At 47.7% G+C, this 274,068-nt stretch overlaps 15 protein-coding genes and 1 non-coding gene across 35 annotated transcripts; 10 read left to right on the top strand and 6 right to left on the bottom strand.

Annotated features, from left to right (window-relative positions):
- Nucleotides 1-7,030: 7,030 nt before the first annotated feature.
- neurod2 (neuronal differentiation 2) lies at nucleotides 7,031-10,129 on the bottom strand. The gene is made up of 2 exons (XM_042343310.1): nucleotides 10,107-10,129; nucleotides 7,031-8,178 (listed from the first exon to the last, which is right to left on the bottom strand). The coding sequence occupies exon 2, from the start codon at nucleotides 8,171-8,173 to the stop codon at nucleotides 7,031-7,033; it is 1,143 nt and encodes a 380-aa protein (XP_042199244.1). The 5' UTR covers nucleotides 8,174-8,178; nucleotides 10,107-10,129.
- A 19,719-nt stretch (nucleotides 10,130-29,848) lies between these two features.
- Nucleotides 29,849-39,985, top strand: LOC103183795 (protein phosphatase 1, regulatory (inhibitor) subunit 1B). Of its 3 annotated transcripts, XM_007901454.2 has the most exons (8): nucleotides 29,849-29,947; nucleotides 33,839-34,287; nucleotides 35,600-35,660; nucleotides 36,396-36,418; nucleotides 36,698-36,776; nucleotides 37,742-37,951; nucleotides 39,010-39,129; nucleotides 39,555-39,985. In XM_007901454.2, exons 2-8 carry the CDS (start codon nucleotides 34,207-34,209, stop codon nucleotides 39,617-39,619), a joined length of 639 nt encoding a protein of 212 aa, XP_007899645.1. In that variant the 5' UTR covers nucleotides 29,849-29,947; nucleotides 33,839-34,206; the 3' UTR covers nucleotides 39,620-39,985. The 3 variants fall into 3 exon arrangements, with proteins under 3 accessions (XP_007899645.1, XP_007899642.1, XP_007899646.1); XM_007901451.2 differs by lacking the exon at nucleotides 29,849-29,947 and having other exon boundaries at nucleotides 33,814-34,287; XM_007901455.2 differs by lacking the exons at nucleotides 29,849-29,947; nucleotides 39,010-39,129 and having other exon boundaries at nucleotides 33,814-34,287.
- Nucleotides 39,986-42,658: 2,673 nt separating this feature from the next.
- On the top strand, nucleotides 42,659-57,244 carry stard3 (StAR-related lipid transfer (START) domain containing 3). Of its 3 annotated transcripts, none has more exons than XM_007901448.2 (15): nucleotides 42,659-42,774; nucleotides 45,928-46,198; nucleotides 47,310-47,387; nucleotides 47,966-48,043; nucleotides 48,493-48,549; nucleotides 49,009-49,126; nucleotides 49,849-49,947; nucleotides 50,595-50,650; nucleotides 50,988-51,080; nucleotides 51,932-51,994; nucleotides 53,091-53,186; nucleotides 53,500-53,579; nucleotides 54,256-54,360; nucleotides 54,888-54,981; nucleotides 55,636-57,244. In XM_007901448.2, the coding sequence occupies exons 2-15, from the start codon at nucleotides 45,977-45,979 to the stop codon at nucleotides 55,741-55,743; spliced, it is 1,347 nt and encodes a 448-aa protein (XP_007899639.1). In that variant the 5' UTR covers nucleotides 42,659-42,774; nucleotides 45,928-45,976; the 3' UTR covers nucleotides 55,744-57,244. The 3 variants fall into 3 exon arrangements, with proteins under 3 accessions (XP_007899639.1, XP_007899640.1, XP_007899641.1); XM_007901449.2 differs by having other exon boundaries at nucleotides 42,659-42,746; XM_007901450.2 differs by lacking the exon at nucleotides 42,659-42,774 and adding an exon at nucleotides 44,841-44,976.
- A 3,938-nt stretch (nucleotides 57,245-61,182) lies between these two features.
- mreg (melanoregulin) lies at nucleotides 61,183-64,818 on the top strand. Its single transcript, XM_007901447.1, has 5 exons — nucleotides 61,183-61,633; nucleotides 62,036-62,195; nucleotides 63,431-63,521; nucleotides 63,959-64,119; nucleotides 64,437-64,818. Exons 1-5 carry the CDS (start codon nucleotides 61,551-61,553, stop codon nucleotides 64,641-64,643), a joined length of 702 nt encoding a protein of 233 aa, XP_007899638.1. The 5' UTR covers nucleotides 61,183-61,550; the 3' UTR covers nucleotides 64,644-64,818.
- Nucleotides 64,819-72,317: 7,499 nt separating this feature from the next.
- On the bottom strand, nucleotides 72,318-74,456 carry LOC103183791 (telethonin). Its single transcript, XM_007901446.2, has 2 exons — nucleotides 74,195-74,456; nucleotides 72,318-73,113 (listed from the first exon to the last, which is right to left on the bottom strand). The coding sequence occupies exons 1-2, from the start codon at nucleotides 74,305-74,307 to the stop codon at nucleotides 72,702-72,704; spliced, it is 525 nt and encodes a 174-aa protein (XP_007899637.2). The 5' UTR covers nucleotides 74,308-74,456; the 3' UTR covers nucleotides 72,318-72,701.
- A 3,408-nt stretch (nucleotides 74,457-77,864) lies between these two features.
- On the top strand, nucleotides 77,865-80,069 carry LOC103183857 (phenylethanolamine N-methyltransferase). The gene is made up of 3 exons (XM_007901571.2): nucleotides 77,865-78,018; nucleotides 78,678-78,885; nucleotides 79,461-80,069. The coding sequence occupies exons 1-3, from the start codon at nucleotides 77,865-77,867 to the stop codon at nucleotides 79,885-79,887; spliced, it is 789 nt and encodes a 262-aa protein (XP_007899762.2). The 3' UTR covers nucleotides 79,888-80,069.
- A 745-nt stretch (nucleotides 80,070-80,814) lies between these two features.
- pgap3 (post-GPI attachment to proteins phospholipase 3) lies at nucleotides 80,815-86,310 on the bottom strand. The gene is made up of 8 exons (XM_042343395.1): nucleotides 86,003-86,310; nucleotides 85,422-85,519; nucleotides 84,851-85,003; nucleotides 83,873-83,935; nucleotides 83,644-83,705; nucleotides 83,231-83,367; nucleotides 82,493-82,697; nucleotides 80,815-82,150 (listed from the first exon to the last, which is right to left on the bottom strand). The coding sequence occupies exons 1-8, from the start codon at nucleotides 86,214-86,216 to the stop codon at nucleotides 82,087-82,089; spliced, it is 996 nt and encodes a 331-aa protein (XP_042199329.1). The 5' UTR covers nucleotides 86,217-86,310; the 3' UTR covers nucleotides 80,815-82,086.
- A 6,009-nt stretch (nucleotides 86,311-92,319) lies between these two features.
- erbb2 (erb-b2 receptor tyrosine kinase 2) lies at nucleotides 92,320-123,485 on the top strand. Of its 2 annotated transcripts, none has more exons than XM_042343396.1 (27): nucleotides 92,320-92,519; nucleotides 103,827-103,978; nucleotides 104,428-104,614; nucleotides 105,059-105,196; nucleotides 105,316-105,384; nucleotides 106,178-106,296; nucleotides 106,481-106,622; nucleotides 108,566-108,682; nucleotides 108,853-108,979; nucleotides 109,102-109,175; nucleotides 109,683-109,773; nucleotides 110,183-110,385; nucleotides 110,960-111,092; nucleotides 111,545-111,635; nucleotides 112,432-112,577; nucleotides 112,723-112,767; nucleotides 114,832-114,970; nucleotides 115,336-115,458; nucleotides 115,789-115,887; nucleotides 116,473-116,658; nucleotides 116,928-117,086; nucleotides 117,215-117,290; nucleotides 117,714-117,860; nucleotides 118,938-119,035; nucleotides 120,680-120,856; nucleotides 121,783-122,071; nucleotides 122,587-123,485. In XM_042343396.1, the coding sequence occupies exons 1-27, from the start codon at nucleotides 92,450-92,452 to the stop codon at nucleotides 122,901-122,903; spliced, it is 3,714 nt and encodes a 1,237-aa protein (XP_042199330.1). In that variant the 5' UTR covers nucleotides 92,320-92,449; the 3' UTR covers nucleotides 122,904-123,485. The 2 variants fall into 2 exon arrangements, with proteins under 2 accessions (XP_042199330.1, XP_042199331.1); XM_042343397.1 differs by having other exon boundaries at nucleotides 120,680-120,784.
- Nucleotides 123,486-126,283: 2,798 nt separating this feature from the next.
- On the bottom strand, nucleotides 126,284-127,550 carry LOC103183787 (ADP-ribosylation factor-like). Its single transcript, XM_007901442.2, has one exon. It carries the CDS (start codon nucleotides 127,154-127,156, stop codon nucleotides 126,587-126,589), a length of 570 nt encoding a protein of 189 aa, XP_007899633.1. The 5' UTR covers nucleotides 127,157-127,550; the 3' UTR covers nucleotides 126,284-126,586.
- An 819-nt stretch (nucleotides 127,551-128,369) lies between these two features.
- LOC103183788 (von Willebrand factor C domain-containing protein 2-like) lies at nucleotides 128,370-132,618 on the top strand. Its single transcript, XM_007901443.2, has 3 exons — nucleotides 128,370-130,084; nucleotides 131,485-131,614; nucleotides 131,992-132,618. The coding sequence occupies exons 1-3, from the start codon at nucleotides 129,299-129,301 to the stop codon at nucleotides 132,201-132,203; spliced, it is 1,128 nt and encodes a 375-aa protein (XP_007899634.1). The 5' UTR covers nucleotides 128,370-129,298; the 3' UTR covers nucleotides 132,204-132,618.
- Nucleotides 132,619-133,212: 594 nt separating this feature from the next.
- Nucleotides 133,213-139,699, bottom strand: LOC103183789 (zona pellucida-binding protein 2). 2 transcript variants are annotated; one of them, XM_042343398.1, is made up of 8 exons: nucleotides 139,512-139,699; nucleotides 138,118-138,210; nucleotides 137,492-137,617; nucleotides 136,756-136,905; nucleotides 135,572-135,790; nucleotides 134,779-134,864; nucleotides 134,360-134,537; nucleotides 133,213-133,389 (listed from the first exon to the last, which is right to left on the bottom strand). In XM_042343398.1, the coding sequence occupies exons 1-8, from the start codon at nucleotides 139,591-139,593 to the stop codon at nucleotides 133,292-133,294; spliced, it is 1,032 nt and encodes a 343-aa protein (XP_042199332.1). In that variant the 5' UTR covers nucleotides 139,594-139,699; the 3' UTR covers nucleotides 133,213-133,291. The 2 variants fall into 2 exon arrangements, with proteins under 2 accessions (XP_042199332.1, XP_042199333.1); XM_042343399.1 differs by lacking the exon at nucleotides 135,572-135,790.
- A 546-nt stretch (nucleotides 139,700-140,245) lies between these two features.
- Nucleotides 140,246-182,654, top strand: LOC103183784 (zinc finger protein Aiolos). 6 transcript variants are annotated; one of them, XM_042343326.1, is made up of 10 exons: nucleotides 140,246-140,349; nucleotides 140,953-141,027; nucleotides 147,224-147,354; nucleotides 148,118-148,169; nucleotides 149,003-149,119; nucleotides 162,249-162,515; nucleotides 164,057-164,224; nucleotides 171,457-171,573; nucleotides 177,127-177,249; nucleotides 181,648-182,654. In XM_042343326.1, exons 3-10 carry the CDS (start codon nucleotides 147,343-147,345, stop codon nucleotides 182,358-182,360), a joined length of 1,569 nt encoding a protein of 522 aa, XP_042199260.1. In that variant the 5' UTR covers nucleotides 140,246-140,349; nucleotides 140,953-141,027; nucleotides 147,224-147,342; the 3' UTR covers nucleotides 182,361-182,654. The 6 variants fall into 6 exon arrangements, with proteins under 6 accessions (XP_042199260.1, XP_042199259.1, XP_042199256.1 ...); XM_042343325.1 differs by having other exon boundaries at nucleotides 140,968-141,027; XM_042343322.1 differs by lacking the exon at nucleotides 140,953-141,027.
- Nucleotides 182,655-205,111: 22,457 nt separating this feature from the next.
- LOC103183783 (growth factor receptor-bound protein 7) lies at nucleotides 205,112-245,480 on the bottom strand. Of its 9 annotated transcripts, none has more exons than XM_042343181.1 (16): nucleotides 245,110-245,480; nucleotides 241,324-241,414; nucleotides 220,008-220,185; nucleotides 218,424-218,556; nucleotides 213,197-213,353; nucleotides 212,073-212,194; nucleotides 211,888-211,962; nucleotides 211,572-211,709; nucleotides 210,686-210,796; nucleotides 209,200-209,298; nucleotides 208,540-208,620; nucleotides 207,915-208,031; nucleotides 206,891-206,951; nucleotides 206,598-206,685; nucleotides 205,802-205,895; nucleotides 205,112-205,273 (listed from the first exon to the last, which is right to left on the bottom strand). In XM_042343181.1, the coding sequence occupies exons 1-16, from the start codon at nucleotides 245,116-245,118 to the stop codon at nucleotides 205,127-205,129; spliced, it is 1,701 nt and encodes a 566-aa protein (XP_042199115.1). In that variant the 5' UTR covers nucleotides 245,119-245,480; the 3' UTR covers nucleotides 205,112-205,126. The 9 variants fall into 9 exon arrangements, with proteins under 9 accessions (XP_042199115.1, XP_042199119.1, XP_042199118.1 ...); XM_042343185.1 differs by lacking the exons at nucleotides 241,324-241,414; nucleotides 245,110-245,480 and adding exons at nucleotides 224,360-224,484; nucleotides 233,162-233,218; XM_042343184.1 differs by lacking the exon at nucleotides 208,540-208,620.
- Nucleotides 234,799-234,871, top strand: trnat-cgu. Its single transcript has one exon. It is a non-coding gene; the product is annotated as a tRNA-Thr (tRNA).
- A 12,203-nt stretch (nucleotides 245,481-257,683) lies between the features above and the next one.
- selenow2a (selenoprotein W, 2a) lies at nucleotides 257,684-263,191 on the top strand. The gene is made up of 4 exons (XM_042343292.1): nucleotides 257,684-257,838; nucleotides 261,014-261,111; nucleotides 261,461-261,537; nucleotides 262,154-263,191. Exons 1-4 carry the CDS (start codon nucleotides 257,810-257,812, stop codon nucleotides 262,235-262,237), a joined length of 288 nt encoding a protein of 95 aa, XP_042199226.1. The 5' UTR covers nucleotides 257,684-257,809; the 3' UTR covers nucleotides 262,238-263,191.
- An 807-nt stretch (nucleotides 263,192-263,998) lies between these two features.
- LOC103183782 (migration and invasion enhancer 1-like) lies at nucleotides 263,999-269,126 on the top strand. The gene is made up of 4 exons (XM_042343291.1): nucleotides 263,999-264,151; nucleotides 266,892-266,986; nucleotides 267,353-267,429; nucleotides 268,236-269,126. The coding sequence occupies exons 1-4, from the start codon at nucleotides 264,123-264,125 to the stop codon at nucleotides 268,287-268,289; spliced, it is 255 nt and encodes an 84-aa protein (XP_042199225.1). The 5' UTR covers nucleotides 263,999-264,122; the 3' UTR covers nucleotides 268,290-269,126.
- Nucleotides 269,127-274,068: the final 4,942 nt, after the last annotated feature.

The raw sequence follows: 274,068 nt of genomic DNA on the forward strand, positions 1-274,068 counted from the left end.
TTGGTGTCAACGTAGCTTTGCACACAGACCCTTTGCCTTTTTGGGGGGGGGGGGGGGGGGGTCGCTGTCCCTCAGTTTAAGTGCTGAAAGCTTAATAATATTCTAGAATATCATTAAGGGAAATGGGAAGCGGATTATATTCGGAAATGGACAGAATTCTTATGAAAACAAATAAGAATTGGAGCTGGCCTGGCATGTAACAGCAAGCATTGAATGCAGTGCTCTTGTTCAAGAATAAATTGCACAGATTTCTCTTTAGGACATAATATCTCGGAATACAATACATAGTTTTTGGGGACCAGAAATGTCATGCGACTGGATGGACCTTGGTCTTATTCTTATGTTTAATGGAATTGACATAGAGACAACAACAAATTGCAGTGAACACACCGATACATTGATACCCACAGTTTATGCTGCACCAGCACTATCAGAATATTTGCTACTGGTTAATTTAATTTAATATTGTTATCAGGCAATTATTTTAAAGATGTGCAAAATGCGACCCAGTACAATCGTGTCCCCCGCGTGTGTTTTTAAAGAAAATCGCAGTGTTAATCCGATAAAGTATGTTTTGGGGGAAAGTTCTACCTTTTGCGTTAAATTGTGTTATTTTAATTTTAAATATTATGCTTAAATTAGGCTGGAATTCGTCTCCTATAAATGATTATCGGCGGTGCGATTGATTACCAACGTCCAAACATTGTCTACACATCTCTTCGCGGTGCAGAGAAACAGTTGTCTTTTTCAGAGGAAAGTATTTCCGATTGAAATAATGACAATAGAGGTCAAACATAATTTCAAACAGTTTTGCTAAATGAATGCAAACATTTGCGACGCATCATTTTTTTCCCCCTAAATAGCTCCGGCGCCGCCAACATTGTATTCTTCCCAAATACCTAATGAGAATTCTAGACTTTCCTAAGGGAGCAAAAATATCACTAAAATAAGATTTAATATATATATATATATATATATATATATTGCTCATTGCGCATTCACTGATTCACCAGCGCCTTATAATAATAATAATAAAAATAATAATAATAATCCTTATATTTTATATTGCTTTGCATGTTAAAGTAAATCGAATGCAATATTTTGAAAGAGAAAGGAGAAGACGAGAGATTTTCCCCATATTTTTACTTTATTTTATCAGATGTAAGAGCACAGTGTTTCATTCCGATTTTTCTCAATTAACGAACCTCGTAGACTACCATTCCCTGAAACCCAGAGACACGGAAATCGAGCCACGCTTTTCAGACCTCAGCTCTCATTTACACCCATCACACAAAACACGGGAGTTTTTTCAGAAGTTACATTTTTTTTTGTATGTATATATATATATAATTAAGGCAAGAAAATGGAGAATCATTTTTTTGTTGTTGTTTCGTTTTGTTTTGTTTTGTTTTGTTTAAGACACTGCTATCAAATAGAACCGGAGTCGCGGTGGACCTTAATCTTTCCCAAATAAAAAAATAAATTACAAATCAAATAATAATAATAATAATAATAATTACACAGGTGAATTTTATCCACGGTTTAATTTAAAGTGCAAATACAAAATGTAAAATAACAGGTCGCTGCATACAAACACACCTGACACACACATACCGCTGCTGCAAACCGACATCATTTCAAGCCTCAATGTCCACACGAACCTGGGTTTTGAGTGAAGGGAAAACTCGTTTTGTGTGTTATTGAGTGTATGAGCAGAATATGGATTTACAGCGGTATTTTCTGAAGTTCAGGCGTTTCAAAACTCACTTGCAGGAATTCAGATTACACGTTTGACACACAAATACCTCTGTGTAAAATGGGCTCTAAACCTGTTTCGTTTCACAGCTAAAAAAAAAAAAGAAAAAAATTGCAGTGGGTAGATTTGATTAAAACAATCATTTTTAATGCCTTTTTAAAGAAAAATATTATTATTATTTTAAACCGACCACCAGTAGAACAATCATGCAGAACACGAGACACAATTCCACTAAATATAATAATATGTGCAAAATTTAGCTGTAAACATATTTAAGTGCATAATCCTGTAGATATTTTTATACACGTTAAATAATATATACAGTTAAAATAAACTAACTGTTTGACTCGATGCAATGGGCATAATTACAGCACTTGTCAGTGTCTGGCATTTTGTACATTGGGTCGGGATGTCAGTCACCAGGGTAACTGTTGGGATATCATGTGCACGTTGCCTCCTCGCATCGACCTTCAGAGATTGGGGAAAGAAGCAGAAAATAACGACAACAATATCACTAACATCGAAAGTATGGCACAAGGGAACGAGCAGTGAACTGATTATTGACACATCTGCTTCTCTCGCTCTCTCTCTCTTTCCCTATCTCTCTCTCTCTCTCTCTATCCATCTCTCTCTCTCTCTATCTCTATCTTCCCCTGTCTTTCTGCCTGTCTCTCTTCTCTCTCTCTTTCCCTGTCTCCCTTTTCCCTTCTCTCTGCCTCTCTGCTTCTCTTCAATATCCACCGAGAGAGGATTGAAGTTCAGCAACGTCTGACCCTGACTGACATCCATCGCCTCCTCGCCCCCCTCCTCAACCACCCGCCCACCCCCCCACCCCCCAACCCCCTCCTGAACAACCTCACAAGAGATCTCCTGTAGTCATCTTTCGCCCAATGGTCCTGTGAGCAACATTCACTCAACAATATTACAATGCTCTGTATCCCCCCCCACCCACCCCCCAGCCAAAATAACAAGCTTTTTTTTTATTTCTCAAACAACAGAAGGAATTTGCACTTAAACCTGTTGCAATCCATTCCACCCTTCACTTTTTTTTTCTCTCGCTTTGCAGCACGGAATGAACCATTTAAATCGTACAACAAAAATAATGATGGTGGAACTTATCCCTTCAGACAGCTGGGTTTCTCTCTCTCTCTCTCTCTCGCTGTGAAATTTAGTTACACTTTTAAAAAGACAAGACACATAACGTATGATTCCACCCCCACCCGCAAATCCCACCACCACAACAACAACAACTTGCATTGCTGAGATGCAAACCCTTTAGATTGCGAAGGGTGAGACTTCCCCAGTAGAAATCTCACGAAATACAAGTCTCCTGATTGTACCGACTCCTTTATTGGGAAACGCCATCATTCCAAGGTTTCAGCTGTGTGTGTCTTTTTTCGGCGAAAGCACAAAGAAAAAAGCCTTTAAACCGCCGGGGTTGAGGTTTAAGTAGGGACTTGAGTTTAACCTAAATGTTTGCCAGTTACAATAAACTGGATGGTTACTCTGAGGCTGGTGTGTGCAGGGATCAGCCATAACGTGTATAATGTGGGGCACACACTCACGATAGTGAAGCCAACATTGATCTATACCCTCTCCGTTGACCATCTCCTACCCCATTGAGTTAGTCCCCCGACTCCCACCCCACTGACCACCTCTGTGGGTTTCCAATCTGAATTAACGCTAATTGCAATGCATGAAATACTCCGACCTGCATCTAAGAACAGAAAATAACATCAATAGGAAACCCCAACCGATACACAGGACTTGTATGTTTTTTTTTTAGAGATACATCACCGACTCCTGCTTTGTGTTGGCACTTCTCTTTCGGGTGGAACCGGAATGTGAGTCTAGCCATGGTCATCGAGGTCAAATCAGCCTGGGCAGTGGGGATGGAAGGTATGTGCGGGTGGACATATATGTTGGTGAATGTGTGTACATGTGTCCGCTCTGGATGTATGGGTGGTGTGTGTGTGTGTGTGCATGTTGTGTATGTATGCGTGCAGTTGTTTGTGAGGTGTGTTTCTATGTGATTGTGTGTGTGCGTCTGTGTGTGTTGATTGTGTGCGTAAGATGTCTGTGATGTGAGTGAGTGTGTGTGTGCATGTTGTATGTACATTGTGGTGTGCTGTTTGCTTGTGCTGTGTGCTGTGTGTGGTTATGTATTGCATTGAGTCTGTATGTGTGTGTCTTTAATGTTGAGTATGTTGTTCTTTTAAGGAAAAAGGAACAAAAGATTCCACGGGCACCAATTATAAAGTGCGCGATGTGAGTGGAAACGCAGTTGGGGTATTGCACAATTACTTATGTCTATATTTAGGCTGATTCAATTCGAGAGCTTGATGCCTGGACGGGAGAAATGAATACTGTATAAACCTATACTTCGTCAGAGAGGTCCCTGAACAGCCCAGAATTAGAACAAAGTTCTGAGCCGCAAAAAGTGTGTGCATGTAAAAAAAAACACAAGTGCAAAGAAACACACACGGGGTCCGGAGCAACCAGACCAGAAACACCAGCAAAATAGGTCCAGAAACACCTATAAACACAAGATATTACATTACAGTACACGAAGAGATAATTCCGCCCTCACAGCCCCCACCTGTGTCGGCTCCTGTATATAATCCATGTTCTTCCTCCCCCCCCCACCACTCCCCAAATCCCCTTTTGTGTTCTTCCTCTTGAACTGTTTATACATTTCCCTTTTCCATTGGGTTTCTGGTAGAAATCCTTCTTCTATGTCGAAACAGTCAAGCGTTTAATTTATTGAGGAGCATGTTTTCTCCCTATCACCCCCCCCCCCCCACCCCCTCACACAGCCGATTGTTTCAAAAACAACAATTACAACAGAAAAGAGGGAAAATGCCCCATATTGTCAGTTAGTCAGTCAGTCAGTCAGTCAGTGTGTAAGGGAGTGAGGGTCGGTTGACCAGTTTGCTAAATCAACAATCGCCTTCACTCTCTCAGATACCGGTTGATTTGTTAAGACATATTTCAGAATTTATCCGTAATTATTTTAGGTTCCCGGTTCAATCAATGTCGAGCTAACCACCCATCACACCATGGCATTGACCCTGACTCTGATGGTCTGTCCCTGTCAGCCATTAGATGCCTTACAATTCTTTTTTTTTTTTTGGGTGTGGGGGGGGGTCAGCCGGGTGTCTGGCACCTGCAGAAACCCATCACCATGCTTAAGAGTATCCAACCCACCTACACGTGGAAATCCTAGAGATAGATTGTTGGAATGGAAAGCGCTCTCTCTTTCTCTCTCTCTCCCTGGAGGGACGCTTCCTACATACCTAATTCCGGAATGTATTAGGCGCAGTTGGCAAGAGCCAAGCTCAGCAAAATCATAGCACAAGTCGAGCCAAATTGGTTGTTGGCTCTTTCGGGGTCAAGAGCAGGAAGGAGCTCGGAGCTAAGAGGTTGGGGTTAGTGTTGAGACCCAAATCTAACTGGTTGGAAAGTGTTGCTGAGTTTGAAATGGACAAATCGCCCATTTGTCCACTTCAACAGCACGTTACTGGCGGATTGTTTAAGGCTAACGATAAGTTGGGATGGAGCAGGTTTCTATGCAGGGAGTTTGCTGGGATTGGGAAGCCTGGGAGATGGACACCTGTTCACCATCCTTGATCCCTGTGGCCAGACAAGCTCCATGTGGTCACTTCTCCACCGAGATCTGGCGGATAAAGAGAGAAACTATACCTATGATGTTCTACCCTGACCTCCCACAAAAGACAACTTGGGCTGTGTGAGCAGCCAGTTATCACCAGACTAAATATTAAGCCTTAGTTATCTCGTGGTAACTCGGTTATGGATAACTGCATTGGAAGTTCAACTCTACCGAGATAAACAAACACAGTTTAAAGTCATTTTACAAAGCCGCTCAAAAAATGTTTGAACTCGAAAAAAGGCAGTTTAAAGGGCAGAATGCGGTTTAAAAGGGGGGAGAGCTTTTGAAGGGCTTTATCACCCGGAAAGACCACACTACAATACAACTGACATCACGAGGTGTATTAAACCCAGAGAAAAAAACTGCATTACGGAACAATTTTGCTCCAAAAAAATTAAAATTAAATTAAAACGAAATTTTATACTGAAATATTTTGTAGTAAGTGCACAGGTACTTTTTTTGAAAAAAAAACCTGTCGCCACCGCCTTTTAAACGCTATAATTGCATAATTCTCTTCGACAACTACATTTACAAAAATGTTTTTTTATACTGTATATAGCATGTAACAAAAGTCGTTTTTTTTCCCACCCCACACACACAAACACACACTAACACACACACACACTAACACACACTAACACACACACACACACAAATAGAAAATGCTATGGCGCTATTCGGAAAATAAATGTTTTTTTTTGTTATTTTTAAAAAGAAGTATAAGAAAAAGAATCATATAGAAGCGTGAGTAAGCGAAAAGTGGATAGATTTGTTTTTAACCCCAATTCAAAGTGCACGTTTTTTTCCCTAAAGAAACCTGTGGGAGACGCAAATTGGCCCTCGTTACGATCGTAATTCCTATAGGATACGCGAGTTTTAATTCCTACATCGATTGCATAGATTTTTTGAATCATTATTTCCATTATTGCTTTTTATTATTATTGTTATTATTATTATTGTTCCTAAAATACCTGCCCCCAAATATTAGCACTGTGTGAGTGACATTTTCATTGCGTTCTATTTATATATCTGAAAGAGATTTGTAGAATCCCTCCATCTCTCTCTCTCTCTCTCTCTCCCCCCACCCAAAGACCCTATTTGTTTTCCTCACCAAAAACAGAGACTACATCTTCAGTTAAAATAAAACACTGACAAAATATCCAACTACAGCATTTGCATCGAATTGGCAGACTTTCGGAAGCCCAATACTGAAACTGGGTCGTATTTTGTATATATACTTTGTATATATGAAGCGCCAGTTTTATCACAGAGACTTGTTTAAACCCGAGGGGGTGGAGGTGATGGGGGCTGGACAGACAAACAGATAGACAGAGAGACAACACTCCAGTTGTCTCGTATTTAATTCTAAAAACACAGCCCACCCCCACCCCCTCCTCTTCCCCACCTCCCATCCAAACCCCTACCAACCCCCCATGTGCCAGCAAATTGAACAGCTGCGAGTTCCTGTCTTTTTGCATCTTTTTGTGTTGTTTTTTTTTTGCTAACCTGGACCAGCAGACAGACAGACAGACAGACAGAAGACAGACATGCAGGGGGAGTGGGTGATGGGGTTGTGGAGGAGGGGGTTAAGTGTGAACCTGCTTCTAATTATGGAAAAAGGCGTTCAGTTCTTCATACATAGGCGTTCTGTCCTGATGCATGTGCATGTCATAGGACAACAGGGCCTCTGAGTGCACACCACTGCGAAGACCAGGAGGGCCAAAGACCAGGCTGTGTCCAGGCGGGCGAGAGCCGGGCAAGGCCGAGTAGTGCATAGTGTAGTGGTAGTTCTTGTCGTGCTCTGGCGAGGCAGAGTCCTGCTTCACCGGGAAACTACCGTTAGTGCAAAGTGGTGGTGGGCTCAGGGGCCCTTCAAACTCGGAGCTGGTGTAGTCTGGAGACGCGTTGCCGTACAGGTGCTCGTAAGTGCCACAGTAAGGGTGGGCTCTCAACGGGTGGGAGCTGTTAATGCCACCCCCAGCCCCACCTCCTCCACCTCCTCCACCTCCCCCACCTCCTCCTCCTCCGCCGCCGCTGGGGCACTGCTGGCCGGGCAGCCTGGCGCACTGGTAGGAGTAAGGGTGCATGGCGAAGGAAGAGTTGGGAGGGTGCAGGCGGGAGGTGTCCTGGCCTGGCTCGGTTATAAAATTCCTGGAGTTGAGTTGGAGGCAACCCGCCACCAAGTTGGTGGTGGGCTGCGAGAGCCCCTTGCAAAGTGTCTGCACGTAGCACACCAGGTCTGGTCTCTTGCCGGAACGCAGGATCTCGGAGAGAGCCCAGATGTAGTTCTTCGCCAGTCTCAAGGTCTCTATCTTGGAAAGCTTCTGGGTCTTGGAGTAACAGGGCACCACTTTGCGCAGGTTGTCCAGGGCTGAGTTGAGGTCGTGCATGCGGTTCCTCTCCCTGGCGTTAGCTTTCTGTCGCCTGAGCTTGAACCGTTCCATCCTGGCTTTGGTCATTTTCCTCCTCTTAGGTCCACGCTTCCTGGGCCTGGTGCCATCTTCCTCATCAGCCTCCTCCTCCTCCTCCGCCCCCTCCTCGTCCTCATCCAACCCCGTCTCCTCCTCTTCGTTCTCCTGAATCCCACTCAGGCCATCTTCCGCCTGACTGTCTTGCAGTTCGCAGTTCTCGCTGCTCCCTTCCTCCCCGATCTTGTCATCATCCTCGCTGTCGCTCTCCTCCATCCAGCTGGAGTACTTCTGGACTTCGGGGATGAGTGAGGAGTCGCTGAACAGGCGAGTCAACATGTTTGCTAAGGAGATGGGCAGATAGGTGGGCGTGTGGGGGTGGGGAGGAGGGAGGAGGGAGGAAAAAGAAAGGAAAAGGGGAGCGGGCGGGGGAGGGAAAGTATTTTTTTTTAAAAAGGATTGTAAGAAACCGTATTCAAACCCTCACACAAATTCCCTACACATTGATCACATTGGAAACCAATTTACAAGTTGAAGATGGACTCGAACACACAAACACACACACACACACACACACACATTAGCATTGCATCGAGCTGCACATAAACGCAAGAGAGAAGTGTGTTATATGCACCAAGTACGAGACTTTTGGACATTGCAAAGGTCTCTGAATTATTAAGGTGCCAGAGAAGAGACACCAGGGACTATGTATTAAAAAAAAAAGCCCTCTATGGCAAAATGACAATAAAAAAAAAAGCTTTGGGCACTTCGTATCCCTCTGTGGGTTTGGGTTCATGTGATTATTCTATTGAGCTATTTTCTTAAAATGTAAGGACTAAATTTTACGACTGTTTTTCACACTTCCTCGAAGTCCCATCCCGTTGTTATTGACCTTTTTTTTTTCTTGTTTTGTGTTAAAACAAGAAAACCGTTAACAGAGACTATGTTTTTTTTTTTGGTGGACAGAATCCGTCCCATTTCACAATATTCCGCTGAACTTTGGTCCTAGAAATCTAGAGATGATATTTGGACCTCGTCCAAGTCCCCGCAATTCAACACCGACGAAAAAAACACACAAACAAACAAACAAACAAACACCCAAACACTTTCTTGTTACAATAATGGGGAAAAGAGGGGGTCAGAGAATTCATATCACAATCGTGCGTTAATCACATCTGATTTTTTTCTTGTTTTCTGCAGCGATATAAGATTGAACCCGCACTCCGAGTCCATAGCCTCGTGTTTTTTTCACACTCGGGCAATTGGAAACATTAATAAATTAATACATATTTCTGATGATATTGATGACTGTGCCCTGACCCTCCTGTGTGTGTTGGGCTATGTATTGTGTAACATTGGTCGCGTGTAGGTCTCGGGCAGTGCACAGGGAAAAAAATAAATAGGTAATTATTTGATTTGTCTGAAATTGTAGTAGACGTATCTCTAAAAACGCCGAGAAATTCGGGGAAAAGCCACGACAGCTCATTTATTTCCGTGCAAACCGACACGGTACGTCTCTACCGACGGTTTTTTTTTTCAGTGCAACTTCATTCGGACAAACTTATATTAAAAAAATAATAATTTTGCAAAAAAATAAATAAAAAATATATATATATATATATATAAAACCCTAATTCTGGATAGGATGGTATAGCGCGGAGAGCAGAACACTTCGGCTGATAAACATTGTCCTTTGTAAATCCCCCCCCCCCCCCACCACCGAAAAATAAATCGAAATGATTCGATTCAGAACAGTTGCAAATGACATTTATTTTATTTTACATTTATTGCTATTTATTGAAGTCATCGCCCCCCCCGTCACCCCCCACTCCCCATTCGCTGTATGTTTTAACACACGTTGGTTCTGGGTCAAATGCAAAGATTGTTATAAAGGAATTATAAGGATTGTTATAAGGAAGTTATTTAGTGATAGAATAGATAGATAGAGAGAGAGAGAGAGAGAGAGATAGAGAGATAGATAGATAGATAGATAAATAGATAGATAGATAGATAGATAGATAAATAGATAGATAGATAGATAGATAGATAGATAGATAGATAGATAGATAGATAGATAGATAGATAGATAGATAGATAGATAGATAGATAGATAGATAGATAGATAGATAAAGACGCGACGGGCGTTTGCTCCAAAACACCGTTGAATTGAACCGAACTGAACAGATCAGGCGATAAAAAAAACAAAACAAAAAAAAAATACTGTAGCATCGAGATTTGCATTGAATCGGTTCCCAAACCGTTCACAACTTACCTGCTGTAATTAGTGCGGCTGTTGGAGTGTGTGTGTGTGTTTTTTTTTTTATCTCATTGTTCAACGTTACCTTCTGGGGATTAAGCGGTGTTGGGTGAGGTACCCAACCTCCTCGCAAAGCTGCTCATCTCCCAACCTATCGACAAGAGGCAGAGTGGCATCTCTGTACCAAGCTGAAAGGGTACCAGCTCCGATGCCAAGGCCATATGGCATTTCGCGTCATTCGCAGGAGCCATCACATGAGACGCGGTGATTGACATGCGCCTCCATTCGGAGCGCTCAGGGCTCCCCGGGGACTGACGACTGACCATCTGTCACTCTCGCACTCACAGCTTTGCCTTTGCGGCTCTGCCTCTCCTCCCCATCCTCTCAGCCCAGACCCCGCAGAAGCAGAACTGGGACACATCGACGCTAAAAGCCGCACTCGCTTATTTTTTTTTCTTTCGCTCTCTTTCTCCTTTCTCCCTTTACATGGCCAACGCATATGGCAGTCAATGCACTGGCTTCTCCCCCCCCCCCCCACCCCATCACCCCCCACCCACCCACACACACACACACACACACACAAACCCACCCAACAACAAGACGCTTTGCTTTCAACTTTAATGCAATGTGTGTGTGCATTTGTGTGTGTGTCTATTTGTGTGTGTGTGTATTTGTGTATTTGTGTGTGTGTGTGTGTATTTGTGTGTGAGTATGTGTATTTGTGTATGTATTTGTGTGTGTGTGTGTGTATTTGTGTGTGTTTGTGTGTGTGTGTATTTGTGTGTGTGTGTGTATTTGTGTGTGTGTGTATTTGTGTGTGTATATTTGTGTGTGTGTGTGTATTTGTGTGTGTGTATATGTGTGTGTGTGTATTTGTGTGTGTGTGTGTATTTGTGGGTGTGTGTGTGTGTATATGTGTGTGGGGAGGAAGGAAATTCTCCCATCCCTTCCACGCTGCCTGCAAACACTGATCAAAGCATATTTTGTTTATTTGTTTGTTTCTTTAGTTAAAATGGAAGTAGGGAGATAGCTCCCCTGTATCAGTTTTATTTTAGCGCCGCCCCACCCTTTAAACACTTTATATAGAAACATAGAATATATCCCAGGTGCTGTTTTTAGCTTGTTTACCTTGTACTGGGCTTGGCCTGTGCGTACTATATTTAGCTGGTACAGCTTCTGCTATTTTATATTGTATTTAGCCTGTATATCCTTTATATACAAATGGGAACGTTAGTATTATTAATAATCCTTGATAATTCCAAGGGACTGGGCGATGGCAAACGTAATGATAATAATAATCTTTGCATTAGATATAGTGCCTTATCACGTCATTGAGACGTCTCAAAGAACTTCACGGAATACACTGTATATTATGTGGGTGAAACAAACATAATTATTATTCGGTATGAGACACTATATTGTTTTGAATTTGTATTGCAATTAGACTATTTACTTTACAAGATGTCTTCAGCCAGTGCAGATGCCCTACATATATCATATAGGTACTAACTATGTGTCTTTTATCAATGGAGAAGAGTAAGGGGGAAAGGACAGGGGATTGGGATTAGGGTTTTATTGCAACAGTGGTGAACTGACACCAGTATTAGCTCGATGGGCCAAATGGCATCCTTCTGTGCTGTAATGTCAATGATTCTGTCTCTGCCTGGACCCCACACTGAGCTGGATACAGAGCATTCATTCACTAGGCTCTCCAGATACCCATGTCATTTTACAGTTCTCGGCAGATACACTGTACTCCACATGGAATCTGCGGATGGTTTTCTGTCGTTTAATGCAGATTAAACCAGAACAGAATTGGCACAGAACAGAACAGCACTTTTGCACCATTGACGCAAACCGTCTTATTTACAATAAGGCTCATGTGCGCTTTAATGTGAATGCAGAAAAAAAGGGACCTCTCTTATCTCAAAGAGGTGACATTGCTTACAAATAAGGGAACTGTTCTCTGTCTCAGTCTCTCTCTCTCTCTCTCTCTCTCTCTCTCTCTCACCTTCCCTCCCTCACACACACTCTCTCTGTCCCAGTCTCTCTCTCCCTATCATACACACACACATACTCGCTGTCTCAGTCTCTTTCTCACACACACTCATTCACTCTGTCTCTCTCACGTACAAACTCACTCGCACTCTCACACACTCTCAAACACACTCACTCTCTCTGTCTGTCTCAGTTCCCGAATTTGTGAAATGCAGAGCGCGGAAGATAGTGGGTGTATCCACTTTCAAAAGCCATAGCTTTATACAATCCAGAGCAGACGGCAGAAACCACCAGGGAATCCGAATTCAGTCGGACTTTGGAGAAGAAGTGTTCTACCGACCAGTTCTGGGATGAAGGAGGAGAGGGGAGGTGGGCGTTAGAGGGAAGCCTAAATAATGTAATAATATGGAATAGATTATCTGGATCTCAGGCTAATCCAGATTATAAGAATCCGAGTGGGACACCATGCAAGGCCTTAACGTTGTTTTCTATCCAGGTCGTTTAAATAAAACATGATCACAAATCTTAATTATGAGATTAAGCCTTTCACTCACGCCACAACACCGAGCTCCCAAATATTATCACGCATTTGGGAAGTACAATATATAATGAGGTCCTCAGCCATGAGAGGGGGCAGGAAAGGGGGGGGGGGTGGGCGGTGGGGGGGAGAGAAAGAGACACATACAAACAGGGAAAGAGAAAGAGATAAATGGAGAGATTGTGAACTAGGTAGAATTTTTAGTGAGAGAAACAGACAAACAGGAGAGAGAGAGAGAGAGATAGAAACAGAGTGAGGAACTGAAGCGAAAAAGGATAGAATGAGAAAGGAAAATAAAACGAGAAATTGATGAGATGGTCTGTCAGCCCTGGCAATGCGAAATAAAAATAGAAACTTCTAGGAAAATTCTCCACAGGTCCATTAACATCTGAAGGAGAAGCTGGATTCCAAAATCCAGTGCGAATCCTTTGATTTTTCATGTTAGTTCTGATGTAAGGTCTTGTGCATCTTGTCCAATATAAGGTCTGATACTAATACTATCCTTGGGGAGGTGGGATTTCCTTGGAGTTGAGCTGGCTGCAAGATGACTTCCCTGGCAATGGAATAACGGAATTGAGTTAATCTTCTGTGTGGTCTCTCTTGTCCAGTTCCTGAGTTAGGCAGATCTTCCAAGCAATGTCGATGACAGACCAGTAAACCAGACTTAGGACTTGAGGGATAGCAGATCAATCACAGGGAACAAGGATTCCTGCCACTCAGGTCCTGTTAATAACACCTCGCATTTATATAGTACCCTTAAGGTGCAGTAGCATCTTGGAGTGCTTACCTGCAAGCCCAAGCTCCTTCACGCTGGTCAGCTTGGCTCAGTTGGGTTGGTAGCACTCTCACTTCTGAGACAGAAGATTGTGGGTTCATAGCCTCACGTTGGCACTTCCAAACTGAGACTGCAGTGCAGTGCTGGGGGTATTCTGCATTGTCAGATGCGCCGTCCTTTGGGTGATTATTAAACTCATATCCTATTTGCCCATCCATTCCACTATTCAAAAAGAGAAGGGAATTTTTCCCAGTATTCCGGTCAACAATCACCAGATAAAATTATTCACCCACTCCACGGCTGTTTGTGGGAAATTGCTGTGCTCAGATTGACAGCTGGCCTTCACTCACAAAATACACAGTCACGTAACTTTACAATATATTCTGTGAAACATTTGAGACGTCCTCCCGATGGTGTAATAAAGTGCTATATCAAATGCAAGGATTATTATTAGTATATCTTGCCAATCAGCACCTAATACATTCTGTAATGAGATAAGTAGGGTACATCCCTCTGGGGAGAGAGTGAACATTCCATTCCAAACAAAGCAGACATGTGTACATACATGCGTTTATCTGGTTTGGATGTGAATGGGTTTCCGCATGTGTCTAACCTCAAAACGTTTAGAGTCTGATGTTTTTTGATGGGGGATGTGGGGTTGGGGTGTGTGTTGGTGGGGACGAATACAGTGTTTGGTTTGGGGGCTAATTTAGGTTCTGATAATAATAATAATAACTATCCTTGTATTTGATAAAGAGCCTTAACATGTCGTTGAGACGTCTCAAAGCACTTCACATATTATATTGGATAGACACACATTATATTGGATTAAAGTGAATTGACTGTGTGTTTTGTGATAGGTTCGGGCTATCATACCAGGTACGTTAACCTATTTCACTCTTTCAGATGCTGATTCCACTTTAGTGTATTTCTAGAGATTCGGTTTTATTTTAATGATGAAATGATAAACAGGGTAAGGAGGGGAGAGGGAGAGTGAAATATGCAGAAAAAAACACAGATGAAGAAGACGGAGAGAGAACAACTGCTGTTTTTTTTAATAATCACTGAAAGGGAAAAAAAAGAGAAACAGTGAAGTCAAGTGGAAAAGATATCGCTGAGAGGAATAAATCTGTTAGATATTGCAACAAAGGAGGAATGTAAAGAAGGGAGGAGTTGTATGCGGTAGAGCAGGGATCAGCAGTTGGTTTCTGTGAAATCAATTCAAGGACTTGAGAACAAATCATTCTGTTATAAGACACAGTGACACTCTGCCTCACACACTGCGTACAAAGTGACACTGCTTCAATCTCTGGGCGCACAGTGACTCTTTGCCCCCACAACCTAGTTCCAGTGACACTCCCTACTCAGATGCACAAGGATACTCCTCTTCCATAGGTAACTCACTAACAATGTCCACCCAGGGAGACACAGTACTGTTCCCCACCTATTCCCAAATCCTGGATGTCACAGTGACATTCCCAACCACAGCCTGGGTTCATCCATGATACAACAACAACAAAATTACATTTGTATAGTGCCTTTCACGTCGGGAGGACGTCCCAAGGCGCTGGAGAGTGACGCATACTATGGGATAATATCAGTAATCACTTAGAAAGACATGGGTTGATTAAAATCAATTAGCATGGATTTGCTAAAAGCCAGTCTTGCTTGACAATTCTAATAGAATTCTTTGATGAAATAACTGAGAAAATAGATAAAGGCAATCCCAAGGATATTGTGGGATTGGGTTTTCAGAAGATTTTTGATAAGGGGCTTCTAAAAAAAGTTAAGATGTATGATATTAATGGAAACGTGGTTATAAATTTCGGTAAATGATATGAAGCAGAGAATGTGAATATATAGTTTATTTGGAACATAAGGTTGTAAATAATATTTTCCCAAGGGGTTAGGATGAGTGTTTTTCTCCATTTAGATAAATGATCAGGATTCTAGTACAATTTCGAAATACAAAACAGTAAGGAAGATTTTAAGCAACTTCAGGAGGATGTAGGCAGGCAGAGATCTGGCACAGATGGGGTATGGATATGGCAGACAAAATTTAATGCAGAAAACTTGTGAGGCTATACATTTCGGGGGGAAGAACAATGAGAGCAAGTAAATGCTAAATGGTAACATTTTAAAAGGAATAGTTCAACGTCTCATCCAATGTTGCAGTGCTCTACTAACATTGCAATGCAGTGCCAGACAAGACTATGTGACTTGCAAGTCCCAACACGAGATTCCTACCAAAGGAGCCACACACAAATCCAAGGATGGGTGGTTTGACCTATGAGTAGAGACTGGAGGAACTGAACCTATTTTCACTGGAACAGAGAAGGTTGAAGAGAGGCCAGATGGAGTTCCTTAAAATTCTGAGGGGTTTTGAGTTGATCGGAAGAAATTATTTCCACTGGTTGGTGAGACAGTGACTAGAGGGCATCATTTAAGAGAGTGTAATTAGTAAAGTAGCAAATGGGGGAAATTAGAATGTGGAGTTATTGGAATGTGGAATGTCCTGCTGGGTGGAATGATGGAGGCAGAATGTATATTAGCTTTCAGGAGTAGATAGACAGTTATCAAAAAGTAAGGAGTAATTTGCAAGGATATGGGGAAAAATAGATTGTCCTTTGAAAATTCTAGCATGCATACAATGAGCCAAATAGCGTACTTTAATGCTGAAAACGTCAATCTTACTATCGATTGGGTGGGGTGGGTTGCGTAGGACAAGGCTAGGATAAATTGATGAGGCTGGTTTGGGTGAGATGATTTAGTTGGGTGGCTGTTTTTTGGGAAATGGTTAGTTGGGAATGGTTTATTTGGGGCTGGTTTATTTGGTCTGAGATGCTTGCGATTAGTTGAAGTGTATTGGTTGAGCTGGCCTACGGTTGGGTTGTTTTGGGGCTGAGCTGTTTCAAGCTGGTTGCTAGCCTTGTTTGGTAGGATTGGGTCACTGGCCACAAATTGCTTATAGCTACATTGGTGAAATAAATGGATTACTTGGGTTTGATTTTATTCATGTTAGCTAGCTTGATCTGGTATGGTTATAGCTGGGTTGGTCAGCCATGTGATAGATGAGCCTGTGTTGGTTGGGCTGGTTGATTAGAGTCTTGTTTTGCTTGCAATGGATTTGTTGGTGCTAGGCTATTGGGATTGAGTTGATTGGAATTTGTCTTGGTTGGGGTTCTATTAATTGTAGCCATGTTAGGTGGGACTAGGATGGTTGTGTCTTGGTTAGTTGTGCTGGGTTTCTTAAACTGGACTTAGATTTGTTGAGTCTGGGCTAGTTGGAGTTGAACTTCATTGGTTTGGTTGGGCTGATATTTTTGGAGCTAGGTTGGTTAGGACTAAATTAGATTGTGCGGGATTTCTTGAGCTGGGTTTGATATAGATGATGTGGTCAGGCCAGAGGATTGGGGCTGGTTGTTTGGGATGGGTTCTTGGGACTAAATTTATCCAATTATTTAGATGAAAGTTCTTTGGTTGTGGCTGGGATAATATAATGCTCCTTACATTTGGTGTAGTGCCTTTCATGCCAGAATGAGGTCTCAAAGTATTTCATAGGATATACTGTAAAGTCTAGTGACCGTATTTTGTCGGACTGAGACTGATTTGTTTGGGGTGCGTTGTTTGGTTGAGAACTGAGTTTTGCAGAAATGGGTATGTTTTGGATTCATTGTGATTTGTTTGATTGGGGACGGATTGGGTTGGACTAAAGTTGGGACTAGTTTTGTTGATTCTTGTTTGCGATCTTGAAAGGAAGACAGATGTTTGCACTCAAAGCACATAATTTGACCAGATATTTGCCATCACCTTGACATTTTCCACCTTAATTTAGAAAGCTTGGTAAGTCAGATCAAATCTTTGTTTGGATGGTCTGTTTTTACTGACATACGTACACTTGTATCAGCCCCTTGGCAACGGAGGAACAGATGCGTTCACCCCTAGAGCGGATGCATTCATTTTTTCCTTGGGATTCTTCCTTCCTTTGGTAGACCAAAGATTTCTAAGCAAAGCAACGGCTCTATCTACAGCAAAATGACAGCGTGTTCCTTTTTTTTTAAAAAAAGCCACCTCACAAAGTAAATGGATGTGATTTAGGATAATAAAATCTGTTAGTTGGTTTCAGGTGCTGCTGGGATGTGCATTTGACTCGACTCTCTTGTTTAAATAGAAGTACACTTGATGACATTTCCAGTGTTAGCGGATCACCGTCAGGGTGGCCACAGAACCAGCCCCAGCTGATGCAGTGAAGTCGGGATCACAGGCACTAGGCACCAAAGCACGAGACGAGGCTGGCATGAATATGCGCCAGGGCTGGCTGTGTGTGACAGATGGCTCTCCCAGAATGTTAATGGCAGCGGTAATGCACAACGCACGGACTGGAGTCTTCGGCAATCACAAAGAAATGAAAGGGAGAAATACTTCACTGCGGCAGCAGCAACAACAACAACAAAAGTACTTGTGCAACCAGCCCTCTGTGGCAGTGGATCTGAAGAGGGAACCTTGACTTCCTCACTCTACACTTTGCATCATTTCTGTTCAATCTTTTTCTTGCTCTCAGTTCTGTGCCTGTTCTCTCCACTCTCTCTGTCTCTCTTTCGCTGTGTATCTGGTTCTCCAGAGCTGCTCTTTCTCTCTCTTTTTCTTTCTTGTTCTCTTTCGCTCTTTCTTTCTCTCTTCTTTTCTCTCCCTCTTTTTCTCTCTCTTTCTTTCTCTCTCTTTCTTTCTGTTTCTCTCTCTTTCTCTCTCTCTTATACTCTCTTTCTTTCTATTCTTTCTCTTTCTCTGTCTCCCTCTCTCTCTCTGTCTTTTTCTCTCGCTCTCTGTCTTTCTCTTCTTTTTTTGCTCTGTTTTTCTCTCTCTCTTGCTCTCTCTGTCTTTGCCACTTACTGAACTGTCGAAAGTTTCAGTCAGTCAGACACTCACAGAGACCCCTGACCCTGAATCTAACCCAGGGTAAGAAACATTTGCTCTAAATCTCTCGTTTCTTTCTTCTTGTTGGTCAGAGGAGAGGGGGTGGATGAGGTTGGTGGCTGCGCTGTGTGAGTCTGCGAGCCTCATTTGCTAGAAGGTTTCCGGTCCAGTTCACACTAACATCTGACAAGTCAAACTTCTCATTTCAGAGTAATCACTCGACTGCACTAATTGCACATGCAAATATGCAAATTCGTATTAATTAATTACTATACTAATTAGTTCTGTGGTATTTTCAAGTAATAAATCATTTGGTGGTGGCGAGGAAGCAAGAGACTTGGCCCACTTACACTGCGCAGAAACATTAATAGCTGCAACTGTGGAGAGAGCCCGAATCACAGAGAGAAGAGAGAGAAAGAGTGCGAGAGGCTTAGCTTAACAGCAGGGCCCACAGCCCAGCCACCATCCAACCATCTAGCACTCAACCAATATCCATCCATTCAGCACCTCCCTGCCCACTTACTCAACACAGGACCTACCCACCAAACACATACCTATCCATCTATCTACCCACCCAACTGGGATCCATCCACCCAGCACCTCGTCCAATACAACACCCACCTAGCCAGGATTCTCACACACAACAACAACTTGGATTTATATAGCGCCCTCCACGCGGGCGTCGTCTCAGAGCGCTTCACAGTAACGGATCCCGGGACCGAGCCAGGGGGAGGGGAGGAAGGTGACCAAAGGCACGGTTGAAAAGAAAGGTCTTCAGCAGAGAACTGAAAATAGGAAGGGAGGGAGCGAGCCGAAGGGAGTGAGGAAGGGAGTTCCAGAGCCTCGGGACCTAGTGGCTGAAGGCATGGCCGCCGAGGGTGGAGCGGAGGACTCGGGGGACGCCAGACCCGGAGGAACGAAGGCAACGGGTACTGTTTTGAGGAGAGAGGAGGTCAGAGAGGTCGGGGGGTGCAGAGGAGTGCAGGGACTTGAATACAAGGGTGAGGATCTTGGAGTTGATCCTCTCTGGGATAGGGAGCCAGTGCAGTCTGGCAAGGACTGGGGTAATTGGGGAGCGGAGTTTGGTGCGGGTGAGAATGCAGGCGGCAGAGTTTTGAATGATTTGGATTTTATGGATGGTAGTGGATGGGAGACCGACGAGGAGGGCGTTAGAGTAGTCCAGCCGAGAGGTGACAAAGGCATGGACCAGGGTTTCAGCAGCTTTTGGGGAGAGGTATTGACGGAGACAGGTGATGCGTTGGAGGTATACACAACCACAACACCTCTCCACCTTACTTAGCACCTTCCCAGCAACAATTGTAGATGTTTCAGTGTAAGTGTTGGAGATACCAGAGTGTCAGAATTGGAGGCGTCTTAATATAAGTGTGAGAGGTGTCTGAGTGTCAGTGTTGAAGATGTCTCAGTATAAATGTTGAAGATGTCTCAATGTAAGTATTGGAGGTATCAGCATGACAGATTTAGAGGTCTCAGTACAGTATATTGTGTGAAGCGCTTTCAGATGTCTGGAAGACGTGAAAAACACTATGTCAAATGCAAGGATTGTTACAATATGTCGGAGATTTCTGGGTGTCAATGTTGGAGGCATCTTGGTTTCAAATACAAAACACATTAATTATGCTGTACAGTATACACTGTGAATCACTTTGAGACATCTCAATGATGTAATAAGGTTCTATGTCAAATGCAGTGATTATTAATATTAAACCTCAGTTTTGTTCTAATACCATGGAGATTTTACTGATCCCCATGTATATGTGTTGCAGTGAAGGAGGTATATCTCTTACAGTATGTGGTGTGTTATCTTTTACAGTGAGGTGTGTTTATATGAGTTACAGTGAGAGGTGAACGAATGTGCTAACAGTGTGAGGGATGTGTATATGTGTTTATATCTGAATTGGTCAATCACTTCATGGTTGTATGTGGGACTTTGCTGTGCAAAAATTCACTGCCATGTTTTCCTGCAAAATATACTGTCATTACACTTTACAGTAAATCCTGTGAAGCACTTTGATAAGTTCTCCTGATGTGAAAGGCGCTGACTGCCTCAAATGTAAGTATTATTATTATAACAGTGTGGGATGGGTTTAGTACAGGGGTGCGTGTATAAGTTATGTTATGGATGTGTATGAGTATTGTAGTGCAGGGTACATATATTGTGTATATGCTGCAGTGAGAGGTTTATACGTGCTCCAGTGAAGGGTGCTTGTATCTTAAATTGTGACTTATGTGTCATAGTAAGTTACACGTATGTGTGTCACAGTGAGGGTGTGCATATATGTTACAGAGCAGAGTGGGTGGATGAATTACAATGCAGGGCGTACATATCTGCTGTTGTGTATTTGTCACAACGAGGTGCATATTTTAAGTGTGACTCTGTGATTCATGTGTTAGACAATTCGACAGACACTTATCTGATTTCGTTGTGGGCAGACATCCATTCACATCATGTGACTTTGTCACTATGCTGATATTTTTTTCCTGTGGGATTGAAGTGATCTTGTTTTTTCTGCCATTTCCATTGAATTCAGGCCAGAGGTAAATATCTGAGCCAGGAGCTTAACTCTGGACTGATGTGCCCGAGATAATCCCCTTTGGATTGGGTGTGTTTCTCTGCCCAGTTTGTGCAGATACAATAAACACAGCAGAGTGTGTATCGATGTTTGTACGCTTCTATGCGTTTATGTGTCTGTGTCCGAATGCGCTTGTCTCTGTGCTTGTATTTGTGTTTGTATGTGTCTGTCTATCCATCTCGATGTGTGTGTGTGTGCGTAGCTGTGTCTATGCGTATATGTATGTGCCTCTGTATCTGTGTGTGTGTGTGTTGGGATTGTATGTGTCTGTGTGGCTGTATCTGTATGCTTGCGTCTATGTGTCTCTGTATATTGGGTTTGTGTGTGTCCGTGTTCCTCTGAGTCTGTCTGTATATTTGTATCTCGGTACCTCTGTGTGTATTGGGTGTGCCTGTGTGTGTATTGCCTGTGTGTGTAGTTGCTCCCGCTGGCTGTGACCTGGTGACAGCTGGCTGTGTTGGTTTGCAGTACGCCCTGCGTGCACTGCAACATGCAGACTGGTGTCTCCGATGGGATGCTTTTCGCTTCAGAAGCGGTGACTCTATCACATTGTTGATATCAGTTCAATCAAAAGATGAAACATTTTCCTTCTGCCAAAGATTTTATGATATTTACAAACTTGGCTGGGGCTGTTGAGAATGAATTATCAGTTTCTTTTACAGGACTAGCCCTCTGTGTGGATATCATGTCATATAACAACAACAACAACAACTTGGATTTATATAACGCCCTCCACACCGGACGGCGTCTCATATGACCCAATTCTCCGCAGCCGCATTGCACCTTCTAGCACAGGCTGGTCCAACTGGTGGCCCGCGCGTCAATTTCATTCCCCCCACCCCACCTCAGCCCCCTTCCCTCCCTCCCTCCATTTCATCTGGTCCACCTGCTCCCTCCGTAACCTGTAAATGTCATGTTTCCGAAAGGGAAACCCAAAAATCTTGCTTACGCGGACCACAGAAGTTTCTCAAATTGGGCATTTGCTCCCCATCCCACTCTCCTCCTCTCCCGAAAACATTCCTTCCTACTGGGATAGACTTCCTCACCCGAGTGTGACTGAGTTCAGCAACAAACTGAGCAAGAACAAGAACATTCCAAAACAGATAGAAATCATCAGGGAAGTGAACACAGCTATTAATCCGACAAGCTTCTCCAGTAACTGCCAGCACCAGGAATTATGTATATATGCGTCACCGGATTTTTTTTACAAAGTACAGTCACGTTATTTAGAAATGCTCTTGGATCGCAGCAGGCGTGCTTCAGGATTGCTTCAGGCATCCTGCTCCAGGATTACTTTAGGAGCCCCTCAAGACTGCTCTAAAATTGCTCCAGGTGTGTGCTAGCATTTAAGTATATTCTCTGAGAGTTTAGCCCACAAAATATACAGTCAATATAACAGTATATATTCTGTGAAACGCTTTGAAACGTCTCGAATATACGCTAAAGCGCAATATCAAAGGCAAGGATTATTATTATTATAGTACATTAGGAGTCCTCTAACCATAGTGAAGGAATCCTCAAAGATTAGGAGTGTACAAATGTGAACTCTAGGATTTACATTAATTTTTCTACAGTGAGATTAAATGGTAAAGTTTTCACACCGTGATTTACATTGTGAAGTTTATCTCGAAAGAGGCTGTGGAGATGCAGTATAAGGCTCCATGGATAACGCATGAAACAGACATCTAAAAAAAACAAGGATCGGAATGTGACACCTGTGGGAATTAACTTCCGAAAGTCCAGTTTACAATCCGAGAGAACTTGGGAAATTCTGTATCAAAAGGCTTACTTTTTATGTTGTAATTTTTAAATACAGATGTTTCTGTTGTGACACGGATATTCAAAAGAATTGAGCAAAAATACTTCTGTATTTATGATTAAGTTTCTTTCCTCCAGTGCCAAAGTCTCCTAACCTGTGTGGACAGTTATAGAGTTATTACAATTTTGTTCCCTCAGTGCTAATCTGTTGATTTGGTCTTCTGTTGTCCATCCAAGCTAAATTATTTAAATCTATCTCTGTCAAAGAAATCTATTTCTGATTCAATTAATTATTGCCCGTGTCACTAAAGTAACGTTTACCATTTCGTCGAAAGAGATGGAGCTAATGAAGGCTGACATGGTGTAGTATTAATATTATAGTTTGTATGGTTGAGACAGATGAAGGTTTAATGATGGGAAAGAATATGCATCCCAAGAAAGGGGTTATAGTTCAATTCCAAATTATTAGGCGTCTCGATCTGCTCATTTAAAGAGTTAAAGAAAGCTTTTTGCCAATGTAATACAGTAATTGTTGGCAACAGTAGAGAGAACAAGATGCAATGAGACAGCGATAGAGAGATAAAGAGGGGGAGATAAGACAGAGAAGGAGATAGAGAATGAGGGATAGAGGATGAAGAAGATAGAAAGAGCGGTGAGAGAAGAGACAGAGAGAGAAGATAGACAAAGATCACGAGAGAGATAGAGACAGAGAGAATATGGGAAATAGAGAAAAGGGGGGAAGAGAGGAGAGTGCGTGGGAGCGAGAGTGGGATTGTGGGAAAGAAAGAGTGAGAGAGAGAATATCATATCAAGCAGAAGATCTTGTACCCTGTCTTCTCGGAGTAAATAATACTCCTCGGCACTATATCAAATGCAAGGATTAATATTATTATTATCGAGTGTGCTAAGGATACTCTAGCAGTGCTCTACCATTATTCGAGGACAATTCTAGCACTGTTCTTGTTGTTTTAGAATTGTTCGAGCTTTGTTGTGGTCTTACTTTTTGAGGCACATTTATGTCCCTCTGATTTGGAGCAGGACTGTGATTTGAAAGCATTGCGTTGCGTTATTTCAGCCTGAAAAGATTTCTTTAAGACTTACAAACACAGTAATTCCATTCTCTCTCTCTCTCGCTCCCTTTCTGCTAAAAGCTTGACATCTGCTGGTAATTTTTTTTATATATATATATATAAAACCTTCCGGCATTTTAAATGAACTGAATTTTGCTGCTGAACTCTTCGTTTCCCTTTTCCTTTTGTTAGTGGCTGAACGAGCACGCCACACCATCGCATGTGTCGCTGTTGCCCTCATCCCCGCTCAATGGAGGTGCGAATAATAACCCGAACAAGAATATTGAGAGATTTTTCATCTGAATTCTAACTTGTCATTAAAGCCGGTGCTGAGGCTGGGAGCAGCTGTGGCTCCTGTTGCCGACGTGATTAAGAATGATGGGCCGCTTTCCCACAAACACATCTCGCCACATTCAGCAGCTTTTCCTCCCAAACTGGTCCCAGTCATAGAATCGTGGAATCATAGAATCTTACAGCACAGAAGGAGGCCATTCGGCCCATTGTGCCTGTGCCGTCTCTTTGAAAGAGCTATCCAACTAGTCCCGCTCCCAGTGAACCGTTCTGTACTGTACTGGAGTGGAGTGGAGTGGAAGTTCATATCAAGCAGTTGGAATTTACTGTGAATGTATAGGGTTAAATGTAACTGAATTCCTATTTTTTGGGGTCACACGCTGTCTGGCACATGCAGAATCCCGTCACCGTGCTTAAAAGTATCCAAACCAGACTGATTGGTTCTGCATATGTATGTGTGAGACACCTATACATGGAGATTTCCCCGTGTCTGGAATGGAATGGGATGCACACTCTCTTCCAGGGGTAACAAACACATCCTGCTTACTGGACTATGGGAACTCTCTCCTCGCCGGCCTTCCCGGCACCTCCCTCCACACTGCAGGTCATTCAGAACTCTGCAGCTCGTGTACTGTCCCGCACCAGACACCGCGACCACATCACTCCCACCCTCCCCTCGCTCGCCTCCACTGGCTCCCCATCCCCCAGAGGATCGAATTCAAGATCCTCACCCTCACCTACAAGGCCATTCACGGCCTCGCTCCCTCCTACCTCTCCGACCTACTATCCCCCTACTTACCTGCCCGTACCCTCCGTTCCTCTGGCTCCGGTCTGCTCCACATCCCCCGCCCCAACCGCCCTACCATCGGTGGCCGGGCCTTCAGCCTCAAAGCCCCCAGGCTCTGGAACTCCATACCCCAGTGCCTTCGCCGCTTCCTCCCTTTCCTCCTTCAAGGCCGGTCTCAAGACCTTTCTCTTTGACCGTGCCTTCAGCTCCCCTCTCGACTCTCTACCCCCTCCTCGCTCCCTCCCTTCCCTCCCCTCACCCTGACCATTTCCCCCCTGCTCGGGTCCTGATCCAACTGTACAGCGCCTTGGGACGTCCTCCCGACGTGAAAGGCGCTCAATAAATGGAATCTTGTTGTTGTTGTTAATTCTGGAGCGTATTCAGCACAGGTTAGCGAGAGCCAAGGCTTGGGGACCCCAGATTGTGTGTAGAGAGTACCGCTGGAGTTCAACTAGCTAGAACTACTTAGCTTGCCATTGAGAACGCTGTCTGGAAAACTTGTCCAGCCAGGACCACAATACCCATTAGGGTTTTGAGTTGCAGGATTAATTTGTTTGCCCCGTTTATCATTCTAATTTCATATCAAATCTGAAATGTACAATAAACAGTAACAGCATATCCTTGTACAGTGCCTTTCACATAAGGATGAACTTCTCCAAGTGCTTTTCCAAAAAAAAAAGTGTTTGCAGGCAAGTCACAGGCTCACACCATGGCGTCTGTCTGTTTCAATGCTACACTGATGTAAGAGAAAGGCAAATGTGTTGAGCTTCCTCGATTTTCAATTTAGCTTCCTAGATTTTCCATGTTGCTGTGTCATTGTGGATAAGATTGTGATTTGTATTCACAGCAGCTATTGAAATGGAAGCAGTGGAAATTGCCGTTGATGGACCAAGAGCAGGAACCCTGGCTTGTTTTCTCCTCCCTAACCTTCAGAAGGTTGGGGCCAATTTATCTTCCCCATACAGCAGCACCGAGGTAGAGAGATGCAAGACCGTGGCAAGCCTCTGAGAGAATAAATTCCTTTTTGTTCCTCCCCTAATCTTTCTGCCAACAAACCTGAGACTATGTTTGCCTCTGTTTTCACTGAAAGAGAGGGTTACAATCCCACTGTATAACTAAACGAAGGGAATACAAATTGAGAAATCACAGGCTCCTGATGGGATGCATCCTAGATTGTTGAGGGGAACCAGGGAGGAGATAGTAGAGACTCTGCCACTAATTTTCCAAACATCCATCAGAGGTGATGTCACTGTTCAAAGGATATGCTGGGAAATTAAAGGCTGGTTAGCCGTACCTTAGTCAATTGTGGGTAAATGTTTGGAGGCAACATTAAGGAACCAGGTAAATGATTACCTGGATAGACATGAGTCAATCAGGGAGAGTTAGCATGGACTTGCAAAAGACAGATTATGTTTGACCAATTTCAAATGGTATCAAAGTTTGCGGATGAGAGCAAGCTCGGAGGTAAAGTGTTGTCAGTGCTCTGAGACACTACCCTGAAACGTCAAGGGGACGATATCAATGCATGTTAATAGTTATTTAAGGTAGCTACTGAAAGTGTAGCTGAAGGTCATGCTGTGTGTGTGTTGTGCATTGGATTTCCAGAAGACGTTTCATAAGGTGCCACACGGAAGCCTGACGGAGAAGCTCAGGGTGTGGGAATAGGAAAAAATGTGAGCAGAAAGATGGTTGAAGAATAAGAGCAGAGAATAGAGCTAAAAGGATGTTTTTCTGGTTGGCAGAAGGTAATTATCCTATGCTGGGGACTCTATAGTTTTTCCCATATATATTAATGACCTTGATTTGGATATAAGTGATATTGTCCTGCCAACACTCTGAGATGCAAGGGCGCTATATAAATGCAAGTTGTTGTTGTTGTGAGGAGGACAGCCAAGAGACCTCAGGGAGATTGAAATCGATTAACACAATGGTAGATCAGTGGCAGATGAAGTTTAATGAAGTGAAACAGGAGCTGATTCGTTTTGGTAGGAAAAAAAATACGAGGGGAGAATATATTGAATGACTGCATCTTGCAAGGACTTGGGAGTGCAGGTGCATACGTCTTATACGTGGCTGCACAGGGTGGAAAGGCCTGTGCAAATAACAGCTAAAGGAGAGCTTAGGAGAATGTGTTTCACTCAGAGTTGAGGGGATCTGGAGTGGTCTAGGGTAACAAAATCCTGTTTAGACATGCTCTCTTTGTATGTCATTACTGCAATAATATTAATAATAATCCTTGCATTTGATTTGGCGCCTTATCACGTTGTTGAGACGTCTCTCAAAGCGCTTCGCAGAATACACTGTAAAATGGATTTTGTGGGCGAAACACGATTGTATGGTAAAGCGATTTAGAAAGTTTGGACGTGATAAAGGCCTATGGAAATGCAAGTTCTGTCTTCTTTCACGATCCTCTCCGCCCTTCCACCAAGCGACTTCTTCTCCTGTGTGTGTGTGTCTCTGTGCGTCGTTCTACTCTTTGTATTTAATGCGGCATTAACCCCTAGGAGAGCAGATGGAGGGTGTGTGTGTGTGTGTGTGTGTGTGTGTGTGACCAGCTCTGTGTCTGTTGCTACATTACCAGGCGGTGGGTAGCTTTTGGTGATTGTACGCACTGGCTGTCTGACCGGCATCTTCCGCTGTTCTTTCCGTGCAGTTGCACTGGGGACGTTGAGTATTGAGGAAAGCTGAGGCCATCTCCTAGCCTCGTCGTGTCCCGTGGGCATTTTCTACAGACCTATATTTAGGCTCCCCCGCCTGTGAAAAAGTGAAATCCAACAGATGGAGAGAAAATGTTGTTTTAAAATTTTTATTCACTTCGGAGAAACATTCAGAACATGAAAACAATAATAATTCATGAGGAGAAGCAGCTGAAATGGCTTCGTCCCCGACCGTTAACGCTATTTTCACCATCCCAGATGGTGATATTTCGCGAGGAGTGAAAATAAAAAACGATATTAAATACGTGTGAAAGTATCAGCTCATCATCAACCCACACACACACACATACCGTCCTTCACCATCATTTGCCAATCACCGGCAACCTCCCAGCTCAGCGCTTACCGTTAGAATCCACCATTCACCGTTGTAACAACCATCTTGCTTTGTTGCCAGTTCATCTGCTCAATGATGGCCTCTGAACAAGGTCCAGGGCATTGCTGTTGACAGCCCATCCCAGCCTGGCTCATCTACAACACTTGGAAGGGCAGGGAATCTGGCCACTCAGATTCTGTTAATCCCTGCAAGCCAAAGCCCTTAATGGGTGCAGTGGTCCAAATTGGACAAGCAGTGGAGATCTTGCCATTGTGTGAAGTTAATAATGATATTATTTATTATAATAATAATAATCTTTGCATTTGATACAGCGCCTTATTACGTCATCGAGATGTCTTAAAGCGCTTCGCGTGATATACTGTGAAGTGGAGTGACTGTGTATTTTGTGGGCAAGTATTATTGTAATGAGATACTGGACAAAGGGAGAAGTCGTTCAGACTATGGAGCTTATTCCAACATTAACAACAAATTACATTTGTGCAGTGCCTTTCGTGCTGGGAGACCTCACAAGGAGCTGGGACCAGTTTATTAGATTAGGGCAGATTTTTAAATCTCAATTCCCCTGCCTTTCTCCCTTATAGGATTCCCCCATTAACTCAATATCCTTACTTCCCAAGTATTCATCACCCTTTCAACCATCCCAATTGATTCTGGCTCTGTGACCTCCTGGGGTGGAGGGATACAGAAACACAATAAAGCAATTGGGTTAGCACCAATAATACAATCTCTAACCCCCACACCACCCCCACTCTGCCCTGTGTGAAGGGCGATATATAAACGCAAGTGGGTGTTGTTGTTGGCTTGCCGGCAAAACAAATCCTCAGCTCACCTGAGAGCAGAAGAACCAACAACCAACGGTTCAGCTGTTTGAAAGTTGATCTAAAATTCGGCAAGAGATTTATTCTTTAAGCTGCGGTTTCACACGCGCCTCTTACAATTTCTCCACAGTTTAAAGGGAGAATCCAGGCCAATTGGGGGTGCGGATTATTAACTGATGTGATGTAATTAGAAGGCACGGGAGGCTCTGCATTAATCCAGTGATACAGCCACTCTCAGCTTGCTACACTCCCGTGCCGAGAGGTGAGGAGATTGGCAGCTGTTTGCTATTTATTAACCAGTCATGGTTAAATTGGTTTATAAATTAACAGATGTTTCAAGTTTATTCTTTCTTCTGGGAGCAGACACTGCTCGGAAGCTGAGAATGGATGGCGGAGTTCAACTGTATAGGTCCAGGAGCTGCCACTTTGTAACTAGTCCTGGTCCAATGTTAAAGTCGGATGAAACACTGAAGATAATCAACCCGGCAAATAATAATAATAATAATCAATTCATTGAGACGTCTCAAAGCGCTTCACAGAATTTACTGTAAAGTGAATTGGCTGTGTATTTTGTGGGCAGAAAGTGGCAGCCAATTGCGCACAGCAGTGTCCAGTCATGGATTGAGTGACTAAATGTGTTTTTTTCTGGAGAGATTATTAGCCCCCAGAAAGCAATCTGCCAATCGACTAACAACCGGGTTCCTTTACTGCTCGGTTAAAAAGAGGCGTCTGGAATAAAGAAACTTGCCGAAGGTATCGCCCTACCCGGGAATCGAACCCGGGTCTTCTCGCTTGCCATAACCAACAAAAGGCAGCAAAAACTAACAATAATTGTCAGGAGGTCCCAATAACGATCAACAAAATGACCAAATAAAGCCCGGCAACTGAAGGAACGAGGAAATATCATTCACTCTTTTGGCAGCTGAAGCTCTCACAATCGCTGTGTTTTCCATAATTAAGAAAACTTCAGAGTCTATAAACCAAAGCAAATGTGTTTCGTTTGTACTGTGTTCCTGCTACCTACGTTTCTAAGTTGCCTTTTTTAATGAATCCCACTGCAGCTCTTCCCCATATCTCTTAATAGTTGTTACTTTACAGGTTCTTATCCATTCCCTATTGAACGATTCAATTGATCCAGCCTCAATAGCCCTTCTTGTAATAAATTCCACACTTAACAGCCTCTGAGTGAAGAAATTCCTTACAGACGCTCTGCTGATTCTTCTGCTAACCATCCTGAGATATGTCCCCTTGGTCACTTACTCAAGGTAAGCATTATTTTCCACTCTCTTTCTTTCAAGAGCAAAACAGCAGCTATAAGACTGCGCTCAGCTAGCTGTTGCAGAGATGTTGCAGAGGTATTATAGAATAGAATTATTATTTGCACATCTCACAGCTCCCTGATCTATTCTGTAATATTACTTTAATTTAGAATTGTATTCCTTTGCGCAGAGGAGGTTAATGAGTGAGATATGGTAAAAGGAAACTTGTATTATTCCTATCCTGTGTGAAGGATGCTATACAAGTGCACGTTATAATTGATCTATTGGCATTTTGTTGATAATTATTGGGATTTCCTGACATTTATTGTTAGTTCTTGCTGTTTCTCTTAGTTATTCTTGGAAGGTGAGGCGCTATATAAATGCAAGTTGTTGTTGTTGTGGTTTACATTCAGCTGAAGAGGGTTGAGGCTCATCCATGACTTATAATAATAATAATCCTTGCATTTGATAGAGCGCTTTTCACGTCTTCTAGACGTCTCAAAACGCTTCACAGAATATACTGTAAAGTGAATTGACTGTATATTTGTGGGCGAACGCGGCAGCCAATTGCGCACAGCAATGTCCCACAAACAGTCGTGGATTGAAAATGACCAATTTATTATTGGTTTTGGTTTTGGAGGGATTATTATTAGGCTCTGTGTGGAGTAAGGAAACTTGCCCAAGGTTTCGCCCTCTGCCTGGAATTGAACTCAGGTCTCTCACTTGCAAAGCGAGTGCTCTAACCACTGAGCTACAGGACTCCACGACTTGATGTAAACAGACACTCGATCAAGACAAGAGTAATCCTGGAATTGAGGATTAATGCAGAAAGAAAATGTTTTAATGTCATCGGCATTCACATGGAAATTAATCCCAAATTTGTGAATGACACAACCAAGGGATTATGTGGATAAAGAAAACGAGAGGATCAAGGTTACACACAGGTGACCGTGTGGGGCAAAAGGAGAAGCTATTAGATGAGATGTATCTCATTAAAAAAAATGATAATAATAATTTGGTCACTCGATCCACGACTGTTTGTGGGGCACTGCTGTGCGCAATTGGTTGCCACGTTTTGCCGACGGTCAATTCGCTTTAAAATGTGAAAAGCTTTGATACGTCTCGACAACGTGTTACGGGTGCTGTGTCAAATGCAAGGATTTATTAAGGTTACGTAATGCGATGTAACGAAGATGGTGGCGCGAACGGGAGTGCCACTAGCGGAGAGCAAGGCAATATGTGAACCATGGCCCGCGCCTGCCTGAGAGTCTGTAAGTTTCACGACATCAAGCACATACTCGCAACTCAAATGTTTTTTTTTCTGGAGACAAGAGGTAAAAAATGGAACAAACAGCAAGTAACTGGAGACTGCATGTGTGGTGGAATGAGGTCCTCTGCCGGACAATAATAATATTGCAGGGCATAACTTCACACCTGAACCTGCCACATTCACACCTTCACCTGCCTCAAGCGACTTCTCAAACGGGTTCAGCGTCCAGGGCACAGCCATTAAACATCGGAGGCTCGGACCGTCATTTTCCAGACATCTGTAGAGATGTGACGGTCCCAGAAGAAAAGAGAATAACAAAGGGAACAAGACGAGCCAGTGAGCTCGTGCAGGCCGGTGAATCTTAAATCAATTGTGGGTAAACCCAAAGAGTTCGAAGAGGTTGTAATAAGGGATCAAGTAAAAAAAAACATAGTCAATTCATTTTACAGTATTTCCTGTGAAGCACTTTGAGACGTTTCGAAGACGTGACAAGGCGCTATATCAAATGCAAGGATTATTATTATTATTATCATATTGTTGTTAAACATTTATAAACGATAGAGATAGCGGTGACCCCCCAAAATAAACTGAGAAGCGAAACCCAGAACAGTTTTGTAAATAGAAGATTGTGTCTGAAAGATCTGATGGAATTCTTTGAGGCGGTAACCAGGAATTTGAAGACTGTAGAGGAGACGTGGTAGATTTTACACATTTGGATCTCAAGAAGGCGTTTGATAAGTTGCCACATGAGAGACTTGTGTTAAGAGAGGATAAATGGTGAGAAGGTATTTCCAATGGAAGATGATCAGAGGACAACAGGACAATAGTGAATTGGAGTTGAGGTACAGATCAGCCATGATTGGCAGAACAAGCTCGAATGGGCTGAATGCTTTACTCAAAGAGAATGTTAGTCACATTTTGCCAAGAGTCGAGGCTTGGAGATGTGGGACTTCAACCCACAGCCTTCTAACCCACAGGTGAGAGTGATTCACCTGAGCTATGCTGACAAATATACCATGGGACACAATGAAACTGAAACTGTATGTATGTGGGTGGGAGAGAGGAGGAGCCAGGATTTTGCAATGGAAATCCAATGATGGATGAATATTTTGGAGTGTTTACTGGGAATCAGAATTTCTTTACAGAAGGACAGAGCTCAGAGCTTCTCCCCAAGGGAGACAGTGCGCTGTGCGCTGTGTGTAGGTGGATGTGTTTGCGAGGAATCAGGAATCAGGGAGCTGAATGGCTTTTTCTCCTTTCCTGCTTTCAGTGGCTTTTCAAGCACCCGCTACCGTCTGTTCCAGAGTCACCGACTCCCCCTCAGTTATTCCTTATGCTCTGTCTCCTTTAATGTCCGCAGTTGAACAGGGGGTTTGGGGGAGTGTTCATGAGAGACGCTCTCAGCACCTTATTTCAAAGAGACATCAGTTGGCGGAACAGACACTGAAGATAGAATGTGTGTATATATATATATATATGATGTAATAATTCTTGCTTTTGAAATAGTGCCGTATCACGTTGTTGACATGTACTGTAAAGTGGGCGAAATGTGGCAGCCAATTGAAACATAGAAACAGGAGTCGGCTATTCAGTCCCTCGAGCCTGCTCTGCCATTTATAAGATCGTGGCTGATCTGTACCTCAAGTCCCGTTAGCCGCCCTAGCCCCATATCCCTTGTCCCACAAACACTCATGGAGTGAGGCAACAAATTTTATTTTATTTGGGGTATTTATTTGCCGAGAGAGGACACCAGGAGAGAGAAACTCCCTTATCTTTTCGAATAGCGCCCCGGGATCTTTAACGTCCACCTGAGCAGGCAGATGGGACCTCGGTTTAACGTTCGGTAGTTCTAGCTTTAACTTAAGAAAAACAAATTTAGCTTAAAACACCTACAGACTGTGGCCGGAGCTGGCACACGCCACGCACTCAACAACACGTTACATTTATTTTGCGCCTTTCGCATCGGAAGGACGTCCCAAGGCATTCGCTGGAGCACTCGCTGCAGCCTCGCCCGACTATAATTTTGCCCGTTCGAGCGTTCAAACAAAAAAAACTCGCTTCTCCCAGGAATGTGTTGACTCTAGTTTTGCCCATTAGCTTAGAGCGGTCCCTGATTGGGAACCAGCTCCCATTATCAGAGCCTGGTTTCTTGAGGAAGGGAGGACTTCTGAGTGTAGCAATGGCTGAAAAGGTGAGAGTGTACAGACATCTCTCACATCTCTAATTGCTCAGTCTTCACCACATGTCTCTCTTCCCCTCTCATCGGCTCCTGTGATGGTGCACAGGAATAAGGGGGGGGTCTTGAAGGTCAGCCACTACACAAAGCCTCACATCCCTCTCGGTCTCTCTTTCCCCCCCTCCCCCTATTATTTTTAATTAACAGGCTGCTGTTGTTTACTGCATCAACTAATCTGATGTTCCCTGGGTCTAAGCAACGGGGTCGTACACTGGGTTTCGGAGACTGTACAATTCTGTCCTTCAAGTGGCTCATTAAAGAGCGACCGGGTTCCCTGAGCAGAGAGCTGCATAATGCATGAGGCGCTGCTGCTGTTCAGCTTGCCCTGTCCTCTCTAGCTCTCTCTCTGTCTCTCACTCACTCTCTCTCTCTCTCTCTCTCACACACACAGCTCCTGCAGCCTGCACTCACAATTACCATCTCCAAAGCCCTGCCTGCTTAGCTGGGACATGTGGGTGAGTTCAGTCCTGCTCTCTGGGAGCCTCATCACACACCAGTTCTCCAGCTGAACAAAGCATCTGCTAAACCATCCAACAACAACAACAACAACAACAAATTACACTTGTATAGCGGGCGCCATTCACGTCGGAAAGCCTCTGCTCTTTCCTGCACCATCTATCTGCTCACTCACTCACACACACACACAACACACTTGCTGCATTGGGAAGCCAGAAGGCATCAGCTAGAGACATCTCCTCACCCACCCATCCACCCCCTCCACTCCGCACACTTGCTTTGCACCCCCTCTTGGAAGGAAACATGGAGCCCAAGGATAGGAGGAAAATCCAGTTCTCCATGCCGATGATTCCCAGCAATCTGGATCCCAGAGCGGTTGAAATGGTAAGTAAGATTGAGAATTAAACCCGTCGTTGCTATTTATAGCAGCGGAGATTTCTGTGTCCAGTTTTCTGGCTCTCCTCCGCCACCTGCATTGGTTGTGATGTGTTCACTGACTAACACACTGCATTGCCATTGAGTGCCCTCACCCTAACCCTAACCCTAATTTGAATGAATTCTGAATGAAAGCACCATCTCTTTGGGGACAAGTGTAAAGCAGGAACATGCAAGTTGATGATTTGTTCCTGAGCCCCACACACAGCTAGTCTCCTCCAGCTGAAAGTGCTTGGTGCCTGCAGTGCAGGGAAGCGTGTTGTGTGTGTGTGTGTGAGAGAGAGAGAGAAAGTGTGCTAGTCACTGGGCAGTGAGCCACAAGAAAAGGACAACCTCAGTCTCAGGGAGTGTCACCTAAAGGTGACCCTCTGCAGTCAGTGCAATGGCGGGGAACTGATCATTGCTGACAGCGAGCTTCATTTTTCCTTTCTTGTGTTGCGTTGATGGAGGCTGGGGATGAAGGCAGAGCAGAGGAACCTGGCGATTGTTGGCCAGGGTTGTGGGCACATGCTCTGCGCCCGAGACACGTGGGTGCTGGCACACTCTGCTTAGCCCTCTCGCTTGTGCCCAATTAGAACGTCTCAACAACAACAGCAGCAAAATTATGTTCGTATAGCGCCTTTCACCTTGCGAGGACGTCCCAAGGCGCTGTCTCAGGACAAGCTCGCCAATCTACCCGGAAAGACTATCTATCTGTCTGTCGAGTTAACATTAAACATTGAGTAGAATTGCGGAAAGAGCTTGAATTAATTCCTCCCATTTGTTTTGCCCACAAAATATACAGTCATTCACATTGCAGCCTATCCTGTGAAGCGCTTTGAGACCTTTTGAAGGCGTGATAAGGCGCTATATCAAAACGCAAGGATTATTATTATTATTTTATGGACAGTGAGTTAACAGTCTTAGTTAGTCAGCTGTGGTGACTGGGATTAGTTACGAGGCAATGTTTTTTTTAAAAAAAATAAAATAAAAAAAGTGCGGTCACTCAATCCACGACTGTTTTGTAGGCGAAACACGACAGCCAATTGCGCACGGCAGTGTCCCACAAACAGTCACGGCTTGAAGTAACCAATTTGGTTTGGGATTCCAACTTCGACTCCAAGTCTCGATATGGTGCTTGAACCCACAACCTTCTGACTCGGATTTTGTGGCTATATTTTGTGGCTTGTTAAATGCGGGGAGGTGGGTGGGGGGTCAGGATCCTGTCTGCGTTAAGTTGTCCCAGAGTGTCGGTCAATTCAGAAATGTTTGTTTACTGCAGATCCGACGTAGAAGACCCACCCCCGCCACACTCTTCCGGGTCTCGGACACCTCCTCTCCAGGTACCTGGGATTTGAACGACAACCGTATACATGGCGCCCTTCACACGGGGCCTTAGAACAGACCAGATGGGGCTGCAATTACATGTTAGGATCGTTCAATAAGCAGTGGCCGTACCTGCAAATTTTACCTTTTATATATAAAAGGATTTGGGGGAAGAGCAAGGCAATGGGATTAGAGTAGAGAGCTCCAGTGGGGGAGTGAGCAGCAACACAAATACAATGGGAAAAGAGCAGGGAAATGGGAATAGAGTCGCAAGCTCCAGTGGAGATGTTAGCACCAGTGTTCATCATGTGATTGGGTTTCTCCTGTACTGTAGCTGTACTCTGATTCTACATGGATCTGTCTAAATTGACAAACGCGTCGTAATTATTAAACCGGTTGAAATGAGAATAATTTCTGTTGTACGCAAAGCTTTACGCAGAGGTTAAAGGGAACTTCCAGTGTGATTGACTTGAGAGCTCTGCTGATCTGTGCTGACCTTTGCTGTTGAGTGTGACAGCGAGACTGTGCGGAGATCAGCACAAGTTCCTGTCACAGCGGTTTCTGAGAGAATCAGCCACAGGAGGGCTGGAGGCCGCATAACAGATCTGTCCCAGTCCCAGGTCTCGCCAACATTTGTTATAAAACTGGATTAGGTCGTAGAGAGATAATCTAGCATTAACTACCACACGCTTGAAATTACTCTGTTAATTAAGGATCCTGAGTGAACGCATCCTTGTCTCTTTTCATTGCAGAAGAGGAGACCTCGCCACGTCAGGTCAGTAAATTACTGTCTCACACCCCCCATCCCATCTTCCCATCTTCACCCTCTCACTGTCTGCACTCCGCAATCACCCCTCCCCCCTCCCCCACACACACACATTCACTTACAAACACACAATCACCATCATTTACAGTCAATCCCGTGAAACGCTTTGAGCTGAATCGACAGCGTGATAAGGCGCTGTATCGAATGGGGTACTGAGTTAACGTTAATGAGCTGGGTGAAATTCCCCAGTGTCAGAGTGACCGTGTGAGCCTGGTGCTGTGATTACAGAGATCGCCCTCCAGTGACAATGGGCTTCCAAGACCTCGACGAGCCGCCACCACCGCCTACAAACCACCGTCAATAAAAGGTACTCGTGAGGCATAACTGGGCTCAGCCACGGACAACCGACAACAGAACCCCATTCAGGGGTCAGTGAGGGGCAGATCTGACTCTGTGCAGAGATCAGCACAAGTTCCTGTCACAGCGGTTTCGGAGAGAATGAGCCACAGAATGTCTGGAGATCTGTCCCAGTTCCAGGTCTCGGCAGCATTTGCTGTAAAACTAGATTAAGTCGTAGCGAGAACCCCATTCAGCACCAATGGCTTCCCATCCCTCAGCACAGGGTGGTCCAAACTTTTTAGCTGTCGAGGCCTGCATACCCTACATGAGAAACACCTGCGAGCTTTGTGTTTTCCTTCCAGACACGTTAGCAACATTTCTGAGTTACGGGGGGAGCGGGTGGGCCAGATGTGGCACACGGGCCACCAGTTGGAACCCCCCCACCCTTCCCCCAGCTGCCTTAGCAGATCGAATTCAAGTTCTTCATCCTAGCCCTACTTCTGTGACCTCCCAACACTTCCTGCTGCTTCCTCAGCTCAGTAAACACTCGCTCAGCTCCTGCCTGTCAATTAGCCTTTAGCCATTCTGCCTCTACTCTATGGAACTCCATTGCGGAGTCCTTGTGCCTTGTCCCTTCGCTCCCCAGCATTAAAACGTACCGTTAAGGGAGGGAGCATGATGTCTGCACTTGCTGCAGCCTCTTGCTCTGTCATTGAATATCAAGGTTTACAGGGAGCATTGAGCAGGGACACGGCTGTTTCAGGCACAATTTACTCGGATAGACTTTGACCAGTGACATGCAGCCAGTGTAGTAGACTGTGTGGGAGGCAGGAGAAAGAGGCGGAGGAGGAAGAGAGAAGAGATTGAGGGAGGGAAAGGGGGTTGGGGGAATGGAAGAGAGGGGCGAAGGGGAAACGGAGGAGGGCGAGTAGGTACAAGAGCATTTCTGCGTATGAATCGTGTGTTGATGTGACACGTGATTGTGTTTTGCAGCTGTTCAGCATATTGTCCAGTCACAGCTGAGAGCTGAGGGTCAGGGAAAAAGATCAGCAGATGATGCTGGGCCCAACACCGCGGATGATAGCAGCCTCTCCGACTCCTCAGACTCAGACTCCTGGATTTCTTCCCCACTGGACACAGAGGAGGAGCCGCTGACCCTGACACAATACCCGGACAAGAGCCCTGACACTCAGCTCAGAACCGGTCAGTTCAGTAAACGTCACAGGTTGTCAGATTGCACTGGGATACGCTCACCACATCAACAACAACAACACATTGCATTTGTAAAGCGGCTTTTACGATAGGAGGACGTCCCAAGGCGCTGAGAAATTTCAGGGATCCGCAACCGAGCTGGTGGTTGGGATCAGGAGAGAGCGGGGCCGAGGGAGGGTGGGACTCTGAGTGGCCAATTTCCCCACTTGGGGGTCTTCAGTGGGGCTGACACTCAATGCGGAATCTGAAAATTGGAAGATTGTGTGGGGGGGGAAAGGATTGTATTTTGTGGGTGAACGTGACAGCCAATTTGAACACATTAATTTCACTGTCCCACAAACAGCCAAGAAGCGAGCGACTAATTTTATTTGATCGATCATTGACCAGGACACCAGCAGAAACTCCCTTCTCTATCGCAGTTCTGCGTGGGAGTCTGATGCGGATAAGCAGCGTGTGAATAGTCGGAGAGTGGATCCATAGCATACGCCTGCGCTCATATCACTTGGCTGAACTGTGTTGAAATGTGAAATGTGACTCACAATGCCAAGTTTAGAAACATAGGATTTAGATATCGAGTAAGTCTATGCGACAGGGAGATAATGAATGAGTGAGTGAGTGAGTGAGTGAGGGAAACTTCCCACACACACAAGTTGCTTAGTGGTTAGAGCACTCGCCTCGCAAGCGAGAGACATGGGTTTGATTCCCGACAGGGCGAAATGTTGGGTAAGTTTACCTCACTCCACACACCTCTGTTTACCTAGCAGTCAGTAGGAACCTGGTTGTTAGTCGATTGGCGGATCGCTTTTCCGAGGATAATAATTCCCTCCAAAGAAATAATAATAATAAACTGGCCACTTCAATCCATGGCTGTTTGTGGGACGCTGCTGTGCACAATTGGCTGCCGCATTTCGCCCACAAAATATACAATTCACTTTACAGTCTGCGAAGGGCTTTGAGACGTCTCGAAGATGTGAGAAGACGCTATATCAATTGCAAGGATTATAATATATTACCCTCTTTCTATCTGATCGAGCTGTCATTGTCTACAGAGCTCGTACACGCTGGCTCTAGCCAGCAGCAAGAGGTGGTGCAGCACGTCTCACAGGAAGAGTCAATGTTTATACAACCGCAACCATCAGTGGAGTTCAAGAGAAGTTGTTCACAACCAGGTATCTGAGCGCATTATTAATAATAATAATATTAATAATAATAATCCTTGCATTCGATATAGCGCTTTTCATGTCTCGACGTCTCAAACGCTTCACAGAATATGCTGTAAAGTGAATTGACCGTACATTTCTGGGCGAAAAGTGGCAGCCAATTGCATACAGCAGCGTCCCACAAACGGTCGTGGATTGATTGACCACATTTTATTATTTTATTTTGTTGAGATTATTACCCCCAGAAGGCGATCCGCCAAGCAACTAGCAACCGGGTTCCTACTTCCTGCTAGGTAAACAGAGGTGGGTGTGGGGAATAAGGAAACTTGCCTAAGGTTTTGCCCTACCCAAGAATATAAATAGCTTCGGTAAAGTTGAATGTGCAGGTCCACATCTGCTGCCTGGGCGTAACTTCTTTCTCTCCTGTTTTACAGAACGCCTGACATCCGAGGATAGGGACGGACAGCCTCAGACAGAAGCCATAAGCAGGAGGACCTGAGGTTCAGTCTGAACAGCTCCAAGTCTCCTGTTAATCCTCATCTGTAGTTAACCCGAACAACAAGCTTTGTAAATTCCATGTTTGAATTTGATTGGATTTCTCAGCCCCCCTCGTTCCTGACATTTCTTCAGCTGCCCCATCTATCATTTATTCCTTTCTGTGCCAAGAAACATCTGCTCTCACCCTCATCCTCACAGCACTCCCCACCACCTTTAACCATTTGTAAGTCAATGAACAACAAGAACAACAACAAATTACACTTCGTAGAGCCCTTCATGTTTGAAAGAAGTCCCAGGGCGCTGAACAATTGGGGGTTTTTGGACCAGAGTTGGGTTCAGGAGGGCAGGGGGTGTTGGGAGGGTGGCCAAAGGCATGGTCGAAGAGGAAGGTCTTTAGACAGGACTTGAATGAGGCAAGAGAGAAAGGCGGAGGGATGGCGGGATAGAGCTCCAGAGTGTGGGGGCAGAGATGCTGAAAGCCCCAGATGTCATTGGTTAAAATATATCCAAATTCCTCAATGGCTGAAAGTTTCCCCCCTCCCCCAAAGTCGTCCCCTCATCCTGGTTCATTAGATCATGGCAAATCTTTTAATTTTCTGCACATTTGTTAATATCCTGTCCATCCGTCCGTCTCAGCTCTAATTGAAGGATTATGCTCTCTCTTTGGTTTGGATACCACTACCAGAGGGAAGAGTCATTCACTATCTACTTTGTCAATTCCTTTCATTGTTTTAAACACTTTGATCAGATCATCGCTATACATAGTTCACAGTATTTTGTAAGGACTTGGGGCCCATTTCAAAGGCTTGCATCCCAGAAATTTGGGAAACAGTTAAGAGCAGGAATTCATTGATCGGAGGTCATGATACAGAGAGTGTGCGGAAAATACTGTGCCTGGACAGTGTCTTACTGTAATATTTTAGAGTATCAGCGACTGGGGTCCCTGTGTATGTGTAGAAATGATCCTGTAACACAAGCTAAACAGTAAAACCCTGAAGATTTTTGCTGACCAGTATAGTTTGTAGAGTGTTAAATATTAACTCTACTGTGAAGCTCTATCAAATCGGTGTGTCAATAAATACGGCTTTAATCTGAATGCAGCATGGTTTCTAATTGTATGCCTGACCTTCATGAAGGTTGTGCAGTCAATACAATACCAATAAATGTAGTAAGAATAGGAAACACATGAACTCCATGCATGGGACAAAGCTTGCCTCGGGATGCTAGTTGACTCATTGATCACATGTGGAAGCAGTATGAGACAGCAAAAAACAGGCAAACGGGGTGCTGTATTTTTTGCTACATCAGTTGAGTTCACATTTTTAGAATTCGTACTCAAGCTGTATAGTGTTCTGGACGCCGTGGCATAAGTGGGTTATCCAGACTTTGCAAAGGAGAATGTGCATCCCATTCCAATGCACAGGAATGTTATATGTGTAGGTGGAATACATTGAACGCTGTGTTTTGGTTTCGATCCTCTTAAGCCTGGTGATGAGTTTTCTGCATTTGTCAGACACCCAGCTGACCAAGAAAAATCGATGCAGGGAGTCCTGTAGCTCAGTAGTTAGAGCACTCGCTTTGCAAGTGAGAGACCTGAGTTCAATCCCAGGCAGAGGGCGAAACCTTGGGCAAGTTTCCTTACTCCACACAGAGCCTAATAATAATCCCTCCAAAACCAAAAACAATAATAAATTGGTCATTTTTAATCCGTGACCCTCTTATGTCTCAGTGAAAAATTCTATACTGGAGAGTGTTTGTATAAAACTGACATTTCGCCCACAAAATCTACAGTCAATTCACTTAACAGTATATTCTGTGAAGCGCTTTGAGACATCTCAAAGACGTGATAAGGTGCTGTGTCAAATACAAGGATTATTATTATTATCCAGTCTCATTTAGTGACGAGGGAACAAAAAGATGCCCTTTGCAACTCCTCTTGTTTTACTGTTCTGATACGATTTCTGAAAATATAAGTCTATTATTGGGTGAAACATTAAATTGTGGTCCCGTTTGCCAGTTCAGATGGACGTTAAAGATCATATGGCGCTATTCAAAAAGAGAAGGGAGTTTCTCCTAATGTCCTGTCCAACAATTCCCACCCCCCAAAATACAATGCTCATTCATTTCATGGTTGTTTGTGGGACATTGCTGTGTGCAATTGTGCTGCTGTGCTTAACTATAAATATGCAGTCGCTTCAAATGCTGTGAAACGCTTTGAGACGTAATAAGGCACTATACCAAATGGCAGGATTATTATTACAATTATTATTATTGCACAGTCACTACACTTTACAGTCAGTGCTGTGAAGCGCTTTGGGACGCCCTCTCGACGTGTGATAAGACGCTATAACGAATGTAAGGACTACTATTGAAACGTTGGGCAAGTTTCCTTACGCCACATGGCCTCTGTTGACCTAACAGAACGTAGGAACCCGGTTGTTAATCGATTGGCGGATCGCTTTTCCGGGGGTAATAATCCTTTCCAAGAAAATAAATAACTGAATAATGAAATAATAATCATAAATTGGTCGCTTCAATCGACGACTGTTTGTGGGACGCTGCCGTGCGCAATTGGCTGCCGCCTTTCGCCCACAAAGTACGCAGTCGATTCACTTGACAGCCTGTAGCGTGAAGCGCTTTCGAGACGTCTCGAAGACGTGAGACGGAGCCGTGTCAAATGCGAGGATTATTATACTCCATCATCATCATCATTATTATTGACCATTATGATTATGATGATATATTATTACTGTGATTAATTATTTATTATTCATGACGACTAAGGTTATCGTTAAGATTATTATTTATTGCCACTATTATTTATTGTGATCATTCATTATCAGTGCATTACCAGCAAACGATATTCACCATTATTACTAATTATTACTGTTTATTACTGGTTTATGATTGAGCTGCCAGGGGGCTCAGCAGGCGTGGAGACCGGAAGTGAGGTCAGTTGGGCTGAGCGGAAGTCAGCCGGGGGGACGGTGGCACCTGAAAGCGCTCTATTCACCTCACAGCCAAGTCCCGGCTCCGGGGGGGGCGCTCTGACCCCGCACTTGGGTTCCGGGTTGGAAGGAGGAAGCGGTGGGACGGTTGGCGTCGGGAGAATGAAGGCCGCGCCGAATGTACGTTGAAGCCGCTCGGCCGCTGCAGGTCAGGTCAGGTCAGGGGAGGAGGTCATGTCGTGACATGTCTGGGGCCTGGCTCCAGCGGAGGCCCCGGGTTAGTGTGGGAGGAAAGGCCGAGGCCTGGAGGCTGGCCCTGGGGTCTGAGCCCGGCCTCACTGTACAGCGCGGCGGAGACTGAGACACAGAGACAGACAGAGAGAGAGAGAGACACAGACACTGAGACACAGAGACAGACAGAGAGACACAGACACAGAGACAGAAAGAGAGACACAGACACTGAGACACAGACAGACAGAGAGAGAGAGACACAGACACTGAGAGACACAGACACTGAGACACAGACAGACAGACAGACAGAGAGACACACAGACACTGAGACACAGAGACAGACAGAGAGAGACACAGACACTGAGACACAGAGACAGACAGAGAGAGACACAGACACTGAGACACAGACAGAGAGACACAGAGACAGACAGAGACACAGAGACAGACAGAGACACACAGACAGAGAGGCACACACAGTCAGACAGAGAGAGACACAGACAATGAGACACAGACACACACACACAGTCAGACAGAGAGATACACACACACACACACAGACACAGAGACAGACAGACACAGAGAGACACACTGAGACACACACAGTCAGAGAGAGAAACACACACAGACAGAGAGACACAGAGAGACACACAGTCAGAGAGAGAAACACACACACATTGAGACACAGAGAGACACACACACTGAGACACAGACAGAAGGACAGACAGACTGTATATTCACACAGAGACTCAGATAGAGAAAGAGAGACACAGACAGTCTCACACACACACATATATATATACACACACACAGAAACTCAGACAGAGAGAGAAACACATACACACACACACACACGTGGAATATCATAATCGAGTCGATCTAATGTCGTGGTCTCGGCGGTCAGTTCCTGAGCCATGGGCGGGCGGGTCAGCAGTAGCCCAGGGCACTGCCCGTGATGGCTCAAGAGCTTGGCTTGTTAGGGGGACACGGATGGGAAAAGGGATTCTTCCCGCTTGGTTTCTGTTACTACTGCATTCCCGAACCTAACGGGCACGTAACCTAGGCGGTCCGAGATTGGCAAGCAGCGGGCGGGAAGCTTGCCAGGTAGACTACCTCCTGAGGCGAAAGGCGCTATACAGATGTAATTTGTTGTTGTTGCTCACAGTGCCAATCTGTGTGGTTTTAGCTGGTTAAACTACAGCAGTACACTTAACGCACACACGGTGGGTGGGGGGGGGGGTCATCAAGCTTTGGCTCTCACCAACCTAATGCTTTCCAGGATTAGGTGTTTTTGCCTCTGGGTAGAGAGCGAGCGTTCCAATCCAAACCAATGGAAATTCCCCCGTTTATGCGAAACTCAGTAGATTGGTTTGGAGACTCTTAAGCACGACCCACCCGAAACGAGGTGGCTCATTGGCAAGCAGTGATTTGATAGAGGTTTTTAGGATGATAAAGGGATTTGATAGGATCGATGCGGGGAAAAAGCCATTTCCAACGTTGGGGGAATGCAAAACAGGGGCCACGGTCTTAAAATTAGAACCAGGCTATTCAAGAGTGAAATTAGGAAGCATTTTTTCACTCAAAGTGTGGTAGAAATCTGGAACTCTCTCTCTCTCCCCCCACCAAAAGGTCGTGGATGCTGGATCCATCCGCACTTCCAAGAAAGAGATTTTTGGTAGGTCGGGGTATTAAGAGGAAAGCGGGAAATTGGATTTAAATTTTAGTGAAGGTATAGATCAACCATGATCTAATTAAATGGCGGAACAGGCTCGACGGGCTGAATGGCCTACTCCTGTTCCTGTGTTCCTATGTGTAGGAAAACACGAGCAGACTTGGACAGAATGGTCTGTTTCTGTGCTGTGGTTTGTGTAACCTCTCCCCAGCGATTAAAATATAGAAACAGGAAGGAGGCCATTCAGGCCCTTGAGTCTGTTCCGTCCGCAAAGTATACCGTCAATTCACTTTGCAGCATATTCCGTGAGAGCTGTAGATTTACTGATCAGTGTTCTCGTCAGTTTCAGTTTCATCTCTAGTCAGGCACTCTCAGTTCCTGTTACTTACTCAGAACTCCCTGAACGGGTAGACACACCAGACACCACCTAAACACCAGAGGCGGCCAACAAAGCTGAAATAGCACTCGTTCATTTGTCCCGAGCTTGGACCATGAGCTTTCTCGACGATAGTGAGTGGTGCAGGTGTCCTTGCGTGTCTGTTTGTGAGTGAGAGAGAGATAGAGTTCCAGGGTTGGGTGTATGTGCGTGAGAGAGCGATGGTTTGTGGCTGGGTGTATGTGTGTGAGAGATCCGGAGTGTGAGAGAGAATTCCAGGTGAATGTGTCAAAGAGAGAGTGGGAGTATTAGAATGTGTGTGTGAGAGTGCCAGGGGTGTGTGTATATGAGAGAGAGTGCCGGGATGAGAGAGTGCCGGGGGTATGTGTGAGGGGGAGAGAGAGTGCCGGGGTGAGAGAGTGCCGGGGGTGAGTGTGTGTGAGGGGGAGAGAGAGTGCCGGGGTGAGAGAGTGCCGGGGGTATGTGTGTGTGTGCGAGACAGAGAGTGCTGGGGTGAGAGAATAATAATAATAATTCTTGCATTTGATATAGCGCTTTTCACGTCGGGAGGACGTCCCAAAGCGCTTCACAGAACACACTGTAAAGTGAATTGACTGTATATTTGTGGGCGAACGCGGCAGCCAATTGCGCACAGCAATGTCCCACAAACAGTCGTAGATTGAAAATGACCAATTTATTATTGTTTTTGGTTTTGGAGGTATTATTATTAGGCTCTGTGTGGAGTAAGGAAACTTGCCCGAGGTTTCGCCCTCTGCTGGAATTGAACTCGGGTCTCTCGCTTGCAAAGCGAGTGCTCTAACCACTGAGCTACAGGACTCCGAATGCCAGGGGTGAGAGAGTGCCGGGGGTATGTGTGTGTGAGTGAGTGAGCTAGAATAGGGGGCTTGCATGCACCAGGGTTTTGTGCGACACATGATATAATTTGAATTTAGTTGCAATGTTCTTGGGATTTGAAGTTGGCCGATGACCTCTGGTCTGCTGATGCACCTGTATCCTGGCCCCCGGGGGAATCCTACTCCGCTGGTGCTTCCTCGCTAAATCCCGCTATTCCTGTCTTCCTGCAGTGCCCTTTGGCTGCTGAGCCTTAGCCGAGGCGGAGGTGGAGCAGACAGGATGCCCAAGGCCTTCGGAGATGCGGAAAATGGACTAGAACAAAGCCTCCCAGCCATCGCCTCGATCAATACCTACTACTCCAGGAGCCAGCAGGGGATGCCCAGTCACTTCACAGCCCTAGGAGAGAAAAAGAAAAGCATCTCGGATGTCCGGAGAACTTTCTGCCTTTTTGTAACTTTTGACCTCCTGTTTGTTTCGCTCTTGTGGATCATCGAGCTGAATGTAAGTGTTCCCTCCCTCCCTTAACCCTCCACCAGAGAAGGTAGGTCACGGCCTTCGACACTCTCAGATCTAGATCTGGATCAGGGTTGCAATTGTAAGCCGTTAATCCAGATACGATCCTGATAGCTTCCATTGCTTGGAGTCGTAGCTTCTCTTGACGATTTCTGAGAGACTGGGAATGTGCAAAGTTGCTGTTGTTGATTCAGTCAGTGTGAAGGTTCTTCACTGTGTAACTCGCTTGCTGTTCAGCTCTGTACATGACGGGGTTGAAATGTTGTCTCGGGTAAGAATAATAATCCTTGTGTTTGATATAGCGTCTTATCACATCTTCGATTAGTCTTAAAGCGCTTCACAGGATACCCGGTAAAGTGAATTGACTGTATATTTTGTGGGCAAAATGTGGCAGCCAATTGCGCACAGCAGTGTCCCCACAAACAGTGGTGGATTGAAGTGACCAATCCACTTCAACAGTGTGTAAGTGTTTTGTGAGAGGCTCAGCGATTTAATTCACTGAGAAAAAGGGCAGATCGAGTCTTTGCTTCTTGGCTGCTCTGTGTTTTTCACAGAATAGTATGGTTGCTTCAATGTGAGAGCAATCCACAAAGTATCCCAATGTTGTCGGACACTAAACTGCTCCCCCCACCCTTTCAGTCTGGGGTTCATTTCTACTTGTCTGCATTCTCCCTATTTATTGTGCAGTTGTCTCTTTCAAGACCCGTCTTGAGACCCTCCTCTTTGACTGTGCCTTCGGACACCCTCCTTCTCCCCCCCCTCCCACCCTCTATCCTGCCCGATCCCGACTCGCTGCTCGGGTCCGAAACACTGATTGTCCAGCGCCTTGGGAAGTCCTCCTGACGTGAAAGGCTGTATACAAATGTGACTTTGTTCTTGTTGTTTGTACTCTATCTGGTTCGCCCTGCTAATGCAGCTCTACATAAACGATGCACCAGCTGTGCTGGTCTTCCAGTAGCAATCATTGGTGACCACTAAGCCTCTTTAACCGGAGAACGCTGCATCCAGGCTGTTTGCAGACTGATATCCTTGCTCCGTCTTTAACTCTCTTGTAACAGAATGCCTTTGAGGTCATTAACAGTAGGCTTGTTTTTTCTAGGGAAAAGAAGGCATTAAAGAGAATCTGGTGGATGAAATCCTGAAATACAGGTTTCAAACATCGTTCTTTGATATATTTGTGAGTATCTGGCAGCCGAACAAAAACAACAATAACAACTTGCATTTACACAGCGTCCTTCACATGGATCAGCATCTTGGAGAGTTAAACAGTGGTGGGAGTCTGACACCGAGTTATGTGGAGGTGACCGAAAGCACGGTCGAAGAGGAAGGTGTGATCTGAAAATAGGGAAAGAGGGGGACAAGGCAGAGGGATTGAGGGAGGGGAGAGTTCCAACGTTTCGGGGTGTAGTGGCTGAAAGTACGGCTATCGATGGTGGAGCGGAGGGCGCAAGCAGGAGGCTGGAGCCAGACAAGCAGAGACGGTGGGTGGTTGAGTGAGGAGTACGCAGATTGGAGAGTTAGAGAGGTGCCAGGGCATGAAGGGATTGTAGATGAGTACGAGGATCTTGAAGTCAATGGGTTCTGTGATGCAGAGCCAAAGGAGCCTGGCGAGGACTAGAGCGATGAGGGTACAGAGTTTAGAACCAGTGAATGTACGGGCGGCAGAATTGCTCTGTGTTTAGCATACACTCACATCCGTCCCCGCTGCGTTACTTTGTTCTGAGTAATCATTTTAATGTTTTCCGTCTCCTCCAGTTGCTGGCCATCTTCCGTTTCTTGGTGCTGTTGTTTGCCTATGCCCTGCTGAGGCTGCGTCACTGGTGGGTGATAGCGGTAAGCATTCCAGGAGGAACATAAGAAATGCTCGACGAAAAAAAGACCAAGGTCTATCTAGTTCGCTTCCACCTTCTTGGCAGTTACATGTACATATGTTCCAAACTACCTATGTACTATAGGATGATTAGTGCTCTAGCCTGTCTGCAGGGAGCCTGTTGGTTTCACACTCCTCCCTCTCTCCCCCCCCCCCCCCCGTTAATTGGGTGAAGGAGCAAAGAGATCTGGGGTTATCAATACACAAATCTAGCTGTGTCAGTCACAAATGAAGTGGAGGGTGAGGCGGGGAAGAAAGAGGAAGAGAGGTTTGTTCTGTGGGGTAGAGAGAAAGGTATGTGTGTGTCTGTGTATGGTGGTGGGGGGGGGAAGAGCGAGAGAGAGAGAGACAGTTGTGTTGTGTAAGGCGGGGGAATTAACGTGGTCTATTCTCTGGTGATTTCTGTTTCCAGGTGACAACATTGGTTACCAGCAGCTTCTTAATTATAAAAGTCATTCTGTCCATTCAGGTAAGAGCCTGGTTTGTATGTAATACGTGGGAATCACTTGGGTGGGAGAGATGCCCAAGGATTGCATTCGAGAAGTCGTCCTGACTTTAGTGGGAGACAGTTCCTGCAGCTATTGGGTCCCGCTATCCCCGGGATTATTTTCCTATTACTGACAACCAATTGGTGACAATTTATGTTTGTGGCATGATTATAACTTCGAGTTGTGGAGTCCCATAGCGTAGTGGATAGCGAACTCTGCTCGCAAGCGAAAGCACCTGGGTTTGATTCCCGGGCGGGTCAGGGCGAAACCTTAGGCACCTTTCCTGACTCCACACACGCTTCTGTTTTACCCATCATTATTGGCTCTGGGGGAGGGGGCTGTCTCTACAATTGTTAATGATTCCCAGCACTACTGGGATCACTGAGCCAGAACTTGCCTTGTAATTGTGCTGTCCAACAAATTATTCTGTGTGCCATCAGTTCCAGACTAGGGGAGCGTTTGGGTATGTGCTTCCCATCGTCTCCTTTGTCCTGGCCTGGCTGGAGACCTGGTTTCTGGATTTCAAAGTGTTGACTCAGGAGTTAGAGGATGAGCGACGTGAGTAAAGCCCTTTATTCCATTTTAATTCTACGACAAACATTCAGTCTTTTGCTAAATAAAAAACAGAAGTCGCCGGGAACACTTAGCGGGTCAGGCAGCATCTATGGGGAGAGGAAAGTGAGTGAAAGTTTCAGGTCCATGATCTTTCATCTGAACACCTTCTCGTTCCCTCTTTTGCCTTTTATTCGATCTTTTCTGATCGGTCAGCGAAAGTTTGCTTCCAGGTTTAGAACCCCGGTTTTTAATACTGGGTGAATTGGGATCCTGTCTATGGACGTTGATCAACACCAAGGAGTGGAAGGGAGTGAGGTGATTGAGGTGGGAGGAAAAATAGAGAGAGAAGAGAGAGGTGGGGGAGGGAACGAGTGGGTGTGGAGAGCATAGGGAGGGGGGGTGGGGGCGAGAGAGGGAAAGAGAACTGGGAGCTGATTAAAGTCAACACACTTGTGTCCCTGTGTGACACCCACTTAAACAGACCTTGTTCCTGTTTGAAGTAAAATTTTATTTTTAATCGTAATAATAATCATAATAATCCGTGCATTAGATATAGCACCTCATCACGTCTTCGCGACGTCTCAAAGCTTCAGAGAATATACTGTAAAGTGGATTGACTGTGGCGTGTAGTCCACCTAAGTACCGAGAGGGCTGGTGTGTCGTGCCGTGCTCCCGCCTGGCGTGTGTCTCAGTGTGAGTGTGTGTGTGTCCTGATTGTTTCACAGTGTATCAGACAGCACAGGCGGCGTTCCCGCAAGCACCTCTTCTGCACCCAAGGGCTGTGTCCGATGGACAGTTCTACTCCCCACCAGAATCCTTAGCAGGTATCTGAACTTTGCGGAGTGATTGTTATCAGTCTGTGAGTCGGGGTGATGATGCATGATTGTGACTGCGATTGCCACTAAGCTGCGCTCTGTGTCACTCCAAATGGTTTGTGTGCAGATCCCATCGTTGAAGCTTTCACGCACCATTTCTCCTGCCCGTCGGGGCTCTCTCCCAGTGTTATTGAGGCGTCTCACGTCACCACTGCGAGAGAGAGAAGCCCTGTGTGAACACAAGCAGATGAGCACTCAGTTACAGCAGTGAATTTACAAGCTACATCCTAAGAACTTGGTGGTTCCGTTGGTTGAAGGGAGTTCCTAAAGCATAGTCTGACATTGGTCAATACGGCTCTAAGCTCCTTCATACACCGGTCATTGTGGCTCTGGCTACAGTTTATTACTAATAATAATACTTGCATTTGATATAGCGCCTTATCACATCTTTGAGACTCCTCAAAGCGCTTCACAGAATATACCGTAAACTATAGTGACTGTGTATTTTGTGGGCAAAATTAAAATGGATTGCAGAAGCACTTCTTGTTGCTTGATTCTTCCCGTGTGAAAGTGGCTATATAAATGTAAACTATATTATATGTGGGATCAGTGCTCCCTGTAACTGTCTGTCTCTCTCGCTCTCTCTCTCTCCACAGGCTCCGATGATGAGTTAGAAGAAGAAGGGACTGGGCGGAAAGCAGTGACGCCTCAGGTGAGACTTGAGCGCCAGTTTTACACTTGTGAGATTTCAGGTTGAAAGCCGCTACTTTCATACTCTTGATAAACTCCTTGTTCACTGGTGTTGCATTTTACTTTCCTGGAAAAATGTGCAGGGCTATGGGGTAAGAGCAGGGGAGTGAGTGGGACTAGTTGGGTAGCTGTTTCAATGACCAGGAACAGGCACGATGCGCCGAATGACCTCCTTCTGGGCTGTAAGGTTATATCTGGGTCAGTGACTCTTTTGTCATAGGTTTCACTTTGTCCTGGTTTGCTGGGGGCTGTAGACTTCCTCACGGCCAAAGGGATCACAGTTGTTTCTCTGCCTGTAGGAGAAGGAGTATGTGCGGCAGGGCCGGGAATCCATGGGGGTGGTGGAACACATCCTGACCATGGAGGAGAACTGGAGACTGGAGAGGGAGAATGTAAGTAGCCTGAGGCAAAGCCTCATCTGGTTGACGTGACAATACAATATCATTTACATTCATACAGAGGCTTTCACATCGCGAAGACACAATGTGTTGACAGGACACCCAAGCTGGGGGTATGGGAGGGCTAAGATACAATACCACACAATACAAAACTACATTGACACAGCGCCTTTTACGTCAGGAGGACGTCCCAAGGCACTGGACAGTCAGGAATTTTTTGACCCGAGCAGGGGGATTGGAGGTTGGAATAAGGGAGGGTAGGGGGGTGGCCAAATGCACTGTCGAAATGGAGGTTCTTGAGACGAAGCAAGGGAGGGAGATGAAGGGAATGCCTGCCGAAGGTGGGGTGCATAGGACAGGGGGAGATGAAGCAGGAGTGTGTGCGATGAGCAGAGGGAAACTTAGTAAGTTGGAGAGAAATAACCTTTCACTTCAGGAGGGTGTTTCTCAAAGCAAATCACAAGGTTTACTTTAACGTGTGATTACTGTGTGGGCGCAAATCTGTACTTGTTATTGATTAATAGCCAAACACTATCAATAGCATTTGTACAGGGTTGATGTGCTCACAGAGCCTGGTAAGGGTGAGACTGAGGGCTTCACAGATCTTGGAGGATCGAACTAGGAAGGACAGTGAGGATGTTATTGGGGTGATGAAATTGTGACGAGGTTATTGGCCACGTTGTGTGTTGGGAGGGTGGGGGGGTGGTTGGGAGGAAATCGGACTTGGTCAAGGACAGTGTGAAAGGCGTCGAGGAGAGCTGAGGATGCCTCTTGGATTATTGAACCAGAGAGTTAGAGACAGAGTATTTTAATTGTTGCAGTCACCTGAATCATGTTTCTTGCAGGACATCGGTGATGCTGTTTACACATATGAAATACCCTATCACGGCAAAACGTTTATTTTGAAGGTAAGCATGGAGAGTGCGCTATAGAGCCTCGTGTAAATAGAATTTAATACAATAGAAAGCATCAGGTGTTGAGAGAGCAGTGGTGCAGCGAATAGCCTGTATACGATCATTCCATCCGGTTGGACTGATCGTAGGCGAATGAAGTTCAGGACAGATAAGTGTCAGATAGTTGGCATGAATTTAAGATCCTTACCAAGTTCATGGTATGCCCGACCAAAAATGTTGATTGAGGCAGAAGCCATAAGAGCTTGTCAAAAGGGAATTAGGCAAAATAAGAAAAAAAAGAAAACTTTGAAAGTGCAAGGGGAGCGGAACAGAGAGAGAGTCAGCACACACTCTGGGATGAATGGCGTTTGTCTGTTCTGTAAAATTCTGTTTCTAATTGCAATGCATTGGGGACCGAAGTCAAAATAAGAGGCCCATGCATTCCATTAATGTGACTGAACTTTCCAAGGGATAAGAATGTGTAGTTGAAAGAGACCTTTTGGGTGTGTTAGTTGACTCATCATCGCTCACTAATGAAGCAGCAATAAAAAGGCAAACAGGATGTTGGGGTTTATTGGTTGAGACCAAGACACTGGTTTCTTAAACTGTTTGACGCTGTGATGAAGGATGAGATCAAATGGGCTTCTTCTATCGACCTCCTCTCTTATGACTTGTCACAAGATAGAGATTATTTTAAAACTCTATAAATATGATTTATCAATGCATTCTTTACCCTCAAAAATCACTGTTCCTGGGAACTGTGTTTACGGACTTTGCAGGATAATATTAATAATAATAATCCGCCGATCGACTGATGATTGGGTTTTGGCTTATTGCTAGGCAAACAGAGGCGTCTGGAGTAAGGAGACTGTCTGGGAATCGAACCCGGGTGGTGTCGCTTGCGAGACGAGCGCTCTAACCACTAAGCTACGGGACTCACTGACTCAGTGTCGCTGGTGTGCGCGTGTGCGCGCGCGTGTGTGTGCGTGTGTGCATGCTCGCACATGCTTACAGTGGGAGTTGCAGTGGTTGCTGTGAGGGGAAGGGTGCCCTGTGTTGTGGTGTCTCGGGGTATGTCCAGTGTCATTGGTGGAATGTGTGCTTCTTGCAGGCGTTTCTGCAGTGCTCGGCTGAGCTCATATACCAAGAGGTAATCCTGCAACCGGAGAAACTAGTTATCTGGAACAAAACAATTGCAGTCTGTCAGGTACGTCGCTCAGAGTGTCTCTCTTCCCCCCCTTCCTGTCTCCCCCCACTTCCACTCTTTCCCCCCCACGGGTCCGGAGGCTGTGTTTGTTCAAACATAACTAATAATAAATTTATGAAATAAAGTTCTAGTCACTCAATCCACCCACTGTTTGTGAGACGCTGCTGTGCGCAATTGGCTGCCATGTTTTGCCCACAAAATATACAGTCGATTCACTTTACAGTGTACCCTGTGAAGCGCTTTGGTGTGATAAGGCGCTGTATCGAATGCAAGGATTATTATTAGTATTAGTATTATTATTGTGGTTCCGCAGGTGATACAGAGGATCGACGACAACACTCTGATCACTTACGATGTCGCTGCAGGAGCCGCTGGAGGGGTGGTTTCCCCCAGGTCAGAATATAAGAGGTTTTTACTGGAGTCGGAGGCAGCCTGGCTCACGGTGGCTGTACCTGAGCGGGGGCTGGGGTGAGCTGTATAGAGTGGGGTGCAGCAGCCTTCCTGGGCCGTGCTGACCGTTCATGCTAGTGACAGCCCCAACCCAGAACCAAGTGTTCTTCACCTGGGCTAACACTTGCCTGCTCCTGCTCCAGGTCAAAGGAACATCAGACTGGACACAGGTGTGGGTAGGGTTGTGGGCTGCATATTGCAGGGAGCTGAGGTCTAGCCTGGTTTGCCAGTGAGTGAGACATGTATGTATCAGAGTGGTTGTGTGATTCACTGCCGGATTCTGTAACCATAGTTTTGCTGTGGTGTCATTGCAGTGGAGATCAGCCCAGCAGAGGAGGGCTTTATTGTGCCGTCTTTTTGCTACTTGAGTTTCCGCTGTTCCACAAAATTTACAGTCACTACACTTTGTAGTGTATTCTGTGAAGCGCTTTGAGACGTCTCGAAGACATGATAAGGCGCTACATCAAATGCAAGGATTATTATTAGTATTATTATAATTGGGTTCCAGTGCCCTGGGACTTACTCCTGATGTGAAAGGCACAATATAAATGCAAGTTGTTGTTGGGTTCTACTGAGGACGCCTGGGCTGTAGTAACACTGAGCTGTTCTCTCCGTGCAGGGACTTTGTGAACGTGAGGCGCATTGAAAGGAAGAAGGAAATGTACATCTCCTCCGGAATATCAAGCACGCACGGCTCAAAACCTCCGCTCAACAAATACGTCAGGTACAACTGGAAAATCACTCGCAAGTGAGAGACCTGGGTTCGATTCCCGGCAGGGCGAAATGTTGGACAACTTTCCTTACTCCACACGCCTCTGTTTAGCTGTCAGTAAGTAGGAACCCGGCTGTTAGTCGATCGGCGGATCGCTTTTCCGGGGGTAATAATTCCTTCAGACAAAAAAAATATATATATTGGTCATTTCAGTCCATGGCTGTTTGTGCGGGGACGCGGCTGTGCGCAGTTGGCTGCCACGTTTCGCCCGCAAAACAAGACTGTCGATTCGCTTTACAGTGTATCCTGTGAAGCGCTTTGAAGCGTCTCAAAGATGTGATAAGATCAGACGCTGTATCAAAGGCGAGTCGTTATTCTTAAAAGTAAGTTGCGTTGGTGATCATGGCTGAAATGCCTTTAGCATCCAGAAAGCGGCGCTCTCGTCCTGTCTTGCCTTCAGGACAATCACTGTTGAGAGCAGCAACTCTCACCTGCGCTTACCATCAATCCATCGCTGATGCCGTTGAACTGTCTTGCAGGGGCGAGAATGGGCCTGGAGGGTTCGTAGTGCTCAAGAGTCTCCGTAACCCACACGTCTGTACATTTATCTGGGTCCTGAACACAGACCTGAAGGCAAGTGATTGGGGAGTTACCGACTGTCTGTCTGAGTGGGCAGTGATGGGTGTTTGGAATGGGAGGGAGAGGTCGTTGCTTAGAGCGCAGTGAATATAAAACTACATCTGGTGGTATTTCCACTCCTCCCCCCCCCCTTCCCCACACATCGCCCCCCTCACCCCACCTGGGGGGGGAGGGGGGCAAACAGCCCTAAGTGAACCTGCGATGGTTAGCGCTGCAGAGCAGTTGCCGGCAGAGAGAGGTGTGTGCATCAGTGTATCACTAGTGAAGGAATCACCCCACGGATGTTTGGTCAGACCTTCCATTGTCTCACGATCGTCTACCACGACTTTAGCACGAGACTCAAAGCTTGACGTCAACTCGCTTTGGGTTTAATAGACGTCACTTTGGGTTTAAGGTGTATTTTTGTTGCCTGGAGTAAAACACATTACCTGCTTCTGTTGGAATGCAGACTGTGCCCAGGTCCTTGTGACCTTCTACAGTCACCGCCTATCTCTCCTATTGGCTGCCGCGTTTCGCCCACAAAAATACAGTCACTACACTTTACAGTATATCCAGTGAAGCGCTTTGAGACGTCTTAACCACGTGCTATGGCAAACGCACGGATTATATAATTATCATTATTATTAATTGGTTGCTGTTGTTTTACAGGGACGTTTGCCAAAATACCTAATTCACCAGAGTTTGGCTGCTACCATGTTCGAGTTTGTGTCACACCTGCGGAAGCGGATCACGGACGTGCGTGGCGCCGGGTACTGAGGGGCATCGGGAAGTCAGCGAGAAGTGTGGCAACCCGGGCACTGAGGGGCATCGGGAGGTCAGCGAGATGCGCACTGCACTGGACATTTGAGCGGGCAGTGGGTGCGTGACCTGCGTTGGCAGCGGGAAGATGCCAAGTACAGTCTCCCACCGCAGAGCTGATTGGCAGTTTGCTGCGACGTCACCTCAACCAGTAACCAGTAACACAAACATTTTGTTTTGTTTTTTGTGGGGGGGGGGGGTAAAAAGAAACAAACTGATTTTTGCACTAATTGCAACCTGATTTTTGTAACGATTCTTGTTCCACTGGATTCTCCGAGCATCAATGAGTGTAAGGTGCGAAGGAAATTCTGCTTCTGTCCGTCTATCTGTCCCTGACAGCTCCTTGCATTTCAGAGGTAATGGGGAGGGTGGGGGGGGCAGAGAATCATGTATTAATCACCCTGTGGGGGGGGTGTGAGGTGAGTTTGGGAGGGGGAAGATCGTACCAAGTGACTCACAGGGAATACGTTCAGTGAAGATTCACTGAGCACAATACAGGACACTGGAGGTGAGTAATGTGATTTATTCAGGGCTGGAAAAAAATGGCAATCAAAGCAAAATAAGCGCTCAGGACAACGTGATCGCAGCTGTGGGCAATGACCGTTGTTTCCTCAACAAACGCAGTCTTCATTTTGGAAGGAAGTCCACCCGGAAATAGTCCCCTCTCACCCCCGGCTCCTCGGCTGAGGGCTCTTCACTTGCACTGGAGAGAGCTTGGTAAACACCAGCCAGGCAACTACAGAGAAACACACGCGCACACAGACGGATACACACACACACATACACACACACGCACACACAGACACACACACACCCAGTGTTATCACGTCCCTGCCCTTGCAACGCACTTGGAGTTTCGAGCAGACGAGCACAGGGACAGTGATCAGCAGTCGGAACCCTGGTCGATTTTTTTTTTTTTCTCTCTCTCCCTCTCTCTCTTGCGCTCTCCATCGTCGTAGCTCAGGGACACTGAGGCCATTTGTATGTGACTGATTGTGCCGCGACTAATGTTTCTGCGACTGCTGCGGGCAAAGATGAGTATGAAGCTTAACACAAGGGTTTTGAGGTTTCTGTCCTCACGTTAGCGTGTAAAACTGTGACCAACACATTTCAGATCAAAGTGTAAGATTATTGTTTGAATTCAACACTGGAATAAATATTTTAATTTGGTGAGCATCCCTTGCTTATTTCCTCAGCCCAGCACACTGCTCCTAAGTCAGGGGTGTGTGTGTGTTGGGAGAACAAACCTGAGTCCCTCGGCTTGTCTGCGATTGCTGTTTTTCAGGGAGAAATGTTGGATGAGGTGGAAAAGGAACATTTAGTTTTCTGCTTGCACTATCTCTGTGAAGTGTCCAAAGCGCACAGGAACCAACCAAGGGCAGAAGCTGCCTCTATCACCAGGTATTGAGTTAATGCTCTCCTTAACCAAATAAAACACTGACTGCAATTGATTTAAAAACCTGCCTCGCTGGTATCCTTTGAGCAACTCTCATACGGTTTCTGACATTAAGTTTCTGGGTAACAAACTAACTGAATGTTATGGAAACGGAGGGGAAATAGGTAGGACATTAACTGACCAGCAGTCTGGCCTTTAAATGACTGTACAGATGTTGCTATCCGAATGTCATCAAGAGAGAAACAGAGAGCATCTCAAGTGAAACACTTTCTTCCTAAGCAACGCTTATGGTGTCACAGATCACAAGCTTTTCACCTCAGCTCTGGTGAAAAGGAGCAAAACATACAGTCAATTCACTTTGCAGTGTAGTCTGTGAAGCGCTTTGAGACGTCCCGAAGACGCGATAAGGCACTGTATCAAATGCAAAGGGTTGTTACCGTTATATCGTTAGAAGTGTTAAAAAGACGAGTGGAAAAGGTTAGAATCACATGTCCGCTCCAATCAACTGACTCGCTGTAAATAACAGCTCAGGAAAGTGGTAAAGCCGTGGAACAGAGTTTGCATTATTTAGGCTGTGGTTAGGATTCTGAGCAGTAAAGCCTCGTGAGGAGACTTGACAACATAGCTGTATTTTTCCTGAGAATTCCCTGATGACCCGCAGTGCTGTGCTGTGTGTGAGGCTCAGGGAACAGCACTTTCTGTTTTGTCACTTTTCCATTAAAAGCTGAAGAGATGGAAACGTGGAGTTGCAATACCTTTTCTCCTTTCACGTTCCCAAACACTGGGCTTTCCGGTACTCGTTTCCCACGTGTCTGATACCAAAATAAGGTCAGCACAGCACACGAGGGGAAACGGAAACAGACCTTAATATCAGGCCACTGCCCTGGGTTTTTTAAAATTGTCCGTCCCATTCCTGCTATTTGGAAGTGAAGGGAAATGTGAGGGAAATGGTTTCAAAGGTCCTCACACAATGCACAGCGATATTTCAGGTCCTAGCAGATCTCTATGTTCAAGACTATAATAATAATAATCCTCGCATTTGGTACAGTGCCTCATCACGTCGTCGAGACATCTCAAAGTGCTTCGCAGAATACATTGTAAAGTGTATTGACTATATTTTGTTTGTGAAATGCAGCTGCCAAGGTTCCTATTCAGCTCGTGCTGAGTAAGCAGAGGCGTGTGGCGTAAGGAAACTCACCTAAGGTTTCGGCTTGCCCGGGAATTGAACCCGGGTCCTCTTGCGGGGTGATTGCGCCAACCACTGCGCTACAGGACTCCATTCTATCTCCCTACAGAGAGAATTAGTGATGCTGAAAAAACGCACAGATTTGAGCACACAGAAATTCAGTTGTAGTTTGTTTCTGAGTTGCTGATTGCCTGCCTCTGCCCCTAAGCGCTCCGTGTTAAGAGTGGCTTCAGTTCCGAGCTTGAATGGCAGGGATGCACTCCTGCGCATTGGTTGCAAAGGTTCATCCAAAACGCGGTAGCAAAGATATGGCACCAGGAGGACTGAAGGTGGATGATTTACAAACATCATAAAACAAGTGCAATGTGTTGCTGCTGAGTGCAAGCAATGCACAGTGTGTATTGTTAACCCAGATATCGAGGTTAGGTTGGTGGTCTATCACTGATGTATCACATGGTTCATCAGCAGAGGAGTTTCCTTCAGCCCATCTGCAAAACAGTTACGTAGGCACAGGTGGAGGCCATTCAGCCTCTCGAGCCTGTTCCACCATTCTATCAGATCATGGCTGATCTATACATCAACTCAAATTACCCACCTTTGCCCCATATCCCTTGATACCCCGATCTAACAAAAATCTATCCACCTCCGCCTTGAAAATTTGAATGGATCCAGGCATAATCCACAGCCTTTTGGGGGAGAGAGTTCCAGATTGCCACTCTTAACCTTTTACGTGAGAAAATCTAGCTTCTAGCACGAAGCAGGTTTTTGGTTGAATGTGATGGCAATTCACTGGGATGAGTAAGACTAGCGACTGAGGGAGCGTGGAATAAATTAGCGATAGTGAGCTAGAACTGTAAGCAGAAATGTTGAACTACAATCAAAATTCACCCAGCAAAGCAAGATTTAATGAGCGTTGCAAGAGAAAAACAGGCAGCATTTCAAAGTAGTAGTAGGAGGAGGAGGAGAATTAATGAATACAACTTAAAAATAGGAGAGAAGATAAGATTAAAAATAGGCCGAGATAGTAAGATTAAAAATAGGACGCAAAATTATACAGCCAGCAGATAGAGGCTACTGAATCCAATCGTAGAGACACTGTCTGTGGTGTTTCAGAGGGGATAAAGTTACCGGGAACAAGTGATGAGGTCTTGTGGTTGGAGCAACAACAACTTGCATTTATATAGCGGCCTTCACATCGGGTAGCTTCTCAGAGCGCTAAACAGTGGCGGAATCTGAGCCCGAGCCAGGGGAATAATAATAATAATCCTTGCATTTGATATAGCGTTTTTCGCGTCTTCTTGACGTCTCACAGCGCATTACAGAATAGACTGTAAAGTGAATTGACTGTATATTTGTGGGCGAAACGCGGCGGCCAATTGCGCACAGCAGCGTCCCACAAACAGTCGTGGATTGAAATGACCAATTTATTATTGTTTTTTTCTTGAAGGATTATTACCGAGTCCGGAGCCGGTTGAGCGGAGGCAGTGGGTGGTAGACTTGGAGGGTGAGCAAGTCGGAAAGGTAGGGAGGTGCGAGGGCATGAAGGAATTCGAAAATGAGAGAGCAGCAAAGAATGGGAATGGTTATAATAGGATAGATCCTCCAAATGGATGATGCATGAGATGAACTTATGTATGGCCCTGAGCCTGTTTGTGAAGCAAATAACAAGGAACAATGCGATCGGATTCAAATGATTTGAATCTTTCCAGAACCTCAATCAATATGAATGGCAAAGGCAAGGTTCAATGTTGGCAAATCTAAAATCATTAATATGGAAACAGTGACGCGGAATATGAAATATTAGTTGAGCGCGGCAGAGGAATAGAATGGTCCTGTTGATCCAGAAAACAGTTCAGAGAGAAAGGGACACACAATATAAATCAACAGTCAATGGGAGATTTGATCAGAAGAACAGTAAAGTATTTGCACAAAGGACACTAGTCATACAGAATCAAGGGCATTAATGTAAATGGAAATTGGTTCAAGGGTCAACCAGGTTTGTTTCTGGAGGAAGTGAATATGGTGAGTAAGTGGGAAGGAGGATTAAGATCAATCAAGAATAGACTTGTTAGGCTATAAATCCTCATTTTCAGGGACTGGTATTACCTAAGATCCACCTAGGATTAGCGACATTAGATCAAATCTACAACCTTTCATCTTCTGCACCCAACCTTTTAATCCGTGCAAGGAGCAGACCAGTTCAAATTGCATCAGTGCAGAGGGATCGTATGCCAATCTACAGGGATCATAAGTCCCTGCACAGTGGTCCATAAACTAGTAGCGACTCTGTGTTTGTAGGCAAACACAGCAGCTAATTTGTACACAGCTTTGTCCAAAATAGCCATAAAAAGGAATTACCAATTTTATCTGGGAGATTGTCAGTCAGGATACTCGGAGGGTTATTTGTCAGCCGGTTGTCTGGCACATGCGGAAAATTCATCACCGTGCTTAAGAGTCTCCAAACCAAACTGAGAATTCCATACATCCCACCGACACATGGAAATCCCAGAGATAAGTTGTTGGAATGGAATGCGCTCTCTCTCCCTGAATCCTGCTTACCAAATTCCGGAAAGTGTTAGGTACAGGTTGGCAAGAGCCAAAGCTTGGGGAGAGCTCAGGGTATGTAATGGGGTAACTGCTAGAGTCTACCAGCTGCTAAGCAGCTACTCTGGTGATGTAGGAACAAATGAAACCAAGAAATTGCCCATGATGTGTGAAGGGCTGACAGACTTTTACACCCAGTACATCACTGAGTACAAACGTGTAAAACCTAAAATCGCTCAATCCCATCACACTCAAAGAGTTAATGGCACTCCGACCCTCATGTTTTCCAGTTGTATTCTAGTTATTAAAGTCTATTTGTTCAGATGTTTTTTTTTTAACAAGATCTTTCAATGCAGTTTGTGTTTCTTCTGTTTAGCTTGAGGGTACAGAGCTGCAGCAGTCTTCACATGACCTACCATGACTCTACCTCCTCAAAGGAAGATATTCATGCAACGAGCACATCTAATGTTTTATTAAAAAAAAACAAGGCTGATTGCGTAAATACGCTCTCTCAGTCGATTACCAACCTAGCACCAGTGCTTCCTGATATCCTTCCTCTGTGGGTACTGTGCTTGCCAACCAGCCTCTGCTGGGTATCTGTTTGCCTCTGCTGCGTGGCGTGGTGGTAAGCTTAGGGTGATGGATGGTAAGAATGTGTTTTATCAAATGTGCTGTTGTTCCTGTGGAGAACAGGAACCAGAAGAGAAGACTCCGATCATCAGGTACATTCTCAGTACTCACTCTGCTCTGTGAAAGGATTACAGTCAAACTTGACTGAGTCCATCTGAAATACTGCTGTTTAGAGCCTAATGGAAGCCGGACTAGGTGTGATATTGATTTGAGGTCTGCATATGGGATTGGGATATGCATATGAGGTTGATGTCGGTATGGGGTATGGGCAAGGGGTTGGGGTCTGGGATAAGGGTGTGGATTTGACATTGGGATTGGAATATGGAATTGGGGTGCGTGTATGGGATTGGGTTGTGGGTGTTTCGCAAACATGCCAGGAAGGGATGTGACTGAGTGATTAGATCTTCCAGGGGGATTGATGTGTCAGACACAAAAGCAGTTACACAAGAGAGGTACAGGGGCAGCAGAAGTGACTGTGGCTTGTGTCCTGTCAGTGAAACTTTGCTGTACTTTGGCCGGGAAGCCAAGCGTCGCAGAGCTGAGGAAGCCAACCTGTGGAGCGAGCCCCAGGACACGTCCCACACGGAGAGAGACGATGATAGGGAGCTGTATAACCTGCTCCAGAAACGGGCCAAAACACGCCGAGGTTCTCAGGTCAGCCTGGATTGTGATCCGTGGTTAAAGCGTAGTGGTTAGCAGGCTCGCCTTGCAAGCGAGAGGATCTGGGTTCGATTCCCGGGCAGGGCGAAACCTTAGGCAAGTTTCCTTATTCCACACACACGCCTCTGTTTACCTAGCAGTAAGTAGGAACCCCGGTTGTTAGTCGATTGGTGGATCTGGGGGTAATGATCCCTTCAAAATTAACTGTGGTTACTCAATCCATGACTGTTTGTGGGACATTGCTGTGTGTAATTGGCTGCCGCATTTTGCCCACACAATGCTCCATCAATCCACTTCACAATATACTCCGTGAAGCGCTTTGAGACGTCCCAATGAAATGACAAGGCGCTACATCAAATGCAAGGATTATTACTATATAAGGGTTGTTATTATAGAGTTCCACGTGTTCAGTGTCCGAATTGAGGCAGAACAAACAATGCACACAGACCTGTTTTCATCCTCCCTGAACACCCACAGCATCCCAGATGATACAGAAAACTGTAGCACTGTACACAGGGCAGAGTCAATGAAGTAATCTACATGTGACTGACACACACAGACTCGGAGTCGCTATTTATGAGTCCTATTATGAATCGTTGCTTTTTCAGTTCCACTGTGTTGAAACTCTGCCTTTGCGTTGTTGGCTCATGGTTACCAGAAGAGATCTTTTAAGTGGGATTTCCTGTTATAAATATGACATTAATAGAGACAACGGCAGGGCTCTGTAATCCACCCCCTCCCTGTTATAAACACGACTAAAGAANTTTTTTTTAGCAATCAATATCGAGAGCCCCACACTGTCTGTGTTTCAAGGACATGATAAAGCGCTGTATTAAAGGATTAAATTTATTATCTTCCCTGTGTCGGATGTCCTCCAACTATCTCGCTTTACCTTCAGCCAATTCTTGATTGATCTTTTTTCCCTGCGGCTTTCTATAACCTCGGTGCTGTCCTGCACACTGGGACTCTTACGCCATCTCTAATGGCTAATGTGACATCTCTCAGCTACTGAGTCGCTGGTCTCTCTCAACAACAACTATAACAACAAATTACACTTGTGTAGCGCCCTTCACGCCAGAAAGACATCCCAGGGCACTCCTCACACACATACATACCCACGCACACCAATACACCACACACGTGTTGGATGTTCTGACTCACGCACACAGACCTAGACACAGGCCGCTGAGCTGGTTGTTCTGAGCAAGTGAAGGTTCTTTGCCTCCCAGGGTTACCGCAGGCTCAGTTTCGACATCCACTCCGTCCGGCAAGTACGCAGAGACGTCCTGGGCAAATGGAAGATGATCTTGGAAGTCCTAGGTAAGCTGTGAGGTGTGGTTCCATCTCCCTCCCTCATTCCCTCCCTCACTCACTCCCCCGACTCTCTTCCCCCACTTTCAATCACACTCACTCCATCCTCCTCTACCCACAAACCATACAGTCAATCCACTTTACAATGTATTCTGTGAAGCCCTTTGAGACGTCTCAAAGACGTGATACGGCGCTGTGTCAAATGCAAGGCTTATTATTATTACTATACTTCCCTCACCCCTCCCTCAGCCCTTGCTCACCCCTCACTCCCTGCGTGACTTCTCACCCACTTTACGACGTATAGCGGTGTTTCCATTGTTGATGTGGTGTGAGAGCGAGAGGGGAGCCATATATGGGTGTGGGTGCGTGTGTTTGCGTGTGCAAGTGTCTGTTTGATACACTCGCTCTCAGCGTGGAACTTTGTCTCTCTCTCTCTGTGTGTGCAGGATTTCACAAGGAAGCGGATTCCCTGCTGACTGTCACGTCCACCACCTCCTACAACAACTTGCGGAACCCTACAGAGGCAAAGCACCTGCTGGAACTACTCTCTCAGGACACCTCTATATTCGACAACAAGATGCCTGCGGAGAGATACATCTTTGTTCTGGTCTGTCCAAATTGTGACAGTGGGGTAGCGCACTCGCCTCCGAGTCAGAGGTTTGTGGGTTCAAGCCCCATGTCGAGACTTGGAATCAAAGTTGGATCCAAAATTGGTCACTTCGATCCACGACTGTTTGTGGGGGACACTGCTGTTCGCAATTGGCTGCCGCGTTTCGCCCACAAAATATACGTCAATTCACTTTACAGTGTATTCCATGAAGCGCTTTGAGACGCGTCGAAGACATGATAAGGCGCTGTATCAAACCCAAGGATTATTATTGTTATTATAAAGTAAATCAGGATTGTTTCTCTCTGTCTGTTCAGGATCGGTTGATCATACTGGACATTGCACAGGACTTTATGATGAAGGCTAAAAATTACTATCCCCGGGAACTGGGCCAGGAGAGCGAGATAGACAGTGAGGATACAGGTGCCATTCTACTCAGGAAAAAGAATGAAATCGACTCAGTGACAGACGAGGAGCCAGAGGAGATTGATGAGGACATTCTTCTGGCTCGCTCCTTGGATTAATCACCGAATCTCCCATCAAATGTCTCTTTCCTGAGATTTCTGAGGTGTTCATTGGGTGCTGGAATCTTTTTTCACTTTCTTCTTTTTCTGCCAACTTTCCTGCTTTACGTTACCAACCTGCGCGCTCTGCTCCCTCCGCTCGGCGGGCACTGGCCTGTTCCATGTCCCCCTCCCTGCCCACTCCACCATAGGTGATCAGGCCTTCAGCCTTTCTGCCCCCACCCTCTGGAACTCCATCCCACTACCTTGCACCCCCCTCCCTTGCCTCCTTCAAGACCTTCCTTTTTGACTGTGCCTTCGGTCATCCTCTCACCTCCATCTCCTCTTGCCCCCCCATCCCTCTTGACTCCAAACTCGAGCTCAGGTGCAAACCCTTCACTATCCAGCACCTTGGGATGTCTTCCCGACTTGAAAGGTTTAATGTAAATGCAAATTGTTTTTATTGTTGCTCTAATCTCTCCCTTTCTTCCCTGCCTGACACGGTTCGGATTTTATGTTCCTACTACAGTTCCAAGGACACCCACCTTCCAATCCCTTGGAACATTTCCTATTTTTAAGGACTTCTGAACAGTCTCAGATAAAGCTTCCACAACTTGGCCTTAAACCTCCCTGAGCAATCGGAGACAAAACCATCCATTTGAAATTCCATCCACCTTCCGTGTACCTCTTATGGATTCTATATCTAACACTTGTTCCTCCACATCAAACTGCATCTCTCTCAGCACTTCCCCATCTCTGATCTTCTGTAAACACTGATGCAAATAGCTTATTAATGCCTTTTGTGCTCCATCGTGCCTTTGTTTTCTGTCGGGTAGAAGTTTCATTCAGCAAGACTCGTGGCAACTTTGGTGACTGGGTTCTCATTCTGTTTGGATAAGTTAAGTTTCTGCATGTGTCGGACACCTAGCTGACCGCCCCCACCCCCACAAAAATATATATTTTCACACTGTGAGTCTATGAGCTGTGACGCACAATAAGAATAAGATGAGACGTCTCAAAGACGTGATAAGGCGCTATAACAAATACAAGGATTGTTATTGCAAGACAGGGCTCTCCATCCACAAACAGCCATTGCAGAGAGGACCTGTTAGAGATGCTGAAAGGGCTTGTGTGTGCAAAACAATGCTTACAGATAGTCCAATGTAACAAATCCAAGACGGCACGGGTTTCAAAGATGCGAACAATTGAAGTGCACTTACTATTCACTTACTAGTTGGAATGGGTTATGTTACCAGGAAGAATGATTGTAGCTGGACTCTTTTAAGAAAAATGTTGGATGCTCTAATTGGAAGATGGCGGGGTGAAGTATAAGATGAATTGGTCTGAAGGGCTTTCTTCACTTGTGTGATCTTGTACTGTACTATATCATGGGGCACTGTGTTGATGGAATCTTGCGTTAGTGTTGAATCGTGTTTGTGCCGTGCGCGGAGTGTCCACAAAGTCCTCTTCCCCCCTATTATAAAACAATGATATGAGACTACGGAGGAGCTGAAGGAAGCTGTCAGAGATGCATCTTCCCATCGTCACGCCGAGCGCTTAAACACTTCTTTTGAAGGCAATGAAGTACTTCTAAATACAATTATCGTCATTCTTCCACATGTTCCAGTTGTTGGTCAGTACTCTGTAGAAAAAAAACATGGGAGTAACAGGTCTTTGTAGGGAAACCCATACTGTACAATGATTTGATCTGTTTGTGCTGTATATAAAATGACAGAAATAAAAACTAGTAACAAGTGGCTGCCCATCTCTCAGTTTGTTACACATGTCTATTGAAAGCAGACAGAAATCCGTGTATCCTTCCTCACTAGTCTCCGTTCCCAAGCCGCTGATTAACTTCAGGTCTGTGGAATATACAGCATATTGAGCCTTGAGAGAAGACAAGACAGAGGGGACCTCATAGCGGTATACAAAATTTAATTGGGATTGAAAAAGTAAATCCAGATCAATACTTAAGAATGTATCAAGACAGTAGAACTGTAGGACACAGGTTTAGAGTTGTATTTGGCCCCAAAATATATAGTCAATTCATTTTACAATATATCACTTTGAGATGTCGCGAAGACATGTTAAGTGCTGTATCAAATGCAAGGATCATATTGCAAAGGGCAACTTCAGGATAGACGCCAGGAAGTGTTTCTTTAAGCAGAGCATGATCAATGACTGGATCATGGTTGCAAAGAAAGTGGGTTGAGGCCAGGACGCTGGGATTCATTTAAAAAGCTGCTTTGATGCAGTGATGTGGGTGGGAGGGGTGGGGGGTGTTCTGGAGGGATGAGTTCGGATGGAACATTCTTCATCCAGACTGATCTGCTGATCTTGTGAGTGTGTCCGATCCATCTCACTGCACTCAGTGACAACATTGTATGAAAACAGCCCTACCAGAGAACGTGGAGATGGGGATATTGCCTCTCCCCCTCCCCTTACCCTGCTCTCCCACTGCTGCCAATGACTTGTAGCATTTTGACGTGTGACTGACATCCAATCTAAGGCAGGCATCCGATCCAACCCCAGTTCCTGTAACTTGGCAACAGCCACAAACAAATTCCGTCAACACTGAGTAATTCCTCTTTGAAATGATCGACCTGTCCTGTCCTCACGCTATCCCTGCTCAGCCTGCGTGCCGTTCTCAGAGTGGCTAAAGATTTAATCTGAGAGATTTACTTGGATTATCTGCTAAAGAGTCAATGACAGTAACAATCGCTCAGCACAGCACACACAGAGCAAGTCAATAGCAGTGACAGTCACCCAGCACAACAACAACACCAACAAGATTGCATTTATAGAGCGCCTTTCACGTCAGGAGGACGTCCCAAGGCGGTGGACAGTTGGGTCGGGACCCGAGCAGGGGGGAAATGGTCCGGGTGAGGGGAGGGAAGAGAGGGAGCGAGGAGGAGAGGGAAGGGAGGGAGCGAGGAGGGGGTAGAGAGTCGAGAGGGGAGCTGAAGGCACGGTTGAAGAGAAAGGTGTTGAGACCGGTCTTGAAGGAGGAAAGGGCACACAGCACACAAAGTTTTCATATTAGAGACTTTGTTTGATTGCCTGTGTCAACTGAATGTCACTGATAGGGGTTGGGTGAGTGGCATCGACTGGCACTGACTGGCATTGGGTTCCAACAAATTGTCTCAGTACCAGTTTGCAAGATTTTCTTTGGATGCTATATCAAATGCAAGGATTATTATTATTGTTGTAAGTTGTTGTCTTGGCTCTCACATGAAAATACAACAACAACTTGCGCCCCTCTCGCAGCTGTAATGTCCTAGAGCGCTTAAATAATGGAGGTTTGGGAGGTGTTCATGTGACCATCCAACCCTTCCATCCTCCTGGACAGGAAAAGGACCAGAATAGGAGATCGGTGGGTGGTGGGGGGTGGGGGAACTTAAGGCAGATCACAATTGGGTGGTGGGTGGGGGTCCCTTTGAACTATGCACGCAGAATATGCAACAATGCCTCTTAAAGATGCATATTTTCTTGCGTGACTTCATAGCTGCAAACACTTCAAACTGGTGTGCGTGTCAAACGCTGCTCAATCGACACGATGGCTGATGCGTTCAATCTATCCCGGATCACTGTAGATCCGAGCGAAGGGACACGAGCAAATTCCGAAGAGGTGGATGGAGCGAGGTTGGAGACGGAGGAGGTGGGAATTTTAAGTGAGGCTGCCGCCACTGTTCGAGCTGAACCTGATCCCTCATACCTGGCGCCCGGCCAAAGCAAACACGGACAGTGTGTGGAGCGACCGGCTCCTACTGCACACACGTATACTGAGTAAATCACCATCTGTCCACAAAGCCAGCGATCTGCAGCGCAGACAAACAGCCTGGAAGTAATGCGGGGATTAAGTGTCCCAGCGTTTTGGGCACTGCACAGCAGCGTGTCTTGGCTCTTGGCAGCTGCCGACATTCCTTCTGATGTCTTTGCTCCCTGTCACCCAGGGAACAGCCTCGGTCTGCGCACAATGTAAACACAGGCAGGCAGTTTCAGTGCCCTGAAACCAGCAGTAGAAGCTGCTCCGTGCTGTGCTCTGTCTCCAGCAGTGACTGACCTCAGCTACTCCAACCCGTCCAGTCTGACTGAGACCAATTGTTTTTTTTTAAGGGGGTCAGATGGGTGTCTGACACGCGTGGGTGTAAAACCCGTCACCGTGCTTAAGGGTATCCAAACCAGCTGGGAATTCCACATAAAGTACGCCACTGGCACAAGGAAATTTCCCTGTGTCTGGAATGGAATGCTCACTCTCTCCCTGGACGGACGCACACTGCTTACCTAATTCCGGAAAGATTGGCGAGAGCTAAGGATTGGGAGCTCAGAGTGTGCGTTAGGGAAAACTGCTGGAGTTTAACTCCATTGACTATTCAGAACTGGTCTGTTAACCTTTCCTGCTGCTTGTCCAGCAAGGACTACCCATTAGAGCTTTGGCTTGCAGGGTTAACAGGAGCTGAGTAGGAAGAATCCCTGTCCCCCTCACTCGTCTGCCCCACTGAGTCCTGCCGATGAGCCAGACTGACTGGGCTGTCACCAGCAGTGTCCCGGATATACTGTGGACCGAAATTATTAATAATTTTGGGTTTGACATAGCGCGTATGATGTTGAAAGATTGCAAAGCGTCTCGCAAGATATTTACTACGAAGTGGAATGAGTGCGTTCTCGTAGGTGACTCCAGCAGTCAACTTGTGCCCAGCAAAGGCCCCAGACTGAATGACCAATGTATATGGAGGATTGTTGACCAGAAACCAGAAGAAATCCCATTCTCTTTTTCCAACACCATCACAGGATCTTTAACATTTCATCCCGAAGGACAGCAGCACCTCTGCCAATGTGCACCCCCCCACCACCCTCTCACAATCCCCCAGGCTCCACTGAACTCCAAGATCCCAACGTGGAGTCTGAACCTAAAACCTTCTTACCCGGAGGCGAAAGTGCTATCAACTGGGATCAGGCTGACAATTAATGGCCGTGAAGCTTTACTCTAACAGCTGTATCTAGACCTTGCCTGCTCACTAATCTTTATATTCGCTTAATGCTGCTTAAGCTGCTTGGGATCGCCTCTTCAGTGAGAGTAGCTATAGGCTTAATGGTGAGTCAGATTTGATGGGATGAGGGGCTCCTGTCTCTATATACCCAGGAGTGTAGATGAGTGAAGAGAAGAGACTGAGAACACAAGAACTCTCTGTTATCAATCAGCGAAGTGTTTCTCTCTATTTGCGTATGAGTAACATGACTAAAAACTATGTGGACTTTCAGCCCATGGAACGAATGCTCATGAGTCATTCGTTCCCACTCGAATTCATTGATACCATGGCGGAGCAGGACAGTTTGCGAAGGGAGATGAGCAGAGAGCCATGTGCGTCCCGCTGAGCATTCCTGAGTTTGTAAACAGCAGCTGCCTTGTCTATGTTTAGCCACTGTGGGAACGTGGCACCAAAGGACATTCAATCACTTCATCGGTCTCAACATATTGTGCGCTCACAGATTAATGGTGCCCTGTGCATCATCCCGTGCACACTGGTGCACCCTCACAGATCACTGTGCATGTTCACCCAGATGCCGAGTAAGCTGGGCTCATCCACAGCTCCTACCCTCATTCTGCAACCACCACCACCAACAACAACTTGCATTTATAGAGCGCCCTTCACGCGGGGGTAGCGTCACGAGCGCTCAAGATGGCAAGAAAGCCACCCACACACCCAGCTCCGCTTAATCTGTGTTTCTCTGAGGAGTATATCTGTTTTAGAGTAATTTTGCTGCTGTTGTTGTTGTTATTGTTCTTGCTCGGTTTGTTGCTGAGCTCAAGACGGGGTAAATTTGTTCCATGGAGATACAATACCTCATCCGAGGACTGTCGTTGGAAATTGGGGACGTGTGATTATTCTACCTTAGGGCTTAACACAATCCTTCTCACCAATTGGCAATCTATCCCAGTTGGCTGATACAGTTATGGAACCTTATAGCACAGAAGGAAGTCATTCAGCCCATCGTGCCTGTGTCGGCTCTTTGAAAGAGCTATCCAACTAGTCCCACTCCCCCCGTTCTTACCCCATAACCCTGCAAATTTTTTCTTTTTTAAGTACCTGTCCAATTTCCCTTTGAAAGCTGTTATCAAATCTGCTTCCACGTCCCTTTCAGGCAGTGCGTTCCAGACCGTAACAACTCCCTGGATAAAAAAAAAATGTTTTTAACTGGTGTCAGGGCTGGGGGCAGAGAATGAGCTTTACCTCCTGCTTAGAGTACGTCAGAGCTGCCTGCGTTGGAGCCAGCTGCTTTTTTTTTAACAAGGTCGTTTGATAGAAACTGGCAGAGGATGGGAAAGCTTCATCCCCTCCTTGCAAACTGTTGACCTCCACATTCTGTCCATCGGGAACGATATGTTTTAGTGCCGTCTGTCTGTCGGCCAGGACATTGCAACGGAGGTGTGAGCAGGAACCCTCTCCGACTGAGACTGAACTAATCCTGACTGGTATACGTATCTGTATACTGAGAGATGTCTCTCAGTCTCAGGGGCTCAGAGTGCGAGCTGGACATAACCACAACAACAACAACAAAGCAACAAATGACATTTATATAAGTGCCTTTCATGTCGGAAGGACGTCCCAAGGGAAATATTAAAGCAATTTATAAACACATTAGGAGAAAGAGTGGTAAAGGACAGGGTAGGAGCTATAAGTATGATACTACTAATAATAATAATCCTTACATTTGTGATAGCACCTTTCATGGCGGGAGGACGTCTCAAAGGGCTTCACAGGATTTACTGTAAAGTGCAGTGACTGTGCGATTTGTGGGGGAAACTCAGCAGCCAATTTTGAACGCAGCAACAGCCCACAAACAGTGAGAGACCAATTTTTATTTCGGGGGATTGTTGGCCAGGACACCGGGAGAGAGAAACTTCCTCCTCTTTTCAACTAGCGCCGCGGGATCTTTAATGTTCCCCTGAACAGACAGACAGGACCTCATCTGAAGGACGGCATCTCTGACATTGCAGCCCTCGCCCAGCACTGCCTCTCCAATGACTGAGATTGTTTAATTAATACATGGTTTGAAGGGGTTTATCTATGATGACAGGTTCGGTAAACTGGGATTATGTTCTGCTGGCTCTCTGAACGAGCTATCCATTTAGCCCCATTCCCCTGACTTTTCTCCAGGCCATAGAACCATAGAAACGCAGATGTCTTTCAGCCCATTATTTCATGTCAGGTTTTTTTTTCATCTTAATCCCAATTCCCTGCTCTTTTCCCTTTCTAGAATATAGTGCCCCAAAACCGCACGCATTATTCCATCCGCCCTTTCACACCCCGTCCTTTTCAGATATGTTTATGACTCCTTCTTGAAAGCTAACACGGATTCTGTTTCAACCACAGCTCAAGAATGAGCACCTCACCTCCCAATGGCTCTCTGGGCGAAATACATTCCTGTAACTCACCTCACACTTTGCTCTTCCGGTAATTGTGTTAAATGCACGGTACTTGTTTGTTCGTTTGTCCATAAAATATACAGTCGATTCAATTTACGGTATATCCTGTGAAGCTCTTCGAGACGTCTCGAGATTTGTTAAGGTGCTGTCTCAAATGCAAGGATTATTATTATTATTTTTATTATTATTATTGGTATCGGACGTGTGAGGTGAAAGTGGGTGAATGTTGCAGGTCTGAAATTTAACTGACTCAGCTCACACACACACACGCTCAATCGTCACTTTATTTCAACATCTCTTCCGATCAGTACAAAACTATCACTTTATTACAAAATAAAATAAAACCTCTGGAGCTATACAGGACTAATACTCTATGATAAATTCTTGAATAGGAGATACCTTTGAATAGGAACCATTTTTAAATCAAACACTTTCAGGTCATATCGTACAATATCACTTCCATTCTTTGCCTCCAACTCTCAAGTGCCACCAACCTCATGCCTTAGAGTAACATCAGTCTCCCTCAGTCTCCAAATCGACTTGCGTTATCACAGCATCTGCCTCAAACCTTCTCTCACACATACATCTAACGTCTATCAATCACGCAGACCGCCTTTTCCCGCTTGACCCTCCTGTTGGGGCCGAACGGCTCAGCCTCTCTGTGCCTCGTGGGACATGGACCTGGAGAGCGACCTGAGGGCCAGCCCTGATTTCTGGGCGTCCAGTTTCACGGGCTGGATCACGGGAGGGAGTTCCCTGGTGATTTGGGAGATCTCTCGCTTGTTGGGACAGCTCCCGTCTGAGCCCAGAGCGCGCTCAAGCTCCATGATATCCTTCAGCACCGGAGGTGTGTCGGCCCGTTCCACCTTGGGGCTGATGTGGGTGGGTTTGAAGATGGGAACAGGCAGCCCATGTTGGTAGGGCACCCTGTATTCCCTCAGCCTCTCCCCCACGCGCCCTAACCCCATGATGCCATTGGGCGATCTCTGTATCAGATAGGCCACCTGGTGCCTCCTGTCGTAGCTCTCCCGTCGCCTGCGATCCGCCTCCTGTACGGTGCATCTGTGAAGGTAAGAGAGTCGCAGGTTAACCCCTCGTTGAATTGACAGGCAGAGTATGCAGCACAATGCCAGCCTCTGGTCACGGAGCAGTGAGGTTAGCGCCCACACCCTTACCCCACCCACCTCTGTGATCCAGTGTAGAGGAATTTTCGGATGGCGGGAGAGGAGCTTGATACTTTCCTATGCTATTGATCGTTTCAAAGCCAATTCCCTGCTGCATCCATCCCCAAATGCCTTGCACTGAGAGTGTGTTTCAGTCTGTACGGGTTGTTTTATCAGAACCTCGCTCCTCTTGATCCCAAACCCTTAACTGTCCAGCGCCTTGGGACCTCCTCCCAACGTGAAAGGCGTTATATAAATGTCATTTGCTGTTGTTTTATTCCCTGATGTTTTAATAACACTGTTGGAACTTAATATTATTAGAGCATGGAATTCTCCATCTCAAATAGTTGCCAAAGCTACATCGATAGCAGCTTCGAAGAGGGAATTCGACAAATACCAGCAAAAAAAAAATCAAGCACCAGCACACACTGGATGGGTCAAATGGCCCCCTTCTGTGCTGCACCCATCCTGATTATATCTCCAATGGCCTTAGTCCTCCACCCCATCCACGACGACATTGGTGGGTGAGCGTTCAATCACTTTGCCCTGCTCTCTGCAACTCTCTGATGTGTGGCTCGTGATTGATATTTAAAGAGGGATTTGAGCTCAGTCTCTCCTCTTGTGTTTTCTCCTTTTCATTCCCGGCTGCTTTTCTCGCCCTCTCGCCCCTCCACTCTCCCCCCATCTCTCACTCTCTCTGTCTGTCTGTCTCTCACACTGTCTTTGCGAGTCAGATGGAGATTCCTCACTTGAGCTGGGACACACTGTAACCCATAGTCCAAGAGAAGGAGGGAGGGAGGGAGAGTCCTGCCCACATTGCGGAGGACAAATTTTGCAAGGCTATGGGCAGAGAGAGCGGTGGGAACAGGATTCATTTGGACAGCTCTTTCAAAGAGCCGGCACGGGCACGATGGGCCGAGTGGCCTCCTTCTGCGCTGTATAATTCTAGGATTCTATGATCGTTCGCCACAGGTACTCACCCCTCCCAGGGGCGGATTGCCATGGTCAAGCTCTGCCACTCAGCTGTGTAGAACTCCTTCCGCACCGAGTTCTCTTCTTTCACCGTGCTGCCCAGGTGAGTGACGGACGGCATCGTGCTCTGCGAGTGCGTGTTCTGCTCAAAAAACACCTTCACTTCTTTCTCAAGCGCTGAGCTGATTCAGGTCAGTCCACTGTAGTCCAGTCTGGTCCAGTGCAGAGCTATGTCTGTCAGTGGGTGATTGAGCTCAGGGCAACCTGGCTGTGTTATATAAGCTCTCTGCTTTCTATTCCAGTCTATGTTGTCATTGTACCCACACACTGATCACTGGAGCAACTCCACCCCGGGTAGGTTACAGTGCCAGGATTGCTGGTGATGTGTCCACAGAGAATTCAAGCATTAGCAGTTACCAGAACATAACCCCCACACTGACTTTTCAGTAAGGAGGGATCATATTCAAACGTCCCATCAGCGGCTAAATACTGAGCGTTACTCAATGTCAGAGGGGACAGGGGACAGCACCTGGCCCACTCACTCAATCCTCTGTAAATCAGACGGACAGGCTGAACCGTTTTGACTCTCGAGCTCTGAGTAAATGCAGGGTTTACAGAGCTAAAGACCTTCCCTTTTTGATCGTGCTTACGTTTACCTCCCCCTTTACTCTCCAGACTCCTCCACTGTCAAACGCTACCCCCCCCGTGAAGGGCGCCATAGAAATAATAATAATCCTTCCATTTGACACAGCGCCTTATCACGTCTTCAAGACGCCTCAAAGCGCTTCACAGGATATAGTGAAAAGCGAATCGAACGTGTATCTTGTGGATGAAACGCGGCAGCCGATTGCGCACGGCAGCGTCCCACAAACAACCGAGGATTGAGAGACCAAATTATTATTCTTACTCACAAAATACACGATGGATAACCCAACCCCTGGGCTGACTATCCTGCAGCAGCTCAATAAATCTGATGTACACAGAGCAGAGAGTGTCATAGCAATTACCTCATAGCATTTCGACAGCAGAAGGTAATTTGTTCATCAGCACTTAAACATGGCTCTGATTACCTTTGGTAACTAGACGCCTTGAACATAACACTCTTCACTTCAGCCTAACCATCTGAGTAATGTCTTGTAACCGACGTCTTGTATAAATATAACATCGTTTCACAAGATCGTGAAAGATCAAGGGAGAGGTTCAGCTGAAGAAGCCTCTCCAACTCGTTTGATCTCAGGATATTAATTTGGCTCAGTGGGTAGGATTCTCGCCGCCGAGACAGAAGGTTGTGGGTTCGAGCCCCAAGTTGGGACTCCGAACACACAACCCAGGCTGACACTCCAAAATAGTGCTTGCATTGTCAGATGAGACATTAAATCCCAACCGCCTCTTCCCGTCTGCCTGTTCGTTAAAGATTCCATGGCGCTACTTAAAAAGAGAAGGGGGTTCTGCGTCTGCCAATGTACTTGACGTGTACAGAACGTGCCAACCACATGGTATGAGCCAGTGGCCTTGACAACAACAACGACAGATTTACATTTACACGGCGCCTTTCATATCGGGAGGACGTCCTAAGGCGCTGGACAGTCAGGGATCTGGGCCCGAGCCGGGGATTGGGATCAGGAGGGGTGGAGGGCAGAGAGGATAGGATGTAGGAGGGTGACCGAAGGAGCGGTCGAAGAGGAGGATCTTGAGACTGGCCTTGAAGGAGGGGAGCGAGGCGAAGGGATTGTGGGATGGAATTCCAAAGGATGGTGTGGTGGTGGGGGTTAGGGGGTTGGGGTGAGGGGCAGAAAGGCTGCCTTTCAAAGTGGACTCATCGAAACCCAGAACAGATTCTGGAGGGAATCGAGGTTACAGGGAGGGAACATTGATTGCTGCCGTGTGGCACCAATACACCTTCTTATCAACAAGGGACTTTGGCAGAAAACTTAATGAAGAATCTGTGGATGTTCAAGCCTCGATAGAAGAGCATTTCTAATCCCATTACAGCCCAAAGCTTAGATCAAAGCACACCATTAAGTGCACCTGGTCAGCCTCACTGCTGGCTATGTTTTACCTCGGACTTCCTCTCTGAGGCGCGACAATTCAGCTTGTGACAATTTTCTTGCCTATAAATAAGTGTAACTTTATTACGTCTTGAGTTCTGTTTTGCATCCACAGCTTCTAAATAGGGTTAGAGGGAGATGTGTGAGCAGAGTAAACCCATTAGCGAGGCCCGACTGTGAGCGTGAATGTCCTCACTCTCCTTTTATCAGCATTTCTATCATAATCATCGGCAGCTGTTGAAAAGCCACAGACGGTCCTCGGTCCGTGATAAGGTGAGTGATCACTACCTTCTGCTGCAGGGCTAAGGAGGAGGCATCATTCACTTGTCACAACTTCTCAGCAGTGAAATTTAACAGCAGTGTCTCCGCCACAACTTTGAAGCTTCTCCGATGACTCCGGTGGGTAAAATAATAATGTTATTAACGATAATATTAAGCATCATTGTATTTTGATACGGCGCCTTACCAGGTCGTTTGAGACGTCTCAAAGCGCTTCACACAATAATGATGATTTGGTCACTCAATCCACGGCTGTTTGTGGACGCTGCTGTGCCGCAAATGGCTGCCGCGTTTCGCCCACAAAATACACAGTCAATTCATTTTACGGTATATTCTGTGAAGCGCTTTGAGGTACCTCAAAGACGTGATAAGACGCTGTATCAAATGCAAGGATTATTATTGTTATTATTATTATTGTTAAGTGGGTGAAAAGCGGCAGCCAATTGCGCACAGATGTGGAGTCCTGTAGCTCAGTGGTTAGAGCACTCGCTTTGCAAGTGAGAGACCTGAGTTCAATTCCAGGCAGAGGGCGAAACCTTGGGCAAGTTTCCTTACTCCACACAGAGCCTAATAATAATCCCTCCAAAACCAAAAACAATAATAAATTGGGCATTTTCAATCTACGACTGTTTGTGGGACATTGCTGTGCGCAATTGGCTGCCGCGTTCGCCCACAAATATACAGTCAATTCACTTTACAGTGTGTTCTGTGAAGCGCTTTGGGATGTCCTCCCGACGTGAAAAGCGCTATATCAAATGCAAGGATTATTATTATTATTATTATGATTATAGATGTGTCCCCGCAGACAGTCGTGGATTGAGTGTCCTTTTTGTTTTGAAGGGATTATTACCCCCGGAAACGACCCGCCAATCGACTAACATCCGGGTTCCTACTTACAGCTTGGTAAACAGAGGCGTGTGTGTGGAGTAAGGAAACTTGCCTAAGGTTTCATCCCGCCCGGGGATTGAACCCAGGTCCTCTCGCGTGCGGGGTGAGTGAGCTAACCAGCGCACTGCACCCATTGCTCCTGTAGCTGGAAGTTTGGGTGTGATTACACTTCACGCCAGTTCCCAGCCTGTCAGATAACTCACCATCAGCCAGTCTGCTGTTTCTCTCGTTATTTTTAAACCAAAATTATACCAATTTAGTACATGCTTGAAGGTTGTTCACCATCTGAATCGCTGGTGGTTAAAGTCCCCGAACTCCTAATGAAACCATTTAGAAATGCTGATAGGATCAATGCCTGGGGGCTATGGAGAAAGTGTATAAACACTGGCAATCCACTCCCCCCATCACCAGAGCCTCAGACAGTCACAGGAACCCGCTGCTGGCTGTCAGAGACTGTGTGAAGATGTCCAGCGTGGCTGAGGTCAAGCAGGGCTACGAGCTTTTCGACCCCCGAGCTTACCTTCAGAACAACTACACCCACCCTCGCGCCAACTTTGAGAGTGAAGATTGTGTGGTTCCCTGGAAACTTCGCTGCCTCGCCTCCTCCTTCTCAACCGGTTAGTCACCAATAGTCAGCGAGGGCAGGGACTTAGATAGAGAGTGGGGGAATGGGGTGATCTCTGCCTCCCACCCTCTGGAACTCCATCCCACAGTCCCTTCACCTCGCTCCGTCCCTCCCTTCCTTGCCTCCTTCAAGGCATCTCAAGACCCTCCTCTCCCACCGCGCCTTCGATCACCCTCCTACCCCCCCTCACCCACCCCTCCTGATCCCAACTACCAGCTCGGGTCCAAACCCCTGACTGTCCAGCGCCTCAGGACGTCCTCCCGACGTGAAAGGATCCATGTGAATGTCATTTGTTGTTGTTGTTGTGTTTATATGGAGCGGAGACAATAGATGTCCAGAGCGCTGCTGATGACAAACCAGCCAGACTGGCTTATCAACGGGATTCAGAAGGGCAGATCGATCGATCAATAGGGGCAGGGAACCCGGTTGTTAGTCAATTGGCGGATCGCTTTCCAGGGGTAATAATCGCTCAACGTCCCTGGGACGTTGCTGTAGGCGCAATTGGCTGCCGCGTTTCGCCCACAAAATACACAGTCAAAACCCTTTATGGTATATCCGGCGAAGCGCTTTTAGACGTCTCGGAAACTTGATGAGGCGCTGTATAAAATGCAAGGATTATTATTACGTGACACAGTGTTTCCTACCCTGTAGGAGAGGTGCGAGGCCGCACACTGCTCGATATCGGCTCGGGACCCACCATATACCAGGTGATCAGTGCCTGCGAGCACTTTGAGGAGATCATTTTATCCGATTACCTGGAGGTGAATAGGCAGGAGCTCAGCAAGTGGCTGCACGGAGAACCCGATGCTTTCGACTGGAGTCCGTACCTCAAATACGTCTGTAACCTCGAGGGCAACAGGTAAGAGCCACCAACACGTGGTGACAGCGTGAGAGGAGGTCTGACCCCAACTAGAGCTCAGACACCAGCTTCACTAACCCCCCCTTCACCCCCAACTCCCCCCTCACATACACACATGCCCTTACATATCCCCAGCATCCCCACCACACAACCAACACCCCTCACACTGAACCCCCCGCCCCCTCCATGTCCCCCACAACACCAATACCATCAGTGTGTGCAGGTGTGTGTGTGTGGAGGGGGTCAGTGCAGTGAGTGTGTTGCGGTCAGTGCGTGTGTGTGTGTGAGGGGGGACGGGGTGGGAGGGAGGTCAGTTTGAGAGGGAAGTGAGTGGTGGGGGGGACAGTCAGTGTTTGTGGGGGGGGGGATGAGTGTGTGTGTGTGGGGGGTGAGTGTGTATGGTGAGGTCAGTGGGGGGGGTGAGTGTTAGAGGGAGGCAAGTGAATGGGGAGGGGGGTCAGTGAGTGTGTGTGTGGGGGGTGAGTGTGCGCGTGGTTGGTCAGTGTGAGGGGGTGAGTGTGAGAGTGGGGGGGTCAGTGGTGAGGTTAGTCAGTGGCACAGTCTCTGGGTTGCAGCGAGCGGTGGCTGGAGAAGGCCGAGAGGCTCCGGCAGAAGGTGAAGGGCGTGTGGCGTTGTGACGTCCAGCAGCCCAACCCGCTGCACCCGGCCTCGCTGGGGCCGGTGGACGCCATCACCACCACCTTCTGCCTGGAGGCGGTGAGCGCCGACAAGCGAAGCCTGGAGTCGGCGTTGGCTAACGTCACCACCCTGCTGGTGCCTGGCGGGTTCCTGCTGATGATCGGGGCCCTGGACGAGTCCTATTACCTGGCGGGTCAGGTGCGGATCCCGGTGTTACCCGTGGACGAGGAATACGTGAAGCAGGCGGTGACCGGAGCTGGGTACCGTATCAGAGTGTTCCAGACGTACATCATGCCGGCGGGGCTGAAGATCGGGGTGGATGACGTGCGAGGGGTCTTCTATCTCCAGGCTCAGAAGCTCTGAGTCGCTCGGGGTCAAGATCCCACCAGCTCCCACTCCCACCCTTACCGACTGACTGACTGAGCTGGGAACCGGCTACACAAAAATCCGACCACATTGGCCGGAGGTCATTGCCCCCACGTGTAAAGTGAGTGTTTGCTATTCCATCTATCATGAGCCCATTGCTCTGCTTTCCCCCTCCTTTATTCCCCTGCTCTTTCCTCCCTCTATTCCCCATTTGTTTTGCCCACAAAATGTACAGTCACTTCACAGTACATTCTGCTAAGCGCTTTGAGACGGCTTGAAGAAGTGATAAGGCACTATATCAAATGCAAGGATTATATTATTCCCCGCTCTTTCCCTCTCTATTCTATTCTCCATTCACTGCTCTTCCCAACCCCCCGCACCCCCCCCAGTTTCTCCCACCAAACATACAGTCCCTACACTTTACAGTATAATCCTGTGAAGCGCTTTGAGATGTCTTGAAGATGTGATAAGGCGCTCTATCAAATGCAGATTATAATTATCAATCCCCATTGTTGGCTGTTTCCCGCTGTAATCCTCCGCCTCCACATGTACTTATTCTAATTCCCTTTCAAATGCTCCGATAGTCTCTTCAGATCGCCGCTTATGACAACTCTTTCCACTCTCATACAATCCTCTGCCTCGAAAAAAAGACGACATAACTTCCCCTTTCACTCTCCATCTTGTCCCCAAGTCACCCACCATCAGAAAGTTCCCCACCATTTTTCCTCTTGAATGCTTTGATTATATTGAGCACCTCTCACTCGCTCTCTACTCCAGCTGAAACAATCTCCCAATAGCTGCAAATGCGACGATCTGTGCATCAACAATTCCACTATCTGATGTCCAAGGGAGTGGGGGTGGTCAGTGGAGCAGAGGAAACACGCCTGGGGGGGGGGGGGGGGGTTGGGATAAATTGAGAAACTATTTTTATTTCAATGAACTTTATTCAAAACTTGCTTTATTGCTTCACAAACTGGCTGCTGCTGTTTGGCGCAGTGCCTCCCGCTAGCCCTGTGACTGAATGAAATGCTCTGAGACACGTTTGTCTGTCTGTCTGTCTCTGTGTGACAAGACTGTATGAACATGTGTCCCATGTTGCTATCATCCCTGACCAGTGCCTGGGCACGGAGTGAACTCAAAACATGTGACAATTCTCATACAATTGTAGGCATCAGTGTAATCGTCACACAACAACTTGCACTCAAACAGTGTTCTCCACGCAAGGCAGTGTCTCAGAGCACTTAACAGTGGCGCTTAACTCAAACATACATGTTACGTATGTGTGTGTGTTCATTGTAAAGATGTGAAATGGATTTAAGTCTATATGAACAATGTTAGATGCATGCTGTGTTACATGTGTGTAATGGTAGGATACAGGCTCTGTACGTGTGTCATCAATAGTCAGAAACATGCGGTGTACATGTATAATGAGGCACATTAGATATCTGCAGTGTTGGGTACTGTGTGAAACGAGGAAACACTCAATGAATTAAAATGTTCACTTGATTTCCATCCAACTGCCCTCCAAACTCTTAACTGTGTTGTTTTCGATTCAAACTCAACCCAAAATGTTCATCCAATGAATTAGGGCAAAATGTCCTCCTCAGCTGGAAGGGAGCGGAGGGTAGGGTGGATGGAGCTCAGTGTGAGTGCGGGCAGGTGTTTGCCACACAGGTGAGGGTGGGCAGATGTGTGTCTCACACACACACACACACACACACAACCGGAATAGCGTTCCCAGTCCAGGATACCATTCCCAGTAAAGCACACGGTGGCATTGCGCCATCGTGTGGCATCGCCCGTTATTGCAGGAATTCGGCACAAGTGACCAGACACTCAACTGGTCAGCAGCACTATCAGTGTTCGTTCGTACCAGAAACATTCAGTGTTCGGTTCAGAATAAACAACCATTGGGGTGTCATTTTTCTGGGGAGGGGGCCTGAGCGGGAAAGGGGAAGTGGGTTGAATTTTAAACGCATTCTGTAAAGCCTTCGTGCTTCGAATCCACGCGCAAACACATTCAAAATCAAGAGAGAACAGGCAGCAAAATATAAATAATAATGATAATATGAAGGCTTTAAAATTGGCCAGTCCACATCAGGGCAGGGGGTTAGTGTTAGTGGCAGTTCATTGGGTTGGGGTTTGAAAGGTTGAGGCAGTGTATCCGACATTCAGTTCCCTTTCCTCTCAGGCAGCTCACTCTGCTTTCCCGAATTCTGTCTTCAGCTTGAAAAGGTGTAGGCTGTCATCAACTAGGAAACTGGAACAAAAGGAGACCCTCCTTTAATCTCCACACATACCTGGGAGACCCATCCTGCCCGTACTCACCCGCTCGCACTTATGCCTATATACACACACACACGTGTGAAACTCCCTCACACATCTGTTGAGACACACACCCGCTCACACTCGCCCGTGTGCGACCCTCGCCCGTGTGCGACCCTCGCCCGTGTGCGACCCTCGCCCGTGTGCGACCCTCGCCCGTGTGCGACCCTCGCCCGTGTGCGACCCTCGCCCGTGTGGCAAGCACCTGCCCACGCTCGCTTGTGCGACACACGCCAACAGACACTCAGCTGTGTGACACACACCAGCCCACACTCACCTGTAGAAGAGGAATGGGACAGGGATGGTGCTAAAATGCCAGAGTGCGTGAGCGTCGAGCACCCACAGTAAAGGCGGGAAGTCCAGCAGCTCCAGGAGAGCGAATCCGTGCAGCATCGTGACGACAATCATACACTTCCACACGTAGGGCAGAACCCGGCGCTGCCACAGACACCAGCCCAGCCACCACAGCAGGTTAACCACACCTGCCGACAAACACTGCGTCACACCGGACTGATAATCCACCAGGAACTTACACCCTCCCACCATCACCAGCAAAGGGTAACGCTGCCCGCCCAGGTCAGCTATTATGCAGATTATAATAATAATAATAATCCTTGCGTCTCAAAGCGCCTCACTGTATATTTTGTGGGCGAAACACAGCAGCCAATTGCACAGAGCAGCGTCCCCAAGTGACCAATTTATTATTATTTTTTTAAAAGGAATTATTATCCCCGGAAAAGCGATCCGCCAATTGATGAAGAACCGGGTTCCTACTTATTGCTGGGTCAACAGGGTTGACCACAGAGTAAAGCTTCCTCTACACTGTCCATCCATATTCACACAGCCAGCAGAATGGCTTTCTGTCTCAGACTGACCTGGGTCCAAACCTTGAATCGCTTTAGTTATTGTGGGCACTCAAGACATTTACAAATATTTAAAATAAAAAAAAACTAAAAGTTACGGAGAGAGAGACTGCGTTCCCCGGTTGCCATGGGCACAGTGAGCAGCCTCCTACCTATCAGTGTATTCGCTGCCATGTTGTAGCCGTAGTCAAAGCGTACGTAGGTCAGGTACCAGACGTGACCTGCGAAGAGGAACACCAGCAGTGCCCCAAAGAGACTGGCGATCAGCTGGTGATTCAGCCCCAGAGTCCTGCAAACAGGCAGAGCCCCAACTTCAGAAAACGGTATAGTAACACAGCGCTCAGGCAAGGGTTAAGTAAATTCATCGGTTTACTCGGGGCCAGGGTTAGGTTCGAGTTTCTTGGAACTCGTAAAGTATAATCTGATGTTCCAGTGCAGGGCTTGGAGTGTGTTTGTCGGAAGTAACGTCCTTCGGATCACAAAGTAAGGATGAGAGGATAAGGATAAAGATGAGAGGATAAGGATGAAAGGATAAGGATGAGAGGTTAAGGATGGGAACACTCACCGCACACAGCAGAGGTAGATGGAGTACAGCACCACTGCGGACGCACAGAAATAATCCATTTTCTGTAAAAAAAAAATTAAAAAAAAACCTGTTACAATTCGGGCAAACGGACTGGATGTGTTGTTGTCTGTGAGCTCTGTCTCTAACTTGGGGGGGGGAGGGGGAGCTGGAAAGGAGGAGGGAGGGGTGGGTGGGGGAGGGAGGGTGTAGGGGTGGGGCTGTCACTCACCTCTGTTAGGAAGGTGTCTCTTGTGTGAAACACTGTGGACCAAAACCATGCGTTCAACGTCACCTGCAGGAAAGAGCGACAATCAGACAGAGACCAGCTGTACCTGCGACAATCTACACCATCCCAGTCTCCAATACCCCCACCCCTCCCAGAGCCCGGTTGGTCCCCACACTCAGGGACAGAACCAGGAACACTGCCTTGTTACATTGAAATATGATCACTACACGCAGTCAAGGCTGTGGTGCAGGTAAGACTGCGGGGGAATATTACAGGCAGACGGGGCAGACAGGAGCCTCCGTCTCGTACTAATCAAAAGGGAATCAGCAAAACATTGCTCATGAGCTCTTCACTCTCAGACAGTGGGAGTGAAAGGTCGGCATCTCTCGATAATCTACGACAGGGATAATCTACAACCTGCGGCCTCATGTGCGTAAAATAGGCCGCAAATTGGCCATCCTTGATCTGTGAAGTGAGACCAATTATTGGGCAGCCTCTTATTAACCAGTCGGCCCAAGATGTTGAGCTTAGAGCCAATAAATGAGTTAAATAATAATAATAATACTTGCATTTGTTATAGCGCTTTTCACGTCTTCTCGACGTCTCAAAGCTCTTCACAGGATATGTTATAAAGTGAATTGACCGTATATTTGTGAGCCAATTGCACACAGCAATGTCCCACAAACAGTCGTGGATTGAAAATGACCAATTTATTATTGTTTTTTTGTTTTGAAGGGATTATTATTATTAATCTTTAATATAATAAAGGGATTAACATAATATTAAAATAACACTATTAATGATAATTCTTGCAAGTGTAGCTCCGTATGTCATTGAGACGTCTCAGAATATACTGCCAAGTGAATTGACTGTGTATTTTGTGGGCGAAACACGGCAGCGTCCCCACAAACAGTCGTGGATTGAAGCTGAGTGTAAGAGCAGGAGAGGAGAGCGCGAGACCTGGGGCGTGGGTGCGGTTACCATGGCAAACGAGTTGCAGGTCCGGTACATGGGCGACGTGGCTGGCACTGCCGACCGGTATCTGCTGAGCATCACCAGACTCGCCAATCCGTTCAGCACTGAGGCAAAGGCAGAGGCAGGTTCCTGGAAACAGAGGAACCTGTGGAAGGGCCACTGGAGAGGGAAGAGCAGTGAAAGACCAGGTTAATAATAATAATACTTGCATTTGACAGCAGCCACGAGGGGGAAGAGTGTTGGGGGTGGGGGGGATGAGGGGTGAAGCGATGGCCCAGGTGCTGGGTGCGGGGCCCACTGAGACACTGAACAGACAGGACCAAGTGAATCGCTCGATCAGATAGAGATCACGGGAAGGAGGGCAATAAATAACGAGAGTTGCATTTAATCGAGAACGTTGTGCGCAGGTAAACACGACAACCAACCTGCGCCCACAGAGTCAGCCTCCGACACCATGAGGCGCTCGGAGACGCTACGCTGCGTGGAGGGCGCTATGGAAGTGCAAGTTGTTGTTGTTGTTGTTGTCACCCCACACACACACACACACACACACAATTTTCCCCCCGAAAACAGTGACCTTTCCGTGAAACTGAGGCACTCTGTATCCTTCTGTGATGTACAGTCCCACTGTGGCCCACATACAGTCGTATCGACAGTCATCCTCACAGGTCCAGCCTGACACAGCGAGAGAGACACCGTCAGCCGCCTGTCCCGGCCCGGCCCGGCCCGGCCCGCACAGAGAGAGAGGGATTAACACAAACCGCTCTCGTTTACCCTCCAAACCCCCCTCCCCCCCCGTCATCTCTGACCGGGAAATCACCCCCCAGCCCCCACCCACCCCAGTGAGACACACACAGCCCCCCCCCCACAGCCGCCCCCCCACACACACAGCCCCCCCCCACAGACACAGCCCCCCCCCACATACAGCCCCCCACCACACACACCCACCCCCACACACACAGCCCCCCCCCACAGACACAGCCCCCCCACACACAGCGCCCCCCACACACAGCCCCCCCCCACAGCCCCCCCCCCACCCACACACAGCCCCCCCCCACACCCACAGCCCCCCCCCACAGACACAGCCCCCCCCACCCACACACAGCCCCACAGCCCCCCCCACCCCCACAGCCCCCCCCCACAGCCCCCCCCGGGCACCTGTGAGCCGCATGTAGACGGGCTGTCGGGTGTGAAAGGCCCGGAGTCGGGGTCCGGTACAGTTGGCGCTGACACAACCGCTCACACAGTCTCGGTAATAAGGCTCCCGGTCTCCCTGCGAGGCCCCGGCCATCCCCGGGCAGGAGGCCCCGAGGGTCAGGGCGAGCCCGAGCCAACACAGCCCCCGCCTCGGCCTCGGCCTCGGCTCCGCCATCACCCGCGGCCCAGAGACAGAGAGAGAGCGCGGCCCTGAGATCACATTCAGCCGCAGTCTCTTCCTGTGTTACACCGACACCTTCCCCCCCACCCGCGCTCTCTGCGGACAAAGGTTCCGCCCCCGAGCAGCCAACCAGCCAACAGGGGAGGGGCTGGGGGCAGGGGGAGGGGCTGGGGGGCAGGGGAGGGGCTGGAGCTGGGGGAGGGGCTGGGGCGCAGGGGGAGGAGATGGGGGAGGGGCCGGGTTGGGGGGAGGGACCGGGCTGGGGGGAGGGGTGGGGCTGGGGGGGAGGGACTTTGAGTCTTGCTTTGCCTCAATCAATCAATCAATCAATCAATCAATCAATCAATCAATCAATCAATCAATCAATCAATCAATCAATCAATCAATCAATCAATCAATCAATCAATCAATCAATCAATCAATCAATCAATCAATCAATCAATCAATCAATCAATCAATCAATCAATCAATCAACCAATCAATCAATCAATCAATCAATCAATCAATCAATCAATCAATCAATCAATCAATCAATCAATCAATCAATCAATCAATCAATCAATCAATCAATAACCAATTGCAATTGTACAGCGATTGATGAGTTCGCCACTGTATTTTTTTTTGGAAGGTTATTGTTCTCGCTCACAAAGTTTGCCGTCCGGTCGCCTCGGCCGGGGGAGGGGGGGGGGGGGGCGGGGGGGAGCCGGGTGGGGGGGTCGGGAGGTGGGGGTGTGGGGCTGTGAGGGACGGGGATGGGGGGGGAACGTCCTCCCGACGTGAAAGTCGCTCTCCGGGTGTGACTTGTTGTTGTTGCTGTTGTTGCTGAACTCAACCCAAAGGCAAATTTGGCCCCTGGTCACCCGGGGACGTGTGGTCACCCTCTCCTATTATTGTAATAATAATAATTATTATTATTAATAATAATAATAATAATAAACAATTGCATTTGATACAGAGCCGTTTCTCGTCATTGAGATGTCTCGAAGCACTTGACAGTTATACACGTCAAAGTGAATCGACTGTTATTTTCTAGACAAATCCTTGGGGGATAATAATAATAATAATAATCCTTGCATTTGATATAGTGCTTTTCACGTCGGGAGGACGTCCCAAAGCGCTTCACAGAACACACCGTAAAGTGAATTGACTGCATATTTGTGGGCGAACGCGGCAGCCAATGGCGCACAGCAATGTCCCACAAACAGTCGTAGATTGAAAATGACCAATTTATTATTGTCTTTGGCTTTCGAGGGATTATTATTAGGCTCTGTGTGGAGTAAGGAAACTTGCCCAAGGTTTCGCCCTCTGCCTGGAATTGAACTCAGGTCTCTCGCTCGCAAAGCGAGTGCTCTAACCACTGAGCTACAGGACTCTCTTCTTGTGTCTCACAAAAAAACTCCCACTCTCTGGCCTCACGAAAGAGAAGAGAGCTCCTTTCCCGTCTCCCCACCCCAGCGCACTGTGTCGGGTTGACTTTGCCAGAATGGACAGGTTCCTGCCCAGTCGGGGCGTGTTTTTGCTGTACTGTGCGTGAGAAAACGGCTTTGGGCGGATGCCTAGTTTTTAAAAATGTTTAATTTAAACTCACACAACATTTTTGTTTCCCTTTGAAGACATTTTCTTACGCAGTTCCAAAAGCCCTAACGTAAATCGGCCACCCTGCTGTGTATACAGTCTGTGCGAAAAAAAAACTTCTTCGTTTTTAAAACACAAAAAATCAGGTCTGCCTTCAACCTTCCTCGTTCCAATGAAAATGTTCCAACATTATAATAATAATAATAATAATAATAATAATAATCCTTGCATCTGATACAGCACCTTATCATGTCTTCAAAACCTGTTAATAATAATAATAATAATCCTCGCATTTGATATAGCGCTTTTCACGTCGGGAGGACGTCCCAAAGCGCTTCACAGAACACACTGTAAAGTGAATTGCTGTATATTTGTGGGCGAATATTGTGGGCGAATATTGTGGGCGAATATTCACTGTATATTTGTGGGCGAACGCGGCAGCCAATTGCGCACAGCAATGTCCCACAAACAGTCGTAGATTGAAAATGACCAATTTATTATTGTTTTTGGTTTTGGAGGGATTATTATTAGGCTCTGTGTGGAGTAAGGAAACTTGCCCGAGGTTTCGCCCTCTGCCTGGGATTGAACTCAGGTCTCCCGCTCGCAAAGCGAGTGCTCTAACCACTGAGCCTATCGTGTGAAAGTCTATTAGATTTGTCAAGTATTTGCTTTTGGCAAATCTGCGTTGACTGTTGTTCAAAAAAAACCTCTTCACTTTTAGAACACAAAAATCGGGTCTGCCTTCAACCTTCCTCGTTCCAATGAAAAATGTTCCAACATTATAATAATGATAATGATAATATTAAGAGATTATCAATATTATCCTGTATTATCGTCTTTGTGTGTGATTGTTCCACAGTTACGTGGCTTATCGTATTTTCTTTTTTGATCAGAATATTAGTAAACATGTCCGAACAATTATAATCAGAGCATCTACTATTTCCTCCACGGCTTCCCTCAGCATTCTTGGATACATACCATCGGGCCCCGGTGACTTTTCCACTTCGAATTCCATCAGCAGTTTTAGTACCACTTCCTTTTCTATAGATATCCCTTCTAATTGCTGCACATCCTCTCGTCCACTCAGTTTGTCCCTCTGTAAAAAAATTACGTATCCCTGCCAGTCCATTCATTTTCCATGACTTTATCCTGTTTCTTCCGCCTCTAATTGGCTCTCTTTAAACTTTCTTTGACTGATTTTTTTTTTAGGTTTTATAAGTTCATAAAACCCTTTGAGACTTTTTTCCTCGTTATCTACCAGCCTTTCCGGTGGAGGATAATAATCCCTCAAGAAAAAAAATAATAAATTGGTCATTTCAATTCCAGGAGTGTTTGTGGGGACGCTGCTGTGCGCAATTGGCTGCCGCGTTTCGCCACAAATGTACAGTCACTTCACTTTACAGTATATTCTGTGAAGCGCTTTGAGACGTCGAGAAGACGTGAAAAGCGCTCTATCAAATGCAAGGATTATTATTATTATTATTTTTATAACTTCCCTTGGCCTGCAATCACTTATTGACCCACAAAGTACACATTCCCTCCACTTTACAATATATTCTGTGAAGCGCTTTGAGACATCTCAATGATCTGACAAGACTCGACACCAAATGCAAGGGTTATTATTATTACACGTCTACATTTTCGACACCCTCTAATTTTCTGTTGTAGTACCTTCAGATTTAATTCATGCCGCTGGTATTTTCATGTTAAGTACTACACTCATCCAAAGAGCCTTAGTTTTTATGACTTTATAACTTTATTATTATTTCCCATTTATTACTGTGGGAATGTGCATGATCTGTACCTCATTCATCTGATGTTTGAAAATTTCCCACTGTTCATCTCTAATAATAATCCTTCCATTTGATAAAGATCTTTCATGTTGGGAGGGTCACACAGTGTTTCATATGATGTAATGACTGTATAGTTTGTAGGCTTTGAGACGTCTCGAAGATGTGATAAGGCACCATATCAAATGCAAGGATTATTATTATTATTATTGTTATAGGCGAATGCGGCAGTCAGATTTGCAGACAGCAATGCACCGTGAGTAATCATGAAGTGAATGACCAGTTTTATTTGGGGGATTGCTGGCCGGGGCACCAGAAGAAAATCCCTTCTCTTTTCGAACAGTTTTATGGCTTCTTTAATCCAACAGGTAGATAGGACTTTGGTTTATCTTTCATCTGAAGGACAGCACCTCCCACAATGGACTGTGAGTTCAAAAGTGGGGCTTGAACCCATAACCTTCTAACTGCAGAGGCAAGAGTGCTGCCAACTGACCCAGGCTAGACTGACCCACGTAATACATATACTGCATAAATATATACAGTACTGTAAAGTGGAGAGATTGTATATTTTGCAGAGTATTTTATATGTATATCAAATACATTTCACCCACAAAATCTACAGTGAATTCACTTTGCAGTATATTCGGCAATGCGCTTTGAGACGTCTCGAAGATGCGATACGACGTTGTATCAATGCAAAGACAATTAGATTATTATCATTAAATATAAAAAAAATCATATGTATCATCTATTGCCTTGTCCCCAGTCCATAGCCTTGTCCCCAATCTATTGCCTTGTCCCCAGTCTAGCGCTATATTGCCTTTTCCCCAGTCTAGTGCTATATTGCCTTGTCCCAGTCTTGGCTGGACTCTCCACCTCTCAAAGCCAGTCAGGAACCTCGGCGTTTTGTTCGACCCTGAGCTGTCCTTTCTCCCTCACATCCGCACCACAACTGGCACCGCCTTCCATCACCTCCGGAACATCGCCAGACTACGGCACTACCTCACCCCTCACGCTGCTGAAACCCTGGTCCACGCCTTCGTCACCTCAAGGCTGGACTATGGGAACTCTCTCCTCGCCGGCCTTCCACCTGCCTCCACACTGCAGGTCATTCAGAACTCTGCAGCTCGTGTACTGTCCCGCACCAGGCTTCGGGACCACATCACTCCCACCCTCGCTCGCCTCCACTGGCTCCCCATCCCCCAGAGGATTGATTTCAAGATCCTCATCCTCACCTACAAGGCCATTCACGGCCTTGCTCCCTCCTACCTCTCCGACCTACTATCCCCCTACTTACCTGCCCGTACCCTCCGTTCCTCTGGCTCCGGTCTGCTCCACGTCCCCCGCCCCAATCGCCCTACCATCGGTGGTCGGGCCTTCAGCCTCTCAGCCCCGAGGCTCTGGAACTCCATCCCCCAGTGCCTTCGCCGCTTCCTCCCTCTCCTCCTTCAAGGCTGGTCTCAAAACCTTTCTCTTTGACCGAGCCTTCAGCTCCCCTCTCGACTCTCTTCCCCCTCCTCGCTCCCTCCCTTCCCTCCCCTCACCCTGACCATTTCCCCCCTCCTCGCTCCCTCCCCTCCCTCACCCTGACCATTTCCCCCTGCTCGGGTCATGACCCAACTGTGCAGCGCCTTGGGACGTCCTCCTGACGTGAAAGGCGCTCTATAAATGGAATCTTGTTGTTGTTGTTGTTGTTGTAGTGCTATATTGCCTTGTCCCAGTCTAGCCCTATATTGCCTTGTCCCCAGTCTGGACTATATTGCCCTGTCCCCAGTCTGGGCTATATTGCCTTGTGCCCAGTCTGAGCTATATTGCCTTGTGCCCAGTCTGAGCTATATTGCCTTGTGCCCAGTCTGGGCTATATTGCCTTGTCCCCAGTCTGGGCTATATTGCCTTGTCCCCAGTCTGGGCTATATTGCCTTGTGCCAGTCTGGGCTATATTGCCCTGTGCCCAGTCTGGGCTATATTGCCCTGTGCCCAGTCTGGGCTATATTGCGCTGTGCCCAGCCTGGGCTATATTGCCCTGTGCCCAGTCTGGGCTATATTGCCCTGTGCCCAGTCTGGGCTATATTGCCCTGTGCCCAGTCTGGGCTGTATTGCCCTGTGCCCAGTCTGGGCTGTATTGCCCGGTGCCCAGTCTGGGCTATATTGCCCGGTGCCCAGTCTGGGCTATATTGCCCTGTGCCCAGTCTGGGCTGTATTGCCCTGTGCCCAGTCTGGGCTGTATTGCCCTGTGCCCAGTCTGGGTATATTGCCCTGTGCCCAGTCTGGGCTGTATTGCCCTGTGCCCAGTCTGGGTATATTGCCCTGTGCCCAGTCTGGGCTGTATTGCCCTGTGCCCAGTCTGGGCTATATTGCCCTGTGCCCAGTCTGGGCTGTATTGCCCTGTGCCCAGTCTGGGCTATATTGCCCTGTGCCCAGTCTGGGCTATATTGCCCTGTGCCCAGTCTGGGCTGTATTGCCCTGTGCCCAGTCTGGGCTGTATTGCCCTGTGCCCAGTCTGGGCTGTATTGCCCTGTGCCCAGTCTGGGCTGTATTGCCCTGTGCCCAGTCTGGGCTGTATTGCCCTGTGCCCAGTCTGGGCTATATTGCCCTGTGCCCAGTCTGGGCTATATTGCCCTGTGCCCAGTCTGGGCTATATTGCCCTGTGCCCAGTCTGGGCTATATTGCCCTGTGCCCAGTCTGGGCTATATTGCCCTGTGCCCTGAGAGCGGCGCTATGCCTTTGTTGCGGACCACAGTCGGGATCTCGGAGCAGGAAGTGGCTGCGGAGCCGCAGCAGCGACTCTGGAGAGGGAGAAGGAGAGAGAAGAGAAAGGAGGAAGAAGGGGGAAGAGAAAAAGTTCGGGAAGAAGCGGAGACGATGGGAATCTCAGCCCCGGGACTGCTCCTCACTGCGCTGAGCTGCCTCTCAGCCTCTCTGGGGAAGGAAGGTTAGTGCCACAGGGGAGAGGGGGAGAGGGGGGAGAGGGGGAGAGGGGGAGAGGGGGAAAGGGGGAGAGTGGGGGGGGAGAGGGGGAGAGGGGGGAGAGGGGAGAGGGGGAGTGGGGAGAGGGGGAGAGGGGGGAAGGGGGAGAGGGGGAGAGGGGAGAGGGGAGAAGGGGGGAGAGGGGGAGAGGGGGAGAGGGGGGAAGGGGGAGAGGGGGAAGGGGGAGAGGGGGGAGAGGGGGAGAGGGGGGAGAGGGGAGAGGGGGAAGGGGGAGTGGGGGAGAGGGGGGGAAGGGGGAGAGGGGGAGAGGGGGAAGGGGGAGAGGGGGAGAGGGGAGTGGGGGAGAGGGGGAGAGGGGGAGGAGGGGAGAGGGGGGAAGGGGGAGAGGGGGGGAGGGGGGAGAGGGGGAGAGGGGGAGAGGGGAGGGGGGAGAGGGGAGGGGGAGGGGGGAGAGGGGGGAGAGGGGAGGGGGAGAGGGGGAGAGGGGGAGAGGGGGAGAGGGGGAGTGCGGGAGAGGGGGAGTGGGGGAGAGGGGAGAGGGGGAGAGGGGAGTAGGGGAGAGGGGTGGGGCAGAGGGGGAGTAGGGGAGAGGGGGTGGGGGAGAGGGGGAGAGGGGAGAGGGGGGAGAGGGGGAGTAGGGGAGAGGGTGTGGGGAGAGGGTGTGGGGAGAGGGGAGAGGGGTGTGGGAGAGGGAGAGTAGGGGAGAGGGTGTGGGGGAGAGGGGGAGTGGGGGAAAGGGGTGAGTGGGGGAGAGGAGGTGTGGGGGAGAGGGGGAGAGGAGGTGTGGGGGAGAGGGGGTGTGGGGGAGAGGGGAAGAGGGGGAGAGGGTGTGGGGGTGTGGGGGAGAGGGGGAAATGGGGGATAGGGAGATGGGGGAGAGAGAGACATGGGGGAGAGGGGGAAATGGGGGATAGGGAGAGGGGGAAATGGGGGAGAGGGAGAGGGGCACAACGTTAAATAACGATTTCATGTCAGTTTGGGAGAGACTGGGTCGGAGGGTGAGTGAGTGAGAGAGAAAGAGAGAGAGAGAGAGGGATCTAAACTTTCTGTCCTCTGTCTCCACTTCACTCACTCACTCCTATTTCTGTGTCTCTCTCTCCCTCCTGTTCCTCTCTCTCTCTCTCTCTCTCTCCTGAATCTGTCTCCAGTTCCTTCTCTCTTTCTCTCCTCTTTCTCCTGTTCCTCTCTCTTTCCCTCTCTCTAAAAAACCCACTCCAGAATCTACCTCCAGTTCTGCCTTATACCTTCTCTTTCTCTCTTGATCCTCTCTCTCTTTCTCTCTCTCTCTCTCTCTCTCTCTGTCTCCTGTTCCTCTCTCTCTCTTTCCCTCTCTGTGGAACTCACCTCTGATTCTGCCTCTAGTTCCCTCTTTCTCTCTCTCTCTATCTCTCTCTCCCTCTCTCCCTCTGTTCCCTCTCTGTGAAACTCACCCCTTTTTTTTTGCCTTTACCTTTTTCCTTCTGGTTTCTTTTTCTCTCTCTGTTTGGCACTCACTCCCTGTGATTGATCTCTCGCTCGCTCTGTGTGTAGTACTCACCCCCTGATTAGAAGGAAGCCCAGCAGTTGATATAGCGCCTTATCGCGTCTTCCAGACGTCTCAAAGCGCTCCACAGAATACACTATGTAAAGTGACTTGAGAGCCAGGAAAATCCCAATCTCCTCTTCTCCGCCTCCGCCTTCCCTTTCTCTCCCTCGTTCCTCTCGTCCTTACAATGTGACAAAGGTATGGATTTTTTCCCCAATGTCAAAGCCGTCCACTCGCTCACCACAGCCTCGTCCACCTTCTTAGGCTTCGGACGTGTCCTCGGGACAGCACAGACCACCCTGGTCAAAGTCTGTCTGTGTCCCTTTGCCTCCTCGATCTCTCCACAAACCATTAAGACTCTTCTCTCCTCCTTCACGTCATATATTAACGTCCTTTAAGCGCTCCGAGACGCTGCCCCGTGTGAAGGGCGCTGCATAAGGGGCAAGTTGTTGTTGTTGTCGGTTCACAGACCAGTGTGTAAGATAGTTACAGTTACAGATGATACCAATTTTGGGGTGAAACTGTGGAATCAGAGGAGGCAGCAAACGTCTCGCAAAGAGAGTTCGATAGGGTTATGGACATGGGCTGATAAATGGCAAATGAAGTTTAATATAGACACAACAACAACAACAACAACATGCATTTACATAGTGCCCCTCGTGCGGGGTAGTGTCCCAGAGCGCTAGATAAATGTGAGGTGCTGCATATAGGAAGAAAGAATAGGAAACAAATACTCCAGAGATGGGACAGAATTTGCCAATAAGGAAGAGATTTTGAGGTGTTAGTTGACTGACTGTCATCAGAAGAGCGTGAGGCAACAAATAACAAGGCAAACAGGATGCCGGGATGTATTGCTAAATCATATTGCTTTCCAAATCCCCAGAAGTCATAATCGAGTTGTATTGTACTGTATACAGTTCTGGTCACCGCAACACATTAGTAATAATAATCCTTTCATTTGATAGAACGCCTTATTCGTCTTCGAGACTTCTCAAAGCTCTTCACAGAATATACTGTGAAGTAAATTTTCTGTATAATTTGTGGCTGAAACGCTGAGCCAATTGATCACAGCAGTGTCCCACAAACAGTCGTGGATTGAGTGAACGCATTTTTTTATTTTCGGTTATTTTTGAAGGGATTATTCCCCCCTGGAAAAGCGATCCACCAATCGACTAATAACCGGGTTTCTACTTACTGCTCGGTCAACAGAGGCGTGTGTGTGTGTGTGTGTGTGTGTGGAGTAAGGAAACTTGCCCAAAGATTCGCCCTGACCGGGAATCGAACCCAGGTCCTTTCGCTTGCGAGACGAGTGTTCTGACCCTGACCATTTCCCCCCAAGGGCTCGGGTCCTGACCCAACTGTGCAGCGCCTTGGGGCGTCCTCCCGACGTGAAAGGCGCTCTATAAATGCAATCTTGTTGTTGTTGTTCTTGCCAATACGCTATAGGACAACACAACACAACAGAGGAGACCAACAGAAATTATCGCCAATATTAAGCAAAGATTAGAGAAGTGTATAAAATATTCAAAGGGACTGAAAAACTAAACCCAGAACGATATTTTAAGATGTTCCATAACAGTAGGACGTAGGTTTAGAGTTGCAAAGAGCAATTTCGGGACAGGAAGTATTTCTTTACCCGGAGAGGAATTAATGACTGGAAGAGGTTGCCAGGAAGGAGTAGTGAGTGGTTGAAGGCCAGGACACTGGACTTATTTTTAAAATAAAACTTGATGCTGTGATGGGAGGAGAGGAGGGGAGGGTAAATGTTTGGGAAGTAGAAGATCAGGTAAAAATGACGGGCCGACTTCGTCCAAAGCAATCTTACAATCACCTCACGAGGGTAGCGTCCCAGAGCGCTTGACAGTGGCGGAGCACAGCTCCGAGGCGGTGGGAGGAGAAGGTGACCGTAGGCACGGTCGAATAGGAAGGTCTTCAGGCGCTACCTGAAAACGGGGTAGGAAAGGGGGCAAGGCGGAGGGATAGAGGAAGAGTTTCAGGGCTCACTATAATGGCTTCTCTACCTGTCCCTGCATGGTGACCTGCTGCGTCTGCCCAGAGTTCTGCCCTCGGCGCTCTTGTGTCTACTCTAGAAACTTCTGTCTGGCTACAGTGTCAATTTCCACACATATTTCACAAACCAGCTCTACCTCTCTGTCTCCATCTTTGATTCGGAGACCACTGCTGGTCTGACTGACTTACTGCCTCAGCCCGACAGACATCAAAATCCCAGGTGACTCCCAACCAAACTGAACAATGCATCCCCTGGCCCTCACTTCTCTCCCCTCTGCTGTTTTGGATCCTCACCGTTAGATTTGTCACTCCCAAGGTCGTATTTCTCCAACACTCTCCTCACTGGCCTCCCATCTCTTTCCTCCCGCAAGCTCCAACTAATCCAGAACTCCGTAGACCTCCTCTGATTCCTGTAGAATAATAACAACCGTGGCGTTTGATACACCTTAGCACGTCGTTGAGGCGTCTCAAAGCGCCACACAGAATATACTGTAAAGTGGGTTGACTGTATATTTTGTGGGTGAAACGCGGCAGCCAATTGTGCACAGCAGCGTCCCACAAACAGTCTATTGCTTGTTCCTCCATACCCTCCATCCTGCCAAGCCTCCAGCCCCTACACTGCCTGCTGCAGCTGTCCCCAATATGACTTGCCTTCACACGCTCTCTCTCTTCAGAAACCTAAAAACATCTCTTTTGGCTCCTCGACCACTTATAATTTCTCCAGAGATGGTTTCTCTTTTCTGGAGAAGTCTCAAGCTCGTAGGCTATGCAGTCACTCCACTGCACAGTATATTCTGTGAAGCGCTTTGAGACGTCTCAACGACGTGATAAGGCGCTGTATCAAATGCAAGGATTATTATTATTAATTCAAATGCTCTCAGCCGCTACCCTGCGTGGAAGTCGCGATATAACTGTAAGTTGTTGTTGTTGCTGTAGTTGACTGTCCCTGTGCTTAGGGCCAAAGCTACGTGAACTGGTGCAGAATTATTTTGTTCAGCTGGCACCGACAGGCGATGCCAACTGGGCAGCCAACTGGGCAATAGTCCCACATGTTCCATATTGTTTGTGCGGGCTGGCAGGGCTTTGCGTTCTCTGCCAGTTGTTTATGAATATGGTGGGGTGGGACGATGGGCGGGGTGGTGTGTGGGGGGGGGTGTTGCTTTCACTTGCAATAAGCTTGTGATTCAAAAACAAACGTTCTTCCAATCTCTTGTCCTTCTTTGGTTAATGATTAAATCTGGTAGCCGCGCTGGGTTGAGTGAGCTGCTTGTGCGAGACGCAATAATTCCAGCCAAAGAAGCCCCCATTTGAGTGTCCAACCCCTACCCCCACTCCCCTCACTGTGATTGATTGCTCGGTCCCACGTTTGTCTAAGGGAATTGTAGCATCTGAGTTAACATGGGGTTCAAGGCACTTTGAAAGGGTACAACTTTTACTGGACAGGAACCTTGTGTGTGTGAGAGACACAGAGGCCCTCTTCTGGCGCTGAATTTCTTATCAGTTACTAGAGGTTAAAGTGCGGTGTTGCCAGAGTTTGTTGTCGGTTCGCATGTTTGTGAACGTTGTGAGCTTTGACCGCGAGGATCCAGGGTCTCCCCTCAGGGGCCCAGGAGTGCCAACGCAATCTCTGTCTCAACCTCTCTCTGCTCAGCGGGCTCCGGCCCTCCTACCCCTACCCACCCTGCCCTCCACTCCTCCTGATCCCAAACCCCAGCTCGGGTCCAAATCCCTGACCGTCCCAGCGCCTTGGGACGTCCTCCCTACATGAAAGGCGCTGTGCACATGTAATTTGTTGTTGTATTTATCGTCGACTCTGTCTCGTGAACCCTCTCCTTTCGGTGCAGCAGCATTTTCAGAGGCCATCGTAGGAGTGGAAGTGAGGGATGAGGAGAATAGATTGATGAAAGCGAATAGGAAGGCCTGCAGTGATCCAATAAGATGGTGGAACAGGCACGATGGGCTGAAGGGCCTCTTCCCGTTCCTGTGAATCGCATCTCGCTCCAGATACCCCGCAACACGCGCACACGCACGCACACACACCACAGTTCCGACAGCTGCTGCTCAAGGGAGCGTGTTATTGACATGCCAGTCATGCTTGTAGAATTTCCCCAGCAAAACATGTGCAAAACAAGCATGGAGCTCGCTGATGGAGATGGAATGGAGAGCCACGCTCCTCCTGCCCTGACTCTCTGTCGTTTGGGTGTAATCTGGGGGGGGAGGGTGTGCTGTCTCAGTGTGTGGGTGTCCGGGAGAGTGGGGTGCGGAGTGATGTGTGTATTTTGGAGCTGTTTTGGGGGGCAGGAGAGTGCCCTGTGTGTGCGTGTGTGTGTGTATGTGTGTGGGGGGGTGGGGGGGAGTGCGGGCTGAGCTGTGTGTGTATGGGGGTGGTGGTGGGGAGGGGATGATGTGTGTGTTTTTGGTGCTGTTTGCTCGGTGGTGGTCAGGAAAGGAGTCCTGTGTATGTGGGGGTGTGGAGGGGGGGGGTTGAGTGTACGTGTATGTGTGTGTGTGTGTGTGTGGTGGGGGCTGTGTGTGTGTGGGGGGGGAGGGGGCTATGTGTGTATATGCACGTGATCACAGACAAACACTGTTTTCTTGTTTGCCGGGTTTATAATTTCACCTTTATTTTTGACAAAGTTTGCCAACTCCACCCACACACAAACCTGCCTGACCAGTTTCCCCCACTGCCAGAGCGATGGGGAGGGGGGGGGGGAATGCTGTGGGTGTGTGGGTGTTTACGTGTGTGTGTTTGTATGTGTGTGTACGCGTTTGTGCGTGTACGTGTGTATGTGTAAAGGTGTGTGTGTGTATGCATTTGTGTGTTTACGTGCGCGCGTGTGTATATGTGTGTGTGTATACGCGTGTGTTTACAAGCGTGTGTGTGTGTTGGGGGGAGTGAGGGTGAGAGGGTGTTGCTGTGTATGTGGGGTGGGGGGGATGGAAGAGAAGGGGTGGGTGGGGTCTGGGGGGTGGGAGGTGGGAGGGGGAGTGTGTGTTTATGAGTGGGGGTGACATGGGAGGGTGACACTGAGTGTAGAGGGAGGAGGGGGGTGAAGCTGTGAGTTTGGGGGTGTCATGGGACCTATGTCCCCGTCCCCCCACCAGTCCCGTCACACAGGACGGAGTTGGCTGGTTCCTCTCCAGCCTCGTCCTCACCTGGAATTCCAGGAGATACTTGAGAAATCTGATCCTCCTCGGCCCATGACGTCTGTCTCGCTTGCCTGCCCTGAACGGCCGGCACACCCTCCCTCCCTCCCTCACACACTCACACGCATGCATACGCACACGCACGCAACATTTACACACATGCACACACACCTCACCCCTTCCCCCACACACAACGCACTCACGCAACCTACACACACTCCACAGACAAACACGCACACAAAACACACACACCACATACAGACACTCCACACACATCTCACACACACAACACACACACAACGTACACAGACTCCACACGCACACACACACACACACCCTCCCCCCCAAACACACCACGCAAATCCCGCACACAACATACAACAACAACTTGCATTAATATAGCGATCTTCACACAGGGCACAGCATCTTGGAGCGCTTACACACGCACACTCCCTCCCCCCCCCCACCCCATCTCCCCCCAAAACACACACACAAAAACACAGGGAAACAGTGGGCACACTTCCAGTCTGTGTCCTAATTGCTGCCACTCACTCTCCCGGGGGCACACCTGCCCCCCTAACCCCCTCCACGCCCCCCCGCCACCTTCCCCACCCGCCCGGGGGGGCTGCTTGCCACGAGCAGTCGGTGTCTGAGGTGCGGAATTTCAGGAGCTGAAAGAATCCAAACACCAGGTCCTGCGGACAGACATTCCTCCTTAGAGAGTCTGTGTCTGGAATAAAACGCGCGCGAGAGAGAGAGAGAGAGAGGGAGAGAGAGAGAGTGTACAAAGTTCAGCTTCTCTGTGCGCGAGGACCTTCATAAACTGGAGTTACTGTGTGATTGAGAAATCCGTGCAGTGTTTGCTAACCCACAACGCAATCAGAGGCCTTCCGCAGCTCGACGTTCCCTTCCGAGCATTTGTAAACAAGCAAATGGTTATATGATAATAATGATAATAATCCTTGCATTTGATACAGCGCCTTAACACTCAAAGCGCTTCACAGGATACACTGTAAAGCGTAGTGACTGCATATTTTGTGGGTGAAGTAAAATTGTGAGTGGGGGGGGTGGGGGGTGGGGAGGGGGGGGTGGCGAGAGCTCTGTGTTACGCAAAATAGCCGCTGATTACTTTAATCGCCCACAAAATACACAGTCAGTCGACTTTGCAGTATACTCTGTGACGCGCTTTGAGAGCGTCTTAACGACGTGATAAGGCGCTATATCAAATGCAAGGATTATTGTTATTTATTGGTAGTAGTATTCTCGGGGCGAGGGGTTATGGGGAGAGACTTTTATGGCAGTTTTTTTTCACCGGAACAATTTATCCGATCGAGGTTCTTCAAATGATGAAATGCTGTATTTTGATTGTTTTTTTTTAACAAGCGCTCTGGGACGCTGCCCTGCGTGAGGGACGCTACATAAATACAAGTTGTTGTTGTCGAAGTTGTTGTTGATGTTGATGTTAACAATCTCAGTGACTGGTTTCCTGTAGCTCAGTGGTTAGAGCGCTCTCCTCGCATGTGAGAAGACCTGGGTTCGCTTCCCGGGCAGTGGCGAAATGTTGTGCAAGTTTCCTTACGCCACACGCCTCTGTTTACCTTGCAGTAAGTAGGAACCTGGTTGTTAGTCAATTGGCGGATCGCTTTTCCGGGGGTAATAATCCCTTAAAAAATATAGAATAATAAATTAGTCACTTCAATCAGCGACTGTTTGTGAGACGCTGCTGTGAGCAATTGGCTGTCACATTTCGCCCACAAAACACAGTCAATTCACATTCCAGTATTTCCTGCAAAGCGCTTTGAGACGTCTCGAAGACGTGATAAGGCGCTGTATCAAATGCAATGATTATTATTATCACCACCAGTGCCGGAGATAGCACCAGAGAGTGCTCTGTTGTCCACCTCCCACACGTCAACTACATCAAGAATTTCTAAATTTAGCTGCGTGTTAGACCCTTAGTCCACTGTCATTAACAAGAAGGCGTGAATTAAGCCTTGTCACCAGAAGAGAAAAGGGGGAGATTTAGAAGTGGTTTCACGCAGAGGACTTGTTAGAATTTGGACTCCTTTAAATCAGAGGCACTCGCTCACATCTTCCTGCCCTGTAAACTGTCTGTCTCATCCGTCGACACGCTATATAAATGCAAGTAGTTTTATCATTCCTCTACACACACACACACGTGCACACATTCAATCTCGCCCCACTCTTCCCCCCGCCCTCCACACACACACACACACACGCGCGCGAACACTTATACAATCTCACACATACAAAGAATGCAACCGGTCTCCCCCAGAAATACACACACAAACGACACTCCTCCCACCCCACCCCTCAAACGCGCACACACACACATCCAACACTCCCCACACATACACAAACACACACACACACACACACACGCACGCAACCCCCCACACATAAAAAACACTGCCTAAACACACACACCTACAACTTTACCCAAACACACACACCCATACACAAACGCAGTACATACGGCTTCCCCCTGCACACACACACACACACACACACACCACCCCGTCTCCCACCACACATACATGCACTCTACATGCCGCATACCGGTCCTCTACATGCACGCACACAAACGCACATACAGAAGACCCCGACTCAGGGTATATCGGGGCTGTGTATAGGTGGGGGCTAACGGGATGATCCGGAATGTTGTCAGGAGGCGGAATGTTGCCGTCGCTCCTGGAATCAGCTGCTAAACTCGGGCCGGATGGGGAAGCTCGAGCCCTCCTGACCTCTGCACATACCCACTTGTGCTCTGTGTCCGGAGTCTGATTCCTCACTATTCCAGAGGGTCAGAGGGGGTGGGGGGGGGGACGACGACGACACAGAGCAGCTGTCAGCCTCAGACTGACAGCCACATGTGGCACATCCTGTACCCAAACACAGGTACCAGAACACAGTCAATTCTACCCCTCTCACACACACACACACACACACACATACCGACACACACACACAGACGCACAAACATGCCACTAACATGCACACACACATACCGACACACACGCACGCTGATACTCAGACACACGCGCGCACAGTCATACACACGTGCGTGCTGACACCACACACACACACTGACACGCACACCGACAAGCACAGAAACATACACACACACACACACACACCCGACATACACAAAGACACGCGCACACACACGTACTGGATTGTCTAAGACCCACTCTGTCTTGGCTTAGGCTGTGACCCTCCGATCTCCATGTGAGAGAGGGAGACGCGGAGGAAAGCGAGTCAGTGTGGAGCATCTCGGGCTGTCCTGGCCATAAACATTCAGATGTACAATCACAAAGCAAGTGACCCTCACTCCCCAGCATCTCCCCGATGGCTCACTGGGTAAAGGCATAGTCTTTTATCCAGCGAAAGGAAGGGGGAGTTGATACGCTACGACTGTTTGTGGGACATTGCTGTGTGCCATTGGCTGCCGCATTCGCCCACAAATATACAGTCAATTCACTTTACAGTGTTCTGTGAAGCGCTTTGGGACGTCCTCCCGACGTGAACAGCGCTATATCAAATGCAAGGATTATTATAATTTAGGGTTTGGGAAGAGAACTAGGAATGGGGGGGGGGATAGTTTTGAGGTTTAGGGGACTGGGATTGGGGGGAAGTTAAGGGAGTGGGGTTGAGGGAGTGACGGCGTGGGTTTAGAGGAGGGTTTACGATTGGGGGCTTTGGGGACGACAGGATTGGGGTTCAGGCTGTGATGCCCCCAACACCACAGACTCTGTGTCAAATCTCACGCATGATGATGGGGTGGGGGGTGGGGGGTGGTTGGGTTTGGTGGGGCCATGAACGTAGACCGGGGCCCAGAGCTAAGCTGCAGTGAGAGAAGCTGGAGCCCAGAGTGTCAGGGAGATAGATGTCAGTGCGTCTATTTCAGGCGAGGAATGCAAATCAGTCAGTGTGTGTGTGTGTGTGTGTGTGTGTGTGCATGTGTATATGTGTGTCACTGCCAGAGACACTCAGTACTGGGCTCGCCCCTCCGGCTGACGGCATAGAAGCTTCTGGAATGAGGAGAAAGCACCTCAGGACGGGCGTGTGGTCACTGAGTGCGTGAGGTGGTTTGTTGAGATGGTCGCTGTGGACGGTGCTGGCAAATTGCTTACCGCTGCTGTCATGGGGATGTTGTTCTCTTTATCTGCGTGTAAGTCCAATGTGCCCTGTGAGCCTTTTGCAGTGATGTGGAGTCCTGTAGCTCAGTCCTGTAGAGCATTCGCCCGGCGAGCGAGGTTCCCAGCCAGGGCCAAATGTTGGGCAAGTTTCCTCACTCCGCACACGCGCCTCTGTTTATCAACAGTAAGAAGGAACCTGGTTGTTAGTCGATGGACGGATCACTTTTCCGGGGGTAATAATCCCTTTAAAGAAAACTCATAATTTGATCGCAATTGGCTGCCGCGTTTTGCCCACAAAATACACAGTCAATTCACTTTTCAGCAAGTTTTCTGTGAAGCGCTTTGAGACGTCTCGAAGACGTGATAAGGCGCTGTATCAAATGCGAGGGTTATTATTATTGTTGTTATTATTGTGGTTGTTATTTCCCGCCGCTGCTCGCTAACTGGGGCTGTGCTCTGTGACCCGCAGTTTGTACGGGGACCGACCTGCGAGGAAAGCTCTCCTTCAGTCTGGAGGATCATTACTACACGCTGCGCAAAGTATACGAGCACTGCCAAGAGGTGCAGGGCAATCTGGAGATCACTCACCTGCAACGCCACATGGACCTGTCCTTCCTTAAGGTACCCTTTCCACCTCCCAGTCGCCTGCTTGCCTCCCCTTCCCGCCTCCCCGCTCGCCCCACTCAACTCCCCTCATCCGCCCACCCACACCCCCATTCAGCTTCACCCCCTCCACCCAAAACCCCCCCCTCACCCCACCACCCCTCGTGATTCGTTTAAAATAACAACGTACTTTTGAAACACAGGGAACAGGTGGGCTGAGTGCAGCCGTGGGCTCTTCGTCACTGACGGTGTCTGTTTCTGTACAGCGCTGACAGGATGGGGCGGGTGAGGGGGGGCAGCGCACACACACACACTCACATTCTCGCTGTCTCCGTCCTTATCATGGAGTCATCCTGTGAAGCAGGATGTCTCGACGGCGTGACAAGGTGCTGCATCAAACGCCAGGATTATTATTACTATTTTTACTATTATTATTATTGACGGACTATTTCCCTATTTCCCTGCAGAACATTCAGGAGGTCCAGGGCTACGTTTTGATCGCGCACAACGAGGTGGATTACGTCCCGCTGGAGAACCTGCGGATCATCCGAGGAACGCAGCTGTACCTGGGGCGGTATGCCCTCTCCGTCTTTTCCAACGCCAACCGGAACGGGAGCGCGGGTCTGCAGGCGCTGCATATGAGGAACCTGACAGGTCAGTGGGACCCAGGCGCACGGGTGGTGGGGGAGGTGCGTTTGAGCGTGTATTTTGCCCACAAGATATACAGTCAACTCACTTCGGAATCATAGAAATATACGGCACAGAAGGAGGCCATTCGGCCCATCGTGTCTGTGCCGGCTCTTTGAAAAGAGCTGTTCAAATCAGTCCCACTCCCCCCCCCGCTCGCTCCCCAAAGCCCTGCAAATGTGTCCTCCTCAAATATCTGTCTCCTCTCTCTTGCAAGATCATAGAATCATAAAATTATACACAGCGTATCCTGTGAAGCGCTTTGAGACGTCTCGAAGACGGGATAAGGCCCTGTATCAAATGCAAGGGTTATTATTATTATTATTATTCGTTCACGTGTCTGCCTTCCACGGCAGCTGAGAAACAAAGGGCCTTAACACGCAGGCGGTTTGTGTGTGTGTGTCGCTTCAGAGATCCTGAACGGGAACATCTGGATTAGGGACAACCCCAGGCTGTGCTTCCAGGAGACCGTCCTATGGGATGACATTCAGGATAAAAACAACCAGTTTCACTTCCGGGAATCCATGGATATCAACCGCACAGTGCAGTGTGAGTACCTCAGATCTTAGCGCTCAGCTCGGGACTGAAGGTGGGTGAGACTCCGTGCCTCTGACTGATAGTCTCTCTGTATCTTTCTCTCTCTCTCTCTCTCTTGGTCTCCCCCATAGGTCCTCCATGTGACGCTAAGTGTGGGAGTCCCTCGTGCTGGGGCTCGGGGCCTGAATATTGCCAGACCTGTAAGTCTCTCCTATAATTATAACGCGGAGTCCTGTAACTCAGTGGTTAGAACACTCGCCTCGCAAGCGAGGAGATCTGGGTTCGATTCCCAGGTGGGGCAAAACATCGGGCAAGTTTCCTTACTCCACACGCGCGCCTCGGTTGACCCGGCAGTAAGTAGGAACCCGTTTGTTAGTCGATTGGCAGATCGCTATTCCGGGGGTAATAATTCCTTCCAAAGAAAAATAAAAAATAATAATAATAAATTGGTCACTTCAATCCACGACTGTTTGTGGGGACACTGCTGTGCCCAATTGGCTGCCGCGTTTCGCCCACAAAATATACAGTCAATTCACTTATATTCTGTGAAGCACTTTGAGACGTCTCCAAGAAGTGATAAGGCTCTGTATCAAGTGCAAGGATTATTATTATTATCATTTACCCTTGCATTATTAACCCCCGAAAAGCGATCTGCCAGTCGACTAGCAACCAGGGTTCCTACTTACTGCTCGGTAACGAGAGGCGTGTGTGTGGAGTAAGGAAACTTGCCTAAGGTTTCGCCCTAACCCGCCCGGGAATCGAACTCAGGTCCTCTCGTTTCTGTCGGGAAGCAGCTGTTGAGGCGGTGAGTGGGGAGGCGGTGTGCGTGTGCGCGTGTGTGTGTGTATGTGTCCCTCACCCACCCTCTCTGGGGTCTAGTTGCAGCACAGCTCGGAGACTCTACCCCGCGCGAGGGGCGCTATATAAATGCAAGCGAAGTGCAAGTGGCTGTCGTCGTTATTGTTATTGTTGTTGTTGTTGTTGTCGTTGCAGTGACCCGCAGTATCTGTGCCAGCAAATGCCTGACACGGTGCAAAGGCCCAAAGCCCACAGAATGCTGCCACAGCCAATGTGCCGCTGGTTGCACAGGCCCCAAGGACACGGACTGCCTGGTATGTAAACACAGGGGAGGTGGGCGCAGAGTGGGGAGTGTGGGGTGGGTGGGTGGGGGGGGGGTGCGGAGATTCAACTGTGTCCGGGGGATGGAATGGGTGACGCTCGCTGGCTCGATCGCTCTGGGTTGCGCGGGGCTAAACCTCTCGCCTCTCTCCCCCCCACTCTCTCTCTCTATCATAGGCTTGTCACCATGTCAGTAACAGTGGGGTGTGCCAGGAGTATTGCCCACCGCTCACCATCTACAATCCGCACACCTATGAGACAGAGCCAAACCCCAACGGCAAATACATGTTCGGCGCCACCTGCGTCAAGAAGTGTCCCTGTAAGTACCCGAGTCCTGTAGCTCAGTTATTGGAGCGCTCGCCTCTCAAGCGGTTCGATTCCCGGGCGGGTCAGGGGGAAACCTTAGGCAAGTTTGCTCATCCCACGTACACGCTCGCCTCTGTTTGCCCAACAGTAAGTAGGTATCCGGTTGTTAGACGATTAGGGGATCGCTTTTCCGGGGGTAATAAATAAACCCTTAAAAATAAGTAAATCAATAAATATATGAATAATTTGGTCACTTCTATCCACGACTGTTTGTGAGACGCTGCTGTGCCTCGTGGAGTCCTGCAGCTCAGTGGTTAGAGCACTCGCTTTGCAAGTGAGAGACCTGAGTTCAATTCCCGGCAGAGGGCGAACCCTCGGGCAAGTTTCCTTACTCCACACAGAGCCTAATAATAATCCCTCCAAAAAACAAAAACAATAATAAATTGGTCATTTTCAATCCACGACTGTTTGTGGGACATTGCTGTGCGCAATTGGCTGTCGCGTTCGCCCACAAATATACAGTCAATTCACTTTACAGTGTGTTCTGTGAAGCGCTTTGGGACGTCCTCCCGACGTGAAAAGCGCTATATCAAATGCAAGGATTATTATTATTATTATAATTGGCTGCCACATTTCGCCCACAAAAATATTACCGTGAAGCGATTTGAAGTATTTCAACGGCGCGTTAATAATATAATAATCTTTGCATTTGATATGGCGCCTCATCACGTCCTCGAGACGTCTCAGAGTGCTTCACAGAATGTACTATTGATATATTAACCTTAGCGACAAGGCGCTATTTCAAATGCAAGGATTAGCATTATTATTACACTAATACTTAGGTACGATGGGCCGAATGGCCTTCTTTAATGTTCTACATCACCCTCGAAACTTTAATCCGGTTTGCGTCAAAACAGTCCGAGGTGAAACCTACCGAACACACGTTTCCAGTTGAGAAGCCGGAGTTGTAAACAGCAGTAAGATCAACGCCCTTGTGTTGTTATTGTACCAGGTCACCAGGTAACTGGGCTAACCTGTTTCACACCTCAGGTTAGGTTACCTGCTTACCTCAGACAGGAAGCTGGTGAGACTCGTGAACAAGCTTCCCTTCCCAGTATCCTGGCCCAAATCCAAGATATTACTGTACCGACTCTCTCCCTCCTACCCCCTTCCCCCCCCCCCCCACCCACCCACCCACTCTCACCTCCTATACACCCGCTCTCAATCCGCACAAACACCGAGTCTGTCACCGCTTATGTTTCAGCGCCTTGGGACGTCCTCCAGACCTGTAATTTTGTATTGCATGTTCCACCCATCACACCTCCTTGTACCTCAATCCCCCCCTACACCCACCCCATCTTTGCGATGCCTCTACTTTCCCCCCCCACCCCCCAATTTATTATTTCCTCCCCCCACCCCCAACCCACCATTCTCTCTCCTCTTTCTCCCTCTCTCGTGGTCTCATTCCTCTCTCCACACTTGTTGTCTCTTTCCCCCAAACTCTCCCCCACCAATGGTCTCTCGCTCTTCCCCTCCACACCCCCGTTCTCACTTCCTCTCCACCATCTCCTCCCCTTGTTATCTCTCTCTCTCTCTCTCTCTCCCCCACCTCATGGTCTCTTCTCTCTCACCCCGCTTGTTGTATTTCCCCCCTCTCCCCTTGGTGTTCTTTTCCCCCCTGCTCTCTAGCCCCCAACCCCTCCCCACTGTCACCCCACCTGTCATCGAATGAGGAGATCATGTGAGGGCGGGTAGGAGGTACAGACAACAAGAGAGATGGGGGAGAGGACGAGACCACGGTGTGTTTGTGGGGATGTGAGGGGAGGGGGGAGAGACAGGATGTGTGGTGGTGGGTGGGGGGGAGAGGAGGAGATGACGGTGTGTGGGTATTGGAGGGGAAACGGGGGTGAGGGGGGAAGCCTCCGCAGGCTGCTATCTGACCCGCTGCTGTTACAGATAATTACTTGGCCACTGACTTGGGCTCCTGCACACTGACCTGCCCGAGCAGCACCCGCGAACTCATCCTGGAGCACGAGCAGAAGTGCGAGAAGTGCAGCGCCCACTGTCTCAGAGGTCAGTGCTACGTCCGACATGAGAGCAAGCGTGTCGCACACTCAGGGTGGGAGTGAGTGTGTCGCACACTCAGGGTGGGAGTGGGAGTTGTTGCACGACCAGCATACGAGTGAAAGCGTCGCACCGCCCGGCGTTTGCGAGCGAGTGTGTAACTCCAGGTGTTGTTGCAGACTGCTACGGTCTGGGTGTGAATGTGCTGAAGGACGTGCGAGCCGTCAATGCCAGCAACGTCCACCTGTTCGACGGCTGCACCAAGATATTTGGCAACTTGGTGTTCCTGAGAGAGACCTTCACAGGGTGAGTGTCAGCCACCCATCACCCACCCCCAAACCCCCCACCCTCACCCCCCATCCTCAGTCCAGCCATGTAAATCATGCTGCGCTCTTACCTGTAACTTCGGCTGATGTCTGTTCCCTCAGTGACCCGGCCACCAACACCCCCCCACTGGACCCCAAGCAGCTTGAGATCTTCCGACCCCTGACTGAAATCACAGGTATGTGTCGCTCGCTCACTCTCTCGCCCACTCGCCCTCTCGCCTGAGGTCCCGTCAACCTGTTCCGATGGATGGTAAAGATCCTGTTCGAAAAGAGAACGGATTTCCCTCCCTCCCCCCCCCCCGCGCCCCCGCCCCCTCCATCTCCCAGGCCAACGATCTCCACGTAAAGTCGGTCACTCACTTCTTACATTCAACTCGACTGCCCACAAATAGTTACTACACTTGCCAACTGCAGTAAACTCCTGATAGCTTGATCTTGACTTAACTTGTCACTGCAACGTAAGTCATCGCGCTGTCAATATCACGGCCCCGTTTACGTATTTTGACATATGTGGCCCACCTCCCACACCAGGACACGCACACACACACACACACGCGCGCATACACCCACACACACGCGCGCACACACATACACACACACACACACACGTACTCACACAGGCGGACGTGCGTGAATATCAGCTGCTACGATGTGCGTTGATCCAGCTTTCTGCATCTCTTCAGGCTATTTGTACATTGAAGCATGGCCGCAGAACTGGACTGACCTGGGACTGTTCGAGAAGCTGTCTGTAGTGAGAGGGCGCGTGCTGTACAGGTGAGGAGTCCTCGTGTTAACTGTGGCGGTTCTCAACTGCTCGAATTTACGCGACAGTTGGGCAAAGGCTCGTCACAGGCAGTGACCGACTGACCCTGTGACGTCGACTGTGAGGTGGGTGTCACGCCTGACGTGGGATTCAGTTGTGACTTTTTTGGGTGGGCGAGTATTGATATATTTATTTCTTTAACTCCATCCCATCTTCATGTCCCAACTAAATGACCTTTCTCTTCGACCGTGCCTATGGCCACCTTACCCCCACCACCCGACCCCCCCCCCTCCCCCCACCAGTCCCCACCCCCTCCAAAGGCTTGGCATCGTGCTCCGACCCCCTGCGTGAGGGGGTAATGTAAATATAAATACAATTTGTTGTTGATGTCGTGGTTTTTTTTTACTCCCACTCCCACAGCGGTGCCTACGCCCTGTTAGTGCAGAATCTCCACAACATCGAATCCCTGGGACTTCGTTCCCTGAAAGAGATCAGTAACGGGCTGGTGTTCGTCCATCAGAATCCCGCTCTGTGCTACATCGACAGCATCCTCTGGAGTCGCATCTTTAGGAACCCACAGCAGGAGGCGCGGATAATAGACAACCAGCCCTCGGACAACTGCAGTGAGTGACTTATGTCGGCGACAGCCATGATTTAGACGAGCTCGTACCATCCCCGTCGCCAACTTTCTCAACACAGAAACTGCTCACCCTTCACTTCGAACTCCATTTCCACCCCCACTTCCCCACCTCCTCCTCTCCTCACACCTCTCCACCCCCATCCATTGCCATCGTAAGGCGCTTCGAGACTTTTTTCAGCCGGCTCTGCTTCTGAGTCAGAAGTTTGTGGGTTCAAGCCCCCCTCGCCCCCCCCACGTCGGTCACTCACCACCCCCGTGGCTACCACGTTTCGCCCGCAAAACGCACAGTCACCGCACTTTGCAGGATGTACTGTGAAGCGCATCAAGATGTCTCGATGACGTGGTCAGGCGCTGTATCGAATGCTAGGATTATTATTATCGTTATTGAAAAATCTCAACGTAAATTGGTTTCAAATGAACTGATGAAAAGCATTGACTGGCAAAAAGCTAACAGCTGGGAGTCTCTCCAAATGTCCTGCTCCCTCCTATGTCCTGTGACCATCAATCTTCCTGACTCCTCTCCCCCTGTGCTTGTGTGTGTGTGTGTGTGTTTGCAGCCAACAAGGGCAAGATCTGTAACAAGATGTGTGCCAACGGTAGCTGTTGGGGCTCGGGAGCATCTCAATGCTTCTCGTGCAAGGGATTCCTGCGAGGAGAAGAGTGCGTGGAGTCGTGCAATTTGAACCAAGGGTAAGTGTGCAAGCAACTGTGTGTGTGTGAGGATTCAGAGCCATGATTGGAAGGCTAATTTTCCCTTTGCCTCCTTCTTGATCCCAATCCCACTGCTCTTTCCCCGTCTCCTGTGTGGGTGTTGGTTTAATTCAACCCACGGCTGCTTCTGGGACGTTGCTGTGTTCTATCGGATGCCGCGTTTAACCCATAAAATACGCAGTCAATTCACTCTACAGTATAGGCTGTGAAGAGCATTGAGACATCTCGAAGACGTGATAAGGCGCTACATCAAATGCAAGGATCATTATTAATATTATTATTATTCTCTCTTAAATTACTCCAATCCATTCCTTACCACGTGTGTCAGAGGAGTTGCGAGGAGCAGGGCAGTGATCGTGTGTATGATTAGGCTGGACGGTGTCTGTCTCTCGCGTTATGAAACCTTGTGCTTTTTTGCTCTTCCTTTGAAGGGAATTCAGGGAGTTTCTGATCCACAAAACCTGCAACTTATGTCACCCCGAGTGCCTTCCCCAGAACGGGACCCTGAGCTGCAATGGGTCGGTAGGTACACGGAGCACTAGCTCCTCACACCCGTCTACGAATCCCTCTTCACGCCCTGGCACCTGCCTATCTCTCCCACCTGCTTACATCCCGCTCTATCTCTCCCTCCACTGCACCACCATCGGCGACCGAGCTTTCAGCTCGTTCGCGCCCCGGAACTTTGGAACTCTCTCTCCCTCAATCCCTCTGCCTTGCCTATTCCTGGGGGGCTGGGTGGGTGGTGACTGGGTGGGTGGTGGCTGGGTGGGTGGGTGGGTGGCTGGGTGGGTGGGTGGTGACTGGGTGGGTGGGTGGCTGGGTGGGTGGTTGGGAGGAGTGAATTCATGGGCCGATGTTGACCCGATTAAGTGCTGTGATATTGCAAGATTGTGCCATCGTGGCTGTGGTATACGCTGAGTGTGGGTGTGGGTCACACGCAAAGTTACAGCGCTCCGAGACACTATCACTCGTGAAACTCCACCGTATTGAATGCCAAGGTACCGTGCTTTCAGTCCCTATGTCCCGAAGCTCTGAAATTCTCACCCCCAAACCCCTCCTCTGCCTGGTTTCCCCCAACCCCCAACTTTCAAATCCCGCCTAAAGCCCTTCCTTTTTTGATCGTGCGTACGGTCACCTCTCCGCCCCCCCCCCCCCCACACAACGCCCCCCCACTCCTTCTCCCCCTGACTTGGGGTCAGACTCCGCCATCGCTAAGTGCTAAGGGACGTTACCCCCCCCGTGAAGGGCGCTACATAAATACAATCCTGTTGTTGTTGTTACCGTAGTGACTTGTCTTGTGTTTTTTCTCTCTGACCAGGACTCCGATCAGTGTGTGGACTGCGCTCACTACAGAGATGACCGGCACTGTGTGGAACGATGTCCCAGCGGTTTGCACGGACACGTCTGGAAATACCCAAATGAAAATGGGATCTGCCAGCTGTGCCCCACCAACTGCACCCACTCGTGAGTGACACCAAGCCCCCCCCCACCACCCACCCAACACACCCCCTCCTCCCCCGCCCTGCCTCGCCCGTACACAATCGACCGCTGTTCATTCAGGCGCTCTCTCGCTCTTTGTTTCCTAAATGTGACGTTTCTTTCGGTTCAGGTGCACGACTGGAGAGGACGGGTGTCCTGAGGAGCCAATCCACAGGTAACGCAGCAGAATAATAATAATAATAATAGTAATAATAATAATCCTTGCATTTGATACAGCGCCTTATCACGTCTTCGAGACGTCTCAAAGCGCTTCACAGGATATACTGTAAAGTGAATTGACTGGATGTTTTGAGGGTGAAACACGGCAGCCAATTGCGCACAGCAGCGTCCCCACAAACAGTCGTGGATTGAGTGACCAAATTATTATTATTAAAAGCAGTCCGCCAATAGACTAACAACCCAGGTCCTACTTACTGCGAGGTAAACAGAGGCGCGGTTTGAAGTAAGGAGACTTACCCAACGTTTCGCTCTGCCTGGGAATCGAACCCAGGTCCTCTCGCTCTAACCACTGAGCTACAGGTCTCCACGTCTGCGAGACATCTCAAAGCGCTTCGAAGTCAGGAACAGGGGCTGTGTATACTGGTGGGGAGGGGGTTAGTGAATGAGGGGGTTGGGGGGGGAAACCATGTACATGTATCCAGTGGAGGGGGGAGGAGGTGTTGGGGAGCTTCTGCTACTCTGCACCCACCCTCTGGACCTCCATCGCCCAGTCCCTCCGTCTCGCCCCCTCCCTCGCCACCTTCAAGACCCGCCTCAAGACCCTCCGCTTTGACCGTGCTTTCGATCGGGTCAGTAACTCTGTCTGTCCGGCGCCTCGGGACGTCCTCCCGACATGAAAGGCGCTACACAAATGTAATTTTGTTGTTGTTGTCGCAAAATAATGTACACAAACTTGTCGTTTTCACACTCTGATGTGCGTGGAACTTTCGAGAGCATCTGCGACAAGACGGGGCTTTTCAGCCTTGAGACAAGACGACTCAAAAGGGGCCTCGTAGAGGTGTATAAATTTTAAATGGGTTTGAAAAAGACGCAGTGAGACACGGGAACAAGAAGTCCCAGGTTTAGAGTTGCAAGAAAGGGTCATTTCAGGACAGACACCCAAGTTTTTCTTTGCTAAAAGGGCTTGCAAGCAAGGGGGGTGGGGGGGGGGTTTGAGGTCAGCAGAGGTTATCATTTGATAATCATAATAATAATTTTGGCATTTAATACATTTGAGACGTTTCAAAGCGCTTCACAGAATATGCTGTAAAGTGGAGTGACTATGCATTTGGTGGGCGAAATTTTAAAAGGCAACTTGATGCTCTGTCTGGGGGAATGATAGGATGGATATTCAGAAAGAGTGAGATCAGATAATATAGCGCACGGCTTCCAGAATAATAATAATAATAATAATAATCCTTGCATTTGATATAGCGCTTTTCACGTCAGGAGGACGTCCCAAAGCGCTTCACAGAATATGCTGTAAAGTGAATTGACTGTATATTTGTGGGCGAACGCGGCGGCCAATTGCGCACAGCAATGTCCCACAAACAGTCGTAGATTGAAAATGACCAATTTATTATTGTTTTTTGGAGGGATTATTATTAGGCTCTGTGTGGAGTAAGGAAACTTGCCCGAGGTTTCGCCCTGTGCCTGGAATTGAACCCAGGTGTCCCGCTTGCAAAGCGAGTGCTCAAGTCTCAAAGCGCTTCACAGAATACGCAGCAAAGTGAATTGACGGTATATTTCGTGGGCGAAACAAAATCAGATGGGCCGAAGGGCATTCTTCCCCCAAACCGATCTCGTGAAACAATCCTATCTGCTGGCTTTGTCCTTCAAGTTTGTTTCCTAGAAGAAACTTATATCAGAAGACAAAACTATGTGGGTTCCGCTCCTCGGTGCTGCCGTCTGCTGGAAGAGGGGGGTGTGCGCGCGGGCGCCAGGTGAGGTCAGGAATGTTCGGGCTGTGATTCCCGTCAGTGTTTGGCGGCCGGCCGAGCTCGGGAGATTACAGAGAGCTTCAGAAGCGAGTCAGGACACAGCGGCAAACCAACAACCAACCCTCCAATCCCTATCGCTGGAGCAGCACTGATGACGGGTGAAATCACAACCCGCCCGTCTCGTCCCCTTCCCCACCTCCCAAACACACACACACACACACACACACCACGCACAGTGATACAACTACTTGAATTAACCCCGACCTCACCGTACGTTGCTGTTTTTTTCCTGTGTCCAGTCAGGTGACCTCCATCGTGGCGGGGGTGGCTGGGGCCTTACTGTTCCTGGTTCTCATCATGCTGCTCGTCGTCTGGTGTCTCCGCAACAAGAGGCTCAAGAGGAAACACACCATGCTGCGTCTCCTGGAGCAACGAGAGGTCAGGGGGAGAGGGTGGGGAGGTGGTGGGGAGGGGACGGACGGACGGATGGCAGGGAGGGGAGGAGATTGGGTGTGGGTATGGGGGTGATTGGGGAATGTGTGTGGGGGGGTAATTGGTTGTGGGGGTGAATGATTGTGTGTGTGTGTGTGTGTAGGGGGGGCGGGTTGGGGGAGGGCAGGGGAGGGGAGGCGAGGGGGTAAGTACTGGGACCGGTGAGGGGCAGATGTGTGTGTATCCAAATGCCTAGCCAAGCTCTGGGGGGTGGGTGGGTCAAGTGTGTTTCCTCCGATGGTGTTACGTCAACCCCCCGGTGATGATGGCCAGCCTGACTCCGGGCCCCCTGTGTGTGTGTGTGGTTACAGCTGGTCGAGCCCCTCACGCCCAGTGGAGTGGTGCCTAACCAGGCGCAGATGCGAATCCTCAAAGAAACGGAGATGAAGAAGGTGAAAATTCTGGGATCCGGAGCTTTCGGGACAGTTTACAAGGTAATCCCAGTGCTGTCCTGGACCCAACTCACCCCCCCCCCACTACTCCACTCTCCTACCATACTGCCTCAACCCCCCCCATCCACCCCCCACCAACGCTGGCATCAACCCTCCCCCTCCTCAACGCTGCCTCGACTAAGTCTTCTATACTGGTCTTGACCCACCCAATCCCCTCTCGACCCAACTTCCCCCCTACTCCAACTGTGACGTCGACTCCAACCCCACCCCCCCCCACCCCCAAAGCTGACCTCGACCCCAACCCCAAGGCTGCCATGTTTCCTGTGAGCGCTGGCCCAGTAACCCGGGTCCTGTGCTCTCGTCTGAATTCAGGGCGTCTGGATCCCGGAGGATGAAGATGTGAAGATTCCTGTTGCGATTAAGGTTTTGAGGGAGGGGACGTCTCCCAAGGCAAACAAAGAGATTCTCGACGTGAGTATCACCTTCGCGGAATGAACTGCAAACTGTAGTGACTGTGTCAGCGCCTTGGGACGTCCTCCCGACGTGAAAGGCGCTCTATAAATGGAATCTTGTTGTTGTTGTTGTTGTCGTGTGCTTTGTGGGCGAAACGCGGCGGCCGATTATGCGCACAGCAACGTCCCACAAACAGCCGTGACCAATTTTATCCTGGGGGATGGTTGTCCAGGACACCGGGAGAGAGAGAAACTCCCTTCTCCTTTCGGATAGCGGACTCCGTCCCAACCTGAACAGGCAGACAGAAGGGGAGCTCGGTTCAACATCTCATCCGAAGGACAGGACGGCGTCTCCGACAATGCACCGCACGCCCCAGTCAGTGGTTCAGGCCAGACTTCTGAGTGAAACTCATTAGTCTGAGTGAGTTTGGGACGTGTTGTAGCCAGTGTTACTGTCGAACGAGTACAAACAGAGAAAGCCAGTCTCTCCGGGCGCTGGAATCTGCCACCTGAATGGGCCCCGATCTTCCCGAGGCTGTGGTGCTGGGAGCCAGGCTGGGAAAGCTGGAGCAGGGAGCTCGCTAAATGCCCGCTGTCTTTCCAGGAGGCCTATATAATGGCCGGGGTCAGCAGCCCCTATGTCTGCCGCCTTCTGGGAATCTGCCTGACCTCCACCGTGCAGTTGGTCACCCAGCTCATGCCGTACGGCTCGCTCCTGGATTACGTCCGAGAGAACAAGGACCGCATCGGGTCCCAGCACCTGCTGAACTGGTGTGTGCAGATCGCCAAGGTGAGCCATGAGATGCCAGCGTCTGTCACCCCCTCTCCCTCTCTTCTCCCCCCAACCCCCCCCCCCTCCCCTCCCCCGGGCGTCGCAGACCTTGTCCGCCTGGAACCGCACGCGCCCGCACACCTACACACACACCCACACGCACACACACACACACAAACACCTACACACACACACATAGCCACATACACACACACCTACACATGCACACACGCACACCCACCGCCGCTCGCTGCTGTGTATGACCCTCTCACTCGCCGCTGGTTTAGGGGATGAATTACCTGGAGGATCACGTGAGGCTGGTTCACCGCGATCTCGCCGCCCGCAACGTCCTGGTCAAGAGCTCGAACCACGTGAAGATCACTGACTTCGGGCTGGCCCGCCTGCTGGACATCGACGAGACGGAATACCACGCTGACGGCGGCAAGGTGAGGCGGGGGAGAAGCGGCGGGGGGGGGCGGGGTGAGGGTGTGGACAGGGTGGGGGGTAATGACAAAGTGGGGGGGGTTACAACGGGGCTGAAGGCTGATATTGACTGTGTCTGTAACCCTCTCAGGTTCCTATCAAGTGGATGGCGCTGGAGTCCATCTTGCACAGGAAGTTCACCCACCAAAGTGATGTGTGGAGCTACGGTATGTGGAACAACACCTCCACAGATGTTCTCTCTCTCTCTCTCTCTCTCTCTTCCCCGCCAGATGTGCATCTTCCCCTCCCCTCCTTACTGTGTACGTGTGTGTGTCTGTGTCTCTCTCTCTTCCCCCTTCCCACATTGCTTGTGCTGTGTGACTGCGTGTGTGCTGCGGGTGCGACAGTGTCGTAGGAACGGGAGGAGGCCATTCAGTCCCTGGAGCCTGTTCCGCCATTCTATAAGATCATGGCTGATCTGTACCTCGACTTAACCTCATCGGTAATATTATATCTGTAATATGAAATAATACTATAATATAATAACCTGTGCTGTAGGTGTGACACTGTGTGTGTGTTTGGCGTTGGTGTGACACTGTGTGTTTGTTTGTGCTGTAGGTGTGACACTGGGTGTGTGTGTGTTTGTGTAGGTGTGACCGTGTGGGAGCTGATGACATTCGGAGCGAAGCCATACGACGGAATCCCGGCCCGAGAGATCCCAGAGCTCCTGGAGAAAGGCGAGCGGCTGCCACAGCCCCCCATCTGCACCATCGACGTCTACATGATCATGGTCAAATGTAAGTGGGAGTCAGTACTGGGGTGGGGGTGTGGGGGGGGACTCGGGTCGGCCCCTCTGACGCAGAAACACCAGCGCCTTCGAGCACCACATCACCCCTCCTGAGCTACTACTTGGTGGGAGGAGGGGGGAATCGGGGAGACGATGGGGTGGGGTGGGGGGGCATTAGAGCTGAGGCGGGAGTCTGTTGAGTGACTTACACACTTGATTTTTGAGGATGGATTTATTTAGAACTCTCCCTTCGAGCTCGTGTCAAGAGTGTGTGTGTGAGTAAATGATTGTGTGTGAGTGTATGTGTGTGTGTGTGATTGTGTGTGTGTAAGTGATTGTGTGTGAGTGATTGTGAGTGAGTGATTGTATGTGTGATTGTGTGAGTAAGTGATTGTGTGTGAGTGAGTGATTGTGTGAGTGAGTGAGTGATTGTGTGTGTGAGTGAGTGATTGTGTGTGTGAGTGAGTGATTGTGTGTGTGAGTGAGTGATTGTGTGTGTGAGTGAGTGATTGTGTGTGAGTGAGTGAGTGATTGTGTGTGTGAGTGAGTGATTGTGTGTGTGAGTGAGTGATTGAGTGTGTGAGTGAGTGAGTGATTGTGTGTGTGAGTGAGTGATTGAGTGTGTGAGTGAGTGATTGTGTGTGTGAGTGAGTGATTGTGAGTGAGTGAGTGAGTGTGTGAGTGAGTGAGTGAGTGAGTGAGTGAGTGATTGTGTGTGTGAGTGAGTGATTGTGTGTGTGAATGAGTGAGTGAGTGATTGTGTGTGAGTGAATGATTGTGTGTGTGAGTAAGTGACTGTGTGTGAGTAAGTGACTGTGTGTGAGTGATTGTGTGTGTGAGTGATTGTGTGTGTGAGTAAGTGACTGTGTGTGAGTGATTGTGTGTGTGAGTAAGTGATTGTGTGTGTGTGAGTGATTGTGTGTGAGTGTTTGACGACAATACAAATACTCTATGGGGTCCCAGGCTGTTTGGGATCCCAACCCGCACCCCCCCCCCACAGCCGTCACTGTCCATGGGGGATTATTTGGTCCGGACGTGGTTCCTTCGTGGGCAGCATCATTCCTCAGCATCTTTTTCCTGGTTTCAGGTTGGATGATAGACTCAGAATGTCGGCCCAGGTTCCGGGAGCTGGTCACAGACTTCAGTAAAATGGCCAGAGACCCACCACGATATGTGGTCATCCAGGTCCTCAGCGTTCCCTTACACCGGCAACGTCTCTTTATTTATTACTCGTCTGCTGGCATTTTCTCTCTCTGTCTCTGTCTGACTCTCTCTGTAACTGTGCGCGTGTGTGTATGTCTCTCTCTCTCTCTGTTTGTCTGACTGTCTCGCTCTGTTACGCTATCTCTTTCTCTGACTCTGTGTATGTATCTCTTTCTCTCTGACTGTCTCACTCTCTCACATTATCCCTCTCTGACTCTGCGTGTGTGTACGCCTGTCTCTCCATCTCAGCGTCTCTCTCTCTCCCTCTCTCTGTCTCTGACTCTCTCTCGCATTGTCTCTCTCTGATTGTATGTATGTGTGTCTCACACACTGTCCCCGTCTCTTTCTCACACTGTCTCACTCTCTCACATCATATTTCTCACACTCTCTCTCTCACACTGTGTGTGTATTCGATACGGTCGACCACGCTATCCTCCTCCACCGCTTGTCCTCCCACCTCAACCTTCAAGGCCCTGTCCTTGAGTGGTTTAGGTCGTACCTCTCCCTCCGTCTTCACTTTGTTTCCACGAATGGCTTTTCCTCCAGCCCCCGCACTGTCTCGTGCGGTGTCCCTCAGGGCTCTGTCCCCTCCTCTTCACCCTCTATATGCTCCCCCTGTGGTGACATCATCCGCAGACATGGGGTTCACTCCCACATGTATGCGGATGACACCCAACTCTACCTTTCCTCCTCTACCCTCAACTCCACGACCACCGATGTCCTGACAGCTGTCTGTCCGACATCGAGTCCTGGACGAGAGACAACTTTCTTCAGCTCAACGTGCGCAAAACTGAGGCCCTCCTGATTGGCTCACGTCAGCGCCTCCGCACCTCAGGCGCTGACACCATCAGCATCCAAGGCTGCACTCTCCACCTCTCAAAGCCAGTCAGGAACCTCGGGGTTCTGTTCGAACCTGAGCTGTCCTTTCTCCCTCATATCCGCGCCACAACTGGCACCGCCTTCCATCACCTCCGGAATATCGCCAGACTACGGCACTACCTCACCCCTCACGCGGCTGAAACCCTGGTCCACGCCTTTATCACCTCAAGGCTGGACTATGGGAACTCTCTCCTCGCCGGCCTTCCCGCCACCTCCCTCCACACTGCAGGTCATTCAGAACTCTGCAGCTCGTGTACTGTCCCGCACCAGGCTTTCAAGATCCTCATCCTCACCTACAAGGCCATTCACGGCCTCGCTCCCTCCTACCTCTCCGACCTACTATCCCCCTACCTACCTGCCCGTACCCTCCGTTCCTCTGGCTCCGGTCTGTTCCACATCTCCCGCCCCAACCGCCCTACCGTCGGTGGTCGGGCCTTCAGCCTCTCAGCCCCGAGGCTCTGGAACTCTATCCCCAGTGCCTTCGACGCCTCCTCTCTTTCCTCCTTCAAGGCCGGTCTCAAGACCTTTCTCTTTGACCTTCAGTCTTCAGCTCCCCTCTCGACTCTCTAACCCCTCCTCGCTCCCTCCCTTCCCTCCCCTCACCCTGACCATTTCCCCCCTGCTCAGGTCCTGACCCAACTGTACAGCGCCTTGGGACAGCCTCCCGATGTGAAAGGCGCTCTATAAATGGAATCTTGTTGTTGTTGTTGCTGTTGTTGTATGTGTGTCTCTCTCTCTGTCTCTCAGGGGGATGAGCAGCTGGTATTACCGAGCCCCGCCGACAGTAAGTTCTTTCGCACGCTGTTGGAGGAGGAGGACATGCAGGATCTGCTGGACGCTGAAGAATATCTGGTACCACAGCCCAGCTTTTTCCGCACTGAGCCCTCCTGCACGAGTCACAGGACGAGAATCCCATCCTCCAGAGTAAATATAGTTACTAGTTTAAGTGACTCCTCGTCTGCGAGCCCGAGCCTGAGCCCAGCCCAGCCCAGCACCTACTGGACAGGCCATCTGACAGCAACACGTGGGCCTCTCAGCCTGTCTGAGGCGAGATTCCCCCAAACCCATTCCCAGGGGGACAGTGTGCGTCCCTCTTCGCATACCCACCCACCCTCCACATTCTGCTGTAAATCCTTCCCAAATAAACCGCTGCCCAACACTGAAGAAGCACCTCCTTGCCATCAAGCTCCAATGCACCTTACCTCCCCCCCAACCCTCCTCCGCCCCCCCTCAACTCTCATCAGTGCATTTTTGGGGGGAAACCGGATACTAAAGAGTTATCGACTAAGGTGCCTTTGCTCATCGCTCTCTCCCGGAGCTTTCTTGTTCCAGTCACACCATCCCCTCCACCATCCCTTGTGCCTGGATTGCAGTGACTGCACCAACACAAGGTGCAAAAGGGTCTCTTCCTGTGACCTTTGTAACCTTTGTCTGTCAGAGCCTGGCTGGCTAACCTTGGGCTGTGCATTGCTATGCTGGGGGTTGGGGGCTGTGTGTGGGGGGGGGGGGTGGAGGGCGGGGGGAGTGGGGGTTGGTTGGCCGTGCTGCGGGGGGGAATGGCTTTGCCGGAGTGTGTGGGGGGGTGGGGAGTGGTAAGTTGGATTGTGCCATGGATTGGGGCTGTGCTCGGTGGAGACTATGGGTTGCACGATGGGGAGTGGGGGGGGGGGCTTTGCCAGGGAAGTGAGGGGATGGCGACTGTGCCGGGGGGTGGCGGCGGTGGGGTGGGGGGGGGGGCCGGTAGGGTTGAATGTGCCAGGGAGCTTGCGGCTGTGCCAGGGTTGGGTGGGTGCATGTGTGTGAGCGAGAGAGAGAGAGAGAGAGAGGGACCAATGGTCTATGTGTTACAGAGCACCACCAGTGGGCCTGAGGTAGAAGTACAAGTTCCAGCCAATCGCCACCGAAACCCCAGCTGCAGCCTGTCCCAGCAATCGGGCGCTCCCTACCCTGAGGTGTTCGCAGAGGCGAAGGGCTCCGGCCATAGCCAGGGGCCTCCGGCGGCAGAATGTACCCGATACAACTCCGAGCCGGGCGCGTGTGCGAGCGATGGGGAGGTTGAGTGTGTGAGCAGGGACTCCGAGGATGGACTGGAAGTGGACTGCGGCTTATCTCAGGACACTGAGCTCACAACGCCAGCAGGTAATCATAATAATCCTTGCATTTGACGTCGTCCATACGTCTCAAAGCGCTTCACGGAATACACTGTAAAAAAAAAAAGGGTTGGCCGTATATTTTTGGGGGCGAAAACGGCAGCAGACAATTGCGCACAGCAGTGTACCCACAAACAGTCGTGGATTGAGTGGTCGACCGATTGTTTTCACCCCCGCAAAGCGATCCGCCAGGCTACGAACAACCGGCTTCCTGCTTACTGCTGGGTAAGCAGAGGCGCGTGGAGTAAGGAAACTTGCCCACGGTTCTGCCCTGCCCAGGAATGGAACCCAGGTCCTCTCGCTTGCTCTGACCACTATGCCACAGGACTCCACAGGACCTTGGTGCAAGTGGAGGGGGTGGGGTGACAGGGTGGGATGAGGGTTGGAGGAGGGGGGTTGCTGGGAGGGAATTGGTGGGGCTGTGGTGGGTGGGGGTGGGTTGAAGGAGTCTCGTGGTTGGCGCTGAGCTGGACAGAGCAGTCACTGGGTTTCTTGGTCTCACAGAGTACATGAACCAGGCTCCTGCGAGGCTGTCTCCGGCCAGACCTGGGCACCTGGACATCCCGCTGAAGAAGTTCGGGCACAGTGGCAGCGGCCCGTCCTCGCCCTCCAGCCCCAGCACCGTGCAGAACCCCGAGTACCTGTCTCACCGCAACTTGCCAGCCATCCCCGCCAACCCGGCCGTGGACAATCCCGATTACTGGGAGCCGGAGAACAGCGAGTACCTGCCGGCCGCTCCCACGCAACCCAACGGCTACCTGCGAGTGGCCACGGTGGAGAACGTGGAGTATCTGGGTTTGGCGGAGGCCACCAGTGGCTAGACGGGACGAGGAGCTCTCCTGCCTCTCCCAGACGCGGCCAAAGACACACCGCACCCATGGTCTCGGGTCGCTCCAAGGATAGTGACCTTGACCTGCTGTCAGCAGCAGGAGCTGCTGCACGTTGTGCCCCCGAACATCCAGCCTCCGGGTTGATCTGTCTCGAGCACCCCCCTCCCCCCCCACACCTTCCATCCCCATCCCACCCCTACCCTCACGCCGGACTGGGAATGCCGGGCTGGGAATACCCATGCTCCGGGTTGGGAAGCGTTGAGCCAGCCTACGCCGAGGAGTGCTGGTGAAAGGAACACTTAAGAGGGCTGGCAGCGGGGCGACGGAGACCAAACCATAGAGTCTCGGAGCTCGGACACCGGCACGCAAGGAGCCCGGCCGCTCGGGCTCAGCCTTTAATGTGAATGTATTTCTCTCGGATGGTGATGATGATGATGATGATGATGATGATGAGCAGGGCAGAGCCCCTGACGTTCTTTTTTCTCAAAGTGTTCTTGAGACATTTGAGCTACAGACGCACACACAGCGCCTTTCCAACTAGTATGGACCCCCTCCCACCAAGCCCCCGTTTCCCCCCCACCCACCCCACCAACTCCCTCCATGGCCCCACCTCCCCCCCCCACAGCCTCCCACACGCGGCGATAGAGGTATTTGCGCACAGCTGTGTCCCACAAGTAGCCATGTTGAGTGGGTGACCAATTGTATTCGGGGTTGGGGGAAATGGGGGTTGTGGTTCTGTAATAGTGAGACCAAGAATGCTCCAGCCAGTTCCTACATAATGTCCCCACTTTTATAATCAGCGCCTATTTTTAAATCGATCGCTCCCTGGTACCCTGTTCCCTCTGCTGCCCACACCCCATGGCGTTAGTTATTTACGCTTCAGGTAACACTCGTACTACTGATTTTCTTTTTTCTATGAAGTGCAGAACCTCACCACAGCCTCTTAACCGAACGGCATTTGCCTCGTGAGTGAACGTCTCCCCAGTCTGTCCTGTGGGAGGACGAAACCCAGATTACAGTTACACACTCTATTTGCAGAAAGTCCCCCTTCCTCACCCACCCATCCACCCACCCACTCTCGCACTGATTGCCCTCAAACACCCCCACCCAAGGGTCTCTGTGTTCCCCACCCCCCTCCCCACCCCACCGCACAGTGGCTGGTGCTTGGAGCCTTGACCCACCAACCGTTCTCCCTCCCATCCTCCCCACCCCGACCAGTATCAAACACAATCCAATTTTTATTGCTGAGAATAAGTAAATGTCACTCTATTTTTAATCAGTGTTTCTGTTCTTATTCTCAAAGAGAAAAGGCTGATTTTATTCCCGGAATCACAACAGTCCCACGTCTCAGGGAACCTGCAATGCAGTTTAAGCTCTGCGTCCGTGTTCTCTCTCTTGTTCTTGTTCCTCCTTTCCTTTCACACACACACACACACACAATAATTCTCCCACTCTCTCTGTCGCACACTATCGCTCACAGACTCGCAAACTTACCACGTAATATAATAATAATTCTTGCAGATATAGCACCTTATCGTGTCTGAGACGTCTCAAATACGCACACTTTCGTGCATACACAGATTCGGCCACTCTCACTGTTTCGCTGCTTCACACACTCACACTCACTGTCTCATTGATTTACACTTGACTGTCCAGAACACCAGGAAGTGAAAATTCTACGCGGAGAGTATTTACAATAGCTATCAGGACTTGGGAGAGGCTGGGCCTCTCACTCTTCTGCTTCCTGCTGTGTTGGCACCAGCTGTTAGTGCTTCGGGAAACGGATAAAGGCTCATCTCTGACCCAAAGGCCGGCCATTTGTGGAAGAGGCACTGACCATACCTTGCCTTTGAGGAGTGCATCCTCTATTAGAATTGGCTGCTGTAACACACATATCTCTAGCTCCAACAACAACTTGCATTTATCTAGAGCCCTTCACGCAGGGTAGCGTCCCGGGACGGAATCTGACAATGAGCCAGGGGGAGAGGGAGGGGGGTGGGGAGGTGACCGTAAGCACGATCAAAAAGGAAGGTCTTTAGGCGGGATCTCCGTCACTGGGTGGGTATCAGTTATTCCCCATCAGGGCTGGAATAAGGCAGGGCTGTCTCCATTCCTCCTCCTCCTCCTCTTCATCCTCCTCCTCCACCCTTTTCATCCTCTGCATTAAACCCACTAGTCCATCAGGAGGGACCCTAGGAGTCCCTCACACAGGAGTCAGCTCTCCCCATCCGCGGATGCCATCACTGCTTGTTGCTCAGGTCCTCGCTCGGACTCCAGGTCGCTGTGGATACCCGACCGCTTTGAATGGTCTCGAGCGGTAAGATGGACCAGGAGGTCAGGTGGGGTCGTGCACTGCGGTAACTGGTCTGACCTCACTTCACCCTGTAACAAATATAATAAACCTTGCATTTGATATAGCGCCTTATCACGTCTTTGAGACGTCTCAAAGCGCTTCACAGGGTACACTGTGAATAAAGTGAATTGACTGCATGATTTGTGGGTGAAACGTGGCAGCCAATTGCACGCAGCAGCGCCCCACACACAGTCATGGATTGAAGTGGCCAATTTATTATTATTTTTTTTGAAGGAATTATTACCTCCGGAAAAGCGATCCGCCAATCGACTAACAACCAGGTTCCCACTTACCGTTAGGTAAACAGGCATGTGGAGTAAGGAAACTTACCCAACATTTTGCCGGGCTGGAAATCGAACCCAGGTCTCTCGCTTGCGAGGCGAGTGCTCTAACCACTGAGCTACAGGACTCCACACACCCTAGGATGTACCCAGGATGGCTGTCCAACGCTGAGAACAGCTTGGATGGTTTGTCTTATAAGTAAGACTTTCCTAGATAGACAGTGAAACCATGAGGGGCGAGACAACAGTAAAGCAATAAATGCAAAGTGTGCCTTGTTCGTAGATTATATTTTCCCGATAAAATATTGATTTGGGGGAAAACAAACTCTTGACAGTCACGGGTTGTATAACTTTTTATTGTGCCATCAACTGAGAGATAGAAGGCTTCGCTCAACTAGGAATGAATTCAGCATTTTATCTGATGAACTACGAAAAAACACACACAATACAACCCCCTGCATTCATATAGCGCCCTTCACACGGGGTAGCATCTCGGAGAGCTTAACAGTGGTGGAGTCTAATACCGAGTCTGGAACAGAGGGGAAGAGGAAAGACTTCAGGTGTGATCTGAAGATGGGAAAAGAGGAGGGAAAGGTGGAGGGATTAAAACAGGGAGTCATACACACAGACACACGCAGATACTCAATCTACGACTGGTTACTCAATCTACGACTGTTTGTGGGATGCTGCTGTACGCAATTGTCTCGAAGACATGATAAAGCGCTGTATCAAATGCAAGGATTATGATTATTATTATGATATACATAGAAACACCCCCACACCCACAAAAAAGCAACATATAGCGTGAGTTCAGTACACACAGACACAATTGGGCTCCAGCACACAATGTCCATGTTTGCGAGGATTCTCGCGACCATCTTAAGCTTGAGTGAATGTGATAAAAATTCCAAAGATTCAGACTTGAGGACCGGCACATGAACCGTAGCCATAGATTAGTGTCTCGCTGGGTTCTACAAACTAGGAAGACATTTTGTTGCATTGATAAATATTCATAGGATGTTGGTCTGTCAGTGTCCTGCTCACCAGCGCTGGGAGGTCTTGGAATCCTTGACTAACTGGGCTAGTTTCTCCACAGCCTCCAGGATCCCTTCACCTGTCACCGCACAGCAGCTCTGGACGTGCCACTCTCTGCAGGACAGCTTCCTGAGCTCCAAGCTCTGTGTGATCTCCTTCACGCCCCACGCTCCGGGCAGGTCCTGCTTGTTGGCCAGGACCACCACGGGGACCCGGAGCAAGTGCTCGTCTTCGAGCATCTTGTGAAGTTCGTCCCTGGCTTCTGCCAGGCGCTCGGGGTCTGCGCTGTCCACCACGAAGAACAGCCCATCCGTGTTGGTGAAGTAGTGGCGCCACAGCGCCCGGATCTTGTCCTGCCCGCCCACGTCCCACACCGTGAAGGACACGTTGCGGATGGGCTCCACCATCTCCACGTTGAAGCCCAGGGTGGGGATGGTGCTGACTGTCTCGTTCAGCTTCAGCTTGTACAGGACGGTGGTTTTACCCGCAGCGTCGAGTCCCAGCATCAGGAGTCGTGCCTGGAGCCCCGAGAAACCAGCGAGAGCTTGCTGCAACAGACTGAGCAAGAGCCCCATTGCAGTCCCCTTTCCTCTATCGCACAGCCACTGCCTGTGTGTGTCTCTGCCCCCCGCCGCCTTATATACACACAACGGAGTTACCAGGAAGTAAAAGCTCCACGTGGAGAGTGTTTACAACAGCACAGCCCTGCTGTCAGGTCTGGGAGGAGACCGGGCCTCTGTTTCGCCTGCTTCCTGTTGTGTTGGAACCGGCTGAGCTGTCGGTGCACTGGGGAGCTGGGCCGGGGCGAGGGCTGGGACTGTGATGCTGCATATTGTGCTTTTTGTGGAAGGGTTTTGTTTTCAGCAATGGCATAGCAACACCATTGTTCGTCGGATCAAAGGATCATCACGGACCTGACGGAACTCAGCCTCCCCAACCCCCGCTCCCCCCTCGAGGCAATCAGTACTGAAGAATGGTCGGAGTCTCAGCAGTAACAGGGGAGTGAGGTTGTGGGGGCGGGGGGGGTGGTGGAGGTGGTGGGGGGTGGGGGGTAATGAGAATGGCTGTGGGTACTTCTCCCCATACAGCACAGTCTGGATCGGGAACGCAGAGAATTCCAAGATGTGTGTGTTTTGCCCAGGAGCACCGGACACAGGGCAACAGAGTAGCCCGACTGACCCCCTGACCAGCGCCTTGGGACGTCCTCCCGATGTGAAAGGCACTTTACAAACGTAATCTGTTGTTGTGGTTGACTTCAATACTGACCCTGACCCCACCCCCCTGTTCCACCGAACACTGACCCCCGCTCCCCTGACCCCTGCTTTACTGAATCGTGACTCTCTTTCTCTCTCTTTCTCTCCCGCCCCCACCCTTCCCCCACGGTGAAGGAAAGAGAAGGGCCAGAATGGCAGTGAGTGCATTTTCAATCTACGACTGTTTGGGGGACATTGCTGTGTGCAATTGGCTGCCGCGTTCGCCCACAAATATACAGTCAATTCACTTTACAGTCTATTCTGTGAAGCGCTTCGGGACGTCTAGAAGACGTGAAAAGTACTATATCAAATGCAAGGATTTTATTATCATTATTATTATTTAACGTTCAATGGGGGCGGGTGAAACTAGGGGCAGAAAGACCAAGAGAGGGACCCAGCCACTGAGCCACAAGGGCAGCCACTTCCATAAGGTCTCCACAAAGACCCATGTTTTTTGTTTCTGGAGTGCACTGACCAACAACTGAAACATGTTCCATGTCTCGTCTGAAGGCCGGCACCTCCAACAGCACAGCGCTCCCCCAACACTGTACTGGAGTGTCAGCCTGGACTCTCTTGAGTTCAAAAGCACTCGTCCCCTAACCCTGAGAAAAGACGCTTCACATCCAGAACCGAGCCCCAATTATTCACATCGTCCTTTCCTTCGTTTCTACCTCCGTCCTGACCAAGGGAGGCTGTGACTAACAATAGAATTGGAAGCTGAGTGGGGATTTTGTAGGCTTAACATGTGCAACCAGCTTCTGCTGCTTAGTTCAGGGGATTTATTCTAAATATAGATAGCGTTGCGTCAACTATGTGAATGTTGCCAGATTAACCCCTTGCCTGCTGCCAGTGATTACTCACACCTCATGCTGATCCCACGCTAAACATACTCCAGAGAGTCCCTGAGCATCCAAATCCCAAGCTTACACACACACACGCCTCACACACACACACACACCTCACGCCATCTCACACAAACCTCATGCCAGCTCACACAAACCCGCCAGCTCACACAAGCACACCCAATGCAAGTACACACCACCTCACATGCACCTCACACCAACTTACACACATCTTTCACCCGCGCACACACCTCACACCAGTTCAGACACACACACACACACACCCAGCTCATATACGCACACCTGACACTAGTAAACACTACCTCACACACACACCAGCTCACACACACCTCACACACCTCACGCCAGATCACACAGCTCACACACAACTTCCACGTATCTCACACCAGCTCACAATCATGTTGAACGTATAATCCTAATTTCCCGTGATGGAAACAAGCAGTTCCCATGTCAACAAACTTCCACACCATCAATCCCCCACTGCATCACTTGCCCATTCCACACTGCAGTGCCATGCACCACTCAATCATCTACTCCTCTCCCACATCAACAAGCACCACTGCATCCCCTGCTTCTCCCCAACGGATTACCATGCTGCAATATGCATTCCCCACTGCATCACCCGCCTGTCCCCCATGCAGGGCCAAACACCCCTGCATTGGCGAGGTGTCAGACTCCTACTCACACCAACGTCACCTCCTACGTCAACAATGGAAAGAGAGACATCTGTCTTGGTCAGTGTGTGGCCTTGGTGCTCATTCCTCCAACCCGTATGTGCACACGAAAGTCAACAGCGTGCAATGTCCCAATCAGAGCGACCCATGTGCCCACACTATCAATGCCAGGCACCTGCAGTTTGTGCCCATTGCTTGGCGCGATGCCTCACAGCGCCTGGTCGCTGGCAATCATCACGTGCCGCCCACTTGTTTACCATTGGGAAGCCCAGCTCCTAGCGGCATCAGTCGCTGGGCACACTGGCTCAGAACAGGACATGGTCACTTTGCCATCCTCCCCTGATCTCAGGAGGCTGCGTTGGGTCCTGGCAGCATGTCTGATGTTGACTCATTCGGCAGTGCCCGACCTGGCGAGAGACAACGCTGTCCTGGCCAAGAGCGAGGCTGACTATGTGTTGGCTGATTACTGGGGTAGAGGCTGCGTCGCTGAAAACGGATTCGTGTTTGCGGTCGGAGCCAGATACTACCCCAGTTCAACAGCTTGTCCCTGCACCTGCACCGAGGAGGGGCCGGTGTGCACCAAACCCGACTGCCCTAGAATCCACCCTCGCTGCATCCGTGTCACGTACCAAGGCTGCTGTCCACGGTGCCAGAAGATACGCAAGATGTGCGAATATGGGGGCCGAATGTTCAAACCCTTCCAGGAGTTCTTGGTAACTTTCCAACTCTTTGTGGGGGAAATGTACTGCTGCTTTTAAACTGCTTTGCAATCGATGTATTTTTTGTCTTACAGTACTATGTCTCCCTTCTGTTCCTGCAGACGAGGTGTTCTGATGGCTTAGCAAGTTTATCTTACAGAAATAATAATAATTTGGTCACTTCAATCCACGCTGTTTGTGGGACACTGCTGTGCGCAATTGGCTGCTGAGTTCCACCCACAATATATAGTCAATTCACTTTACAGTATGTTCTGGGAAAGAGTTTGAGACGTCTCAAAGGTGCTACATCGAATGCAAGGATTATTATTTTTATCTACTGAATCTCTTTGAGCTACATATTGGAAGTTTGCAAGTTTCATGTCCTCGTCTGTGCTCGATTACTGATCTCAGCGAAGATGCGACTTGTAGGATTTGCAATGAGCCTCTGGGCTCTTGGGTTTGAGAGGGGGTAAATTTGACAGCAGTCTCGTCATTGATCACTATTCAGAGACCTACCTGCTCATAAATGCACGGGTGAATGTTGGTGAGGGCGGGATCAGGACTTGCCTGAATGCTCCCAATGTCCATTAACCCATCTTGACAGCACGATGGAGCTGGTTGATGGACCGGTGGATAGTCTAATGGGAGCGCGTTCTCAGTGTAGGCACCTGAACAATCAGCAAAACCACAACCGCAACCGAACCGTGGCGGCAAAACATTTGGGCCAAAAATTCACAACTTTCTTGTCATTTAATTTGTGGATCTTTTGAACGGGAAAATGTCAGCTGAGGCAGGATGATGGCAATAATGATCCTTGCATTTTATAGAGCGGCTTATCGCATCTTCGAGACATCTCAAAGCGCTCTCATGATCTGCTCTGGGTCTGCTCCCTGTAAGTAAGGTGGCTGTCGTTGTTGTCTTTTCAAGCTAATTTGCCAGGCATTGACTCCTTTCAATGCATTGCGCGTGGGCGGCACTGAAATCCTTTGCCAACGAGCGACTGCGGTATTGACAAAAGGTATGCGGTGCAACGGCGTCACCTGCCAACCACAAGGTGGTACTGCAAGAAACATCCAGTGAAGTTACCACCACCATCGCATTGCCCTGAGCCACGCCCTGCGCTGCCCGAACTACCCCTCCGCTGCTTCAGACCGCAATCCTGCCGTGCGCCATCGGCTGCCGCGTTTTGCGCCCCACGCACGCAGTCGCCACGCTTTTAGAGTAGTGCAGTGGTCAACGCTATTCTGTAGCACGCCGCGAGTCGTCTCGAAGGTGCGATCAGGCGCGCTTATCAAACGCAAGGATTATTATCATCGACGCACGTGGCGTCCCGAGATTTTCGAGACGGAACGTTTTGTCGCCGAGCCTGAATCCGTGAGATCCGGCATGAGCGTGAATGTCTCGTGTTCCTGCAGCTGTCTCCCTGTGAGAGGTGCCGGTGTGAAGCTAACCGAGCCGTGTACTGTTTGACCACGGAATGCGCTCGTGTGCTCTGCGTCAATCCTTCGTATGAATCCAAACTGTGCTGCCCTATCTGCAAACAGGGTAAGTGACTAACAGAGTAAGTGGAGCATCTTGGCGTTAAATAAGCGGCTGCTTTAGCTCAAACATGATGTTTGCGAGTGTGCTGGCTTCCTCGGGATATACTACATTTGGGAATGAACAGCACTGCCTTTTCCCACAGCGCCTTAGAACAACAATTTGCACTAATTGAATATCTTTCAGAACGAGATATGTAGCTTGTTGTGGGAAGAGACTGAGCACTGGAAAAATTCTGGATAATCTGGAGCTCATACCACTAGTGGTCCTTCATTGTTAGTAAAATCACTACATAATTAGTACAACTAACATAATTATACGTTTCTTGTATTGTATTCTTTCTACAAGTAAGTTTAATTTCCTGATGTTTTCTGTCACTGCAGGCCCTAACTGTTTTGCAGGAAACATCATTATCCCTGCTGGTGTGAAAGTGGAAATGAATGCGACTACGCTTTGCTACTGCCCATACAAGGATGGCTCCTGGGAACCCCAGCAGCAAGCTACCTGCATTGCACGCGGCAGAAGGAATGTCCATCATGATATTCGGAAGGACAGCCACGTGGATTTGTGGAGAGAATGGGAAGAGGTACCGTAGCCCCATTTCCTGTGCTACGCTGCTCCCCGAGCAGAAACAAGCATTTAAACTTACTGTCGGCAATTGTGGCTAAAACTGCGGGTCAAGTTCCCCCGTACAATGTCTCTTAGTAGCTATCGTTCGGAGTCAAACGTGCTTTTCTGTTGTCTGTTACTGATGAACAGCTTATGGGTGTTCCAGTCACATACCTGTGCTCATGTGTAATGTATCGTTGCTGGATACGGATTCAAAACCTTCCACACTTTTTACAGATTGCTGGGCATTTATTGTAAAAAAAATAAAAGTTGTTCGGTGGTAGATACATTTGAACAGAGTTGTTGCAAAGTCCACGCATGAACTTTTTTTTGCACTGCCTGGAATTCATGATAAATAACAATAAAGAATGCCCCTGTACCATAAGCTTTATGTAAATTGGTATCGTCCTGTAGTCTCCAATTATTGGCCAAATATGACCATGATACAACTATTTAATGTTATAAATATTATCTGGTTTCTCACTGAGTTTGTGACATCAGGACAGTACACCATCACTGTGGTGCAGGACTAGAATGCACGCATTCAATCGTTCAAATACTCTGCACAGACGAGTGATTTAGTCATGGTAACATAATGAACAGCGAGATGCAGTTTCGCTGTGAGTGGAGAGAGCTGGAGGAGAACTTAGTGTAGAACAATTCAAATCCTGATATCTGATGCTTAGTTCAACGATCATACAATAGGTTTGAATAATGAAAGGACTGTCTGACAGAGCTTCATGCTAACATTGAACATTAGACAACGTGCAGATAAGTAGACAAGTCAGGTTTATAGGATGGTCATTAAATGCAGGTTGCAACAATTTGAATCTTATTAGCAGAGCATTTACATTCAGAAATTTTCACAGCCATGTGTTTTCAACTATTGCCCCTGGTATAGATACTAGTAATTATTACAGTGTGTACAAATACATCTTGTGGGACAGTAATCTTACCAATAGCAGGGCTTATTTGGGCACAACAGGTGAAATTATTGTTTTGTTAAGAGAGCAGCACTGATCCTTCAAATGAATATCACATCAGAAGGCTAGATTTATGCAGGGGGGGCACATGCTAACACGCTGTGGCTCCATAGAAATTAATCCTGATACTGGTACAGGGCAAGCAGTTCACATCGTTAGTGGGGCTGTACATCCCATGATCGCAAACAACTGTGGAAGAAAAAGCAAAGACAAGTATTTAGTGTTCCCAGCAACGGAAATATTCTCATTTCAACAAAACGCCTTCCTAGATATTCAACACAAAACCTCTTCCGACTGTTTGGAAATTCCATTACAAAAGCATAGCCTAAAGGTGAGATAGCTCAGTGATCTAACTCACAGCTACACAAGTGAAAGTTCCTCATGGTCTTAGCCTGTGCAGCCATTTTGTCTTCAAATTTAAGATGAGTGGGGAATTTTTAAATTTGGAAGCCAATTGTACAGTTCTTAAAAATAAACCAACCTCCAAATGAGGTTCAAATTTAATAATATTCCACATTCTGTACTATCTTAGATTTTAAGACAAGGTGAGGACAAGTGGAATTGCAGGCCTGGCATGTGGGTATGTTCCAAAAGCAATCTCATTAGTCTCACAATTGCTATGGACATATGCAGAGAATTGTTAAGAAACTCCATTCTACTTTCAAATAATGCCATGGGGTCATTAACATCCAACAACAACAAATTACAAATGTACGTAACAGGCTGGCAGAACCTTTGGTTTAACATCTCATCCGAAGGATAGCACCCGCAAAATGCCGTGCTCCACAGGACTGCACTGGAGTGACAGCCTAGATTTTGTGAGTTGGAGATTCGTATGCGGGGCTTGAACCCACAACCTTCTAACTCAGAGGAGAGAGTGCTGCCAAAATGAGCCAGGCTGACATCTAAGATGTGTATAAAACACGCTGTCCGTTAATCATCTTTCCCCTCTGTGAGTTCCCAGCCTCTCTGATACCTCTTCCGAGGTCCAGTGAGCTGGTTGCACCCAGCATGAACAGGAAATAGATTGTGTTGGAGCTGCGTTCCCACAGGTAGGTGTAATGTAATTCTGATTAACGGAAGAATGCCTTATTAAGAAATGGCACTGTATTCTAGTTGAGTTGGGATATAAGTAACCTAAATAGCAATCAAGACTCACCACAGCATTCGGAGCAATCTGAATGAGTGATCTTATTCTTCCCAAACCCAGGGCGACAGTGGTCTACTCGTGACACTTGCAGAGAGTTGTCAATGTAGTAGAAGGTGGGCAGTGCATTTTTCATTCCTGCCAATACAATGCTCTGCTTCATAAAGAAAGCTTGCACACGATTCCGAGCCTAAAACACAATCACACACAGGCTACTATTGTATGTTGCTAAGCTCTTGTGCTAGTGAACCAGTTCCCACTCCTTAACATTAGTGCATAGCTAGTGGCTCCCACCTCAACGCTACAGCCTCCAGACCCTAAAGCCCAGCTCGAGGCCCCAGAATTTAGCTTCCAGAGCTTAGCTCCCGATCCCAAACCAACCTCCAACTCCCAGAGCTCAGCCCCTGGCCCCCAAATCCTCCTCAACATACATTCTCTACTCTTCTGTTAAGTTCATCTTGACAGTTATGTTCGAGTTTTTTGCACAATGCTTCCCATCCATTGGCAAAAGGATCAACTGCAAATTTGAAGAAGAAAGAAATTATTACTTTTTTAGTTGGTGGTTGATCTTTCATGGATTCTAACAAATTTAATATTAAGAGACAACTGCAACATGGGCTAGACATGAGTACTTTGGACCAGTCATTTGCAAAAGTCTTAACACTCTTACACACATTACATTATTGTTAACATAATGGAATGTGTTTATGTCTGTTATGTAAACCCCTTGTGGTTACCGGAGTGTTCCTGTGTGTTTCGGTCTGTGTTGGCCAACTATGCGATTTTAGCAGGTTAAACTAGCAGTCACCCCAATGCACACTCTGTGGTTCCCAAGCCTTGGCTCTTGCCAACCTGCTTCTAATACTCTCTGGAATTAGGTAAGAAGTAATGTGCACTTCAATCCAGAAATGGGAATTTCCACTGTGCATAGAACTCAATTTGTTTTGGATACTCTTAAGCATAATGATAGGTTTCCATATGTATCAGACACCTGGCTGACCAAACAAAAAATTGTCCATATTGTAAGCTTCTTGTCGTAACAGACATGTTCCCATGAGTTTCTGTCTTAGTTACAAGTGAGTTCCTATGTATTTTTTTCAGCATTCTTCTTTATCTACTGACATATTCAGTTAATTAAATACTCTAAAACGACACAAACATACTTCAACCTTTCAGACAACATTAAGAGTGCTTTACAGATACAAACAGTAATATGAAAATCACCTCTGAAATTAATGAAGAGCTCGGTTACAAGGCCTTTGTGTGGTACTCTAACGACATGGCAATGCATCCTGATGTCAGATATTCTGCAGGCTAGATCATCAATCAACTCTTTTTCCACTGAATTTAACTTGTGAAAGAACTGACTGTTAGCAGGCTCATGGCAACCTTTGGTGTGATAGCGGGTCGCAAACATAAACGAATAATCGGGCTCACGATAAGCTGGAAGAGTTCAATAAAAAGTTTCTTTATGAGAACTTCTGGGAATGAATAATACCAAAGTATTCTTATAAATGATAATAATAACAACAATCCTTGCATTTGTTATGGCACCTTTCAAGTCAGAAGATCTCAAATTGCTTCACAGGATTTACTGCAGTGATTATGTATTTTGTAGGTGAAATGTGGCAGCCAATTTGATCACGAACAGCTATGACACGAAGGACCAAATGGAGCATCGTTGGGATAAGCTCCCTTCTCTTTTTAAGTAGTATGAAAACAAAAAAAAGGAAGTCATTTTCATGCCTCATTCAAAGCAGAACCTCCTAAAATGCAGTGCTGCCCCAGTATTGTATTGGAGTCAGCCCAGATTGAGTTCAAAATCCCAATTTGGGCCTTCACAATCCACAAACGTTTAACTCAAGAGTTGATCCAGGCTGACACCTAAATAAGACCTTATGATAAGGTAGAATTAAGAACCTGTGAATGAAACAGCACTGAAAGCTCACTGCCATTGAATGCATTTGCATCCGTGCTGTGTAGGCAGCAATACTGTCCTGTATGGGCAGGTGCCCTATCCTGTGGAGGCAGCAGCACTTATCTATGCTTGTGTAGGCATACTGTGCCATCTCAGATTCAGTTAGGCCAGTATCCTCTGCATAAACTTAGTTTATTCTAATAAAGGCCATTTTAAGCATTCAAAAATGATAAGCAGAAATCCAAGATGGTAGTGGCCAGGCTTTAAAGACCGGCTATGATTATTCAGAAATGAGGGACTATGAGGGTGAATAGATATTTCAAAACACTTTTTTTAAGCAACCATTACTCCTTAAATACGGAACGGAACTTGTTTAGGAAAGCTGCAGTTTTCACTTCATGGTGTTTTCTGCGGAGGACTTTCCAAGGGGAAAGCTGAAAGAGACCTGGAGGGGGTTTGCGGTGAGGGGGTTAGTTAACTCATTATTTACCATACACTGAGAATTTCATATCAAGGAATATTTCTTTCTTCTTTTCAATATTCTTGTAGGAAACTGTACAGGTATAGTCTCCCGACATGAACTTTCTGAATGATTTCAATATGAGTCGTCCTGTTTCAGTGATCTTCGCATAGGACTCCCCTGAAATGCAGCACAAACAATGCTGTGAGAAAAATAATGTTTAAAAAGGTCACCACCCTTTGACTCATTAAAAAAAACAGCTTAAGGCTCTGATGGGACAGCGAGCGGTAGGGTGGGTGGAGGCATGAGATCATATGGGCCGAAGGGCCATATGATTTTTTTTTACAAAAAAATTAAGTAAAACACATTTTTATTTTAACTCTCAATTGTGCCACTTAACTGGTAATTTAGAATTCCAACAAAGTGCAGAAACCCTTGTAACAGGTTCCCAAGGTGCCTTGCAATGCTAATTACAATTACTGTTGTGTGAGTAATGGTAAAAATGTGTTAAAACAACGTAACACAGAGTCTCTGCAGATTGAACCTCACCATCAACTGCAAAACAGCAGTAATGAAACAACTGGCAGGCCACTATAAAATATCTACAACCTTTCGATGAAAAAGCTCCACTAATTCATTCCCACCTACTTTCTAACCACACAGTAAAACAACTTACACAATGTTAATGATGATATCAACAAATTGTCTGTCCTGCCATGTGCACAAGGTTTGGCTGAAGCCCTGGAAAAGTTAAAGAGCATCTTACCTTTTATATTTTTTCCAGATGGTCCAATCCATATAAAATATGGATCTATTAATTCATGCTCTTTAAGATCCTCAGTTGTACAGAGAAGAATTGGACTGTCATGGTAAATCTTCACATAAACTTTTACTTGAAAAAAAAGTTAATAATTATTGTCATATGATATAACTTGATGTTAAACATTAAAGTTCTTGGGAAAAGTATCTTTATTAGCCAGGAATCATGTGTCTGTCCTTCCCTGTGGAGAATATTTGTTCTCCCTCCCTGTATGAGGTAATTAGCCTTCTCCCTGTGGAGATTACATAGTCTTTTTTAGGGTGATAGTAGACGTGTTTTCTGCTCTGATGTTGAAATTCGCTTTGTGAGATACACTTATAGGATTATGAACTATAAGTGGCATTTTCACGAAGTGAAATGCTGCCTGTTCACATTGGAGAAATGTTTTTGAATCTAAACTTAGCTGGACACTAAACGAGAATACTCCAAGTAGCAGTCCAGCAAGTTACTTCACGGGAAATGGGAGGCATCACTGAAAAAGTACATCAACTGGAAACTTAAATCCTCAAATTATCTTTGATATACTGTGTGTAGAAAAGCCCCTGCTTGAATCAGTCTTACTTTTAAGTTACCTGGTTTGCTGTTGCTGCTGCCGAAAATTTTTGAAACAGATCTGTCAGTTCCATTTTTTTTGACTTGAGGATCAGTGGGCGCACCAACTTTCACTGCATGTAACAAAGTTTAAAACTGTAACTAATTTTATTTATCCGCTTGAAAAACACTTATGTTTATTTTCAATATTTTTGAATTGAAGAGTGTTAAAGAACCAGACGTGAAACACGTTATATCAAATGTATCAAAATGTAAGGATTATTATTGTACCTCAATTGGCTGCTCATATTATTTTGTTTATAAAACATTGGTTACATAGATCAGCTGCTACATCTGTTTGTATTAACATTCACTTAATTTCCATTCAATTATATTTTGTAAACCTCGGATACATTTGTTTTTCAACGTGAAAAGAACTTTATTAACAAGTTTTTGTTGCGGGAACGTTACCCGCTCTTCCAAAATACTTGTAATGTTTTGGTTGAAACGTGGCTCAACCTGGCTCAGTTGGTCAGACTCTCACCTCTGAATCAGAAGGTTCTGGGTGTCAAGCCCCGAGTCGGGTCTTTAAACTCATGGTACTCTTTGACACGCCATACGTTACTCGAGAAGAGAAGTGAATGTCTCCTGGCGTCCTGGCCAACAGCAGCCCCAAATAACACCAGTCGCTCACTCACTTCATGGCGGTTCGTTGGGACACCGCCGTACCCAAATCGGTTTCTCGGTTTGCCCGCAAAATACAAAGCCACCGCACTTTCAACGGTAAAAGCGCTCGGTGTGAGCACTTTTCCCTGCATTCGATACGGCGTCTTACCACGTCGGCGCGACGTCTCAAAGCGCTTCGCGGTAATCCGCCAGGGCGGCAGCCGGCCGCGTGCAGCGGCGACCCACAGACCGCCGCGGCGCCAAGGGACCAAATTATTAACTCGATAAGGTTTAGCGCTTCGACCTCATGACTTCAGCCTAAACACCGTCCACCCCAAGGCGGTCAGCTTGGGGTGGGGGGGGGGGGCGGGGGTGAATGGGGGGGTGGTGCGTACCCGCGTCTCTCCCTCTTCCGGACCCGACGCGCCTTTGACCCCCACACGGGGGTCAGAGTCGCGCTTCGCCTTCGACCTGTTGACTTTCAAAACACCCGGGAAACTTCCCCTCCTCGCGCCGCTGGCCGAAGGGTCTCTCTTCGTCCCCACCCACCACCACCACCATTACCGTGACCCCTCACCCCCCGGGGGTTACACACATATACACACAGTCCCAGAAACAGGAGGAGGCCATTCAGGCCCTCGGGCCTTGTTCCGCCATTTTATAAGATCACGGCTGACCAGTACCTCGAGTGACCTTCCCCTCCCATCCCTGACCGCACGAGTATCTCTCTCTCTCTCCCTCTCTCTCTCTCTCTCCACCGCCACCTTACCTAAAGCGGTGGAGAGAAGGATATTGTAGACGGCGAACGCGAGCAGTTTGCGGTGCCGGTGACCGGGCAGCTCTCTCCTCATCGTCGTCGTCAGCGCCTCTTTTTTTTCGTCGTCTCTCTCTGGTTGGCCGACAGGACGGCGCGGCCTCGCACCAACCGCCAACCGCACGCGCCGCCGTCGACCGCCCGCCCGCGCCTGCGCACGCGCACTGCCTCGGGTGGGAACGCCCGGACGTCACCGCGCATGCGCCCGGGCGGGGGGGAGGGTGGGGGGGAGCACTTCGCCTGCGCGTGATTTTGTGAAAGCGGGAAAGAGAAAGCACGTGATGGGGGGGAGGGGGGGAAGCGGGAAAGAGCACTGCGTCTGCGCCTGCGCCATCCGCCCCCGCGCACCAACACGCGCGCGCGCTTGAACCCCCCCCCTCCCACTTCCCCCCCTCCCTCGCATTCGATCGCTCATTCATGACAGCAGTCACGTGCCCGACCCTTTCGCCCCGCCCCATAGTTTTTCCCCGCCTCCTGCCCCGCCCGCTTGCCCCACCCTCGGCCCCGCCCCCTACCCCTGCGCCGCCCCCTCCTCTACCCCGCCTCCTGCCCCGCCTCCTCTCCTGCCCCGCCCCCTGCCCCGCCCCCCTCCCCGCCCCCTCAGCAAGCATTTCCAGGCGTCCGCCGGCCGGTCTGACGTCACCGCGCACAAATATCCCAGCTACGTCTGGCGTCACGGGAGGGAGGGAGGGAAAGGCGCGCCGTGGGATTCTCCCGCCCTTCCGCGCGGTGTGAATGTATCCATGTGAATGGGGGCAGAGCGGCAGCACGTGGAGCCGCGAGGAGAGAGCAGGTCAGCCTCGCACACAGCACAGCCCCCGGGCACACGGCGGGGCCGGGAATGGGGGGGGTTCTGTGTGTTGGAGGTGTGTGTGTGTGTGTGTGTTGTGGGGGGTCTGTGTGTGTGTGTGTGTTGGGGGTGTGTGTGTGTTGTGGGGGGTGTTGTGGGGGGGCTGTGTGTTGTGGGGTGTTGGGGGGTTGTGTGTGTGTGTGTTGTGGGGGTTGTGTGTGTGTGTTGTGGGGGTGTTGTGTGTGTGTGGGGGGGGTTGTGTGTGGGGGTGTGTGGGGGGGGGGGTTGTGTGTGTGTGTTGGGGGGGGCTGTGTGTGTGTGTGTGTTGGGGGGGGGATTGTGTGTGTGTGTGTTGGGGGCTGTGTGTGTGTGTGTGGGGGGTGTTGTGTGTGTGTGGGGGTGAGGGGTGTTGTGTGGGGGGGGCTGTGTGTTGGGGGGTGTTGTGTGTGTTGGGGGGTGTTGTGTGTGTTGGGGGGTGTTGTGTGTGTTGGGTGTTGTGTGTGTGTGTGTGGGGGGGTGTTGTGTGTGTGTGGGGGGGGGTGTATTGGTTATTTTTTCTCCAGGATGAGTTGGAAGCCATAATAATCGTTGCATTTGGATAAATAGACTGAATGACTTTAGGTTTCCAGGGACAGGAGCCCCATCATTGGAAAAGGAAAACTGTTTTGAGAGTTGTCAAAAGTAAGTGTGTGTGTGAGTGAGTTTTTTAAAAAATATATATACATATATATCCAGACCCCGAGGGATTTAATTAATTGGTTAAAGCAGGATGTGTTGTGTGTGTGTGTGTGTGTGTGTGTTGTGTGTTAATTAATGTTGATCATGAAAGCTCGTGTAGGTGGCGTCGTAAAATCACGTAGATTACAAACGGGTTAAATCAGATCAATTAGACGGTATGTCAGATGAAGTGCGAGTGCGCGAGTGTGTTTTTTTTAAAAAAGAAGAAAAAACGCGCGCGTTTGTGTCGTGGACACTGAACCCCACGTATTACTGATTAACAGCGTCGAAACCGCCTTTGACGGAGGGCTTTGTACACTTTGGAACGTGATGGCGTTCAGTGATAGTCGGAGAGAGAAAACGTGCAGCAAAGTGGTGATTTGTGGCCAAAGTCGTTTGAGCGACAAAGTGCACGTTTGGAGAGGTTGATTTGTTACAAGTCTTGGTGGTTGGCTGTGGGATTTCACGAGCTCATCTTTTTTTTTTCCAACCCCCCCCCCCACCCCTGTTGTTGCTCTGCTCCCATCGGGACGTTTCTTTGGGTTGCTATCATTTGAATAATGCACTGTATTATTTACCTGGTGACCCATATGGTGTGTGTGTGTGTGTGTGTGTGCGCGCGTTACAGTATTGGTGATTGCAAGTCTACCTCTGTCACATCGGAAATATCCATGTCCTTTTCAGCTGAGGAAATAAAAAAAAATGACACGTACAGTAGTTCTTTCTTTCAAGGTTCGATAAGATCAGACTCTTCTCGAGAATCACTCTACTGGAGTTCAACCGATAGCAGTGTTTATCTCGGTTGGGTTTATTAGACTCATTGCAGTGTTTCAAAGAATGAGTTCACGGTGCCTATAAGAGTGTCTGTACTTACGAGCACTTAAAAGAGCTGTAACGGTTGGTGAAAAGTAATTCAGCAATGTAAGCTTAACCATCTGCGCTGCTCACATGCAATGAATGTTACTCTACTTATTGGGATGTAACGCGTTAGTTTAGTAAGCGTTGGATTACTTATTGGGATGCAGTGTAATTTTTTTTAAAAAAAAGAGAGATCGGCCAAGCCCTTCAAATGCGATGTTCTTCTCGAGAATTGTTTCTGGAGCTGATAGACCGTTGAGCTGCTTCCTCTGGGATACGAGGGAGACGCGGCTTTGGGAATCTGCCCACGGAAGATGGGGCTAAAAGAATCCAAAGTGTGGATCCATCCCCAAACGGTAGACCCATGAAAGTAGATTCAAAATAACTTGTGACTACAGTTCAGGATAGACTGAACGGGTCGATCTCAACCAGGAACAAGTTGATAGACAATAACTTTACAAGCAGAAGCAAGTTAATGGCTAATAACTCTTCATTTGTAATCAGTATTTTGATGCTTTCGGCTGGTATCTTTGTTGACTGAAGTGTTGACTTACTCTGGTGCTTTCCAAGCCGCGACAGTAAGGGAGGATTTCTGTGAATTTCTACAGATTCTGTTAAAACTGCTCAGCTGCTTTGCATCACCATCCAAATTTAGACTTTAATTATTCAACCACCGGTATAGGAGGCCATTTTGAGGATCGATTACAACGGACAGCAACTTTGCACTTCATATTATTGTGATAAAAATGAGAGCGAGAGGGTATTTAGCTTTCCTCAAGACACAGCTCATGAAATAATAGAATTTTTAAGGGGCATTTCACGTTGAGACGACTTATCAAACTGCAACTGCGTGTGTGTGTGTGTGTGTGTGCATATATGGTAGGGTGCGGGTGCGGGTGGGGGGAGAGCCGGTCGAAAAAGGAAGTTTGACCTGCTTTGTACAGCTCAATGGGTAATGCTGCACTCGCTGGTCTATTGGGGGAGCACGATGGGACCTTAATTAAGGCTACAAGAACAAGAGGAGGCCATTCATCCGGTTTATGGCAGATCTTTCAGTTCCATCTCCAAGCATTGAACTCCTTTTTAACCGTCTCAATTGATCGGCCTGGACGGCCCTCTGGAGCAGTGCCATCCAAATTCTCACAGCATTCGTGTGAATGCATCGGTTCACAAAGACACTTTGGAATTATTATAGCAGGTTGAGTAACTGAATTATAGTCGTCGATAAATTAGAAAATTACACTGGAGATGTGAAGGAGGAGTACCAAACGTTGCTATTTATGTAGTCAACTTTCTCAGACCTGGTTGCGGGTTTAGCTTTCTTATTAAGTGCTTTGTGGCTGCAGACTGTCTGAGGAAAGAGAGAAGCAGAGTGCTGACCAGTAGTGTGAATGCAGTTCCATTAAATAAAAGTTGCTTAAAAAAAAAAGTGCGTTGAAAGAACCAAACAAATGAGAGAAAAACAACAAGATATTGAAAGCAAGTCGAAGAGAAAACAAGGCGACAAAGCAAAGCAGGGGGAAATGATTTGATTTAAAAAATAATACTATTTTGAGAAGGATATGCAAAGATTTGGCTTTCAAGTTCGAGATGAGCAAAGCGCTCGCGGACCAGTCAATGAGTGGAGTGAGGACGGATCGGGGCTGCAAATGGAAGGTAAAATGCTACACCTGCTGGAAATCTGAAACCGAAGTCGCTTTGGGCGCACGCGGCAGGTCGGGCAGCATGAAAGAGAGGAAAGCGAGTTAACGTTTTTAGATCGATGACCTTTCATCAGAACGATGACCTTTCTGCTGGATGCAGTCCGTGGGTCGTTCTCGATAACACTTAGATCCTGGTGTAAGATGACCCTCCGTTGCAGTGCAGGGGCGGTGGGTGGTGTGGCACTGTCAGGGTTGCCGTCCGTTGGATGGGGCGTTAAACTGAGGTCCCACTGCCTTTTCATGTGGTCAGCAAAGATCCCACGCACTATTCGAAAAGTGAAGGGAGTTTCTCCCACTTTACAGACCAACAAATCCCCCCCACCCCAATAAAATTGTTCACTCACTCCATGGTTGCTGTTGGCACATTACTCTTTGCAAACTGTCCGCCGCATTTCGCCCACAAAGTACACAATGCGCACTTTACGGTATATCATGTGAAGCGCTTTTAAACGATTCGATGAAGCGATAAGGAGCTAAAATCGAATGCAAGGATTATTATTATCACATCCTCGAGAACAGCTTAAAGCGCTTCACAGGATATACCGTAAAGTGGTGTAACTGTGTGTCTTTTGTGGGAGAAATACACATACTACTGCAAGTTCTTAACTATTAATTTGATTTACCTCAAACCGTGGGTGTTAAAACCCTTTACAAGCAGGTCATAGAACTATAGAGCAATTTCATTAATCATTGACCTATATTACTGCTGGGGTGAGTTTCTCTTCACTGAAGTTACTGTGAAGTGTAGTGATTGTGCATTTGTACACAAATGTGACAGCCAACTTTTCACACAGCCATGTCCCACAAACAGCCCAGAAGCGAGTGACCAATCTTATTTGCCAGATTGTTGGTCAGGACACCAGGAGAAACTCGCTTCCCTTTTTGAATAGCATCATCGGATCTTTAATGTCCATCTGAACAGACAGGACCTCGGTTTAGTGTCTCGTCCAAAGGAGGACACCTCCAGCAGTGTCAGCCTAGATTGTGAAGGGTGAGATATAATGTACCTACAGCTGGGAAATTGACAGCACGTTGACCTAAGTGGTAGTGACAAGTTAAGCCCGTGTCAAGTTATCAGGAGTTTACTGTAGTTTCAAGTCGTTGTTTTGGTGCAAATACCGCAGGAAACTCCTGCGTTTTATTTATTCTAGAAAGATTACGTGAAAGAACGTAACAGCCTCGACTCTAGTTTCATTCGGTGTGGAGTAAATTCCATCCCCTCTGTAGCAATAAGTTTTCTTTTAGGAAAAATGATATGATCAGTATTCTTGTGGGACATAGTTTGGAACAGTGGTGAGAGCACTCGCCTCGCCAGCGGGAGACCTGGGTTCCATTCCGGGCAGGGCGAGATGTTGGGCAGGTTTCCTTACTGTTTACTTAGCAGTACGTAGGAACCCAGTTGTTAGTCGATTGGTGGATCACTTTTCCGGGGATAAAAATTCCTCCCCCCAAAAATTATTTGGTCACTCAGCCCACGAGTGTTTCATGGGGACGCTGCTGTGCGCAATTGGCTGCTGCGTTTCGCCCACAAATACACAGTCAATTCACTTTACAGTATATTCTGTGAAGCGCTTTGAGGCGTCTCGAAGACGCGAAAAGCACTATATCAAACGCAAGGATTATTATTATTATAATACAACTGTAGCGACTTCTCTTTCGACGGTCATTTGCGACTCCGCTACCCCCTTGTGAAGGGTTTGTTTTAAGAGGAGGTTTTAGGTTAGTGAACTAAATGAAGTGTAAACACATTTAATCAGAAAACAAAATTTTCCAAAGCGACGAGCGCAATAAGTTAAAAGCAAACAATCAACTGCATGAAATGGACTTAAGCCCATGGAGAGCATACAGTTTCATGTTTGTATCAAAACGAAAAACAGAACAAGATTTCAGTTGTTACTTTATTCAAAGCGAATGACTGTAATGATATTTCTGCATTCTCATGGGGTTTGAACCCACAAAGGAAAATAATATGTGTAATTACAAAGACAGGCCATCTGGACTCGGTTTGCATTAGACAAACACGCCATCTGGGTCCGCTTTTAATAAGGAGAATTGCAACTCAAGACACCTCTTCAAGAGGACAACGTGCCAACGGATTCTCTTTGGAGGAGTTAGATATGTGATTTGAGCTCATTTTAAAAACTTTTTCAAAGCATTACGATTACCTGAAACCCAGGTTTCAGTTTTGATCTGTTTCTGTTCATATTTGTTTAAATGTTCTTGTTCTAGAGCTAAGTGGCGTTGAGATCTTCTGGGGAATTGGCTGATGGAAGTTAGTTACTGAACCAACCGAGTGAGGGAGCTGAAATAGCAAATACCTACCATATATGGTTCAAGTGACTTGATCACAAAAGTTCATGATTAATGACTGTTTACACTGTTGGGTACCTGAGTCATAATTGTATTGATTCAGCCTCTCTGCCCCCCACCCTCTGGAACCCCATCCCACAGTTCCTCCTCCTCACCACCTCCTTTGCCTCTCTCAAGACCATCCTCTTCTGTGGCTTCGGTCACCCTCCTACTCCTCCCCTCCCTACCTTCCACCACTCCTGATCCCAACCAGAACCCCGGCATTTGGGATGCCCTCCTGATGTGAAAGACGCTATAGAAATGTAATTTGTTGTTGTTGATTCAATGCTGATCTTAAAGAATTTAACAACACTTAAGATATTTGCTATAGTCAAAGTAGTTGTATAACAGCCATTGCTTGCCGGCGTTGTGGTTAGCGCAGTATGTTATGCTGACAGACCTATTCTGTGCGGTACTAGAAAGCAAACTACTGCCCGTGCTCTCTCAGGAGTACCAGTTTTGAGAGTTGATGCTCCATCTTCTGCACGGAGCTGACCAAAGATTATTAAAATTCTGTATGCGTCAGGAGTTCGCTAGCCACGCTGGAGGCAAACCATCTAAACTTTTCTTTTTCACCAGTTTGCCCTGCCAGTTTTCTTGCCTCCTCTCTCAAAGATACTGATTCCATTTTCCTTACCACTGGGGTCTGTTCTGTGGGTACTGTTGGTTTTCCAGTGCCTTGTCCAAGTGAACATTTTGCATGTACGTGCCTTGACATCAAGTGTCAGTCAATAAGCTATTCCACCGTAGCTGAGCCCAATCCTCTTCTCACTTGATATCTAGACACATATACCATACGTAGGTCTCGAATGATGCCATTAGACCATGCCAGGAGCTCAGTGACATAACCTTATTAAACATACAGGACAATCCTGTTACTGCACGAGTTTTGTTGTAACATTGGTGTCCTTTGGACGTGCAAGCTTGGTGGATGACTTTGTTTCACACTTGGAGCACAGGAAATAGTATCTGCCACACATCCTGAGATTACATCAGCAATTGCTTTTTATTCAGGAAACGTGCAGCATGCAGGAATTGAATTTGCGGCAGCCAATTTAGCTTCATGTCCTATGATAAAAGCGATGTTTTGGGTTTATGAAACCAATCATTATTATGGAATTTTTCCTGCGTAAAACTTAATCGATATGGCGATGTATAAGAATTTGCGTAGCAAATAAAAATGACTAAGACGTTGAAATAAAACGTGATCGATTGTCTCCGATTACTATATTCATTCCCTTTTTTTGTAGTGTACGAAAACAGCACCAACCCGAGTGGGGCGAGTGTACGAAGTGCAGTGTGATTACTTACATTGTGGAGAAAGTTACAAGGAAACCAGTCAGGACTTGGAAAGGTTGGGTTGTTGGAGATGTTAGATCAGGTATGTGATGACATTCTCCTTGATCTCTGCAGCCTTTGACGCAATCGACCCCTCCATCCTTTCCATCACCTGCGCTCCATCTTTCCAGTTCTATCCTATCGGGTCTTCTCTTTGACTCATCTAGTGGCTTCACTTTCCCGCACAGTCACACACCGTGTTCCTCAGGGCTCTATCCTCAGACTTCTCCTTTTCAGCGTCTGTGTCCTCCTACTTGGTGACATCAGTAATAATCCTTGCATTTGATATAGTGCCTCATCGCATCTTCGAGACGTCTCAAAGAGCTTCACAGAATATACTATAAAGTGAATTGACTGTATATTTTGTGGGTGAAAGGCGGCAGCCAATTGCTCACAGCAGTGTCCCACAAACAGTCGTGGACTTAAGTGACCAACTTTTTTTTCAAGGAATTATTAACCCCGGAAAAGCGATCCACCAATCGACTAACAACTGAGTTCCTACTTACTGTTAGGTAAACAGAAGCGTGTGGAGTAAGGAAACCTGCCCAACATTTCGCCCTGCCGGGAATCGAACCCAGGTCTCTCGCTTGCAAGGCGAGTGCTCTAACCACTGAACTACAGGACTCCACTGCAGAAACGGGGTTCACTTCCCCCTCCCTTCCTTCTTCAGCTTCCTGCCCCAGCTCAGGGGTGCCAAGCCAGCAACATGAAGAGCTTTGAGATATTCTCCCAACGTAAAGGTGTTGTGTAAATGTCTTATGTTGCATTTCTTATATTTGTTTAGGATTTTATATATTTATTTCCAGAATATGACTGATATGGGAGGAGAAGAGACTCAAGAAATGTTTCCGCCAGAAGGTAATGCTTACTTGAGTTGAACTACTTTCCAGATACATGGCTGCTTTGACAAAGGAAGTCCTGTTAAATTATTGTGCCACTAGCAATAGCTAACACCTCGACAGTATAGCAAAGCGTGTATGTCAGAGCAAGAGGTCTGCTTACAGATGGAAACCACAGATAATGCTATTCTCACTGAGACCAACTCCTCCATTTGGGAGATCAAGATTTCAGCGTGCCAGAAAGGAGATAAATGTAACACTAATTATTAAAGCTGCAAATAAAACAAGCTATGTCTATTTTAGACTATTACATGAGGACCTCAGGCCTCTGAGCTGAGCTGACTTATATTTCATGCATTTATTTGTGGTGCTATTGCATTAATTGGTGGTGGAAGACAACCATTAAAATTAATAATAATAAATAATAATAAAACCTTGCCTTTGATGGAATGCTTTTCACGTCAGGAGGGAGGACGTCTCTAAGTACAGCACAAGCTTTATTGTAAAGTGTCGACTGTGTTTTGTAGGTGAACCCAGCAGCCAATTTGTACACAGCAATGTCCAACAACAGCCATGGGGTGAATGAGTAATTTTATCTGCTGGGGATTGTTGGGCAGGACACCGGTAGAAGCCAGCACTGCAATAGCGTGCTAGCCGAGACCAATGTGGTGCTTAAACCCACTAACTTCTGATTTGGAGGCGAGAGTGCTTCATAGTCCTGCTTGAAAAGACAAAACTACTTAGACTTGAAAAGATGGCCTCTTGAACTGATGACACCAGTTGAATGAACTTTGAGTTCTTGATTCATTTAACATTTAAATACTTTTCATATTTTAACTTTTTGATGAGCAGGTACCAAGGACGTCCCCCCAGCAACGGAAGACCCAAAGCTGACAGAGAGGACAGACGTATCTGACCCTGCTCCAGAACCAGCTGTCCAGAGCCAGTTTGACACCGACAAGATTACTGGTAAGGCAGGCTGTTTTAAAGCGGACAGTACAATAAATTGGACAAAACAACCCATCCACCTCACCAATGAAGAAATAATAATAATAATATTTTCATTTGATATGGATTAATCATCCAATCACTTACACTAACCTGAGGGTTTCCATTACATGCATATTTCAATAAAGTCAATATGCATAGGGCGAAATGTCTTGCGCTATTTATGTCTTGCATTTTCTCCCCAAATTCCATGAATTTCAAATTATTTTGCCGATAGGGAATTGCATGAAGTTTCTAGCCTTTGGTTGCATATAAATAGTGTCTTTGAGGGTAAGCGATATTTTGATGGCGCAAAAATCATATGAAAGAGAATCTTAACTGTAGGACGCTAAAATAAATAATCCTTGCATTTGACTTTGTTCAAAAAGTCTCAGAGACTTTGATAGGAGGTGTATTTGTAGGTGAAAGGGTAGCCAAATGCTCAGCAGTATCCCACAAACAGCAGTGAAGTAAGGAAGATCTGGAGGACTATTGGCCAGGTTGCCAGTAGAAACTTAATTCCCTCTTGAATCAAGGCGTGGGATCTTTAACGTCCATCTAAACAAGACAGACAGGACTTTGGTTAATGTGTCATTCAAAGCAAGTCATCTCAGTCAATACAGTGCTCCATTAGCACTGCACAGAGTGTCAGGCTATAAGCTCAAAAGGTCCAATGTGGGAATTGAACCCACAACCTCCTCACTCAGAGGCAACAGCACTCACTACCAATTGACTCACGCTGACAGCTAAATATGATTGTTGTGTAGGTCAGGTTGTCGGTGAGTTCTGGGAAATGGAGACAAACATTTTGCCTGGCTTTCTGGTCACATTTGATTGAAGGAGCGCTACTTCTTTTGTGTTCTGATGTGAATAGAGGCCGAGATGGGGATGAAATTAAGCAATCTATGCTAAAGTAGCTTGGCTGCAGATTTCCAGTAAGCGCTGCACAGAATAATAATGATCCTTGCATTTGATATAGCGCCTTATCACGTCTTCTAGACATTTCAAAGCGCTTCACAGTATATATTGTGAATTTATACAAGTGGGAAAATTCTATGGATGCCTAACTGAGAATCTTTTAACAGGAATCTCGTGCTGAACCCAGTAAAAGGGTGGCCTTTAATGCTTGGGGCTCTGACCCCAAATTTATGCTGTTAGAGGGGAATAACCCCTCCTGTTATGCTTAAACAAGGATATTGGTTTGCGTGGGCTGTTGGAAGAAACAGGAAACCGTAGCAATAAATAACACATTAAGCAGCAAGTCGCTTGAACTTCAGGTAACCAGAGTTGTCAGAAGCCTTCAGATGGTGGCAAAGTATGTGAAGAATTAAAGATGAAGGATGATCTTTATACCTAATTGTAGTTCATCTGTCTTTTGGTTGTTGTACTCTGTGTCCTTGTAACTGCTCCATATTAGCACCTGATGTAGAGCTGTGAGGGCTTGTCTGACCAGAATTTAGGGTGAATTGAGCTGTATTTTTTTTATTGTAGGAGTAACAAACCTATCAAATGGATTGATTGCCAGCGAGGCCAGTAATAACCGCCAGAACTCCTCCCAGGGTTCTGTTAGTGTGACGCTGTGAGATGTGTGCAACATGCGTTCTCTCCAGAACCTGTTTAGTTTGGGGAAAATGGGTAATAACATGTCAAAGCTCTTTGTAAAGTTGCACGGTTTTCGCTGCTTACATGGACAGCTGTACATTCAGTTATAGCAAAATGATGCCAGGTATTTAATGTTGCAGTTCAGTATCATTCCTTGAAACCTGTAATCATGACAATCAGTCACTTTTCTCCCCCTCACCTCCCTCCTGTCCTTACTGCATTTTGTATATGTATATAAAGTACATATTTTATGTTCTTTTTGCGTAGTCACGTTGTTTTAAAGAGCAAACCAAAAAGTGTGCTCTGTTTGCAGTTTTATTTAAAAAAAATATAATTCAATTGCCATTCATCACATATTGAAATTCTGAATTGGGTTTTGTGGTCTGACCTTGCTTATGCCACTTCCAGAGTGTCAGTAAGCCAGGTCTTCTGAACCTTGTTGAGCCCGTGTGGTTAGCAGCAGTCCTCCTGGAAACCCCCCCCTCCTTTCCACGTGCTAGCAATACGAACCCAGGGTGGTTTTAGAACTGCGTCAGACGCTCAAGCATTTAACCGCTATCTTGTCCTCATTGAAACCTAAACAGCGATTGCCAGAGTGGAAACTTTTTTTATTTGTAGATTATCATTTATCCTGGGAAAAAAAATCAAATAAAATTAACCTTACGCAAATTATTCCACAATATTTCTGCCTTCGTTGAAAAGTTACTGTGTACATTGAGGTGCAGAATTTGTTGTTTGATTGAATGCATTTTTAAAAATATATTATATATTGTTACATATATGTGTGTGTTTACACATAGGCAAAGGCAAAAAGATTATTTCCAGTTATCAGTATCTTTAAGTACTTTCATAGACAGGATATATTTTACATGGTCCATTGCTATTTGAGCTTATGATGATCCTTCACATTGCCATGGTCAATGAATGGGTTCACCAATGGAGAATTGCTCCATTTAGTGTTGAGTGAGCCTGATTATGTTTCAGTAATTTGCACCGAAGAGATCTATATTTGGTGTCAACCTGACTCTCACTGTTTCTCACCTCTGAGTCATAAGGTTGTGGGTGCAAGCCCCATATCGGGTCTTTGAACTTGTCTGTGCAGACACTCCAATACAGGTTTGGGGGTGGGGGGACCACTACGTTGTTGGAACGTTAAACCTGTCTACCTGTTCAGATGAATGTCACCTTCAAAGCTCTTTACGGTCTTGCTCCTCCCTACCTCTCTGACCTTCTAACTCCATATCAGCCTGTCCGCTCCCTCCGCTTGGTGGACCCCAGCTTGCTTCAGTTCCCCCCACTTCCCGCTCCACCATTGGTAGTTGGGCATTCGCTGGTAGCTGGTAGGAATACCAGACAGCTGCTGGTAGCTATCACTAACTGGTAGGAATACAGTAAGAGAAACCAATTAAGCTATCATCCATTCTAATGTAACATACATTTTTTTAATAAGTATCACTATTGCTGCTGCTCAAATGTGCCAGTTAGAACCAGCAGCTACACCCACGCATAGATGTGCTTTTGTGTGGATATAGTTTTGTAATGAAATGAATGATTAAGAGGTTCTCACACATGTTGGTTGTTACCTTGGTGACTGATGTTCACTGCGGTGTGGGTCATAGGGTTGAATTGCCTGTTATGAAATTTGGTTTATTAAATCAGGGTATGGCTTATGGAATGGAGTATCTGTGGGAGTTGGCAGAGCAAAGAACACAGCGATGAGATCTTTTGGCAATTAAGCCCAGGTTTGTTATGACACTGACAGACAAATGGTACATACGAAACAGGTTGTTTTTGATGTAAGGTGAATTTTTTACGAAGCAAATTAGAATGCGTCACCAATCATTTTGGGTACTTACCAAGTAGGCATTCAACACTTCATACAGTTTCTTCCCATGCCATATAGAAATCACTAGAGATAGATGGACCTTCAGAAGGTCCTTAACTTAAAACAAAATACACGGCTTCCTACATTCCATGTAAACCAATCCAAGTGGATCATCAGAAATTTCAATCGCCAATGCCCAGCGCCTTGGGACAACCTCCTGATGTGAAAGGTGCTACACAAATGTAATTTGTTGTTATCTGTGTTAATCACATTGACACTGAAATTAAGGGTGAGAAATTTATCAGGTCCTTTCAGGAGACATGAGAGCTGTTTATTGGGCCTACATATCTTGTATTTTGACTTGAGTCTGACTTAAGTATTGTGGATGGACCGTAATTTTCCGTAATCGTGTAAGTTCTAAACATTCAAATGTAGTTCAAAGAACAGAAAACTTCAGAACGGCTGGAGTGATGAAACCTTCCAAAGGCAAGAGGATATATTACCAGCCAGTAAGTCATCCTCTTACACCTTCCGTGAGTAAAATGGAACAGGATATTGGGAAGGTTGCGAAAATTCTTAAAACTTTTGAGCTTACCCTGTTGGTAGCCATGACCTCTTGGGTAAGGCAAGCACCACAATAAGAGCCGAAATAAAAATGAAGGAATTATCGTTCGACTAGGTTGATCGAGGTGCCCTTATCAATCAGATACAACAACAATAACAACTGCATTGTTATAGTGCCCTTCAAGGCGGGGTTGCATCCCGGTTGATTGGTGACGCACTCTAATTTAGTTTTTCCCCTTCATTGTCTAGCGCTCAAACCAATGGGACTTTTTTGGCTACGGGTGGCCAATTTCAATCATGATGCTCAAAATGGGCAAGGTAACCTTCTGACAAGGTAATATGTGCATCAGCTGTGGGTGGAATTGCTCCATTGAGGAAGCGATGGAGTACATTGACACTCGCTTGCTTGGCCGAGGCAAGGAGAAGCCAACCTTCTCAAACATGACTACGTTGCAGCTTACCAAGAATATAATAATCCTTACATTTAATACAGCGCCTCATCACAACTTCGAGACGTCCCAAAGCGCTTCACAGAATATACTGTAAAGCGAATTGACTGTATATTTTGTGGGTGAAACGCGGCAGCCAATTGCGCACAGCAGCGTCCCCACAAACAATCGTGGATTGAAGTGACCAATTTATTATTATTTTTTTGAAGGAATTATTATCCCCGGATAAGCGATCCGCCAATCGACTAACAACCGGGTCCCCACTTACTCCTAGGTAAGCAGAGTTGTGTGGATTAAGGAAACTTGCCCACCGTTTCGCCCTGCCCTGGGATCGAACCCAAGTCTCTCGCTTGCGAGGCGAGTGCGCTAACCACTGAGCTACCGGATTCCATATAAACTAACTCAAGTAATTATCTCCTCCTCTGGTTCTCAGTCTAACAACTTCAGGCTTCAAAAAGAGAGTCTCGGACATTGCTATTTGTGACGGTTGGAAAATGATGGTACGCCTACAACAGCTTTTCTGATTGTCTATTGCAGAATGGGACCGTTACTCTTGCTGAACTCCTGCAGTTCAGCACTTTCGTATGACACTAATTATGATATTGATAGTTGGATTGAAGCCTGCCGTTGTTTCCAGTCTGATAATGTTTGCTCACATATCGAAGAATGTTTATCTCTGCTTGGTTTTGTTAATGTCTCCCCTCTGTCGCCTTTGTGGCAGAGATATCTGATCACAGGTGATGGTTTTAGGGGCAAAAATCAATGTGAATGTCTCCACTTTGTTTTTAATAGCTTTTGATTTTTCCTCATTTCCGAACAGGAAGAGATTTTCTATATAGTTTCAAAATATATATCTGCATCTTTTTTTTTATATTGTCTTCATAAATGGAAATAGTTATGAGACTCTCCCAAAGCCCAGTGGCTAACAAAATTAACGACCTCACAAAAGTGTGTGCGTTTTTTTGTTTTGCCCATTGTTTAGAGCTGCTGCATGGGAAATTTAATCTGGGTGATAAGAGTTTGGTGATGCACGATACAGTATAAGGAGAGCGTCAAATCAGATTGCCTGTGAACCAAGAAAATTGTGGTTTCTAGATGGGTCAATAAATCTGAACCAGCCTGAGGAAACTCTTCCCACTTGCATGGTTAGTAGGTGCTGCAGCCTTGCTGACCCCTTGCATGCCGTGTTTCGCCCACAAAACTTGCAGTCACTACAGTGTATCGTGTGGTGCGCTTTGAGACGTCTTGAAGACGTTACAAATTGCTAAATCAAATGCAAGGATTATTATTACGTGCATCTCTCCTGGATTATCTCAGCGCAACTGAATTGGCGCAAAAGAACTGTTAAAATAGCAGACTTATGCCCACATAATACGCAGTTATTCCCTTTTACAGGATCTCCTGTCAAATGCTTTGACCGAGCCTTCAGCTCCCCTCTCGACTCTCTTCCCCCTCCTCGCTCCCTCCCTTCCCTCCCCTCACCCTGACCATTTCCCCCCTCCTTGCTCCCTCCCTCCCTCCCCTCACCCTGACCATTTCCCCCCCAATGCTCGGGTCATGACCCAACTGTGCAGCGCCTTGGGACGTCCTCCTGACGTGAAAGGCGCTTTATAAATGGAATCTTGTTGTATTGTTGTTGTTGTTGTTTGGGACTTCCTCCCGACGTGAAAGGGGCAAATGTAAGGATTAAGATTGTTAATAAACAAATTTAATGTTCATCCCACTGGAATTTCAATCGTCTGATTGGAAAGACTTAGCACAGAGGTATATATTAACCCAGTATTGATACACGTTCACAGTGTCTACATTAGGGCCTCTTTTCACCACACAAAAAATATCCATCCAAGAGAGAGCCCAGCCTTGGCCCCTTCACCAAGAGGATAGGGTAGGTCTTGTGGAAGGATGAGATCAAAATGGACTGTAGGGTCTTCTTCCTTTATTCCTTGTGAGATGGTATGCTCAATTCTAGACTGCTGAACTAACTCTTTAACTAATGTCAGCTACTAAGTTTCAGTAGGTTTGCCTCAGTTTGTGGTTTACAGGAAACACATCCTTGATGAATAACGATATACATGAACGAACGGAACATTCAGTACTTTTTTTTCAGTGGTTTATAGAGTGACTGCGACCGGGTTACTTTCTGCTGAGGGAGGGAGGTGAGCAAAGTCTTGTGGGTTTCAAAGCTTCTCAGCAAAAGCATTGCGGTTCATGGATGGTAACACTGCTTGGTGTATAATTGGAAAGGTTTCTATTTTTTACAGGGGAGTGAGACGGGAGAGGTGAGAACCTTGCACGTGTTGCATGGTCGAGCGCACAGACGTGGGCTCTGCTGTTGCAGGCTTGCTCATATCTGCTGTGAGAGGAAGTCTGGCTTTATCAGCATGTTGTACCTCTGAAGCCTAGATAAACACACAATCTCTCAAGGGAGTGCAACTTATCTCACATCATCAGAGCTCCGCTGTGCAGCATCTCACAGGCTGGGGATTTTCTGAAGGTGTTGCTGGCTGTACATTTCAACTTTTTTGGGGGTGTCATTTTTCCAGATGCATTGTTTCCATCTTGGTTCGCATTTAGTTTTTTTTAAAAAAAACTGACCATGCTAATCTGTGTTCTCCAAGTCCCAAACCACTCCGTTTTAGGCTTGACTGGTGTTTTAACGTTTTTAAGATCACAGAGAATTTTTGGAACATTATTAAATTCTGCACGAATTTCAAAATCTTTTTTTATCAGCAGTTATTTTTAAAGAACGTTACTGTGCTGTGGAGCGTGATTTGTGTCAGGTCAACTAAGAATTGCTATTAAAGTTGTAGGTGTGATTTTTGACACAAGACGGCCAAACTCCTGTCCAGTGCTTCCAATCAATTTTTAGGGGTCAGCCGGGTGTCTGACACTCGTGGAAACCCATCACCGTGCTTAAGAGTATCCAAATCAAGCTGAGAATTCCTTGCATCCCACCTACACGTGGAAATCCCAGAGATGGATTGTTGGAATGAAATGTTCTCTCCCAGGGGACTTTATTGTGTGTGTTGGGGTAACTGCTGGAGTCTGACCAGCTTTAAAAAAAAACCACATAGCTTGGCATTCATAGCACTGTCTGGCAAGCTTTCCCGCTGCTTGTCCAGCTAGGACCAGTGGAGTAAGAGAATTCCCTGCCCCCATTGACTGGTCTGCCCTTCCAAGTCCTGCTGATGAGCCAGGCTGGCTGTGGTATCATCAGCATTGAATCAAACTGATCGTAGAGGATAACAGTGGGACTTTTTTTGTTAGAAAAGCACCCTTTTTTTTATAACCTCCTTTTGCTCTCCAAAATCAAATTCAGGCTGTTTCCCTTCAATGTCACTCTCCGATTATGGAGCGGCTCGTAGCCTTCCAATCCATAACTTTTAAACCCCTCCTGGGAACAACAGTGGCTTAAAAAGGCCTTATCCTCAGCAGTGAAAATATCTTGGAGCTGAATTAAACTGCCATAGGTAGGGATCATAACATATAACTGTGTAAAGTAGTTCAGGTGCTACAAAAAAAAGTTTCAGTTTATTGTATTGTTGTTCCATGTTTCATATTTACCTGTTCTTGATATTAGTTGTAGCTTTTCAATTAGTATTATGAGGAGACTCAAACAGCCAGTAAATCAGTCATTGTTGCCCAACTTTCACACAGTCCATTCAACCCTGCTATCATTTCCATGGCCTTCTTTCAGTCTCATTTATAAGAAATCAGAGTAATGTTTAATCATACACAAGTCGTTTCCGGCTTTCGTGGGATTACTATTGTATTCATATTTCTTGAATATTAATTCTATGGTCAGGTGGGAGGCTGCTGGAAAAAGTACTGTATTCATGTTAGTTAATGCCCTTCTAAGAATTTATTCTGTGAGAAACATCTGAACAGTAAAACGTTTCTATTGTATTAGTGCTGACATAAAACCAAATGGAGTTACAGATGATTAATACATTTACTGGTAACTCCTTATTATGCAAAACATTTCTGCAAATATATTGCTATTACTGTAAGAAAAATGACTTGACTACAACCTTACCTAATAAGAAGACCAACTTGTTATTACAGCAATTTTGGTGTAAAATTGAGTCCTGCCAACCAGATTTTAGTCTGCTTTTTTTAAAAAAAAGTAAAGATGAGAGTTTTTTTAATGAAAGCAGGTTGAAGGACCAGTATTGTTTGACTTAAGTTGAAGCGAGGGTGATAATGTGTTCATGGCATTCTCCCACTTATCCCTTTCCTTGTTTCAATTCTGCTGGTCTTGAGGTCTGAAAAAAATCCTTGGATTTGATACAGAGTCTTATCGTGTCAAAGCGTCTCAAAGCGTTCCGCGCAGAGTTTTTCTTTGAAGTGTAATGACTGAATTTTTAAATGAATTTACCTTGAAAAATTGCCCACAAGTGAATTTACGCACAGAAGCATCCCATAAACAGCCATGAGGTGATTGACCGACCAGTTTGTTTTTTAAACTGTGACAAATCTCCGTCACTGTTAAGCGCTCTGAGACGCTATCCTGCGTGGAGGGCGCTATATAAATCAAGTTGTTGTTGTTGATTTATATAAAATATTGAATTGAAAATGTAAAGCCAGAACTTTACCTTAGGAAGTACAAAGACAATGAAACAAGACGTAGGTTTGGAATTGCAATGGTCAATATCAGGACAGACACCAGGAAAGTTTTCTTTACTCAGAGGGTGATTACCAACTGTTACAGGTTGCCAGGAAAGGGGGTTGAGGCCAGGACACTGGTAGCATCAGTATCCAGCCGTATTTTAGAAAATATGCCCTGATACTGTGATGGGAGACTGGTAGGATAGGTGTTGTGGGAAGGATGAGATCCGATGGGCTTAAAGGCTTTCTTCATCCGAACTTGTGAGAAATTTGGTGTACTTGACCACAAAATGTAAAGTCATGTTCTATGTTTATGGCATCAAAGCCAAATAGAATATCAGCATAGATGCAGAAGATTAGGTGCAAGGAGGCTATTCAGACACTACAAAGTTTTGTAAGACCATAAAACCAACAGAATCTGTACTTTACAGTGTATCCTGTGAAGTGCTTTGGGACATCATCCTGATGTGAAAGGCACTGTACAAAATGTAAGGATTATTATTATTGGATCAAGTAGACTTGTTAAAGGTTCTATGGTAAAGGTATTGAAGTGAAGTAGAATACAAGCTCAGGTGCAAAAGATTAGAATAAAAGGAGGCTCTTCAGACATTATTTCTATTGATCGGGCATCAATTTAAGAAAGTTAGCAAACCAGCAAATGGAAAGGTAAGGAGAATTTTTTTTAACACAGAGTAATTAGGGTATGGAAGTGGTGGTTGAGGGAGAATCCATATTTGATTTCTAAGGGGAACTAAACAAATAAGTACCAAAAAGGAATCACCTACAGGGGTGTGGGAAAAGGCAAGGTAATTGGGACTGAAAGGGTTGCTCTTAAAAGAGCCAACAGAGATGCGATGAGCCGAATGGCCTTCTGTGCAGCAAATTTTGTGGGTGAAATATGGCAGCCAATTTGCGCACAGCAGTGTCCCATAAAGAGTGAGAAATGAGTGATGTATGGCCATTATTGAGATGTGGTGACCTGGGGTAAGGTGATGCATTTCCTAAAATAAAGACAGGAAATAGGTTGGGAAACTTATTACTTTCTGCTATGTCCAAGTGCAGGAGTGCGAGAATTGCCAGAAACAGGCAATCAACAGAGAACTGCGAGGGAGAGAAGCATAATAACCAAGTGATTTCTTTGTGGTACAAGGTATGAAGAGCTTTCCTTCAGTGCAAAGTTCAGCCTTAGAGGAATCACTAGCAAGAGTACATACTCTTCGTAGACATGAAATGAGATGTGATCAGCAGAAACTCACTGTTGCATAAAGAAACTTTTACCATTTTTTTTCTCCTCTCCGTCGTCGTTATAAACAAGAAGAACAAAAAAGCAGCAGTTTGAGATCAGCTTGCGCAGTTCTTCAATATTCAAGCTTCCGTTAATGCTTTTTACGCCTACACTTGAGCAGCCAAGAGCCAGGCTACACAGGGATAGCACGCACAGCTGAGGAGACTGAAAGTCAGGTGCATCCCTTCAGCAAACCTCTTCTTTTTGAAGTGTGAAGGTCACAGAACATGCAAATAGGTTATTGGGGCTGATTTTCAGGAGAACAGAGATGGGCCATGAAGAGAAGATTTCACTTCAAGATATGTCTGATCTGCTGTAAACAGCAAAAAGCAAAAGCGGGTAAAGAGGAAACCTTCACAGCACCATCTGGAAACAGTTTTACTTACAGTTACTTTCTGCTCACTCAATTTCAATTGGCTTTTGTTGGGCTGTATCACATTTCAGAGTGATATTATGCTCCTCTCAAAGTACAGTACTTATCATAGAATCATACGATATTACAGCACAGAAGGAGGCCATTCGGCCCATCGTGCCTCTACCGGCTCTTTGAAAGACCTACCAACTAGTCCCATTCCCACATTCTTACCCTGAAGCCCTGCAAATTTATTCTTTTTAAGTACCTAAACAATCCCCTATTGAAAGTTATTATCGAACCTACTTCCACCACCATTTCAGCCAGTGCATTCCAGACCGTAACAACTCTGGGTAAAACGATTTCTCGTCGTATCCCCTCTGGTTCTTTACCAATTATCTTAAATCTGTGACTTCTGGTTACTGAGAAGGACTATACTTACTCCACGTTTGGCAGGTGAAGTCATCTTCATTGGACTTTTTTACGTGACTTTAAGGGTGGCAACACTTTGGGGGGGAGAAGTTGAATGGAGAAAGAGCAGGTTTACACACAAAGAGAAAAGAGCATTGTTCAGGATTTTATAATCAAGGGAAAGTATGAGACTTGCCAGAAACACTGCCAGAAAGTTGCGTTCTCTGAAAAGTGTATGGTCAAATGGTGCCCGACACCTTTTCTATAATTTTGCACTCGCGCAAATTTGTTTGCAACATGTTTAATAATTGCAACCAGAAAAGAATTAATGAAGAGATTAGATAAAATGTCTTTCCACACAGGTTGGATGGAATGTGGACTTCCTGTGATGATCCGTTGTTCATGCAAAGTCCCTTAAATCTTTTTAAAGAAAAAATTGCAGCATGTAATTGGCTGCAGAGGAGGAATATAGGGGAAGCACATGTTTTATAATGTGGGGAGAATCACGCAACTCTGATGTTCCGAGCCCTCAAGGCGAGGTCCTGAGTTAGCAAACTCTCCCACTCGCATCAGTCACAGGCCAAAAGGAAATTTTACCAACTTTCCAGGCAGTTAGATGGGTAATTACAGACATCAATGCTCAGACAATTGCTCCCACCACATACATCCCCCCCACATACCACACAATTGTACATTTTCAAAAATGACAGGTGGACTACAATAATAGTCTAAATTATAATATAAATATAAAAGGCGTCAGCCTGGCTCCGTTGATTGCACTCTTGCCTCAGAATCAGAAGATTGTGAGTTCAAGTTGAGGATCTTTGCGATCATGGTTTATGCTAAAGTATGTAAAATATTAGAAAGCATAATATGAAATATATATGTGAATAAATAATGAAAGGTAGTAAAAATAATAGTCCTTGCATTTGATACAGTGCCTTATCACATTGTTCAGACGTCTCAAAGCGCTTCAGTGAATATGCTGCAAATTGTATATTTTGTGGGCAAAATGCGGCAGCCAATTGAGCACAGCAGCGTCCCACAAACAGTCGTGCAATTTAATATAACATGGAAGAAAGTTATTGCTCCCTTTCGACATGTGTACTGACATGTTATAGAGTTTACAGGTGTAAGGGAAGAGACCCATTCCATTGACGCAGTCGTCTATGTGCAAGGATTGCATGAAAGTGTCCTGCGATCTTCTGTTAGTCCACATGGAAAGCAGTGGATTGAGCTTTGTCCTCACCTTTAAGCCCATCCATGGCCTTGCCCTCTCTGACCTGCTAACCTGCCCGCTCCCTCCATTCATCAGGCTCCGGCCTGCTCCATGTCTCCCACCCGACCCGCCCTACCATCGGTAGCCGGGCTTTCAGCCTCTCTGCCCCCACACTCTGGAACTCCATCCCACGGACCCTTCACCTCGCTTCCTCCCTTGAATCCTTCAAGGTCGGTCTCAAGACCCTTCTCTTCGACCATGCCTTTGGTCTCCCTTCCACCTCTCTGCCTTCCCTCACCCCCACCCTACCCCTCCCCCATGCCCGGGCCCCCACATCTGACTGTTCAGGGCTTTGGGACGTCTTCCTGACGTGAAAGGCGCTCTATAAATGTCTTGTTGATGTGTGGATCGATTGTCTTTTCGACTCATTACTGAAGATAGATAGTTGTGTTGGTTCCTTCTTTCTACCTGTAATGTCACTGTCTGCACTCCATCATAGCTTTGATCTGAGTGGGAGGAGGCACATTCCCCATGCGCTGATTCCAGCGGCTGAACCTTCATCAACCAACAGATGTCGCGGGTATATTTATGTTTGCTCCACAGATCCAACACCAACTTGCATTTATATTGCGCCTGTCATGTGGGGTAGGTCCTGGAGCGCTTCAACAGGATAGAGAATTGTGCGCTAAAACTGGACGTAGATTCCCGTGTAATGTTTTGCGATATTTTGTTGTAATCGAGGACATTTTATCCACGAGACAGAACGTTAACCGAAGCAGCTTCCTGCTCTTTACAGACGGCGACATTAAAGTCGAGGCCGATTACGACGACAACGAGGAGGCTCTTGACCTGACGGAAGACACGCCGTGTCACATTGAGGGTTCCGGGAGAACGCGTAACATCTGCCTGACGGAAAACGACGGACACGACAAGGACCCATTCAACATCCAGTCAACTTCAGCCGATGGTATTAGAGCATCTAACGGAAAACTGACATGTGATATCTGTGGACTGTCATGCGTTGGGCCCAATGTCCTCATGGTGCACAAGCGAAGCCACACTGGTAATTGGTGTTCCTAAATTTACAGTAGAAGGCAGTAATTCACACAGTACAGCATTGTACAGTAAGAATCCATTTAAATGCATAACAAACAAATATCACACCTCAGTGTTTGTTTAACTAATATGTCACTGTTTTACCTCCTGAACACGAGAAATGTTCTGAACTTTGTTGCTTGATTTGTTTCTTCACAGTTGCCGTTGTTCACTGCAAGGGGCTGGGTGGGGGGGTGGAATAGAGTCTGAGCAAGGAAGGGGGAGACTCCCTTCTGTCCGGAGAATTAGAACGTGTGTCCCAGGGTTTGGTTTGGCTGTGAATTGCTTGGTTTAATTTATGTCTCCGTGCCATTTGCGGATCAGAGAATAAGGGAATAGGAGTGTGTATAAAGCCCACCCCCAAATTCAGTGCCTATAGATCAGTGGAAATACAATACAAAATTACATTTGTATAGCGCCTTTCACCACAGGAGGACGTCCCAAGGCGCTGGGGAACCTTAGTGTCAATGCACAACTGAGCCATGGGACAGATGCTCATAACAGGTACCACTTATGCAATCAACCTGTAGGAGTTGGACTCAGTATTTTGTGCATTCCTGACCAGTGGGTAGTGTGCTCACTATCTCGCAAATACCTGGCCAGAGATAATATAAGTGCCTTCAAGTTCATCTGAAGCCTAAGTTTCGTACTTGCAATGATATTAATTTTCTGCAGATATCCATTTTCTTAATAATCCAACTGACAATCGCAGGCCAGTTAAAGAAAGCTAAAACAAGCCTCCCACACAATTGCATGTTTAAGAAAAGGCCCCATCACTCAGTCCCTGTCTGGCTGCTTCAGTTTCAAAGCCAAAGATATATTGCGCTGTTGTAGCGTTCACACTTCTACTCAGCAGCGTTTCTACTCGTCCCCAGGGTGAAACTGCTCAAGGTACGTTCAACCAACTCGACTAGATCGAGGTCACAGAGCAAGGCAGTGTGCTGGTTAGTTTCAGCTTTGAGATTAACTGAAGATGAGTTCAAGGCTCACACTTGCTTTGGCTCATGGACAATATGGTTGGTCTGATCAATCAATAATGCCATCATTTAGCTATAAGGTTGACATGAAATCTACGTACTGATGAGTAAATCTGCAGAGCGCCATTACTCACTCTTAGAAGATAATGTAAAGCAACAGATTATGCTGGTGGCATTATCTGGAGAAGAATCAAAGCTGGTTGACCCACACCCCCTCTCTCCCTCCCACTCCTATGGAAGGCCCTCTTTGAATCTGTTTCCAATTGAAACTTTGGATAATGATTGAATGATGGAGATTATTGGCATTAGTTACGGCCAGCCACGCTTTTTAAACGAGTGGCTTTAATGTTAACGCACCCCGTGATCCTGCTCCGGGCTCTGGCAACAGCGAAAGGGTAGCGCAACGCAACAGCCGATTCCAAAAAAAAAAAGAAAAAAAAAAGAGGGTTAGGGGCACAGTTGTGTGTAACTGAGTAGCAATAAATGGTTGTGCTTTAACCTGACGGTAACCGTGCCTCTCTTGCCTCTGCAGGTGAGCGTCCGTTTCATTGCAATCAGTGTGGGGCGTCTTTTACTCAGAAGGGAAATCTACTTCGCCACCTAAAGCTCCACACCGGTGAAAAGCCCTTTAAGTGCCACCTGTGCAACTACGCCTGCCGACGCCGAGATGCCCTGAGCGGTCACCTGCGCACGCATTCCAGTAAGTCAATCGGTCTCGCTTTTTACTGTCAATGCAAAAGATTTCAATATTGCTTCAGATCAGCTTCCAAGAAGTGCGAGAAAGGTCATGATTTGCATGCAGGCTTTCACTAAGGAAGTAAGGTTGGAATCTTAGTTAAATAACTTTCGTGTCTACAGAATGATTATTCAAAGAAGTCTAAATTTGTAAGTTCTGCTGGGTGCTCTCTCCGTCCACTCTCTCATCCCAGACAAAACATCGACATTTTATCGGTCTCGCTGAAACCTGCCTCGCCTCTGGTGACATCTTCCCTCTAACTGAGTCCAGCCCACTTAAGTTGTATCTAAATGATCCTTCTATTCCGAGGAGGCCATTGAACCTTAGCCTCCTTCTCCCCACCAGTAATCACCTCCTCCACCCGTCCTCCCCATGCTCGTTGTATTCTCGTCTCCCAACTCCAAAAGCAGGTGGGTGATGGATTTCTTTGTGTCCTGAATCGAACAGATCTGCTCAGCTGTCACCGCTGTCATCCACCTTTCTCAAGGAACCCTAACTCGCCCTAGCCATGTTCTCCAGTTACCTTTTCTCTCTAAGTTGGTGGAACAAGTTGTCAGCTCCTTAGCTGCATTCCTGAGCCTCCAGTTCATTGCTGGGGAACCTGCAATGTTAAAAGTTGCCATCCTTGAGACATTAAACCAAGGTCCCAGCTGCCTGCTGAGATGTATGATAAAGATTCCATGGCACTATTTGAATAGAGAAAAGAGTTTGTCATGAAGTCCTAACCAAGAATACCCCCCAAATAAAATTGGTCATTCATTTCCTGGCTGTTTGTGGGACATTGATGTGTACAAATTGTTTTTTGCCAAGAAAACAGTCACTTCACTCTGTAGTAAATCCTGTGAAGCGTTTTGAGATGTGCAGTGACGTGATGAGGGGCTACAAATGCAAGGGTTAATATTAAAGAGTGGTTTAATTAACATACATTTTGTACTAATCTTTCTTTTAATGTAGTTGGCTTTATAATTGCTTCTACATATTGTTCTGATATTAGGCTGAAACAGAGCAAACTAATAAAAGTCACATTATTGGCGTACAGCAGTGAGAGAAATAAAGGATCAGCATAGAGCTCAAACACATTCACATTGAGGAAAGGCAATCCAGAAAGAGATTGCTTGAGGGGGAGCATGTTGACTGCATAAAATATCGTTCTGATGAAACTTTACAACCATATCATCCTTCTTAGTAATAACAAAGTGAGCTTTGTGAGTAGTGTGGCCAGCTTTTCAATTTGTTTATCTCTAATTGCAATATTATTGACTGTAGCACCTCGACTTCACAGTGGAAAGTTTCAGATTCTCACCTACAGTGTGACAGCCTCTACTGTAATGTGTGGGTGCCTTGCAGTGTAGGAAGGAAATCGAAAAGCCCAAAAGAAATGGTGCAAAGTTACCTTCCCCCCATTTATACAGTAATATTCTTCCCTTTTTGATGGCTGTGAACTGGGTACATTACTAGGCAGAGCCATTGCTTCATACACATTCAGAGGCTGATGTCAATGCCTTTGGAATTTCACTAGACTTTTCACATGATTATAGCATTTCACTCTAAACTCTGCCATTAACTACAAATTTTAGGCCGGAATTGGTTCCCATCAATTTCTGGAGAGCAATTATGGATTCTTCTTGCGGCAATCGTGGATTCTTGCCGCTGCTCCGTCAATCCAGCACGACAGAAGAATCAGCAAACGTTCTCTTGGTTTGCGTGTCCTGCAAAGATTGCCTGTGTTTTTTCACCTAGTCTTTACTCTTGTCCTAAAGGAAGTTTACTACTATTATAATCGTCTATTTCTCTAAAGGGAAGTACCTACAGTAGCCACTGGGTGCTAGTGTTGTCACTTTGCTGTGTAAAAAGAGGGTCAGAATTACGCTGTTCACAAAATTGCTTTGACTAGAATGTGCTTTCTTAGCACTTAAACTAAAAGTCTGTTGATGTTGCAACACTTGTGCCATTGTTTGCAGACACTCCTTGTTGAGCGCAGTTGGTTGCGAAACTCCGAAGAATTGATGTGTATGAGATGCTCGAGATTTGACAAGAAATCATTAGCTGACTTTATGTCAACACCAACAGATAATGTCAGTGGTGGAATATTGTCTGATATCTACGCCTCACACCATGTCCGCACACATTCCCAGATAAACCCACACATTGGCTCTTCCACCCCAAAGGTGCAAAAGGGTCAATTATGTCTGACCAACCTAATAGGTGTTTTTCGAGGAGATAACATTCCAGCCGTCTTTATTCTTGAAAGGGGATATCTCAGATGAGACCTTTATCTTTAACATTTTGAAGGGGATTGAAAAAGTAAACAAAGACATTTCATAATAATAATCTTTGCATTTGATATAGCGCCTTATGTCTTCGAAAAGTCTCAAAGGGCTTCACGGAATATACTGTAAAGTGAATTGACTGTTTATTTTGTGGGCGAAACGCAGCAGCCAATTGCGCACAGCAACGCAACACAAACAGTCATGGATTAAAGTGACCACATTTTTAAAAACTCTTTTATCTTAATTACTCTTGGATGCATCAGGCCAGTATTTACCCAGAGGATAATTAATAACTGGAGGAGATTACGAGGAAGGGTGGCTGAGACCAGGAGGTTGGACTCGTTTAAAAAACAGCTTGATGGGAGGATGGGATTAAATGGGCTGAAGGGCCTTCATCCAGACTTGTGATATGCTCATTGACAGACGGGAAAATATACATTCACTTTCACGCTTGCTTTCACACAAACACACCAACCCTCACTGGCATATGTGATACTCACAGAGAGGAAAGCTTCACTGACATTTGTCTTGAAGCCAATCCTTTTTTTTTATTGCCCCAGTTTTCAATGTAGTACAATGAGAGACAGGTAAGCATGTTTAACTTGTGCCCACACCGACATGCAGAAGGCTTCACAATGAAGGCACTGTTAGTGGGTGTGTTGTGTGTGAGCTGCAGCATTTAGCTTTGCTGTTTTGCTTCAGTCTCAGTCCACGTAAATTCCAGCACGGAATGTGAGTGGGCACAATGAGTGTCGCAAGTGGCATAATCATATAAGCAACGAATGGGACGTCCTCCTGACGTGAAAGGCACTATACAGATGTAATTTGTTGTTGTTGAATGCCAGCCAGGCTCAGTTGGTAACGCTCTAACCTCTGAGTCAGGAGATTGTGAGTTCAAACCCCACATCGGGACTTGGATGTCAGATAGTCTAAGGTGACCCGAGTGCAATGCTTGGGGTATGCTGCATTGTCAGAGCCACTGTCCTTTGGATGAGGCATTAAACCGAGTTCTGTCTGCCTGTTCAGGTGGACGACAAAGATTCCATATTTGCAAAGAGAAGGAAGTGTCCTGATCAGCAGTCCCGACAATAAAATTGGTCATCATGAAAAAGTGGCTGTTTGTGGGACATTGCTGTGCGCACACTGGCGGCTTCTGCTTCACCTATAAATACAAGATCAGTACACTTCACAGTAAAATTCTGTGAAGCGCTGTGGGATAACCTGCTGACGTGAATGGCGCTTTACAAAACATAAGGATTATTTTTATTATTATTCGTGCAGAGTACAAAAACTGTCACCGATTAGTTGGAGGCGAGTGGCTTGTTTTCGTGCTGTAACGTTCTGTGTTTCGCCCAGGCAGGTGCTTGTTTAAAACTTTGAAGAACATTGGTGCTTACACCCTATAAGCTTTTTTTTTCCCCCAACTTATTCGTTTCCATTACATTTCAGAGTGAAGCAGCAAATTCCTCATCTCGGAGCAGCAAGCAATGCTCTGCGGATTAATTGGTTGAGTCGTATTCTTCCTCCCTTCCTCTCCCTCCCTCCACCCACCCACTCATTGAACCTGATACAATACTGATCATTGGTCAGTGTCCCTGTATATCTTGTGGTAAACGCAATAACTGCAATTCTTGTCAAGGGAGATGTGAAACCTCAATATGGGTACAAAAGGCTCGGGTCGTGCTGATTTACATCCAGGCCAGGCCTTTTCATTCTGATACTACTGAAGGAAAGCTGTGTAGTAAATCGGCAGTGTTTAGTGTTAGATCTTAGTCCTATTTGCTCACACAAACAATGTGAAACCACAGCCTAGAGCCATATATAAAAAACGTGCAGGCTAGGCAACATTCACTTCTAACACCCTGTCTTAGTCAGACTAAGAAACTAACACTAGGACTTAGAGCTGATCTCTCCGAGCCCTACAACATTTTTTCCTCCCCATCGACAGTTTCCGACTATAACAAACCTTCGGAGTCCAGATTGATCTCGAAAACAATTTCTACCGGTGACAGCGATCCAGATCAGTCACTGAAGAGTTCCATTAAAGCCATGAATTTGTTTCCCTAAAGTACAAGCGGTGTGTGAGATACACAGCTAGAAGTATGAACGTGTGTTGATAACACGGACACCCTCCCACCACCCCACCCTCTCCCCATAGCAGGGATGCAGGGAACGGGCGGCGGGTCAATCACGTCAATCAACATCGTAGGTTCACATAGGTTCTTTTGGCAGTGGAATAATTGATGGAGGTGGAGGTGGACCGATTACTGGCAGAGAAGGGCCATGATTAAGTTAAAGATTTAAAAACTTAGGTACTGGGTCATTACGTGTCAGCTTGTCTCGTGCCTGTGAGTCAGAATGTTGTGGATTTAAGCCCAATATTGTGAGCTGAGTTCGAGTGCTAGCTTGATTCACTATTGGGGGCTCCCCAGTTGCATTGTCAAGACTTGCCTTTTGATGAAATACTAAACTGAGGTCATATTTGCCTGCTTAGGTGGAAATTAAAGATCCCATCACTTTATATTTGAATAGAACAGTTACTTTCTCCTTTTTGTCCTCCAATTTATTGAAAAATTATTAGCGTTTATGGCTGTGTGTGGGACGTTGGCTGCAGCTTTTGTCTACATTTGTCTACTGTTAACTCCAAGGGCTGTTAACTTCACTATTTGAATACCGGGATTTTACATGTAGACCCATGTCAATCTGTGATATGATTAACGTATTAAACTAGGATGTTATACAAACTGGTGCAGTATTAGGGAAAAGCACACACCACAACAAAGGAACCAAACCCTTCTGCGATGATGGAGACTGGAGAATGAGGTCAAAATCACAAGAGAGAAAATGCAAGTGTACACGTCTGGCATCATTGATAATAATAATTCTTTCATCTGATATAGACCCTTATCATGTCATCCAGACATCTCAAAGCGATTCACAGGATTGATTGTAAAGTGTAGTGACTGAATATTTGTAGACAAACAAAGTAGACAATTTGCACAGGAATATCCCACAAACGGTCATGAAGTGAATGAACAATTTTATTTGGCGGACACAGAGTCTCTTCCTTTTCAACAAGTGATGTGAAATACATGTGTCTGTGGGGAGGGTGTGGTGGCGGGGGTGCTGCGGGTGGTGTATGGGTGGGTGGTGGGGGTGGCATTCCTGTCCGGGTCTCTGGTACATGAATGTAGCGTGAGAGAAACTAGCTGTGCTTACCCATTACTGTCCTTCACGAGTTATCACTGGTAAGAAGAGATGGCAATAAGATGAACCCTGAGAAAAGAGAGGATTAGGCATTGACAAGTACCTGGATTTAATTCCAAGACACTTGGGAGAAGCAGTGTACCACATTGGACAGCAGCACTAGCTGCCATCCAGATTCCTTCCAAATTTGGGGGCTTAACAGTTAGGGGAACGTGAAGCAGATCTGTGTTAGCTGAGCTAAGGCGGAGGGCAGTGGAACAGGGTAGAAACACATAAGTAATAATACTAATCCTTGCATTTGATATAACTCCTTAAGTCTTCGAGACGTCTCAAAGCGCTTCACACGATATATTGTAAAGTGAATTGACTGTATATTTTGCGGACAAAACATAGTAAGTGTGAGTTGTTGAAAGAAAAAGATAAGTTACGTTTGAGATAAGTCACAAACAGTGTTGACAGATGTTGAGATGTCACCCAAAACATTCAACCAATACTCTCTCTCAGAAGCCGTATACAGGCTGTATATTTACAGAATGTTCTGCTTTGGTTTTGAATGTCCAGTCTGGCTCAGTTGGTTGCACTAACCGTCTAGGAATCAGAAGGTTGTAGGCTCCGTGTGGAGCTTTGAGCCTGACCCTTGAATGCAGGGCAAGTGGAGGGCTCTGTCGTTGGAGGTGACATCTTCAGATGAGATGTTAACTGAAGGCCTATCTGTGTGTTCGGTGTGTTCAGGGCATCACCCCGTGCGAAGGGCGCTATGTAAATGCAAGTTGTCGGTGTGGTTGACTATCACTATTCACACAGAGAGAGAAGACAGTTCGACGCGATATGGCGTTAAATTATTATTTGGACTTTCTCTTTTTGGTGTCTAATTTGCTACGTTTTGTAACGGAATAAGAAAAGTGTGTGGCTAGTGAATTTCTGTACATGGAAAGCTGAAAGGTATGCAGTGCTCTAAAAATTATTCATTTCTTGAAGAAATTTGTGAAGAAATATGCAAATTAGGCTCCTTCTGTGGTCAGTTTTCTCGGCGAGTGAAAACTTGCTCAAATGACATCTAAAGGTTCCACCTCTGGTCAAAGGCTATTGAGAGAGTGGAAAAAACTATCTCGGATGCTGTTTTCAGGGTTCTCAATAAGACATCTGTCCCCGGCTAGTACTGAAAATCCTGCCAACTCTCTCCGTGTGATGTTACCCTTGAATGCACTTTACGCTTTTTATTATCGAAAGCTTTTACTTTTAACATGACTAACAAGTGAAACATATGATATGAAGCTGTTAAGAAAACACAGGCGTATAGCTTCATGAAAATAGAGTCTCTTCCCCAATGCCTTGACCGACAATCCTCCAGGTTAACTGGCCATTAATCCTCCAGATGTGGGGAAAGAGTGGGGGGAGTGGGACTGATTGGGTCGCTCTTCCAAAGAGCCGGCAGAGGCACAATGGACCGAATGGCCTCCTTCCATATTCTGTAATATTCTACGATTCATCTCATGGCCGCTTGTGGGACCTCACCCAACAGCGTGCAAAATGACTGCCACGTTTCCCTACGAATACACAGTCACTACACTCGGCAGTGATTGTATATGAAGCACTTTGACACGCTTGAAAGTCATAAGGCACTGCAAAAAAAAAAAAAAAATCTGATTACTCCTCACTTCTTTAACTCTTTATTCAGCTCGAGACCTCTGACTGTCTGCACTCTCTCTCTCACTACAGTTGATAAACCCCACAAGTGTGGGTTCTGTGGCCGAAGTTACAAACAGCGCAGCTCACTGGAGGAGCACAAGGACCGTTGCCACGGGTACCTGGAAACTGCTGGCCTCTGCAAACCAGGTGAGATGGCTATTTTTTTTGCGCGTTATAAAGTGGCCGGAATTACAATAGAGATTTTCAGTCTCCACACTGTCCAGCAGTGATAGAATTGAAAAAGAAAGGGTTGCCGATCGATTCGTTCCATTGATTAACTCGGGAGAGATTTCTGCTGTACAATACTAGGATCGCAGTGTGTGATGGTGGAGGAGGTAGTTCGCTAACGGCATTTAGGAGAGAGAGAGAGCACAGGTCGATGAACACAGGTTTTGAAACAGCCCTATCACGGCAACCATCTCCATCAACACCGTCTAAGTTAACCTTAGAGAACAAATTTACATAGAAAAAATAACGTATGATTCTCTGCACTGCGCACCAATTGAGCCCCATCCTTTGCCAATAATAATAATAATCCTTGCATTTGATATAGCGCTTTTCACGTCGGGAGGACGTCCCAAAGCACTTCACAGAACACACTGTAAAGTGAATTGACTGCATATTTGTGGGCGAACGCGGCAGCCAATTGCGCACAGCAATGTCCCACAAACAGTCATAGATTGAAAATGACCAATTTATTATTGTTTTTGGTTTTGGAGAGATTATTATTAGGCTCTGTGTGGAGTAAGGAAACTTGCCCAAGGTTTCGTCCTCTGCCTGGAATTGAACTCAGGTCTCTCACTTGCAAAGCGAGTGCTCTAACCACTGAGCTACAGGACTCCAAAGCTCCCAAGCTCCCCTGGCTCCTAGTACCGCAGTGGATCAATTTTGAGATCACTGTCCCTGATCTTCAAATCCTTCCATGATCTTGCCCTCACCCTATCAAGGCAATCTTATCCATATCTACACTCCAATCTGAATCCTCCATTCTTATGTCTCCGGCCTATTATTGCCAATTTCCCACATCCTGACACTTTCGTCTTTAAGGTCAACCATTCGGCCACTTGTCCCCTGTCATGTCACTTCTCTCCCTGGCCTCAAAAAAAAACTCCTAAAAATAAAAATCTCTTCAACCTATCTTACCCAACATCTTTAAATCTCTTACTTTCCTGCCTTGTGTTCACCACAACATTAGTCAAAACCTTTGAGACATTCTTTTATGCGTTATATAAATGTAAGCCTGTGTCCTGCATATCCCAAACAATTTATGTTTGAAACTCTGGCTAGTAAAAATATCCAAAATCGAACGAGTTTTTTGAGTAAAAAAGAGAGATGCATTATTTTATGTAATTATTATCTAAGCACTCCAGTAGCTTCTGATAATAATCGCTGTTAATCAGATAGACAGTTGTGATTGCAAAATAATCTACCTCTGTGCATATCCCTCTATCACGAACAGACCACATTACATATTTGACAGGAAATGAACATTTTCCTTTACTTCGACTGGGCCGAGGTGGTTAGAGCTCGTGTTTGCACCATTTACCCCAAAGTGAAATGATCAAAATGTTTGCTCTCCTATGTGTGCAGTAAAAGCAAGCACCAGTGTTGTATCACGAACAGTTTTGTTCTTTACAATGGCTCCTCGTAGATTCCTTCGAAAGAACGAGTTCATTAATAAATTCTAGTGTGCGGGAACAGATGATTTTAAGGTAAATACATGTCAAATCATTGTGTTCGAATGAGCCATCGGTGAGAAGGAAACATGATGCAGTTTGATCACTTCTGTGGCCTCACATTGGTTGAAAGACATGCAGTGAGTGGTGTGTGTAGATATCACAGTAGTAACGTCAGCAGCTTTATCCTGTACAATTCCTGCCCATCTGCTGGCCTTCAGCGCGACACAGAGCTTTCAAATCTGCATCATAATAAAATCGGTAACTCGAAAAATCCACGAGTGTTATGTGGGACGCTGCTGTGCGTGATTGGCTGCTGCGTTTCGCCCGCAGAATATGCAGTCAATTCACTTGACAGTATATTCTGTGAAGCGCCTTGAGACGTCTCGAAAGCGTGATAAAGCGCTATAGCAGATGCAAAGATCACTATTATCACCATGACCAAGCAGGGTCTCGCCATGTTAATTTGGTGCATCTTTTGCTCCCACACCAGGGGCCTTCTCCATCACCTTACCCAGGTGGCCCCAGGTGCCAAATAAATTGTGTCTCAGCAACCTTGCATTGCCAGCCATTATACTCGGATTCAGTCTCACGGTATCTGTCGCCACCTTCTTGGATCACCCACGCTGCTCATTGGTAAAATGGGTGTACCTACGTCCTGAGGACATTATCATCTTGTCGTGTGTTATTGAGGCTCTTGATGTGAGAAACAATTCTTATTGAATACAGTGTTACAATTACCTGTGAAACCCCAACACTCACAGAACGAAATATGTCACTGTTCCCTGTTTTCGGGACATGGGGTCAACTTCCACATGTGTGCGGATGACACCTAACTCTACCTTTCTGCCTCCACCCTCAACTCCAGGACCACTGCTGTCCTGACAGACTGTCTGTTGGACATCAAGTCCTGGATGAGGGCAAATTTCCTACAGTTGAATGTGAACAAGACTGAGGCTCCTGATTGGCTCACGCCATCGCCTCAGCACCTTGGGCTCTGGTAGCATCAACCTCCATGGTGTACACTACAACTCACCAGCCAGTCAGGAACCTGGGTGTCTTGTTCGACCCTCCCCCCCCCCCCCCCCCCATTCAAGCCATGACCCGCTCTGCCTTCCCTCACCTCCATAACATCATCCGACTCTCACCACTATCTCACCCCTCAGGCGCTGAAACTCTTGTTCATGCCTTCATCACCTCCAGGCTCGACTATGCAAACGCACTGCTTATCGGCCTTCCCAACTCCTCGCTCCACAGGCTGAAGATAATCCAGAACTCTGCAGCCTATGTCCTCTCCCGCACCAAACTCCGTGACCCCATCTCCCCTATTCTCGACCGACTCCACTGGCTCCCTATCCTTCAGAGGATCCAGTTCAAGATCCTGGCCCTCACCTACAAAGCCCTCCATGGCCTCGCCCCACTCTAACACTGCGACCTTCTAACCCCCTACCAACCTGCCCGTGCCCTTCGCTCAGGGCATGGATCCAGAACTGTCTGGGAGACAGAAAGCAGAGAGTTGTGGTGAACGGCTACTTTTCTGACTGAAGGGAAGTGTACAGTGGTGTCCCCAGGGATCGGTATTAGGACCACTGCTCTTCTTAATATACATAAATGATCTGGACTTGGGTATAGCAAGTACCATTTCCAAGTTTGAGGATGATACAAAGTTAGGGAGGGGGTAAACAGTGAGAAGGATAGGAGCCGACTGCAGGAAGACATAGACAGAATGGTAAAATGGGCGACACACGGCAGATGAGTTTCAATGTGGAGAATTGCAAAGTAATGCATTTTTGTAGAAAGAATGAGGGGCGGCAATATAGGGGGTAATACAATCTTAAGTGGGGTGGGGGGGGTAAAAGAAGTGAGAGACCTGGGAGTGCAGGTAAATGAATCCTTGAAGGTGGCAGGACAGGTAGATAAGGCTGTAAAAAGGGCATATGGGATATTAGGCTTTATAAATAGGGGCATAGAGTGCAAGAGTCAGGAGGTTATGATTAATCTATATAAAACACTGGTTAGGCCTCAGTTAGAATACTGCGCCCAGTTCTGGGCACCACACTACAGAAAGGATGTTAAGGCATTGGAAAGGTACAGAGGAGATTTACGAGGATGGTACCAGGAATGAGGGACGTTGATTATGAGGAAAGGCGAGAGAGGCGAGGATTATTCTCATTGGAGCAGAGAAGGTTACGAGGAGACCTAATAGAGGTCTTCAAAATCATGAGGGGATTTGATAGGTTAAAAAGGGAAAAAATGTTTCCACTGGTGGGTGTATCGGTGACTCGAGGTCACAAATTCAAAATAGTCTCTTAAAAGAAGCCGAGGGGAGGTGAGAAGACATGTTTCCACGCAGCGAGTTGTTCGAATCTGGAAGGCATTGCCTGAAAGGGCGGTCGAGGCCGATTCAATAACTACTTTTAAAAACACTGTGGATGGGTATTTGAGGAGAACGAGTTTGCAGAGTTATGGGGAAAGGGCTGGGGAGTGAGATTGACATTAACTGCTCTATTCAAAGAGACGGCACAGACTCGATGGGCCGAATGACCTCTTTTTGTGCTGTACGATTTTATGCAAATTCTTTGCCCCAATCAGTGGGATTCCGTAGAATTTGCACGTGTCAGGTACGAAAGAATTGCATTTTTATAGGGCCTTTTTAACAGTGAAACATTGCAAAGCTCTGCACAATAATTATTCTCTGATCCAATCGGCCTGTAATCCTTGCACTTGACATAGCGCCTTTCACATCAGGAGGGGGTCGCAAAGCACTTCACAGGATTTACCAGGAAATGTAGTGACTGTATTTTTTAAAGTGAGATTTTTGGCTACAGTTAATTTCCTCAAAGAAAATGAGAGGTGGAGGGCTCTTTTCATATTGCCTCTTAGGATCTTCAGCATCCACCTGAAAAGGCCGACAGGACCTTAGTATAACATTTTACTCGAAAGGAAGTCACTGCTGACAATGTACTGGAGTGTAAGTTAGGACTTTGAGCTCACATCGTATGCTGTGAAGCGCTTTGAGACATCCCAACGACATGTTAAGGCACTCTTATCAAATGTAAGGAATGTTATGATTATTATGAATCCTGGGGTGGACTTGAACTCAATCCTCTGATCCAGAAGCTGCCTCCTAAACCAAGCTGAAAACCTATTTTACATTGGAGGGATAGGAAGCCTTGACACATAACTTTTATTCCAGGAGCTGGCTTTGAATCCAGCGGACATTAACGGTGCCTTAATTCCAAAAGCACACATCATTATCCCTCTGCTCCACTACTGGGTGGAATTCATTTGCACGAATTGTTTTTTTTTCAAACAGTGAGGCTGAATGTCACACCTGAGGTTTCTGTGCACCACACAGCCTTTCCCAGTGGCTAGAGAATTTCTTTGATGTCCTGCACTTGCTCAGTTATTTCACAGGAGGCATTAAAACCAGTCCATCGTCCACCATGTTTTCTGGGGAAGGTATACAGTTCAGAAGAATGAACACGGTTATTGATATTACTGTACCGTTTTGGATTAGTGGCATGTAATTGAAGAGTGTGGGCACTAAACGTATTTACTTTGCATATAATTTGGTGAAGAAGTTATATGCACTCCGCGTCTTTAATGCTACCTTTGATGCTCTCATTCTCATTATGGCCAGTGGTTTTCATCTGCTTAAAAGAACTTTTATTTTAGAGTTTCATGGAGTTTACTGTGAGTCCGTTACTGGGTGAGTCAGAATCTCAGAACTGCCTGCTGATGAAAGCTTTCTTTCTCCCTATTAAAAGCCAACAAAACCCAGTACCTTGTCTGTTATTTCCTCCATAGATGAGTGCACGCTGATATCTTCAGCGAAACTGTGGTGACCACAAGGTCCCTGCCTCGCTCTCCATGGTTCTCTGGTCACAGCCATGCCCCCAAAACTGGCAAATCATTACGTCAGGCCTCCAGACTTCCTCCACCTGCTTCAGAGAGGCTGCTACGAGGTGAAACCTCATGTTATTCTGTTGATTTTTTTTTTCTCTCTCTTCTCTTTTGCCAGAGACCGAAGAGGCTCAACAATACAGGCTGAAGGCAGAGATGGGTTCTGAACGAGCTCTTGTTTTGGACAGGCTCGCTAGCAACGTTGCAAAACGGAAAAGCTCAATGCCTCAGAAGTTTATTGGTAAGAACTTAAGACGCATTATTTTAGTCATTTACAACTAACCCTAGCCTCAGACGCCCACTTGTCTGTGAAGTTAGACTGGAGGATTTGCTCTCCCACCACCCCCCCCACCCCCCCGCACCTCCCCGCCCTATGCTTGCAGCTTGCTTACCGACGTGAATACAACCACTTTGCAATGTATGTCTTTTCTGGTGCAACTGCAGTTCTCTTGACAGAATACTGAACGCTGCTAACTCACCAGTGTGGAGTTAAAGCTCGCGGGACTAATGCTTTGCACCATTCAGAAAGAAATCTGGTGCCATTTTAACTACTGTATGGTGGGGGGGGTGTGTGTGTGGATGTTTCTGTGCTGAAAGAACCTAACAATACTAAGTATATAATAATCCTTGCTTTTGATCTAACGGGTTATCGCATAGAAACAGTTTATTGCGCTTCACAGATTATTCTGGAAAGGTTAGTGACTGTGTACAACAGCGTCCCACAAACAGTCATGAAGTGAATGAGCATATTTTTTTGATATGGGAAGATGTGCAGAGAATGTATGCATTGTAAAGTATATCAATGCACTTTAAACAAAAACACTTTATAGTAAATCCTGTGAAGCGCTTTGAGGCGCCTCGACGACGTCTTCAGGCGCTGTATTAATTGCGAGGGCTATTATTGTTTATTAATAATGCAACCACTAAAAATGTAAACGCTGTATAGACTGTGGAAGTTCGGCATCTAAAGATCAATACAACTGTTTCAAAGTCCACGACTCGCTCACTCAGAAATCTTGATAAGGTTTCACAAGCTTCAGTTTCAATAACGGTTGTGTTAAAAGGTATAGCAGTAAACAAACTAGTCCAAATAGCGGTTCCACCCAAGCGTTAAAAGGGCAATATTCTACCTTCTCATGAAGTACGGAGAGTAAATTCTGCTGCACTTGACAAGCGAGACCTTTCATCTCTGCCTCTCATAGGAAACTGAAAATCAATTGTTTTAAGACGCTTTTCTTGTATTTCTGTGGTCACAGAGTGCTCTGACATGTGTTCTATTAATGTGGCTATTTGGCATTTTTCTAAATGTGTTGGGGATTCAGTTTAAGTCAACAACAATTATGTAGAATCTACAGCACTGAAGCTGTCTATTTGGCCCAACCTGCTAGTATTTATACTCCACGCAATCTCCACACCTCCCACCCCCCCCAACACACACACACACTATTCTAACCGCCTCCCTGCCCGTTTCCCGCTCTAGCATATTCATATCTTTCTTATTCATGTGTAAATTGTAAAAGAGAAACATTTCACACGTGTTTGATGGTAATTTTATAATTTTTCTACAAAAATATTTGAAGCGTTAATTGCACCTAATTGACATAATTGTTTCTCGCTGAATTGAAAATGCGGCGTTTAACCATTGAAAATCAGTGATGGACGATGAGAAGCGAATCAGTATTTAAAGATTGTAGGTTTTCTCGAGATTTTTGGCCATGTCTGTGAGTGCTACTTCCTTTGCTTGTTCCTCTTTCTTTACGATATTGCTTTGTTAGATGATGAAAAATTAACCAGTACATAAGAACATAAGAAATGCTAGACAAAAAAAAAGACCAAGGTCCATCTAGTTCGCCTTCCATCTTCCTGGCGCTCACATGCACATATGTCCCGAACTTCCTATGTACTGTGTCCCATAATGTTATTTCCTAAAAGAAACCTATCTAGTCTGTTTGAGAGAATCAGCACTTCCTCCTTCAACCGTCTCCCTAGGGAGCCTGTTCCACAGGTTCGCTATTTGCTCATTGAAATAGAGTTTGCGTAGATTTGTTCTGAATTTACCTCCCCAGTATAATTGACGTTCGGGGAGCACTCAGGCATGCAGGACTCAACCCACAGAATTTGGGTAATGAACTATTCCTTTGCAGCTTTTTGTGAAGAAGTTAATTCTGGCACAGCCAGCAAAACAAACAGCCCTGTTTGTCAAAGCTGCTATCTTTTCAGACCGGCAGCGATATTAAAAATAATGAATCTTCTCTGACACCTCTGATTGTGTCATATTAACATTTCCCAGGTTTCTAGATGACTGCCATTCATCCGAAGAACGTGACCTGTTAGTTTGCGTTTGTCTCTTTAACGTCTTCCTCTCTCGTTGGGTTTTTAATCCCAGCAGATTTTCACTGCGAAATAAATATACTCGACTAGTTTTATCTGCATCAAAATGATTTTTGTTCCCGCCACTCTGTTGCTGAGCTCTGTTATTTTTTTGAACAAGTACGAGAAAGTCAAAAATATCCAGTGACCTTAACCTGAACAATACCTATCATCTGGTAGGGATCTCTTGGCATTTAGAATATATAAATGCGAGAAAGGTGCATTAGCTATCTATTGTGTCAGGTCTGTTGGGAAAATAAAAAAGTACATATACTGACAATTATAGACACGGTGTGTAGGAGCCAAGCTATAGATACTGGGTGTGGGAACCAGGCTGTTAATACTGTGTGTGAAAGACAGGCTTTTAGTAGGAAACGGGCACCTCCAACTAGTGGAACTATCACTCAATGGGTAAGGATGTGGGCAAGATGACCTGTGGGCAGGAAGGTGGTGGCAATGCTCTCGCATATTTCCTACTGAGCTGTGTTACCCTCCAGGAAGGTCAGAGCAAGTTCCTCATACCTGCTATCCACCTAGTGAGGGCTCACACCTATGTTTGCTGGATATCAAATGACCAACTACTGATTATCCGGTTCCTGAATCAAGTAGGTTTGCAGTAGTCAGGGCACTGCTGATGACAGCACAGCCAGCCTGGCTCATCGGACAATGCTATCGATGGTTCAGCTAGTTAGACTCCGGCAGTTATCCCAACACACACTCTGGGGTCCCCAAGCCTTGGCTCTTGCCAAACTGCGCCTAATACTTTACTGAATTAGGCAAGCAGGATGTGTCCCTCCAGGGAGAGAGCGCGCTTTCCATTTCAATAATCTATCTCCGGGATTTCCATGTGTAGGTGGGATGCCTGGAATTCCCAGCTTGGTTTGGATCCTCTTAAGCACAGTGATGGGTTTCTGCGTGTGTCAGACACCCAGCGACCCCCCAAAAATAATCAAGGCTGACACTCCAATGCAGTGCGCTCTTAACACTATCGATGTGAAAACACCTTCTCGTGGACTCTATCGCAACTATGGTGATAGAGAATGTTGTCTCACATTTAGAGAATGTTTGAGAAATTATATTTGTGTAGCTATGGACAACATTTGCCAAACAGTTTAATAATAATTTTGAATTTGCACTGTAATTACTTTTAAGTACTTTGTGTGCCACAGACAATAAAACACAGTTGATTAGAGGTTGCAATAAGCAAATGTGAAATGGTGTGAATATGCCAGCTAGATTTAGCGATGAGCCTCCTGAGCACAGCACAGTGCATGAAATTCAGAAACTTCACACTTAACGAGAAAGAACAGGAAACTCCTATCAATAGACGGAGATCGAGAAAAGTGTTTTACTTAGCGATAGATGTGTGACATTTTCGGTTTCATATCCCACCTTGTTTTAGGGAGCTGAATGCAGCAATATCATTTTTTTATTTGTTCTGTCTTGTTTTGTGAAAAAGAGAATTCTTCATCACCTGTACTAGAAATACACAAAGGTTTGATACTAACAATAATCCTTGCATTTGACATAGCACCTTTCACTTAACAGGATTTACTATAAAGTTCAGTCACTGTATCTTGTAGATGAACACTGAAGCCAATTTGTGCACAACAATGCGTCATAATGCCCAAGGTTTCAATCTGGCTCATTTTTTAGCACTCTCGCCTATGATTCACAAGGTTAGGAGTTCAAACTCCACATAGGAACGTGTATTTTCTATGCTGACATTCCACTTCAGAGCTGGGGGGAGGGAGCACTGCATTGTCAGAGCTGCCATCCTTCAGATGAGATGTTAGCCAAGGTTTTGTCTGCCTGTTCGGGTGATAAAGTGGTAAAGATCAGTCGAAAAGAGAAGAGAGTTTCTCCCAGTGCTCTGGCCAACAATCCCCAATAAAATTGATCACTCACTTCATGGCTGTTTGTGGGACATTGCTGTGTGCAAATTGGCTACTGTGTGTTTGTACAAAGATAGAACCGCTCCACTTTACAGTATATCCTGTGAAGCACTTTGAGATGTCCTCCGTTAAGGAATATTCCATCCGTGTTCTGTTTCATCCCAGTTGCATGTTCACTTAGACCTGGGATTCCACCTTTGCTTGTGTATGTGTGCGTGCTGCTGCAGTTTGCTGTCTGAGATGCAGATCAGACTGATTTTCCTCCTGATGGCCCAATACTAAAATTCTAACCGTGCCCTTCGCCAAGCCGAGAGCTGCAGCTGAGAGCAAGTGTGTCCTGCAGAGCCTTAAATTGTTCGCTTTGTTTCGTACAGGTGAGAAGCAGTTTTGCTTCAGCTACCCCGACGTGCAGTACAACTCCCCTCCGTGCTATGGCAAGGAAGGTGACTTGATGCAGACACGCTACTTAGACCAGACCATCAACAGTACCATTAACTACCTGGGGGCCGAGTCACTGCGACCCCTGATCCACATGCCTCCCGTGCCCACTTCAGAGACCGTGTCCGTCATCAGCAGCCTTTACCCACTGGCACTGACCCGCTCGGACACCCCGAATGGCGGCATCCGGGAAGTAGCACTGGAGAACCACGGCTCCCTCTCGAGAACAAAACCCTCTGACAGAGGCGTTTCCCCCAGCAACAGCTGCCAGGACTCCACTGACACAGAGAGCAACCACGAGGAACGTCAGCATCAAGCTTACCTGCAGAGTCACATGGTGGTGCCTCGAGTGAGAAACGGGATGCCCTCCGTGAGAGAGCACCCGAGGAACATTGATCTCGTCAAAGTGCCACGGGAACCAGGTCAAGAGGCCTTCAAGGTCATCAGCAACGAGGGGGAGCAAGTTCGTGTCTTCAAATGCGACCACTGCCGGGTGCTGTACCTGGATTACGTGATGTTTACGATACATATGGGCTGCCACCGTTTCCGAGACCCATTCGAATGCAACGTATGTGGGTACCGCAGCCAAGACAGATACGAGTTCTCCTCCCATATAGCAAGAGGGGAGCACCGTTTCTGTAGGAAATGATCCCGGTCAATCACACTTCATTTTGTTTCATCCAAGGACATTTTTTTTTAAACGCATCATGCTTTTGCTTTTTTTAAACTCATCGCTGTGTTTCAGCCATTCTCGATTCCAGATCATTCCTCGATCTGGAACCTGACCATACACTCAGTTATCATTTCAGTTATTCAGCAATAGCCTACGAGGCCTTATTGTAGCAGCAATAAACCCGAGGAGGCACAAACTCAACAGAGGATGATTGCACTGGACAATATTAAAATAATAATAATAATTCTTGCCTTTGATATAGAGCCTTACCATGTCGTTGAAATGTCTCAAAGCGCTTCACATGATTTACTGTAAAATGGATTGACTGTGTACTTTGTGGGCGAAACACAACAGCCAGTTGTGCACAGCAGCGTCCCACAAACAGCCATGGAGTGAGTGACCAATTTTATTTGGGGGATTGTTGGCCAAGACACCAGGGGAAACATTCCTCTTTTCAAATAGTGCCATGAGAACTTTAACACCCATTTGAACAGGTAGATAGGACATTGGTTTAACGCCTCATCTGAACGATGGCACCTCTGACAATGCAACACCACCCCTGTACTGCATTGGGGTGTCAGCTTAGACTATGTGATTCCAAATCCCGACTTGGGGGCTTGAACCCACAACCTTCTGACTCGGAGGTGAAAGCAGTACCACTGAGCCAAGCTGACACACAGCCTGTAGTATCCAATACCCACGTGGTTTATTCAACATGCCAGAATATTTCCAAAAGGTACACCTGGAAAGAACGACAAGTTACCTGAAAAGCCATTCTTTGATATGTTTTGATATTCCCGCAGACGTCACCTTGCTTCAACCAGAGCTCTCTTTCAATAAAAGACTCAGAACCTTGACAAGACGTCTTCAGAAGCATCGGTTTTGTCTACAGTGTGATTGATGAATAAATAATGACCATTCAGTGGCGGTTCCAGTACTTGGCCATGGGCTGCAAGTAGCACAGAGCCATATACCACAATGTGCTTTAGACTGAAAGGTACGGAAACAGAGACGCAGATGTGGACAAATCTAAGTCTCCCTCAGACACTTGAACTCTGCTTCAGTTTGCTTTCTGCTTTGCCACCCCTCACAAATAATGTTTGATCTGCTGTACCCGTCAACTCAAGCATTAGACTCCAAAGTTGGATGCAGTTCCACAACCACTATTGTTGAGAAGTCATGTGTGTCTGTTCAGTAAGCGATAGTCTCGGGACAGCCTGTCACTCAAAGTTGCATTGTGTGTCCTGTTGTTTTTGATGGTGTGTCAGTGGTCACAGCACAGGAAAATACTGTATAAAGCTATGAAGCCAAAGCATTGTGATTGCATTTACAGCTGTAACTTTGCCCTTTTGCTGATAATGCTTCTAAAGGCTTTTTTGAAATTGTACAAATGAACTCTTCCTTGGATGTATTATAGCAGAGGTTTTTACTTTTTAAAGAAAAGGTTAACGAAAAAGGGTAACCAACAGTAGCAATGAATGGGGTGAGTGGCATGTGACTGTGCGTGTCTGTGTGTGTGTGCGTCTGTGTGCATATCCTTCCTGAGTGCTTTTAACCAATATTACAATGGAAATCCATGCGATAAACTTGAATGGTTGAGTATGACAACAACAACTTACATTTGTCCAGCGCCCTTCACGGAAGGTAGCATCCCGGAGCATTTAACAGTGACGGAGTCTGATCCCGGGCCTGGTAGGAGAGGGAATGGGGAAAGTGACCATAAGTACGATCAAAAAGGAAGGTCTTTAGGCGGGATTTGAAAGTGGGGAGGGAGGGAGAAGGCAAGGCGGAGGGATTGGGGGAGAAAGTTCCAGTGCTTTGAGGCGTAGGAACTGAAAGCATAGCCACCGACGGTGAAGCAGAGGGACCTCTTGTTACAGCTCTCCAGCGATGAATAATGAAGTAGATACAACATGTGCAAGACGTTACATCCGATGCAAACATTCCTACGGGATCAGCTGGATAGAGTCCGAGATTCCTATGTTTTTCCTTCCCTTTGACCAAATATTCTGAGCAGTGGAGCCATCTTGGGTTCATTTGCACACTCCACGCGTAGCATTCAGCATTATTATCATTCCCTGTAACTTTATTGTAATTCACTCTATCGGCATTTTAGTCGACACGTTTGCGAGTCAAAATAACAGAAGAAAAGAAATTCAGAGCTCAGGGAGAATGCACATTTTTGTTACGTTGCTTGCCATTAACCTGACCAATGAAGAAATAATAATAATCCTTGCATTTGATATAACGCATTTGATATAACTTCGAGACGTCTCAAAGCACTTCACGGGATACACTGTAAAGAAAAAATCGACTGTATATTTTTGTGGGCGAGCCGTGGCCGCTTTAGTCAAAGGTGTTGAGAGCAGAGAGGTAACGTACGGCAGTTTGCATAGAAGAAATTTTCTACCCTGTTTTAAATAGGCCACAGCGCTGGGCGGTTGAAGCAGCTGGGTACAGAAGCCTCGCACCCCACCCCCATGGCTGCACCTGAGCCCCTGTGGAAGAGGGAACCATAACAACCTCACGCGCAAACCTTTAATTCTTCGGCAGATGTAAACACCAGGTGACAATGGCTGAGCTCCCATCGTCTTACTACCCAGATTGAGTCAATCGCCTGTCTCTGGGCACCTGCTATAGAGGTAAACCTTTGACCCCAAACTTGCCCTCATCTCAGTCTGCTCTTGGACGAGATGTTAAACTCAGGTCCTGCCTGCCGGCCAGATGCGTCAGCCGCAATATTTGGGAAGAGAAGGGAGTTTTCCTCAATGCCTTGGCACAAGATTAATTGCCAATCCACCTCATGGCTGTGTGTGAGACTTGGCTGACACAAATCGCTGCCCTGTTTGCCTACAAAAATCGTCACTACACTTGTAAGTAATTACCTGTTTTGGACGTTTTGTCGCAAAGTTCTTTCTCTGTCTCTTCACCTTGGATTCTTCTAATCTGTGCGCTGCCTGATCACTCTCACCCTGTCCACCAGAAGCTCACACCATGTCTATGTGTTCAGATAACATGGCCCTCCGTCTTGCCTTGGCTGAACAAATCCCAACTGCTCCAGAGACATGAATGGATGATGAATGGATTCGAGCAGCAGTGCTGTTAGATGTTGGGCTGTTTCATGAAGTGCGTGGGTTTGTGATTCTATAACCATCGATGTGGATCTCCATTTACTGTGCAATACAACAGCCGACAGTAGCTGACGGGGGGTGTGCATGAAGTCTGCTCCTTGACTCTGCTCCTTGAGCCTCCACTGTGATATGTACCGTTCAGCCCCGGAACAAGAGCTACTTGGCTCGTTGAGATCTGCAGCACTATTTCATTAGTTAATGCAGCTCCTTATCTTTCTAATTTCATTTTCTCCTTACAGCCCTTCACACCCTTGCTACTTCCCCAATTAACAGTACGCACTTCCCTCTTAAATTTCTCGATCGATTCTGCTCCTAACGCCCTCGGCTGTGTGTGTTCCAGGTCACCGCAGTCTGTCCGTCCTTGTAAATGTTTTCTAGACTCGCCTCTTACCCGAATTTATTCGAGTTGTAAGATTATTCCCTTTGTTCTGATCTGGCAAAGGAAAAGGCGTTGTCCACCAGGCATCATTAATTCACCAACAGACCGCGATATAATGGCCAGAGCAAAGGTGGTGCAGCTCAGGCTGAGGTGTTCCTGCAGATGAGGCAGAGATTTGTCAGAGGTGCATCTCACGGTACAGTGTTGATTTCTGACCTGTCGCTGACTGCTCACCTCTGCCCCATGGCTGACACTGATGTGCGCTTGGATTTATTCGATGCAAACAGGCAAAAAATATAATCTCTACCGGTTGTTGCCTTGTGAACACCTAAACTAAACACGTTCCTTTTCAAGTAAATGTGAAAGATTTACGTTCCCCGACGGGCTCAGTTTTCCATTAGATTGACGCAGGGTGGGGGGGAGATTTATCCGTTGCAAACACAGACATAGGTTTTGTTTTTATACTTTGTTTCGCTGTTAAATATTGTTTGAGCTGTGATCGCATTTCTAATGTAGCAAGACGGGATTTCCTTTCAAGTATTTTTTACAATATTTTATTGATGCGATGAATAGATTCCAGCAAAGTATCTTGTCCATGAAATTAAAACTGCAGTGCAATGACATTTGGTGCCTACCCAACCAGATTTGTAATGATAATAATCCTCGCCTTTGATACAGTGCCCATCACCCCTTTGAGACATCTCAAAGCGCTTCACAGAATATACTGTAAAGTGAATTGACTGTATATTTTGTGGGCGAAAGAAACCCCCGAACTGCATTGTCCAGTGCCATGGCACAAACCAATCATCCATACGAGATGCATCAATCAATGTCATATAAACTGGATTAAGGCAGGTGATACCTGGAAGTTTTTCTTTACTCAGAAAGCAATCAACAATTGGGACAGATTATCAGGAAAGGTAGAAAAGGACGTTACACAAAGTTCAGTGCCTCCTACCTATCATTGAAGGGAAGGATGAGCAGTACTGGCACCTCAGCAGTTAGGACAGGCTGATTTTTAACGAACATTTTACTTTGGTTGGAATCTATTGACACAGAGGTTGGTGTTTTCAAATCATGATCTTTGTACTTCTGTAGCGTAGGAATACATTACTGTTCTGAAATGAATTGTCGCCCGATTTGTCAAACAGTAAAATGTAAAATAAAGGTGAAATATTTGGAAGCGGTTTTGCAGTTTGTGTGTCTAATTTGAACCGAATGGTTGAGAACTTTTATCCGTCATTTTGCTTTTGTTCAGATAGAAAATGGCGGCTGATCATTTTCAAAGCCCTCGATGGAATCATATACAGTTCACTGCTGTCTCTTTGCTTTTTGCAAAGATATCATGTTAGCTGACTGTTTTCCTTTCACACTTGTCGATTAGAATCTATTTGTTGGCTTCATTGGAGGGGTTTGATCTGTTATTAAAACTCTTGGCTTAGCACTGTAACACAATGATAATGATCACTAAGTGTTTGGGTAAGTGTTTGGTTTGGATATTTTTGAGCATGGTGATGGGCGTCAGACATCCAAAACTGAGAGTTGAATGCATTTCCACCTCCACGTGGAAATACCAGAGATATTTGTTGGAATGGAATATGCACTCCCTCTCCCTGGAAGGACACAGACATGCGTCAGACACCAAAAATAAAACAGTTACCACAGTTTACAGTGCATCCTGCAAAGTCCTTATGATGTGAAAGGTTCCATGTTAAATGCACAGATTATTATTCTCATTTAGATAGAGGACGAGGGGTATTAAAGGGTATGATGAGTGAGCAGGAGATTGGGTGATCAGATATAAACTTTATAGGCTTTGACCTACCCCCCCCCCCCCCCCCCCCCCACTCCCTTTCTCCATCCATTTGGCCATTCGCATGAGCTGAACACCTCACCCAGGCCAAGCCTGGAGCAATCTTTCGAACACTGAACATACAACAAAACAAAAGAGTGCCAACACCAACAACAACTTGCACTTATGTAGCGCCGTCCACGCAGAGTAGCATCTCAGAGTGCATAAGAGTAACTAGCAATAGAGAGAGAGAGAATGTTAACTCAAGACAGAGAGAGAGAGAGAGGCCCAAGAGAGAGAATGTGGCCCGAGAAAGAGATAGAGAGTGACCCAAGTGGCCTTGATGCAGTACAAGTCTTTCTGTCAGACTCAGAAACGTACAGAACTCTAGGAATCATCTAACAAAGAGCTTGATGCTGTGATGTGTGGCCTGGCAGAGGTGGGGTGGCGAAGAGATGAGGGGTGGGGAGAGATGAGGCTCTTTCTGGAAGAATAACATCAAATGGCTTAAAGGACCGTCTTCATCCCAACAGTTCTCGTGACCTGGTGCTACGGGAAAGCTTTTCCCTACGGTCAGTGGTCAGGATCGATGAGCTCCTTGTGTTGTGAACAGTCCTTATGTTGTGTGTATGTCCGTGTCCATGTGTGTCCATCCGTATGTGTCCTATGTCCATGTTTCCCCGTGTGTGTATCCGAGTGTGTGTGTATCGGTGTGTGCGTCCGTGTGTATGTAAGAAACTATTACCCCCGGAAAAGCGATCCACCCATCGATAAACAACCGGGTTCCTACTTACTGCTAGGTGAACAGAGGCGTGTGTGTGGAGTAAGGAAACTTAAGGGTGTTACTGCGAATGAAAATAAGCCTCTAAAGGTGGTGACACGATTTACAGGAAAAGCATATCAATTGAGTGAACGTTCCAGGAACTGCAAGCCTGATATGGTGACGATTTGTCAAGTGTTCTCACAGGCCCTGGGTGGTGGGAGCTGTCACTGAATGACTCACTCCTGGTATTAGTGGTCAGGTTGTCCTCCAGTATACACCTCGCGTGAATAGTTCATGGGGTGCTACAAGATTCCATCTGTTGTCCTTCTCTTCCCAGTCTCATGTCATTTCAAATCAAGAATAGGTAGGAATTATTCTTCAAAAAATATTTATTTGCTGTCGTTCTCACAGGAGATTTGCAAATATACACGTGACTGCCCACACATAGTACATACACATGTGGCTGCCCACACATACAGTACATATACCACGTGACCTTCAGTGCTTAGTATATACGTTTCCACCCACGCTCAGTATATACACACACATGTCTACCACATGACTGTCTGCACACATTATGCACACACACGGCCTTCCTGACTCTGTATGCCATGCATGACCACCCATACACAGTACATACACAGTGTCATCTCTTACACATGGTATGTACACGCTTTACCTTCTATACACTGTACGGATCCGTGTCGCCTCTCGCACACACTATGTACACGTGTGCCTTAGGTGGTCCAGAGCCAAACAGACCATCCCATAGATAATAATAATAAATGATAATTCTTGCATTCGATACAACTCCTTATCATATCTTCAAAGCGCTTCACAGGATAGACTGTAAAGTTAATGGACTGTATATATTGTGGGCGAAACATGGCAGCGAATTGCGCACAGCAGCGTCCCACAAACAGTTGTGGATTGAGTGACCACATTATATATATAGTTATTCCCCTCTCCCCCCCCCACCGAGTTTGTCTCTGTTGTGGAAAGATCAGATTGTTTTGGTAGGAACAATGTGAGATGTGGGACATCTCAGTAGTAAAGATGGTCATGTGGAACAAGCCAACAGCGCAGGTGGTGGAACAAGAAGCTAGAAACGTTATCATAAAGGAACTACACAGGTTCCTGTCAACTAAGCCAATTGAGGATTATTGGATGGAACGATAGACACATGGAAGGAAATGGATACAGGGATGGTCCACTCCATCTTGACATTGGGTTATGGGACATTGTCTTACTGTACCATTCTCTGTGTGACAAGGGGGATGAAACACTTTTCTATTTACACATCCATGTTGGAGACTAAACTGCCTGTTCTCACATAAGAACGTAAGAAATGTTGGGTGAATACAGACCAAGGTTCATTTAGTTGGCCTTCCACTTTCTTGGCAGTCGCTCGTACATATGTCCTGAACTCCCTATGTACCGTGTCCCATAATGTTATTTCCTAAAACAAAACTATCTAGTCTGCGTTTGAGAGAATCAACACTTCCTGCTTCAACCGTCTCCCTGGGGGAGCCTGTTCCACAGGTTTGCTGTTCGCTCACTGAAGTAGTGTTTGCGTTGTTCTGAATTTTCCCTTCAATCGCCAATGTGGACCTAGCCCCTGACTCACCATAAATGAATTAGTCTCTCAACTCTTCCCTGTTTGTGGGGGCTGCTATCACTGTTTAGCTGTCCGCATACCAGTCACTGTGTTTCAGAGTAACTCATTGGGTGCCCTGCTTTCTGTGAGCTGTAATCAGGTGCTGGATCAGTAAATGTTACTTTTATTTATAGCATTGGACGGAAACAAGAAGTGAGATAAATCTAACCTGGGAGTCTGTCCCATCTCTTGTCTGGCCCACAGCACCATGACAACCCGCCTGGTTAAAGTCACCAAATAACTTCCTCTCAATCTGTGACCAAGGTTCCCTGTGCTTCTGGCTCCTCTACTCAGCTCCTGACACCACACTTTCCTTCGCCGCTATCTTTCCTCCGTAAAAGACCTCCAGGTCTCCTCAACCTCTCGTTCTTAGTACAGCCTAAGATTATCTGTGTTTAAAAAATCAGAAATATAAAAAGCTGTCTTCCGCCATTCGCCCACAAATGCGCTTTATGGTGCATCCTGTGAAGCGCTTTGAGACGTAGCCATAATGCCAAATCAAATGCAAGGATTATTATGATGATCACTATTACCAACAGCCTCCCTTGACTGTTACCTCCAGCTCAGCAAGCCCGGTGTGCAATCTCAGTCAATCGTTTGATTCTCACCTCAACTTTCATCCTGCACAAGTCCGTTTTTTTCTCGGAAATAGCAGCCTGCTTCCGCCCTCACCTCATCCCCAACACAGCCCCAAACCCAGCCTTATTCATGGCTTTGTCACCTCCAGACTTGGTTTTTCAAATGCTCTCCTCACCACAGGCACTGACCACATCGACCTCTATGAGTTTGTCTCTCCAACTCACAGAACCTCTTGTGTTTGACCCCTCTTTTTCCCTTCGCACCTTTCACCCCTTCCCTGATCGCACCTGCTTTCTTTCACCTGGGACTTTTGGGGTTCCGTGTGTCAGACACCTGTCTGAGCAAATATTAAAGCTACGTGGGCCATAAATAAGCAGATAATGAGAACTAATTCAGGTCAGGTTTTGATGGCACGTTTTAACACCAACTACAGTTGGAAGTTAAAGACCCCCATGGGACGTTAGCTGAATTTGAGACTGTCCCAGTGTCCTGGCCAACGATCCCACGCCATAAAATTGATCACTGGCTTTATAGCTGTTCGTGGGTCGTTGCTGCATGCATGTTGGCTGCCTTGAGCAACTACAAAATGCAATCACTACGCTTTTAGTTTGAAGCCTGTGAAGTGCTTTGAGTTGCCGTCCCTAAGTGAAAGGCGGTGTATCGAATGTAAGGATTATTATTATTATTATTATCCACCTCTAGCCACAGTTCCCTCTCCGAGGCAGTCTGCCACCGTCTAGCTGGTAACTGATGTGTGTAGGCTGGTGTGAGCGAGGCTTTGTCTGTTACTTACATAAGGCAGCCTTTGAGGTAGGAAACAGAACCTTTGTGAGTGGCGAGGAGAGGAGACCAGGTGACGTGTGGCGTCTGTGAGCAGTGTTCTGGAGCTGCCCGATTTCACAGAAACCTACACCGGGTTTGTGACCATGGTGGTTAGATACACTCAGGAACCACCAGCTGCTAGTGCCTGGGCTACAGAGAGCGCTGTGTAAGTTGATCGATGGCGGGTGAACACATTCAGCAAGGGGCACAGTGATGTGTGGGCAAGCAATAGTGATCACCAGAACTGCCAGGATGGGTCGGTTCCTCATTCTCTCTCTGGTTTTCCCCACAAGAACTGAGCGAACGAAGACCATCTAGTTCGCCTTCCACCATCCCGGCAGTCGCTTGACATGTCGTGTCCCAAACTATATGCTGTATCCCCCAGATATTATTTTCTCGCAGCAACCTATCTCATTTGTTCTTGAAACACATGTTCTATTTTAAGTTGACGTGCTGGTTTCTCACCCTATCTCTAACCCGCAAAAACTGCTCGATACAGCAGTGTCCGTTCTGGATAATCCTTCGTTTTAGGAAGGTTTCGGATCGCGCTGACCAGCGAAATACTGACTGGATTAAAAGGCTCCTGTTCAGTGAAGATGGAAGGCTTAGGGTTTCTTTTTTTTTTTGGTCAGCTGGGTGTCTGGCACATGCGGAAACCCATCACCATCGCTTAAGAGTCTCCGAACCGACCTGAGAATTCCGCGCTTCCCACCTTGACACGGAAATCACAGAGAAAGACTGTTGGAATGGAATGCGCTCTCTCTCTCACTCTCTCTCTCTCTCTCTCTCTCTCTCTCTTTCTCTCTCCCTGGAGTGATGCACACCCTGCTTACCGAATTCTGGAAAGTATCAGGCGCAGGTTGGCAAGAGCCAGCTATACGATCAGCGATCTATGCACATCACATATACTCTCACTGTGTACACGTACCACGTACACACCCACCGTATGCACATCCCGTCCACCAACACGCACCACACATGCAGATTCAGAGGTGTGAGTGCGTTCGACTGAGCCAGGCCAACAGGAGGAAACACGGAAATATCTCAGGTCCTTGCCTGATCTGGGTTGAAGTTTCCGTAACCCATAAAACTATAAAAATATTAATAATAATAATTATTAATTGCATTTGATACAGCGCCTTATTCTGTCTTCAAGTCGTCTCAAAGTGATTCACAGGATAGTCTGTCAAGTGAATTGACTGTATGTTTTGCCAAAAAACTGTCGCGAATCGCCCGTGGGAATTTTGCACCTTCAATTCACCCATTGTTTGTTGTTTCGCTTCCTGAACACACGGCAGACACCTCAATTGACATCGATCCTGTAACTGACTGCTGGCGTGTGAGCGTGTGAGTGCGTGCGTGTGTTTGTGCAGGAGAGGCACAGAGGCCAGGTTGCAAGCTGCCCCTTCACACCCGGTTCTGTTCATTCACGCTGATTGTTATCTTGTAATATCTGCACTTCTGCTGTGTGTGCGTGTGCGCGGGTGTGTGCGTGTGTGTGCGTGTGTGGGGGGAGTGTGTGGGGGGAGTGTGTGGGGGGTGATGGGTGTGGGAGACCAGTGGAAGTTGCAAAGAGTGGTGAGAACCCTGTAGCAAATATAGAAAAAAATACAGATGCTGAGCTGGCCCACGGGTAGTGCAGTGTGAGTCCCACGCTGGAAACTAGTGACTGTGAGCCACAGGCACAGGCCTGTTGATAGGGATGGATCCCCTTGCGCTACTTCCGCGCAACGGCATTTAACCCTTGCAGCGCTGCGTCAAGATCGTGAACCTTTCCGGCCATGATTTGAAATCATAATCCCCTCCGGTGTTGTAGCTGAGATCATTAACCCTCCCTGTGCCTGAGCTCAGATCATTAATCTTTACTGTGCCGTAGCTTAGATCATGAACCCTCCCCAGCGCTGTGTAGGTGTGCAATGGGCCGCTGTGTGTTTAGGTGAATGACTCATTTTATCCGGGGAATTATTGGTAATAACGTTCTCTACTTTAGATGAAGTGTCCTTCGTGTCGGGGTTGTGGGGGGGATCACCTCCAAGCGCTTCGTACAATAAACTATCAAGTGTAGTGACTGTGTATTTTGTAGGTGAAAAGCGGCAGCCAGTTTGCGCACAGCGTTGTCTCACGATCAGTGAATGATCCAATTTTATTTGAGGGGATTGTCGGCCAGGACACCGGGGGTGGGTGGGGGGGGGGGGGGAAACTGGCTTTACTTTCTGAGCAGCTTCATGGGATGTTTAACGTCCGCCCGCCCGCCTGAAGAGGCAGACGGGGTGAGGTGGCGCTATAGCGTTTCGTCTGAAGGATGGCACCTCCGACAAGGCAGCCCACCCACCGGCACTGCGCTGGAGAGTCAGTCCAGACAGTGAGCTCAAGCCCTGATTGTGAAGCTTGAACTCACAACCTTCTGACCCAGAGGTGAGAGCGCGAGCGACTGAGCCAGGCTGAGAGGTGGAGTGTTTGTGTGCGTGTATGTGTGTGCGAGAGAGAGAATTGGTTAGAATGTGCAGGCAGCGATGGGCACACAGTTGGATAGAGGGTGTGTCGTAGCCTAAGGCTTGATGTTTTTACTTCCAGTATGGGAGTTGCAGGCTGTGTGGAGGATGTGGTGTGATCGGGGTCTGTTGCACGGTGGGGCGTGTTACACTAAGTGCTTTTACACGGTTTCTCTGTGAGGGAGTGAATCAAAAACAATGTCCGTTACAGGCACTGAAAGTTGATGAGCGGAGATTTTACTGAGACACCAGGCACAGAATAACAGCCCACCTCATAAGCCACAGACTGATGTCAAAAGGTGGTTAATTTCTCCGTCAACGGTTGCTGTTATCGCTCATGTTATTTGCACCACACGTGAGGCTGGACCATTTCTGCTTGTTAATGATTTTTTATTTTGACTAATTGTTTGCTCCGTGTTTGGCGTGGAATGAGTCATGCCGAAAGAGGCCGAGTCATAGAGAGGGCGGAGAATGAGCGAGCAAGCGAGCGAGCGGAGAAAGAGAACGAGACCGAGAGAGAGAGAAAACTGAGAGGGTGGCAGAGAGCAAGTGGAGAGAGAGCGGAGAGAGGGAGAGAGAACAAGGGAGCGGAAAGAGAAGCAGAGCGCGGAGAGAGTAGAGAGAGAGAGAGAGAGACAGACTGGAGAGATGGATGGAGAGACAGGGAAAGACTGGAGGAAGAGAGAAAGAAAGAGAGACAAACAGAGAGAAAGACAGAGGGAGTGGAGAGCAGCGAGAGAGAGAGCGAGACACAGACTGGAGAGATAAACCAGCGGGACTGAAGGGAGAGAGAGAGAGAAAGAGAGAGACAGAGCAGAGAGAGTACCGTAGAGAGAAAGAGGAGAGAAAACTATATGTTGGCTGTTGCCTAATACTCTGGGCAATGAGTTCAGCCGGGCAGGTTCCTTCCGGGAGAGAGTACACATTCAATTCCAGACACAAGGACATTTCCATGTGGAAATGGTACATCTGGAACTCTCAGTCTGTGCAGATAATTTTGAGCACTGTGATGGGGCTCTACACTGGCTAACCCCCAAAAAGGATTCAGAGAGAGGTAGGGACAGGGATCACAAGATTGATTTGGATGAAACAGGCCCTTTGGCCCTTCCAATCTCATCCTTGCAGAATACACACCATCTCCCGTCTTCCTGTCCCAGGATCAAGCCGTTTTTTGTTCAAATATGAATCCAGTGTCCTGGTCTCACTCATCTTCCTGGCAAACCTGTTCCAGTCGTTAATTATCTTCTGGATAAAGAAATACTTCCTGGTGCCTGACCTAAAATTGCCCCTTTGCAACTCTAAAGCAGTGCCCTATTTCTTTACTGTCTCAGTGCATTTAAAACAATTATTCTGAGTTTACATTCTCAATCCAATTGGCAAGTTCTCTCCCATCTGTGGTGTAATTATTACTATTATTACTTATTTTCTATCGTTACTTCCTATATGCAGTACCTCTCATTTATCTGTATTAAACTTCATTCGCCATTACCATGTGCATAACTTAACGAACTCCATTTGTAGGACCTTTGCCGCCTCCTCTGATTGTGTCTGTGTGTGCGCACAGTGTGTATGTGTGGTCATATTCAAATAGTGGGTTTCCATATGGTGGGCGAAATTCACCTAGAATTTCCATGCCTCGCAGCGAGCGTGAGTGAATAGGGCGAGACTGGCACAGGAACGAAGGCCAACAGGAAAGAGGCCAAGCCATTGCACATGTGCTAAGGATTAGGCAAACTCATAGATTGCCTCACCTGTCACAGAAAGTCACTCCAGGCACAGCTGATGACCTGGCTCATCGGTAGGACCTGGAAGGGCAGACTGGTCAATAGGGGGGAGCAGGGAATCCTCCCACTCAGCTCCTGTTAACCCAGCAAGCCAAAGCCCTAACAGGTAGGGTGGTCCTAACTGGACAAGCAGCGAGGAAAAATGTCACCAGCCATCATTGTCGGACAGAGAGAGAGAGAGAGAGAGAGAGAGGCCGTGTTAACAATGACGACGACAACAACAACAAATTGCGCTTGTGTAGAGCGCTCTTCACGTCGGAAAGAGGCTGTGGAGAGAGTCTGTCTCAAGACTCAAGACTCTGTCACAGTTTTGTGTTGAGGCTGAGCGATGCGATGCATGAGCACAAGCCAACTGGCTCCTTCACAGCAGTCTATTTGTGTTTCAGATCGAAGTAAAAATACCGATGCAGGATAAAATTAGTGCTCTGACTTTAGCCTCTGCTTGTTTCTGGGAAGTGAAACTCCGTGTCACACTCCGTGAATCCGTGGCTGCAAAAAAATGAAGACTAAAAAAACACACACACACAGCGATATCGAACCACAAATACCCTTCCTGGCACTCACTGCTTTGACTTCACCCTGTTTTTCAAACAAATATATTGTACCTCTATGTAAATCTATGTGAGCATCTGTCAGACACAAAGTTTATTACCCACCCCTGCGCCCCGCCCTGCCCTCCACCCCTCCTGATCCCAACCACCAGCTCAGGTTCAAACCCCTGGCTGTCCAGGGCCTTGCGACGTCCTCCCGACGTGAAAGGCGCTGCGTAGATGTAATTGTTGTTGTCGTTCTTGGCACAGCGACTGATATTCTGCGTCGAAGCGCTCTAACCCCAATGCCACATTGTGCCAACGCCCCAGTGGGTCAGTGACAACAACAACAAATTGCACTCACCCGGCGCCTGCCTTTCACGTCGGGAGGACGTCCCAAGGCGCTGGACACTCAGGCGTTTGGACCCGAGCTGGGGGTTGGGAATCAGGAGAGGGTGGAGAGTGGGGAGGGTGGGGGCGAGGAGGGTGACAGAAGTCAGGGTGGCAATGCGCTAGCGTGTAAGTGACGGTGAGATTATAGATTACAGTCTATTTGAGGGAGTTTGGCATGTTTATTACAACAACAACAATAACAATAACAACAACTATTTGAATTTATATAGCGCCCCTCGAGCCGGGTAGAGCCCCGGAGCGCTACTTTATATTTAGATAGAGCATATGCTAGATTATACTCTCTAGAGCTTCGACTTGATGTATGATAATTTACATAGAGAGGTTTATATATAGAATAACGGCTCTGACTGCCCTAGTTTGTTGCAGTGTCGGCTCCCGGGACAAACTCTCAGCCTCGCCGAGTAATAATAAAGGCATTTCACTGGAACATCTGCTTCGTACGAAATCTAAAGTTCGAAACCAACGACCCCGGTGAAACTCACTGAAAATGCTTCTGTTCCCCTGTAAACCCCTCGCGTTCTGTTCTGTGGTCATTCCAGAGGGAGCTGGACCTTTCGCATGAGGAAGAGGGGAGTAGACACAGGCGTGTGAGACGGTCAGCACACACGTGCAGTCAGCCTATATAATTAATAATAATAATCCTTGCGTTTGATCCGGCGCCTCATCACATCTTCCAGACGTTCACGGGACGCGCTGCAAAGTGAATTGACCGAATATTTTCCGTCGGGGAAAGGCGGCAGCCGATTGCGCGCAGCAGTTCTCGCTCGGAGTCAGCGCACGCACGCTAGATGGTCAGCACGTGGGTGGAGGGTGGTGGAGCGGGTGGGGGTGGGGGGGGGAAGAAGACTCCCTAGGAGACTAGCCCGGACGCCGACTGTAACCCCATTAACTTCATTCCCTGCTGCATCTTGCGGGCTTTCCAGCGCAACAGGCGCACGGTGCTCACGCTGGCTGCCATCAGCTTGTCGTACTGGAACAGCATCTTGTAGAAGATGTCGGTGGCCGGCTCCCCCGTGGGGGTCCGCTTGCCTCAACGCCGTCACGAGGGTGTAGAGCACGTTGGTCTGGTGACGGAACGGAGGCTTCTCGCTGGTGATGACTTTCAGCCTCTGCTGTCAACAACAGCAGCCATTACAGCGACTAACAACAACAACAGCAACGACAACATTCAGAACAACAACGGCCTTAAATTAATAATAATAATGATAATAATCCTTGCATGTGGTACAGCCCCTTATCGAGTCTTCGAGACGTCTCGAAGCGCTTCACAGGATATGCCGTAAATAGAATGGAGTGACTGTGCAGCCCATGATCGATCTGTGTTACAGTTTGCACTCGTGTGCAGTGCGCGCGCGCGCGCGTGTGTGTGTGTGTGTGATGTGCTGATGTGTGGAATGCTGATCTGTGACGTGCTGGCATGTAGTGTGGTGATGTGTGGTGTGTCTGGTGTGTGGCGTGGTTGCATGTGACTGGCGTGTGGTTAGCGTGCGACATGCTGGTGTGGCATGTACTGAGGATAATAATAATAATAATCATAATAATCCTTGCATTTGATATAGCGCTTTTCACGTCGGGAGGACGTCCCAAAGCGCTTCACAGAACACACTGTAAAGTGAATGGACTGTATATTTGTGGGCGAACGCGGCAGCCAATTGCGCACAGCAATGTCCCACAAACAGTCGTGGATTGAAAATGACCAATTTATTATTGTTTGGTTTTGGAGGGATTATTATTAGGCTCTGTGTGGAGTAAGGAAACTTGCCCAAGGTTTCGCCCTCTGCCTGGAATCGAACTCAGGTCTCTCACTTACAAAGCGAGTGCTCTAACCACTGAGCTACAGGACTCCACATAATAACAATATTACTAATGTACCGGTCGGGGAGGCTGTTGACACCCGCAGACGTCCAGCTGTTTGATGAAGAGCGCCTGACCCACAGCCTCCGCCAGGGCTTGGCTTTTACACACATTCCTCATCACTGTAACAGCAACTGGTACATTACACCAGCACACACACTCACTCACACTCACTCACACTAACACACACACTCACTCACACTCACTCACACTCACACACACTAACACACACACTCACTCACACGCACACACACTAACACACACACTCACTCACACTCACACACACTAACACACACACTCACTCACACGCACACACACTAACACACACACTCACTCACACGCACACACACTAACACACACACTCACTCACACTCACACACACTAACACACACATTCACTCACACTCACACACACTAACACACACACTCACTCACACTCACACACTCACTCACACTCACACACACTAACACTCACACTCACACACACTAACACTCACACTCACACACTCTAACACACACACTCACTCACACTCACACACTCACTCACACTCACACACACTAACACTCACACTCACACACTCTAACACACACACTCACTCACACTCACACTCACACACTCACACACACTAACACTCACACTCACACACACTAACACACACACTAACACACACACTCACTCACACTCACACACACTAACACACACACTCACACACACTCACACACACTAACACACACACTCACTCACACTCACTCACACTAACACACACACTAACACACACACTCACTCACACTCACTCACACTAACACACACACTCACTCACACTAACTCACACTAACACACACACTCACTCACACTCACACACTCACTCACACTCACTCACACTAACACTCACACACACACTCACTCACACTCACACACACTAACACACACACTCACTCACACTCACACACACTAACACACACTCACTCACACTCACACACTCTAACACACACACTCACTCACACTCACACACACTAACACACACATTCACTCACACTCACACACTCTAACACACACACTCACTCACACTCACACACACTAACACACACACTCACACTCACACACACTAACACACACATTCACACACACTCACTCACACTCACACACACTAACACACACACTCACTCACACTCACACACTCTAACACACACTCACTCACACTAACACACACACTAACACACACACTCACTCACACTCACACACACTAACACACACACTCACTCACACTCACACACACTAACACACACACTCACTCACACACACACTAACACACACACTCACTCACACACACTAACACACACACTCACTCACACACACTAACACACACACTCACTCACACTCACACACACTAACACACACACTCACTCACACTCACACACACTAACACACACACTCACTCACACTAACACACACACTCACTCACACTCACACACACTAACACACACACTCACTCACACTCACACACACTAACACACACACTCACACACACTAACACACACACTAACACATACACTCACTCACACTCACTCACACTAACACACACACCCACATACTCACACACACACACTCAACACTAACACACACTAACACATACTTACACACACTCACACTAACATTCACTAAAACTACACTAACACACATTTACACTAACACACACACTAACACACACTCATACTAATACACACTCACACTAATACACATACTAACACATACTCACCACACCCTAACACACCATCTCACACACACAAACACACACACATTAATACACATACACTCACCACACACACTAACACACACGCACACTAACACACACATATACGTTAACATACACACACTCACACTAACACACACACATACATTAACACACACACTAACACACACCACACTCACACACACATATACGTTAACATACACACACTCACATTAACACACACACATACATTAACACACACACTAACACACACCACACTCACACACACATATACGTTAACATACACACACTCACACTAACACACACACATACATTAACGCACACACTAACACACACCACACTCACACACACACACACGCCACACATAGATATTTGCGTTAACACTGGCAGTCACACACGCCACACTCCCTCTCACCGCACACTACACATACATACACTAAACACATACATACCAACAAACATACTCACCACACATACACACACACTACATACTCTACACAGGAACCTTGGTGTCTTGTGTGACCCTCAACTGTCTTTTCTTCCTCACATCCAAGCCATGACCCGCTCTGCCTTCCCTCACCTCCGTAACATCGCCCGACTCCGCCACTACCTCACCCCTCAGGCGCTGAAACTCTTGTTCGTGCCTTCATCACCTCCGGCTCGACTATGCGAACGCACTGCGTGTCGGCCTTCCCAACTCCTCCCTCCACAGACTGCAGATAATCCAGAACTAACTCTGCAGCCCATGTCCTCTCCCGCACCAAACTCTGTGAGCCCATCTCCCCCACTCTCGCCCGACTCCATTGGAGTCCTGTAGCTCAGTGGTTAGAGCACTCGCTTTGCAAGTGAGAGACCTGAGTTCAATTCCAGGCAGAGGGCGAAACATTGGGCAAGTTTCCTTACTCCACACAGAGCCTAATAATAATCCCTCCAAAACCCAAAACAATAATAAATTGGTCATTTTCAATCCACGACTGTTTGTGGGACATTGCTGTGCGCAATTGGCTGCCGCGTTCGCCCACAAATATACAGTCAATTCACTTTACAGTGTGTTCTGTGAAGCGCTTTGGGACGTCCTCCCGACGTGAAAAGCGCTATATCAAATGCAGGGACTATTATTATTATCATTATTATTGACTCCCTATTTTTAAGAGGATCCAGTTCAAGATGCTGGTCCTCACATACAAAGCCCTGCATGGCCTCGCCCCATCCTACCTCTGCGACCTCCTAACCCCCTACTAACCCACCCGTTCCCTCCGCTCAGCCGCCTCTGGCCTGCTCCACGTCCCTGGACCCACCCGCCCCACCATTGGCGGGAGAGCCTTCAGCCACTCCGCCCCAACCTCTGAAATTCCATCCCCCAATCACTCCGCCTCACCCCCTCCTCAAAGTCCCACCTCAAAACCCTCCTCTTCATCCATGCCATCAGCCTTCCCCTCCCCTCCCTTCTCCCCCCCCCCAACCCCAGCTCGGGTCTGAAATGCTGTACACTGTCCAGCGCCTTGGGACGTCCTCCCGACGTGAAAGGCGCTATACAAATGTAATCTTGTTGTTGTTGTGCACACATATATACAACCAGCGCGTTACACTGACAGTTGCACATACCACACTCACCATACATACACTTAGACACACACGCACTGTGGTGCTGAGACATTGCAATAATTATAGGTGTTATTCAAATATGCAGCTTCCTTTCTTTCTCTCTTTCTCTCTTAGTTTCCTTCCTTTTAATTAATCTTGTCCATCCCCTCCATCCCTGTCCCTGTCCCCGCCCCACACCATTGGGATTTCAACGTATCTGCCCCCATCTCTCTGGAACTTCATCCCAGAGTCCCTCTGACTCGCTCCCTTGCTCTCTCCCTCACCTCTTTCAAGGTGCGTCTCAAGTACCTTTCTTTTTCACCCGTCATCTCATTCCCCACGCTACCCCCATCCTCCTCCCTTGGCTCTCACCCCCAGCTCGGGCGCCCAGCAAGGCGCTTGCCTTGAGATATCCCGGGGTGGTGTAAACATGAATCCGTATTATATTGTATCTTTCGATCGGGATCTGACCTTTGAATCGTTGTTGCTCGTCGTTGGAGAGTTGGGTTGCAAAGAGCCAATCCGATCCCTGAGGAACAGCCTGTGATCAGCACCACCTTTTGCTCCATCCTTCCCTTCCTGAAAAACAAGCTTTATTCCGAGATTCCTACTGGGATCGAGGGTCAGAGCCTCCTCGTTCGGTCCTTGTCCCTCCCCCGGCTGCTCCTCTAGTCCTTCTTGAGTGCGTCTCTCCTGGATTAGCTGCAGACGAGCGCAGTGTCTAATGACCTTGATTTGTTATCAAGATGCTCTCGCTTGATGCGATTTCCATCTCCTAATCTTCACCCAGTGCTCCAGACTGCCCGGTCTGTCTGGTGCTGCATTATCGGAAGTGCCATCCTTCGAATGAGACGTTAAACCGCGCTAACCTGTCCCGTCTGCGCCTGTTCAGGTGGGCGTTGAACATCCCACGGCACCATTCGTGGAAAAATGGAAGGGATTTTCTCTCTCTCTCTTTCCCGGTGTCCTGGCCGACAATTCCCCCAGATAAAATCGGTCGCTCAATCCATGTCTGTTTGTGGGACACTGCTGTGTGCAAATTGGCTGCCGTGTTTCGCAAACCAAATACAGTCACTGCACATTACAGTAAATCCTTTGATCATGCGACAAAAATGTAATACCAACTGCAAGGTTTATTATATTATTATCACAGCAGCTCCTGGGTCTATCAAAGAGAATAGCAGCCCCTGTATGTACTGTAGAGAACAGCAGCTTGTGCGTGTATTATAGAGAATAATAATAATAATAATCCTTGCGTTTGATATAGCGCCTTATCATGTGCTCGACACACCTCAAAGCCTTTCAAAGAGTCAAGTCAAGTGACTGTGCAAAAGGTGTGTGGCACATTCAACAGGGAGACATTTGATAAACTTAAACTGTCCTTAAAATCTTATGGAAAGTACATTGCATGTCGTTCAAATCTCATTATGTCCAAATTTTCTTTGCGTTCATTTTTTTTCCATCTTCTTTTTCGCCCACAAAATACAGTCAATCCACTTGACAGTTTTTTCTGCAAAGCGCTTTGAGACGTCTCAACGACCCAATGAGGCGCGGTATCAAATGCAAGGATTTTTATTATTATTATTTGGGTGAGTTTGTAGCAAGGGAAGGTCAAGAGGGAAGTTTACCTCATGAGGGAAGGTTAAAATGAAAATTATATATACTTTAGGATACGTCAAGAGGACATAGGTTTAGAGTTGCAAAGTACCAATTTCGGGACGGACACCAGGAAGGTTTTCTTTACCCAGAGGATAATTAACGACAGGGCCAGGAAGGCTGATGGAGGTCAGGTCAGAACACTGGATTGAGTTAAAAAGCAGCTTAGCACTGTGATGGGGGTGATGGTAGGGCGGGTGTCTTGTGTGTCTTGTGCAGTCAGAGAAACGTGGATGAATGATTGACTTACAGAGTTCCTCGTGTGTCAGAGGAACCCGCGTTTGTCTGATTAAATAAATCTCCTCAAGAGACCACTGTTAACGGCAGAGATCCCTTCAGGCCCATTGTGCCTGATTGAGGTTTTTAAAAATACTGAAGGGATTCGACAGCACAGACACAAGGAAACTATTTCCTCTGGTCTGGGGAATCCCGATAAGCTGTTTTATTTTGTACTGAACAGTAGAAGGAGAGAGGGACCTGGGCTGCGATTGAATGGGGGGAGAATTCAGAACATATCTGTGGAGACGCTATTTCGGTGAGCGAGTGGCAAAACTTACGGAAAAGAAGAGGCTGCTTAGTGGAGACGGTGGAAGCCGGAAGTGTCGCTTGTTTCAAGAACAAATTAGATAGATTTCTCCTGGAAAATAATAGCTGGCGATACAGTATATAGTTCGGGACACGACATGTCAAGCGACTGCCAGGATGGTTGGAAGGCGGACGAGGTGGAACCTTTTGGCCGAGTGAATTCTTATGCAAGCGGTTTTGAGTCACAAATTTCAACACCTTTTTTTACACGTTAGCAGTTGAGAATTTCTCTCACTTTATAAATCTATAAGAATATAGTCTATGTGGTGCGATACATGTCCCTTTCAACTAGCTGTACACAAGCGGCAAGAGAGATGCCGTGCATTTCAGGTCAAATATACATTTCATCACAGAATATCTCAATATTACAAGATTTACATCAAAACCCGAGCTTCTGCCTCCCGTCTCTCGAGTCTGTCGGTCGGCAGTGAACGGTTCTGAATTTGGTAAAGATCGGGGGTCACGGCTAGAGGTTGTGGCAGAGTCTAAAAGGGGTTCTCCCCCCCTATCTCCCTCTCTCTCTCCCTCTCTCCCTCCCTCCCTCCCTCCCTCCCTTCCTTCATCCTCCCTCCTCTATCACCTTGAGACCCCGGTCACGCTGAGGGAGTCAGCCGGTGGGGGAGTGACACGGAGCCAGGCTGGATCACCAGAAGAATAACACTTGGGGAGTTTTCCGAGCTCTTAGACAAAGGACAAGGCTGGAGGGCTGTGAGCTCGGTCGCTTTAACCCGGCGACTGTGCCAACGGAGTTCCCCGACCCACGGCACACACCGCCTGGCACTCAGCTCACCTGCCCGCCTCGAGGAGAGAGGGGGTGGGTAACGTCCCCAGCCAGCCCTACGTGCTACTGGCAATGGCGGCCACTTACGCTGGGACACTGCGGGCAGCAATTCCGTTACGACAATGGGTTTTCCCCCCCCCAGGATCGGGGTGGGTGGGCGGGTGGGCGGGCGGGCGGGCGGGGAAGGTGTTAGAGAGGAATGCGGCTACAACAGTGTTTGAGGTTACATGGCAACACCCCTCTGTTAATCTGGTAGAAATCCACCAGTTGGATCAGGTCAGTGAATTTGGTGTGTGTCCCATCAAGGCTGTAGTAGTTCTGTCCATCCTCTTCGCACTGCGGAGGGAGAGAGAGAGAGAGAGAGAGGAAGAGCGTGGGTTACACATGGCGACCGTGTTGATGATATGTGGATATGTGGAGTCCTGTAACTCAGTGGTTCGAGCGCTCGCCTCGCAAGCGAGAGGACTTGGTTCGACTCCCCCGGGCGGGCAGGGCGAAATGTTGGGCAAGTTTCCTTACTCCACACGCCCGCCTCTGTTTACCTCGCGGTAAGTAGGAACCCGGCTGTTAGCCAATTGGCGCATCGCTTTTTCGGGGGTAAATAAATTCCTTCAAAAGAATAAAAAGAATAGTAATAATTTGGTCACTCAATCCACGACTGTTTGTGGGGAACGCTGCTGTGCGCAATTGGCTGCCGCGTTTCGCCCACAAAATATACAGTCGATTCACTTGACGGTGTATCCTGTGAAGCGCTTTGAGACATCGTGAAGACATGATAAGGCGCTGTATCAGATGCAAGGGATTATTATTATTATTATATTGGCCAACGTTCAGGCCTGATGGTAACTATCGATCTCAACTCACCAGCAGCACCAGGAAGTGCTTGATCTTCTGCTGGTGACTGAGGGTCAGCACAAAGCCAGTGGGGGTGCGTTGGCTCTCTCTCATCAGGAACACTCTGTGAGGACGGGAGGAGACACACACGTTAAACAACAACGGACAGACACACACACACACACACACACACACACACGCGCGCGCGCAGCGACGTCCGAGCCATTCAGAAAATACCAACCTCCTCCTACACAGACCGTACAGCACGTCATCAGCAACAACAACCACTACCACTGCTGCCACGACAGCAAATTGTGTTAATATAATAATAATTTGATACAGTGCTTTATCACGTCCTCGAGACATCTCAAAGTGCTTCGCAGAATAGACTGTAAAGTGAATTGACTGTATATTTTACAGCGCTTTCACAAAAACACACTGCCCCCCACAAAAAAACAATAATAATTTGGCCACTCAATCCACCACTGTTTGGGGGACACTGCTGTGCGCAATTGGTTGCCGTGTTTCGCCCACAAAATATACAGTCGGTTCACTTTACAGCACATCCTGCGAAGCGCTTTGAGACATCTCAAAGACGTGATAATGCGCTATATCGGATGCAAGGATTATTATTATTATTATTATATTATATTCAGCCTTTGGCGAGGGCTTTCCGTGGGTCAGTCCTTCCTGTTACTTGACTTGGATTACTTATTAAGGAATCCCAATAAGAAATAAGAATAAATAAGATAAAACACCCCCCCCAAACTGCAAGAGCTGCCCAGCACCGCGAGCGTTTGTGTAACGCAGAATGTCAGGCTCTTACCCGTCGACGTGACCGTGCTGGATGATGAGCCTGTGGGCCTCCTCCCTCGAGATTCTCCCGTGAAACCAGGGCTGGGTCCTGTGTATGGCTAAAGCCATCGGAAAAACAAAGCCATCAGTGCCATCGTCACAGCAGAGCAGAGCGCTAGGAACACGGGGCAGTTACACGCACCCCTTCTGTCTGGCTCGACTGCCATTTTTTTTCGATCAACCAGATTTTAAGTGGAAATTTCAAAGGGTTGGGGTGAGTTTTCGCTTGTTTTTTTTTTTGTCGCCTGTGTGCGAATCACTCACCTGCGCTGAGCACCGAGCCCTGGCACGGGCTGGGCAGACTGTACCTCTGCAAACTCTTCTTCTGTGGGAGCCAAAGATATTTGCGCTCAGGAACACATCGGGTTCAGTAACACACTCAAACACATAGACACACACACACACACACCATCACACACAGTCACACACACAGACTCTCACACACTCATGCCCACATGCTGTCACGCACAGTCCTAATGCTGTCACACGCGCATAGTATCACACACAGTCACACACATTGCCTCTCACACACACACACACACACACAGAACAAATTCATTCACACACACAGTCCCAAACTCACTCATATTTTCACACGCGCATACATTCATTCACAGGGTCTCAGACACACACACACACGCACACGCACACGCACTCAGCCAAACAGTCTTCACATACACAGGGCCACACATAAACACACAGTCATACAGAAGTGCGCACTGTGCGTCTGTCTGTTCATCTGTGCATCTGTGCGTCTGTGCGTCTGTGCGTCTGGTCTGTCTGTCTGTCTGTCTGTGCGTCTGTCTGTCTGTCTGTCTGTCTGTCTGTCTGTCTGTCTGTCTGTCTGTGTGTCTGTGTGTCTGTCTGTCTGTCTGTCTGTCTGTGCGTCTGTCTGTGCGTCTGTCTGTCTGTGCATCTGTCTGTGCAACTGTCTGTCTGTCTGTCTGTCTGTCTGTCTGTCGTCTTTACACAGAGGGTGATTGGGTTGTGGGATTTTCTGCCACAAACTGTAATGCTGAATTGTTTTAAAAGAGAATACGAGTGAACGTGATCGCAGTCTGATGAGGAGGAAACATGACAGAGTTTGTGGAGCGAGAGGGACAGTGGGCGTGATTGGCGGCTGACGCCAGCACAGACCTGGGCTGGGCTAAATGGCCTATTTCTGTGCCGGGAAACATTTGAAATAGCTTTAAGTAAAGAGCGAGACGTGTTAAGTGTCGTCGCTGCGGCCGGATTGCCCCGGTGACATTGGTGCGGTGCGGAGTGAGGGATTGCCAGGGTGACGTACCCTCCAGGTCTGTCCCTCCTCCAGTGCCACCGTCCAGGCCTCCTCTGGGTTGGCAATCACACGCCCAGTGCAGCCCGAGAAATCCATGGCCACGAGCGAGGTCTCTGAGAGGTTTCTCTGCCACACAGCGAGGAGAGCGTTCAGCTCACTGCCCCCACCCCCTGCCACTGCACCGCCCCCCCCCGCCAGTGCCACCCCCCCCGCTACCTGCCCCATGCCACCCACCTGCCCCATACCACCAGCTGTACCCACCCCATGTCACCCCAAAGAGCTCGTGACTCTCGCCCCTACCACCAGTGTCACACGCTTGACGTCACACCTGCCTGGTGTCATTTGTCCTGTCCAGTTGTCCACCACCTGTCCTGCCCTAATGCCACCCACTAATCTAATAGCCATCTGCCTCATGGCACCCACCTGTGCCCTGCATCGACTCAAAACCATCTTATCTGCCCAACACCACCTGCCCCGTACCCACCAGCTCCGTGCCCCTTGCCTCCCGCTCTGTGCTCCAGCTGCCCCCCAGGCCCCAACCACTCTGCCATGTGCCCCCAGCCCTGTGCCCACCCCTCACCCCTCCACGTCCTGTCAGGAAGCCCCCAGATGGGGTCAAACGGAAGCGACTCACTGGTGGTGAGGATTTGAGCCACTCTTGCTGCTCCTGTCTCTGTTGCGACAACTGGTAGTTCACACACAGCTGAGATCCCAACTGGGGAGGAAAAGATTATACCCTGACCCCTCTCACACACCAAAGCCACAGCTCAGACACAACCTAACAAACCCCCCCCCCACCCACACTCACACCCCTATCCACCTTTCCCCATCAGACACCCACATTTACTCCCACCCATTCCCTCCTCACCACCCCACCATTAATTCCCCCCATTCGCCCTCAATTCCTCCCCCCAAAAAAACGTGGTCGCTTCATTCCACGGCTGTTTGCGAGGAAGCTGCTGCGAGCAATTGGCTGCCGCGTTTTGCCCATGAAATACACAGTCAATTCACTTTACGGTATGACCTGGGAAGCGCTTTGAGACGTCTCGAAGACTTGATAAGGCGCTGTCTCAAATGGGAGGATTATTATTCTGATTATTCTTAATATTATTGTAATTATTATTATTGTTATATTCACTACCCTCATTCACACGCCCCACCCCACCCCCCCCCCACACACACCACCCCATTCACTCCCCACTCTATAACCCTCACCCTGATCAACACCTTGACCCCAATCCTCAGCCCTGACCCGGGGGCTAACGGTACCACACGACTCCCCACAGTCCCTCACCTTAAAGAGCCGGAATGCTGTCATCCAGCAGGTGCGACTCTGCTCGTCGTCCGCGCACAGAAGCTGAAGGTCTTTGCTCCCATTTCGCGTCCTGTAAGGCTAAGCACAGGCGTGCGGTCACAGCCAGCGCTCGGAGAAGCAGGAGTAGGCGATTCAGCCCCTCGAGCCTGTTCCATCAATTTATTTACTTATCATTTTCATGGCTGACCTGTGCCTCCAGTTACCCGCCCTCGATACCCTGACCTAACAGATATCGGTCTACCTCCCTCCCATTGGAGTCCTGCGGTTAGAGCACTCGCTTTGCAAGCGAGAGACCTGGGATCGATTCCGGGCAGGGCGGCGAAACCTTGGGCAAGAATTCCTTACTCCACGCGCCTGGTAATAATCCCTCCAGAACAAAACAATCCACGGCTGTTTGTGGGACGCTGCTGTGCGCAATTGGCTGCTGCGTTTTGCCCACTTAATATGCTTGCAATCCTTGCACTTGATATAGCGCTTTTCACGTCTTCTAGACGTCTCAAAGCGCTACATCAAATGCAAAGATTATTATTATGGTTATTATTATTATTATTATTATTATTACCTCCGTCTTAAGAATGTGAATGGATGCAGCATCCACAGCCTTTTAGGGGAGAAAGTTCCAGATTTGCACTACCCTTTGGGGTAGTAGAAATACTACACACGCGAGCCTCCCTGTCACGCCTGTCATCCTGTCCCTGCACTGCTCACGCTCTCTCTCACACACTCTTTTCTCACACGTTTCTCTCGCTCCCTCACACGCCTTCAACCTCCATCTCGAGATCTCTTTACGTGCACTTTCGATCATCTTTCATCCACAAACATACACAGTCAATTCACTTTACAGTACGGTCTGTGTTATGTAAAGAGGGGCTCTCCCCAAGCCTTGGCTCTTGCCAACCTGTGCCTAATACTTTCCAGAATTAGGTGGGCAGAGTGCTTCCTCCCCCCCCCTAGAGAGAAAGAGAGCGAGAGAGAGAGAGAGAGAGAGCACATTCCATTCCAAAAATCTATCTCCACGTGTAGATGGGACACATGGAATTCTCAGTTTGGTTTGGAGACCCTTAAGCAACCGTTGATGGGTTTCCGCGTGTGCCAGACACCCGGCCGACCAAATATATGAAAGCGTGAAGCGCTTTGAGACGTCTCGACGACGTGACAAGGCGCCGAATCGAATGCAAGGATTATTATTGTCTTTCCACTCCCACGAGACCGCTCCCCCAACCCACCAGCTCGACTCCCACGCCACCCCACCCCCCCCCCACCCACACACAACACACCCCCCCCCCAGCTCGGTGGTAGTGGTGGTAGTGGTGGTGGTGGTGGTGGTGACGGGTGTGGAGGTACCGAGTCAATCCCTTCGAGAAAGTCGCTGTGTGTACAAACGTTCATCTGTGGTGTCAACGCGAATTCTTTTGAAGCACAGCCGCACTGCCACACTGTGGACGATGTCTACAATGGCGGATACCTTGATACAGAAGCTGAAGTCGGTCGGCGCGTTGAAAGCCTTTCTGCCCTCGGTCACCGTGTAAATGTTGCCCTCGCTCACGTCAGCGAAATAATGCAGGTGCCTCGGTTCCTGTCGGGGGGTGGGGGGATTCAGAGTAAAACGTAAGCGAGGAGTGAGAGCGACGCGAACTCTGAGGTTATGGGGGTTCGAAATTCATTGCCGCGACGACGACGGCAACAACTTGCACTTACGCGGCGCCTTTCGGGTCAGGAGGACGTCCCAAGGCGCTGGACAGTCAGCAAGCTACACCCAAGCTGGTGGTTGAGATAAGAAAGGGGTGGAGGGCGCAGAGGGTAGGGGGTAGGAGGGTGCCCAAAAACGCGGTCGAAGAGGAAGGTCTTGTATCAGGCCTTGAAGGAGGCAATGGAGTGGGGGCGCGGGGGGGAGCGAAGACAGAGGGGCTACGGGATGGAGAGGGCAGGGGGCAGATGGGCTGAAGGCTTGACCACTGATGGTGGAGCGGGCAGGGTGGGCGGGAAAGGGGGGTGGTGGACGTGGAGCTGGCTGGTGCCTGCCGAGCAGAGGGAGTGGACGGGGTGGTGGGCGTGGGGGGGAGGGTGGGGGGTTGGTCTCTCTCCTCGCGCATCCCCTTCCCCTCTTCCAAACCCTCCGCCACTTTTTTTCCGACCGTGGAAGAAGTTTCCACCCGAGTCCCTCACGAACACCCTGGCTTCCTCGGATCTCTTCTCCCCCTGGCCTTCCACCCGCCAGCGATCCCCGATGCAACCATCAAGCAGAAGCGCTGTGGGACGCTACCTTGCATGGGTTGGGGTCGGGGTGGGGGGTTATATGAATGCATGTCGCGGTTTTGTTGTTATTGTTGGTGGCTGGTAGCCTCTCTGACCTTCGAGGTGCCCTTGGTAGAGTAATAGACGCCGGATCTCCTCAGGAAGAAGTAGAGCCTCCGCCAGCTCTTCCTGCCCTTGTCTCTCACGTGGATGAAGCCCTGGATTTCAGGGCAACGTCTGGCATTCAGGAAATTCTTAAGAAAAGCAAACGGGGTAAAAATACAGGTGCCCCGTCACTCCGCAACCCCAGGCAAGCCTCCCCCCCAACCCCCCACCCCCCACCTCGCCACTCCGCAGGGCCTCCCCACCCCTCTTCCTTCCTCCAGTCACCCCCACCCCACCACGGTCACCCCACACCCCAAGCCTCCTCACCCGTAAGAGCTGTGAGTGTGGAATTCCTTCATTCGCTTCAAGACATCCTGCCACCAGCTGCTCCGGAAAGAATGGCTGTTGGGGAGAGCAGAGACATAGCTGAGAGTCAGGAGCGACTCCGAGCAGGTGACTCTGTGACTCGGTCGATCGGTCGGCCGGTAAACGTTGGTCGATCGGTCTCTTACCGCCGGGTTCCTGAAAAACTCGTACTTCGCAAAGTGCTTCCTGAAGACGAACTTGCTGTCACTGTCGGCCTCCCACAGCATCTGGATCTCAACCAGGGACTCGTGGTCTTCCAGGTATCTCTCTGTGTGGGGGAGCGAGCGAGAGAAAGAGAGAGAGAGAGAGTGGGGGAGAGGCGGAATGAGAAATAGAGAGGGGGGGGGGGGAGAGAGAGAGACAGGTAATAATAATAATAATAATCCTTGCATTTGATATAGCGCCTTCTCACGTTGTGGAGACGTTATCAAAGCGCTTCTCATGCTCTTCATCCAGATAGCGAGAGAGAAAGACACACAGAGAGAGAGATAGAGGGAGACAGAGAGAGTGAAGGAACGAGAGAGAGAGAGAGACAGAGGGAGAGAATGAAACAGAACGAGACAGACAGACAGACAGAGAAAGATCTATTAATAGAGGGCGCTGAGAGGAAACTAATAACTGTTTTCTGTTTGCAGAGTTTGTGTTCTCTCTTTATCCAGTGATGACTTCAGACTCAGAGTTAGACTGTGACCGGGCAGCCTAGGAGCGTGCATGTGTGTGTGCGCGTGTGTGGGAGCGTGCATGTGTGTGTGCGCGTGTGTGGGAGCGTGCATGTGTGTGTGCGCGTGTGTGGGAGCGTGCATGTGTGTGTGCGCGTGTGTGGGAGCGTGCATGTGTGTGTGCGCGTGTGTGGGAGCGTGCATGTGTGTGTGCGCGTGTGTGGGAGCGTGCATGTGTGTGCGCGTGTGTGGGAGCGTGCATGTGTGTGTGCGCGTGTGTGGGAGCGTGCATGTGTGTGTGTGCGTGTGTGGGAGCGTGCATGTGTGTGTGCGCGTGTGTGGGAGCGTGCATGTGTGTGTGCGCGTGTGTGGGAGGGTGCATGTGTGTGTGCGCGTGTGTGGGAGGGTGTATGTGTGTGCGCGTGTGTGTGGGAGGGGGTGTGTGGGAGCTGTGTGTATGTATGTATTTGTTTGTGGGGTGTGGGGGTTGTATTTGGGGTGGGGGAGAGGGGCGGGATTAGCCCCTAGTGGGAGGTAGGGAGGGAGGGTGTGCGTGTGCGTGTGCGTGCGTGTGTGTGTGAGGGAGGTGTAAGGGGGTGGGGGGGAGTTACCTAGTGACATGTGGGGGTACACCTCCACCAATGTCCAGCTCTCCTCATCCACACAGCGGTTTCTCTGCACCAGCAGGTGACAAACATCGCTGGCCTTCACGCTGACACCCACCTCCAGGGACCTGCACATCCCATCCTCACTGTAGATAGTCACCACCTGTAACACAGAGAGAGAGAGAGAGCGTCCGTGAAGAGAGAGAGAGAGAGAGAGAAGGAGAGCGTGAAGAGAGACAGAGAGACAGAGAGAGAGAGAGAACGAAAAATCTGTCGTTCCATTTCAGATGACACCTTGGGACGTCCTCCCTTTACCGATGTAATGTTGTTGTTGTTTTCAGAGCGCTTGGAACTTGATGACGGGATGTAAGCAGCGAGACAGAGAGAGATAGACAGACACACAGATACACACATTCAGTAAGAGAGGGATACACACACACACACAGTTAGAGAGGGAGAGAGAGAGAGCGAGACACACGCACAGTTAGACAGATAGAGAGTTGCAGAGAGAGAGAGGGGGTGGGGAGAGAGAGAGAGAGAGAGAGAGAGACCCTTCGTGATACCTGGTAATCGGGCAGGTGAAGTAAATCAGCAATCGCTATCTATCGGCGATGAGCGAGGACAGCAGTGCTGAGCCTGACTGACAGAGCCAGGACAAGAGCCACATTGTCCGTCTGTCTGTCTGTCTGTCTGTCTGCTCGTCCATCTGTCAAGCGCTCCGGGACTCTACCCCGCGTGAAGGGCCCGATATAAATGCAAGTTGTTGTTGTCGTCTGACTGGTCTTGTCTGTCCAGGGGGTGCCAGCAAGGCTGGACTCTAACCCACCCTCCACAGCGAGCCTGACACTGCACCCACCTCACCCGCTCGCAACCTTCCCCCCACCTCTCCCCAGCGCTGAGGGCTGGCAGGGCTTTGGGGGCTGGGGGTTAGGTTGAGGGTTATTGGGGGTGTGTGGGGGTGAGGAAGGGCTGGTGGTGGTGGTGGGGGGGGGGGTGGGTGGGTTTGTCTCAGACTCAGACTGTGAAGAGCTTGTTGCCAATTGCACGAAGCCTACGAGTGGCTGAACCCCGAGACTGCAAACATCTGACATCCACAATCACACAGCGCCTACAGCCCCGACACGTGCCCAGTCACTACACTACACAGCGAGTCCCGGGAAGTGTCCTCAAGACATTCAGACGAGGTGATTAAGGTGTCAAATGGATTGCCCGTATTATTATCATTATTATTGTTATAATTTTTACATACAACACCGAAACTGGCCTTTCAACCCAGCGAGCACTCTCGTGCTACTCTCCATAGGAAGCTGCCTTTCTTCCCCCACACTCCCGCTTTGTTCCCGGCCATGTCACTCCACGTCACTCCACTCCACTCCACCCTTTAAATGTTCCTCCTCTCCTGTGTCTATGCTGTAAACTGGAGTGATTATGTGTTTTGTGAGATAACGTGGCAGGCAATTTGTGCGCAGCGACGTCCCGCAACGCAGCCATGATGTGAACGTGGAATGTTCTATCATAGGACATGAGTGTGCGAGCGTGAGTGCGAGTATGTATGTGCGCGCGCGCGCGTGTGTGTAAGCGACTGTGAGAGTGTGTGTGAGTATGGGTGGAGTGTGAGTGTGTGTGTATGTGAGTGTAGAGTGTATGCGAGGGCGTGTGTGAGTATGTGTTTGTGAGAGTGAGTGTGTGCGAGTGTGTATGTGTGTGAGTGAGTGTGTAAGCATGTGAGTGTTAGAGTGCGTAAGAGTGAGTGACTGTGTGTGAGAGTATGTGAGTGCGTGAGAGTGTGTTTGTGTGAATGAGTATGCATGTGTATGAATATGTGAGTGTGTGGTACATGTGTGAGTGAGTGTGTGAGAGTATGTGAGCGTGTGAGAGCGCGTGTGTGAGAGTGAGTGTGTGTGTGTGTGTGGGAAAGTGAGTGACTGCGTGAGTGTGTGTGTGTGTGTGTGTCTGAGAGCACGTGTGTGAGTGAGTGTGTGTGGGAAAGTGAGTGACTGCGTGAGTGTGTGTGAGAGCGCATGTGTGAGAGTGAGTGTGTGTGAGTACGTGAGTGTGAGAGTGTGTGAGAGCGCGCGTGTGTGTGAGTACATGAGTGTGTGTGTGAGTGTGAGCGCGCGTGTGTGAGAGTGAGTGTGTGTGTGGGAAAGTGAGTGACTGCGTGAGTGTGTGTGAGTGTGTGTGAGAGCGCGTGTGTGAGAGTGAGTGTGTGTGAGTACGTGAGTGTGAGAGAGTGTGTGTGAGAGCGCGTGTGTGAGAGCGCGCGCGCGTGTGTGAGTACGTGAGTGTGTGTGTGTGAGTGTGTGTGAGAGCGCGTGTGTGAGAGTGAGCGTGTGTGAGAGCGCGCGCGCGAGAGTGAGTGTGTGTGAGTACGTGAGTGTGTGAGAGCGCGTGTGAGAGAGTGCGTGTGCGCGCGTGTGTGCGTGTGTGTGAGCGTGCAGGTTGCTGTGTGCGCCGGCTGCCGTGCTATGCTCTGATTACCTGGCTGGGTGGTGTTTGGAGGTCAGACCCGCCTGGTGACATTAAATATAGTGTCTGCACGTCAGTCACGCCTTTGATTTACAGCCACTAAAAATAGCCTGAGCCGGGAGGTACGAGAGTATCACTTAAACACTAACATGAGACACGCGGTTCTTAAAGGGATAGTCCTCTCGACCCGCGACAGAGTCACGACGACGACGACGACGACAACTTGCACTTATGCCGCGCCCTCCGCACGCGGGAGAGCGTTTAAATCTCGAATTGCTCGGTGACGACCGAGACGCTCGGTTCGGTGGCTTCCAGTTTTGCCCACGGATACCGCAGGCAAAATTCGAACGCCGTCCTCCCGATGTGACGGGCGCTGCATTAATGCAAGTGGCTGTTTTACGGTAAATCCTGGGAAGTGCTTTCAAGACGAGGTCCACATGCGAAGGATGCTGTATCAAGAATGATTATTATTATTATTATTATTATTATTAATACAAAATTTGGCCATGTATTCCTACGCACTCCAGCTCCATCGTGAAACCCTGGGTCGAAGGAACTTACGTAAATCGATGAAGACAATTTAGGTGGGTTATCCCTGGGCCTCAACGATGTCCTGTGATCATAGTAATAATCCTCGCGTTGATACAGCTCCTTATCACTTCTACGAGACGTCTCGAAGCGCTTCATGGTAAAGCACACGCCGATCACAAAGGAAATCAGTTTTTTTTTAAAAAAAACGCTATATAAGTGCAAGTTGTTGTTGTTGCTGCGAGGTCCTGACTGTCGATCACAGCCGTGGAATGAACTGCCCAGGCGTTATTCTGTCACCGCGATGTCTCGAGGTATTACATCAGTGTGCCACCCCTGGTGGCCATCGGCCCTGGGTGTGTGTGCGTGTGAGACGGCACCAGGCAGGCGGTGGTGGTAAGGTTATACAACATGTCTGATGGCAACGTGACAGATTCCTATGCGGTTTGTCATCTGATGTACCGAGACAGAGCCACCAACCTTTATCTCGCTCGCTGAGTGATTTAGAGGCGACTTTGCATTATCTTTGGAGCTTTGCCAGATTGCTTCGTGTCCTGAACTTGCTGGGCTACATACAATAACCTGTGGCTGTCACAGAGATGTGGAGTGGGCTGTCACACACACACACACACACACACACCTTTTGTTATCTCGCCGTTCATCTGCCCCGGGGAGGAATCTCCTGTAACACTAACCTACTTAGCGATCGAGACACCAATAAACAGACGAGGTGCCTGGATTCATGCCTCAAACTCACTCGCCTCTCTTTGGGGAGAGTTTCCACGGACGACCAGACTACAAACACCCAATGTGTCACCTTGCCCAACCTCAGAAATGCACCACTCTCCCCTCCAATACCATCAAGAGAGGACTGTGTCAGCCTGGCTCATTCAGTAGCACTCTTACCAGGAAATCAGCAGGTCGTGGGTTCGAGCCCACCACACTGAACGCAAGTAGTCTTTGCTGACACTCCAAAGTAGGTCACCCTCCTACCCCCACCCTCCCCGCCCTCCACCCCTCCTGATCCCAACTACCAGCTCGGGTCCAAAACCCTCTGACTGTCCAGCACCTTGGGACGTCCTCCTGACGTGAAAGGCGCTGTACAGATGCAATTTGTGGTGGTTGTTATTGTTGTTGTTGATGGAGTTATGTTCCAAATCTCATTTCTCTCCAAATCTTTTCCACTCTATCCAAATCCAGTTCCCTTTCTCCATATCTCACCCTCTCTCTTTCTCTCTCTGATTCGAGCGCTCCAAGATCCAACGCCACACATGAAGGGCGGTGTATAAGTTGTTGTTGTTGAATTTTTAAAAAGGATACATCCTGAAACATGATCTCTTGCAGAATAATAATAATAATCATAGAATAATAATAATAACAATAATTCTTGCATTTGATATAGTGCCTGACCACGTCTTCGCAGAATAGACTGTAAAGTGAATTGACCGTATATTTTGTGGGCCAAATGTCCTTGGTTGCCCTGTATAAATCTTTCATCTCCCTCTGCTCGGACTCCTACACAACATGTTGTCAAACTCTCTGAGACGTTCTAAATGCAAGTTGTTTTTGTACTCGATTCCACCTAGCAGCAGAGACTCAAACTATCTGGATGAGAGCCCAGTTTTCCTTTCCTCCCCAAATGAGCTCACCAGCATTTACAAAACCACTGCTCCAATTGGAGTTTGGGCGTGGCAGATTATAAAAGGGAATATATATATAAATATGTAAACTCAGGGCTTGTGTCTCTATTGGACCTGAGGGAATAATACTATAAAAATAATACTAATAATAATCCTTGGATTTGATATAGAGCCTTATCACATCATTGAGACATCTCAAAGCGCTTCGCAGAATCCACTGTATGTTTTGTGGGCGAAGCGCGGCAGCCAATTCCACTCAGCAGTGTCCCGCAAGCAGTCGTGGATTTAGTGACGCAAATTTTTTTTGGGGGGGAGGGATTATAACCCATAATAATCTGCTAATCGACTAACTATCGGGTTCCTACTTACTGCTGGTAAACAGAGGCGTGTGTGTGGAGTAAGGAAACTTGCCTAAGGTTCCGCCCTGGCTGGGAATCGAACCCGGGTCCTCTCGCTCGCGAGGCGAGCTCTCTAACCACTGAGCTATGGAAGGGAAGGCATGGACAGACAGATGGACAGACAAACAAACAGACGCAGACACACAGTTAGACAGACAGACACCCTCTATTTTATTGAATGGCAGAACTCATACTCACATACATGCCTCTGTGTCCCGTTGCCTTGGGGCAGCTGTTGAGGGCTGAGGAGCTGGACGAGCTGCAGAGTTCTGGGAACGGGTTTGGGATGGTGGGAAGTGATGCTGTGCTGTGTTCCTCCTCTTTCAGTTGCCTTGTAAATAACAAACACCCATTGCTTCAGATCACCGTGACTGCACAACAGCCAGAGCAAGAGGGCAATGTGTCTGTGTGCAGCCTTTTATAATATAAATAATAAAAATCCTTGCATTTGGCACAGCGCCTTATCACGTCTTCGAGACGTCTCAAAGCGCTTCACAGAATATACATCGACTTTATATTTTGTGAGTGAAACTCGGCAGCCAAATGCGCACAGCAGCGTCCCCACAAACGGCCATGGATTGAACTGACCAATTTTTTTATTACTATTGTTTTAGGAAATTATTACCCCCGGAAAAGCGATCCGCCAATCGACTAATAACCGGATACCCATTAACTGCTAGGTAAACAGAGGTGTGTGGGGAGTAAGGAAACTCAACAATAATAATAATAATCCTCGCATTCTGCACACCCTAACACTCAAGAGTAAATTTAGACCTGGTTGGAATTTCTCCACCCGCCACATTATCGATATATTGGAGCAGAGAAGGTTACGAGGAGACCTAATAGAGGTCTTCTAAATCATGAGGGGATTTGATAGGTTAGAAAGGGAAAAACTGTTTACCACTGGTGGGTGTGTCGGTGATTCGAGGTCACAGATTCAAAATAGTCTCTAAAAGAAGCCGAGGGGAGGTGAGAAGAAATATTTTCACGCAGCGAGTTGTTCGAATCTGGAAGGCATTGCCTGAAAGGGCGGTCGAGGCCGATTCGATAACTACTTTTAAAAACGCGGTGGACGGGTATTTGAGGAGGACGGGTTTGCAGAGTTATGGGGAAAGGGCCGGGGAGTGGGATTGACATTAATTGCTCTATTCAAAGAGCCGGCACAGACTCGATGGGCCGAATGGCCTCTTTTTGTGCTGCACGATTCTATGATTCTATTCTATGATTCTATAGAGAATGTTATTGTCTGAAGAACTTATGATTGTTTTTTTGGGGGGACACAACACTGCAAAGCATCCTCTCCTCTGGGTTACCACTATCGACTCGCTGTGTCACCGGAGAGAAAGCAGAACTGCAGGAAACATCGTATCTCTTGGTGATGGTTTTAATAATAATAAGTAATTATAGTGTGATGTAATAATTATTATGGTATAATCATAATAATAAGTAATAATAAGTCAGTCTTGCTTTTGATATAGCGCCTTAGCATGTGTTCAAGATGTCTCAAAGTGCTTCATGGAATATACTTGTAGTAAATGACTATATTTAACTAATAATAATCCTTGTATTTAATATAGTGCCTTAACACGTCGTTGAGATAATAATAATAATAATAATCCTTGCATTTGATATAGCGCTTTTCAGGTCGGGAGGACGTCCCAAAGCGCTTCACAGAACACACTGTAAAGTGAATTGACTGTGCATTTTGTGAGCGAAACGCGGCAGCCAATTGCGCACAGCAATTGAGAGAGAAAAAAAAAGTGTGTTAAACAAGGACCGTACCTTTTGACATGTATGTGAACTGGCTGTGACCTGTGCAGTTCCTGGCACTGGGGCAAAGTCAAGCTGTGTCCGTTGGGAGGTATCGTAGAGATGTCCTTCTGCAATTTCCCACCTTGAAAGAAGTTGTCAAGTTTGGGGCTAAGTTCATGTTCCAAGGCGACATTGTCCATATCAGCATCTGGCAACGGGAGAAAGAGACATAGAATTAGACAAACAACAACAATAATAATAACAATAATAATCCTTGCATCTGATGTAGTGTCTTATCATGTCGGGCAAGTTTCCTTACACACGCCTCTGTTTACCTAGCCGTCAGCAGGAACCCTGTTGGTAGTCGATTGATGGATCGCTTTTCTGGGGGTAATGATAATTCCTTCAAAAATAATAATAATAAATCGGTCATTTCAATCCACGGCTGTTTGTGGGACACGGCCGTGCGCAATTGGCTGCCGCGTTTCGCCCACAAAACACACAGTCCCATCAATTTACTCCACAGTACATTCTGTGAAGCGTCTCGAGACGTCTCGAAGATGTGATTGGGGGCTATGTCAAATGCAAGGATTATTACTGTTAATATCCATCAATTGTTAGACGAGACAGTTGAAGAGCGAGGGGGCTGCCGCAGTTATTAGCGCTGAGGACTCCAGTGAAAACCCCTACTGGCAGAAATCCAACACCTCCCAATAAAACCAGTTTAGATATTAATCTCTTCTCCCATGTTGGTGTTATCTTTACCAATGAGGCAAAACGGGTTTGGTGCTGGCTGAGGTGCTAACACAAAGCGACATCCTTGTTCACTCCACGCACGCCATTTGTTGTGCCACATTCCACTGCGTTGAATTAGTCCAGAGTTAGACTGACTCAACCCGACCTCCGATACTGAGAACAAAGAGGCTGTTATACCCTCGCAAGCCGGAGAATAAATATGGTTTTATTTTATTTATCAGGTTTCCTCACTCCTCACGCCTCAGTTTACCCAGTAGTAAGTAGGAACCCGGCAGTCGATTGGCGGATCGCTTTTCCGGGGGGATTAATTAAACTCTTTCGAAAAATAAATAAATAAAAATAATAATAATAATTATTTGGTCACTCAAACCACCAATGTTTGTAAGACACTGCTGTGCGCAATTGGCTGCCGCGTTTCGCCCACAAAATACACAGCCAATTCACCTGAAATTTCCTCTGTAGAGTCGGGCATCGCAGAGACAGAAATTTGGTCAAAATAATACAGGAAACAAGCGAATTCACTCAATTTCCTGATCTGGGCTGTTCCGATACCGTTATTGTCCCCAAAGTCAATCTTAACGCCAACGAACAAGTGCATTCAACAACTCAACAACTAGCATTTATACAGACTCTCACGCAGAGCAGCGTCAAAGGCCGCTTGACAGTAGAGGATGGAGGAGCACTGTTCGAAGTTCTAGGTAACCATAAGCGTATCTGACCCAGCTTCACAGCAATGGCAATATGTTTCGTCTTCAAAATATACAGTCAATTCACTTTACAACAACCAGAACAACAACTTGCATTTATGTAGAGTGGTAGAGCCCGATGCCGAGCCAAGGGGGAGGGGAAAGGTGACCGTAGGCACGGTCGAAGAGGAAGGTCCTCAGGAGCAACCTGAAAATGGGGAAGGAGAGGGCGAGGTGATGGGATTGAGAGAGGGAGTTCCATAGCTTGGGGGCGTAGGGCAAAAGGCACAGCTGCCGATGGTGGAGGGGAGGATTCAAGGGACAAGGAGAAGGTCGGACCCAGTAGAGTGGAGGCAGCAGGTAGCGCTGTGAGGGAGAGATAGGGTGGATGCCAAAGCATGGAGGGATTTAAACACTATACAGTATACAGTATAACCTATGAAGCGCTTTGAGACGTCTCGAAGACGTGATAAGGCGCTATATTCAATTCAAGGACTATTATCATTATTATTTGGATAATCATTGATTAATAGGAAAGAGATACGATGGAATCCTTGCCTTGGATACAGGACCTTATCACCAAAAAACATCTCAAACCCATCACAGGAATTTTACTGTGTATTTTGTAGACAAATGCGGCAGCAACCAATTTGCGCACAGCAATGTCCCACACAAACAAGCCGTGAAGCGAGTGAGCCAGTCTGGTTTGGATACTCGCAAGCACGGTGCTGGGTTTCCGCATGAGTCAGACACTCATGACCCCAAAAAAAAAATGATTCGCTCTATCCGATGTCTCTCTGATGCCTGTCCAGAGGAAGGTAGAGCAGTAGTGGTGAGAGTGTGATGTCAGTCAATGTGTGTTGACACTTTGCCAAAGTCAAGTCTCTGTGGGGCTGAGCAAGTGGCATCCTATCAGCCTGTCTGCTCCCTCCCCTCGGAAGGCTCTGGTCTGCTCCACATCCCTCGTCCCACCATTGGACCTTCAGCCTCTCTACCCCCTCCCTCTGAAACTCCATCCCACATTCTCTTCGCCTCGCTCCCTCCCCTTGCCTACTTCAAGGCCCGTCTCAAAACCCTCCTCTTTGACCGAGCCTTTGGCCACCCTCGTACCCTCCCTGCCCTCCACCCTCCTAATCCCGACTCCCAGCTCGGGTCCAAATCCCTGAATGTCCAGCGCCTTAGGACATCCTCCCGAAGTGAAAGGCGCTGCACAAATGTGATTTTGTTGTTGTTGTTGTATTGTACCTCCCCCACTCTGGACGACACTCTGTCCAGGCACACACGCACACACACTCTCTCTCTCTCTCTCTCCCTCTCTCTCGCACAAATACAAGACAGGGTTTGATTAAAGCACACTCACAAGCTCGCGCAGACGCACACGCACTCATTCTTGCACGCCATACACACACACACGCACACGCTGTCGCTCTCTCATACACACTCTCTCTCTTGCACACACTCACGCGCGCTCTCTCGCACCCTCTCACACTTCCTCTTGCACAGACTCACATTCCGTCTCACACACCCTCTATCGCCCATCTCCGCACGTTGTCTCGCACGCTCCCGTACTTTCTCTCGCGCAGACTCACACCCCCTCGCACACCCTCACACAGTCCCACGCACCCTCGCGCCCCGTCTCGCACTCCCTCAGGCTCAGTCTCACACTCGCACAGGACACGACGTGATTACACACCCGACGTCTACTTACAAAAGGGTGGAATGTTCTTCACAAACAAGGGTTTGTGACCATCTTGGGAGCAGCCAGCCCCTGGCTGCGGTTGCTAACCCGCATTACAGATCATCTGTCTCTCTAATGAACCCGGAGCCTGTGTGCTGGGGTGATGTAAAGTGACACTCTCTCCCTTTAAATACAGCACACAACTGAGGAACCTTCACCCACGTGATCTCCCAGCGACATTTTTTTCAAAAATTTATCCGACCTATTCATAGCAGACACGCCAGTGAGATCCCGTGATGAAATATTTTTCTTGGCACCGGCTCAAATATGGTGGGAATAGTACCTGCCCGGGGCAGGAGTTAGTCACAGGAGTTTAACCCTTTCTGTCCAGACGAGAGATGAGGAGAAATTGTTTTAGACAGAGACTTGTTACGGTCTGGAATGCACTGCCTGAAAGGGCGGTGGAAACAGCTTAATACCATCTTTCAAGAGGACTTAAGGTTTGCAGGGGCTATGGGGAAAGAGCGGGGGCGTGGGACTGATTTGGTATCTCTTCCAAAGAGCTGGCACAGGAACAATGGGCCGAATGGCCTCCCTCTGTGCTGCAATACTCTATAACTCTATGATTCTATCCCATCCAATCCTCCACAGGGCAGCTCAACCCACACATAGTACGAGCCTCACACACAGCACCCAGTGCCTGTCCCCCTCACTAACATAGACGACCTTCAATCCTCCCCCATTAAGTTAAAATTTGCGGCATTCCTTAAAGTATTCCTTAACTTATTTAAGGCCTCCATTGCACACAGAGTTCCTCCAATAACAGGAACATCTCAGAGCAGTTTCAGGCAGTAAACCAAGACACCGAAACACACACACACCATCCTTGAGACACACACACACACACAATATATTTCACTGATGCTCTCTCTGCAAATGAACAGGACCATGGGACAATGAACAATGTTGGAGTAGGAGTTCAGTGGGGAAGGTCTCTCGGATGATGGGAATCCACAAGGTATGAAGGCAAGACAGGAGATCGACACCTGACACTTGGCTCAAGCTTGGAAATGGCAGGCGGAATTGCTATCTATTTTTACTGGAAATAGAGCTGGTTCTGAGGCAATTTAATTGTCTTCAAAATCTTGGGGTTGGGGCTAAGGTTTAGGGTTGGGGTCAGGTTTTGGGACTGGGTTTAGGGCTGAGGTTGGGGGATTGGGGCTGGACCTGGGGCTCAATCCTCTCATTATCTCATGTCCTACCTTATGTTCTTATTCTTTGCTGGGTTCTTTTGATGTGCTCTAGCTGTTCGGGTTCCTCGTTGCTCTGTTGCTGCCCCACTGATGGTCCCGCAGGAGCTAACTACTGAATCCAACCTTGTGAGGCACTGAATTAACAGCAACAGAGATAGAGTCATAAATCTTAAGTGCCTCCAACGCTGATGTCACATTAACTGCACGTGCGCTAATCCAAGTCTCCATAGCTAGACTTGTTCTCCAGAGAATCCCATCGTGACATCATCGACCCTCGTCATTTACATAACAATATCCAGCAAAAAAAATCTAAAGGAAACGCGTTGAAGAAAAAAGACATTAATGCTCTTTGTAACCGATATGCAAGCAGGAGGCCGTGCTGGTGAGGGTGCTCTTTAGGAACCGTTCCAGGGTAATGGGATAAGATGCGTAATTTAAGACTTTGCTCGGTGCAAGGTCTGTTTCGCTGTGCACTGCTGACTTTGTGCACACTCCCAGCGCTGTTCGAGCTGCTGTATTGGGGCTATAAACCGAGGAAGCGTGGTGGAGGAGCAAGCAACCCAGAGCCACAAAAAGCACTTTCAGCCACTACGCCCCGAAGCTCTCAATCCCTCCAACCGGCAACCCCTTTCCCTCCCCACTTTCGAATGCCGCCTAAAGACCTTCCTTTTTACTTACGGTCACCTCTCCCCTCACTCTCCACCACTGTCAAGTACCCCGGGATGCTACCCTGCAAAGGGCGTTTTATAAATGCAAGTTGTTGTCGTCGTTGTGAGCTCCTAAGTCAGTCACACTGACCATGGCAAGCTGTAGATGGATCTGCTCCGGTTCCTGCCTGTCAGCGTGACATGTTTCTGTTTATCTGCAGAACTCGGGCATTTGCGGATCCCGTTCACGAACCGTACACTCACTCACTCACTCACTCCTCGGGACTTTGGGTCACAGCTTTTATAAAGGAAAACTCTGAACCAGTTGTAAGATATTCTCAGCTAAGCAGCTTCCGGTGTTGCAGGTGTTCAGCCATTGGACATTGGAATGCGTTCAAACAAACCTCTGCCTCTTAGTGTGTGATAACCCTTTCTCCAAATTAAATCTAATTCGTGCTTCAAACTTGGCTTGTACTCCCACGATTCCAATGCCCTGGGACGTCTTTCCGACGTGAAGGGAGCTATACGAGTGTATTTTGTTGTTGTTGAGTTTAGAAGGTTGAGGGGTGATCTGATTGACCTGTTTAAAATGATTAAAAGGGATTTGATAGAGTAGCTATCAAAAAAAAATTTGATAGTAGTATCTATTTCCTCTGAAGGGTTAAGGAATCCAGAACAAGGAGGGGCATCATCTTAAAATTAGAGCTAGGCCATTTAGGAATGAAATCAGTGAAGCATTTTTTCATACAAAGGGAGTTATGGAAATCTGGAACTCTTTCTCTCCACAAAAGGCTGTGGATGATGCTGGATCCATTCAAGTGTGGGTTTCAAGGAATATGGGGCAAAGGCGGGTAAACGGAGTTGAGGTACAGATCCATGATCTAAGAGATTGGCGGAGCAGGCTCGAGGGGCCGAATGACCCTCCTCTTGTTCCTACGTTCCTATAACTATGATGATGGTAAGTCAAGCGAATGGAGGATTTCTGTTAGCACAAAAGCAGCTCTTTGCTTCCCGCTGTGGCTGTGCTGTTGGACCTAGAGACACATACACGCAGTACGATCCATACTGAGCCAAGCTCATTCTGTGCTGTAGTAAAACTCGCTGCCTGCTCAGCCTCATTGTACACGTACGTCTCTGTTCACTCAAGCTGAGAGTAAGAAAATCACACTGTTTAATATCAATCACCCCCACTGTAAGTGCAATGAAAGCTAAGCACTGCATCGCTGCAATCCAAGGGAACAACAAAACACTAGACCAGTCCAGCCCGTCACTGAGCAATCCAACCAAACTAGAGGAGACAGGAAGCATGCATATACTTGTACTTATTATAATAATGATAATAATAATCCTTGCATTTGATATAGTGCCTCATCGGGTCTTTGAGACGTCTCAAAGCGCTTCACCGAACACACTCTGTAAAGTGTATTCTGTGGGCAAAATTTTGTGGGCGTGTATTTTGTGGACAAAATGCGGCAGACAATTGCGCACAGCAGTGTCCCGCAGTCGTTTTTGTTATTTTTTTAATTTCTTTTTTGGAAGGGATTATTACCCCTGGAAAAGCGATCCGCCAAATCGACTAACAACCAGAGGCGTGTGAGTGGACTAAGGAAATTTGCCCAACATTTGCACTGCCTGAGAATCAAACCAAGGTCCTCTCGCTTGTGAGGTGAGTGCTCTAACCACTGAGCTACAAGACACCACATCAATAGACATCAACAGGGGTTTGGCATGATCCAGTGGAATTCTATACTGTGGGAGGGAATGGGATCAGGAATAAGGGAAGCCTAAAGAAGGAAAGAGCATTTTCACAGGCCCTTCTCACATCAAAACATCTCAAAGCTCTTCACGGTAATTACTGTCAAGTGTAGTGACTGGTTTTGTAGGCACATCTGGTAGTGGTTCCGTGTACAGTCAGGTCCCAGAAACGGTCAAGAGTGTGACAAACCAATTAATTTGGGTTAATTCATTGTCTGCCAGGAAACCAGGGGGAACTCTCTCCTGTTTTGGGGGGAAACAGAAAGGGAGACAGGGTTCTCACCCGAAGGCTGACACCACACCACAATGCAGCGCTCCCCCACATCCGCACTGGAGAGTAAGAGTTAGCTTAGAATTCAGCCTTTGCCCAGCGTGGGGCTTGAACCCACGACTTGGTGACCACGAGGCTTACGAGGCATGGTAATCAGAGCAGGGTTCTTGGCACTGACACCTCTCTCCGTCCCAGTGAGTGTTGCAGAGTCACAGCAAGAGCTGGAAGCGTCCTGCACTGTGTGTGTGTGTGTGTGTGTGTGTGTAATCACATGAGCTGTGTTCTTTTTCAACGTTTTCACGTCTTAACAAAACCACATAACAGCTGAGAATCAGACTGCGCTAATTTGCTCTGTTTGATGTTACAGTGCAGCGGGTTTGCCAGTGACTGGAGTTGTGACAGATTACAATAATAATTCCTGTACCTCGGGCAAGTTCAGCATTTTATACCTGAGACAGGCGGTAGATGTTTGGGATGAGTGTTTATTGCGAAGGCTTTGTGTCTGGCCTGAGACGTCTCAAAGCGATTCACAGGATGTACTGTAAATCTAAAGTGAATTGACTGTGTATTTTGTGGGCGAAAAGCGGCAGCCAATTGTGCAACATCAGCATCCCACAAACAGTCGTGGATCGAAGTGACCAAATCATTATTTTTTTTTGGAAGGATTATTTTGAAGACATAGTACAATTGGACACGTGGATTTCACCGGATTTACTGGAAAGCAGAGTCACTGTGTATTTTGTGGGCGGAACGCGGAGGCCAATTTGCACACAGCAACGACCCGCACAAAGTGAGCGACCAATTTTAATTAGGAGGAATGTTGGCCAGGATACCGGAAGAGAAAAATTCTCTTCTCTTCTTTGAACAGTGCCACGGGATCTTTAGCGCGTACCCGAACAGGCAGACGGAGTCTCGGTTTAACGCCTCATCCGAAGGACAAAAGGCAAAATGTCAATCCCCCTCCCGCGTCCACCAGAGAGAAATGGCGGAAAATCAGTTTGCTGTCTATCAGTCACAACCACTGACAGCAGAAGAGAAGACATTCAATCCATCGAGCCTAGGCTGTTGCTTGCTCCTCTGCTGGAGCTAACTATACTTGCTCCCATGCCAGTTCCCTGCTTGTTATCCTTTTAAGGGAGATAGCTCAGGTAAGAAGTCTTCACCTCCAGCATATTCTAGAATGTGAAATGTTTGTACTTTTGAACCGCATGTTGGAAAGTTTCCAAGCTTGTATGAGTACAGACAGGCTTCAACATTCAACGCAAGTAATCAGTCAATTACTAAAGGTTAATCTGTTCCAACACATCCCTGGTATATTGACGACTCCCAGAGTACGTCAACAACAGACTCTGGCGCGCGATTTTAACACTTTGCCAGCCACCAATAACAATAATAATAATGATAATCCTTGCATTTGATACAATGCCTTATCATATTATTGAGAAGTCTCAAAGCGCTTCACAGAGTATACCGTAAAGTGAATTGACTGAATATTTGACGGGCAAAATGCGCACAGCAGTGTCCCACAAACGGTCGTGGATTAAGTTATTATTACCAAATTATTATTGTTATTTTTTTCAAAGGAAAGCGATCCATCAATCGACTAACAACCAGGGTTCTACTTACTGCTAGGTAAACAGAGACGTGTGGAGTAAGGAAATTTGCCCAACGTTTCACCCTGCCCTGGAATCAAATCAAGGTCCTCTCCTAACAAGAGCAAGCGCTCTAACCACTGAGCCAGACTCTGGATGTCGACGTAGCTCAATCAGTATCTAGCTTTGGCTCAGAAAAATGTGTGTTCAGCCTTGTATCAAGCACTTGGTCAGCGTTAGTCTGACCCGTTGATACTGGAGACTGCTGCTTTGCTGGTGGTACTGAGTTCCCATCTGCCTATTCAGGTGGACATTAAAAATCCAAGCACACCGTTGGAAAGGAGAAGGATGTTTCTCCCAGTGTCCTGGCCAACAATCGCCCAAATTGTTTTTGCATCTCATGACGTTGCTGGCTCAAATCACAGCTAAATTGCCTACAAAAACAGTCACTACACTTGGGCTCTTTGAGACGGCTTGTCATAATAAGGGAGAACACGAGTCATTCTGCTAACTATGGATTGTGCGGCATAATCTCGTGTGCCTTGGCACGACTGCACCTCTTGCATCACTTCAGTTACTCCTCTGTTAGACCTGATAGTAAGTTGCCACTGAGATAGTCCGATGTGGTGAGGAGTTATATAAAAAAAACCTTGTTTGTCCGCACGGTTTCCTTCATGGCACTTGTCAAATACAATACCAAACAAAATGACATTTGCACAGCGCCTTTCACGTCGGGAGGACCTCCCAAGGCGCCGGACGGTCAAGGGTTTGGATCCGAGCTGGGGGGTCAGGATCGGGGAGGGTCGAGGGAGGGTGGCCGAAGGCTTGTTCGAAGAGGAGGGATTTCAGATGCGCCTAGAAGAGGGACAGGAGGGAGCAAGGCGAAGGGAATGTGGGAAGGAGTTCCATAGAGTGGGGGCAGAAAGTCTAAAGGCCCGGCCCACCCCCAGGAGGATGTCGAACAGGCCAGAGGCTGCTGAGTGGAGGGAGCGGACAGGTTGATAGGGATCAGCAGGTGGCAGAGGTTTGGGAGGGGCAAGGCCGTGGGAGGCCTTGAAGGCAAGGATGAGGGTTTTGAACCCTAATCTCCTTTTTTGGCTTTCTATACCGGTGCTACTCCCTGCACCAACACACTTTGGAGTATTGTTCGATGATCACGGAGATCGGTGTGAAATGTGAAGTCCAACAACAACAACGACAGATTATATTTGCGCAGGTCTTTTCACCCTAGGAGGACGTCCCAAGGTGCTGGACAGCCAGAGATTTGGACTAGGGCAGGGGGTGTTGGGATCAAGTAAGAGTGGCAGGCAGGGAGGGTAGGGGTAGGAGGGTGGTTGAAGAGGAGGGTCTGGGGGAATGGAGTTCCAACAATCCAGAAACGCAACGCCATCTCATTTCAGACGTCCGCCTACAGAAAGCGCAGTCACAAATCCCGTGAGGAGGTCTCAGCGACGGGATTTTAAATGGAATTGGAAAAAGTAGAACCAGGGCAGTACTTTTGGGATGCACCAATACAGTTAGAACAAGAGGACACAGGTGCAGAGTTACGTAAAGGGGTAATTTCAGGACAGACACCAGGAAGTATTTCTTTACTCAGGTTAACGACTGTGTAAAGAGTCTTGACACATTGCAAAGAGTCCGCACCTTTCTCACCACAAATATTTGTCTAATTCCGACTCTATGTTGGCACAGTTACACCATTAACAAAAGGAACAGAATTCAAGCCCCAACTAAATATATTTGATATAAATAAAACAAATAAATAGTTTAAAATAAATCATCTGCCCGTTCAGGTCTTTGTAGTCATTGTCATTATAAGCCTATCGTTAGCACAATAACACTACTGTGAGACCCCAACACGGGCGCCGTGTTAAAGCGCCTTTCACATCAGAAGGACGTCCCAAAGTGCTGGACAGTTAGGGATTTGGACCCGAGTTGGGGGAATGGGGGGGAGTAAGGAAAGTTGGGAGCAGCGAGGGTGGAGGGCAGGGAGTGTAGGAACAGCGAGGCGAAGGCATGGAGGGATGGAGTTCCAGAGGATGGGGGCAGAGAGGCTGGAAGCCTGATGGCCAATGATGGTCAAACACGGAGAACTCGGCTAATCCCCAGAGACTGTTGAAACAAAAGAAACAGAATTCAAGCCCCAACTCAATATATTTAGAATAAATAAAACAAATAAATAGTTTAAAATAAATCATCTGCCTGTTCAGGTCAGGTGAATGTTAAAAGATTTTCCACTGCACTACTCGAAAAGAGAAGGGGGATTGTCTCTCCAGGTGTCCTGGCCACCACCTCCCCTCCCCAAAATAAAACTGGTCCCTCGTTCCTTGGCTGTTTGTGGGGCTTTGCTGTGTGCAAACTGGCTCCCGCGTTTCACCAACAAAATACACAGTCACTCCACTTTACAGTACATCCTGTGAAGCGCTTTGAGACGACTCGATGACACGATCAGGGGCCGGATCAAATGTGAGGATTATTACCATTACATTTGAGTGGAGGAGACAGAGGGTTTGAGTATCAGGAGCGCAGCACTGGCACGTTGAAACCCTCTTCGACTCTCATCTCTTTGACTACCTGGCCAACACGATGACATTCAACTCCTGCCTCGATCATCTCTGTGACAATCGGGACGAACGATGTGAGTTGTTTGTTGGACAGCGCTCGCAGTCGCTGGCAGAGGCAATAATATTACTATTCACCTCGTGCAGTCCCATGGAAATCCCAATCTCTGTGACCCAGACGGTGGTGCATATTTTCAGCTCAGACACTGAGACGTTGAAATTAAAAACGAGTATTACAGGAATAAAGTTACTCAAGTATCAGTGGAGGCTTTGTCCCGTAACATGAACTGAAACAAACACCACAAGCTCAATCTAAACCGAAAATAAAACATTCAAAGACTTCAATTCTACTTGCGCTGTTCGCTGTTCTTCTCTCCTCATCTCTCTGCATTCTCTAACCTTGTTTATTCCACCTCACGTCACCGGTCCTACTCTGTCCATTCGCAATCCGTCCTGAAACACCTCTAAAATATGTTACTTCCAGGCCCCTTGGGGGCATTTAAAAGTTGGGACAAGTTTGGAAAAATAATAATAATCCTTGCATTTGATATATAGCGCCTTATCACGTCTTCGAGACGTCTCAAAGCACTTTATGGAATATACTGTAAAGTGTAGTGACTGTATACTTTGTTTGGGCAAAAGGAGCAGCACAGCGGTGATGACCAGAAAAAATTTGCATCAGATAAAAGAAGATTTGTAGTGCTGCGAAGGGAGTACGGTCGATGGGTGTTCTGGAAGCACGAGACCAAATAGGCCTAAGGAAGTACTCCATCCAAATCTCTCTTGTGATCTCGTACTAACTTTTCAGCCTATTGCCAGCCCTGCGCTGGCGATTGATGTGAGCTGCATCACAGGGAAAATGTGGTCAGCCTGGCTCAGGTGGTAACAGTCTCGCCTGCAGCGTCCAGCAGGTTGTAGGTTCAAGTCCTCACATCGGGACTTGAACTGACATAGTCTAAACCGACTGAGATGCCATCCTTCAGATGAGACGTTAAACTGAAGTCCCGTCTGTGCCTATTCATGTGGACATTAAAGGTCCCACGGCACTATTCGAAAAGAGAAGGGAGTTTCTCTCTCACGTCATCCTGGCCAACAATCCCCCAGATAAAATTGGTCATTAGTTTCATGGCTGTTTGTGGGACGGTGCTGCCTGAAATCGCCCTTTTTGCAACTCTAAACCTGTGTCCTTTTGTTCTACTGTTCTCGGTGTCTCCTGACGTGTTGTTGCGTGCTCGCTTTTTTCGATCCCCTTTAAAATGTTCTACCCCTCTATAAGTCCCCTCGGAATCGTCTTCTCTCAAGAATGAAGAGGCCTGCCTGGTCTAAGTAGGTTGCCTAAACAGTCACTACACTTCACGGTGAATCCTCCGAAGCGCTTTGAGGCATCCTGTCCTCCTGACGTGAAAGACGTCGTAAAACCTAAGAGATATTTCGCCCACAAACTATACAGTCAATTCACTTTACAGTGTATCCTGTGAAGCACTTTGAGACCTCTCGAAGACGTGATGAGGAGCTATATCAAATGCAAGGTTTATTATCATCATCATTATTATTATTATTATCAGCCTAAGAGGCCGGACTTGTCTAACACTGAGGAACTCAGTGGGGCTGAATGGCCTCCTCCTGCCGCTGTGTTCCTAATACTACCCTCGCCCATTCCCCTTACAACTGAAGCAGAAAACATTTGACTAATTATAAAGCAGCCAGCGCTCTGCGTTAATCAAGAGGCGCTGCACATGCAATCAGACAGCTGAAATTCGCTGCCATAAATGGCTTCCTGCAAGGCACCTTTAAAGGGATTGCACTGGTGATTCGCGGGCTGGGGCTAAAGGTTTCTGGAGCTCGTTGCAATGCAGCGAAACCACAAGTTAAAAAAAAAAACGAACCACAAAGGCTTAAAGGCATGAAGGCGCGTCGAGGATCGAGATTAAGGACAAAAAAAAAACACGCGCAAGAAGAAACCCTTTTTTTTAAAAAAAAAGCACCTGTTTTCTTGCCGCTCGGTGTGTGCCAGTGGAGGGGAAAGCCAGCCATGTCATTTCAGTAGAAATTCAGGTGTTTCAATCTCTCTCTCTCTCTCTCTCTCTTTCTCTGAGCGAACTTTAAAACCAGAGAAATGGCAGTCCGCCAGCACCTGGCACTGTACTGACTCATGCCTGCAATTATATCCCCAACCTGGGCGGGTTTGTGAGAGAAGAGAGAGAGCGGAGAGAGAGAGAGAGAGAGACAAGGCTGTTTGAACAGGCGGCGCATACATATATACGGCAGCCTACAGCTGTCAGCACCTGCTCTTTATACAGTGTGTCAGCGCACGCAAAGTGCTTGCAGAGGGCAGTGTGTCACTGTGTCGAGGACGATGCACCCCATCACCCCCACTCCCCACCACCCCCACTCTCAACCCGCCCCCGCCTCACCTCCCTCTCCCCCACCCGGCACAGCGACTGTGTAGGCGACCCATCCACTGTTTCCCGACTCTCGGTGTCTCCGTTTAGTTAATCATTCCCCGAGACCTTTGTGCGCTGCTTAGACTCAGCTGCACAGTCGCTGAGCTGTGTGCGTGTCCCTCCGTCCGTCACGCTCTATTCATCGCTTCTCTCCTGTGTGTCGTCGGGTCTATCAGCGCTCTGGGGCGCTACCCTGCGTGAGGGGCGCTGTATAAATACAAGCTGTTGCTCTTGTCGTTTATCCATGTGGGTCACAAATGCCTCTTTCGTGATCAACAACACCTCTCACGCCCACACTCCTCCCACCAACCGTCCCCAGATGGGACCAACCCCCACCCGCAACCCACCGATATCCCCCCAACCCCTCCGTCTGAGGTTTGATGCCCCCTGTTAAAAGGGAAGCCGGAAATTCAACCCGTTGATATCAAATCTTCCTTGCAACGAAAAGTTGTCGTCACGAAGTGGGCGCTTAATCGGAGCGAGCGGTGGAACTTGCACATGTAGGTGGGATGCGCGGAATTCTCTGCTCGGTTTGGATGCTCTTAAGCAACGGCGATGGGTTTCCACGCATGTCAGACACCCGGCTGACATCCCCCACCCCCACCCCACAACCACCCTCACCCACCCACCCACCCCCAAAAACATAGCTCAGTCCTCAGTGTGTCTCTGTCCGAAACATTCTGCACGACTGCACGAAACCGACCTAACCTGCACAGCAGGCTCCTCTGTCTGTCCACACTGCAGCCAATTATTTTTTTCAGCAAAGCGTCTCAACCTCAAAGTCAAGAGATATAGTGCGGCAGAGTCTCGCACGCGCAGCTCCCAAAGACTGGAGCCTCACTTGCTTGTGTCCTCATTAGGGCCTGGGAAAAGATTGTGCGTTGTTACCTGACAGCAGGACAGTGCAGAGGGAGCTTCACTCTGTCTCTAACCTGTCCTGTGCACGACCTGGCAGCGGCAAGTGGTGCCTGGCTCTGTCTGAAGGTCTCTGTAGGGGGCCGAGTCCACTAGTTCATGAATGTTTGGTATAATTATTTGAGAAGTGACCATCACACACTTAGCTCATTAACCCTGCAAGTCAAAGCCCTAACAGGTTGGGTAGTCACTCTTCATAGCGAAAGATGCAATAACCGATGTAAGAGAATTTCGGCAGTGCAGTCAAACCCCAGACATGTGGAGTCCCCGTAGCCTAGTGGTTAGCGCATTCACCTCGTAAGCGAGAGGACCTGGGTTCGATTCCCAGCCGGGGCGAAACCCTAGGCAAGATTATTACTCCACACGTCTCTGTTTACACAGCAGTATGTTGGAACTCAGTTGTTAAGTCAATTGGCGGATCGCTTTCCAGTGGTAATAAAAACAACAACTTGGATTTATATAGCGCCCTCCACGTCGGACGGCGTCTCAGAGCGCTTTACAGTAATGGATCCCGGCCCCGAGCCAGGGGGGTGGGGGAGGAGCCAGGGGGAGCGTGGGGGGCGAAGGTGACCGAAGGCGCGGTCGAAGAGAAAGGTCTTCAGCCGAGACCTGAATAATCCCTCCAAAAAAAAAAGTTGAAGTCACTCAATCCACGACTACACAGCGTGGGACGCTGCTGTGCGCAATTAATTGGCTGCCGTGTTTGGCCCACAAAATATACAGTCAATTCACTTTACAGTATATTCCGTGAAGCGCTTTTGAGACGTGTTAAGGTGTTTATGATTATATACTACAGTGCGTCCACTCCAGTGAACTGCAGAAGCTCTGGCTCTTTCGACAAATCGCCCCAGCGATGGATTTAAGCGCTCTGAGACACCGCCCGGCACGGGGGGGGCTATATAAATCCAAGCTGTTGTTGTTATATTTTGTCAACAACAATGACGGGCAGCGAGAGGTAGCAGTATTCAGGAGGCTGGCACGATTGCTTGGACGCAGAGCTGTTATTCTTTAATTATTAACAGACTGTTTCTGAGGGAGGGAAAGTTCTAGAAACTTTATCTGCCCATAAACAAACATTCGCCATGAACTCCGCACCAACACACAGTGCGCAGCAAAGACCTGACACCTCGACCACGTTTCCCCCTCCCTCCCATTCCTGACAAGACATGGTCCATATCGATCCACCAGGTGGCAGTCCAATAGTTGGTGATCTGTAATAATAATCATAACCAAATAATAATAATCCTTGCGTGGATTCCTGTAGCTCGGTGGTTAGAGCACTCGCCTCACAAGCGAGAGACCTGGGTTCGATTCCCTCCAGGGCGAAATGGTTGGGCAAGTAGGGACCCAGTTGTTAGTGGATTGGCGGATCGCTTTTCTGGAGGTGATAGTTCCTTAAAAACGTAATAATAAATTGGTCACTTCAACACACGACTGTTCGGGGGGTCGCTGCTGTGCACCGTTGGCTGCTTCGTTTCTCCCACAGAACATGCAGCCACTGCACTTTACAGCGTATTCTGTGAAGCCGTTTGAGACGTCTCGAAGACGTGATGAGGCGCTGTATCAAATGCCAGGATTATTATTATAATTATTGTTATTTCATATAGCGCTTCTCAGAATATACTGTAAAGTGAATCGACTGCATATTTTGGGGGCGAAACGTGGCAGCCAATTGCGCACAGCAGCGTTCCCCCAAACAATCGCGGATTGAGTGACCAAATTATCATTATTATTTGGGGGGAATCATTATTGTTATTGTTATTGTTATTATTATTATTACAGGATTGCTCGTGGCTGCATCCAAGACTGCTTTTGTTCAGTTAGATTTGATCACTGAATGAATGAATGAATGAATGATTAAACGCAGTGTGCTACAAAGATTTCCACATTACCTGCTGCTATCTGCCTGGCTGCTCGAACGTCCATTCCTTGACGAATGTGGTTACTTATTGATCAGAGTTTGTGCTGTCAGCACATATTGTGGAATGCCATCCAGGAGAGAAAGACTCTTTCATTAAACTATTGTCAATGATTACCGGTTATATCTCCCTCCCTCTCCCTCGCTCTCTCTCTCTCCCTCCCTCCGTCTCTCCCCCACCCACAACACTCTGCAGGCTTCGAAACCCCAGGCGTGGGGTCACCTCACCACGAGGTCCACTATTGGCAATCTGTCGCCCAACAGGTCGGGTTCGAGACCCTCACCTTCAAACCTCTCGTCCGTCTCTCCCCATCCTACCTTGCTAGTTTGGGACACGACATGTACAAGCGAGAGGACCCGGGTTTCCATTCTTTTAGATCCCAACCGTAGGCCCTTCCTCTTCGCTGTACATACGGTCACCTCCTCCCTCCTCCCTCCTCCCCCCTCCCGGCTCGCTGTCGGGCTCCGCCACCGTTAAGCGGTCCGAGATGCTACCCTGCGTGAAGTGGGGAGTGGGGGTGGTGGGGGGGTTGCTGTATAAATGCAAGCTGTTATTGTTGTAGAGCAGAATTCCCCAGGGCTATCACGAACCAGGCACATGGACGGTTAGTTTGCTGAATAAGCGTTAAATGCCACGAGCACATAAAGGGAGCTGGGAGTGCCCGAGCTTGCAGACCTGCCGGGACATCACAGCACCCTTTGCGTGGTTGTTGTACAGAGCCTGGGGCAGAATAGCAGCAGAAATCAGAACTGGAGCCATGCATCTCAGGGCTGACATCTCCACCTGCCCTCGGGCTCCACAGACAAGTCATGCAAATAGCGCGGTGATGTCCCAGCAGGTCTGTGCAGCCAGTCAGTCTCTGACTCTGTAATTACTCTGATTGTAGAACACACAAAGATGGTGTAAGGCCAGTTCGGTCGGTAGATCGGTCTCACTCTCGTCTCTGAATCAGCAGTTTACCGATTCAACGCACCCCCCCACCCCCCACCCTTGGAACTCCACCCACAGTCCCTTCGCCTCGCCCCCTCCCTCGCCTCCTTCAAGGCACATCTCAAGACCCTCCTCTTCGACCGCGCCTTCCGTCACCCTCCTACCCCCCTACCCTCCCTCCCTTCTGATCCCAACCTGCTGCTCAGGTCCCTGACTGTCCAACATCTTGGGACATCCTCCCGACGCGAAAGGCACTGTGTAAATGGAATTTGCTGTCGTCGTCGTTGTTGTCTAGGCTGATGCTTCAGTGCTGTACTGGGGGAGGGTGGGGGCGAGTGTTGTATTGCCGGAGTTGCCGTCCTTCGGATGAGATGTTAAACCGAGGCTCTGTCTGTCTGTTCGGGTTGATGTTAAACATCCTGTGACACTTTTCAAAAAGGGAATGGAATTTTGCCCGGTGTCTGGGCCAACAATCCCCCAAATATAGAAAATAACGGTCATTCACTTTCATAGCTGTTTGTGAACTCGCCTACAAAATACACAGTCACTGCACTACAGTAAAATCCTGTGAAGCGCTTTGAGACATTTCGACGATGTGTTGAGGCCCTGCCCCAAACTGACTGACTGACCTGCCGGTGAGTGCTGGCCTTAACCAAAGAGGGAGAGAAAACGTTCGCACTTTTACGGCTCCTCTTCACGTCAAAACCTCTCAGTGCTTCGTGGCAATTACTGTCAAGTGTAGCGACTGTTCGGTGTGGGAATCGCAGCAGCTGTATTACGTCAGCAAGGTTCCTGCAAACAGCCACGAGGTGAATGAGTGATTGGCCAGGATCCTGGGAGAGATTCTCAGTGTCTGTACTTGCGTTCCTCCGACATTCAACCCTCCGGGGAAGTGGAGCACCAGAATCCAGAACAAGGGTCTCCAACCAGTCGGTCACCACTGGGTGGCGTCTCACTCATGGTTGATAACATTGAGAGGCAGGAGCGATATTACTCTAGATGCACGGAAATACTTTGGGGACCTGGCTTCGATTTCAATTTGACTCTAAAACCACTCAGCTGCCGGGAGGAAGCTCTGCATTGTCGGAGGCGCCGACCTTCAGATGAGACGTTAAACCGAGACCACCTTCTGCCTGTTCAGGTGGACCTCAGAGATCCCGGGGCGCTATTCAACAAGAGAAGGAGTGGGTTTCTCTCTCCCGCTGTCTTAGCCAATAATCCCCCACAAGTAAAATTGATCCCTCACTTCACGGCTGTTCGCGGGGCGTTGCTGTGCGCAAACTGGCTGTCACATTCGCCTACGAAATGCGCAGTCACTACACTTTACACTAAATCCTATGATGTCCCTGTGAGACCTTCGATGTGAATGATGTAGTACCAAACGTAAGGATTACTATTACAGTACGTACACGTATCTTAAGATGCTATAAATGCAACGACATGTCCCACCACTAGAGGATCCCATGGTGCGGCAACTACTCTAACACACCACAAGATCTCAGCCTGTGCTTGGCGTCCGACATGCTGTGACCCTCAAGAGCACCCGTCGTGGGGGTCTGTATGGGTGGGAGTGTGCGGGGAGACGGCCTCTCTTAAAACCACAGACTCGGAGAAGATCGTTCGACCAACTGAGCCAGCCTGCGACCTTTCCTCTTTTGGATGGATTCCCAGGGTTTTCGGGCAGAATTCCAGTAATCCGAGTGTTTTTTTTTATTCTCCTCCATGTCAAAGCGCTTTGGTCAATCCACGTCCACTTTACGCGCTCAAACTCCTGCCTGCACTGCCTCGTGTTTTACTGTTAATCCTTATATTTTCATACAGCACCTAAAATGTCTGTCTGTAACATGCAGTGGCAGTATCCGCTTGTAGGCAAACACAATTTGCAGCCAATTTTGCGCACAGCAATAAGTATATCCATTGCTTTGTCAGCCGTGAAGTGAATGACCATTTTTATCTGGGAGGTTTTTTGGCCAGGACATTGAGGGAAACATTTCCTTCTCTCTTTCCAATAGCGCAGTGGGATATTTAATGTCAGGCAGGATATTGGCTTAACATCTCACCCGAATGACGGCACCTCTGAAAATGTAGCACTCCCACCCCAGCCCCCCGCCCCCCCACAGCCGAGCTCCCGACATTGAACCCACAACCTTCTGACTCAGAGGCGAGAGTGTTAAAGACCGAACCAGACTGAACTGACACCTTAGCTTCTTGGTTACCATCAAAGTGCTTCTGGAGACTAGGACTGGCCAGCGTTCCCACGCTCAGGACTGAGCCACGGGTAGGCCAGAAGCAGAAAAGGAATGAGTTTCAACAAATCTGCCGCTCTGCCAGTGCTATGTGGGCAAATGGCAGCCAATTTGTGCACAGCAATGCCCCCACAATGCGCCCCTCCTCCCTTCCACTTCCCAACTCCTCTCTGCGTGAAACATTCTCCTAAAATCTCCGTTCATTCTTATTCATTCTTACCATGCGTCCGAGGTGCCGATAAGAGTCAACAATTGAAGTCCCTTGTATCTTCCAATCAATTCCCTCCATGTCTTCCCTTAGCCACTGACCAGTGGGACTAGCCTCTAACCTTATTTACCCCTCATCATTGTGTCCATCTCTACATCAGGCACCCCCCCACCTCACACTCAACCTTCTCTGCCCCGGCGAAAATACACCCCCAACTTCTCCAATCTCTTTTCATAACTACAGCCCCTCCCGATCCACGGTATCGTTCCTGTTGATCCCCTCTGGACCCCGGCACCTCTAAAGGGGACAACAGTGTGTGTCAGGCAGCTGCGGGTCGTGCTGCTTGTTCAGACCTCACCAGGGCTGGTCGACGAAGGGTTAAACCTGTGTCCATTGCAGCCGCCACGTTGCCACATGCTCTTCCCGGCTGCCAAAGCTCCAAGCTTAAGCGGAGGCGGCCTCATGTAGCTGGAGGCCAGCACAGCTCTCTGAGCACTGGGCCCCAGAGTCACAGATGCTCCCTCCCTCTCTCTCTCCGGGAGCAGAACTCCGATCCCTTCCTCTCGTAGAGTGCCCTCACTACTGCGTAGCTCGTGTCCAACGAGCACCAGCCCCAACCCGTCCATCCCACCACTCAGCACCAGCCTGAGGTGGGGAGGTAGAACCTCCGCCCTTGACCTGCTCTCGGCCAAATAGAGAGAGAGAGTGGTGCCCAGCAAGTCCCTGGACACTTCACACTCACTCTCCGAGCATCCCCGACTCGGCCACTCAGCCATCTCGCCGTCTACATAACAGTCCCCGTCTTTTCCTAAAGAAAAAGGCTTCCAAGTGAAGACGGGCATGGAGAATTTTTGCACAATTCAGCCCAATCTTAATAATAATATTCATAATAATCTTTGCATTTGATGCAGCGCCTGATCACATCATCGAGACGCCTCAAAGCGCTTCACGGGATACACTGTAGAGTGGAGTGACTGTGCGTTTTTGTGGGCAAAGTATGGCAACCCGGTTGTTGTGTGGTGCTCTGTGGAGCGCAGTGAAAAGAAAAATAACGATCCTTCGATTGGTATAACACCTTCCATGTTGGGACATCTTCCCCAAGCCCTCACACTCAGGCCTCTGCCTCAAGCCTAGGGTTGCCACTTCTGAGAGGCTCCCCAAAATGGCAGGCCCCGCAGGCACCCATCTTGGTAAAACCATAAACAACCCTGGTGGCAAGGTGGGGAACCCAACCATTTTGGCAAAGGCCGTGAGGGGAGAGGGTGGCCATCTTGGTAAAGGAAGAGCGAGCAATGTGTGGGACGGGAGGCAGGAGGGAGGCGGTGGCCACCTTGGTAAAACCATGACCTGGTGTAATAGGCGGTGAGAGTGAGGGGACGCCATCTTAGTAAAAGCAGTTGGCAACCCTACTCAGGCCTTCAAGATGGCGCCTCAATGCCAGTGTGATGTGTGCCATCCTGTCTGGTCAGGCTTAGCTGTTCCTACCACAGTGTTTAGTTGTCTTGTTGGCTGTCGCGTGGGACCAGCCTTTGATCCACTCTCGCAATCTGAAACCGGATGCCTGCTCCACACTTCCCTGAAACACAAAACACAGAATGTAGGTGCTCATTGGGGAGCCCTGTAGCTCAGTGGTTAGAGCGCTCGCATCGCAAGCGAGAGGACCCTGGTTTGATTTTCGGGCAGGGCGAAACATTCGGCAAGTTTCCTTACTCCACACGCCTCTGTTTACCTAGCGGTAAGTAGAAACCCGGTTGCTAGTCGATTGGTGGATCGCTTTACCGGGGGTAATAATGCATTAAAAAAAAATTGATCATTCAATCCACGACTGTTTGTGTGGGACACTGCTGTGCGCAATTGGCTGCTGTGTTTCGCCCACAAAAAATACAGTCAATTCACTTTACAGTATCTGTGAAGCGCTTTGAGACGTCTCGAAGACGTGATAAGGCGCTATATCAAATGCAAGGATTATTATTATTATCACATTGTCATGACATCTCAAAGCGCTTCATTGGATATACTGTAAAAGTGGAGTGACTGTGTATTTAGTGGGCAAAATAATACGTGTCGGCCCTGACACATCTCCAAACGGCGGCTGTGCTCAGTATTTGTGCACCTCCAGAGGATGGATTCAGCTCAGTTAAAAGGCTTTGACCTGTAAAGCAACGGCTGAGGTTGCAGTCTTGTGAAGCCAACTGAGCAGCCGCCACCGTGTACAGCACAAGCCCAGGAACCTCTGTCCCACTTCACTATGTCGGCAACGTGTAGGGGCCTGTTTCAATTTAGTTTTCATTTCCAAGAACTATTGGATCTTAGGTAATGTTTTTCTAAAAATTATTCGTTGTCAACCGGCCAAGTATATCACTCTGTACCCGAAACACTGTTCCTGAGCGAAAAAAGGCTGCCAGGGAAATCTTTCTCGTGTCGGTGTAAGAGTATTGGAAAGAAATTGGGTGTAACAACAGCCTTGATCCCCGGACAAGGGATAAATCGGCATTTTCTGCTGAACTATCACATCCTTCCTGCCGTCCGGAGGATTTTAAGGAACTGATCTGAAGGCAGATTTAAGCACGAACTGACCTCATGGTGAATGTATCTGTGCGGGCTCTTTGAAAGACCTGTCCAGATTAATCCCGCTCCCCAAATCTCTCCCCATAGCCCTGCAAACTTGTCCTCTCCAAATATCTATCTACTTCTTTCTTGAAATTTATTATCGAGCTGGCTTCCAGCCTTTTAGGCAATGCAGTCCAGATCCGAACAACTCACTGTTACAACAATAATAATAATAATGATAATCCTTGCATTTGATATAGCGCTTTGCACGTCTTCTCGACGTCTCAAAGCGCTTCACAGAATAGACTGTAAAGTAAATTGACCGTATATTTGTGGGCGAAACGCGGCAGCCAATTGGGCACAGCAGCGTCCCCACAAACAGGGATTGAAAATAAACAGTCGCTGTTCTTGGATATGACCAACCAAACCAGGCCAAACAGGAGAAAATCAGGGCTCCGGGTGCTCAGACAGGAGAAAAGTACTATTGAAATGGCCCCAGAAAAGGCAGACAGAGAGGAGGATAAATCAGTTGAGTTCAAATCCCCAGACGTCAAACTCAGGCTGTGTGTGTAAATCTCTGGTCAGGCCACACCTAGAGCATTGCATACAATTCTGGTCATCGCGGCATAAGGGGTCTGCCCAGGCCCTAGAGGCAGTGCAGAGGAGAGCAACAAGGATGATCTCTTAGTGTTAGAGGAATGATTAGACAAGGTACGGCTCTTGAGTCTTGAGAGAAGACATCTCAGAGCATGGATAAGACAAGGTGTCCAGAGTCTCATGTTCTCAATTACTTCTCCTTTCCCTTCAATGAATTACATTTGGGCCCATTTGTCGGAGTGACTGAGGGTGTGGCTATGAAGGTTTGAGGTAGGGATGGGCTGGGGCTGGAGGTAGAGGGGAGAACATGGCTGAGGTTCCACTCCTGATTGCCATCAAGGGCAGCACACCTCCCCACCCCACTTGAAGAGAGCTCGCTGTGTGTGTTGCCTGTGTGTGTATGTGTTGGGGGTGGGGGGGTGTGTGTGTTTGAGTCTGTATGTTCCTGTGTGCGCGTGCTTTTACACGCGTGTGTCTGGATGGGTATCTGTGTCTATGTGTCCGTGTCTGAGTGCTTGTATCTGGGTATCAGTGTCTGTATGTGTGTATGGGTCAGGCAGGTGATGCCACCTCTCAGCCTATAGCTCTTGTGTGCCTCCTGCAAGCAGAGTGAGCTCAATGCAGGAGGTGCCCTGTGTTGTCTATCTGCATTGCTGGGACTTAAGGCTTGGGCGAAGGATCGTTTCCCGAGAGCTCAGTTGTACTCAGTTGGTTTCACGCCACCCACAGTTTTGATCAGACTATTTTTAGTTGCTGGCTTTCTTATTTTCTCAGCTGTTTACAATCTGATCCCCATCACAGAGGCTGACAGTGATTCCCTTCCCCCCCCCCCCCCCCGTCCCACTCCTCCTAGGCACTTCACAAGCTGTAAGCGTGGCAGAGAGAGAGAGAGAGAGAGCGCACGCGTGTGAGAGCAACAGAGACGGATAGAGTGTGTGAGAGAGGGGAAGAGGGAGGGTGCGAATGAGAGCAGGAGAGAGATAGAGCATGAGAGAGAGGGGAAGAGAGTGTGCGAGAGTGTATGTGTGTGTGTGGGGGGGGGGGGGGAGATGGAGAGAGAGCGCGAGTGTGTGTGAGAGAGATCGAGAGGGTTTGTATGAGAGAGGGAGAGTGTGAGAGGGGTGGGGGGAGAACGAGAGGGAGAGCGAGTGTAAGGGAGGAAGAGAACATTTGAGAGCTGGTGAAAGAGAGAAGCAGTATGTGAGCGCGTGCGTGTGTGAGAGAGAGAGTGAAAGAGAGTTAGAGAAAGCATGAAAGAGAGAGAGAGCCCCAGAGCATGTGGGAGAGAGAGAGGGAGAGAGAGAGAGAGAGTGCACGTGACAGAAACAGAGCATGTGAGAGCATGCACGTGTGCGTTTGAGAGAGAGTGTGTGCGTTGGGGTAACTGCTGGAGTCTCACCAGCTAAAACCACATAGCTTGCTATTGATATCGCTGTCTGGCAAGCATTCCCGCTACTTGTCCAGCTACGACCACATTACCCGTTAAGGCTTTGGCTTGCGGGGTTAAAGAGAGAGAAAAGGAGAGAGAGATTCACACATTAACTCAAACAAGTTGAACATGGAACTTTCCTGTCATTGCCAGAGGCGATCCTAAGCTCTTAGCCTAAGGCTTGGTTGAATATCTTATCTCTTTTCTTGCAGTCGAGACTGGGCGACACAAACGGAAACCCATCAACATTGCTTGAGAGTCTCCAAACCAAACTGTCTCTAACTTCGGATCCAGCCTGACCGAGACAATCCCTTTCAACGATTCGCAGGTTAAAACTGACCCCTTGTAAGAAACCACGGAAAACGATTTTTTTTTTGGGGGGTGGGGGTGAACCACACAAAAAAAAACCACAATCTGAGATATGAAATCTGCCGTGTGAATCGCAGATCACAGCCCACATAGTCTGCACGTCTCAAATTGCACTTAAAGTCCCTCACGTTCAATGTTTTACACTCGAGCCAACGTCACCGTATCTCCCCTCCTCCCTAACCCCCCCCACACTCACTCCCTCCCCTTCCAGCTCTTTCTAAACACTGAGTAAAGTTCCCTCTCGTCATTAACAGCCTTCTGCAGCCACTTCACCTTCAACCGGGAGACAGGCACATAGGGTTTCAGAGGGTCGAGAGCTTAAGTACCTCATACATCTGACTCGTCGCTCTAGTAACTTGCTTTCAGCCTCTGGTATTCGTGAAACTCTCCCACCTCCACAGGCTCTCCAGGACTCTGCTCAATATCTCTCTCCACTCGTAAACAGCACTTGGCTTTGACTCCATGTGAAGGAAGTACTGTAACTTAAGGAGTAGAAGTCGCAGCCTGGTATAATCACAGACATTGCTCAGCCTTGCACACAGACGAGAGAGAGAGTGGGAGAGGGAGTGGGGGGCATCACTGCTTATTCAGATCAAGCACTTCAGGCTTTTTTTAATATATATATACATATATCTGAAGTTTGCAGTTTCTATTCCATTGGGGTTTGCTTCGCTCAGACACTTGCCCAGACTAGGAAAGCCACGATAATAATAATAATAATACTAATAATCCTTGCATTTGATAAAATGCTTTATCACATCTTCCCAACGTCTCAAAGTGCTTCACAGAATACACTGTTAAGTGAATTGACTGTATATTTTGAGGACGAATCTGATGAAGATGAAAATGATGGCTGGAAAGCGAACATCTTAGTCTGGATTTTTACTGAATCCCTACTGCTGTTTGGCTCCAACCCACACCTTCTTACAAACATATCAGGTGCCGCTCAGTTTTTGAATCCAACACTCTCAAAATCTGCCCCATTCCCTGATATCCCTGTAAACATTAAAGCACCACTCCCTCTCCCTCTCTCACACACAGACTCTCTCCCTCTTTCTGGAGCCTGGAGTCCTGTAGCTCAGTGGTTAGAGCACTCGCCTCGCAAGTGAGAGGCCTGGGTTCGATTCCCAGGCAGAACGAAACCTTGGGCAAGTTTCCTTACTCCACACAGAGCCTAATAATAATCCCTCCAAAAACCAAAAACAATAATAAATTGTTCATTTTCAATCTACGACTGTTTGTGGGACATTGCTGTGCGCAATTGGCTGCCGCGTTCGCCCACAAATATACAGTCAATTCACTTTACAGTGTGTTCTGTGAAGCGCTTTGGGACGTCCTCCTGACGTGAAAAGCGCTATATCAAATGCAAGGATTATTATTATTATTATTGGGCAAGTTTCCTTTCTCCACACACACATACACACCTCTGTTTACTTGGAAGTAAGTAGGAACCCGGTTGTTAGTCGATTGGCAGATCACTTTCCCGGGGGTAATAATCCCTTCCAAAAAAAGTAATAATAAATTGGTCACTTCAATCCACGGCTGTTTGTGTTGCGTTGCTGTGCGCAATTGGCTGCCGTGTTTCGCCCACAAAATATACAGTCAATTCGCTTCACAGTATATTCTGCGCTGTGGTGTGTTCTCTATGCTGCAGTAGCTGTGCTGCAGTGGCTGTGCTGTGGTGTGGAAGCTGTGCTGTTGGGATAAAATGATCGAGGCAGCAGGAAAGGTTAGACAGCTCCATATGTGGGTCGGGCAGAGTTTGTGCTCTTTGCTTCCAAAGAGACCCCAAACTGAATGATCTCAACCACGGAAAACAACTGCCCAATATCCTGATTGGCCAACAGCAGCCCTACCGGCCGTGTGGTGAGACCGTTAGACTTTGTGTGCAAACAGGGATGGGTTCAGGGGTCAGGAGATAGCAACGCAGTCAATGTAATGCGCTAAGCAAACATGCGAGCGAGCCCGAGACCTGTCAGTGTGTGTTTAGCCCACGGATCAGTGCCAACAGGGGACGCTGCTGTGCGCAATTGGCTGCCCCGTTCGCTCACAAAACATACAGTCAATTCACTTCGCAGTATATTCTGTGAAGCGCTTTGAGACGTCTCGAAGATGTGATAAGGTGCTGCATCAAATGCAAGGATTATTATCATTATTATTAGCATGAACGGTTTATTAACTCATATCACAGACTGAACAATCGCTCTACTCCACAGCACAGAAAACCCCAAAATAGAGACTCACTTCCCTTCGGTGATTAAACATCTTGACTGGTTCTGGTTTAAGCTCCTGTGAGTCGATAACCTCTGGTCAAGACCCATTCGCTTGTAACACAAACCTGCTAATTGCGAACATATGCAATCCGCCATTAATCTCAGCCACACCACAACATCCGTAACAAGTCTGCACAGCTGCATAGTTTAAACCATTCACTGATTCCAGACGTGTTTTGAGTCCCACTGATAGTTAGACCGGGACCGTACCTAGTCTTTCACTCAATTTATCTGTTGCTTATTTCAATATCATCCCTTCCTCAACTGAGACATCCATTTAGTTCCCGTTGACGCTGTTTATTGGGTGAATGTGAAGAGACAATCCCACCCCCTCACATTTGACTCAAGGTAGAAGCAGATCTCAAAGCGCTTCACAGAATTCGCTGTAAAGCATAGTGAGACTGTGCATTTAGTGGGCGAATGTGACAGCCAACTCGCACACAGAACGGCCGATGTGTCTCCTCTAATTCAGAAGTGTCTCAGAGCGCTGGCTTCACAGGTGACTGCTGTCAAGTGTAGTGACTGTGAATTTGTAATACACTACATAACAAGCGAGACACCTGGGTCAATTCCAGGCAGAGGGTGAAACCTTGGGCAAGTTTCCTTACGTGGAGTCCTGTAGCTCAGTGGTTAGAGCACTCGCTTTGCAAGTGAGAGACCTGAGTTCAATTCCAGGCAGAGGGCGAAACCTTGGGCAAGTTTCCTTACTCCACACGCCTAATAATAATCCCTCCAAAAAAACAAAAACAATAATTAAATTGGTCATTTTCAATCTACGACTGTTTGTGGGACATTGCTGTGCGCAATTGGCTGCCGCGTTCGCCCACAAATATACAGTCAATTCACTTTACAGTGTGTTCTGTGAAGCGCTTTGGGACGTCCTCCTGACGTGAAAAGCGCTATATCAAATGCAAGGATTATTATTATTATTATTATTATTACTCCACACAGAGCCTAATAATAATCCCTCCAAAACCAAAAACAATAATAAATTGGTCATTTTCAATCCACGACTGTTTGTGGGGACGCTGCTGTGCGCAATTGACTGCCGTGTTTCACCCACAACTATACGGTCAATTCACTTTACAGCATATTCTGTGAAGCGCTTTGAGACATCTAGAAGACGTGAAAAGCGCTCTGTCAAATGCAACGATTATAAATCTCAGTTGAAATCCTAAGTAACTTGTCATTGATTTACTCTCACTTTCACAACCTGTGATCTCCAGAGCTTTTTCTGCTTTGGGTGTATGAGTTGTGCTTATTTGACTTGCAGCACCTTGGGACGTCCTCCTGACGTGAAAGGCGCTACACAAATGTAATTTGTTGTTGTTGTTGTTGAGAGAGATGGGGTAGAGGATACATAAGCGCTCCGAGACGCTACCCTGCATGGAGGGCGCTACATAAGTGCAAGTTGTTGTGTCAAATGCAAGGATTATTATTATTATTAATGTGAATCAGCAGCCGAGACAGACTCCTGTTTGTGAAGCTGGTTGTGCCTGTGCACTACAGGCGAAGAGACTCATAAGTGTATTTATGGTAGGCACAGACTCCTCCTTGAGATCCTCCCCCACCCACATGTTCGTTACCGAACTCTACCAGGAAACAACAACACTTTCTAGGAATCAGCTCGACATCAGCATGCAATTCAATTATCCCTGACCAGCGAATTTACTGCAGTCTCACTCAGGGGTTGCTAACCTCAGTGTGCGTGTAAAAAAATCACATCGCTCAACTGCTAAATCTCTGCCTCTCGCACTGGGTGCTCCGAATCCCAATAAAACCGCCCGACATTTCTAAAGGCAGCTGAAGTAAAAAGGCGGATTTCTTGCGAAAGCTCTGGGACATTCCAACATCTCGCAGATGCCCCGCACAGCAGGAATACAGAGAAACGCGAGCGTGTGCGTGCGCGCGCGTGTTTGTGTGTGTGTGTGTATGTGTGTGTGTGTGTGTGGGTGTGTAGGGGGCAGGGAATGAGAGCTACAGACAGAGTTCGTCTGTATGGAAGGGAGCATTAGGTTCGGACACTGAATTCATTTAATAAACAGCTTGAATGCCGCTATGGAAGAACAGTTAGATGGGACTTCTGGAGGGCTGTCGTTATGTCAAGCTCTCCCGGGAATCTGGTGAGGGAGAAGAGGGGACACTGTCGTGAATGCAACAACGATCCCAGAGATCATTTGACTCTTGTGTTTATGCTGGAATTAGACTCGGGCGGAGCGAAATTCCACATCTTTGAACAAACGGTCCGGATGGGGGGAGGGGGGTGGGGGGGGGCGGGGAGGGGGGGGGGGGCGGGGAGGGGGGGGGGGGCGGAGGGAGAAAGCCTTAATTCCAATCCTCCTCCTCTTCTCCCCGTGGTCACGGTTCCGGTGTAATAACATCGCACGTCTCCGCGATATCTCGGTCGCGGTGGCATGTAAATTCGATACACACAGCAAGTGAGCGACTTTAAAATGTCACGCAGCAGGTTACGAAGTGTAGTTTTATGCGAGAGAGCTGCTGCTGGTGGTGGTGGTGGGGTGGTGGGGGGGGGGGGGGGAAGCCAAAGCTCCAGCAAGTACTTCCGAGCCAAGCAAGGGATTACATTCTGATGACAGTAATGCATCAAAGCATTTTATAGCTCTCTGGGGAGCTGTAACATCCAGTCCTTCAGCCACTCTGCCTGTTGCACGCAAATCTGTAGCATTCCCATTTCCGCACGTACAGCGATAATATTTTTGCTAATATTTTCTGGACCAGTGAAGCAGGGAGTCAGGCAGGCGGAGGATCAAACTGCTTTGACTGCACCGATTTATTCTTTCCCCACCCACCCACCCCCACTCTCAAAGACGAAGACTGCCTAGACCTCGCCAAGCCAGCGACTCGTGTAATAGGAACACGGAGTTTCGAAGGGCGACGAGGCCCACCCAGCCGGCGTTTGCTGGGTGGAAACTTCCTGAGAGAACCGGTGCCAGGGATCATGTTCCTCATCGAGTAATAATAATAATAATAATAATAATAATCCTTGCGCTGGTACCGCGTTTTTCGTGTCGAAGCACTTCACAGGATTTTACCGTTAAAGTGGAGCAACTGCGCATTTGGCCGGGGGGGACACACAAGTCAGTTCACTTCACGGTCTATTCTATGAAGCGCTCGGAGACGTGATGAGGCGCCGTGTATGGCAACCACTCCCTGTAGCCCAGTGGTTAAGACTATCTTAGATCGATGCACTCCAGTTACTGACTCACTGACTGTTCCTCAAAGCTCATCCCCTCCTGACGTTGTCACTGCTCTCCTTTGCACTAGCTTCAGGGCCTGGATGGTGATTAGAACTGTACGCAGTACTCCAGGTACTGCCTAACCAGAACCCGGTACACTTGAGGATGATTTCTGGGAATCTGTAGCCCGGCATTCACTTTCTCTTGTTTACCTTTCGCTGCTCCATACTGTTTGAACATGTACAGCAACGAGTCATCTGACACCTCTCCCCTCTCTTTCATATTCCTCTTTGGCAAGTTGTATTTTATTCATGGTATGGAATTCATTAATGTACCATTAATGTAGATTCCACTCCCCGAGCTTTGTGTCAGCTGCAAATACAACTATTTTACACTGAATCTGAGAATCCTGGTAATTTGAGCAGAAAGCCTGAAAGAAACACATGCTCTAACGGGAATTTGCCCCAAGTCTGTGGAGTTGAAAACCATATGGATATCGGATCATCGTCTGTGCTTTCAGCCATTACGTCCCGAAACTCTGGAACACTCTCCCTCTGGCCCCTCCGCCTTGTCCCCTTCCTTCCCCTTCTTCAGGTCGCACCTGAAGGCCTTCCTCTTTGACCGTGCCTACGGTCACCTGCCACTCCGCTTGGAGTCGTGCTTCACCACTGTCAAGCGCTCTGGGACGCTGTGTGTGAGGGGCGTGATATAAGTGCAAGTTGTTGTTGTTATCATGAGAAGGGCAGCGGTACAACTCTAACATTGTTCTTGCACAGCTGCCCGTGTGCAACTGACAAAAGAGGGGAGCGCGTGGGAGTGATGAGGAGTTTTATTACCTGGCCTCACGTTCTACTAGTTACACGTGCTCCACTTTTGACAGATATAGCCAGCGAGAGTTATCATCGCTAGATCCTTGAGCACAAAGTAGACCCGTGTCACCGAGACTCCAGTGGCTGTAGTGGACTTTGCGCTCCATACTGGGCCCTGAATACCACTGAACAAGGGCACGAAGGAGAGGTGGTGAGGTGTGGTGAGAAATATAAAGAGTTGAGTTACCTTCAGCTAACGGAACGGTAGAGCTGGCTCGAAGGGTCAAATGGTCCCATTGATCTCGAATGGCAGTCCTACTCTGGACAGTCTCAGCCAGTAAGCAAGAGCAGGGTAAACCATACCGACAACAACAAGCACCTTTTACGTTGGGAGGACAGTGCGAGGTGCTGGACAGTCCAGAGTTTTGCAGCCGAGCCGAGGGTGGGAGCATGGACTGAGGGAAATGATGACAAAGGTGTGGTCAAAGAGGTAGGTCTTGAGGCGGACGTTGAAGGAGGCAAGGGAAGGAGGGTGGTTCAGGAGGGATGGGGTGTGAGCGGGACGGGGGGAGGTTGACAATAAATAAACACTCAAGACAACTATAAAGATGGTTCCACCCCATCCACCAACAGGGCATAATGGAGCTGTGGGGGATTGGGAAAGGAAAAGGTGGGTCTTTTGAAAAGGACGTGTATGTCTCTGCCTTGCTCTTGAGGGCTGGTGAAAGAACAAGATGGATTGACTGAGCCTCACGCAGGCCTGTGTGTGAGACAGCAAGGGCTGGCGCTTGTTTCTATAGGAACTATTTCTAACGAAGCAGTGTTTTGTTAGCAGCTGTTGATTTATGAAGTTCTCTGAGCCTCACCCTCGGAACTGGCCCACAGTAAAGATGTAGGCAGTTAACTCTCAGACCATTTAAAGGATTAAAACTGTAATTTACCAATAGATAAATAGACAAACGCTCCATTGTCGACCGTAAGTGCCATGCTATTTAGTGTGGTTCAGTATTAGGGGAGACCTCATTCAATGAGAATTGGCTTTGCAGAGGCATCGAAAGAACAGGGATCAGCTTCTCTGTGGATTGGCATTCCCGGGATCATTATCTTGACCTCAACCGGTAGTGTGTTGCTGACCAATCCTGACCAGCATCTCCGCAGTTCAGCCTGAAAGCTGGGAAGCTGTTAGCCGCCAAATGCTTCAGATGCCTCCTGGAGATTTTCACTTAAATGAATGTAACCTTGACCTCGGAGGTTGCACCGTTTGAACCTCTCTCTTCCCCTCTCTCTCTTTCTCTCTCTGAGAACAGAAATAACAGCGTGTGGCGTTGCGCAGCATGTGGGTAGCCCACAGCAAGATAAGATTAAATCCACCACAGCAGCGTCCACTAAAGTTATCGCCGTCCACGCAAGTGATAATACAGAATGTGAAAAATAAACATCCCTTTAAACAGTTCAGATTATGACGATGTTCTCCCCCCACCCCTCCCTCTGTGAAGCTTAGGCTCTATCCCACACAGTTTATTCAGCAGAGTGAAGGTCACTTTGCTGTGCGACTGTGTAGAGCTGTTTATTCTGAGTCAGTTGGTAGGACTCTTGCCTCCCAGTTAATGGGTTCAAGCCTTGTGTCAGGACTCTGGACTCAAAGACCGAAACTCTTAACCCAGGCCTGGGGTGCCCTGGCCTATTGGAGATACCGACTTTCAGGTGAGATCAATCTACCCATCACATCTGCCTTTCAGATGGATGGCACTATTCGAAAAGATGGCGGATCTTCTCCCAGATGTCCTGGTCAACAATCCTCCAAATAAAATATTGGTCATTTATTTCACAACTGTTTGTGGAATATTGCTGTGTGCAAATTCCCCATCACCCCAATTCTGGTAGCTGCTTCTTCATTTAACCAACTTCGCAAGAGAGGTACCATCACTCTATCCAAATGCCATCACTGTATACCAGTACCATCGCTCTACCCTAGTTCCATTACTATATTCTAGTGCCAACATTATTCCCAGTGCCATCTTTCTCGCTACGCTATGAACTCTAATTCTTTTCCAATCTTCATTTCAGATATTTCAAATATTTTAAAATGATCTGGAGTTTTATTTGATGTGGTGTCGAATGCTTGAACCATAGGGAAAGGTTCTGTTGCCTGTTTGATGCTCGCTGGCCAGGGACGGAAAGAAAGTCCTTGACATCCCCTGAGAGTTTTTTTTTAAATCCTTTTTCTCCGTCGCCCGTTTCTCCGGACAGGTGCAGTTTGGTGTTCCCTTAGCGAACGGTGTTGCAGTACACAAGCAGTCTGTGCATTAAATCAAAAAGCTTCAAGTTTCAAATCCATCCGAAGTCAGATACAAGCTGGTGAGAAGGTCCTAACCCGTGCAGTGTAAAGTGCCAATATCTGGACACTCGGGACAGTGATGAGCCATCTGTAACTAGCCCTCTCCCCAGCAAACACTTAACTCGACCATTGACGACCGCTCTTTAACCCAATGTGCTAGCCAGCTCGTTCAACTGATCCTCAAAGCACCAGCTGCACACACACATGTATAAATTCCTGCCTGTCACGTCAGGCTTCCTGCTGACAGGGCTATTTGTGGCAGCCTGTGGGATACTTTCACTGCCACTTGTTTCGCTCAGGGGAGCAGGATGTAATTTGACATGATTCTAGTTTTTCTCGCAATATCCTTCTGTTCCTTGTTAGCTGATTCGGCTGACGAGGCGCCAATTTGTGACTGACACACGGTTGGGGGAAAAGTGGAATCAGAGGAGGACATCATAGACAACTTCACCCACAAAAATACACAATCAGTTCACTTAACAGTATATTTACAGTGAAGGACTTTGAGACGTCCCAAGACATGATCAGGTGCCATATTAAATACAAGGAGTATTATTTTATTATACAACAACGACAACAAATTACATTTCACCTCGCAACACACAGAGAAAGATAAAAGAGGCAGATGGAGAGAGTGAGAAAGACAGACGAGGATGAAGTGATGAAGCGAGGAAGGGAATGATGGAGAGAGAGAGAGAAAGAGAGAGACAAAGCGAGAAAGGGAACATAGGGGAAACAGAGAGAAAGACGGAGAGATAGAACTGTTGAACTTGAAAATTTCATAAGGGGATTGATTGATTGATTGATTGATTAATTGATTGATTGAAAAACACTATCACAGTCCTCCACTTGATTAAAAATAAGGCCCGAGTCTGCACCAGATTCCCTTTCATTGCAGTTTAATCTGTTTACATTAAAGCTATATATTTCAAGACGGTTGCACATTGCATAGAGCAGCAGCGCTCCCCTCCCACCGTGCCCGTACTGATTGGAATGGAATGTGAGCAGACCATGACTATGCATTGCTACCCACTTGCTTCCTGACCCCAGAACATGGGACACTCAGTCATAGAACTGCAATTGGATACGAGGCATAGTGCACCCGTCACTTGGAAATAGGAGCTAGATGGCTAGGTTAGGGTACAATTGCAACGATGTAAAAATAGATTCAATTACGGAGGAGTGAGAACTCAGACATTCCCTCCCTGCACCTTTTCTATCCTTCCTACAATGAGGCTTCCAACTGGAACCCAACCAACAATGACAACAACAACAACAAGATTACAACCGGGGTCTTGTTCAAGGTCAATATTACTTCCATAGTTTTATATCTGTGCTGCCGTTAGATACTGTTAAAAGGCACAGCTTCGCAATCCTTTACTGAAACATAGCACAAATACTGTTGCAAGACAGACACCACCAGTTACTCAGTTTAATGACCCATCTGGAAAAGGTCTCCTCCAACACTGCGTCACACTCACAACTCTGTATTAGAGTGTCAGCTTGGACTAAGAGTTCAAAGTACGGATATGGGACTTGAACCGATAACTTTCCAACACAAGAGGCAGGAGCGCCAACACTGGAGTCAGGTTGACACCTGGTCCTCAACGCTGACACTTATAAAAAGAGGACCAAGGAGGAGGAACACCGCAAGTGACTATGCGGAGGTGGGAGGACAAGAAATAAAGCAGAGATGCTGGGATAGGCAGGAATGAAACCAGGAGAGCACAGAGGTGGAGCAGAGAGGAGAAGCGGTGGAGAACGATAGAGTGGTCAAGGGTATCAAAGGACTTCTACCTCAGAAGGAAAAGTGTAGAAAAACAGTCTCAGGAGAAGAGTTGAGATAAAAGACACAATGTGACAAGAACCTAAAACCTGGCCTGCAAAACTCAGGGAGTTTTTTTTTAATCGCAATGTATTTATGGAAAGGATATTTCTACAATTTATTCCAGTTTCTCTGGTAAATTAAATTCCAGTGGGTTTATGCCCAAAGGCAGCTCACAGGTACAACACGGCAGATGGAATGAACACCTCCTAACCAACTTGAGCTGTAAATTTGACATTTGGTAATTGAAATGAACCCTGCCATCACTCTCCCATAACAGGTGTCAGCTTTGCTGAGTGGGTAGCACTCTTGCCTTTGGATCAGGGGTTCTGTGAAGCGCTTTGAGACGTTTCAACGACACGATAAGGCGCTAGCTCAAATGCAAGGGTTATTATTATGGGTTCAAGCCCCACTTCAAGTCTCAGAGTCTAGCCTGACGCTCTAGTGTAGTGCTGGGAGGTTTGTCAGAGGTGCGTCCTTCAGTTAAGACGTGATGAAACTGAAGTCTTTTTTTTATCAGTCAGTTGGGTGTCTGATACATACAGAAACCTATGATTAAGATTTTCCAAAGATGACTCAAAGTGCGGTCCAAAAGGTACGTTTTGAGACGAGCCTTGAAAGAGAAGAGGGAGGATGTGAGTCGGAGGGACACCGAGACAGAGTTCCAAGGAGCGGAGTGGTTGGGGGGGTGGGGGCGCAGAACGACTGGAAGCCCACCCGCCGATGGTAGGGCAGATGCGGCTTCTTCTGTCTCTCGCACTCATTCAGGGGCTGAAGTTGTGCGTTTCGGGTTTGTAATTCCAGATTTCCAGCAATCACGTGGGACCTGCGAAAAGGGAGCGTGAGCTGCAGTGAGTGAAGTACAAGAGTGACATCTAGAGGCATGAGAGCAGGTCTCAGAAGACAGATCGCTTCTGGGAACCTTAACCCCGAATAGACACTGCAATAATATATTATATCATTTCAATAAGACCATCCCCCCAACTTTAAAATGTAACCCTTTAGTGGTCAGGCACTCCACAGGCGTGGAGTAGTCAGGTGTGGAGGTGTGTGGGGAAGGGTGTTTGAGGAGTGCGTGAATCGGGCTGGGTGGGGGGGTGCGGTGTGCGCGCGTGTGTGTGGGGTGAGTGTGCGTTGATATTGGTTGAGTATGGAGGTGTGCGTGTATGGGGAAAGTGTGTGTATTGGGGGGGGGGTGGAGCTGGGGTGTATGTGGAGTGAGGGGGTGTTTGGGCATTGGGTGTATGGGGGTGTATGTGGAGTGAGGGGGTGTTTGGGCAGTGGGTGTATGGGGGTGTATGTGGAGTGAGGGGGTGTTTGGGCAGTGGGTGTATGGGGGTGTATGTGGAGTGAGGGGGTGTTTGGGCAGTGGGTGTATGGGGTGTATGTGGAGTGAGGGGGTGTTTGGGCAGTGGGTGTATGGGGGTGTATGTGGAGTGAGGGGGGGTTTGGGCAGGGGTGGGGTGTATGTGGAGTGAGGGGGTGTTTGGGCAGTGGGTGTATGGGGGTGTATGTGGAGTGAGGGGTGTTTGGGCAGTGGGTGTATGGGGGTGTATGTGGAGTGAGCGAGTGTTTGGGCAGTGGGTGTATGGGGGTGTATGTGGAGTGAGGGGGTGTTTGGGCAGTGGGTGTATGGGGGTGTATGTGGAGTGAGCGAGTGTTTGGGCAGTGGGTGTATGGGGGTGTATGTGGAGTGAGGGGTGTTTGGGCAGTGGGTGTATGGGGGTGTATGTGGAGTGAGGGGTGTTTGGGCAGTGGGTGTATGGGGGTGTATGTGGAGTGAGGGGTGTTTGGGCAGTGGGTGTATGGGGGGTGTATGTGGAGTGAGGGGGTGTTTGGGGAGTGGGTGTGTGGGGGGTGTATGTGGAGTGGGGGGGTGTGTGGGGTGGGTGTGTGGGGGTGTGTGGGGTGGGGGTGTTTGGGGGAGTATGTGTGTGGAGGTGTGTGGGGGTGTGTGTGGGTGGGGGTGTGTGGAGGTGGGTGTGTGGGTGGGTGTGGGTGTGTGCGGGAGTGGGGGTGGGGGTGGGGGTGTGTAGGTGGGTGGGGGGTTGGGTGTGTTGCGGTGGGTGTGTGTGGGTGTGTGGGGGGATGGAGGTGTGTGGGGGTGGGTGTGTGTAGGTGTGTGTGGGTGTGTGGGTGGGGGTTGGGTGTGTTGCGGTGGGTTTGTGTGGGGTGGGTAGAGGTGGGTGTGTGTGTGGGTGGGGGTGTGTGTGGGGGTGAGGGGGGGTTGTTGAGGGTGGGGTGTGTACAGTGTATAGTCATGCGGGGCTGTGGGCGGGGCCGAGAGGGGCGGGGCTGTGGGCGGGCTGCTGGAGGAGGCGGGGCTTGGAGGAGGCGGGGCTGTGGGCGGGAGGGGCGGGGCTGTGGGCGGGGCCGAGAGGGGCGGGGGCGGGGCTGTGGGCGGGGCCGAGAGGGGCGGGGGCGGGGCTATGGGAGGAGGCGGCGCTGTGGGCGGGGCTGTGGGCAGTGTCCGCTCAGTCAGCGCTGACGGAGTTTCCGGCGGTGTCCCCGCGCGCTGTGGTCACGTGCTGCGCGCTGTGGCTGTGGCTGAGGCTGAGGCGGGAGCGGCGCAGAGGACGAGGCGATGGGGCTGAAGGTGTTCGTGGAATATTGGTCAGTGTCAGTGGGTCCTGTGGGGCTCTCACTCTCTGTGTGTGTGTGTGTGTGTGTGTGTGTGAGTGAGTGAGAGAGAGAGGGAGTGTCAGAGGGAGGGAGAGAGAGCGCGCGCGCGCGGACGCCAGGCCCGGGCCCTGCAGCCGCCACAGCCTTTGGCTCTCCTGCCCCACCCTTACCTTTGCCTCTACGCCTCGCCCTCTCCTTCCCTCCCTCTCCCTCTCTCCCTCATTCCCTCTCTCCCACTCCCTCTCTCCCTCTCTCTCTCTCTCTCCCCCTCTCCCTCACTCCCTCTCCCTCATTCCTTTCCTCTCTCCCTCTCTTTATCACTCCCTCCCCCTCTCCTTCCCTCCCTCACTCCCTCTCCCTCATTCCTTTCCTCTCTCCCTCTCTTTATCACTCCCTCCCCCTCTCCTTCCCTCCCTCACTCCCTCTCCCTCATTTCTTTCCTCTCTCCCTCTCTTTATCACTCACTCCCTCTCTCCTTCCCTCACTCCCTCTCTCTCCCTCATTCCCTCTCTCCCCCTCTCCCTCATTCCCTCTCCCTCATTCGTTTCCTCTCTCCCTCTCTTTATCACTCACTCTCTCTCTCCCTCACTCCCTCTCCTTCCCTCCCTCCCTCTCCCTCACTCCCTCTCTCCCACTCCCTCTCTCCCTGATTCCCTCTCTCTCTCTCTCTCCCCCTCTCCCTCATTCCCTTTCCCTCACTCCCTCTCTCCCTGCCTCATTCCTTTCCTCTCTCCCTCTCTTTATCACTCCCTCCCTCTCACTCTCTCCCTCACTCCCTCTCCCTCACTCCCTCTCTCCCTCTCTCTCTCTCCCCCTCTCCCTCTCTCCCTGCCTCGTTCCTTTCCTCGCTCCCTCTCTTTTTCACTCATTCCCTCCCTCTCACTCTCTCCCTTCCTCTCACTCACCCCCTCCCTCTCCCCCCACTCCTTCACTCACTTACACTCTCACTCCCTAACTTCCTCCTTCCTCTCACACTCACTCACTCCCCCTCTCCCTCACTCCTTCACTCTCTCCCTCACTCCCTAGCTTTCTCACTCTCTAGTTTCCTCCCTTGCTCACTCCCTCTCTCTCTCCCTCACTCCTTCACTCACTCCCTCCATCTCTTTGGACCACAGGGTAAATCGAGACCCCATCTGGCTGTTCAGTTGGATGTTAAAGATCCTTTGATACTGTTCGAAAAGAATCTTAACCCCGAATAGAAACTGCAATAATAATATATTATATAATTTCAATAAGACCATCCCCGGTTTCTCCCGGTGTCCTTGCCAGCGCCCCCCTCCTCACGCCCTGTTTGTGGGACGTTGCTTGCGTAAATTGTGTGCCACATTGGTCCACAAACCACACTTTACAGAACTTCGGGCAAGAATGTAGGGCAAATTTCCTTACTCCAAATGACTCTGTTTTCCTGGCAGTAAGTGGAACCTGTTTTTTTTAGTCAATTGGCGGATCGCTTTTCCGGGGATGATGAACCCTTAAAAAAAACAGGAGTAGGGAGGAGATACCAGTGAAGTGAACCAACCTAATTAGCTCTTTGTCTTATTATCTCCTAACACTTTATGGCTGGCTTTCCAGTTGTTAGGGAATAGGTGGGAGAGGACAACCGAGGGAATACAACAACAACAACTTGCACTTGTATAGCGTCCTCCACACAGGGCAGTGAGTCAGAGCGCTTGAATATCAGAATATTGTGTGAAATATTAGATATGTCATGGAAGCTCAACCAATCCCCATCGATGCGAATTTAATAATAGAAGTTGACAGAAGTGGGTAAGACTGTCATATTGATTGAATGGGATTAGAGAACCATTTAATTTATCACCGGGGGTAATATTTTTTTCAAAAACAATTGGTCACTCAATCCACAACTGTTTGTGGGACATTGCTGTGTGCAACTGACTGCGGCATTTCGTTCACAAAATGCACAGTCAATTATTCGCTGCTGTTCTGAGTTCCTGAGGTGAGGAGAGTATCAAATGGAAATCAATCATTGACACGCAATGGGGACGGGGTTGAAACTCGAGGCAATTCTTCTGTACTAGTTACTTTTCCACTCTACCTAATCCTGTCAACAGCCTGATGCTATTTATTAGTTTCCATGACATCTGTAATTTTGCTAATGTAATATAAATTGTCTTTTACCACCAACTCCTTGAGGTAAAAGAGCTCCCGAGGGAGCCAGGAAATACTGTACATGGAAAATAAATCTTTAATTCCCATGAAACCAAAACTTGTGTGTATTGACAGAGCACTGATTCCATTGGAATATTTTAAGATCTGTCGCTGCAAAGGGGGAATGTTGTCCTTTGAAATGTTGCTTTCTTCTTAATAATAAGCCTGGCATTGAAGGAGCAAAATTAGCAAAGATACTGTTTTTTATTGAAACTCAAATAAACACCACCATGCTCTTTCTCAGCCCCTTGGGATGTCCTCCTGCCGTGAAAGGCGCTGGACAAATGCAGTTTGTTGTTACTGTTGTTGATATTTTCAGTTGTACTCCTAGCATGTTAATACGATGTTTGAGGAGTAGAGGGACAGACGATAGGAATGAGAGCCACAGGCTGATCCTTGACGCTCCCTCCTGTTGAATGATTCAAAATAGTTCTGCACAGTATCAGGCCTCACGGTAGCTATTTTGTGCCCTGAATTTGGTAGTAAGCCAGAGGTACTAAGGCCAATGCAGAACACACAAATGTGTTTACTGCCCCACCTCAGGGCTGTGAGCTGTCTTGGCTAGGTGGGCAATGTGCTATCCAAAGATAAAAATGTGTGGATGTATAGATCTAGAGTAATATATATTAAAAAAGAGTATGTGCTTTCTGAGTGGTGGCATAGGAAAATTAGCTTAATTGTGTCCCCACATAGATTTTCAGGTACGGACAGGACTGCAGCGATCTGCTGCGTCTTGCCTACAAAACATACAGTCAATTCACTTTACGGTATATTTTGTGGTGAGTTTTGAGACGTCTCGAAGATGTGATAAGGCGCTATACCAAATACAAGGATGGTTATTATTATTTTATTATTAATCTGCTGCTCAGGAACTGCGTCAAGCTCAAGAGTCTCGTGGATCGACGAGAGAAATCCAGAATATAACTTGACAACAACCAGATAATTGTTGTGCTGGGATGCCGTGAAGCACACTAATGAGATCTTGTGTTTATTGCAGTGGTGCCTGAGGCTACGAGCCCCGCTATCAGAAACTTGCCATCGTCATAAAAGATGAGTTTCCTGATGCGGATGTTTCTGGAAAAGTTGGGAGAACAGGTATGAAGATCAGCAAACGTGCGCGTGACCGAGCATGGGATAAATAGTGGATGGGGATAGACGGGTTGGGGGTGGTTGGGCGTTGGGGTTGAGCCTGGAACTCTGTTGTGGGAGGGTTGTGAGCAAAGGGGAGCGTGGATGAATGGGGCAGAGCTGGGTGAGCGTGGGGATGGGGGGGGGCACTGTTGTGAGGGTGAGGAGATGTGGGTGAGGTAAGAGCGTGGGGGGGGGGGTGCGTGAGGGCGAAATTTTCCCACTGACGAAGCAGTCGTTCAATGGGGTCCATTGTGTTTTCATGCAGCCTCAGCATCTGGTGCCTGTTTGAATAGTTTCTCTTGTTTGAATTTAGGCAGCTTTGAAATCGAAATCAATGGCCAACTGATTTTCTCCAAGCTGGAAACTGGGGGCTTCCCTTATGAAAATGATGTGAGTTCAGAGTTCAGAGCAAGCGCTTCATTCAGTATGTCCTCCCGCATGTAAGGTGCAGTTATGAATGTAAGCTTTTTAATGGAATCGTCTGAGCATCATTTTATGCATCTGCAAAGATGTTCCACCCTTGTGATGTGCATCTTTCCTTCACTGCTGTTTACTTCCTCGTGGCCCTAAATGATTGACCTTTGGGGTCATGTTCTGTAACACTTTGGAGACAGGGATGTGTGCCATCCCAAAAGGTACCGGTATCTAATTGTGTGTTTGACAGAGCTTCCATTTCCTAGTCAGTCTGTACTTACTCAAAGTGCATGTAAAAGCATGGATATCTGCGTAAATTCTGTCCTTAGAAAATGAATGTACACCAATCTGCCCCTCAAAGGCACAAAACTTCTATCAACCGCTTGCTATCGCTCTTGATATTTGCCCTGTCGCAAATTAAGTCGTAATAATCCTTACATTTGGCACAGCGCCTTTCATGTCGGGAGGATGTCTTAAAGCATTTCACAGAATTCACTGTAAAGTGTAGCAACATAGCAACAGTGAGAAGTGTTTTCCGAAGTGTCGAATATGACCAAAAAGTAAGTATTTAAACTGTTGTTCTGTGTTGCAGATTTCTGAAGCAGTACAGAAAGCCAACAATGGCGAGGAATTGCAGAAAATCGAGAACAGCCGTCCTCCTTGTGTCATCCTGTAGCTGCCCAAACTGTACCTTCTCTTCAGCTGGAGTACAAAAGGGATCCTGTTAGTTTGCTGCCACTGCGCCTTATTCCTGGAATCGTAATGTGCTTTACTGTGCAACCTGGTGAGACCTGGGCACGTCTGTGATCAGTTCCCACCGGGTCTTGCACTCTGCTATCTTAAAACTAATGATGTTAGTCGATTATATCAGTGCTACATTGATTTATTATCCAGTCGTCATACCTTTCAAACGAAAGGGAGAGTTTCCTCTTTTTCCTTCCCTCTACTCATAACGTGTATTCTTTTCTCTCACTGATTACTAGTTCTTCCCTGAGCTGTGCAGTCTTGAGGACTGCAGCAAGTGCTGTGGGCACTGAGATTGGGCCTCCCGATGGCACTGTTGAGATCACGGAATCTGAGCGCCTGGTGTTGGTACTCAGTCAGCTGTTCACCTCACACGTGGGTCCTGACATAGAGTTGTGTGTTACAGGCACACGCTCTGGGCACAGAGTGGTGTTTCATTGGCTAACACCTGCGTTACCAGCATGGCACTGTGCACAGAGCTGTGTTAGTGACTAGCAAACTTAACTGTTACGTTCTCCAGCTTTATTTCTAACTGAGCTCATTACATTTATCAGAATATCAACTGTTCCTTCTTTTCCTGGGCTTATTCGCTTGTCTTTCCTCCCAACACGAAAGGTGCTATACAAATGTAATTATGATACTCCCTCGCCGAGAACTTCCAGTAGGCGCAGTGGCTATTTCTTTGCAAAAGAGTTGTTCACAGGCTGGAAATGCCAACTTGTCGAGTCTGAGGAATCCAGTTCTGTTGATGAATATTTTAACTAAAAACTCAATGGTTAAATTATGAAAAAGGAAAAGAACCAGTTTCTCAGATGAAGGCGAATTTGCAATTTTGGTTTTATTATTTTTCTCTTTTAAAAATGAGTAAATAAATAATGTAGTGCTTGGAGGTTTGTCAGAAGTGCGTCCTTCAGTTGAGACATTATGAAACTGAGATATTTTTTATCAGTCAGCTGGGTGTCTGATATACATACACAGAAGCCCATGACCAGTACCATGCTTAAGGATTTCCAAAAATGCCTCAAAGTGCGTCAAACACGTCCGTTTTGAGACGAGCCTTGAAAGAGAAGAGGGAGGATGTGAGTCGGTGAGACAACGAGAGGAGTACCAAAGAGTGGGGAGGAGCAGAACGACTGGAAGCCCACCCGCCGATGGTAGGGCAGATGCGGCTTCTTCTGTCTCTCGCACTCATTCAGGGGCTGAAGTTGTGCGTTTCGGGTTTGTAATTCCAGATTTCCAGCAATCACGTGGGACCTGCGAAAAGGGAGCGTGAGCTGCAATGAGTGAAGTACAAGAGTGACATCTAGAGGCATGAGAGCAGGTCTCAGAAGACAGATCGCTTCTGGGAACCTTAACCCCGAATAGAAATGGTGCAATAATATATAATTTCAAAAAGACCATCCCCCCCCCCCACTTTAAAATGCAACCCTTTAGTAGTCAGGCACTCCACAGGTGTGGAGGTGTGTGGGGAGAGGTGTTTGAGGAGTGTGTGAAGTGGGGGTGAGTGAGTGTGCTGGGGCAGGGTGGGTGAGCGTGGGGGTGGGTGTATGTGGAGTGAGAGGGTGGTTGGGGAACGGGAGTGAGGGGGTGGTTGGGGACTGGGTGTATGTGGAATGAGGGTGTTTGGGGATGTGAATGTGTGGAGGTGGGTGGACGGGGAGGACGGGGGTGTTGAGGGTAAAGTCTGTGGAGGGGTGTGCGTATGGAGGGGCTGGGAGAGGAGGGGGAGGGACTGGGGGAGGTGGTTTCCATCTGTGGTCACGAGCTGTGGTCATGATCTACGCCGTGTTGCTGAGGGAGCCGAAGAGGACGAGACGATGGTGGTGAAGGTGCATGTGGAATACGGGTCAGTGTGAGGGCAGCCTGGGACCCTTTGTGTGGGGTGGGGGGGGGGGGCAGGTGACGTCTCCGCCATGTGTGTGCGAGAGAACGCGTGCGTGTGAGGAGTATCTGGAATGCGGGCGGAAGGGGAATATGTGGGGTGGGAGTGTGGGTGGGTGGGTGGGGTGGGGGGTGGAAGGAGTTGGGATGTGTGTTACCCCCCCCCACCCCGGAAATCTGATCCGAGTCAAAAGATTGTTGGGTTCAAGTCCCACTTGGGCAAAATTTCCTTACTCTTGTAAGGTTCACCGTAAGGCAGAGACTTTACCCAATACAAGTGGTGTGGATTACTGATCTTTTAACATCACATACAATTCAAAGGTTAATGCTTTAACACATACAATTATTGTATCGTTAAGTTACCTTAAAGCAGTAAGAAACCGATATTATCCAATTCCATTGGGGAAGCGGTTGACCACCAGCTGCCTCCCAACTGCTCCTCCTACGATAATTCCAACTATTGCAAAGTTACATCTTGCTTTCCCAAGCTGCCAGCCATATTGATATTTTCTGGAAAAAAGAACTGATAAGGAGAAAGAGAGATCGACAGCTTTTTTTGGGGGGGAAAGGATTCTATCATCTCCTGCGTTTCTTAAGAGTTGAAATAAACAGATGTCCGTCCACAAATGTGCTTCTCCCTCTGAGGCCACTTGTTACGTATCTGCGCTCAACGACATGATCAATTTGCTCAGAGGAGTGACCACCTTCCCAAGAAGATATGATATCAGACCTCAGCCAGGGTCAAGTGACTTTGCAAACCCTGATTACCACATGTATCTTATCAGGGGCCCTAAGCGAGTCATTAAAACAAGCAACCTTGTCCATGTCCTGGTAACTAAAACACTTTTAAGTGTTTGGTTACATTCTAAAAAGTATATAAAGACTAATTAAAAACCTTAAAAAGTATCACAAATATAATCTTACACTCCAAAAGCCTCTGCGTACCTCGCAGTAAGTAGGTACTTGGCAGTTAGTCGTCAATGGGATCGCTTTTCTGGGGATGATAAACCCTTTTTAAAAAAATAATAATTTGGTCACCCAATCCATGACTGTTTGTGGGGACGCTGCTGTGCGCAAATTGGCTGCCGCGTTTTTCCCACAAAATATACAGGCAATTAACTTTCCAGTGTATCCTGTGAAACGCTTTGAGACGTCTCGAAGACGTGATAACGCGCTATATCAAATGCAAGGGTTATTATTATTACATCCAGCTTTGAGACAGACTCCTCCCGACGTGCTAGGCAGACCAAATGTAAGAATTGTTATTTCATGCTCGCGTGCTGGTATAACATGTTGTGCAAGGGATGTTTTGCTTGCATTTGACAGCGCAAAAATAAGAGGGCCACTCCCTCCTCAGTGGATTAGTAACTTGTGTTGGTTTTTTTTTAAGTAATGTTGGAAGAACAGGTTCTCACTCCCTTCGTAATATGTGAGGCAAGGTGTGCTGGAGCACCAGGAGCAAGGCGGAGAAACCAGGGAAGTTAGCCAACCTAGTCAGCTCTTTGTCTTATTGTCTCGTAGCACATTTCTGGCTGGCTTTTCAGTTGCTAGAGAATAATAGGTGGGAGAGGACAACAGAGGGAATGTCTTGTGAAACAGTTGCTGAGCTGGGCGACGCGCTATTTAAAAATGAGCAAGGGGTGCTGTTGTATAGATATAATATTCCAAAATAAAATTAATGCCTTTCCTGAATGGTGGCTCAGGAAAATGAGCTAAATTCTGCCCCACGTAAGTGTTCCGACATGGGCAGCGTAGTGGCAATCTGCTGCTCGTGAGGCGTGTCAAACTCAAGAGTCTGGTGGCTCGACGAGAGAGAGAGAGAGAGAGAGAGAGAGTCAGAATATAACTTTGAAAGTTGGTGGGATAATTGTTCTGCGAGGATACGACATGAAGCACCTCATATGACTGCACCTCACCGAGCAAATATGGAACCTCGGTGTCTTGTTCGAAGCACATCTCTCCCTCAAGCCACGTGATTGTGCCGTGGCCTGTTCCACCTTTCCTCACCTTCGCAATATTGCTGGCCTGCACCACCGCTACACCCCTCGGGCCGTCGAGATCCTTATCCATGCATTCATCACATCTAGGCTCGATGCCTCCCTGCTTGTCCCACATTCGCCTCGCTCCCTCGCCTTGCCTCCTTCAAGGCGCCTCTCAAAAACCCTCCTCTTCGACCGAGCATCCTCCCCGATCCTGACCCCACAGCTCGGATCAAAATCCCTGACTGTCCAGCGCCTTAGGACGTCTTCCCGACACGAAAGGCGCTGTGTAAATGTGATTTTGTATTGTATACCTCTCCGACCTCAGAGGGGAACCCCCTACCACCCTGTTCGTTCCCTCCACTCAGCGGGCTCCACCCTGCTTCACGTCCCCCGCCTTGCTTGCCCCACTATCAGCGGGCAGGCCTTCCACCACTTTGCCCCCACCCTCTGGAATTCCACCCCACAGTCCCTCCATCTCGCCCCCTCCCTCGACAGCTTCAAGACCCACCTCAAGACCCTACTCTTTGACCGTCTTTCGATCTCCCTGCTTCCCCACCCTGCCCTCCCCCCTCCCCCACCCTGACCCTCAGCTTGGGTCTGTAACTCTGTATGTCCAGCGCCTCGAGACGTCCTCCCGACGTGAAAGGTGCTATACAAATGTAATTTTGTTGTTGTTGTTGTATAATTTGTTGAAGCACACTAATGAGGCTGTGTTTGTCGCAGTGCCCAAGAGTGTGGACCCCAATATCGGGAACTTGTCAAGAGCATAAGAGACCACTTTCCCGCTGTGGAGATTTCTGGAGAAGCTGGGAGATCAGGTGTGAATCTCGGCAAACGGGTGTGAGTGAGCACGAGATAGTGGGGATGGCTGGGTGTAGGCGGGGTTGGGGGGTCGGGAGTGTGTGGGGGGTGGGAGTGTGTGGGGGGTGAGCTTGTGAGCTTGGAACTCTCTGTGAATGGGATGGTTGGATTGTGAGCAGAGGGGAAGGTACATACGGGGCTGGAGTGGAAGAAGGGGGCAGGAGGGTGAAAAGATCCGAATGTAATGGGGAGAGGGTGGGGGGAACCAGCGAGGGTGGACTTTTCTCACAGACGAAGCAGTCGTTCAATGGGGTCCATTGTGTTTTCATGTAGCCTCAGCATCTGGTTCCTGTTTGAATACTTTCCCTTTTGTTTGAATTTAGGCAGCTTTGAAGTCAAAATCAATGACCAACTGATCTTCTCCAAGCTGGAAACTGGGAACTTCCCTTCTACAAATTATGTGAGTTCAGAGTTAACCCTCAGACCCCCGAACTTGTGCAATCGTATTGATATATCTTGCAATTTGCTTCCCTTTCTCCTCCCTCCTCCCACCACCACCACCCCCCAATTCACAATCTCAGACAAGAGAAAGCAATATGTCATTCAATGTGTCCTCCTGCCTGTAAGGTGCAGCGATGAATGTAAGCTCTACAATGGTAAGCTCTTCACTGCTGGTTCCTTCCTCGTTTCAATGGCCCTTTATGATTAACCTTTGGGATCATGTTCTGTAACACTTTGGGGACCAGGTGAGCACGTTTAGGAGAGGATGTTCACAGGTTTCTGACACCTCATCCTCTTGGTTCTTGGCTTGTAGCTGGCACACATTAGCTGCCACGTTTGCCCACATAGCAGCAGCGAGAAGTGTATTTTTCGCAGTGACCTCCGGTATGCTCACGCCCCCCATTTGCCATCATTGGGGGCGGGGCCTTCAGTCTCTTTGCCTGCACATTCGGAGCTCCATCCCACAGTCCCTCCACCTCGCCTCCTCCCTTGCTTCCTTCAAGACCCAACTCAAGAACCTCCTCTTTGACCGTGCCTTCGGTCACCCTCGTACCTCTACCCTCATTGCCCTCCACCCCTCCTGATCTGAACCACCAGCTTGGGTGCAGATCCCGGTCTGTCCAGCGCCTTGTGATGTGATCTGATGTGAAAGGCACTATGTAAATGTCATTTGTTGTTGTTTTTGTTTGCAAAGTCTTGAATATGATACAGCAGTGGATCAAATACAAATGTTCCTGGTGTTTATATTGTTGTTCTGTGTTGCAGGTCCGTGAACAGGTACAGAGCAGGTTTGCTAGTGGAAATTGTAACATCCTATAGCTGCCTAAACTGTACCTTCTCTTCAGCTGGAGTACAAAAGGGATCCTGTTAGTTTGCTGCCACTGCGCCTTATTCCTGGAATCATAATGTGCTTTACTGTGCAACCTGGTGAGACCCGGGCACGTCTGTGATCAGTTCCCACCGGGTGTTGCACTCTGCTATCTTAACACTAACGATGTTAGTCGATTATATCAGTGCTACATTGATTTATTATCCGGTCGTCATACCTTTCAAACGAAAGGGAGAGTTTCCTCTTTTTGCTTCCCCTCTGATTCATAAAGTGTATTCTTTTCTCTCGCTGATTACTAGTTCTTCCCAGTCTTGAGGACTGCAGCAAGTGCTGTGGGCACTGAGATTGGGCCTCCCGATGGCACTGTTGAGATCGCGGAATCTGAGCGCCTGGTGTTGGTACTCAGTCAGCTGTTCACCTCACACGTGGGTCCTGACATAGAGCTGTGTGTTACAGGCACACGCTCTGGGCTCAGAGTGGTGTTTCACTGGCTCAACGCCCGCGTTACCAGCATGGCACTGTGCACAGAGCCGCGTTAGTGACAAACGTACTGGACACGGCTGGTCTAAGCACAGACTCGCAGCTTCAGGTGGGGTGACAGAACGGGTGACGAAGCTAGCAAGCTTGAAGGCGGCTGCTCTGAGCAACCGACTTGTGCCTGTCTCGCTTTTCTCTCCTGCTCTCGAGGGGAAATAACCAGTTTCTGAGCCTGGGGCAGATTTGCAAATTCAATAGTTTCTTTTCTCTATTTTTCTATTAAAAAAAAATGCTTTTTGCATGACCCTGGCTGCAACACATACAGCTAATAAAACATTTTATACATGAAAGCTATAAGCCTGTGCTGGTTTAACTGCTTCTGGAGGGTGGCAACACTGGGAATTTTAATGTGCAAATGAATCACGAAATCTGGAAGCAATCATTGTAAATTGCTTAAAACATTGGCGGTTTATTCCGCGCTTCAAGTGTCTGAATTGGCCTCATTTTCCGCGGAGTTTGTTTTACATAGAGCGAGTAATTTCCTTCTCGTGCCCTGCTGCTTCTCTTCCTGTTGTGCCAAGGTGAAGGCTTGCTCAGGCGGGTGCCACGTACAGTACACTGTTGTCAGAGGATGGCACGCACCATATCAAGCCCGACACTGTAGCAGCTGCTTTAGAAAACTCTCGTGTGGCTGTCAGGTGAGATTGGAACAGGAACTCGAGAACCTAACGGAGTGAGTTCAGGGCTTGGCACTCACAGACACCAGACTGTTTTGCGTTTTGGGGGTTTTAAAAGCAATCGACAAATTTATAACGTCAACCAGATCAAGGAGGTGCGAAGATCCAGAAAAATGACACTGATTCAGCACGTTATCTCTTCAAAAAAAGGCTCCGAGGTGAACTTGGCATCAATCAATGAGTTACTTTGAAGTGGAGTGATTTACGTAGTGACTGATGTGTGCCTGCAAAGCAGAGTGACCATTTAATCCGCATTGTTATGTGTGCAGACGAGTGACGAACGTGGTTAGGACATTATTATTTGCTACGCACTGGTGGAGCGATCTTTGTATTTTATTTATTGACTGCAGTTCCCACACCCGTTCCAGAGCCTCTCCGCACCACCTTCTCAGTTGGTAGCACTCCGGTCTCGAAGGTTGTCAGAAGGTTGTGGATTCAGGCCCCAACGCTGAGACTTGCAGTCTTTCTCTTTCCGAATAGTGCCAGGGAATCTTTAACGTCGACCTGAACAGGCAGTGGAGGCTTCAGTTTTGTCCCATCCAAAGAATAAAAGGGAATGTTACCAAAACTCAGTCATGCTGACACAGCTACACGTTCTCAGGAAGGAAGCGTAGAGACCAGGACACTGGATTCGTTTTAAAAAAAAAAGTGTCTTGACGCTGTCATGGGAAATCGATAGGAAGAATGAGATCAAGTGGGTTGAAGTGCCTTTTTCATTCATCAAAGTATTCAAGTCGATTCACTTTATAGTGCAGTCTGTGAAGCGCTTTGACACGTCTCGAACGACGCGATAAGGCCCTCTAACAAATGCGAGGATTATTATTATTGTCACTGTTATTATCCTCTTGCGAACTTGGGTTTCCGAATGCTGAACACGAGCTGCTGTGATGTCTCGCTGTCTCCACCAGGGCACACTAGCGTGTCAGTTTGCTAAACGTGTCGCATGCCAAACTTTTAAAAAGATCCCTTTCCGTCTCAGCTCGCGGCGTGTGCAACCTTTGACAGACAGAACATGGCATGTGTGACTGACGACTAGAAGCTCCGGTTGTGGTAACTTTACGGGATTTTCCTAGCTTCACCGAGGTTCAGAACCCGACCATCACTCATAATAACAACAATAATAATAATTCTTGCATTTCATATAGTGTCTTATCGTATCCTTGAGACATCTCATCAAAGAATTTCATCGGATATACTGTAAAGTTGAGTGACTGTCTATTTTGTGGGCGAAATGTGGCAGCCAATTTCACACAGCTGCGTCTCACAGACATTCATGGATTGAATGATCAAATTATTATTTAAAACAATTTTTTTTTTGAAGGAATCATTACCCCTGGAAAAGTGATCCGCCAATCGACTAACAGCCGGGTTCCTATTTACTGCCAGGCAAACAGAGGAAGGAAACTTTTCGCCCTGACCCGGGGAATTGAACCCAGGTCCTCTCGCTTGCGAAGTGAGCGCTCTAACCAATAAGTTACAGGACTCCATTTCTGGAAAATGCAATAAGATCCTTTGTGGAATGGGGAATCTAGGGCAAACATGTGAAATACATTATCTCGAGAAGGCCTGGCTTCTGCGTTGGGAGGGCCTTTTGAACGTGATAACCATGTTTCTTCGTAATTGATTCTCGGGACTGAAGTTGTCATCTGCACCAAGTGACGTGGCAGCCAGTCGCTCAGCCGCAGACACGTTTCCTCTCAACAAGTACAGTCAGGACTGGTATCTGCATCAGCAGCCAAACTGGGAACACCACCACGGGAGGAGGGGGAGTTAGTTACTTGAAAGGAAATTATATCCCTGGTTTTGTCCTTCCAGCGGGAGAGGAGGGGAGGGGAGGTGGGGATTATACGCTTACTGCGTTGCTACTACAGCTGATTCCCGGCCAGCACCAAACAGCTTACATTGGTCTCTACCGTTCTTGCTTCCTCCCTCTTGTTCCCCTTACTGTATTGAGAGTACTGCTGCTGGGGTTTAGTTACACAAGCTTCTGACCAGCTTTAAGTGGCCTCAGCCAAGTGGCCAGCCTTCCCGCGGGAGCCTATTTCATCGCAGGGGGCTCGCAGCTGATCTCTGATACTCGTCACTCAACATCCACGCTTGCACCTTCCAGACAAGTGTGTCAATGGAGTTGCTGAACATTACTCGGCCCCTGCGCTCCATCAGTGAGCCATTACGCCCTGATACTGTGGAACTCTCTTCCTCGTTCCCTCCAACTCGCTTCCTCCTTGCCCATCTTGTGAAGTCCTGTAGCTCAGTGGTTAGAGCACTTGCCTCACAAGAAAGCGACCTGGGTTCGATTCCCGGGCGGGGCGAAACATCGGCCACATTTTCTTACTTCACACACCTCCGTTTACCTGGCAGTAAGTAGGAACCCGGTTGTTAGTCGATTGGCGGATCGCTTTTCCAGGAGTATTAATTCCTTTGAAATTTTTTTTTATTTGGTCACTCAATTCACGCCTGTTTGTGGGACACTGCTGTGCGCAGTTGGCTGCCGCATTTCGCCCACAAAATATACAGTCAATTCCCTTTACAGTGTATCCTGGGAAGCGCTTTGAGTCTCAAAGATGTGATAAGGCGCTGTATCAAATGCAAGGATTTTTACTATTATCTTCAGATCACACCTTGCTCTTCGACCATGCCTACGGTCATATTCCCCCCCACCCACCACCACCCCGAGGCTCGGCATCAAACTCCACCACTGTTCAGCGCTCCGAGACGCTACCTCGCGAGAAATGCGCTGTACAAATCCAAGTTGTTGCTGGGTTGGATAGTGATCAAGAGCAAGAGCCACGGTGAGCTTTCTCTCAAAACTGAGGGGTCAATTGAGCTCGGCTGACTCTGCTGGCCTAGGATGGATTCTGTAACCTCACAGTTCGTGTGACTGTTGCACATTAGATGTTCCTGACAGAACCTCGGGAATCTGTTCAATGAATTTGGTAAGCAAATGCAAAGCAGACAATACGAGCAGACAGATGTAAGGTGTCAGCCAGGTTTGCTGTTTAGGCAGACATATTGGAGTCAAGCATCTTAACAGAGCAATTGCACTGCAAAACTCTTCCCAGGGTTTGTGGAATGAGGTTCCACACAGCTCCTGTGTTTTGGAGAGATGAAAGTGGAAAAATTACCGTGCGTGCATGAGTCTCAACCTTGTTCATTCAGCACATTGTGAAAGGCCATCACCCAGTTATTACTCATCTGTTTTTTTGTGATTGTAATGTTTGCATCTACTGGATCGCGTGTGGATAATGTGTGTGTCAGCTGTGTGTTATATCTGTTGGAAGATCCAGGGTTTGTTTAATAATAAGAAGAATACTTGCACTTGATATAGAGCCTTATCACGTCTTCGAGACGTCTCAAAGCGATTCACAGAATACACTGTAAAGTGAATTGACTGTATATTTTATGGGCGGAACGCAATCGGCATCCAATTGCGCACAGCGGTGTCCCACAAACAATCGTGGATTGAGTGACCAAATTATTAATACTTTTTGAACTAATTATTATCCCCGGAAAAGCGATCCGCCAATTGACTAACAACCAGGTTCCTACTCACTACTAGATAAACAGAGGCGTGTGGAGTTAGGGAACTTGCCCAACGTTTTCTCGCTTGTGAGCTGAGTGCTCAGGATTCCACGTCTAGATACACAGATGAAGAGTAACTGTTGGCCAGAATTCCTTTACTGTTGTTTCTATACGATTGGATGAACCCAAGGACTGGTTGAAACTAAAACCACCCGTTGAACCAACTTGGCTTTCGGATATAACTTGAAAACCACCGTAGAGTTATAAGACTTATTAGGACGAGGTCATTTGATGCATTGGATTATTTTCAGATGTTGCAATGAATTTAATTCTGTGTGCAGTTTTGGCTTCCTTATTTAAGGAAGGATGTACTTGCCTTGGAGGGGGTGCAGCGTAGATTTACTAGGTTAGTACCAGGGATGAAGGGGATGAGTTATGAGGATAGGCTGACCAATTTGGGCCTATATTCTCTAGAATATAGAAGAATTAGAGGGGATCTTATAGAAACCCATAAGATCATCAAAGGACATGATAGAGTAGATAGTGGGAGATTGTGTCCCCCGGTTGGAGAAACTAAAACCAGGGGTCACAACCTTAAAATCAGAGGCAGCCCTTTCGCACTGAGTTGAGGAAGAACTTCTTCACTCAAAGGGCGGTGAATGAATGGAACTCACTACCCCAAAGGGCTGTTGACACTCAGTCCTTAAACGTATTCAAGAGATAGATAGATTTCTTATTGCAAAAGGGATTAAGGGATATGGGGATAAGGCAGGGTCAGGTTATTAACTGGAGTTAGATTAGAAGATCAGCCACGATTGAATGGCTCGAAGGACCGAATGGCCTACTCCTGCTCCTACATGTTATGTTATGTTATGTTAAGCTGTTTTCAGGACTTTGTTTTGATGATTCATCTGAAAAACTGCACCTCTGACAATGCAGACACCTACTAGAGACTACAAGCTCAGGTCCTGAGATGGAGCTCGAAGCCACAACCTTCTGACCAGGAGGTAAGGACGCTACCAACTGAGCCGGG

Source organism: Callorhinchus milii, unplaced genomic scaffold (assembly GCF_018977255.1).
Source record: "Callorhinchus milii isolate IMCB2004 unplaced genomic scaffold, IMCB_Cmil_1.0 Scaffold23, whole genome shotgun sequence".
NCBI lineage: Eukaryota > Metazoa > Chordata > Chondrichthyes > Chimaeriformes > Callorhinchidae > Callorhinchus > Callorhinchus milii.

Bases quoted from the DNA above. Each gene is read 5' to 3' on its own strand.
- neurod2 (XM_042343310.1), bottom strand. From the start codon at position 8,173: ATGTTGACTCGCCTGTTCAGCGACTCCTCACTCATCCCCGAAGTCCAG.
- LOC103183795 (XM_007901454.2), top strand. From the start codon at position 34,207: ATGGAGCCCAAGGATAGGAGGAAAATCCAGTTCTCCATGCCGATGATT. The intron at 34,288-35,599 runs GTAAGTAAGATT...TGTTTACTGCAG, and splicing joins ATCCCAGAGCGGTTGAAATG to ATCCGACGTAGAAGACCCAC. The intron at 39,130-39,554 runs GTATCTGAGCGC...CCTGTTTTACAG, and splicing joins GAGAAGTTGTTCACAACCAG to AACGCCTGACATCCGAGGAT.
- stard3 (XM_007901448.2), top strand. From the start codon at position 45,977: ATGCCCAAGGCCTTCGGAGATGCGGAAAATGGACTAGAACAAAGCCTC. The intron at 47,388-47,965 runs GTGAGTATCTGG...CGTCTCCTCCAG, and splicing joins CATCGTTCTTTGATATATTT to TTGCTGGCCATCTTCCGTTT. The intron at 48,550-49,008 runs GTAAGAGCCTGG...GTGTGCCATCAG, and splicing joins AAGTCATTCTGTCCATTCAG to TTCCAGACTAGGGGAGCGTT.
- mreg (XM_007901447.1), top strand. From the start codon at position 61,551: ATGGATGGTAAGAATGTGTTTTATCAAATGTGCTGTTGTTCCTGTGGA. The intron at 62,196-63,430 runs GTCAGCCTGGAT...TTTGCCTCCCAG, and splicing joins AAACACGCCGAGGTTCTCAG to GGTTACCGCAGGCTCAGTTT. The intron at 64,120-64,436 runs GTCTGTCCAAAT...CTGTCTGTTCAG, and splicing joins AGAGATACATCTTTGTTCTG to GATCGGTTGATCATACTGGA.
- LOC103183791 (XM_007901446.2), bottom strand. From the start codon at position 74,307: ATGCCGTCCGTCACTCACCTGGGCAGCACGGTGAAAGAAGAGAACTCG. The intron at 73,114-74,194 runs GTGAGTACCTGT...TTACCTTCACAG, and splicing joins GCAATCCGCCCCTGGGAGGG to ATGCACCGTACAGGAGGCGG.
- LOC103183857 (XM_007901571.2), top strand. From the start codon at position 77,865: ATGTCCAGCGTGGCTGAGGTCAAGCAGGGCTACGAGCTTTTCGACCCC. The intron at 78,019-78,677 runs GTTAGTCACCAA...CCTACCCTGTAG, and splicing joins CGCCTCCTCCTTCTCAACCG to GAGAGGTGCGAGGCCGCACA. The intron at 78,886-79,460 runs GTAAGAGCCACC...TCTGGGTTGCAG, and splicing joins TGTAACCTCGAGGGCAACAG to CGAGCGGTGGCTGGAGAAGG.
- pgap3 (XM_042343395.1), bottom strand. From the start codon at position 86,216: ATGGCGGAGCCGAGGCCGAGGCCGAGGCGGGGGCTGTGTTGGCTCGGG. The intron at 85,520-86,002 runs GTGCCCGGGGGG...TCGCTGTGTCAG, and splicing joins CGTCTACATGCGGCTCACAG to GCTGGACCTGTGAGGATGAC. The intron at 85,004-85,421 runs GTCACTGTTTTC...TTCCCTCTCCAG, and splicing joins TGCCTCAGTTTCACGGAAAG to TGGCCCTTCCACAGGTTCCT.
- erbb2 (XM_042343396.1), top strand. From the start codon at position 92,450: ATGGGAATCTCAGCCCCGGGACTGCTCCTCACTGCGCTGAGCTGCCTC. The intron at 108,980-109,101 runs GTGAGTGTCAGC...CTGTTCCCTCAG, and splicing joins CTGAGAGAGACCTTCACAGG to TGACCCGGCCACCAACACCC. The intron at 109,774-110,182 runs GTGAGGAGTCCT...CCACTCCCACAG, and splicing joins AGAGGGCGCGTGCTGTACAG to CGGTGCCTACGCCCTGTTAG.
- LOC103183787 (XM_007901442.2), bottom strand. From the start codon at position 127,156: ATGGGGCTCTTGCTCAGTCTGTTGCAGCAAGCTCTCGCTGGTTTCTCG.
- LOC103183788 (XM_007901443.2), top strand. From the start codon at position 129,299: ATGCATTCCCCACTGCATCACCCGCCTGTCCCCCATGCAGGGCCAAAC. The intron at 130,085-131,484 runs GTAACTTTCCAA...GTGTTCCTGCAG, and splicing joins AACCCTTCCAGGAGTTCTTG to CTGTCTCCCTGTGAGAGGTG. The intron at 131,615-131,991 runs GTAAGTGACTAA...CTGTCACTGCAG, and splicing joins CTGCCCTATCTGCAAACAGG to GCCCTAACTGTTTTGCAGGA.
- LOC103183789 (XM_042343398.1), bottom strand. From the start codon at position 139,593: ATGAGGAGAGAGCTGCCCGGTCACCGGCACCGCAAACTGCTCGCGTTC. The intron at 138,211-139,511 runs GTAAGGTGGCGG...TGTTACATGCAG, and splicing joins CCTTCTCTCCACCGCTTTAG to TGAAAGTTGGTGCGCCCACT. The intron at 133,390-134,359 runs GTGAGTCTTGAT...TTTCTTCCACAG, and splicing joins AGATTGCTCCGAATGCTGTG to TTGTTTGCGATCATGGGATG.
- LOC103183784 (XM_042343326.1), top strand. The intron at 162,516-164,056 runs GTAATTGGTGTT...TTGCCTCTGCAG, and splicing joins GCACAAGCGAAGCCACACTG to GTGAGCGTCCGTTTCATTGC. The intron at 171,574-177,126 runs GTGAGATGGCTA...CTCTTTTGCCAG, and splicing joins TGCTGGCCTCTGCAAACCAG to AGACCGAAGAGGCTCAACAA.
- LOC103183783 (XM_042343181.1), bottom strand. The intron at 218,557-220,007 runs GTACGGTCCTTG...GTTATTTACAAG, and splicing joins GTTCACATACATGTCAAAAG to GCAACTGAAAGAGGAGGAAC. The intron at 206,686-206,890 runs GTGAGTGATTCG...CGATGGCTTTAG, and splicing joins GGGCTCGGTGCTCAGCGCAG to CCATACACAGGACCCAGCCC.
- LOC103183782 (XM_042343291.1), top strand. From the start codon at position 264,123: ATGGTGGTGAAGGTGCATGTGGAATACGG. The intron at 264,152-266,891 runs GTCAGTGTGAGG...TGTTTGTCGCAG, and splicing joins AAGGTGCATGTGGAATACGG to TGCCCAAGAGTGTGGACCCC. The intron at 267,430-268,235 runs GTGAGTTCAGAG...TCTGTGTTGCAG, and splicing joins ACTTCCCTTCTACAAATTAT to GTCCGTGAACAGGTACAGAG.